We start from the raw sequence: 270,706 nt of genomic DNA on the forward strand, positions 1-270,706 counted from the left end.
TCATGGGGTCATCGCCCTGCTCTTGATCTCACCACATCTCTGCCAGTCCAGAGAGATGGTTTGCCTGTTCAGAGAGCTCACAGACATGTTCCAAACCACCAGGCTGCTTGGCATCCCATTTAAGGCCAACACATGGCCTTTTGCTGTTTACAACATACACAGGAGTAACTTGCTCCTGTTAAGATGCATACAGCAAACATCTCTAAGTTAGATGCATATCATATCACAGAAAAGCGGTGATTTAAAAGGAGCTTTGCTGGTGTCTCATGGTAGCAAACACCACCAGCTTGTGCTGTGCTTTGTAAGAGGCTCTGAAAGGTGTGTTCACATGAAGGCAGCATGGGAACTATGTATACATCGTGGTGCTATGTGATGTCCAAGTTAAGCTTTAAATGCTGAGATAACTCCCTCAAGGGAAATTGAAGTATACATGACTGAAAAATGGAAGTCAAAGAAGCTATCTTTCCCCTCTTTATAGCTGAATGATCTCCTCTACTTAGTTTAAGCCACGATTGCGCAGAACCATAAAGAGGTGGAAATCTGGTGCTTTGCAGGAGTGTCAGCCAATGCTAAGGGTACCAAAGTCTGCCCAGAAGCAAATCTGTAGGCAGTGAGTGATTGCATTTTGTTATGTTGACTGGGAGAAGACTTGGGTTTAGTGTGTGGGGAAGTGCTGCTCTGCTACAGCTCTTCTGCATGACCTTTTGCTGATCATGTAACTCACTGTGTCTCATTTTCTGGAACAGCACCACCCATGACCCAGATCTGCTGCAAGCGAACATGGTAATTACTAGTAAGGTGGTTTAAGAAGCTGCGCTGGCATTCTAGAAAGAAACTACTATTGAAATGATTTCAAAGCTGAGCACCTCAGGCTGGCTGGAAATGGTTCAGGACAAGAAAAATGGACTTTCATGATGTGGGTCCCTTTAGGGCACGGGGTTTGGGCTGGCTCAACAGTGAAGGAAGGTTTTGTTTGGTGAGTGAGCACAGGTTTACTTCCCCCTGCACTGAAAAAGCTCTGTGATTGCTTCCTATAAAACAGGTAGAAAGAGATTGCCATATATTCACTGTATCTAATGCCTTTCCTTGTGTACCTCGGGGGTGTTCCCATGCAGCCCACAAATTCCCATCAGTTCTCGGGGACTTGTGCATCCAGATGACTGGTGTACAATCTACTCTGTAAAGGGAATAGGTATTAGGAGACATAATCCACAGCAGTAAAAAATGTCACCACTGTGTTTCTTTTTTAAAGAAATCTGACTTATCTTTGGGGCAATGTGATGAAAACAAAAAAGATGGGGATTTTAAAGAGATCATACTCCATCCTTCTCTCAAGTAAGTGGCCTGGGTGCCTGTCCTATCACAGCAGATCTGTTTCTCTACGCAGGTGCATCTCCAGAGGATGTTTTAAGGGAGCAGACAGAGCTTGAAGCACAACCTTTATGACTCCCATTCACTTGCCAGTACCCACCTCTTTTGCTTTACAGTTTGTGCACCATGCATGGCATAGTTGATATTTCCCAAGTGCAAGTGGCAATCACCTTAGAGACTGCAGGAAGTATCCAGCTTGGGTCTTGAAAAAGCTGAGGTCTTTCAGCTTCCCACTGGCTCTAAGTAACTCCCAAACAAGTTCAGGAGGGCCAGAACAGACAGAATGGAAGGCACAGAGTTAATTTCCCAGCAATATTAGTCACCTATTGCTTTTCCTCTGTTTTCCTGTCTTCTTTGCATTCAGATACACAAGCACACTCTGTCATTAAAAAGTTTCAGAGCTCCAAAATGGAGAGGAGAAGGAAGGCAGATTCTTTTCCCTTGCTTAAAAGTTTAAAGCCACCCCCATTATGCCATCTGAAGGAGTTTTGAATGTGGGCAAAAATAAACATAATATTGAAAAAACATTCTGAACTGTAAGAATATTACACCCATAAAAATGTCAGCCCAAGCTTATAAAACTTTAACAGTGGTAGTATTAAAAATGCAAGGGGGACCAACAGAGAAAAAAAGGGAGAGCAGTAAAGAAAAGAAGAACCTGACAGGAGGAAATACATAGAACCATAGAATCATAGAAGAGTTAGGGTTGGAAAGGACCTTAAGATCATGTGGCTTAGCTATGGTACTCTAAGCATCGGTCCAACATGAACTAAATACTTCATCACTCCAACATGAACATTTTGTCAGCAGCAGCTTTTTGGGACAGCATGAAGCAAAGGGAAATGGATTCAAATACCTGGGATTTGTGAGCTGAGAGAGACACATAAAGAAAGAATACATCAGGTCAAGGGGACAAGGACATCTCCAACCTGGTGCATAGAAAAGGACCACTATTTGCAACAGTAAGGCTGATAGCTATGGCTTTTCATGAAGCCACCAAGCCAGGGACTGTGGAAGAGGACAGGAGAAGATCTGACATTATAGCTGGGAACAGGGAAGAAGGGACTGGGGGACAATACATGGGTAGCCATGCGCCAGTTTATCTGACCTCTGCAGAAGAAAGGTGCTGGGACAAACTGCACAAAGGATGGAGAAACAGAAGACAGTGCATGATGAGTGGAACAGAGAAGGGATAGGTTTCCCAGCTGTAATCTGTGCGTGACTCGCTTGAGTCAGGACATGAGGCGAGACCAGGTTTGCTTAATTACTTGTTGCCAAGCAGGAATGTGCTCATCAGGATGAGGGGTCTTGAAAGAGATTTAGTTTGGGTCAAGAACCAGCCAATGGGTAGAAAACCAGCTGTGCTGAAAGAAGAATTAAAATTTGGCAATGAGTTCCTGGTGGAGTTCATAAAGGAGTTGTCTTGGATGCTATCTTAATCCGTATTTTCTTTAAATGACCCTAGCAGAGAGAGCAGGAATGACGTGAAATTGGGAGGCACTGCTAGTGCTGATAAGGGTTGAAATATTATGTAGGAGGAGCTGGGTGCCCTTAAGGATGAGACTGAGACAAATGGGATGTAATTTAGCAGTAAAAAATGCACCACCATGTACTTGGACACTCGAAACAAGAATTTCTGCTATATGCTGGCAGCTTATCCACAAAGCAGCAGAGGGAGATCACTCAAGCATGAGATGGCTCTGAGCCACGAGCGTCTCATGGCGAAGAAGAGGCAAATGCAAATGGAGACAGCATCAGTTAGAATACTTCCAGAAAGGCCTGGAGAGAGCAGTGTCAGGGGATGAGGACACACTGAGACCTCCACAGCACTCAGGACTGTGCCCAAGCTGCTGGCAAGCACCTTGTGCCAGCTCAGTCCTCAGCCCTGTGTCCTGATGGACCCTGGCAGCTCCCTGCAGCTGTGGGGGCTGCATGGGGATGTGGCCACTCTTCATAACCGCTTCTTCCAACATGTCCACTAAGAAGGAAGATGAGTTATTTAAGCTTGAGGATAATGCTGAACATTGAGCAAATGCCTCTAAACTATTCCCGACTATGTTTAGACAAGAAATGACAGAATTAATAAAGGCTGGAGGAATGAAATTCTGCAAAGGCTTTCCTGGAGGAATCCTAGGAGCGAAGTGCTGCCTAGTTTTAAGCTGGAGCTCTGCAAGTCTATGAAGGGGATTGCATAACACAACTACATGTGACAGAAGAAGATGAGACACAATAACCCAGGAAATCCTGTCCAGTCCCATGATTTTAAACTCATGATCTGTAAGCAGAACTATAGAAATTGATAGAACAGGGTCATCCAGCTAAGCACTGGTATCAAATCTGCAGATGAACCCTGGCCTGTACTTTGGGGCAAATAAACAAGGTATGGTTAATTTCAGACTTGTCTTTGGAAAGCCCCACTCACAACCTGAGAATTTAGAATCTCCAGGGCAAGGCAAGAAAAGGAAGCTGAGACAGACAAAGCTTCTGCATCAAAATGCCTCCTTCGAAGGGCAGTGCAGATCTCTGCTGTGCTCCTAAAATGATGTTATCAGGACAGACATAGCTCTTACTTGTGCCAGCTGTCCCACGAGCTACCTCTTCTGTTTAGTTTGCTTAATTTACAAAGTCTCCTCCTGTCCTGTTGTCTACTTCATCCATGGCACTACTGTCTCTTGAGAGAGGTTTTCATTAACATATCTGCTGTCCAAATGCAGTTTGAGAGGGGATGTTCTTCCCTAGTTCCCTCCTGCACCTCACCTTCCCCAAAGGTGTCCTGGTGTTCAATTCTATACAGTAGAATAGGAGGACAAATATGGGTGGATGTTGGGACTTGCAGAGGAGAAATTCTGGAACCTGCGATTGCACTGAAGATAGCCATTGACTTCTCCCATGCTGCAGTTTGGTTTTCAGAAAGCTTTGTCCTTTTACACATACGTGGCTTAGTTTTTTATTCTGACAGTGACAACAGAGGCATCAAAAGGAAGAGTAAATTGAAAGTAATTGCAGGAAATAACAGGCAAGAGATTATCACCTTTTGCCCAGGGACTGTATTTTTCTCCTGTCTCATAGGTTCTCTCTGAAGTTAACAACAGAGCTTGTGGCACAACAGCACATCATAGGTTCATGGGTACCTTGGGTCTCAATACTGTAGTACACCAAGGCCCTGCAGAGAATGACTTTCCAGTCACACTTCTTTTTGTCTGCAGAGGCGTGGAAACCAGGTCTTGATAAAAGGAGTGTTTTGGCTCCCCTCCAAGCCCCCCTGTATGCACATACCAGCTTTGCTCCGAGATCTTCAGCTGTAGAGGACTGAGTTTGGCACAAGACTGAAAGTAATGCCAAATAATCCTCCCACCTGGTTCCCATCCTCCATGCCACCACATCCCAGATCATCCAGCCGTGCTGCAGCTACTCTCTGCACCCTGTCTCATGATGACCTGACAGCAAAGATGTGTGTGCAAACTCTCTACCATCCCTGCACTGGAGATCCAGGCTGCATTGATGCCTCCTCTGTGGTCACCTGCCAGCCCCAGCACATCCTCATTGCACAGGCTGACAAAGTTACCAAATCCTCTTTGAGGACAAGTGACACTGGGGGACTTTTCTGAGCAAACCTCCAGCTCTCCCAAGGCTTTCCTTTCCAGGGAAGCAAGACCAGGTGTCTGGTTAAATTCCTCTCTGATCTTTTCCCTTTCCTACCACATCTTATGCTTTGAGGGGTTATTGCTGACCCGACAGCCTACCACTGTACGATGTACCTACACTGGGAATCACTTTACCTCCTTGACTCACTGCAGGGGGCAGTTCAGAAGTACAGGAACGAGAAGCAGGAGAACTTCTTAGACCCACTGTCTAGCGTTAAACCTGAAACGGGGGTGATGAAGGATCAGCTGCTGAACACCAAAGTACCCCAGAGCACTCCATCCTGCGGCAGCTGGGAAGATGCAATGACCTCCAGTGAAAAGATGCAGAGTAATTCCACTATCTTTGACCCTTTTAGAGGAATTTGGTTTTTCCCTCAAGAGTGGAAGGTTTATTTAAGGTCTAGTAGCCAGTTCACTCTTGCCTCTTGTTTGCTTTTAAAGCACTGGTCCTGTGAGAATCCTCCACTTAAGCTGACCTCCTGCCCTCCCCAGTGCAAGGCAGGCTTCTCCAGCTCCCTGCAGATCAGCCTGGCAGTCTGAAGTAACACTCCCTTTAGTAGTTTATCTATCTTCTGCCAAACAAAAGAAAATCAACCTCCTTGATCCTTGCTCAGGAAATGAGAGCAGTTCTAATAAACCCTGTGTGTTAACAGGGTCTGGCTCCACTAAACCCAGCTAGTGGAAGCAATCACTTCCTCAGTAACCAGCTTTCTCTTCCCGTGGCAGAAGGATTTCACAGAATCACAGAACCGCTAGTGTTGTAAGGGACCTCTGGAGATCATCTGGTCCAAGCCCTGCCAAGGCAGGGCCACCCAGAGCAGGTGACACAGGAACGTGTCCAGGCAGGCCCTCAATGTCTCCAGAGAGGGAGACTCCACGACCGCCCTGGGCACCTGTCCCAGTGCTCTGCCACCCTCAACATAGAGAAGCTCTTCCTCGTGTTGAGGTGAAACTTCTTGTGTTTTAGTTTATGGCCATTGCTCCTTGTCCTGTCGCTGGGCACCACTGAAACGAGTTTGGCACCACCCTCTTGGCACTCACATTTGAGTTATTTACATGCATTAAATCTCAGTCTGCTGGACTAAATGGGCCCAGCTCCTGCAGTCCCTCCTCATAAGGGAGATGCTCCAGACCCTTGATCTTCTTGTGGCCTCCACTGTACCGTCTCCGGTAGCTCCAGCAGCAGTACTGAGGAGCCCAGGGCTGGACACAGCACTCCAGATGTGGCCTCACCAGGTCGAGTAGAGGAGGAGGATCACTTCCCTCAACCTTCTGGCCACAGCATGGGGTGGGCTGCTTTGGTGAATGGGTGAGGGTCACCCCTGGCTGAGCTGGATAGGTGTAAGCAATGTATTCTGCTCTTCCACGGGCAGCTCGATTGTGGATCTCGGAGCTGGCCTGTTGCTCACACCAGGAGAACCTGGAAACTGTAAAATGGCGTGCGGCAAATGCCAGCTAGCCATATGTGCAGCTTCCTGGTGGAGGCATTTACTGATTTTGGCTACACCGGATTTTTTAGTCCAGATAGGCTTTTTAGTCCAGAAATGCTAAGACTGCGTGGCATCTGTGACATCAAGATTTGGGCCTCCATCTGAGCAGGGCCATAAACTTTGCTTCCCCACTTCCTGAGCAAAGGAAAGCTGCCAAGGGGTAGGGGGTGACCTGGGGTCTGTCTTTTCCTAACCTGGCACACCCCATTGTTCATCCTGAGCTCTGGCTGGCAAGGTGGGGAGGAGCTGAGTGGCTGTAACAAGATGACTGGCAAAGCTTCCTATCCCTCTTCCACTTTACATTTGACTCAGGCCCACGTGATACCCTGATGCAAAAGGGATAGAAACAAATCCATGTAGCTGCACTAGGCCTCTCAGAAGTGAGCTGATCAATCAGCCTAAAGACATTCAATTTGTTTGGCTTGCCAGAGGGAAAGTCAGGAGGTGACTTGACCACAGCTGACAGAGCCACTGTGCCCGGTGGACCTGCTGCTCCAGCAAGAAGAGACAAGACACAATGCTGCCATCACACGTGTGCCTGAGTGCCCACGCAGGCCAGCTTGCATCAGGAATAAAGACATGCATTTACACCACGAGAATAATTAACCACCTCAACAGCTTTTACCCAGGGACATGGCGCAATGGTTTGCAGCCTTTAAATCAGGACTGACTGCCTTTGACACAGATTTATTAGATCTACAAAGAAAGTCCTGGGCTTGACGCACAAATCGTGTTCTGTGTTGTATCAGGGGTCATGCTAGCCAGCTATAATGCCTCCTTCTGGCCTTGAAATTAATGGCTGGTGTCAGAGGGACAAATAACTCCTCCAGCAGCTGCCTGCTGGAGGAGAGAGCGCTCCCAGGACACGACCATCTTCAAGGAGAGTGTGGCAGAAGCGCTGCTCAGTGGCCCCATCCATCCTCTGTGGGTGCATTGCAGAGGCACCATATAGCAGCGTGGGGATATGGCCCCCATCCTCCTCTGGGCTTACCACAGAGAGGGAGAGTCTTACGTGACCCAAAGCCCTTGCTGAAACTGGGAGTGTGAGCTGTCAGAAGGAATGGGATGATGAATGTTCTGGGCAGATTTTGTTTTGCAAATGAGTTTTTTTTAAAATATACATATATATCTGCTGCCAATCCTGGTTTAATACTTTCAAAGCACAAGCATCTGCGGTGTCTCTGCAAATATCCTGTGCCTTGGGATGGCACAGTGAGAATGGAAGGGGAAAGTCAGGCTCCTCCTTCCTCAGGCTGCCTGTCCCTCTATAACACTTGCCTTTCGCAAATTTCCATTTCCTAAGCAAGCCACTCATTCCTCTTGTACAGCGACTTCCAATTTTCTTTTCATGCAATGATTGCAGCAAAGGCTTTGAGGGGGAGGGAGAAGTCTCAGTAAAACAACAACCCCAGAGGTAAATCTTCGACAGGATCTGCATAGACTCATCTGTGCAACTGTCATTTACATTAATGGGAGTCTTGCAGCTCAATACACGCACTGGAAATACCCTTGTCCCCAGCTGTCCCATCTAAATAATAATAATAGGGAAAAACACAAACCAGAGGGAAAGGAACAAAAAGGTTCTGTTCTCCCACCACAGAAGGTCAAGAGAAAACCTGTGACAGAGGCAGAGATGTCACTCAATCCTCACCCGTCACAGTGCAGGGCAGTGGGGAATAAGCATTCCTGATGCTGGGAGGTGGCCGGCACCTCTCTGGGCATATGTTCCTGTAAATTTGAAATTAGAGCCACTGAGGGGATGTAAAATGACAAACCCAGCTGCCCATGGGGGTGCTGCCTGCCAGCAGAGTGAAGTGTCAATTATTCACCATTTGCTAAAGGACACAGCTTTCTGCCGTCATGCCAGAATGTCTGTGAAGAGCATCTTAATCCCTCCAGTATGCGGACTGGCAGAGGCAGCCCCAGCCCTTCCTTTGCCAGAGCAGAGCTTCGGGCTGTGGTATCCTAATGTGACTCTAGGCCATGCCAGGATCCAGTGCTGCAGGAATGGGCAGAACCATCCAGGAGCATTGCCTGCCTGTGCTGGTTCCTCTGGGCTCAACCTCAATGGCTGGAGCAGAGCAAGGCTGCAAACTCCCTCAGAAATGGGACAAAGACAGGGTCATGCACTGAACACCCCATCTGATGAAACTGTGGTTTCCCCAGCAAGAGCAGAGAGCAGGCGACAGCTGGCACCTAAACCAGCATGGACACAGCACACCTCCGCTCGAATCCAGACTGGGACCTGTGCTGGGGACACCCCCTGCTTCTGCTGCTCAGCTTCTCCTGTTGCAGTGGCATGTGTGGCTTGCAAAAGCAAAAGGGGAGAAGTGGCATTTTATAAACTGAGTGTGTGCGTGTGCAAATAAAGCAGATGGCGAGGGTGTTTACATTAGCACTCATGCTGGAAGTGCTTAGATTATCTTCCTTCTTAGCTAAATTAGGGACCAATCTGGGCTGGGAGCATCACTGTTCTTCCTGCTGCTGGCAAACGTGGGCTCCCATGGAAATCTTTATTCATCAAAACTTTCCCCAGGTCTGACCAAACTCTTCTATATTTGGGGTCCTGACAAGTCAGGGCACTTCACAAACGCTGGTGGCTGCTTAATCACAGGGCCCTCTTGAGGTTCAGTCATCCTAAACAAGTCGTCAAGGCCATGAGTCATGTCACAGGTGGGCTCCACAGTGATTCAAGGATGAGATGCTCCCTCCTGATTTATTTCATGATATCATTACGCAGAAGAAAACCCACTTAAAATGAGTATTTCCAAGCCTTCTGTTCCACCTCTTCCACTTGAGCTAGCAGTCTCTCCTTGCCGGGTCCTCAGACAGACAGCCAGAGGAGCAACAGATGCTTACTCCAGCATCTGGACTAGAAGGAAAAGGGTTTAGTGGGGGTCTCACTTGATCCCCATGCACTTGCTGCCTGCCCAGGCTTTCTTCCAAGATCTGGGCACTTGACAAGGCTGTTCCCTGACTGGAACAGCATTATCTTCTGGGGGATTGCAGCAGTCAGGCACAAAATAGGCGCTGCTGCTTTGACGATAAGCCAAAGGGAAGGTATGAAGCCTGTGTAAAACCATCTGTTGAAATGCCTTGGCTGCAGCGTTAATACCCCCAGTCCTGTGTCACTGCAAGGACAGCTGCACATGATTGCTGTCCCGTTGTTGGCATTGGTACATCATAACTACTGGGTTCAAGCAGCTGTTTGAGAGCTGTTTGTGCGCTCTCAGTGTGCTTTATACACAGTGGCTGAGGGTGAGGGTCAGCAGGAGTTTCATGGCCAAACTTTCCATTGCAAGTATTCAGGCAAGGGACTCGGCATCTCGTGCCCATCTGCAATGCTGGGATCTTGGGCAGCAGCCCAGAAACATGAGTGACCCGTGGCCACTGGCACCCTGCTCACCATGTGCATACCTCCATTTATTTGAGAGACGCATCCAAGGTGAACAAAGAGAAAACATGAGCTTTCTGCATGCCCCAGTGAAGCAAAAACGCCCAGATATTCATTTTCTGGTCGCAGGCACACAGTTTTTCCCTCCTGATTTATCAGACTGAAAGGAAAGGAAATGTTTCCACATGTAATCCGTTACCAGAAATATTAGTGATAACTCATGTGTCAGCATTTCTGATGAAAGGTAAGGAACACTGCACCACAGCAAAACTAGCTGGGAACTTAAAAATAAAGGATTCTTCATCTGGAGTCGGCCTGCTTCCTTATAATTAAACAGGCATTAAAATAACTCCATTTTATGCTGAGTGTCCATATCTGGATGTGTGCATATGCATATGCTAAAGGATGAGACCCATAAGATGAACAGCAGGGATAAATAAAACTCCTGGGCATAACCTAGGTCTGCATCATGATCTGTGGGAATTTCATCACTGACTTCAGAATGGCTTTACCCCGTATTGTAACAGCAGTTGTGACCTGGGAACCTTGTACTGCTGAAAGGGAAAAATCTCAGCATAAGGACCTGGCACTCACATCTGGCCTCAGGAGGACCAAATATGTCAGAGGCTGCTGTAGAGTGTAATTCATTTTATAGCACTTGCTCAACGGCTGCTGTCTCCCAGTGAGCCCTGCATGTTTGGAACCCAGGATGAGTAAGTCATCTGGCTTTGCAGAAGGTGGGATCGGAAAAATTGTTCCATTAAGTTAAAATTAAAACACTAAAACTTGCCTGCAGATAGCTCTCACTGCACTGCAGGCAGCCTCCAGGGGAGCACGGGGAGCTGCTCTCTCAAAACCAGGAGCAAGGAGCTCTCACACTTCACATAAGCAGGGCAGAGAGGATCTGCACAACGTCAGATGAGACTTGGGTGACCTGGGTGAGAAGGGTGGGGGGCACCAGCATCTTCAGGGTGCCCAACATGTAGTTTTGCAGTAGCCTGGCAGGGATGGACCCCAAAGCCTAATGTTGAGGGCCTTTGTGGCAGCATGGCAGGAAGAATAAAATGCCATAGTGAGGAAATCCAATCCGTGCATGAAGTCCATATCTCCCCACCTGATGTGCTCCACAGCAGTGTCCTGCCACTGGAAGGCTCCTGTCAGGGAACTCAGTGGGACTGTGCTTCTTCCCCTGCTCGCTTACATTTTGTTTGTTACTGTCAGGGTGGCCAAATACCATACTTTGAACTACATCTGTTTTATTTGTAGGGACTCCAACCAGTGGAGGTCTTAAGTACAGAAAACTTCCGCTAGAAGTTGATACTTTGACAGGAACCTGAAGCAAGAGAACTCAAAAGCTAAGGAAGCTCCTAGAGAGCAAATGAACATCAGTACCACCAGAGTAAGAAGTTTACTGGATTAGGTACAGCTGAGGCCTCTCAGTGTTTATGCCTATCCCTTATACATCTCTGATATGACATGCCACATGGGTTGTCCCCACCTGCCAGTCACATCGCCACATTCTTTTTTGTTCCTCTTGTTCCTTTGCCAGATGGGAAGACCACTGAGTCTGTAAAAAACAGGTCTCCTGTTTTAAACTTCTTTGTGCAAAAAGGTGGATGGAAACACCCATGTTTTGATAAACAGATTTGGCCAGTGCAACATGGGAACCATGCAGAAGAAGGTGATCAGTGGGAACAAACAGCACTTAAATGTACCCCAGGCCTGGCAGTGAAAGCTGCAGCTACCCTCACTGCCAATCCAGCTTCCCAAATAGAGTGGGGAAACTCCTAAAGGGTTGATCCAGATGAGACCAAGGTCCTTCAGGGCCTTCATAAGAAATGAGGAGGAGGCCATGGAGTGGTCCTTGGCAACTGAGAATGAAGACCTTGTGCTGAGAATGAAGACCTTGCGCCTGCTGTAGGAGAGGAACTGGTTCAAGACCATCTTAAAAATCTGAACGTGCACAAGTCCATGGGTCCTGATGAGACCCATCCGCGGGTCCTGAAGGAGCTGGCAAATGAAGTTGTGAAGCCGCTGGCCGTCATATTTGAGAAATCATGGCAGTCAGGTGAAGTTCCCGATGACTGGAAAAAGGGAAATATAACCCCCATTTTCAAGAAGGGGAAAATGGAAGACCCAGGGAATTACAGACCAGTCAGTCTCACCTCTGTGCCTGGCAAAACCTTGGAGCAGATTCTCCTGGAAGGCATGCTAAGGCACATGAAAAACAACAAGGTGCTTGGTGACAGCCAGCATGGCTTCACTAAGGGGAAATCCTGCCTGACCAATTTGGTGGCCTTCTATGATGGGGCTACAGAACTGATGGACAGGGGTAGAGCAGTTGATGTCATCTACCTGGACTTGTGCAAAGCATTCGACGCTGTCCCACACAACATCCTTGTCTCTAAATTGGAGAGACATCAATTTGATGGATGGACCACGCACTGGATAAAGAGCTGGCTGGATGGCCACACACAAAGAGTTGTGGTCAATGGCTCAATGTCCGGCTGGAGACCAGTAACGAGTGGTGTCCCTCAGGGATCAGTGTTGGGACCGGTCTTGTTTAACATCTTCGTCGCTGACATGGACAGTGGGATTGAGTGAGCCCTCAGCAAGTTTGCCGATGACACCAAGCTGTGTGGTTCGGTTGATACCCTGGAGGGAAGGAATGCCATCCAGAGGGACTTTGACATGCTTGTGAGGTGGGCTGATGCCAACCTCATGAAGTTTAACCATGCCAAGTGCAAGGTCCTACACCTGGGTCGGAGCAATCCCAGACACAGGTACAGGCTGGGCAAAGAAGAGATTCAGAGCAGCCCTGTGGAGAAGGACTTGGGGGTGGTGGTTGATGAGAATGAACATGAGCCGGCTTCAGTGTGCGCTTGCAGCCCAGAAAGCCAACTGTATCCTGGGCTGCATCCAAAGGAGTGTGACCAGCAGGTTGAAGGAGGTGATCCTGCCCCTCTACTCTGCTCTTGTGAGACCTCACCTGGAGTATTGTGTGCAGTTCTGGTGTCCTCAACATAAAAAGGACATGGAACTGTTGGAACAAGTCCAGAGGAGGGCCATGAGGATGATCAGGGGACTGGAGCACCTCCTGTATGAAGACAGGCTGAGGAAGTTGGGGCTGTTCAGCCTGGAGAAGAGAAGGCTGCATGGAGACCTCATAGCAGCCTTCCAGTATCTGAAGGGGGCCTATAGGGATGCTGGAGAGGGACCCTTCATTAGAGACTGTAATGACAGGACAAGGGGTAATGGGTTAAAACTTAAACAGGGGAAGTTTAGATTGGATATAAGGAGGAAATTCTTTCCTGTTAGGGTGGTGAGGCACTGGAATAGGTTGCCCAGGGAGGTTGTGAATGCTCCATCCCTGACAGTGTTCAAGACCAGGTTGGACGAGGCCTTGGGTGATATGGTTTAGTGTGAGGTGTCCCTGCCCATGGCAGGGGGGTTGGAACTTGATGATCTCAAGGTCCTTTCCAACCCTAACGATTCTATGATTCTATGATGCTATAACATCTCTGCAAAATGGAGATGCTCACCCTGATCACCGCCACAAAAGCTGAACCCAGCTACAGTTACTGATTCTGGGACTCACGGACCAGTGGCACAAGGGTGGAGAGGGCTGTTCCATATACCACAAAGTTTAAGGGAGCTCTAGCCGTTTTGCTGCTCCTTTCCCCACTTTAACTAGCCAATGGCAGCAAGATGTCTGTGGTCAGGCTAGTTAGCCACAGTTCTCTTGACCATCCCATGAATTTTCTTGTGGTTTGATTAATCTTATTTCAATAGCAGTCTCTTTCTTACATAATCTCTTTATTTTATTTTGTAGATTCCTTTTATAAAATAATGGGAGTGAGGAGCGCAAAGTGGCTCCCTCCTCTGCCTCCTTGCTTCCCTCCTGCCCCTTGCCAAAGCCAAGTCTTGGCACCTTCAGCTCTGACTCACCCCCTCCAGGCTCAGAGTGGGCAGCAGCATCCAAATGGCTACAGCCTCTGGTGAAATATCAAAGGTGAAAGGTTTGGCTATTGACTGAGAAACATACATGCAATCTCGCAACATTTGACTTTCCCCAGCTTTGTATTGACTTTCGTTTTCTCATTATGATAACAGGCAAGAAATCACTGCCTGCATTTTCCCTGAGACAGCACTTCTGTCAATAGACCCCAGTTCTCCTGGTCTCCTCCTCCTCCCCTTTTCACAGATTAGCTTCTCACCAAAATGGAAAATTATCTTCAGACAATATTGGCAGAGGCCAGGCTGACAGGAAGACAAATCAGATGGCGGGCATGAACCATAAACATTGTTAAACACTCATTTCAGCTTGTGTTGCCTGACTTCTGGGAAATTATATATAGCATTAAAAAAGCACAGCTGCAGATGAGTGCGTGTGTTAACAGTGGCATGTCAAGAGCACAGTGTTGCATTTGCCTCTCTATATCAAAATAACACATAGGCACCCCAGCAAAGAAGAGCTGAAACCTACCAGGCGAGAGGTGGTCTTCATCAAAGACAAGCATCATATGACTGGAGAAGAATGTGTGTAGTAAAGACTGGGACAAGAGTGGGGAAATTACAAGTGCATTAAACTGATCTCAGTCACACATGGGCTCAGGTTAATTGTTTCAGGAAAAAAATAATTACAAGTTTGATAATAAAGGAGGAAGATACATGGGTCAGCTGAAAGTCATCCACAGGATCAAGCTAACTTCTGCCTTTCACAGAATTGCCTGATCTTGAAATGTTTTCAGGCCTATCCTAAAATGACATTTCCATTAGAGGAAGGTGAGACAGTCAATGCTGTACCAGTCACTTCTGAGAGTTCAACAGGAACACACCGGGCATACTACCAGTCTTCTAGTAAAGTGACTTGACTCTGGCACCAGCACACAACAGACTTTTACAGTGACCTCCTCTAAGGAGACTGAAAGACCTTTTCTGTATCTTCACACTGAATACAAGGAAGTAAGAGATCTCCCTGCATTGGCCTTGTTTTCTAACACGAATGAGTTAGGATAATCAGAAAAACATGTGGGCTAGAAGTTAGGTTGTGTTTTTTTAGACCTGGAGAGGTCCTAGGAGATTTTCTGAAGTACGCGTACATGCCCTCCGGCATCCACAGGCTGCAACCTGGTAAATTTATGTACAGGCTTATGCTCCTTAGCTGTCTGCTGCAGCAGGGACATTAATTCAGTGACCCAGGTGCTCCTTTCACCTCTGTGCTTTGTATATGCCCTCTGACACGTGAAATTATGATGGCCCTCAGAGCTTGTAAGAATACTTCTCTTAATCCATTAATAAAGTCTTCTTAGTGCCCAGAGTGCAGGGTCTTAAGAGCTCTGCACTGCTGAGGTTTCCAGAAGGATGTTGTGTTCTGGGCTCAGTCAACAGAAGGCAGTGATACCTGTAAAAGTCAAAGGTCATCCATTTTTGAAGGGCCTTGCAGGGCCTCAGCATTTCCAGATTGACTGCCAGGGAAGAGCTTCCTTAAGCCACAGATACATTTACAAACTGCAACAACGCTGCTGAGTGGTCACATTTTGTCTACGAACTGGGTTTATGTCTTTTTGTAAGAGATAACCAGACACTAGCAAGTGCCATAAAGGTGTAGAGATGGAGAGAGACAAGGAAAACCACATTACTTTTTAAAGAGAGCATGTAAATGGGAAAGATGGAAATCAGACACCTTGTCATTGCTTAAAATGCCTGCCTTTGAAATGAGAGCAACAAGAAACTAGATCTAGTTGGAAACAGATGGAACTAGATGATCTTAAGGTCCTTTCCAACCGTAACTATTCTATGACTCTATGAAAACTGGAGGTCAGTACTACTAATCCAAGAATGGCCCCTTAGGAAAGACATCCAAACTCAAATCCATTGCTGTCATAAACTAAGCAAGGTAATGAACCGTATTTTGCTCTGTATGGGAGAACTTTATTTTTCTAGGAAAGCCATGTAGGAATTTAAAACTAGACAGTGTTTTCAAGTGAACATTTTGATATGAAAGACAACAAACTCCAAACATAACTCTTTCACCTTTACTTAAAGGTAGAGCCTTATTTGTCTTTGTTGTGGCCTTTGCATGTATGCTCCTCTCTACCAACCCTCCTTTACGACTGGCAAGACTAACCTGTCTGCTGCTTTTGTTTCATTCTGCAAAGCTAATACATAGTCTTGATCCCTATTTTTGAAGAGCCCTTAGGAAAACATGACTTGGAGGAGGAATAAAAACCTATAGCAAAGGACTCCATTTCTAGGTAATTTCTTCTAAACCCTGCTTTCAGTTTATTACCCTGACAAAGAGTCTCTCAGTTGCAGAGCAGAGCCCTACATCCCGCAGGGGATATACCGAGGATTAGCTACCCTGAAATGAAAGTCTGTTGACCTAAGGAAAACATTTCACTAAATAACAGCAGTTGTGAATTGCAGGGACCTGTGGGGTATTAGACACGGTGTAAAAGCCATTTGAACGGAGTAAGGAAAATATGTGGAAATAGTTTGGGGCAGGAAAGCTAGATAAGATATGTAAATGAATACATCTGTGGGATGGGGAGAAGTTATGCAAAAGGAAATTACTCTCCCTTTTCCACTACTGCCCTGTGAAATGGCAGCTCCGGAGATCCTCCAACCTGAGCAAAGTTCCTCAGCCTCTGAAGGGTGCCATCACCCAGCGAGATGTGACCTGGCCCCACAACACTTCCTGCTTTCTGGCAGGACTCATGGTTCCCTATGGATCCCAGGGTGCTCCCTGCACTGCCACAGGCATCTCCCTGCTGGTGGCGTCCTGAATGCATCACTGCATTTTAGACTCTCTATGGCTGTGCACATGGTCCCTATCACGTACCCCCAGGAAACCCTGCCTTGGCCAGGAGATTCTGTGTTTTCAAGGAAATTATGAAGCCAGCAATGCTGAAGGTTTGCCAAACTAAAATTAGAGGAAGGGAAAAAAGCATGAAAACTGCTAGTCCTGAGCCTGTCTTCCCAGGCCACAGCCCAGTAGAAATTCAGACCCATTGGCAAACATGGCTAAAGTGACTTTAATTGTAGCAAACCAAAGAGAGAGCATCACAGCACCAGAACAGTGCCTTGACTCTCTCTTTGCTTTTTGCTTTGCTAACGGTAAATGCAGGAGCACTTAATTGCTGGCATCCCAGATGGCCCCTGGACCGCAGGAATGAAAGTGGTTTTGCTGTTCTGATGAGAGTTATGTAGATCCTGCTGCCCTTTTGCCCAGTGCTACAGTGATAATCTGGAAGTGTTTATCCCTACCCTTAAGAGTAACTTGGTTACTCTTAGGGTAAATGAGAGTTTCTGGAAGGTGGCATCACAGAGGGAAAAATGGCAGAGGATCCACTAGGCTCGGTCTCCAAGCTCATAAAGCTTTGTCTAAAAAAAATAGAACTCCTGTGTTAAAAAAAAAAGGAGATGTGACTATGTTATTGGATTGAGGAATCTCTCTGGCAAGGAAATTTTTCAGTTGTTGAACAACTGTCTGAGGCAGTGATGGAACTGCTACAGCCTAAGCAAGTCATACAAAATGAGGATGGAAAAAAAGACTTGACTCTGTTATAGAGATTGTACAAATCCAGAGCTTAGCAGAGGCTCCGTTGTCTCAAGGCAGTGCCGGTTACACCACCTCCCTAGTAAGGCTGCTGTACGAAATAACATTATGTCCCACTTGTCCAGACTAAGGACATATTTTTGGCCCCTCAGTTGCCCCAGTGCAACAGTTTGCATTGAATGCTCTCAGTTAGAAGCAATATATATAAATGTCTCTTGGATAATTTTCTATTTTGGGTTAAGTGATGCTAGGTGACTCCTGCCCCATGAGCCACCGGGTGTTCAGCAGCGGGGAAGTAAGGGTTTGGGAGGTGCAGGTCTCTGCCCATGGAGCATGGAGGCCACAGGATGGTGCAGATCCCTGAGTGCTCCTCCAACCCTGCCTTCTCCAAGCTGCTTGTTGCTGGCTTTGCTGCACATCCTCCTATTCAGGATGATTTGCATGACTCAGCTAGGGATGAGTAGGAAAACGAATGTCATCATTTTGATCCAGTTAAAAATAATTTGTCTGGTGTTTTCTCTCTATTCTGCTCCCCCCTCCCCCTTTTTTTTTTTTTTTTTTTTTTCCCTGAAGAGCACTATTAGCACATATTTAGGAAGGTAAATTGTCCCGGGAGTTAAATTAGCACCTGATCAAATGTGCGCAAAGTGCTAATTGCAACCAACTGAAAAGAAGCTTTTAAGGCTCCAGCCAGCAGGCATGAAAATTGAGGCCATCCCAGAGAAGGGGGAGCCTTTTCAGACAGCTGACTGCAGTATTACTCAGTGATAAAAGTCAGACCATTTCATTCCCAACAAAGGGAGCAGACAGGTCGTCATTTCTAAATATCAGACAGCTGTTTTGGCCCGGAATCTCCACTTCCAAACAGGACAAAATTCTTCCTGAGGGGAGAAGGAGTCCGTATGTTCGGTCCCTGATGCTAGGCACATGTATTTCTCATGGCCCATATGCTCATGGAGCATTTCCTTGAGGAACCGCACCAGTTGGTCCTTGCATATGTGCTGTCCTGTTTCTGGTGATCTTGGCAGGAGGTGCGTAGCAGGAGCTATGGGGAGGGCACAGGGCAAGGCAGGACCCTGCTGGGACAGCCCTGAAAGATAACAGAAGAAACTGCTAGGGCTTTCCAATGCTCAGCTTCTAGCAGTACTAAATGTCTGTGTTTATATAAGGGAATCAGCTGTTTTGAAGATAACCAGCTGTAGCATCTGAGAAGGGTGACAAAGCTTTCAGATGAGAGACTCCTTTGAAGATATGGCATGGGGGGAGAAGATGGCTCCATGCATTTAAGGGGCATATGATGACACTGGGGACAGCAGAGGTGCCCCCAGAGACAGAAGAGCTGAAGGCTGCTGGTCCCAGGGGGGTGGGGCACCCCAAAAGCCAATGGGTCCAGGTGTGCCATTGATCTGGGAGAGAGGGGAGGGAGATCTCAGGAGCTGCAACACGTGGCTGTGGCATCATTGGGTTTTACTGAGATGGCAATTGCTCAAAAGTAGCTGTTTCTTTTCTTCCCCCACGTCCTCCTCATAATGAACTGTAACTTAAAGAAAAAACAAGTAATGGAAACCTTGGGAATTTTCAATCAAATATCAGTGAAAAAACTGTTGTTTAGATTGCAAAGCCAAACACTCTGAAGGAAGGGTATGGTGAAGGCTCCCTGCACAGCCTCCTCCTATGTACACTATGAAATAGACTTCTTTCTATGAGTACCTATGATTATTTCCCCCATCTTCAAATGTTTAAGCTACACACTCAAAGGGCTGAAGTTTGTGGTTACTCAAGCAAGCATAGATGTTGCCATCTTTCTATTAGCATCACTTCTGTGCATTATCACTGGAGTCTCACTCCTCTCTTTCCACCAGGAACAGCCAAAGCTCCCCTTTTATTTATTAAAGCAGAAAATGAAAACAGTCTCTTTAGCCAGCTGGGATGTAAGCGCCTCCTCACTGGTACCGATGGCCACACAGAAGAGCTGCTCTTTGTGCCATCCTTATGCAGTTAGTCTGTGTGACTGGATTGATAGTTACACTTTTTTTAGTCATCCTTTCTCCTAATTTGCTTACTCCAATAATTAACCAAACAACATTAGTATTTCTCCCCCTCCAAGCAATCTTCACCTTTGTGCAGGAAGCACGCTAATCTGCCAGAAAGCTATGTGGCATTTGCATGATTTTCCATCTAATTTGGCAGCGTTGGCACTTAAAGCAGGTGTGATGCTAATAGCCAACTTGAGCAATCAGCCCAGGTAGAAATCTGTGGATTGCACAAGAATTTCTTTGGAGAGTCTTTCTGTGTCTGCACTGAGCACTAATTATAGCTGGGAGAGGGAGGAAAGGAGGGAACCTGTGTAAAATGGGTAGAAGGAAGGCTGTAACATTTGCTTTTTCAGGGAGACTTTGAAAAGAGGATTCCTGCGCCTCAACTCAGCCTGAACATCTCTACCAAGGCCACGGTCAGGAAAGGAGATTTTTCCAGGAGGAATGGAGTGTGTGTGAGGGGGGTGTCCTTTTCCCCTCCTGCCTTAGCGCTGAGCAGAGCACACAGATAAATAGGGCCAGCGACACAAGAGTGGAGAAAGCTACCCCTGGGAGTTCTGGCATCTGCAGTCCTGCAGATCCGTGTTTCTTCTGGGCCCCACCTATGTCCTTCAGGAGCTTCTAGCATACGAAGGCCGGGATGTCAGCAACCAGTCTTGCTCTGCTCCAGCAGTCAGTGTGATGAGGTTGAGCCAGGTTCAGCCCTCATATATAACCTTGTCGCAGAGCTGTTCCTCAGCTTCCTCCAGCTTGGGAGCACCCAGTCTCTCCTTGTTGTCCCTCCTGCCCCTCAGTCGACCCCTCCTGTTCACCTCGCTGAGCTGCTCAGCCCTGCACATGTGTCACTCCCACTTTTGGGTGGACATGGGGTTTCTCCCAGGAGATGGATTCCTGCTGCTTCCCTAGGCTGAGAGCCCGGGTCCAGGACCTGCTGCAGCATGCCACCCAACCCATTAGTAACAGTGTCCTTTGGGCAGGCAGGAATGTCAAGGCTGTTGAGGTACATTAAAATACTTCAATCTTTGCTGTCACATCAGCTCCTGCTCTGCCCTGCTCCCCTGCTTGTTTTTCCCTCTCAGTTCCTGTTAGCACTGGATCACTTAAACTAACAGATACGTTGACAAAGTTTTCCATAAGCAAGACTTCAGACTGCTTTAGGCAGAAACTGCATTTCTCAGGTTAGAGAGATTGATTTTCCCCCTCACCTCTATTGTTGTTATTTATAACACTTTATACTATTACCATTACCATTACTATTATTTTATTTCATCTATGCTGGGCTACAAGTTGAGAAAGAATTAGAGGGTAATTCCTGTCTGCTTTTTGTCACCCCAGGTACAACAGAGTTAGAACTCTGGGTTTTGGGAAGGATGGGTCTGTCTCAAGACAAGGAGATGAGTTTCGAAGATGGTGCTGTTGTATGGATCTGAATATCCCTAACCACTGAGGATGGTGGCAGCATCTGACTCAGGCTTGAGCTACCCAAATGACCTCTGCCATCATTATACTGATGAGGTAGACCAAAACCCCCAGTCCCGATCATACCACTCACTGCATTGTTTGCCATCTGGATCTAGTATCATCATGCATCAGACATTAGCAGAGAAAATGTGAGGAATCCGTTGCTTTCAGAAACCCGCTGCGGAAACACAGCTCATGTCAAAACCTTTTGCGAATCAGAAAATGCTCCTACCGTGTATAAAGGTGTGGAGCAGGGGCCACTTTCATTCTTGTCTCCCTGTTCTCTCTTTGACCAGAGCAATGACCCCAGATAAGCTAGAAAGGGGTCTTTCTCCATGGGATTTCAGGCTTGTTGGCAAGCAGGGATAGCTGGGTATTTCCTTCCCCTCCTGCTGCCTCCCTGGATCAGGGTGAAGCTCACCCCAGAGGCAGGGAAGGGTGTCACGGCCACCATGTCCCACACCACCAGTCCTGCAGGCGCCCTCACTGCTCCCAGTGCTATTCCAAAGATTAAATCTTACTTGACTTAAACTTCCTTCCACTGCAAATATTTCCTTAAATTAATAGTTTCTCAACAATAGATAATCAAAACACTTGCCTGTATTTTAATTTTAAACAAACCAGGTGAGGGTCAAAAGCAGACAGAAAACAGACTGATTAATTAAAGGGGGTGCTTGTGAGAGTTTCAACTTTCAACAGGTGGAAAAGCAATTAATTTTCAGTCCAATTCTGTTGTTTTGATTTATCCTTCATGGGACTCCTTATAAAGGCTTCCAGTGAGTTGTGGCCTCAGTTAAAAGCACAGCTGGGAAAGAGGCCACAGCCCAGCTCACTGCAGGAGGGCCAGCACAGCTCCCTGGGGAGGATGAGAGAGGATGATATGTGTCAGCTAGTTGAAGCAAAGCAGGAACCCTCATTTGTTTCAAATACCTTCTTTAAACAAGTAAAAGGGTCCTGGGTAGAAACAATATTAAAAGGAATATCTCCGTCTGTCTCTCAAGGAAGCCAAATCCCAAGGACTTTTACATCTATCCACACAAAGCTGCTTCCCCATGTTACCTCAAAGGTTTGTCTTAGCAAAGGGTAGGCAGAGGCCATGGCAGAGCCCCGGGGCTTGGGGGTCTGGCCCCGCTCCAGCAGCATGCGTGCACCCAGACTGCAGAGCCACGTGGCAGATGCCTGCAGCAGAAGGTGGCCCGTCCTTGGCTTCATACTGGGAGCTGGGTTTTGACTGGGGCTACCAGCCTCCATTTGCAATCATATCAAAGTGTGCTTCGGGTGGGGTGACTTAGGAATCCCAAACACATCTGTTCTGCCTGCTTTGATTTTGGGGAGGAATAAGGAGCCTGAATCTTTCTGAGCACAAGTGGTTTTAATTGTCTCACTGTAACTTTCACCCTTGCACTGTTTTTGGCTGTGGTAGAGTTAATTCTCCCAATAGCAGCTGGTACGGGCTGTTTTAGACTGGTGCTGGAAACAGTGCTGATAACACAGGCATGGTTTTGTTGCCACAGAGCAGTTGCTTACACAGAGCCAAGGGCTTTTCTGCTCCTCACACCACCCCACCAGCAAGGGTTGGGGATGCTCAAAGAGCTGGGAGGGGACAGAGTCAGGACAGCCGACCCAAAGGATATCCCATGCCATATGGGGTCATGCTCAGCATGTAAAGCTGGGGGAAGAAGAAGGAAGGGGGGACGTCCAGAGTGATGGCATTTGTCTTCCCAAGTACCTGTCACATGAGCCTTGCTCTCCTGGAGATGATAGAACATCTGCCTGCCCATGAGACATGGTGAATGAATTTGTTGGTTTGCTTTGTCTGCATGCATGGCTTTTGCTTTAGCTATTAAAAACTGTCTTTATCTCAACCCACGAGTGTTCTCACTTTTACCCTAGCAATTCTCTCCCCCATCCCACTGGGGAAAACTGAGCAAGCAGCTGTGTGGTACTTAGTTGCCAGCTGGGGTTAAACCACAACAACCCTTCTTCAGAGAAAAGACAAGTCCTGCTTTTAGTGTGCTTAAACTCACTGAACTTAACTGAGCTGATCTTGCCTGTGACCTTGAGCCAGAGGAATCTCCGGGCTTTCCCACGTGATATTTGTGCCCATAAACACCTGGATTAAGTGACCCATGTCAAACACAAAGCGACAGCAACAGTTTGCTCAGCACTCACCCGTGGCCATGTACTGCAGCCCTTCCCAAAGCAAGAAGGAGGTAGTATTCAACAGGCAACCACCCTTGGCTGTGGTGGCAGACCTCAGCATTGTCAAGCCTGGATGACCAGGAGTGGAAACAGCCAGCAGTGGGTCCCCAGGGACCCAGGTCCTCCCTGCATGGGTGGCTTAAGAAGCAATGGCTGCTCCCAGCTTTCAATGGCTGGTGACAGGAGCTGGACTCGTGCTCCCAGGCTGGGGTCAGGGCTGTTTTTCGTTCCCAGAGATCACGCACTCACTGGTGAGTTGTCACAGATTTGCAGTACCAGGAATTAGGGGCATATTTTTACTGTGAACACAATGTTATCTCACCACGTGTGCTCCCAGAGTGAGGAAGACAACAAAAACATCTCTCCCCTTAGGGCAAGGTAATTTTCTAACTGGGACAAGAAAAGAGCTGTCCTGGGCCAAAGCCAGGCAGAAGGGATTGCTGGCCAAGGGAGAAGCTTTAGTCCTCTAAAGTCTCTCCAAAATCCCATTGGCAAAGCTGACTTACGCCACTGAGAAGTAAACACCCTCATTTTAAGACAAACTGCAGCAACCAAAGCTGCATAAAACACAGGCAACAGGCATGGTGACTTGGCACGTGTCCCTTGCATTTCACATTGTCTCAGTCAGAAACAGTTATGGCCCTTTTGCCTGGCTTGACCTAAGGTAATATTCCTTTCCTAAGAACTAGAGTTTTCTTAAACCTGGGCCAGACTCATGTGATTCTCGCCTCAGGAGTACTTAACTTTCATGTGCCAACCCTTTGGTAAGGCTAAGGAACTAAGAAACTCTGGGGTTAGCAACTAGACCTGAAGTCTGGGACTCTTCCAGAGCATGGCTCAAAACTGAAATGAAAGCTTCAGCCTGTCCACTGTAAGACTCCCATCAAGACCTAAGGCTGTGCTATGAAAACACACTGAATGAAATCTTGCCTATGCTAAAGCCACATTGCTGATAAATGACCTGCACTGCTTTGAAAAACAAATGTATTTTATCCCTTTAGATTACAACACAGGAATATATCTTTTCCTATCAGTGAAAAGCATCCTACTGTTTATTTCAGTTGACAGCCTTGCTGCCAGAAGGGAAACGAGAATATTATCTCTAATGAGTCTTCTCATAATGGCAATTTTCTGAAAGAGCTACCAGCTCTAGGTTTGTGTCAATAGTCCCACATCTGCAATCCATGGAATAAACCTCCCAAGCCTATTGCAGTATGCAGCTTTACTTCTCCAGAGCCAATGTGATAATGTCTTGACAGAGCAGCAATTCCTATTTTAACAGCAATATAGGTTCTTCCCATGTGCGTACAAACACATCTAGACCCAGACTGTGCCTCTGGTCTCCTCTAAACTAAACAGTCTAACCCACATTTCTCTTCCCTGCTTATCTGTTGATTCTTTGCCACCACATACAGGCTGCCCACCATCTAAATGCAGCCCCATAGGGAGGACATCCTACCTCATTTTAAGTCATTTGACCCATGTCTGCCAAAGTCATTTGAGGGAATTAAGGCAAAATCTCCAGAGGTCTCTCTGGCTTCTGAGGGAGGCACAAAGCCACAATGTTTTTCACCACATCTACAGGTGGCCCAAAGAGTCCACCTGCCTCCTTCCAGATCTTAGCATCAGCTGGGTAAATACAGTGCCAATCAAACAGCCCTCTGTTTTTTCGGGCTCTACAGAACCAAGACTCATCTCTTTCTAAGCTTGTTTCCAGGTGTGACTGAGATGTGTGTAAAGTCTTTGATCCTTGCACCATGTGGCAGCTGAGCTGAACGTGCCGCAAACTAATCCCACTGCTTTGTGTTTGTGTTTAGTGAGATTTTGCAAAACCATCTCTGTGCCTGGCCTTTGTACAAAAAGGCTGTGTTGAACGGAAGGCCTAACTGGTTCAGCTCGTCTGCTACTGACCACTCTGGGCCACTTTTCTGCATTTCTAAAGCATGAGTGTGTTAAAAACTTAAGAAATTCTTGGGGAACACTCAGAAACTTGGAGGTCCGATATAACCCCATATGGGGAATGCTGTTTAAAATATGGCATCACTGTAATGTTAAAGGTGTGCAGCTGAATAGGGAAGGATTTTAATAGACCACTGAAACAGAAACTTCGGCTAGGGAATATGTGTTGAGCATACAGTACGCTGGCTTGTTTTTACCAGCGTGCAAAGGCCAAATCAGAAACTAAGAGCTTCTGAAACCTTTGCAGATGCCTTTCAGTAGGACTTTGAAAATGACCAATCCTGGTCAAGGACATGCTGGTTAAGTATACCCCCAGGGAGCAATTAATTCCTGTGCTCTGAAATTGACTGCATACCTAGGAGATACTTGGAGTTGCCCTGTATGTTGGAAGTGGCAGGGTGCAGAGCACAAACATTTCATGTGCTCCCCTGGACAAAAGTCTCCATGGACATGGGGTCCCAGTCGTGTGTTCAGCTGCATTGCCCTCGGTTTCCAATCTGCTATTTGATTCCTTACAGAGGACTGTGGTCTAATCCAGTTTCCCACAGATCCCTGCTCTTCTCTGCTTTGGGAAACTGTGGGTTTGTGTCCAGGTCATCACTTAGAAAATGCTGAGCCAGCCTCAGCCCAAAGAGGAAGGTGCCTTTCCTACGGAAATCTGTGCTTTAAACTTTTAAGGGAAAAGAGATACGAGTAAAAACTGGAAACCCACAGACAGGCTCTCCATATGGATAAGAAACACAAACAAAGAGGCCATACAGAAGTTCCACAATGACACAATCATTCAAGATTCATGCTTGAACGTTGCACTGTGCATGACTATGTGCATCAACGCAGCAGTGAATTTCTTGTACTTCACCATAAGCCTATAAAACAAGTGAGCCAAAACTGAAGGCTTGTGAAGGTTCACAGATCTTTCAGTCAAGACAAGGCCAAGTCTCAAGCACACCTGATCCAATCTTCCACTTGGAAAGTGCAGGGTAACCTTAAACTCTGACAGAGCTAACACAGTGGGGGTTATAATTCCAAATCCACCAGGTTGCTTTGAGACCTTTCATGATCAGAAGAATGAGTCCAGCCTCATTTCGAAGTCCAGACTTGTTTCTCTGCTGTAGGAAATACTGCTGCAATATGAATAAAACTCAATGCCAGAACTGATAGGAGGAAAAAAGGGATTTTTTTAAAAATAAAATGAATGTCACTCCCTTACACTGTTATACTCACGTAACTCTAAGCACTGAGAAGTGTGTATTCTCCTCATTGGGCCAGGATTCCTCGTGCTGGCACAGAGGACCAGGAACACTGGCTAACCAGTCCTCTCCAGGTCTCCTGACTGACACTGTCCAGGTTCAGGTGCGCTATTTTTCACTCATCAGGAGCTGACAAAGATGGGTCTCTCCATCCTACTGTACCTCTGCATGAGTCATCAGGATTTTGCCTCGAGTCCTTTGCCTCTTGAGTCCTTTGTCTCCTGGTCTGGGTATTCTGAGAACCTGACCCTATAGAATCATAGAATCATAGAATCGTTAGGGTTGGAAAGGACCTTAAGATCATCTAGTTCCAACCCCCCTGCCGTGGGCAGGGACACCTTAAGCTAAATCATATCACCAAAGGCCTCGTCCAACCTGGCCTTGAGCACTGCCAGGGATGGAGCATTCACAACCTCCCTGGGCAACCTATTCCAGTGCCTCACCACCCTAACAGGAAAGAATTTCCTTCTTACATCCAACCTAAACTTCCCCTGTTTAAGTTTTAACCCATTACCCCTTGTCCTATCACTACAGTCCCTAATGAAGAGTCCATCCCCAGCATCCCTATAGGCCCCCTTCAGATACTGGAAGGCTGCTATGAGGTCTCCACACAGCCTTCTCTTCTCCAGGCTGAACAGCCCCAACTTTCTCAGCCTGTCTTCATACTCCAGTCCCCTGATCATCCTCGTGGTGCTCCAGTCCCCTGATCATCCTCGTGGCCCTCCTCTGGACTTATCCCAACAGTTCCATGTCCTTTTTATGTTGAGGACACCAGAACTGCACACAATACTCCAGGTGAGGTCTCACGAGAGCAGAGTAGAGGGGCAGGATCACCTCCTTCCGCCTGCTGGTCACACTCCTTTGGATGCAGCCCAGGATACGGTTGGCTTTCTGGGCTGCAAGCGCACACTGAAGCCGGCTCATGTTCATTTTCTCATCGACCAACACCCCCAAGTCCTTCTCCGCAGGGCTGCTCTGAATCTCTTCTCTGCCCAGCCTGTAGCTGTGTCTGGGATTGCTCCGACCCAGGTGTAGGACCTTGCACTTGGCATAGTTAAACCTCATGAGGTTGGCATCAGCCCACCTCACAAGCATGTCATGGTCGCTCTGGATGGCATTCCTTCCCTCCAGGGTATCAACAGAACCACACAGCTTGGTGTCATAGGCAAACTCAATCCCACTGTCCATGTCAGCGACGAAGATGTTAAACAAGAGCAGTCCCAACACCGATCCCTGAGGGACACCACTCATTACTGGTTTCCAGCCGGACACTGAGCCATTGACCGCAACTCTTTGCAAGCAGCCGTCCAGCCAGTTCTTTATCCACCAAGTGGTCCATCCATCAAATTGATGTCTCTCCAATTTAGAGACAAGGATGTCGTGTGGGACAGTGTCGAACGCTTTGCACAAGTTCAGGTAGATGACAGCAACTGCTCTACCCCTGTCCATCAGTTCCGTAGCCCCATCATAGAAGGCCACCAAATTGGTCAGGCAGGATTTCCCCTTACTGAAGCCATGCTGGCTGTCACCAAGCACCTTGTTGTTTTTCATGTGCCTTAGCATGCCATCCAGGAGAATCTGCTCCAAGATTTTGCCAGGCACAGAGGTGAGACTGACTGGTCTGTAATTCCCCGGGTCTTCCATTTTCCCCTTCTTGAAAATGGGGGTTATATTTCCCTTTTTCCAGTCATCGGGAACTTCACCTGACTGCCATGATTTCTCAAATATGACGGCCAGTGGCTTCACAACTTCATTCGCCAGCTCCTTCAGGACCCGCGGATGGATCTCATCAGGACCCATGGACTTGTGCACGTTCAGATTTTTAAGATGGTCTCGAACCAGATCCTCTCCTACAGTGGTCCAAGGTCTTCATTCTCACAGTCCCTGCATCTGCCTTCTAAGACTTGGGTGATTTGGTCAGAGCCTTTGGCAGTGAAGACCGAGGCAAAGAAGTCATTCAGAACCTCAGCCTTCTCCAAATCCTGTGTAGCCAGGTCTCCCGAGAGCTTCCTGAGGGGGCCTACATTGTCCCTGGTCTGTTTTTTATTTGCTATGTACCTGTAGAATCCCTTCCTGTTATCCTTAACATCCCTAGCTAAGTTTAATTCTAACTGAGCCTTAGCTTTCCTAACCTGGTCCCTTGCTTCTCGGACAACATCCCTGTACTCTTCCCATGCCACCTGTCCTTGCTTCCACTTATTATAAGCCTCTTTTTTCATTTGAATTTTCCTCAGGAGCTCCTTATCCATCCAAGGAGGTCTCCTGGCCCTCCTGCTGCACTTCCTTCTGGTAGGGATGCAACACTCCTGAGCTTGCAGCAGGTGATCCTTGAATATCAACCAACAGTCTTGGGCCCCCCTGCCCTCTAGGGCTGTATCCCATGGAACCTTCCGAAGCAGGTTCCTGAAGAGGCCAAAGTCTGCTCTTTTGAAGTCCAGGGCAGTGAGCTTGCTGCACACTCTTCTCACTGTCCTGAGGATCTCAAATTTGAGCATCTCATGATCACTGCATCCAAGGCTGCCCTGGAGCATCACATTTCCAACGAGCCCTTCCCTGTTGGTGAGCACGAGGTCAAGCACGGCACCTCTCCTTGTCAGCTCCTCTATTACTTGAAGAACGAAGTTGTCTTCCACACAATCGAGGAACCTCCTGGATTGCTTGTGCTGGGCCGTACTGTCCTTCCAACAGATGTCAGGGTGGTTGAAGTCACCCATGAGAACAAGGGCCTGTGAGTGTGAGGCTTTTCCTATCTGTCTATGGAGTGCTTCATCCGCAGGCTCTCCTTGATCAGGCAGTCTGTAACAGATCCCCACAGTAATGTCTCCCATAGCTGTTTTCCCTTTAACCCTGACCCACAAACTCTCTGTGGACTGCTCACCTGTCCCCAGACAGAGTTCCATACTCTCCAGCCTATCCCTAACATAAAGGGCAACTCCCCCTCCCCGCCCGCCAGGCCTGTCTTTTCTAAAGAGCCTGTAACCTTCCATTCCAACACTCCAGTCGTAGGAACCATCCCACCATGTTTCTGCAATGCCTATTATATCATACCCCTCTAGACGTGCACATATCTCTAATTCCTCTTGTTTGTTCCCCATGCTAAGGGCGTTTGTATAGAGGCATCTGAGCCAAGCTCCAACTGAAGCTGGCTCATTGGCTGGAGCGGCTGGGATATCTCCACATTGCTCCAGGCATTTATTATAGGTTCTGGCAACTGACTGGGTGTGTTGGGATGGAATGATGCCCCCCGCCCCCAACACATCTAGTTTAAAGCCTCCTTGACCAGTCTGGCAAGCCTCCTACCAAAACCGCTCTTATCGACCAGCTCCACCAGCCCCCACTAGACCTGGCCTACAAGCTTGGGTCCCGTGTTCAAGACACCCAAACCCCTGACTATGACACCACCCTTTTAACCAGTTATTAACCTAGCCGATCCTCCCAGCTTTTTTTAGGTCCTCCCCTGTACCCTGGAGAATTGATGAAAAGACAATCTGAGCTCCAGAGCCCCTAACCACCTCCCCAGGGCTCTGTAGTCCTTCCTTATGTTCCCCAGGCTACTACTATCTATGTCCCTAGCACCCACATGTATCACCAGGAGTGGGTAATAGTCCGTGGGACTTACTAGAGTAGGCAGCCTCTCTGCCACATCCCTGATCCATGCCCCCGGTAGGCAACACACCTCCCTTGAGACAGGGTCTGGCCGGCAGACGAGTGCTTCTGTCCCTTTCAGTGTAGAGTCAATATAGATACTATAGATGTACTTCTCAAAGACCTGCCAGCCCAGGTGCCAGCAAGAACTGCAATCCCTCCTGTCCCCCTCCTGCCCATTACTGCTTTGGGAGCTTTGCATATCAATATTCTCATTCATTCGCCTTTCATACCAATCTTCACATTTCCGTCACGTTCTCTGCTGCTACATAGGCTCTACATGAGGCTGTGCTTGGGCACAATTTTCAATTGAGCTCCAGGATGCTACGAAGAGGGAGACCCCAGCTCTCACCCAATCCACGGAAAGGATTCAAGGGGCTCATAGGAGAAGCAAAGTATGCTCCAGCCCAGTCCTCCATCAGGTCTTCTAAACTCAGTTCTTCCCGAGCACAAGGTGGGTGTTTTGGGCAAGATCCTTCTGCTCAGGTGACTTGCAATTAAGTATCTTCTTTGGAGCTTGCTCCCTAGTCAATGGATATGGCCCATTCTGAGAGCAATGCCTGACTTTATGATGGAGATGGCTAACATGGGTTAGATGGAGTGTGCCCATGGAGCGGCTATTTCTTTCTATTATCTACCCAGGGAGAAGAGGACAGTGAGCTCACACTGAGATGTCTACTCCATAGACCTCTGAAGTTATGTGAGCAGAATCCTATCTCTGCAGGCCAGAAAAGAGCAAGCAATGGGAGTGCAAAATGCATGGTTGGTGGGGCTTGCCATTCACAACCTGATCCCAAATCTTTTCTCAGCTGCACATCATACATGCAGTTTGAGCTTCCCCACACTTCCTACAAACTTCCTAAAAGCGTGAGCAACCTGAGAGCATGTTTCCCAGGATTCTTCCTCTGCAGACTTCTCCCTGCGTTTTCATCTTGTAAGCATCCTTCTCCTGCCAAGCTGGCAACGTCCTTGAGAATTCCTGCCATCCCCCTCTGGCACAGCAGAGTTTGTGGCTTTTGATCTTTTGCCCTATTGATCTAAATTGGCTCAAGGATGGTCAGGAAGTGCTTTGTGGTCTAGGGTGCATTGAGGCATGGGAAGAAAATGTTCTGTGAAATGTGCTGGGCAGGACAGGCTTTTATGTGGTGCTCATAACAGCAGGGAACTGGATGGGGTGACCCAGGCAGTCACTTCCCCACCAGTGCGCTGGTAGGACAGGCCTGGGCAGCCTCCAGTTTACCTGCCCTACTGATGTGCAGCCACCTTCTGATTTTTGCCATTGGCACTGATTCTTAAGGGACGAGTGAGGGAAATCTCACATTACTGCTGGCCTCATCTAAGCACAGGAGCGTTCTGTTGCCAAGCAAGAACCACATGCAAGCACAGTAAATGTACAACCAGGGTCTGAGGGGAGAGCTGAACTCCAGCCAGCGTGACAGTGGCAGCCAGTAAGTTTGTGGGCTCCGGAAGGACCCTTTTTGGAAGTGTTACAGAAGACCTTGATGACTCCTGACATCTCTGGTGTGTGCACTTGCAGTGGTTACCTCAGTAACGCGATAAAAAGTCCCAGCTTGCTCAGGGATAGGCTTTGCCACCCTCCCTCTCCCTGTAATATCCTATTCTTGGCATGCTGGCAATAAATAACCCCTTTGTCATGCACCATGGGCACACCAAGTACTCAAACAGGGCCATCCTTTGGATTTTATTTTCAGCAGTGGATTTTAGCTGAAAAGCAGAAGCTCTGAATAGGGGCTCTGGCATTTTGCAAGGCTTGGCCTAATTACTCATGCCTGTTGGTTCCCACAGTCCTCCTGGCGTGGTGGTGTCACTGGGCCCACACAAACAGGGGCAAAGCGGTACCTTGACTGAGGTCAGAAGCCTGGCACTTTGGGAAGGTGCAGCCTTTGTTCTTTCCTCAGTTGAAAAACAACGCGGCTTTGTCACTCTTCAGCAGGGACACATCCTGAGAACTGGCTGAGTCCAGTGGCTTGGGGAGGGAAAGAAATGGGGGAAAACTGCTTATTCTTTTGACAGAGAAATGGCATCTCTAAGGTGCAGGAAAAACAAACAGCCAGATGCCTTGTATGCTTAATGGTCAACAGCAAGTATGATTTCAATCTGACAGGCATATCAAAATGGCCCTCTTCTTCCTAGAGGTGACATGATTCCTGGTTTCCAGTTGCAACCTGGACCTATTTCTTCTGTATTGGAGGCTTTAATAAACCAAGAGGCTTTAATAAACCAATAACCACTGTCTGCAGGGTTATTCACCATCCTCACATTTTCCATGGCTTCCATGAAACTTCACTCCAGACATTCCTGGAGGGAAGGCTTTCTGCTTTCCAGATGGTCTGCATTGCCGTGCGTCTGCCCTGGCAGGTATACCACCACGGGTATAGCATTAACCCCATGTGCAGACAACTGGAGCCTGGGCTGCACTTGCAGCAGGCTTTTGTGTGAGCTTTGGTGTGACAGAGTGCTCATTGCAAGGAACGCGCGGTGGGCTCTGCACAAGGGTAGGTACATGACCAGAACTAGCCTTGCCCCCTGGACTTGGCAGCGTTTTGTGAATGATCTGCTGCACAGGCACAAAGCAGTCATGGCTGGAGAGAATTTGAGTCCTTTGTGGGCAAGAAGGTGGCAAGACCATGGAGATACAACCTTGCAATGCTGGTTGCTGCCGACACAGAGAGCAAATGCATTGCATATGCATGTAGGTACATCCATGGTATCTCTATTACTTCTTCGACATTCCCACTTCATGTATACAACATACAGATCCATGCTTTCCATTATGCATACCAGATATGTCCGTTCATTGCTTGCCATCTTTCCTCCCCACCTCAGAAAGAAAGGCTCTACTCTTTGGCAAACACGGCTGCCAAATTCATCCTGCAGAGCAGCTGCTCCAGGGGTGCAGCTTTGGGAATCTATACCAGAGATGAGCAGGAGCAAGCTGCTTGGAGGGCAGAAGGGAGGCGATGCAGAGGCAGAGTGAGAGCTGCAGTCAGAAAGGCTCTCCAGTTTGGAGGAGGGGCAGTTCCAGGGGCTGATGTGTGGATCAAAAGGCAGTGGCTTTCAGGGGAAGACATTGGCCAGAAGAAAGATTTAAAGGGAACCCAGTAGATAAAGCCCTCAGCTTCTCTGGAGCAGGGAAAGTTGGTGCTTTGCTGTGGAGCACGTAGCATGGAATAACAAACCAAACAAAAGCGGTTGCTGTTCCTTCTCTTTGTGTTCTCTGCAGGAGCCCAGCTAATACCCCAGGCAGCATTACTGTATCCTCACCTACAAGCCCAGCCCAAAGTCAGGCTCTGGGGTGGGCAGGGGAGTTTCCACCCATACACAACTCTGTCTCCTCGCTTGAGGCCTCTTCTCCACCACCTGGTGCTGTGGATAGTTGGGGGCTTTCCCAGGGAGTCTCTTGAATTGCTAGATACAGGGACTTTCCCCAGAAGCTTTTTCTGCCCACTGGGATGTGGCTGAATTTTGCCCACTCCACATGAGCAGATGCTGACAAAAAGCTGCCTATAACAAGAGTAACAACACCCACACTTTCCCAGAGCACCCACCACCAGGTCCAAAATACCATGAAAGCCACCCTACATGCACAGATGTTCACATGGGCATAGTAAACCCCCACAAGCAGCATCGGCTGGCATTGGTGCCAGTGCCCCACTTGTTCTAAGGGAAGAACTTCAGCTCAGTCTTTTTAATTAGTATCCTCCAGGGTGCTGCAAACCAAATAGCTGTCCCCATCTCTGGTGTCTTCCTGGGTGCCCTTGGGAAGAGCTAACTCACAGACTCACCCTTGAAAAGAAAACACAGCTGCTAGGAACCCCCTTCCTGCCTATGCGCTTGTTCATGCAATGCCTTTTCTGCCCCTCCACTGGCTATCTCCAGTCTTGTCACACTTAAGCTTTGGTACCTACTGTCAGGGGGATCAACAATTCCCTCTCCCAGCTCAACTCTGCCAATGCAGGGCTCATGCAGCTGCCTGAGCTCCTCTAATCTCCCTGCACAGACCCAGCCAAGCGCTTCATGCAGTTTCTGTACCCAGAGCATCCAGGTTTAAAGCAACCCCATGTACAAGAAGTTTTCTGTCCAGCACCTGTTTATTGTACATCTACAGAGCACTTTTCAGTATAAAAAATGATGCCTAATTTTCATTCTTGTCTTACAACAAGAAGTAATGCAGTTGAACTGTATCATACCAGTCTGCATTTTCCAGACTTCCACCTTCTCTTTCCTTCAGATTTATCAGAGAAGTGATCTTACCACAGAAGGGATTAGCCATATTTTTCCTGCTGTTGTGCAGTCCCTCTCACTGGCAGACACCTTGTGTTACCTGAGTGCTGACAGCGCCTGTGGAAGGGCTTCAGAGTGGGCCTTGTAAAGGGAAATTTTGGCAAATCTCTCTGTCACTGCTGGTCCCCCGTGTACTACCCTGTAGGTGCTGCAGACCAGAGGGCATAGCAGTGGAAGGGGGTAATGTCTAACACACCATAACAGCCATGGTCGAAGCTCATCTCTCAAAGCCCTCACTGACTTGCAGATTGGCTTTGGTGCTCAAAACCTCCTCTGAGTTTTCCAGCTCTGCTAGCAGATACAATGAAAAATACTCCCTCCTCCTACAACCCATTGACCTGGCTGTGTCCTGAGACATTGCAGCTACAGCAAAATATGCTGGAGACCTCGGTGTCTGGTTCTCTTCCAAGAGCATTTCACCTCAGATGCCTGGAAAACGTGAGTTCACATCTGATTTATGGGAGGACTTTTTCTGTGGAGCAAACAAGCAGCGAGTAACCCCTCTGTGCTCTGAGCACTGGAGGGCCACAGGGAAAGAAAGGGGTTTCTGCCACAGTAACTGCTCGCCTCAAACTGAATCCCTTTCACCAAAGGATCCCTGCATACAAAACCTTCCTGCAACTGCTAGCAATGAAAGGCCTGTGTAGATAAAACCACAAATGCTCTGGATATGCATTTTTCCTTCAATTCATGCTGTCTTACTCCAAAATGTATGGGTAAAATGCTGTCAGATTCTGCTGTCCTGGGTTTTTGTTTGTGGGCTGGATTGTTGGGGGTTTTTTTTAATCTTTCAGTTAAATTATGCATTTTCAGCTGCTTGGTTAATGACCTAAATATGCAAATCACACGGTGAGGCTACCTTCTGCAGTTTGCCAGGCATAGATTTGAATGAGGAGCTTAAAGGACAGTGAAACCCTCATCACGGCAGACTCAGAGCATCAGCTGCAGGGAGGGAGAGCAGTACAGCCCAGCTGCACAATGATCACACGCTGATCTCTGCTGTGTTCTGCTGGAGAGCATTTGCAAGTAATTCAGATGCTGGAGTGGCTTCTGTATTGTATCTTCTCAAGGGAGGAACCAGATGAAAGATGCACATATAGCCTCTGTTGTGTTCATTGGGGTTCTTTAAGTTTGTGTTACTGAACCATAAACCAGTTGATCTATACTTACTACTGTAGCTGGAGAATTTGTCTCCAAGTTACCTGTCTGCTCCCCAGGGAAGAAGGTGGAGTATGTCTGAGCTACTTTTTCTGATGAAGACAAAAATCTTTGTTATAGCCAACTTCATCGGTTCACCCATCGGTACCATTTCTTGTTTGGGTCTTCCATGCACTGGAGTCTACATCTCTCTTACTTCATGCTCCCTTTCTTAGCAAGTTAAAATGATAGGCATTAGTATTGCCTGGAGGAGAAAAGCCAGCCTGGCAGGCTTACAACTCACTCACTACTGTGTGTACTGCTAGAGAAACTACTGCCTATCAGATTGTGAACCATCGCTTTTCTTTACAAAATCCCTTCCCAGACTCCACTGAATCACTCTGCCATTGCTAATTGAGTTCATTGTATTCCATTTTCCCTGTGTTGATGTGACAGGGTATTTGTTTCGCATTAAATTCAGGTGAGACTTTGAGCTGACATGTCGAAAATCAATAAGCAGCAGAAATCACCAGGGGAAGCCAAAATGCTAGAGGCTGAACAAGCCTGTTGGGCTTCCTGGATTCAGTCCCATGGACACAGTCATATATTCTGGAGTTGTGAACCTCACAGGGAAATAATGACATACCAAGGGATTGAAACAAAGCTATGTATAGCGTTTCTTACCCCTATGGCCCGCTGATGCACATAAATAAATCAGGCATTTTGCATTACTGTTTTGTGGACTGTTTGGAAGTAGTTCATAAATTATTGGAGAAGAAAGGTCAGGCTCTTAATGAATGCTTTGGAAAATCAGCATCTTTGGGAAGGATTTGACACGCTTTGTTTACAGTGTGAGAGAGTACAAATCCTCTGAAATGCCCAAGGAGCCTTCCAGCAAAACCAGCGTAGACAAGGCTAGACATCCCAAATATTTCCCCTAAGTAAAAACAAACAACAACAAAAAAAGCAGGAAATTAAATCCCAGACCTTCCTTAGTCGGCACTGAAAGCTATGAAGCAGGCTCCTTTCAAACATCTTTGTAGCTCACCTCTGGGCACTGGTGACAGGCACATGGTGACTTATCTCAATAAAAACACTCCTGGAGCCAAATACTGCTCCAGTGTGAGACCTCATCCAGGCATCTCGGTATCATGCAAGGGACCAGGGTGGACTAAATGGGACCCCTTTGACCAGAGATCCCTAATGGCCTGCATGCTGGGAGAAAAAGCACTTTGGGAGCATTCCCCCCACCCCACCCTGATTCCCCCTTGTTTCCACCCCAGGTCAGCCGGTGGCAGGGTGTCCCTGTATGCCCCATCTTCCAGGCATCCGTCCACAGCTCAGCATGGGGATGGCTCAACAAGGAGGAAAAGGGCTGTCAAAAGTGGGAGCGAGGCTTCAGCTCCAAGCAGCTTCCCCGGTGAAAAGAAGCCAAAAGCCCATTGCAGTTAGCAATCTGGAGGGCAGACCGCAGCGCATAGAGTCCTGCAGGGACGGGCTGACATCAGCCGGAGTGGGTGGAAAACTGAGACAGCGTGGACAATGGTGCTGCTCTGCTTCCTCCTGGGCACGTTGTTGAAGCGAAGGGGAAAAAGAAAACGGGAATAATTGCTGCAGGGGGAGGGGGAAAAAAGAAAAATAAAATTAAATTAAAAAGAAAAAATAAAAAGAAAAATAAAATTAAATTAAAAAGAAAAACAAATCTGCGGGGGGGGGGGGGGGGGGAATTTCTCTGGAGGAACACACAGGAGATGCTCAGCAGAACAACGAGCGTGACCTTTCGGTTGGGTGGTTTCTTCCACGCAGGGGAGGCCCCTCGGTCCCAAAGACGAGGGGCTGCTGCCACCTCCCGGCGCCCCGGATCAAGGCTATGGCAGCGGAGGGGAGCGGGGCCGGGGCCGGGGAAGGGGAGCAACAGCGGAACGGAGGTGCAAGGCCAGTGCTGGTTCTTCGCAAGAAAGCAGGGATGGTTGGGTGAGTATGTAAAAATGTTTTGGTACGGCTTGTCTGAGCACAGCATCTGAGGCATAGAATCATAGAGTCATTTAGATTGGAAAAGACTTTTAAGATCAAGTCCAACTGCTACCATAGGACTGCCAAGTCCGCCACTAAACCATGTCACTGAAGGCTACATGCGTTTTGAGCACTTCCAGGGATAGTGATTCCACCACATCCCTGGGCAGCCTGTTCCAATGCCTGAGCACCCTCTCTGTGAAGAAATTGCTCCTAATATCCAATCTAAACCTCCCCTGGAACAGCTTGAGGTCATTTCCTCTTGTCAACGGAAATCAAGGAAATAAAATTATGTGTGCAAATGTTGCATTGGATATGCAATTATGTGTACGCTGAAATACATATGTGTTCAGATCTTCACTACACTGTTGACCTTAAAGGCAGAGCAGAGGTTCTAGATTAAGCTGCGTGCCTTTTCCCCTGATCGGAGGCTAATGAAATGATCAACCAACTGTGAACGCTTCACAGAGAAAGCACTGCAAGCAAAGCATGGAAATTCCCTTTTCCCCAGCAAGGACCTGACTGTCAGCTAGGTCACTGGCTCCCCTGGGACATGCCAATCCACCCCATGCAGTGGCATGCTGTGGACAAGCAGGGTTAGCACTCTGAGTGGAGATGGACAGCAGGGCATGCAAACCACAGTGCAATAAGGCTGAGTAGTCATCCCCAGCAGAAAACCCTGTCCACCAGCCTCTTGAGAGGTCCACATGCTCAACCTATCCCCCACAGAGCCTCCCCACCTCTGAACTCTTACGTAGCCCAAGTAACCATTCCAAAATAGATCCAGTAAAATATGACAGTGCATTCTGGAAACAATGAGTGCATTAAGGAGGAGAGTCCCTGCACTGTTCCCCAGGGCCTTGCAGATCAGCCTCTGCCTATACCCCAGGGGTATTTGTGTCTCTCCCATGACCCCAAAGCAGCCAATTGACATGCCCCTTGAACCTCCTCATCATTGTCACTGCAGTTTAGGTAGTACTGTGGTTTGAGAGCAGGGCACAGTCACAGCAAGGAGCACTGCTCCTGTGCTCAAGCCCCCATCATCTTCTGTGCCTTCCCAGTCAAGCAGATATATTTCCTACAGCTCTGTGCTCCACAGCATGCTGGAGTGGCAGCCACCCTGCCAGACATCTGTAGGCAGTGGGCAATGATGGGTGTCCCCCACCCTGACCCTGATTTAGAGCTTCCCCAGCGTTGTGGTGGTGGCAGTGCCCACTGGCAACCTTCCCCCACAGCTCTCTGGGCAGACATGAGCTGGGAAAGGGCAAGACAAGCAGGATATCAGGCAGAGCCACGGGGTGATGTGGGGTGGCTGACAGGGATTTCCTTAGTAGCACCAGACTTTGCTGAGCCCAGGTGCCAGCATCCCTGCAGAGGCAGGGCAGCTTCTCCAGGCTGGGCTGAGCCTACCCCTCCCAAGCAGAAGGACCATTTCCTGAAGAGTTAAGGGTCCTCACTGCGCATGGTAGGTCTCTACAAGACAGCTGGAATATGTTCGTGGAGGCACGGACAAGTCCTCTGGGTTTTGGTTGACTTGCATCACTCCATCATCTCGCCCCAGCCCCTGGGATTTCATTTTTATCCTGCATGTGCCACAAACGTCTGTGTCATGTCTCAACCTTACATTTTTCCTTAAAAGCGCCTGTTAATTGCAAGTTAAGCACAGCCACGTACCCTGGCTCCTGCACTGCTGTGTGGGCTGTGTACGGACCCGGCTGCAATTCCCCTGGGAAAAGCCCTGCAGCTGAATCAGGAGCTGGGAAACGTGGGACTCGCAGTCACCTGCTCTCCTCACGCGGGCTGGTGGTTTTCCAAGCCAATCCTGACAAGAGGTCACCCCGGAGGGACAAAGTCCGGGTTAGCGGGGGCAGAGCCCATGCCACCGCAGTCACCTGACTGTGGCATCTCCCAAATCCACGTGCCCAACACTAAAGCAATAAACTGCTGAGGTGTGCCCAGCGTGTGTTGCATGCTTTTGAGAGAATACTGGGGTGTTTTGGATGTGTTTGGAGCCCTTTTTGTGGACAACAGAGGCAGTTACTGCTTTTCTGACCTCTCATTGTAGAGACCTGTACGGCAGAAGCCAAATCTTGATGACAATGACAGGCAGATGAGGGGTTACAGTGGCTGCACGTAACAGAATTTGCTTTAAAGGAAAAAAAAAAGGGGGGGGGGGGGGGGGGGGGAGACCCTGGAAAGCTTTCACACTGCTCCTGATCTTTGTGTAGCTCTGGCTGACTTGCATATCAATCAGAAACCAGAAACACCAGAACTGTGCAACCCTCGTTGGGTCCGTGTGCCTCCTTGCCTTGCGCCCCGGGCAGATGCCGAAATCAGCGACGGACAAAAGGAGCCCTTGGGCAAGGCTGCCACCCTGCGGGGACACGGCTTTGCCGGGAAATCCCTCCCTTTCCCATGGGCTGTCCTCTGACACAAGCCAGGGGCAGCTTCCCGGCTGGGAGCCTGCAGGTCGCAACCTGCCAGCCCCTTCTCCCAGCTTTTTCTTGGAGGAAAGGACATCAATCAGAGGTGACGCACCCTGCGCAAGCAGCGCAATGCCATGGAGGGGAGGGGCAGGTACAGCACTAGGTGCTGCTGCTGTTCCCCATGTTGCTGCCACCACCATGGGGTCACTGTGTGAGGATGGGGAGTTTGTAGGAGGAGGATGCATGGCCCTGGACCACTGTCTGATGCATCCACCTCAGGGGTCCTTGATTTCTCAAGGAGGGGAAGGTAAAGCCATTTCTGCTTTGTGTAGACAAGCAGGGTTAGCACTCTGAGTGGAGATGGACAGCAGGGCACACAAGCCACAGTGCAATAAGGCTGAATAGTCACCCTCAGCAAAAACCTCTGGTTACAGACCACCCTACACCAATCTGCCCTGATGCTGGAAGGTGCCATCAGTGCCCAGTGAGCAGGGCCCTCCACTGTCTTTCTCTCCATGATAAAATCAACTGAGCTCCTAACCAATGAACTTCTAAGAAATGCTGTTACTCCCTGAAGAGTGTTACCAACACCTTGTTAACAAACAGGCGAATTTGTGTAGAAAACCCTGGTGAAGAACTCCTTGAAGCCATGGTCTTAGGCTATGAATGACAAGACTTTCTTTAAATTAAAATTAAAGGGAGACAATAATTTTTGCAGAGCCATGGGCATGGAAGAGGATGAGGAGTGTACCAGTTCCAGACTGGGAATACTTTAGAGTGAGAAATGTGAAATACTGTGAGTGACACATAGACAATAGTAAGCAGGGAGCTGTTATTATGCCCATGTTCAAGCTCTTCTGTCACAAATAAATCCCTTGGGGATGGGGGGCTCTGGGCCTGGGGACAGGAGCCTTTGGTGGCACATTTGGTGAAAAAACACCACCAGCCATCCCAGCTATCCTTGCACAGAGGCTTTTAGCAGCCACTCATGTTTTTAATTAGCTGATGGATTGCAAAGGGCTTTATAATCAGCCCTGCTCAGAGCAGTGAGACAGTCAAGGCCTGGTGTCCCCAGGATTTGCCCCAGAAGTAAGGGGCTGCATGGATCCTTCAGCACCCCCTTCATTGCAACAGCTGCTGCCCCCTCTGCGCAGCTCCTGGCTTGCCCCAAATCTGCCCCGTTTTTCTGCCATCAAAACTTTCACTTTCTGCCACCCAGAAGGAAAAAGGGGCCCCAAAATGGTTCAAATGTGATTTAATGGGACAGACACACACACACTGCTCAGACACCTGTAGGTCTGCACACATCACACTAGAAATGTATTTCCCTATTTTTACGTCTCTGAGAGGTTTCAGTAGGGGCTAAATGTTTGGGGCTGGGTTTGGGTTTTTTTCCTCAGCACACGGTGGGGAGTCAAGAATGCTCCCTCCTGGTACAAAATTGCCCTTTCCCAAAACACACTCATTCACACCTGTCCCCTGGAGATGAAAATGCAACAGGCTGCTATTTTTTGGTAGAAAGCATTGGGATTGCCAATAATTAATCTCAATAAAAAATATCTTTTAAATAGTGTCAGACGCTGAGGGGATTCCTCGCTTTCTAATTACCAGACAGTAATGTCTCTCCTTTCCCTCTCACCCCTGCTTCTGCAGCATTCCCCCCCTCCTGCAGCCTTGCCCCTCTCCATGGCTCTCCCCCAGCCACCCTGCTCCCTGCCAGCTCTGCCACAGATGCTGTGATGTCGGTCCCAGTAAGGGTCCCAGCACCCCTGGCCTCAAGGGGTTTAGGCTGGGACAGGAGCCCTGGGGCAAATTCATTTTCTCCGGACAATGGATAAAACATCCTTGCTCCTGACTCCCACTCCTTCCTGGGTTTTGGCCTAGATGTGGTGGAAGAAAGTGCTCTTTAATTTTAAATAGGCCCAGAGCTTCTGTGTTTATGGCTCATATTAATATTTAAACCCATGCCATGAGAGAAACCCTGCATCTGTTTTCTCTCTTTTCAACAGCTAATCAGCAGCAAACAGAAGGAGGCTGATGGATTTTTCCCTTTGGCAGAGCAAATAATCTTTCTCCAGCTCTCCTCTCCAGCACAGATGTGTGCTTTTTCCTGGGAAGGATGTGCTTGTTTTGCTGTTGCCCTGCCTTGTTTTGACCCAGAAGTACCCAGAGACATGTTGATTGAGACAAACTTGTGTCTGTTCCTGGGGAAACAGTGACCTTCTCTACTTCTGAGCCAAGGTGGACCTCAATAGCTGCACCTTACATTGCAGCACTTGGATGTGAAGATCTTTACCGAGAGGACAAGCACTCACTGACCAAGCTGTTTCTATCTATGGGGTTAATTATGTGGATTTGGATTATTGACGCTATGTTCTTCCTAAACACCCTGGATTTCCATCTGCATAGAAAGTTGGTTGAGTCAAGCATGAGTGCTGAAACCTTCAGTCTTGAATGCTCACACCTATGAAACCTTGGGAGCCATGGATTTCATGCATGGCAATTGCAGGGGAGCTACTACCTATGCTCTACCCGTCCTGCCATTAAACAGTTTTAATCATTCATTTCAGATTAAATCCTTCACACTGTGTCACACGAGTGAGCTTTGCATTGCCATCTGTACTGATGCAATGAACTGAAGAAATGGTGTGGTTGTTGGGCTGTTGAATTCTGTTCCTTTTTTGATCCTTTTGTTTTGCTTGCATGAAGGATAACAGGAACATGAAAGAAAGAGCAAGTCATCATCACAAAATGTGATTCCAGTGGTGGAAAGCGTGTCCTCCAAACAGTGTTAGGCACCACCTTCAAAAGCCTTAGAGCAGAACAAATGAAACCCCCAGAGCCAATTGCGTGTTTCCTATATCACTTTATTGACCGCCACTGACCGTGTTCTCAGGTTGAGTGCCAGATACCAGTGGAAGAGGTGGAGCTACCCTAGGACTACAGCAAGAGCAAGGGACATGGTGTGTTACACACAGGCTGGGGAGAGTTTGCTGGGGATGTGAAGCCTCTGCACAGCGGTAAGCCCCCCTCTCTCCCCCAGGGGCCTACTAAGACGGTGGAAAGACATGCTTGTCCTCCTGTCAGTTCCCCCACGGGAAACAACAGGGTAGTGGTGTGAAGAGATAACACTTAAACACTTTGCTGGGGAAAAATGTACATTGCAACCCCTGAAAATACGGTATTATTTCTCCTGCGGTTGCAAGGAACTCGTGGCACATTCATCACATGTACACAGGATCCCAGGTGCGGGGCTTGGCTCCTTTGCTTTCTTTTAAGAGCAACCAGTTTAACTCTGAGTGGGGTAGAGCAAGCTTGCAGGGCTTTCCCCCTGCCCCAAGCCTCGCTTCAAGACCTGGTGCACCATAAGCCTGTGTTACTTGTGCACTCCCTCCTACCTGGTGATGGTTATGGACTACAGCACCGGACAAAGACCCTCTCAGCAAGTACAACAGCGTGGCAGCGTGCGCCATCCATGCCATCTCCCACAGCATAGCTCGCAGGTTTAAGCTTCAAAGTCCACCAACTGCTCACCCAACCCCTCGTCCCATCCAAGGGAAAGGGGGGGAAATAAAAGAAACAAAGGATGAGGGGTAACCAACAAAATAAACCCCTCTGATATTCACTGGTATCTATGCAATGGCTCTGGGAATGAGACCTGCAGACAGCGGCAGCCTGCATACCACAGCGGCAGGTGGGCTTAGGAGGAAGGTGCGGAGGTGGGCTTCTCCTCCCGGGACACAGGGATGGGCCTCTCGCTGTGGCTGGCATCCATGTTGGAAGGGACCTTGGGGCCAGAGAAGGTCAGCATGCCGTCGTTGGACAGGGAGCAGGTGATGGCAGCCTGGTCCACGTTGGCGGGCAGGCGGTACCGGCGGTGAAATTCGCGGGAGATGTAGCCATGGTCATCCTGAGAGGCAGTGGGGAAAGTGTCAGAAACATCCCAGCACCATGCTGTGCCTCACTGCCTGGTCCTGCAGCTCCACTGGACAGGGGTCCACATTCACCCTGGCACCATGACACTGTACCACTGGTATCACCAGGTACATTTCTGCTCTTATTCTATTTCAGGTTTGTAGGGGAGGTGTCTCCCCGCAATGCCCCTGAAGCTGCAAGAGCTGAGCAGAACAGCAGGATCTGATTTTGGCCATGTTACAGATTGGGATCTGGTTTTGACAGGGCCCCTGACGTGGCCTCCAATTTCAAAGGATGCTTGGAGAGAAAGTCTGGGGTTCTGCAGAGGTAAAAGCAATGTACACGCCTGGGTCCATGTATTGCCTTACTAGCCAGCAGAGGTATATCAGCCAAAGTACACAATCCTGGCTCCCTTTTATTTTGGCCAAAAGAATGAGAAACGTTTGGGTTTTTTTTTAAGTCAGCTGTAAAAATGGCTGCTCTCTTTCCCTGGAAAAAAATAACTATATTGAAAAATACATACTTTTTCCAGGCTAGAGCTTTGTCTGGCCAAAACAAAATGCATGAGAATAATTAAACCCCTGCTGGTATAATTCACTTTTCGACCCCCACAGATATTTCCATGACATACGTGTCAAAAGTTTCCAAGCCTGAGGCACTTGGTTGTTTTTCTTTTGTTTTGTTTGGTCTTGCTTTCTCTTGCAGATCAGCATATGAAAACTGTTTTCACTAACAATTCTGGCTTATGAAAACTCGGCCGTGCTTGAGCAGCGCCAGATGATGTTCTTTGTCTGATCCAGTGTTATTAGTGAACAATGGACATCGTCATCTGATGGTTATGGAAGATGATGATTGAAAATAAATAAAAGAGGAGCGGATTAGCTCAGTATTGTCAGTTATCAGGTTGGGGCTCTATGGGAACAGGCCGTGCCAATAATGACAATTGATAAATAACTCCTTTTTTTTTCCTTCACCTGAGGACTGTTGGAAAGCAAGAAAATGGAGCTCAGCTCCCCAGTTGCTCCACCATTATCATCACTTCCACTTACCTGTCTTTCGCTGTGTTTGCCATGGATTTCCACAAAGTCATCGATAATCTTCACACTCAGGTCTTCAGGGGAGAAGTGTTTTACATCTAGCATGATTGTAAACTTGTCCCGGTCAGACCTCACCTGAAAGAACATTGTTAGACAGTAAGATCCAAGCTATAAGCACAGAGGGAGCTTAAAAGATGGAGATGGTCTGGCAGTGGCAAGGTTTCTCCTTCTGTTACTACGGGCCTCAGCAGGGGTCTCCTTCGCATTGCAGGGACTCAGGGACATTGGGCATCTGCACCACTGCTACTGCTCTGGGGAGAGGCATCACTTCTCATCACTATTCTTGTGCCAGGGACTCCTCCTTTGCACACAGCAAAGTGCCAGATGCACCAGGCATTTATACTCAGCAGAGAGGGGGAATTAAAACCGATGATATTCTCTGACAGCACGTTTTGTCCTTTCTGCAATTTATAGTTGCTTTGTGGTTTTACCTCTAGAAGGAAACCAGTAAGAGAATGCCCCAGTCCCTGAGCTTCGGATCACAGCCCTCATGGCTACACACTACTCCTACATGCTGCCTTCAAAGAACTGCTCCAGCCTGGGCTTGCAAAAACAGCTCCTGAGGCAGAGGATCTGCAGGAAGCTCTGGCTCATTGGGGTCCTCTTCCATGCCAAGCTGCCTTTGAGAGCGCTTACTCCAGAAGCAGCCTAGCTACTCCCTTGCCATACAGCCAGCCGGTGGGCAGCAAAGGTAGCCTTTTATGTGGCAGAAACAATCATCAGGAGCCAAAATGGTTTCTGTTTCTTAAAGGGAAGCCTCCTCCCTGCAAGGGTTTCCCTCTGTGCCCAAGAGGGGTCTTGATGCTTGGTGTAGGGCCGGAGGTTCTCCTTGCCCCCTTGCATCGCAAAGCAAGGCTATAGCCACCAGCTTCTGCCGGCAAGCCGCGGGTGGCAAGGAGCAGATGGAGGCATGAGTAGGTTGAGGAAGGAGAAGGAAAGGAAGTCAAAGGGCCCTTACCTCTGAAATGCCCGACTCCAGCACACTGCGGAAGAGGGACTGCCTGTAGTAGGGACTGATAGTGGAAGAGAACAAAGGCAGGAGGTCATACTCGAGGAGACCCTCTCCGAAAAATTGGTCGAACAAACGGCTTGGAATTAGGGGTCCCAGAGCGCGCTTGAACCAGGGGTGCTGGATGGTAATGTCCATGCTTGCTGCTGCTGCAAGGGGAGAGCAGTGGGGGCTGTGCAGACGCTGAGGAGATAGCGATGCCTTGGCTGGACTGCACAGTGCATCCCCAGGGAAGCTCCCCCTATATATACCAGTCTCGCAGAATGAAGGCATTAGCGGGATTTCTCTGGAAAGACATGATCTCATGATGGAGGCAACATGGTCAGCAGAAATGCGGAGACTGACCTGGAAATGACAGTCTGGTTGGAATCTGTGCCAGATCTCCCGAAGGGATGATGCCAGGCAGCAGGTTGTGAGACACAGGGTGCCCAGGGGTACTGGCAGGTCCTCTATGGGATCAAACAGCTAAACAGGACACTCCGATGGGAATCTCAAGGATGCTTGCGAAGGAGGTCTGCTCTGTGGGTCTTTGTAACCCACCCTTGGCTTTTTGTTAATTTGCTTCTGGTTCTGCCCCTCATTGAATAAGAGACACAAAGTCTCTTCCAAATAAATGACATAGCTTTATTCCAACTGAGAAAAAAGGGTTGATTCAAGCTGAAGAAAGGGAAACTCTTTTTGTGACATGTTATGAAGTGTCTCCACCACTTGAGAGGGGTCTGACATGCCTGGCACAGGGATCCTGGCAAGGCTGGCAGGAAGTGGGACTAACGCACAATGCAGAGCATGAACAAGGGTTTGACAAAACAGAAACTTTTTGCAAACAAATACTTGCCAAAAGAAAGAAAAAAAACCAAGTTTGGTCACTGACAGTAACAGCAGTCCCAAAGCTGCCCTTGAGAATTTCCTTGTTCTGATTTCATAGAATCACAGAAAGGTTTGAGCTGGAAGAGACCTTAAAGCTCTCTCAGTTTCAACCAACCTGCCATGGGCTGGGACACCTTCCACTAGACCAAGTTGCTCAAAGCTCCATTCAGCCTGGCCTTGAACACTGCCAGGGATGGGGCAGCCACAGCTTCTCTGGGCAACCTGTGCCAGGGCCTCACCACCCTCACAGTGAAGAATTTCTTCCTAATGTCTAATCTAAATCTTCCAGTTTAAAGCCACTCCCCCTTGTCCTGTCCCTACAGGCCCTTGTAAAAAGCCCCTCTTCAGATTTCTTGTCAGCCCCTTTAGGCACTGGAAGCTGCTCTAAGGTCTTCCTGGAGCCTTCTCTTCTTCAGGATGAAGAAGCCCAGCTTTCTCAGCCTTGATCCATCAGTTCCCCCAGGACCTGCAAGTGCATCTCACCAGGTCCCATGGACTTGCGCACCTTCAAGTTCCTTATATGTACTCAAACCTGATCTTCTAGATTGGGTGGTTCCTCCTTCTCCCAGTCCCTGCCTTTGCCTTCTGTGACGTGGGCAGTGTGGCTGGAGCTCTGGCCAGTGAAGAGAGAGGCAATAAAGTCTTTGAGTACCTCAGCCTTCTCCATGTCCCAGGTAACAACATCTCTCGTTTCCTTCCAGAGAGGGCCCGCATTTTCCCTAGTCTTTCTTTTATCACCAATGTAGCTACAGAAGCTTTTCCTGTTGCCCCTGACATTCCTAGCCAGATTTACTTATGTCAGAGCTTTACCTTGCCTAACCTGACCCCTGGCTGCTCAGACAATTTCTTGTATTCCCCCCAGGCTACCTGTACTTTCTTCCAGTCTCTGTAGGCTTCCTTTTTGTGTTTGAGTTTGTCCAGAAGCTCCTTGTTCATCCACACGGGTCTCCTGGCATTTTTGCCTGATTTCTTCTTTGTTCAGGGTACATCATCTCTCAGCTTGGAGGAGGTGATGCTTTCATATTGACCAGCTTTCTTGGACTCTTCTTCCCTCCAGGGCTTTGTCCCATGTTACTCTATGAAGCAGACCTGAAGAGGCCAAAGCCTGCTCTCCTGAAGTCCAGGGAAGTACGCTCATTGTGCACACTCCTTGCTGCCCTAAAGATCTAGGTGCCACATGGTCTTGGAAAGTCATTGGCCTTCTTTTCCACACATGACCCCTCCCCACACAGTGCATGGAGGCAGGCAAGGAAAAATGGGAACCAGAAAATCACACTATAGAGGCTTTCCTTCACAGAAAGCAGAAGTTGAGCAGAAAGACACCCCAAAAAGCAGCAGAGACCACTAAGCACCCAGACAAGGGTTTAGGTTCAACTTTACCTAGTTTCAGCAAGAAAACATCTTGAGGTCTGGCCACAGCTCTTGGGCATGAAGGCTTTTCTAAAATCAAATGCCAAAATGAGATCAATCCCTCCTTAAGATATGGAGGGAAAACCCACAACAGACAGGCCTAACCTCCCATTGAGTTCCATTGGCCCAAATCTGTCATTCTGCTTGAGAAAATGAAGGGAAAGCAAACAAGATTCATAAAGCACTGCCAAGGTTTTTCTTCAAGAACTCTATGAGAGTTGGGTCTTTGCATCCAGGAAAGAAGAAAATCTCTTCTCAGACACCCAGTACCAGAGACTTGCTAACTTGTATTTAAGCAAATGAAGCAGTGACCTGATAGATGCAGAATGAAAAGAGAAGTACAGGAACAGGTTCAAATCCCAAGCCATTCACTGGAGCACACAAAGCAAATAATTTATTTGGCAGGTAGAGGAAGAGGTAGAAACTGTGCTCTGATGCAGAAAGTGAGACAGATCTTGGAGCCCCAGCCGCATGTGGATGGAATTCCTGCAGTGTGTTGGAAACATCCTCTTTGTGTTTCCCAAATCAGAGTTTATATCAGTAGCACAGGGAGCAAAATGGCATCTTTAAGTCCTTAATAAGTTGCCCAGCCCTTGAGTTCTGACCTTCAGCATGCTCCCCACGCAGGAAGAGCCCTGGACCGTTGGACCAGGGAGGAAGAAGGGACCCCAGGCTGGCTGTACCTCTCTCAGCTACACCAACTAGCAGCACATCAGTGCTCTTAGGCACCAGGAAAGAAGCCACTTGCCATCACATCACCACTTGCCTACACATAACTTATCTCACAGGGAAACCCAACAAAATCCATCGTCTATCTAATTGCCTGAAGTTTGTTCCAGGACTGGAGCATATGTGTGATCAGAGCACTCCGCATGTTCAGCAGGATGATGGGAATGGGCTTTTGAGAGAAAAATTACAAATATATCTTCACTTAAATTTCATCTAAAATTAGGTATATTGCCACACATTTAAATACTCAATAAGTGACAGCCAACTTTATTCCCTAGAATTAATCATTTCCATTTTGTCTTTGATGCGCATTTTTGTCTTTATGGTCAAATTACTTCAATGAAATGTAAATTTCATTTACAACAGTTTTTTCTGGTACAGACTTTGCACTGCCTGCAGCCTTGGAGCAACAAGTGATCTTCTGAGACTCATCACATCTAATTTCCAGTGGTCTAAAACTTAGGTGTCTGGTCCAAATGAGGTGCCCAGGCTCCCTGTCCAGTCAGTGTGGAAAGAGAGTTCCCTCCAGAAAGCTCACATTATCATGTAGGTGGGCAGTAAATGTGAAATAAGACCTTTCAGCAGTGCCTACATCTTGACCAACTAAGAAGGAAGCCTGGACAGCTGCCTTAGGGGAGGCAGTTCTATTTCTAACTCCTTCCTGGTCGAGCGGAGCTGGTGAGGGGAATCCCATCCAGTGGGAGTTCATTATGAGAGGAGAAAGCAATCATTTTGCACCAGTTCAGGGGATGAGACTTCTCACAAGACGCACAATGTTTGTGCTTCATTATCACCTGCTGAGCATAAGCAGTGAGATTTGTTGGTGTTCCTATAACAGGAAGAAAAATCAGTGCATATGCTCATGAGTGTACTCATTGAAAAGTTAGGATGCAAGTCCAACTCAAAATGTTTTCCATTAGGATCTGCTGTCTAGCTTACCTCTGAAAGAATCCCTTCCCAAACTATCATGTGCAATCACCAGCACATGAGACATTTAGTAAAGGATGCTGCCCAGGACAAGTTGCAGAAATGCTAGATCATGTTTCTGAGTAAAGCAAGCATCAGCCATCCAGCATCGCTCTTGCTTGTATTTGTATGCTATTAGTTTGTCCGCATGACCAACTCTGACCTGACAATTTCTAGGTGAGTCCAGTGCGGTTTCCAGCCCCCATGCCAAGCTCTGTACAAGCCCAATATGAAGAGAAAAGTGTTTACGTGGAGCTGTGACTGGTCAGGCGTAACCATGGAGAGTTCATACATGATTCTGAAGTGCTAATATAGCTGGGATTATTGCTTGTAACTAGTGTGTTGCAGCCACAAGAGAGGCAAGAAAGGCAACCTCTCTGAAGTGCATGCTCTCTCCAGTCAGCTCGTCTCCATTAACCTGCAGAGGGTGCAACCCTTCAGATAGCTCTTAGAGAACTCAGGAGTGAGTTCCACTTCTTTGTCTTGCAAATGGACATGCCAACCCCAAAAGGTACAACTGTACTCATTTAGATGGTCCCCCACATTTAGATGTAAGCTGTTTAGTGATAGAGGAGTGAATAATTTACTGATAAAATTGTTGTAAGCATTCTAATCAAACTAAGTTTTCCCTGTGGAGGAGTATTTCTATGAGGTACAAAAAAGAAGTTCATAACAGCTACACAGAGCTAGGGCAGGTAATAATGTGATACTGTTGAAAGTTTTCTTCATACCAGTCTTGCTGTGGTGGAAAATAGTACATAATGTGTGTGAGGGAGCTGGTGAGTGGGAAAAAATGGCCATGCTTTTCTTAATCTTGCATAGATCTATCTTTGGAAAGGACCAAGAAGTTGATAGGAGACAGTATGCAAGCAATCAAGCTAAAAGACAGACAGCATTATCACTATGGAGCCAGCATTATCAGTTTCAGCCCTTTGAGCTGCTAAGCATTTAGTAAAAGCTCTCCCTAGAAGTGAGCACAGGACATTTATTCCTATCTTTGTAAGGGAGTAGTCCTTTCTTTAGAAGACTTACTTCTTGTTCCTCAAACACAAGCATACCACCCAAGGTAATGCCATGGTCAGGAGCTCCAAACCTTTCTACACCAGGTTTGAGTGGGACGCTGATGGAGGAAGGAGCAACTGAATGTAACTGCAGCTAGATTCATTTTCCTCTGCCCTCAACCCCCACCAGACACCATGGAAAGCACTAAAGTAGTGATTTCTGCTGAGTTTTGAATGCTGCTTGTGTCTTGCTGAAATTTATAAGGGATGGGAGGAGGTGAGGGCATGTTATCAGTGCAATTTGCACACCATGCTTAACTGTGGTTGGGGCTGCAGGGCTAACACAGTGGGAGGGCCGACATGAGAGAAGGCAGATGTTATATTCTTTTTCTATTAGATGAATAAGTGGTTTTTGTTAAAAGCAAAGAGAACACTTGAAAACCCCTGTTTGAGGATAGTTCATAGCAAAAAAGAAGCCAGTTAGTGGGAGGGTTGCTACATGCTGAGCACCTTTGAAAATCAGGACATGCATTAAGGAGTTTAAATATAGATCTAGGAGCCTACCTTTCAGCAAGTGTATTATTAAAAAAGACTTTTCATTTAAAGGCAGATCACTGTGTCCCCAGATAACTCTGCAAATTTCCATGCCTCCCTAACAGCCATCAGTGGCACAGCTGGGAGCTGCAACTTGGCTTAAAGAGTGAGTGGCTAAGCCTGAACTGCTCTAAGTCATGGTAGCTCTCTCTTCCCTTGCCTCTGCAGCTGTTGCTTAATGAATGACCAACCCCTACATCACAAGCTTTGTCCCAGGTGGTCTCCACTCTTGCTCACAATAGGTTTTGTCCCACAGGGACTGTGGTTGAAAGGCTGCAGAACACCAGAGCCAGGGAGACGGCAATCACAGTGGGGACAGGTTGTGTTTCTAGTTTTCTACCTAAAAAGAAATCTTTGTCCCAGTGCTTTTTAAGGCACAATCCTGATTTTATTGCTGGCCTTCACAATTCTTTTTCCACTCCAATCTCCCCTTCATATTTTAGATGGATGGAGCAATTTTTATTTCCTGGCTTATAGCAATCCACAGGCAGATGTATTATTCAGCTGTATGCTGGAAAAGTTAAATATCCATTCTCCTCATACAAAGACCGATATTTATTTTATCTAAAGAATTTATATAATACCAACAGTCTGCCTTGGTGAAGCCAAAGAGGCTTAAAAAATTACTAGCAATCCCTTTTTTCCACCTCAGAGCCCACATCCTAAACACTGAACAAATCCCACCAGTGTTTAGGGCACATAACATCATTGTTGTCAAATCAATGGTGAAGTTACATGCCGTTAATCCTTGGCATTTATCCAGACAAGCTCAGCAAGTTTTAGCAGCATAATGCATTTTATGTTTTCATCAATGGATTTGCATAGGGAATGAGAGATGCTCTTTGCTTCCCAGTCTGCAGCAGCATACCCAGAGAGTGGGAGATGTGAAGGAGCACCCAACACGTCCAGAGAGCAGAACAGTAAGAGGAGCAGGTTTGGAAATTTACAGCTGCTAAGCAATGATGCTTCTCCCCATCTGTACATCTCAGAGCGCTTTCCAGAGGGGGTAAGTATCATCATGGTGACTGGGAACAAGTAAAATGACTTCTCACCCAAAAAAGCAGAGGTACGGCCTGAGCCTTTGTTACTCCCCTGGTCTTTTCTGTGAATAAAATCACCTCTCTTGCAACTCCACAGAGCTTGCAGCTGAGAGTCTTTCTGCCTTGCCCCAGGTCTCATCTCTGTGAGCTTTCCATGGCCCCTCTTCCTGCAGTATAAAATATACCTTTTGCTCAGGATATTATACCCTTTTTCTTCAGACCAGAGAATTTGAGAGTGTAGGGTTGTTCTGTGACATGATGTTTACTCATCTCAAGGAAACGATTGTGCTAAGTGATATAAGAGTTTGAGGAATTAAAACCCTGAGTATTTTTCAGAGGATAGGGGAAATTATGTTTGTTGGGGGTTTTGGTATGAACCTCTACCAAATAAATAAATAAATAAAATAAATAGAGGAATATGGCACATTTTAAGACATCTTAAAAAAAAAAAATCAAAACTTGCTATATGGTGTCTTGAGTTTATATATTTTTATTTTTACTTTTTTCCAGTGCTCTTGCCAGTTTAGGTGTAAGTTATTTCTGCATGGCCAACATGAGCATTTCTCCACAGAGCAGATCCTTCTGCAAAGCCTATAGCAGAGCTACATAGAATCATATAGACTTTTTTTTCCCCAAAGGATCAATACCCAGGTTCCGCGCTTTGAAGGTATGGCATAAAGGGAGGAGCAGATGTATCACAGGGAATTCTCTACCATGGATATTCACTTGACAAATAGGCAATGTGGAAAGCTCAGGAAGCAGATAAGAACAGGGGCAGTGTCTGAAGAAGGGGGAAAGAGATTGCAGGAGGGGTTAGCTAGGAAGAAAAGTGACTTTATCTTGTGGTCCAGAGAAAGAGGGAAATTGAACAAGTGGTACTGATGTAGCGGGGAAGGAGAAGCAGAAGGAGGAGGTCTGTAGGAGCACTGGAAGAAGACCAGAAGAGAACAGTATCATGGAAGGAGGGTGGTCTGATCAGGACAAGCAGCTCCTTAAAGGGCATTCTGCATATCCTGCAGCCACTTGGTAATCCTGCAGTGAATTACATGGTCCTGGTTTGAGTCTGACTCTCACTGTCTGAGAAGGGCTGGAAAAGAAAACGCTGGTCACCGAAGGGAGATGTCATTGCATGAATTGCTAAAACACCCAAGACAGCTCCAAAACTGCCTAACAGCAGGTGATGCTGCAGTAGCTGTTTACTGCTCAGGCATAACCTGGCACTGGGAACTGAGCTGTTTATTGGTGCTAAACAGACTGGCGACATTAGCTCACAGAGAAGACAGGAGGTGGACAGGGCAAGAAGGCAGGATCAGCTTTGAAAGGGACTGATAAAAGGGCATAGAACAGGCAAGCTACGTTATTGATTCAGGTTAGAGAGTGAGAGGCATTGAGAAACTTGTTGGTACCACAGTGGCTGAAACCAACATGATTCTCCACCAGGTTCTATGTGTACACAGGCTACTGGCATAATCAGGTTATTTAAAGTTAACCTAGATAACCTACCCTGACTGCACAACACAAACAGCGTCCAGGGAACATATCCTTTAACAGGCAACCACGGGGGTGAACCTCTCTGAACCTCCACTTGTTTAGAAGCACCTGTGCAGTGCCATAGGATCTGTAAATCTCCTTGTGCTGAGGACAAACACAAAACAATCACAGCTTTCATCTGGCTCAAAGGAATCCACTCTGCTCATCCAGCAGCCTAATCAGAGCAAAAAAAAAGCTAGCTCTTGATGGGATCACGATCCCCATCCCTTACGCCTGGATAACAGTCTGTTAGGGTGGCAGCTGTCTGGTGACTTGGAGAATTTATTTTTGCAGTAGCTGTGATGGGAACCTTAGAAAAAAAACATCAGTTGGCAGAGAAAGACCCTAATGAACCGTTTGTCTAAGCTGCTCCCAAATCCTCTTGCTGGGTTTACGTGCACTCATGTGCGGATGAGCATTAGTATCAGAGTGATGGAGGTTAGCAGTGAAAAGATTATCACGACAGGCCGGAGGACAAAATGTTGAGACTGGCTCCGCGTGCATCACTCTGTGTGTGCGCACTGACAATGCCAGGGCCTGCTCTCAACAGTGCTCCTCAGCTGTTACACACCGCGGGTTTATGGCAGCTTTGCATCACCAGAGGAGGGGAAGGGCTCCACACGGGCCAGCGGTCCCCTTGATGTCTCTATGATCTTGCAAGGTAAATAGAGCACATGGGAGAGGAACTGGAGCATGCTCCTGGGGAGAAGACCATAAGCTAAGGGATAATGAAGCTGAAGAGCATCACATTTCCCAGACTTTAACCCATAGGAGAGCATTATGCTCAGACACAGCAGATGGGATAAAACTTCAGACAGTTGATGCAGTACTAACAGCCACAGCTCTGCTGTGTATAATTAAGGTTAAATGATAAAGATCATCACAGCATCTCCAGTCAAAAACAACTCTCTTTTCTCTTTTTTCTTTTCCCTCCTCAAACATTTTATGCATTTTGTCAAAAGGTCATTGCTGGGGAACTAAATACATTGAGGGAAAACAAGCAAACAGAAAAATCCCCACTGCAGCTGTTGAGTAAAAGAAATGAAGGAAAGTTGTATGTTACGACTGGGATGAGGAGTGCAGAGAAGGGGAATCACAGCTGTGGTGCAACAAGAGGAGGGAAACTTAGATCAATCATTTTTAAATGCAAGCCCCCGAATCTACACTCACAGCATGCAAACACAAAAGTCCTTGTGTAACATTTCTCACTTATGAGAGTGACCTAATGACCTGTAGATCACACAGGAGCTTTTCAGTGACCCAGTGAGGATGCTCTCAGCTATAAAGGTTTAAGGAATGGACTTTATGAGCAGCTGTGGATGTAGGAGAGTGGTTCTGGATGCTTCTGATGGCATTCGGGCAGATGAGGATATAAAAATTTGCACTAAGTAATGCTGCCCGACACTTGGTGTTCTTTCTCCACCTACTGCATGACAAGAGGAATGCTCTACAGCCTCACCGAGCTAGCTACCTGAGAACTGACTCTCTTGACTGCTACACAGTTTTGCCACTGACCAAGTGCCTCCAACCTTCCTTTCTCACTCCAAAGTCTTGTCCGGCTCTCCCCATTGACTCCCCAGTTTTATGCACCAGGATACCTCTGTGAATTTCTGCGCTGCTGAGTGATTAAAACCTTCTGCAAGTGTTGTTCAGTCTTCCTCTGGGCCTGCGCTACTTTACAGTCCTGTTCCAGGGTACCTAAAACAGTTGTTACTTCCATAGAGCTGCTCGCCCTTCACACCACCTCAGCAAAAAGCAGGCCACCATCCTCTGAAGGGCATGAAGATTTGACTGCTTTTACAGCCCTGTGGTGGCCATCCTTCTTCAGTGTCCCAACCTGTGCTGGAAACTGGCTTCTGCCCCCAGGGATGACCTGAGGGTAAGGGGGATAAAAGACAGAGGACAGACTGAAGTATTTCCAAGCACCTCAGAACTCAGCCCGGCACACAGTACTCTTGCCTCTGCCCTTCTAACCCACACCACTAACACCAGCCACCACATCAGCACCTGTGCACTCTGCTCCTCCTCTCTGGCCATACCTTCTTCTAGAATTTGGGGGTTTCTTTTTTTTTGAATACAAGACTTTCAAGCGGCTGCAACTGTGAGTGGGACAGTCTTTCAGCCACTGTGCACTGCTCTGGCTGTGCCACTTCATTCACCTCCCTGCCCTGACCCTGGGGGCTGGGTTACCTTGATCTGCAAGGATCCAGCTTGGTTGTAGACCTAAACAACCAGCAAAGAGAATACCTGCCGTAATCCATAAAAGCATGAGAAAAGATTGGCATGTATCTTTGAAAAAATGAGGACAGCCTTCATGAGAACTGATACCCTTGCTTTGGGATTCCCAGACCCTGAGAATTTCAGGCCAGATAAGTAAAAGTGCACCCTTGTAACATAAAGCCATGTAATAAGTGTCTTCACACAAAGCAGAAGAGACATTGCCCTGAAAAATCCCTGCCCTTCTTCAGTGAATGTTATTGCAAGGGTTTTGACATAGCGGCTCCATGGCTTACTGCAGTTGGCAAGTGCTTTTAATCTCCATAAACTGTAGTGCAGGCAATTTTTCCAGGATGTTCACAGTATATCAGATGCAATGTGCCATCTTCTGTTGAGATCACAATACACTACATCCATTTAGCATCTATTCCCATAGGTTGCCACAATGCAGAGTTGGCTTTTCCTCTACAAAGCATTCAGGCAAAACTATACTCTAGGGTCTGAAATTTGCACAGCTCTGGAAGGGGTTGAGCAGGGTCATTGTTACCATTCCCAGTCACCTGTAAAAGACTTTTCTGAACCTCTGAAAAGCATCAACACCCAAACTGTCTACGGGATGACCTGAGTTGATCAAGAATCCCATCCACCCCATCAGCTTGCTCTACCTACATTGTTCCCTATGGGGAACAATGGGCACATCGGGGCAGACATCATAGGTTCTCATTTTCAAATGAGCTGAATTTACCCACCCTTAAACCCGGATCTGATTTTCAAAGTGTTTACCTTTCAGCTCATTCTGGGCCACAATTAGATTTCTCAAACAGCCCCTAGGCAAGGTGCCACATTCTTCTAATACCTCCCTTAGGGCACAGACAGGTAAGAGGAGGAAAGCCTCATTAGCAGCCAAACAAAAGAAGGTGCAAAGGAAAGAGCAGATGTTTCACAGGTACTGCTCCCTAGTTTTACACCTCTTCAGCTGACTATCTTCCACACAACAGTAGTCTTTGGAGGTAGGCACTGGTTTTAACTTGCCCCTGCATGCTCACTTTTCAAGCTGGCCCAAACAGCGGAAGCTAAAACCTTCCAGCTGTGAAGGGAAGCTTGACTCAAGAGCAAAGCCGTGTTATGTGACCCTCAGTCTAAAGACTCTACACTGTACAAAGTCCAGAGCTGAAATGTGCTCGACTGGTCACAGTTAGAGACAGACTGAGGATAGGGAATCACCAGGAAAGATGAACTGAACAGCAATTTATTTTTCTTCCCCAATCTTCAGCTGGACTGTAGGAATGCTCAGCACAGACACATGGTATCTACCATATCAAAACAGAGCAAAGAATGACAGCTATATGATTTGACCTTGTTAATCCAGCTATGTAGTAAAGCGTGTAAGTCAACAGCAGCTGTTGATGAGCCTGCATCAATATACCTGCTCAATAACCAAGCACGGCTAACAGGACATTTTTTTTCAGCTGTGACTTTAAAACCACTTCTGGTCTAGAAACAGTACAGCAGAATTCCCATGACATTCCAGTGAAGAGAACTGCTTAGGAAAGCAGTTGGGGGGGGGGGGGGGAAACAAGCAGGCTCTTTTGTAGGCATTGGCATACTGATTGAAGTGCCATGTATCTTGCCTTAGGGTGCTCAGTGTAGCTGCCCATTTGTTAGGAGAGACAAAGAGCAGAGAGAGCATGCATGGGAAGTGCACAGAAACAGGCTTGGATGGAAGTGGTCCTTTCTAATGACTGTTACAAAGGTACATCAGCAATCCCTCTTCATCTCATGGAGATGCCACCCCTTAACATCCACCTCAAGGTGGTGAACACCCAGGTTACACATCACAAATGCTGCTTGCTCCAAAAGAACTTTTTTCACATCATCATTCCAAAAACTGTAGCAAGTGTGTGCACTTCTCAGGACAATAATTAAGCCATTTTCAATAATTTCAAATGTCCCATGTCAGGTTGGGTTATAGCCAGCCACTTTAAACCTCTGGATAATAACCCCTTCCCTAGGAGTATGCTGGGCCCATAGAGTGGGAGCCAAGAGTCAGGGCAAGCTTGGGAGGTCCTGGCTGCAGGCTCCCTCCAATCCAAGGCATCTTCAGGTAGGTATGAGCAGTAGTTTTATCTCTTGTTTTGTTAAGGGGAGTAAAGGAATACAATTCAGGCTTTTTTATATGGTAGATGAGATCTGGAATGTCACTGTGACCTATGAGACCAGCACATTGAAACTGCAGTACCTTGGCTGTAAAGTCTCCTGACCAATCAGTGTATTCCTGGCCCATCTTTGCAGTCTCTCTGATATCAGGCTGAAGGGTGCCTGCAGCCTATGGGGAGAGGAGGGGGGACAAGGACCCCCATGTCCCTTTGCAGCAGCCAGTCCACTGCCAGCAGCTACCAGAGCTCCTCCACTGGGTCGCACATGGAAACTTTCAGCTCTTCCAATACAACAAGAGGCAATATGGGCTAGAGAACTGAATCAGCAGCATCCATCTGAGCCTAATGAGTGCCAGGGGCTACAGGAAAGCTGTTCCAAGTGACAGGAGATGTAACAGTAAAAAGCTTCCAGCAGCATCACTGAAGGGACAGAAGAGCCTCTTTAATTTAGGATCAGCTAAAAGCCTGAGTAGCCTCATGCCAGGGGCTGAGCTACTGAGCTATGCTGCAGCTTTTAGCTGCCCTGTCCTAGCAGAACTCAGGTTCCCTCCTCATGACACTGTCACCTTCCAGCTATCTCACTACCTTGTACCAACAAAGTTAGCAGAAACTAATTCTCTTGCTGTGGTTGTCTTAAATAGATTTTAATCTTGTGGGAAAATAGCTGTCTAGTATCATTCCAGCATTCAGTATTGCTCAGCTCTGGAAACTAACTCTAAAATTGGGCTCCTGGGAAACTCCCTTTGTCTTTTGCTAATCAGACAAAGAAGGCAGAGAGGAAGGCATATTGGTTGTGCTACACCCAAAGGACATTTCAAGAGCTATTCAGTGTTGCATAGGTTTCTCACAGCAAATTTACTCCTCTAGTGTTACTTACTGAGCTAGTGTTATTTCAGCTAAAGCTACTTTACAGTGCTAAAACTAGCACTGTAAATACTATTGATCTTGGCCCCTGCTCTGAAAAAAAACAATCCAAAACAAACAGTTCTGCTGAATGTTGTGAACATTTATTTCTTGCTACACTCCAGGGAAATGCTTTAAGAACATATAGCTTAGTACTAGCAATACTGACCTTTTTTTTCTAAGCCTTGGCAGTTCCTTAGTCAGGTGATGTCAGAGAAGTCTGTTGTTGCAGTTACTGCCCTGAAATTAAGGGCTAAAACAACAACGAGGAGAATTCACACGAGGCAACGTGGCTCTTGAGCTGCGTCAAAGCCAGCAGCTTTGATGCTTGTGCTTTCACAGGACTGACTAAACAGATCGATTAGATCTGCATCAGCCATTTTGCAAGTCATAATTGGAAAATAATATTTTCACAGGATTAGAGCTTCATGCTTTGAAAATAAGCAGCTTGTCTTTGGGTAAAATTTTCCGAGGCACCTATCTGATGCAGAGCACAGAGCCCCATTTCAGCATGGGTCATCAGACCCGTGTCATCTTACCTGGCCTCTGAAGGATGATGGTGGCAGTGGAGAAAATGTAGCTTGGGTTTACCTCATGCTGCCCCTCTGAACCCGTTTGCTGGAAGTTTTCTGCTGCAATGGCTTTTGCAGGGTGTATCTCTTCCTCTGTCTCTTTACCTATGGTACAGTGAGGCTGTCTGGCAAAGGCCAAACACAGCCCCATGTGCTTGTCTGCTGGCCACAGTATGTACCTGCAGAATCACATCAGATAGGGACAGCCTGACCAGGACTGGCTGTCTGGCTCACATCAGGGAAGGATTTGTGTGAAGGCAGGAGGAGCACACCACAGCATGGGTACCTGGACAGTGCAACTGAGTAGTGCAAACCCCTGGGAGATGAGCAAAACCCCATGACAAAACCACAGCCTCCTTTGCCCAGCTCTGGTCCCAGTGAAAGTGGGCACAAGCAGGGTCCATTCCAGCCCACTGGCCTGCCAAGGAGCTGCCTGCTGCCGCAAGACTCAGCATGGAGCAGGGAAAGCAGAGCTCACACACCACAGGCACGCTGCACAAGGCAAGGGGCTCCTGTTGTCTGCATGAGTTCCTGCGGTCTCACATTCCTATCCCCTCTCAGGACCTCCCAGCAACCATCCTGGCCTCTCTCTGCACCAGGATTTTCCCCAGAGATGGCACCCCACAACTCAAGCTGGTCCAGTAACACCCTCCTAAGTGCTCCCATGCCACTGTTGGGTCAGGCAGCCTTTTCCAAGTTACCCCTGCCTCCCTCAAAGTTGATCCCATATTTAAGTCCCCTCACAGGCATCTTCTGTCCCCTGCCAAATGATACATCAGGCTCCCCTATCATCACCCGGCATCTATGTGTTCAGGTGAATGCAGGCAGCACAACCCTCGGTGCCTTGTTTCATATGCCAGCAGAGCGCCAGGATTCCTGGGAGCTCCCAGATGCTCAGAGATAGTCCCAGGTGGGGATAGGGCAGCAGCATCCACATTGCAGCCACATCAGGAGAGGTCACTCTGCAGAAGAGGAAAAGGCAGACTCCAAGGGAGCAAGTTGCATGTTTAATGTGTGAATACTGGAGCAGCCTGCGTCTGCTGCCCAGGCTGCTGGGGCTCACAGGAAGGGAGCCTGAGCCCACCACCTCATTGAAGCGACTCTCCTGCTTCCTGGAGCATAGAGGTCCCTCGCCATTGTGTCCGGCTCAATTTGTGCCAAGCGTTTGTAGCTCTGCCTTGGGTGAGTCCTGCCAGCTGAAGGCCACCGGAGGGAGCTCTAAGCAAAGCAAATCAAGGCTCAGGGGAGCTGCTGCATCCATCATTTGGAGCAGTGGCTTTCACCCGGTCATCCCTCTTCGGAGTCAGGGGATTATTTCCGGGGGAAGAGGCTCATGGGAAGCACACCAAAACCAGCCCGTCGGCTGCCAGGAGGTGTCCATCACTGCATGCCAGCGTGCTTCTTTACTAGACCACAGAGCAAAGTGATGCTGAAAGCTCTAGAGCACCCACTGAGTGCATGTACCACAGGATAATGCGAGCAGCCTGTTCACCTGCACTTCTTACCCACTCTGGCCTAGAAGAACTCCCGTGGGATTTGGTGGGAGGTTTGTCTGACACAGTGAAGCAGCAGGAAGCTTGTTGTAGGTGTGTTATGCCTTGCCTTTCTGCAGGTTGTTATGACTGGGCTCCTTTCATAAACTAAATGTCTTCTGTAAATATGTTTCAGGATAAATCTGGCATGCTCCTTTCTTTTTGAACATGTCATTGTGAGCAGAGTTAACTGCAGACAGCAAAGGGAATGTGCAGGAGGTTGTCATCCCCACATCGTCGTCGCCCCCCCCCCGTCGCCCCCCCCCCCCCCCCCCCCCAACAGCTTGCTCTGATACTTCTGCTCTAGTTCACTGGCAAAAATACATGCTATATTTAGGTCTAATATTTGCTGATAAAAAAGCCCCACTGCGAGGGTAGAGTCCTATGATAGGCTTGAGCTGAACAACTTTGCTGCTACAGAAAGGGAGAAGCCTTACACTTTGTCCTCCTCTTTCTACCCCATCCTTCCTGCTTTCCCTCCCCCCTCCCACTTTGTGCTCCATCTGTGCAGGAAAGCCTTATTTCCCCTTGCAAATTCCGATTGCAAGATAAAATGATTCAGCTTATTAACCCAGCCATTAGAGCAAGTTCAATCTGTTTACCATGCAGTCAGGCGAGTATGAGAGATGGAACAAAGTAAGCACTGGGAGGGGTGGAAGGAACTCTGCCCCTTACACTGTGGCTGAGCTAATGTTAGCTAAGCGCCTGTTGTTTCAGAAAATCATAACCAAATGAAGCCAGCTGGAGCCACACTGAAAACAAACAGAATGACGCAATGGGGAGAGCAGATCTGCAAGAGGACGACAGCATACACAAAGAACTTGCATGGGTTCAAGGGGCACTAGACAACTCCTGTACTTATTATAATACAGGGTACTAGGCTCAGGAGGTCCCTTGAGCTGTAAAATGTTGGGAGGCTGGGAGCAAACCTAGGGGGACAGGGTAGCTCATGTATGTATGCCCTGCTCTTCCTCTCTCTTGGAGATACGCCTTTTCTTTCACCAAGCACACACGCTCACTAGCGACCTGCTGTCTCCTGCCAGAAGGCAGCACGTCCTCCTCAGACAGGGAGGAGATTCTCTGCACACTGACCCATCCCTCCTGATAACCATGCAGCCACCAGCCTGGGCTCCACCACAGCACTGCAGCAGCTGCTGGCAGGAGGACCTGCAGATGTTTCACTGCTGGCACCTTTGTGCCGCACTCACCCACACGGAGCTGCAAGCAGCCTCTGAACATGTATGAATCAGTCGGTCCCTGTGGCCTTATCAGCAAGCTCCTGCTGCACACCCAGTGCCTCACCTCAAGGGATTGCTTCCAACAGCCAAGCAGCTGGGAGGGCCCCAGTGCTCTGGCCAAGGCCAGATAGACAACTGCTATGATGGGCTCCCCACCACAGGACACAGCAGTGTGACTGGAGGGGCTTCCTCCAAATTTCATAAATAATTGAATAGTTAGGGTTGGAAAGGACCTTAAGATCATCTAGTTCCAAACCCCTGCCATGGGCAGGGACACCTCACACTAAACCATGTCACCCAAGGCTTTGTCCAACCTAGCCTTGAACACTGCCAGGGATGGAGCATTCACAGCTTCCCTGGGCAACCCATTCCAGTGCCTCACCACCCTCACAGTAAAGAATTTCCTCCTTATATCCAATCTAAACTTCCCCTGTTTAAGTTTTAACCTGTTACCCCTTGTCTTGTCACTACAGTCCCTAATGAACAGTCCATCCCCAGCATCCCTATAGCCCCCTTCAGATACTGGAAGGCTGCTATGAGGTCTCCACACAGCCTTCTCTTCTCCAGGCTGAACAGCCCCAACTTTCTCAGCCTGTCTTCATACCGGAGGTGCTCCAGTCCCTTTGATCATCCTTGTGGCCCTCCTCTGGACTTGTTCCAACAGTTCCATGTCCTTTTTATGTTGAGGACACCAGAACTGCACACAATACTTCAGGTGAGGTCTCACGAGAGCAGAGTAGAGGGGCAGGATCACCTCCTTCAACCTGCTGGTCACGCTCCTCTTGATGCAACCCAGGATACAGTTGGCTTTCTGGGCTGCAAGCGCACACTGAAGCCGGCTCATGTTCATTCTCATCAACCAACACCCCCGAGTCCTTCTCCACAGGGCTGCTCTGAATCTCTTCTCTGCCCAACCTGTAGCTGTGCCTGGCATTGCTCCGACCCAGGTGTAGGACCTTGCACTTGGCATGGTTAAACTCCATAAGGTTGGCATCAGCCCACCTCACAAGCGTGTCAAGGTCCCTCTGGATGGCATTCCTTCCTTCCAGCGTATCAATCAAACCACACAGCTTGGTGCCATCAGCAAACTTGCCAAGGTTTCCCCCAAACTGTGCTTTTGCTGCCTTGCTGTTCTCTCCATCCTCTGACTGCTGCAAAGTACCTGGTGGCAGCAAGCAAGCAATACCTGGGTAAGTTTTCCAAAAGTACTCAGAAGGGTCAAAGAGATCAGCTTCTAAAAAATGCTCCATCCAAACTGCCCAGGTCAACACAGAGACGAATTTCCCTCAAAGGAGCAGCTGGATTTGCTTGTCAGGCAGACTTTGATTACTTTCCAGTCAATCCTTCTGCCCCTTGGGCAAGCAATAGGAGCAAGGTGGATCAAGAACATCCCCTGGGGCAGCACCTCACAAGGCTTAGACAGGAGGTCTGAGACAGGAGAGACAGGATTATACTCACAGGGGCAGACATTGAGAGTGGAAGAAAAAGGGGGTCTCTCCTTTTTCCGGGGAACAACAGGGATGCCTTCCACCCTCGGGGCATAACTTGTCCGCATTTGGGGAAAGCGCAAGGGTTGGCACAGCCAGAGGGCAAGGGATGAGGCTCACCCTGGAAAAAACACATTCCTGGTGCTGGAGCTGTCCTGCCCAGCTGGTATCACTACTGTCTCAATATTGACTTGTCTTCAGGGTCAGGCTATCATGTGCTGAAAGGATCTCAACTCCTTGCCTAGCAAGGCGGGGCTAGAGGGCTCTGGGGAAAGACAACAGGGAGAAACCAAGTGATTCGCACCTGGATAAGGCATGTGTAAACAATGGGGTGCAAAAAATAAAGCCTCAAAAAGTGGCTCTGGAGGAGCCAGCAGTGAGGCTGCAGCCTTGGGCACAAGATTTACTTGTCCATTGAGGTCTCCTTCTTGGCATGAATGAGGAGAGGCCACAAACATACCAGTGCTCGCTGCTGTGTGCAGAATGGTCTCCGTCTGCTCCCAGCCTGGGGCCCAGGTCTGCACCCCTTGCTGGGCTGCTCCACCGACTGCTAGCTAAGAGGTCCTGCTCCTTCCAGCAAGTGCAGCATGAATGTGGAGAAGTGCCTTCACAATGCTGTTTGGAGGCAGAGGGGCTGGATGTAAGACCCCCCCTCCCCGTGACCCTGGGCTTGGTGAACTGTCTCAATCTCCGAAGCTGTACCTGAATTCTTATCCTGACTCCAAACACCTCCTGTCCATCTTACTCTTGGGAAAATCATCCGATTTCTGTGCCTCCTCTGAAAAGGGAGCAGGACAGCATTTCTGCCAAGCCTGAAAGCTCCTCTGGGCAGGGAGAGAGGGTCCTTTATAGAAAGGAGCCAGCGTAATGAGGGTCTTGACCCCAGACTCCACAGCAGCTTGCTGGACCTATGTGCTAAACACAACATCAAATAATGTGTTGAACTCAGAAGTCCTGCAGCTTTATTAATGTTCCTAGTTTTCAATTGTAAGGCATTCTCTAATAGCAACAGTTAACAAATTAGCAGTGCTCCCAATCAAGGGTTGAGTCTTGAAAACTCTCCAAAGAAAAGTTTCCATAGCATACCCAAATCTTTCAACCATGCTCCACATTCATTACTTCTCTACTACTGTTCTTTGACTCAGCAGTTCCTCTCCTCTTCCTTGCTGTTCATTCTACCCCACTGACAGCCCCTCATACCAGACCTTCACACACAGCACCAAAGCAGTGCCCTCCCACCATTGACGGTGATTAACACCCAACTGCGAGTGACCTGGAGGCCTCAGGGAGGGCCTGTCCCCATGGGTGTGGTGGCTGGGTCCTTCAAGCCTGTGCATGTCACCCTGATGAAACAAACCCACAGCCACTTTGCACCAGACAGGCTCCTGCCCCAGACCCATACAGGGAACACAGCTATGAAGACCTCACCCTTCTCTCTGCTGCACTGTGTAGCATGTACTGGGATTGCTATAATTAAGGATCCTTGATAAAATCTGCTTATATAACCAGGGTGATCAGTGAAGCATAGTCACAGAAGTGGATTAGATACTATTACTCTGCTCTAATGTACAGGACTCCCTTCCTCTGATCATTACATCTTAAATTGGTTCTCTTTCCTCACGGTTCTGCCTTGTCCCAACTGGTGTCAGGCGGAGAGCTGGTAAACTTGTTCAAAGGGCTTGCTGGATGTAGGTTACTAATTACCCCTACTCATGTGCCCTTAGCAAAATCCCTTCAACCTGAGAAACCAAGTCCTGTGCACTGGCCTGGAACTCCAGGTACTTCTTTCATTAACACAGAGTTCTGGGCACCAGCAACAATAAAGTGGCATTTTCCAGTGAATGCGTTAAATACTTTATGCACTGACCCCCAGGATGTGTTTGGTTTAACCTCTTTTTTTTTTTTTTTTTCCTATATCCAAGCACTGGTGCCTTTTGTTTCACCACCATTTCTTCCCCTTTCCTTCTTGCTCTGCCTGTCTTGAAACTGGCTGCTTCCCTACCCTCTTATTTTTTCTGTCAGTTCCTTATCTCCAAATCTGGGTGGCACCATTTTCTCCTCCCCAGTTTTAACTGATACCCAGTGAAGACACTGTGCTTAAAAAAGCAGACTAAAACACAGGAGCGTTTGTGGTAGCATTAAAACCGATAGATATAAGCAGGTTGGGGCAGAGGAGTAACCTGCAATAAGTCACTAACCTGAACAAGACCATAGCAGCAGAGTATGGGTGAAGCCCAGGAACACATACAGACTATGTTTCTCTCTCTTGAGTCCTGCAAATGTTCTCATGTAGATTTGGGCAAATAAAATATGCAGTAACGAGTAGTTACATGGAACTCTGTTTTGGATTCCTGTTTTTCTCTGGAGACCCTTTCCTTCATGTTTCCTTTACTTCACTGGCTCCTGTCTTCCATCTTTCTAGCTCTGCTGTCAACATGAACTTCAAATGATCTTCTTTCCTCTCCCTGGTCTTCTCACACTCCCTAGTTTCTGCCCCAGGTCCCCTTCTTTCTTCTAAGCTTGGCCCTGTATGCAAGGTGAATTCACTCAAGGAAGCTGAGGAAGAGCCTTTTATCCTCAGTGTGACATGTCCACATAATGCTGCCTCCAGTGCCTATAGGCTCTGTGTACACGGCTGCCCTTCCATTAGGCAGATGCACTGCAGCATCACATTCTTTCAAAAACTGTTCAGCTACATTGGCACAAGGGGAAGATATCCCACTTCTCAGATAATCAGTCACATTACTGCTAACACCTCTGACACTTTTGGTACGTCATGGTGATGACTTTGTTGTTGGCATGTGCACAGCCAGGCTGAGCACAGGAGTGAAAAGGGATGCAGAAAGAGGCAGAGGGTTATAAAGTTCTGGTGGAGATGAACTCCGCTGTCCCCAGTGTAAGGGCAACCCCTGGTACAGAGAACTGCTGAGAAAATGCAGAGCAAAATACAAGTGGGTTTATTTTCAACTGTTTGTTGCCTCTAAGGTGTAGTCCTGGTCCTACAACTACTGTCTCACAAAACTGAGGGAAGATATTATTAGTCAAGCTCTCTCTAGACAGCAGATCATTACCAGCACTGTGCCAGTTTGACAAGCCACAAAGCAGAATGCCATGCAATTTTCTCTTTGAGCTTGTACTCCTAACAAGTTATTTTAGGAACCTACTTTCACTGGAGGCATCATGAGATTTCTGCTTGTCACGTACAAAGGCATATTTCTACCATGAGAGCAGCTGTTTTGGTTTGTTTTCCAATAGCACCTCTAGGTCAAGTTACTTCCCTGTGAAACATGGCTCCCATAGTCAGCAGACTTCAGTACAATTGACTTACAGTGCTTAAGTTAAAGACACAGACTGGAAAATGTTTCTTGCTCTCAGCAGTCCATCACATAAGCTAGAGCTAAGGGAAATCTAAAGCGACCAGGGTCTTTAGAAGATAGGGAGAAACCAACACATTTCAAACAGCGAAAACCAATTTTAATTCCTCAGGATAGACTTATTTCAGCATACTGTAGCTGAAGGCTTTAAAAAAAACAATAAAGTGAAAATCAGTGCAAGTTTGTTCTGCTTGTTATGTAAAGCATATGCTCTGCAAACACACACTACAGGCTGATGAATGAAAATCACCAGGAACTTGTACTTTGCCAGAGCTCACTGCAGGCCTTTGCAGTTGTAGTTCCCTGGATGACTGGGGCTAGCTCAAGACTCACAGCAGGTTTCCACCAGATGACTGAACTGATCTAGCAGGAGGCTGCTGTTGAAAGGGGCTGCGCTGCTCCTTCACCACCCATGCTCCAAGCTACAGCTGCAGGAGGCCCAATCTTCCCTCATGCTAGCTCGGACACTGAACTGCTCAGTGAGCCAGTCTAGCTCACTACATGAGTAGAAAATCACCCTTTTATTTGCAGGGTTTGGCTTCTGCTGGTTTAGTGAATTTAAACTGCAGTGGTAAGCTGAGGTAGGAGGCACACCAACAGTGAGCAACAGAGGCAAAAAAGCATACCCTCTTAACAGACAAACCTTACAGGGCATGTATACTGCAAGGCAAAACTAAACAGCAGTACCTCTTCTCTGGTAACAAGATCTTCTGAATCTGACAGGAATTTCTGCTTCTAACACTTGGATCAAAATTGTGAATTTGGAAGGAGTCAGGAACTGCAGGAGGAAGAGGTTAACCTGTCTGCATGTGGCCGAAGTCCTAGCAGAAACTTGCTGACATCTCAGTAAGGAGCAGTGGAGAGCTGGTGAGCTTTACATCCCAGAAGACTACACACAGAAAGAATGTAGCAGGACATACAGTGGTTCCAGGGCTGTTCTTGTCCTGTGATGGATTTCGTCTCTGAATCAGCTCAGCCCAACTGAGGAACTTGAGAGGGTGCCATAGAAAGCAATTAGACTGACTTCTTTGGGTGCAACTATTGTCAAAGTAGTGAAACATTACTAAGATTGCTGTTCCAGTCTTACAGCAGATGTATTTAAAAAATAATTTGGAGTCAGACAGGAAAAACATTCAGCTTGCTTCCTCAGAACTGGACATGGTGTTAAGTTTCAACTTTATTGTGTTAGGGCACAACACAGCAAGCACTTGTTGATTGTACATAGTCCTATGGACTCCAACTGGGGCTGTGAACACTAGGTGAAGTAAAGCATATTTGTAAATGTTTCAGGGAATTCCAAAATACTAAAGAGACAAATTTTGCTTGCAATACACTGAGTGCTCAGTCTTGTTCTCTTCGTCAACAAAGTGAGTAAGTCCACGTTGCTGTCATGATTCTCAGACGGGCACACTACTTTTGTTGCAAAAGCTGATCAGGCTGTGTATGGTATCAGTCTTCCAAATGCATTATTGTTCAATTTCAAAAATTTCAATTTGCTTGGATCAAATTTGAGGCTTTTGGTCCATAATTCCATGTAAATTCCCAAAACAATCAAAAAATTTGGTCCTACCTCTCCTCTGCTCTTAATTACGACGCATGGTTTTCTTTGCAGGTTACCTGGCTTTTAAACTCCTTCAGAACCTGCACCTTCCTGCCTTTGAGCAATTACTTTATTCCAGCATTTGAAGTCATGATAACAATGGTCTAATTTGGATTTCTTGTCAGTGTCCTTTGTACCAATGGCTAATTGGTACAATTTATCTTCTACGCAGAATCCTTATCTTCTCTACAGTCATATGAAGTTCTTTTAATGCTGCTCCCCAGCAAATCATGGAATCACAGAATCAACCAGGTTGGAAAATGCCTTTAAGATCATCCAGTCCAACCCTTATCCCAGCACTGCCAAGGCCACCACTAACCCATGGCACTGAGGGCCTCCTCTACATGGTGTGTGAACACTTCCAGGGATGGTGACTCCGGCGCTGCCCTGTGCAGCCTGTTCCAATGCCTGAGCACCCTTTGGGGAAGGAATTGTTCCTCATCTCCATCTAAACCTCCCCTGGTGCAGCTTGAGGCTGTTTCCTGTTGTCCTGTCCCTTGTTCCTTGGGAGCAGAGACCAGCCCCCTCCTGGCTCCATCCTCCTCTCAGGCAGTTGTAGGGAGCGATAAGGTCCCCCCTGAGCCTTCTCTTCTCCAGATGAAACCCCCCCAGGTCCCTCAGCAGTTCCCTATCACACTTGTGCTCCAGGCCCTGCACCATCTCCACTGCCCTTCTCTGGCCCTGCTCCAGCACATCAATGTCTCTCTTGTAGTGAGGGGCCCAGAACTGAGCACAGGATTCAAGATGCAGCCTCACCAGTGCCCAGTGCAGGGGGACAATCACTGCCCTGGCCCTGATGCCACACTGATGCTGATACAAGCCAGGATGCTGGTAGCTTCCTGGCTGCCTGGAAACAAGCTGCTCATGTTCAGCTCCATCAATCAGCACACCCAGCTCTTTTCCCACGGGCGGTTTCCAGCTGCTATTCCCAAGCCCAGAGCCTTACAGGGGGTTGTTGTGGCTCAAGTGCAGGACCCGGCACTTTGCCTTGTTGAACTTCAACCCACTGGCCACAGCCCATGGATCCAGCCTGTCTAGATCCCTCTGCAGAGCTTCCTACCCTCCAGCAGATCAACACTCCCACCCAACTTGGTGTCATCTGCGAATTTACACATCCCGGTATGGAGCAGTTTGCACCAGTACAGAGCAATATAGGCCACTAGGGCCCCAGATACTGCTGGGGTTTCAACATCCCAGGGCTCCCAGTCCTTGCCACAGCTCTTCCCACCTGCAGCCATGCTCAACTCCCAATCCCTCCCAGTGCTCCCACTACCTACTGCAGGTGCTCCAAGTTCCCTCTCAGTCCCTCCCTGTCCCTGCCACAGTCCTTCTGTCATGTCGCATTTTGGTATTTTTTTTTTTCAGACTGCCATTTTTTGAGCTGTCAGGCCCCTTAGCCATGTGCTTCATGGGCATGCAGTGATAGGAGAAGGGGGAGTGTTTTTGAACTGAAGGAGGGTAGGCTTAGATTAGACTTCAGGAAGTTATTCCCCATGAGGGTGGTGAGGCACTGGAACAGGTTGCGCCATCCCTGGCAATGTTCATGGCCAGGCTGGATGGGGCTTGGAGCAACCTGGTCTAGCGGAAGGTGTCTCTGCCCATGGTAGAAAGCCTGTAACTAGATGAGTTTTAAGGTCCTTTCCAAGCCAGACCATTCTAAGGTTCTCAATTTCCTTGACCCATTGTTTTAAGCTATCTTTCTTCTGCTCTGAGCTTACCTGGGCAACACTCAGATCACTTCGAGTATAACACCCTGACAGCCACAAAACACAGCAGAACACGTGTAATGAATAAATCCAGGCACACATCTGGACATTGCACCACACAGTACCCCTCAGTAACAACCCCTAGCTGACCCACAGGGCAACCAGAACGTGTGTTACAACTGAAACCAACACCCCAACAAGGCACAGGAGAAGCTTCCAGTTGCCCACTCTCCGGAGCACTACCTCCCGTGCTTCTGCAATGGAAGCACCGCTTCCTCGCCCTGCTCTGGGGCCGGCCGGGCGGGCAAGACACTCCTACCACGGCCAAGGAGAATGAGACAGCCTCCCTCCTCAGCTCCATGGCCTCCCCGCAGCAACTACGCATGCGCAGCAAAGGCAGCGCGTGGCGCGAACAGGACAGCGCGAACTGGATGGGGGGGGGGGAGGCAGAACATTGCGGTCTGCGCCGCTCCCCCAATGAGGGCCTGGCTGCGCCCCGCGCATGCGCAAAGCGCCGTGCCCACCCGCCCCGCGCCGTAGAAGTGTTTCCGGCGCGGTGTCTGTGACGTCCGCGATCAGCGCCGGGCTGTCCGGCGGGCGGGCGGTGGGAGATGGCGGAGTATCTGGCCTCCATCTTCGGCACCGAGAAGGACAAGTGAGTGGCCCATCCCTTTTACCGGCGCCGCTCCCTCCGCTCCGGGAGCCCCGAGGCTGGTAGTGGGTTCTGCGGGGACGCGCAGCGCCAGCCTGGGCGGCCTATACACATCGTGGCGGTCAGCCCTTCCCATTTTCTCCCGCCTCGGGGCCCTGCGGTACCCCCCCCCCCCCCAGCCGGGGCGCGCGCCCGCGGGATCCTTCCCTTCACCCCTCCCCATCCGTCAATCCATTCCCCTCCTCGCCATAGCCACGCGCTGGAATGTGGCGGAGCGGCCGTGAGGGGAAGAGGAAGCGAGGCGGGCGCGCTCACTCCCCTTGCACCCCCCACAATCCGCCTGCCCCTGGCCCGCGGCCCTCGCTCTCTCCCCCCCCCCCCCCCCCCCCCCCCTTCCCCTTCCTTTCCTTTCGCTGGAGCGCGCGTGCGCGCGCCGCAAGGGACGGGGAGGGAGGAAGGGGGCGCGCGTGTGCGCGCCTTCCGCCGCGTGGGGCCTTGCGCGTGCCCGCGTGGGCGGGCCCCGCCCATGCGCTTCCCTCTTCCCCTTTTGCCGGGCCGGGTCCGCGCTCTTCGGGGACTTCCTCCTCCCCTTCCGATCCCCGCTCCCCGGCCGCCATGCGTGTGTGCCCGTGCCTCGTGGTGTTCTGACGGCCCCTCTCCCTTCCCTGCCTCCCTCCCTCCCTCCGGCGGCGGCGCTTTTCTGGCGGTGGCGGGAGCTTCCCGCCGCCTCTCCCCACTCCCCACCCCCAGTCCCCCTGCCAGGGAGGGCCTCTTCTCCCTCCTTTTGTTCGTGTCTCTGCGCCTCGCAGCGGCCCGAGAGCTCCCGCTATGCTGCGAGGACAGCGACTGGTTATTTCTCCCCCCTCCCCAGGGTGCGGAGGATTTCCCCGACTGCTGCATCCTGATCCTCAGGCTTCTGCCTGCAGCCTTCCACCCGTCGGGAACGCCTCTAGTTTCTCTGGTTGTTGGAAGCGTACTTAGAAAACACTCCTAACGAAAATTTGGTCACCACCGTCGGCCTGACCAAAGCAACGCGTTTTTCCACTCCTAAAAATGAAAGGGGGCATCGATGTGCTGCTGGACTAAATTACTCTTGCCAGCCCCTGGCCATGAGGCTTCTGATTTCCTTCTGCTTTATAGTGCTACATGCCAGTTCCAATGCACTCGTCTGTCAGAAAAAGCAGTGCCGGCAGCCACTCTTGAGCTCTGCTGCTGTAGCATCCTTTCTGATATTATGCATTGCAGTTTAACAGTATTAGTATGTGCCAATATGGCAGGCATGAAATTCCTGTTACAGGTCTTATTTTCTATTCAAAAAGCAAGCAGAACTCTTCAGAAAGTCTTGAAGTTGGAGGCATATTGGACATCTTATAGTTAGGTACTTTTTTTTGTTTCAGGTTAGAGTTCAGAAAAGACAGTAAGTATATTGTAATGCTAAGTATATATTTTCAAAAACATAATGAAGAATAAACATGTTACCATTTTACAGTAGAATGTTTTCCTAGAGATCAGATGTGATTTAGTACTTTAATATTTCTCCCTTCCATGAGGTGATGTTGGCTACACAGGATTGTGGAAAGAATTGGTGTTAACTCTGAGCATGGAAATAATAATCTTTCTTCCAGGAGAATTCTTATGTTTCAGTCACCCATATATAGCCCATAATAGTTCTCTTGCCCTGCAGAATTTTGCATTCAGTTTTCTCAGTCAAGGTAACTGAAGTCCTTATGGTTTTCTTTCATCATTCCAAGTGAGTTACAATTTATATGTGAGTGTTGCTGGCACTTCTAAACCAGCGTAGTTCTGAAGATGTCACAAGATGATGGTTAATTCAAGAAAAGCTTGTGGTTTAAAAAAATATTAAATGCTTCCTTTTCGAATCATTAACTACGCTCATCAAAATGGCTTAACTAAATGTTTTGCTTGTTTGTATTCTCTCTGTAATGTGGTTTTTCTCTTACCTGAATTATTGAAGGTACTGTGTTGGCAGCAGTCTGAGTTACGCTTAGAGTGTAACTTTAAACAGGCAGCTTATAAAACGTTAGGTAGGTGCAACTGTATTGCCTAGACTAGGGGGTTGCATGAACCAAGACATAACTATGTAGCTCACAGTAAAGCTTCTCAGACTGTTTTTCACATTATTTCCCACCCCATCACCCAGTGAAACTGGTAAAAAGACAAGAACGGAGAACCCGAAGGGTAAAATGGTGATCATCGCTTCTATCTGTGGTGGTGTTTTGAATGCACTTTTGGTTTGAGTAGCAGGTGAAATTGTTGAGATTACTTGCTGTACATTAGGGGTAAAGAGGAATGGATGTGAACAGGTTTGTTGTAAATACTTTCCTAGACTGATTTTTTTTTTTTCTGTGTTACTTATGCACAACAAGATAAAGGCATGTAGGGCCTATGTTTTATGGTAATTGCATATTAATGTTTCCTGTTCCAATATGTAACTACTTTGTTCTTATTTGCAGAGTCAACTGTTCGTTTTATTTCAAAATTGGAGCTTGTCGTCATGGAGACAGATGTTCTCGGTTGCACAACAAACCAACATTTAGCCAGGTTTGTTTTCTTTTTGTTTCCTCTTTCTTGTGGAAGTATAGTTTGCTTCTTTAAAGGATAGATTCTCAGATACAAGTGAATAATTACGAAGCTCCAGATTAAGTAGTTCACTTTTGGCCCCAGTTTATATGGGTTTTTGCTTTTTTTTTTTTTTTTTGGGGGTATTCCATTTACTTCTCCCAGCATTTCTAATTATCTCCTGTCACCCTTAATGGCTGCAGGAAGCGATGCTGTTGTAAGCTTGCCTGTAGTAGAGACCAACCAGTGCTAACTTTCAGGTGAGTGTGCCTTCTCAGTGGTGTTTAGGCACTTAAACCATCCCAGATCTTTTTAATCACAATGGCAGCATGTTCCACCTATGTCAAAGGTGTGAACTTAAATCTTTTATACATATAATGGAAGAAACTAATTAGTAACTAAGTGACTTGTCTGTCATTTCATTTGCTCTCTGACCCAGGCTCATAAGTTTTGAGAGTAATGTACATTGTTCTTTTCAATGTGGAAGAGTTGTTTCTTGGAAACAACTTGCCTGGTTGCTGAGGGTGTCTGTATCAATTGACCTGACAAATTATTTAATCTGACAAGGTGAATATTGTTGGAGACATGATGCGTTACTGCATGTCTGCCAGAAAGGGGAAAAAAAAGGAAAATAAAAGGTGCAGCGGATGATAGGGGTTTTGTTATTATGACCTCTGTAGTTCTCAGAAATTGCATTCCTAGAGAAGTGTATTATTTATCTTTCTATCACTGCTGATTGTCAAGGTGCACAGGTAAACAGTTTTCTTCAGGAATATTGTAGATGGCAGGTAGTGCTTACGAAAGTTGTTCCGTTATCAGTGATTTCACCTACAAAGGTAAAACTTGTATAGCAGTGGAGTTCTGTGCAAGTTCATTTGAGCTGACTTAGAGCAGAATTGGTGGGAATGGTGGGCTGGTGTCAATGTGGGAAGAACTGTGGAGGCAGGTACCATCCGTGTGTCTGGAGTTCAGAGCAGTGATGCTCACAAGGTTAAACTCTTGAGTGCATGAGTTTGCAGGGGGAGTTCCAAGGGACAGTAACTGGAGGATACTGGCCAAGAGGGACCACTGCCGGTACTTCATGTACAAAAAAGAGTTTCCTGCTTCTGGTATTTTAGTTTGTTTTGTTTTTTTTTGTTAATAATTTTTAATGTAACTATTGTATCTCAGAAGGAATATTGCCCATTTTCAAAATGACTACATGTTGCTGACCTACATGAAGGGCATGCTGGAGTGTGATTGGTTATTTAGAGACTTGAATTTAGGTCATTGGCTACCAGAAAATATTCCTGAATTAGACACTTCCACAGTAGCTCTCTTTAGGTTTGGTTTGGTTTTAAGCAACTCCCCCACACCCCCCAAAAAAAACCAAACACCACAACCCAAAATGTAACACTACAAACTACATCTTGGTTTTGTTGGTTTTTTTTTGTGTGTGTGTTTTTTAAAACAAACAAAAAAACCCAGCCTCCCAACCCTTTGTGCGACTTTTGTGGCAACTTTTTCCTCTGTCAGGAAGTTCTTGCAGGCAGCCTTTAGCTTTGTTTTAGAGACCGTGGTTAGCGGTGCCAGCTGATGTGGGTCAGCAGGGAATGTGCGACTCTTCCAGTGATGTCTGGGACTGCTTCAGCACTTCTCCTGACAGGTGTGCTGTGTTGTAACACCTGTAATGTACCTGGCAGGTGTGTAGGGTTCACTAAAGAAATCTTTGCTTGTATGCAGATTGATAATCAGCTGTGATAGAAGAACAGATACTCATTAATGGAAAGTTACCAGCGCAGTATTTTTAACTTGTGTTGCTATTGCTGGTACAGCTCCTTTATATGGGAGAGCTGCATTAGGAAAGGTCGTGCGATCCAGGGTGATTCAATTACCACTGATCAGCAGAAATGCTGTAACTGTGCATGTTTCTGGCTCTCTCCAATTGTAGGCAAAACATAAGTTATTTTAAACCTGGGCCATGGAAGCACAAAGCTTTGGTTGGTATGACTGTACCCATTATAAAACATGTGTGTAATTTTTAAATGTGATAATTACAGTTTTTGGTGTTTTCTTTACATAAGAAGTGGGCAGCATATGTAGGTCTGACATTGCTGGTCCTGTGACTTAAGTTCTGAATTCTTACTGTGACTAATAATAATGTGTAAGCTAAAATTATTTGGGGATTGTGATTCATACTAACTAACGGTGAGCTTGTATTTTAAGTAATCAAATTTCAATTTTTGAGCTGCTTACAGTGATATGGACGTTTGGAATTTTTTTGTAATATTAGTTTACTAACTTAAACATGGTTTGTTTTTTCAGACAACTTGATTTTAAGAAGAACGATACAAATGTAAGGTTTCAAGTCTGCCTGGGCTAATTCTTCAAGTAAAAAGCAGAAGGGCTAAAAGGATATTGTCCTTATTTGAAGGATCGGAAACGTGATACCTATGATGCTATTATATTATTTAAACAGAAATTCCACCAAGAAATTCCTGACACACAAAATGAGACTTGCCTAAAAACCTTACTGTCTGGTGTAGCAGTTTAGACTCTGGCATTCTGTATTACACGCTGTGCACATAACACTGTTTCCACCCCCCCTCCCAGCCTTGCAATGATGAGTCTCATCCTGAAAGCTAGGCATCTCCATAAGATCACATAGTTTGATGTTTCAGGTGACTGCCTCATAACTCGTTTTGAGGATAGCTCTTGAGACAAATGCAGCTCTTTCTTGGTGGTTAATTAAAACTGTTTTCATAATATGATGGTCTGGATGCAATTTTGGAAGATATTCTGCAAATACAAAAGGAAATCTTGAGAACAGAATCTTACTTTTAGCTGTTTGCAAACAAGTTGTCTCTTTGCAATTGTCTATTATATGCACAGCAGCCAGTAGAATTCCCCTTTTTATTTTTTTTCCCCGCAGACCATCTTGATTCAAAACATCTATCGTAACCCCCAAAACAGTGCACAGACGGCTGACGGCTCACACTGTAAGTCCCACAGTTGGAGAAATTTTTTTAAAGAATGGTGTTAAAGAGCCCACTCCTAATTATGAGTAAATAATGTTGGCTTCTGAGCTGCTGACATAAAGCTGTTGCAAACAGGACAAGTGACGGAACTCTTCTTGCGCATAGATCAAGAACTTGTCAAATGTGTGCAGTTCAAAATGCAGAAGTGACTGCATAAATTGGTCTTCATGCAGACGCTCTTTTGCACTGCAAAGTGAAACTCAATTGCGTAGTAACCCTTTCTTTTTAAAGGGTTAAACTGCAGACATTTTTCAAATTCTTGATTTAACAAAAAAATTAAAACCAAAAAGGGATAAAAATAGGTACATACATGACGTACGGTAAGTTTCCCAAAACTGGGGTTTTTTTTTCATCTTAACTTTTTCAGGAAAATGGAGATTTCATGTTATGCTGTAATTATTGTATTATTTTCCTGTGATTTTGCTACTAAGAAACCATTTGATGCAACCAAATTCAAACAAATTATTACGGCTGTAATTTGATTACTGTGTTTGGATGTCATCTATTATGTATCTGCCTGAAATTGTGCAAAACTGCACTAGAGTAACATTGTCAAATTAAAACCAGAAATACAATAATGGAGTGTCATGAGATCTCTATTACTTTACAGTGTTAGGCTGATTCAGAAAGGTCACCAGCTAAGTGCAAGTTCTCCTTGGGAGAGAATAACCACCTCTCTTTCAGCACAGACTCGGCTAAAGCGACCCTAGAGGAAACCGGTTTCTTGTTAAAATTATTTTCCATAATATAAAGTTGTTGCGTTTTGTATTTCAGACCATTGCCCTCTTGAACATTTACCGTAACCCTCAAAACTCTTCCCAGTCTGCTGACGGTTTGCGCTGTAAGTTCATACAAGTTCCTTCACTGGTTCCCTGGGCTTGATTGTCAGAGCTCAGTGTCGACTTAAGCTGGTCTGCCATTTTAGTTTAACAGATCAAACTGACCACATTTCATTAAATGTGTCCAAAACCAACGCACATCCACAAAAAAAAAAACACGACCTTTTTTTGTCCCACTCACCTTCCTCCCTTCTCCCAGAACTATGAGGGGAATCTGTATACCATCTAATCAAAAAGGGTTGCAATTGTACTTCCCCTGTAAAGCAGTTTGGTTACACTGGTTTCTTCCCCTATGCCTTTCTCCCTGCTGGAGAATCTGGCATCCTAGGAGCATCCTAGGAATGTTTTGTGCTGTTCATTAGGTTCCACTGCCTAAAAGAGCAGTACAATGACACGTTGACTTCATCCAGAACAAATTTCCTGCTCTGTAAATGTTAAGAGAACTTGGATTTTAAACTTTTCAGACTGCATGCAGAAATTTGTCCTACGTTAATGCAGCTTCCATTTAGAGTGTACTTTGGAAGAACACACTTTGACTGACAACACTTCCCTTCTGGCAGCTGTCCTTTTTTGGATAGGTGCATACTTAAAATTCCTTCCATGCTTTGAAAATTCAAATTCCAAAACCAAGTTGCTTATTTACCTAGGCAGATACATCTTTAAAAGTATTTTTGAGGAGGGGAAGGCATTTGGGTATGGTCATGAACTAATTTAATAACTCCTCAAGAAGTAGGAATGGGCATAAGAAAACACACCTGCTGTGAGACTGGCAGAAGTTAAATGATGGGGATTGTTGATAGGTGATTACTGATACTGTGATTTGAATCCGCAATATTAGAGCAAAATTAAAAAAAAAAAAAGGGGGGGGGACACGACACCAAAAAGAATTGGTGTTATTTTCTAACTAATATTTCTTGTTGAAGTGGTTATTGACTGTGTGGTAATAAAGCTTTGTTTGGCTATTCCTTTTTTTTGACTGTTGGATTATAGACTAGTTCAGATTAGTTACCAGCATTTGATCAGATATGCTTCATGAAATCATCCATTAACTTCAAAGTCAACACTGTCTCTTCTGCTTCTAAAAGTGAATAATGGCCCAATGATGTAATTTGAGCATTTTGTCACACAATTGAGCTAGATATGTATCAAGTTACGTAAGTTTGTCTAGATGCTTAAACAGTTCTGTTGGTTTGTAGGCTTTCTTGATGCAGATGCTTAGTAGTTAATGCTGTTTCAGTAAACCAAAAAATTTACTGTTGGATAAATCTGTCCCTGAATTCTCAATGAGCTGGTAACTAATTTGCACAGTTAACAGCAATTTGGTCTGTGGAGCTGTTTAGATTGTAAAGTTGCAAGAGCCTTGAACAGATTCTCTAGTGTTTTCTGAATGCTGGTATCCGTCTCTAGTTTGTCTTGAAGAGCGGGTAGCTAGTCAACAGAGCTTGACTATACCTTCTGTGGTAGAGCTGAAGCTCTGTTGTTACCAGTAAGTTTGCTGAAACTCCTGGCTTGTTTTCTCAAAACTTGTCCCTACTTAAGTACTGCATGTATTTTTAATGGATAAATTGGGTAGCTATTTAATGCTTTTGTTATTGTTGCTTAACTGTCTTCCTTTCTATTGCCGTCATAGAGGATTAACCTTAGTTTTGAACAGCAGTAGTTTTCCTGAGTATTTCAATTAGTACTTGGGCTTCTCAAGGTTCAGATACCAGCGGCCCTGGCAAATGAATGTTTATAAAGCCTGTGCATATGTATGCTTCCCACTTTAGAAGGACGTTCAAGTAGTCATTAACTAACTGTTGTTTATGATATCCTAATATGACAGTGAAATCTCCTTACAAGTTTTTAGTGCTTGTCCATCTGTTAACAAGTATTATTATAGTATTTATTCCCAGTGTGGCTTACAGAGCCCCTGTATGGTATTCTTTAAAAAAAAAAATCCACAAAACAAACAAAAAAAACCCAAGCCCAATCATTAGATATTAGTAAGCTTTTATCAGTGGTGTTGGCAGAACCCTGGGAATATAGTTAAGTATTAAACTGTATAGAAGGTTTGGTTTAATATTTGATATTCCTTAATTTGCTGTATAACCAAAGGGAAGAAAAAAGTTCTTAAAAGCAGACATGTTTCAAATGTAGAAACTCCTATCCCAAACTGTATAGCACGTTCCCCCTATCCTTCTTCAGGAGGTGAGATAGGTGGAAAGAAAGTAATGACCGTTCCAAAGAGTGTGGCTGGTTAATATTAGAGCCTTTGAAGGAAAATGTGAAGCTCATCCAAATGGTAACATTAGCCAAAAATGACTGAGCCCAAGGCACTTCTTTCTTTCCATAGCAGACTGAAGTAAATAAACACAACTTTGTTGGCTCAGTCTCTCTCTCACATTCTGTGAACTAAACCAGCAGTGTTTGTAATTTAAAGGCTAGAACACTTTTTCTAGAATAAAATGCAGGCTTCATTTTAAAGCTGGTCTGCTTGATCTTGATAAACCACTTAACTGCTGAAGAGCTAATACATTAAGCTTTAATGTGTACACCTTAATGTAGTTTAAAATGCTGTAGTCTGGAAGAAATAAATGAAATTTGTTTATATATTCTTAATGCTTTGAAAAATCAGCCAAACTTGCATTGTTTTTTATAGCAGCAGGCAAGCAGCGCTCATTTGTGAAGTCCAGCTTAAAGCACGAAAATAATCTAACCTGAATATATGGCTGGCTTGTCTTGCACTTAAAGGTGTTCTGCAGGACTACAGGAAAATGAAGTGATGTTCAAAATTAAACTAGGAAATTGCTCTCTGTTGCAGAGCATGATGGTACCCTCTTTGAGGGCACTCAGGGAAGTGTGTCATTTCAATAACTATTTTAAGCAAATGTAAAAATAAGAATTCTAGGCTGTGTTACATTGTGAACTTGCAAATTCTAGTGTTAATGTGCTGGAGAGGTGTTAAAATAAAATTCTGGCTTTAGGAAGAGGAACACTAAATTTTAATCATGCAATAAAATATAAAAATATGCAAATATAACAAAGCCACTTGCCTTCTGTTTAGGTAAAACTTGGTAGAAAGAGGGTAGGACTGTATATTAAATTTAAGTGATATTTAAGAGTAATTCCTTTCCCCTTTTAAATTTGTGGCATAAAAGTTTGGCTCTGATTAAAACTTGTTTTTATTTGATCATGTCAATGTAATGTTTTGACATATACTTTGGGAACTCAAAGTTTTTCAAACATACTTATTTTTAATATTCCTGTTAGTTAGCTCCATGCTATATGATGTCTTTTATGCTCCAGACGGCCTCTCTAGATTGTTTTGTAGTATGATCAGAGTCTCTTCTTTATTACTTATAGGCTCTAATCAATATGACTCTTGATTTTTTACAGGTGCTGTGAGTGATGTTGAGATGCAGGAACATTACGATGAATTCTTTGAGGTATGTAACAGATGTAAAAATGTATTAAAGAGTTTGTGGATTTGTCAGCAAAATAAGTTAGGTAGATTCACAGAAAAGCACTTGTTTCCTCAGGTGGCATTCTAAAAATTACAACCTTGAGTGCTTCGTATTTCCTGGTATAACCTTTGATTTGGCATTAACTTTGCTGTTCATAATGGACTTTGTTTAAAAATCAACAGCAGTTAAGCAGTGTAGCATTTTGATTCCATTAATACTCCTCTTTGCTGTAAACTTAAAATATACTTAACTATAGAAGCAAATTGAGTAAAACTATTAGCATCAAGGCTTATGTATAGTGTTTTCAGTGCATCTTACGTGTTCTGTAAATACTGTATGCGTAATGTTTTCCATAGCTTTTTATTGTATCCTGTTAGTGCCCTAATTACAGATGGACACAGTACTAGCCAAGCAAGTACTAATTTTAAAATCAGAAATGTAAAAAAAAAAGGGGGGGGGGGGTATTTTCCCTTTTTTTAAAGAAAGGACTTCTTTTGTACTTAGTAATATCTAAATGCAGTACTTCTGTAGTTAGAACTAATGAGCTGCAATCTTTTAATTGGTTGTTTTGTGCTTAGGAGGTCTTCACAGAAATGGAAGAAAAATATGGTGAAGTTGAAGAGATGAATGTTTGTGATAACCTTGGAGATCATCTAGTAGGAAACGTATATGTAAAGGTAGGATAGAGAAACGTTTTTATATAATCAGTAGGGGTGGTATTTATTTACTTTATAATTCTGAAAGCTACTGTATGCTTGTAACTTGTGAGAGTAGCTCTTCAGGACATAAGTTCCTCTCCAACTTCATAATATAAAGTAGGAAGTGAAAATGTGAATGGAATCTGAAATTTTAAGAGATTATGTGAAGTTCTCGATACTCCAAATCTGCTGCTTTCATAAAGATTAACACTTTTTTTATACATTCTTATAAATACAGTCACCACTGATGGCCTGTTCAGTTTGCTGAATTAATTTGGGGTCTTTCTATCGTGCTGCCTGTTAAGCATTTAGTTACGAGCAGAGATTTATTCACAATGGTTGCATTTATTTTCTAGCTTCTCTGTTAAACAAAATGTCTTGTAACCAAGCTAATTTGGCAGTACCTGGATGGTTTAAGGTGCAAATTGGAACACTTGAGCTTAGCTCTTAGAAGTCATTGGTATCTCTTGAATAATGAGCAAAAAGTTGTCACCGAAGAAATTTCATGGTGTGTACACAGAGTTGGGGAGTTTTGAGACTGTTAGTTTGACAATTTTTACTGTGCATTCCTTTCCCTGGAAAGTAAAGCCTAAAATTCTCAGTTGTGTAGATTATCATCAGAGGAAAAAATTGTTATAAAAAATTCAGGAGTTTTCAGGTGTGAAAAGGAATTTCAAATTGAAGTTTTATGTTCATCATAAAACTGAAGTCAGAATTTACAGAAATCTGATCGATTGAGAGGTTCAGTTCTTGTGCACATTTCTCTTAAATGTTGGGGGAAAAGGCCCATTCAGTTTGGAGCATTAATGTTGTAGAAAGTACTCTTAAGCATTCTGTTTGTTTAAAGTTATACTAAGAATACATATCTTCTTCTGTTGACTAACTTTCTAACTTGAAAGACCAAATAGAACATAAGAGGAGACACTGATGTTCTGATTAGCCGATTCCTGATTAATGAGAAGCTGTCATCTTTACCCTTGATTTGATGGACTGTCCCAGGAATTCTGAAGTAGCTTCTAGTTTGATTACTAGTTCTAAGCCTCAGATAACACACAGCTGATCTGATAGGAATCTTCAGGCTACTTCTCTTGCTTCTCTATAATATGAAAAAATGTTGATTTTGCTTTTAGTTTCGCCGTGAAGAAGATGCAGAAAAGGCTGTGATTGACCTGAACAATCGTTGGTTTAATGGACAGCCCATTCATGCTGAGCTTTCCCCTGTGACTGACTTCAGAGAGGCCTGTTGCCGTCAATATGAAATGGGGTAAAAAGTGACTTCCTCTGGCAGTATCTCTGAAATGCTTGGACAAAACAGGGTGGTTGCTTGGGTCAGGCCTTTACATGTAGCTTAGGGTACCAAAAAAAAAACACTTCAGGTAATATTAATGTGAAGTATCTGCACTGAACCTCTTGACTTTTGACGTATTTTGTAAGATTTTGATCTAGGAGTGAGTCAGAGTCAGTAAGTGATGCTTGCAGTTTACTCGGTTTAGTGTTAGAGGAAATTAACTTTCAGATGGCTAGAGGCCCACTAGGGTTTAGGGGAAAGAGATAAAGCCTAGAGGTGGGAATTGTAACTGTGTCTCTTGAATTCTGTTTCAGCGAGTGTACACGAGGAGGCTTCTGCAACTTTATGCATTTGAAGCCCATTTCTCGAGAATTAAGGCGCGAGTTGTATGGGCGGCGGCGTAAAAAGTAAGTTTGCTTTTAAATATGATTAAAGCAGGTAAATTCAGAGCCAGTTGCTGAAAATTCTGAAGGCAGATCTTTAAACTTAAGTCCTCCTCGTTCTTTCTAAAGCAGTTCTGGCACATGCCAGTGAAAGGCACCAGGTAAAGGGCATCAAGTGAAACTAGCAAGTGGCCAGTTAGGGCAAAGGAATAGGTCTCTGTTTAAAAACAAAAAAAGTTATGGTGGTTCGTGCTGTGAGTGCTGTGGAAGCTTGAAGGTTGATGTGGATATAAGAGAAGGCAGGGTTCAAGAACAACAACATCCACCGAGTTACTGATTACATGGGACCTGCCTGTGAGTCAAGTCTCCGAACTGTGTACTGTTGCAGGTGGACATTACTTGGAGAAGTATTGCTTTGCCCCTTCTCTCTTGTATTCTCTTCTAAATGTATTTGCTCACATCCTCTGTCAGAAGTAGGCTATTTGGCTAATGGTAATTTTGGCAGGAACAGACTGGCCACTTTCAACATTATGCACAATCAAGTATAACTATAGATTATATTCAGGACCCAACCTTATTTTTTTTTTAAACAATTAGTGGCCAATTTTTCTAGCCTGTATTCATTCCTTAGTGTCAGCAAGAGGCAGTTGCTGTACTGAGCTTATTTTTAATAGCACTAGCCTCACAATGTGACCCTTCTTGATAGAAAGTCTCAGTAGGGCAAAGGAGTAGTAATTCTGCTTAATAGCAACAAGTTGTGGTACATACAGTTTATATTTACATTCATTTATTAAGGTAACTTGTAGAAAGGCTTATATCACTACTGTTACGATAACACCTGTGTATGGTTCACTTTGAGCTGGATTCAGTCTGCTTGCTTTTAGGAGCTTGCTCTTTAGGAAAGGCGTATAAAGCTGTTGAGCTTCCTTTTATAGAGAGCACAATTATGTAATTTTCTTCCAATCACAGAAGGAGCCTGGGATGATGGAAGGTGTTCTTTTCCTATAAATGTCTTTGATTGGCAGTGTCTTAGAACTCGTGAGGATGAATACAACTTTGGAAAATGTAGATTGTGTTGCTTAAGCATATGTATTTGTGCCTAACTACTTTCCCAATTAATACTAATTTAAACTCAAATGTAAGCATTTAAGAAGTTTAAAAAGATGAAACATGCTCTTATATTGGCCTTTTGGTCATTTTTATGGGTCTGGATCGCTTGAATTTAATACCACCACTTAAAAGGTCTCACCTTTTATTGCAAGAAAGATCAGACTTTTGTGTTTGGCTTTGGAATATGGTGGTTTTACCCATTGCCCAGTTTGCCATATTTAAATCCTTTGTGCAGCTAAAGCTGTCACAGGTTAGCAGTAAGGCTAGATATTAGAAAAAGTGTCAGGGAGGTTTCACAGGTAGATTGTATAAATGAGACTAACCTGAAAGTAGTTCTGCACAATGAAATACATCAAAGTCTTTGGGGGGAGGGAGGAGAAAATCGAGTAACCCAGAACTTTTGAGTGATAGGTTAATTTAATAATTCTGAACAGCTCAGTGGTATGCAAGTGCAAGAGTGCTGTATGTCTCTGTCATAGTAAAATTTGTCACCACCCACACTCCCACCCCAAAAAATGTCGTCATGTAACAATATTCTGCATACTTAAGACTTGTAGCATTAATTTCCTGAGCTTTTTAGCTCTGCTGATTTCTACACCTATTTTAAAATGTACTGTTTACTTATTTTTATAAAATCGGCTTTTCTAAAATGCTTAAAAGCATTCAAACCACTCCTTTCCTTGAAAAGGTCCATATAAAGTATAAATCCACACTAGCTGTGTTAGCATTACATGCTGGGTGGTCTTAGCTTTCTTCTTGAATATGTCATTGACCTCAGAGGCAGGAAGGATTATTTGCAAATACTGATGGCTTCTGGAAGGAAAACAAAAATGAAAAAAAACCTACCCCCCAAAAAGATAACTGAGTTGTTATTGCTGATTAATGCAGTTGATTTAATAGGAATGGACTTGGAGCTGTAGGGTTTTGATGTGTGTTGTTAAGAGCTATTTGTAACTGCTGAAACAGGTGTCCCCTTCTCTTGCTGCTTTAATTAACAGCTGCATAAAGTGCATTTAGTTCCTCTCCTTGCCTTTTTCCAAGGCTTGCTCATCCATTGGGAGCAGTTGAAATCTTTTTTAACAGTATATGTTGACTCCCTGGTATTAAGTTTGCTCAGTTTGTAAATATCTTAAAGGCCTTTTCCAACTTTGTTGATGCTATGTGGTTTCACAGCCTGAGTGCCAGTTCACCAGCCCTCCTAATCACACTGTCTCTTTTCCTTGTTATGTACGTCCTTGAATGTTCCACTGTGTGGTACTACAAGTAAACTGGCAATTGTGATGAAACAATAAAATGTTCCAACTTTCTTCAAAGGCATAGATCCAGGTCGAGGTCCCGTGAACGTCGGTCTAGATCCAGAGATCGTGGTCGTGGAGGTGGTGGTGGTGGAGGAGGAGGACGCGAACGTGATAGGAGGCGGTCAAGAGATCGTGAAAGATCTGGTCGATTCTGAGCCATGCCATTTTTACTGTATGTCTGCTAGAAAGTGTTGTAGTTTGACCAAACAAGTTCATAATGAGATTTTTTTTAAAAGATGGGCTTCTGAATAAAAAATTTGTAGTGATACAGTATTCTTTGTGTAACTTGTTTCTTGTGGGGGGAGTCTTTTTAACTGTCATTCCTCTATCTTGACAAATTACCTGGATTAACTATGCCTGAGGGAAAGGTGGTAAATGTATTGGAGGAGCGCCAGTTTTGGGTTTGATTTTGGTTTTTGTTTTTTTTTGTTTTTTTCTTCTTTATTTGGGTATAATTTGAACTGTTGATGAAAATGTGTGTGTATATAATATAAAATATTATATACATAGTAAAAATAATATACTGCTTAAGAAACAGTTACTCACATAAGTTTCCCTTTTCTGCTATGCTGTCTGCTTATTTAGGTTAGTTTAGGCACATTTAAAAGGAAGGCTGTGCAAAATGCGTTTATTTACAAAGTAGAAGCGCTTAGTTAAAAAAATGTATGTTTGTTTGTTACCAGAAGTCTGTGCTCTGTCTATCACTGTGACTGTGGCATTTACAATAAATCCAATTTCTTGGTGTAACATCTAAAGCCTATTTTATAAGCACTCTGGAGTAGCTGAATTGCTACTGTGCCAGAGTTCATAGCTTAATTTTTTTTTTATGATTCTTCACTAAATTCCTTGTCTTTGGCTGGAAAGTTGCCTAGTGCAACTTTCCCTAGTGGGGGGAAAATAGTAATATTTTTTATTGCAATAATTCATAATAGGCAGGTGAGGCTTTGTAAGGAAATTTATGTTCTGTGCAGCACAATACATAGCATCTATTGAAGGAAATGCAAGGTCCTAAACACAAGGACCAAATTTCTCTAGGACTGAAGGGATTTTTTTTTCCACTCCATGTTCTCTTAGCTGTCATTTAATGAAAAGCATTGTTAAGTGTTCAAGGTCATAGGAAACTAATAGGAAGCTAGTTCAATGTGTCTTTACTAACTAATAGGAAGCTAGTAAATGTGTCTTTCCACATTTACTAACTTCCTGTTAGCTTGAAGTGTGATAAAAGCTAATGGATAGATGGCAGTTTTTCACAAACAAGACATCTTTTTCTATCTGAATTTTAATTGAATTACACAATAGCTGTATATCTTAGGTTTTGTATCTCCTAAGGAGTTTAAGCTCTAAATGAAATGTTGCTGGAACATCTTGAGAGAGAATTTGTACAATGGCTGGCTTGCAGTTTAACTTTATCTGCTTTTATTCAAAGTGGAACATAGTAAGACATTTTGGTCAGTGGTCATATTTCTGCAAGATACAACTTGATGTACTTGAAGGTATGTAATAGAGCTTTCCAGAGGAGGAGAGAATTTACTAGTCCTGTTTTAGTTCTGAGTCAGATAACTTGCTAAATTATAAATTTGCTCCGTTATTAATCTTCAAAACAAAAGAACATAGATTAACAAACCAGCTTCTCTCTGCCTCCAAAGTAAGTATAAAGCTTTTGCTCACTGGAACTTGGAGTTGGGAAACAAAATAATATTGAAAAAAGAGCTGTTCTAAATTAATCTGCTTTGCCAGTAACCTTTTAAAAGAAGCATATCCCTCTGAAGTTGGCTTCACTGCTTATGTTTGCAAATACATGAATCAAATTATGCTTTCTTTTCGCTGGAGAAATTGAGCAGTGCCTGGCAAAAAATAGCTGAGTTGACACCTGTGGTATTTCTGCTAGGTGTTAGTAATCTAACATTGATAATTCAGTTCTTGCAGTTTACAGGATATGAATCTAGTTCCCTTTCCTCTTCAGTGAAATGTAAGATTATTGAGCTAACTTAAATCTTGGGCTCAAAAAGATGAGGATAGTCTTTCTTGTTTTCAAACCAGTATCTAGTGTAATGGCAGAACTGCTTAAAAAGGTTTACGATTATTTTCCTATAGAGTAATGACACAAGCTGATTTGCTGTATAAACAAGTTAAACTATAAATGTGTCCCTGTAATGGCTTTCATCTGTTTATTTAAGCCCTGTTAAACTGCAGGTATATTTCTGTATGAACAGATAGCAGAAGATTGATTTCTCCCTCTAGCCCAGTATTTCTTTAAAAAAGCCCTCTTGAATTCCACCAAATGGTCTGACTGCACAGCTGTCCAAAAGTTAACCGTGTAACTGGAATATGTCATAATGGGCACTGAAAGCAATGGATTTTGCTGGATACTCAAAGGAAAAAAAAACTTGTGCATCAACCATTACCTGATTGTGTAATGATTACCTAGTGACAGCATTCAACATACAAACTAAGCTCATGACCTAACTTCAGTTAGGTTCACCTTTGAAGACTATTACCAGTAAAATTCATCACATTTGAAATTTAAAACTGCACAAATTTGGCTAAACACACATCGTAGTCCAAACTGTATTGGCTTTACCAATACAAACCAAGTGGAAATCCTACCTTCCCCTTCTGTAGTTGCTCATAATGTCTTAGAGTAAGATCACTTCTCCCCACCCCTTCCTCCTTGAGATACCTACTTCTCTCAAATATTTCATTGTTAAGTCTTCTGTTAAACTTTAGATCCTAATTTATGGAATTCCTTTACCTCAAATAAGTGACAGCATAAGGTATTTTTTGAAGTCTTGAGTCAGTTAGGTTGAAACTGTTAATCCCAAGTGGCTTCCTCTTTGTATTTGGCTCTTATTCTGTGAAAATACTGCTTGTCCATGGATATGATGTATGTTGAGACTGTAAAACCAAATGGAGAAAACTTGCTCAAAATAAAGCCTTGTTTTTATAAGAACCTCACAAAATTTATCCCGTTCCTTTAGATGGGATGCTGCTCTTAAATGACTAATGAGGACATGGACTTCAAGTTTCAGATTTTTAGCTCTTGTCTGACTTGAGCTAATTTTGAGTGATTATTCTTTGCCTTCTGTTTCTTAAAGCTGATGAAGCTTGTCTTCATCTAAAAAAAACCAAAACAACAAAACACCTGTCATCTCCATATTTACTTGATAAAGTTGAAGTATCAAGAGTGCAACTTGGGGTTAGGAGTTAGGGTTTGGTTTGGGTTTTTTTGGTGGTTTTTTTTTTTTTTTTTTTTTTTTTTAATGAATAAGGCTTCTGGTTGAGAGATCCTGCAAGTTTCTGGTGTGGTCTGTAGAGGACAAGAAGGCTCCATTTTGACAGAAGGAGCATGTTTGATTGAAAGAAGTCATGGTTTTAAAAGACGATTCTTAAGGTTGCGTTGTTCAAACTGCAAAACTTTGGGTGTTAATAACCACACCTACAGTTGTACAACACCACATTAAACTGCACCTACTGTCTTTAGTACATTAGAAATGAAGCTGCTTTCAGGGCAGGAGGGATGTCAATCGCTCCGTTCTCCAGACACTTGTAGCTGCTGATGCTGTAGCACTGGTGACTGCCCCACAAGACAGTCCTGTTCAGGAAAAGTGAGAGCTAAAAAAGAGAACCAAGTTGGTGTGTGGCCATTCCAGCTGGTAAAGAACTGCTAATTGAAAGGCTGTCAGAGGAGAGAATAATTGTGCCTGTATTTGACGTTTATTGCAAGGATGACACTGAGCTGTGTTACTGTAGAGCACAATTTTGCCTTGGAGTGCATGAATTTCAGTTTTTGAAAATATAAAAATTGCAGGTAAATGTCTCGAATAAATCAGTATCTCTTCATGTTGAATTGCTATGTTCTAAACTGATGCTGAATTGATACATGCTAAAGCTGTGCACAAGTATTTCTGAACTCATCCGATTAGCCAGTGTTACTTTTGGTGTTATTTTTACAAATTTCTCCAAATTATTTTTCTTTTTGCAGTTCTCATTTTGTTAAATCCACATATATGGAAAATTGAGCATGTCTCCTGGAATATGTGAATAATCCTTCCTTGTCTGCAATGTGCTCCTTGGTCATAAACATCTAATCCCCTGTTAATGCATTACATGCTTTATTTCTTGCAATCATAACCTTCAGCAGGAGGAACCACAAGGGAAAGGCCACTGCTGTCCTGTACCACGAGCCCATAGTACTTCAGTAAGGGCAGAACCACTTTAGAAGGTCCCCATTTTCCTGCTGGAGCTTACTGCCACAAAACTGATCTACAGCTGTAGACTGGATTTGTGGATAACAAACCAGATCTGCTGCCGGTAAACCAGCTCTGGTAGCCAGTGGCTTCATGTCCGCACCTGAAAAGTGGGAGGGATGAGGGTGTGCTTATCTCTGTTAAAATGCAAAAACCTCCTTAGCGATGCTCTGATAATCACTGGACTCAGCACAACTTCCTAATTTCAGTTTTGGTGTGTGCTTTGTAACAACATTGCTTTGATAGGACCAAAGGCAAGTTACTCACATTTGTACATCCGGAGAGCAGAATGGTGATAGCTTCTGAGGGAGCAGTGGGATGCCAGTGAGGCTGGTGGGGAGCTGTACCCCTGGGCAGCTTCTGTGGGTGTGGTTGCCTCTTTGATCTAAGTACCTTAGTGATATTCAGAGCTCTGCAAGCTGTTCCCACTAGGAAGAGAAAACTTAGTATGTCTCAGGTACTCCTTTCAAACCCATGCATTTTTGACAGAGGTATGCAGAGCACTGTCTTCCTGGCCACTGTGAAACCAGTGTGCTGAGGGCCACTTCCAGCTCCCAATTGCAAACTGCATGTTTAGTGAAGTCTAGAGGAAGAAAAATTGTCTCTGCTCTGCTTTCAGTGACAAAGCAGCAGAAAGGCAGCAGACGGCAGTCAAGCCAGTCTCCCTACCTCCTCACTTTCCACAGAAAAGCCTTTTTAGTCTGCCAGGCTTAGGCCTGCTGTGCTCTTGCCAGCACCTGGCTTGGTTTCAAGTCTGCTACCTATGCGGCTGAGCGTTGGATGTGTTTCAGATTGCTCTCACTTTCTTCCTGGAGCTGTCTGGGATTAGAGCCAGGCTGAGGGAGAGACTGAGCTGCTCCCACTGCAGCATGTGTACCAGCCTGCCTCCTGGGCCTGAGACCTGCGGGAAGAGCCACACGGAGCAACCGCTCCTCCCTTTCCTACCCACCCATTTCCCTTGAGAGCTCATTCTGCTTGTGCCTAGGAGAGAGATGAGAACACAGATCAAAACAGCCCTGAATCTTCCATCATATCCTCTTCCTTCCTCCCTTGCTTCTAGTGAATATGGAGGACGCTGCTTCTGTTTTTCTCTTGCATTGCTGGAGAAAAAACTCCTGGAGCTACAGAAGGGAAAAACTTGGTAAGGGGACTCTGAGGCAGAACATGAAGAACTGGTTTGTGGACAAAGCACAAGTGGAAAGTGAGCAGATAGCCCTACTGACTTTGGGATTGCATGCAATGTTAACTCTTACATTGCCGGACTGGGGATGGGAAAGGGAAATTCCAAGGTCTAAGCCCAAAATCTGGCCAAGTAGTAGTCTCAGTAATGTCTGGGGTTTGACTCATTATTTCTTTTTTGGATATTATTTTTTTACCTTTTAATGTGGCCGTGTTGACCACAACAAAGAGACATTTAACCACCCTTCCTGCTCAGCCTACAAGGACGCAAGCCTTGTGCTTTTGGACCTGCCAGAGAAAAACATCTTCGGCAAAGGAAATAGATACATAATGAAGAGGGAGCAGCAGATTATGTTCTCCATGTAGTACTTGTAGATTATGTGAGGAAGGTTTCTGAAAGAGTCTCTCACTCCATCCAAGCTCGGTTATTATACTCTGCATAGGTGGCTTGCCAGATGAGAGAAAAACTGGCTGGGTCATTTGGCTCAGAGGGCAGTGATAAATAGTTCATACCTTGCCTAGAGAGCAGTTATAACTACCGTATGGGGTCTGTGCTGGTATCTGTTCTAATATTTCCATCAGTGACTTAGAAGAGAAAATGAGTGTGTCCTCATGGATTAGTGGATGACACCAAACTGGGATGGCTCACCTGATACACACAAGGGCCGGGCAATCATCCACAAGGACAGGCTGAAACCTTGTGAAATTCGGCAAGGACAAAGTCAAAGTCCCACCCCTTGGGTGGACCGGCCACTGGCAGGGCACTGGCCTGGCAGGGGAGCAACTCTGCAGGTAAGGCCCTGGGGTCATAGTAGGCAGCAAGTTGGATGTGGGGCCACAGTGTGTCCTGGGAGCAAAGAGGGCCAGCTGCATCCTTGGTGGGATGAACAGGGACAACCAGCAGGCTGAGAGAAGGGAATCACTTATCCCCCTCTACTCAGCACCCATTAGACCACACCAAATACTGTCTATTGTTTAGAGCCCCTGGTATGGAAAAGACATCAGTAAATTGGAGTGAGCTTGGGGTGCTGGAGAGGACTTCCAAGACAGCCAAGGGTTGGAGTGGTGGCCCCGTGAGAACAGGCCAGGTGAGCAGGGCTTGCTTAGCATACGGGAAGAATGACTGTGAGGGAATCTAACAGCCTCCTCCCTGTGCCTTCAGGGAGGTCAGCAACAGGAAAAGTCAGGATCTTTACTTGAAGTCATAGATTGACAGAGGGGACATACCAGACGGGTCTAGGAAGAGCACTTTCCCTGTGAGGACGGTAAGGCACTGTACTGACTGTGCAGCCTCTGTCCTGGGAGGCCTTCAAGACTGGACTGGACAAGGCCTGAGCAACCTGTGTTGATATCTAGATGGACCCTGCCTTGACCAGGAGGCTGGGCTGCAGATGGCCCAAGGTCCCTTCCAGCCTGAGCAATGATGTTGTTCAGATGTTCAGCCTAAATCGTTACTGCTGTAACTGTGACCTTTTCCACTTTCTCCTGCTCTGAAGGAACATGAAAAGTGGTTTATCCCCCTCCTCATTTCCCTTTAGCTAAATGAAGGCAGTTCTGCCTTTTTTCAGGTTTCCCTTTTCTGAACAACTGCAGTTCTTCCAGTTGTTACTCCAGGGCCATGTATCTGCATGTTGTGCTTCTCGGGCCATGTCCCACATGGGCTGTATCTTATTTGTTAAATGCAGCATTCCAGATGGGACATGGTCCCTCCCCAAAGCGCACCAGTGCTGAGAGTGCCATGTGTCCTGCAGCCTATATTCCTGTTTGCATAACCCTGCAAAATGTTTGCTTTTTTCTCAACAGCAGGGCCTTGTTGACTCACATTGAGTTTGCGTGGCACTGCACTCATACCTTGCTCTCTACACAGCTGGTGCTCAGACAGCAGCTACTCCAGCATTGATTGCTCCTGCCTAGCTGTAAAATTTTGCATTTATCCTTCCAACAACTTCCTATTTGACTTTCTCGTCTCATTTCTCCAGTCCATCAAAGAGCATTTTGAACTATGATTCTGTCTTCTGAATTGTTTGTGGCAGTCCCATGCAGTTACAATGTGGAGCAGCTCTTCTTGGGCTGCTTTTTCCTCCCTTTGTATAAAAACATTTCCTTGAGCTTGTATGATAACCTTCTGTTCTCCCCTCCCGTAAGGGCTCTGGATATCACCAAGGCACCATTGCTTATTTGGGTAACTTCATTAGTTACTCACAAAAAGCCTCCTTCTTCCTACCACAACAGCATTTGCCTTTTTTTCCTCTCCCTTTGATCATTGATTGCAGTTATCTAACCTTTCAGTCCTCATCATTGACACAAGAAAAACATCCTCTGCTTGCCCTTCCTAAACAAGTGTTTATTTCTATGTTAATATTCCAGTCACTGTCACATTGATCAGCCACTACACGGATCAAATAATTTTGATTGTATACCAACCCTCACCACATCTGCTCTTTTTCCTTGGGAAAAAAAATAATTGCAAGTGTTGTCAGATCTCAGGAAATGGCTTAAGTGGCTCCACGCAGGAAATTGGTAGTGACCTGCTCCTTTATGGGAGTTATTCGAAAGGTTGGGCTGAAGAGCACTTTAAGTATTCCACTCATTGGCCACAGCCACAATGGGTCTAAGTAGGGGGCAGTGAGGTGGGGAAAAGCTTTGTGTGTTCATACGCGGCCACCATGGCTATTTTTAATGCCAGTGGCACCATGCTGGGTCAGTGTTGATATGAGTATCTTCTAAGTATTTTTTTTAATCAAATCTCATATTTTCCTGTAAGTGTTGCCTCTTTACCTTCACCTGGCTGCTGCCATGGTGAAGGAGATTGAATTTTGAGTACAGGGCTGTGATGCAGTTACAAATCCTTCTCATCAGCCTCACATATTCTGTTCAGATAGTTTCCAACATGCCTAGCACTGTCACTTGGTCTTACAAGTCTCCTCTGAGGTATCTATTTTACATTTTACAGGATCTAGCAAACCCATCTGTGCTGCCAATTTCACATCTCGACACCCATCTGCCTGAAATTTCAGTGGTTGATGCAAGGCTGGCACTTTTTCTGTGCAGAACAGCTGACTCAATGCCTCTTCCCTCAGTCGTCCCTGCAAGGCATACAAGGTATGGTTAACCCTCTTTGGCTACCAACTGTGGTTACTACTGCAGTTTTCAAGCACTTGCACTCATTCTGTTCCAAATATTCATGAATTTTTCTTTGCTGTGCTTTGTGGCCAGGTCTCATGTGTGCCCTTGTGTCTCATGGTGTTTCTGGTATCTACTTCAAGGGTCAGGCATACTTAACAGCACCCTTTTCAAGCTCTGTATTCCTCTTGTGCCATTTTGTAATTTAGCTGTGCCAAATGCAAGTTAGAAACTCATTCTACACAGTTTTCCAATCAATGTTTTTCCAGTGGGGCTAATGGTTACTTGCGCAAACCTCACTTTACATGTATGTTTCCAGCATAATTAGGTAGGCAAACTGTGATTTAAAGTAAAGAATTATCCTGTTCAACAGCAGTATTGTCTAGTAAATCATACCTTGTCTATGGTATCATACTACGGCTAGTAAAATTTTAGGAAAATAACAACATGGAATTCAAAGTAGGTTTACATCGATTTTGATCCAAAAGAGGCAGAGAAAAATTAATGTCATTTGCCAACAACATGGATTTTTCTAATGTATGTGGATTTTTATGTGTAATGAAGCAGCTGCCTCAGTGTTGCTGTTTATTTAAGGCCAATATAAAATATCTGGCTCTTCTCTTGATTTGTTTTTAATTGCTCAGTGTTTTTCCTATCTTCTTTCATAAATTTTGCTGTACAGTGTAATCATGGTCCATTTTCCTGCCACAGAGACTTTGCTGATTCCAAGACTGGTCATTCAGCTTCAGACCAGTCACTTCCAGTTATAAAAATCTCATCTGTCATTTTTACCATTTTTTTTTTTACCACATTTACCATTACCTGTTCCTTTTATTTTTATACTGCATGCAATACTCTCCAAATAGCTATACTGTGTGGTATCTATACGTACAGATGGAGACATAGAGTTGCCCCTACTCCTTCAATTACCTAAAACATATGGAACACTTCAGGGTGATTTGTGTTCTAAACTAAAGCTACCTTGAATCGCTTTTCTCTTTATTGGTATTTTTTACAGATACAGAAGATATTGCTGCTTGGACTTTTTAGAGCAGCAAGCTACATTCTTGGGACATTTCTCTCTTGTAAGCCTTTTCGGTTCCTCATGCATTCATGCAAGGATTTCTGTTTTGTTTTTTAACTTCCTGCATAATCTGGAGCATGTTGTAGTTGCCAAGAGTTACTCTGAGACAATTTGCACTGAGTGTTATCAAATTGATCGGCACCCCCTGTTACACATCATAAAGCTCTGTTCACAGCAGTGCAGGTGTAACAGTTGTGACACTGAGTAACTTCCCAGGCAGATACCTCATTTTCATATTCTCAGACACCATCAGAAGTGTAATAATATCAGAGCATAATAACTATCCATTACACTGGTGCCATAAGGACTAATGTAATGGATAGTTGAAGCCAATGGAAAGATGAAGCCGATTTGACTAGGACGCAGCCCCACCATGAGGCTCAAGACGGCTGCTACTTCTTCACAGGCAGTGATCACAAGCAGTGCACAGGCTATGTGTGTGCCAACAAGTGCATCAGCAGACAAGTGGAAACACAGGAGCTTCTAGCAGAGGAAGTTTTAGGTGTTTTCCAGAGCCATGCTTCAGGCTTGGCATCTTTTAGGGTAAACCCATATCCTGATTTGTGGCACAGCTACTGATAGTGAAATCACGGAATCACGGAATTGGTTGGAAGGGACCTTTAAGACCACCTAGTTCTAATCCTCCTGCCATGGTCAGGAACGCCTTCCTGTGTGGGGCGACCACATCTTCTCTGGGCAACTTGTTCCAGGGCCTCACCACCCTCACAGGAAAGAATTTCTTCCTAATCTCTAATCTGAATCTACCCTCTTTCAGTTTAAAGCCATTAACTCTTGTCCTACCACTACCTGCCTGTAGAAAGTCCCTCTCCAGATATCTTGTATGGCCCCATTTAGGGACTGGAAGCTGCTCTAAGGTCTCCCCAGAGCCTTCTCTTCTCTCAGCCTGTCCCCGTAGCAGAGGTGATGCAGCCCTCTGATCATCTTTGTGGCCTCCTCTGGACTTGCTCAAGCAGGTCCAAATGACCAGTGTGGGTTTGTTTCAGTGGGACACTTGCACTTACTTTCCATGGCACCATTTCAAGCCTGCAGCTCCCAGATGTGTGATTCACCAGCTCCTCTATGCTTCAGGCTGTATATTTACAGGCTTTGACCTGAGCTTGAGAGATGCTTGGGCCCTTTTTACCCATTGATGCCAACCTGGGCAGGCTAGGGCAGCCTGCAGTGCTGTCAGCACAAGGTCCAACCCAGAGGCCTTCACAGGGGGTTCAGGTGATAGAGCTGCAGATCCAACTATGGAGCTCCCCTCACAGCTGCTCCTCTGCAGTGGGTATGGTTTTGGTGTTTTTTCTGCCAAATTATACAAGCATAATCGTGTTGCTTAAGGTTAGCATGTGAGGACAGCATTTTTGTTGGCAATGCTTGTGGTAGCTTTTTTGTCTCCTCACTTTTGTTCAGTGTTGTAGTGCCACTACTGAAGCTTTTTATTGCCATTCTAAGATGAGAGAATCTCACAGCTCAGTTGAAGGCAATAAATACAGCTTTTCCTAATTCTGCTGTTCCTAGTTCAAGAGGTGGAGGGTGGTGTTAGTGGATTGTGGGGGTTTTGCCTTACAATAGAGGAAGTGAGAGTGAGATGGTATTGTCTTGCCTAGTTTAGAGGGAAAGGCAGCTATTGGAAAGCCTAATTCTAGGAAGAAATACCTTTTTGTTTGTTTGTTTGTTTTGTGAGACCTGTATGGGTTTTAGTTTTTTATCCACAGATTATACAAGCAGCCCGTAGCACAAGCAGTGCTCGGAAGCGACCAGCAGCTTACATCCCTTTACCTCCCGACAGCTGGTGCCCATGGGCCTTCCAAGGCCGGGGCCTGGGCACGCCCCCTCGGGCCCGCACCCCATGGCGCCTGCAGCGACCTCAGAGCGGACCCCGCGAAGCCCGTTGAGGGAAACCCAGCCCTTTTGCCCCCGGTTTCCCCGCAGCGCTCCGGGCTGGGCACCGCCGCGAACCCACAATCCGATCCGGCCCGGCCCGGCCCGGCCAGCACGCCTCTTCTAGGAGGCAGTGCCCCGTGGCCGCGCGCCGCCTCCCCATTGGCTGTCTCTGGCTCGCCGACGCCCCCGTGGATACCAATCGCCGTGTGCGCTCCCGCTCTCTCCCCTCGGTGGGCGGGGCCAGCCCGGGACACGCGGGCTCTTCCTCCTTCTCCTCCTCTTCCTCCTCTGGCTGCTCTGCCGGAGCGCGGGTTGTCGCTGCCGTCCTGTGGAGCGCCCGTGGGTGAGGTGGTGGCCCCATGTGGGGAGAGGGAGGGGGGAGGCAGGAGGCAGGTGGGTCCCCCTCCCGCCGCCCTGGGCATCATCCTTCAGCTTGGGGTGGGCTGCGCCACGCTGCGCCTCAGCGGCGGCGGCCTTTGAACGATCACTTTGAGGGGGGCGCTGCTTCAGGAATGCTTCCCTGGGGCGGCAGGGAAGGATGGCGGGCTGCGGGCTTGCGGGGTGGATGCTGTCCTGCTGCGCGGTTTCTCTTTGTGCTTGATGAAAGAGGTAGGGACGGGCAGCTCGGAGCCGTGCTGGACAAGCGGAGCCGTGGAGCCAGCCCTGGTGCCGGCGTGCCTGCTGGGGAACCGCGGGGGCAGCGGCCCTGGGGATGCCCTGGGCAGGCCAGAGGGTGGCTGCGGAGTGCCTCCGCCCAGCAGGGAGCGGGAGGAGGAAAGATCGGCTTTCGGCTTCGCAGACGGGCTTGCGAGGTGACGCTGTGCCTTTTGTTTGCCTTCTCTGGGTTTGGCCCCAGCTCTTCTACTGGCACAGGTTGCCCAGGGAGGTGGTAGGTGTGCCATCCCTGGAGACATTCAAGGCCAGGCTGGATGTGGTTGTGGGCAACGTGTTCTAGTTAGAGATGTGCCTGCTTATTGCAGGGGGGTTGAACTGGTTGGCCTTTGAAGGTCCCTTCCAACCCAAACCAGTGAATGATTCAGCTGTTCTTGGCCTGTCATCCATTGTTTATTTGAGTGTCTCTTGGCAATGTTTTCTTGTTAAGTCTGGCTAATGCAGTGGACCAAGAAGCTTGTTTTCTTAACCTTTTATTTCATATATTGCCCTTCCTCCGTTGGGAAGGGTCTGAACTTGACTAAAACCTGAGAGAGCAACTCCAATAAAAGCGTCAGTAATGCTGCTGGCATACTATTGAATGAGCCACTACTTGAAAAGCAAGCGGTTCTTCTCTTGTTCCTGTTTGAGTAACTAGTCTTCTGTGTATCTCTCTAATCCTGAAGCCTTTGACCGTCGAGGTTTGGAGTGCTGAGCCCTAATCATAGAATCATAGAATAGTTAGGGTTGGAAAGGACCTTAAGATCATAGAATCATAGAATAGTTAGGAAGATCATCTAGTTCCACCACCCCCCCCCCCCCGCCGTGGGCAGGGACACCTCACACTAAACCACGTCACCCAAGGCTTTGTCCAGCCTGGCCTTGAACACTGCCGGGGATGGAGCATTCACAACTTCTTTGGGCAACCCATTCCAGTGCCTCGCCACCCTTACAGTAAAGAACTTCCTCCTTATACCCAATCTAAACTTCCCCTGTTTAAGTTTTAACCCGTTACCCCTTCTCTTATCACTGCAGTCCCTAATGAAGAGTCCCTCCGCAGCATCCTTATAGGACCCCTTCAGATACCAGCAAAGTTGCTTAGACTGTTTACCCTTTTAACGAGCCTGTTTCCTGAGTTGAGGCATGAGAGCTCCACATTCTGCAAAACATGTGCTGCAGAAGGGAGGGAAATCTCAGACTATGGGAATAGGCAAAATCTGGGGTTTTGTGTGAGGGAGGAAAGGTATTTACCAGAAAACTGAGACCGGCCCAGAGCCTGGCATTTCTTGGCAGGAGAATAGCTATAGTGAGATCACTACTGATGAAGTACGGTTTAGGGTGCTAGGTTAGGTCCAGTACTTATGGTGTTTGGACAGATCATCCTTTTTGATATTAGTTGGTAGATCTTTAGTACCCTATCGTGGCCTCTCTGTGTGTGACTTAATCAGCCTGCTTTCCGAGAGCTGGAGTAGTACTTCTCAAAGTTGTGGTTGGTAGCCAGGGTCATGGGGGACCAGCTTCCTGGAGCATACATGCTGGCACAGGTGTGTCACTCTGCCCTGGCAGCTGCCAGGATAGGCAGGCCTCTGGCTATTGGCAGGTACCTGCTGTCTGCACGTGAGACCCACAGGAACTGGGCAGACAGCAGGGTGTACTGTGCTCTTGGTTGCACCGTGGATGCCTGCCAAAAGCTCTGCAGATGTAGCCAGAGTGGGTGTCAGTTGGTCCTTCCCATGAAACATGCATGGGCCAAAAAGCTGGCTTCCTGCCCAGGCAGTGGTGACTAGCGGTTCTCTGCCAGCCTTTATGAGAGGTCCCTGACTTGATCAGAGGTCCCCAGGCTAACAAAAGATCTTATGCCTTGCAGTGAGGCAATGTAATGCTGGGGAAGGGGAGCTGTGCTTCCATTTATTTCATAGTCCTGGTCAGAAATTGAGAGCAGAGCTCCAACTCACTCTTTTGTCATGATGGGCAACTTTTTCAGTCTCTGAGCCTCTCTTACCCTACCTGTAATGCTTTTCTCCCTGTACCTGGTGAGCTTGGCAGATCAGGCGCACTGGTCAGGCTGTAGCGTTGGTCCATCTTTGTGCTGACTAAAGAGAGGCAATTGGAAGCAGGGAAAGAAATAAAGAAAGCTTCTGACTGCAGCAGTTAAAAATGCAGATAAGGTATTCTCTGGTCTTTAATGCCGTTTTGCTCCTTGGAGACGTCAGTCTTCACTTAGAAGACTTATCAGGTGAGTCCAGACAGTCTTGAAATGTGCTCAGAAAATGGGGATGTCAGAAGATACCTGTGTTAGGGCTGCATGCACAGGTTCCCTCATCAGCTCTGTAGAAGAAAATGGAAATAAGACTTTCCGTTCTTGAAGGATCTCTTCCTAGAACCACAGTGTTAATTAATAACCTGGTTACTTTGGGTCACTTGATGCCTCCTGACACAGGAGCTGCCTGCCACTGAGGAATTAGCAAGGCAATGGACACACACACACACTCTCACAAAAACCCAACCAACAAACCAAACAAAAAAAAACCCCAAATGTCTGCTGTCTCCTGATCACTTATAACTGTGGTGTTTCTGCACAGCTTCCAAAGGCTGGATGGGTACTTCTTCGTCTGGTAACCTGTAAAGATCCTAAAGCTCTCTAAGATTCTGTGATACTCAGAGTGAGCAGAATAACTGGTTTGCAGTGGTTTACTTGTTCACACAGTAAAGTACCTGCTTAACATCAAAGTTTCCCATTCTCAGGCCACAGCAAAATGCAACATAATCTCCTCTCTTGCTGAGCTGTCAGCCCTTGGGGCATCTCTCTGATTCATCTTTTACATGTGCCTTTTGGATAGCTTCATGTCTGCTTCAGACAAGACTCAAATTAATTAGGTTCTTGCATGCATGGTAGTCTTTAAGTATCTATGTTAGTGCTGACTAAACAGCCTTAGAAGCCATAGCTCCTAACATATCTATGGTGTGAGTTCAACTCAGACTATTTGAGGATTAATTTCACTCACTGGCCTTCAGTCGTGCTCTATGGGAGTTGAGAAATAGTCTTGGGTTTGCTGTGGAGATGGATCCAGAGATGTGAGCCTTGCCCATGAGACTCTCTGGATGTCATATCTCTGTCTCTGTCTCAATCCCCTTTGTGACTTAGGTTTAAATGGATCTGTGAATTCTCTCTGCAGAGCATGAGGCAGAAAAATCAGATTTAATGCCAGAAGTTAGTCAGGCTTTTCTAGTTAGACTCTGCCCACACCCCCAGCTAGCTATGGAAGTGTTCTTTATTACAGCAAACTTAAATTCAGGCTGGCAGAATTTATTTCCTGAAAATGGGCAACTCTTCCTGCAGCTTATCTCCCTCAAACTCTTTGGAGCAGCACTCATTGCAGTTAGAAAAGCAGAATTGCCATTCTTCTGTCCTGTCTCCCCAGTCTGTATCTCCAGAAGAAAGACTGAGGAGAGGGTCAGGCTAGCGAAGAAGTTGCTGTCAGCTTCTCTTTTAGTGATTTCTGATCACCCCCTTCCACCTTCCCCAAAGGTCTCCCCAGTAGAAAGAGGTACCAGCTTCCTATGGCCTGATTTGGGCCTGTGGGCAGGATCATGGGAGGGGAACATGGATGTCCTAGGCTGGCTACCTCTGCCTCTTAATTTGCTGAAGTTACATCATTTAGGGCTGTAAGCACCAGTGGATGTTCTGGGTTGTGTGAGGAATCTCATCAGTAGCACTGAAGGAGCTGGAAGATCTGAAGTCTTCCTGTTGGCCCTGAACATGACAGGTCGCTCTTGGGCTCCTGACCTGTTTCTTAAGTATAACTGTAAGCCATTGCAGGTGCTTTTCTGTCTCTGTTGACTGCTGTAGTGAGAATTCCCCTGTAGAACAATGAAGTCTGTCCTAGGATTTTGCCCTTCTTCAAAACCGTAACATATTAGGTTGACCATAGCTGGTCAATGTAATCATAGCTGGGACTGACTATAGACTAGTATGATTAGAATTTGGCTTAATAAATATACATGTTTACCTGTTTATGCTGGATGGGTGTGGGGTTATTTAAAATAATGCCTAATAAAATTATTTAAAAGGATTTATTGAACAGAAGCTTGTGTTCCTTCCGATGAATGATATTGCTTAATGTTAGCATTTGGGGCCAGGACTTTTGTTGTCAATGCCTGTGGTAGCTTTTTTCCTCTCTCCTCACTTTTGTTCAGAATTCTAGCCCCATTGCTGAAGCTTTTTATTGCCGTTCTAAACATGAGAGAATCTCACAGCTCGGTTGAAGGCAATAAATACAGATTTTCGTGTTTCTGCTGTTCGTAGTTCAAGAGGTGTAGCATATTATTAGTGGATTGTGGGGGTTTTGCCTTACAATAGAGGAAGTGAGAGTGAGATGGTATTGTCTTGCCTAGTTTAGAGGGAATCCTTCACAAGGCAGCTTTTGGAAAGCTGCATTCCAAGAACAAGTATTTATGGAATGTTAGTTTTCTTGGACTGATATCTCTCAGTCTAGTCCTGGTCAGTAGTCTAGGTCAGGATGTAGTTCTTCTTGGCTTTTACGCATGTATTAACCTCAATAAAGTAGAATTGTATCATTTTGGTGGTGTGGAAGTCTTTGTATCTAGAAGGAGAATTATTTTAAGCCTTAGCTGAGAAAGTTGGCACTTCCAAAGGCTTTTTGTTCCTAAAGGAGGGCAATTTAAACTCCTTAGTCATTTTCTTCAAATCAGCATGGAAGAAAGGAATTGGTGTGCATAAGGTAGTAGTGGTTATTGGTGCATATTAACTTGCAGGATCAAATGGATCACTGGTCCTGTGATTCAGATTCTATTTTCTTTTTTAAGTGTATGACCAGACCATCAACTCTCTGATCTAACCTGTGCCTGCTTTGTGTGCACTTGTCAGAAGAAGGAGGGACCGTTTCCAGGCCTAGTGCAATTCAGCAATGGAAAAATGCTGAATCTCGCTGCAAAAGGGTGCTGAGAAAAACAAATACTGGAGGAAAAACACTACACTTTCCAAGTCTTCAGCCAGGTCTTTGTCTTCAGTGGAAAGGAAGCAGGCAGGCTGTATGAACTGTTTAGGTTAGGAGAAATGAAATCACTGCTTGCATTTTATATTTGCTATTTTCTGAAACAAGAAGCCTGATAGAAGATTTCCCTGCTTTCTTTTGGTTGGAGTGTTTGCTGTTTGTGTTATATCCAACATCACTAAGTTTGTATGTGCAACAATAACTCAGTTTGGATAGGAACTTGTGAGATTTTGGTCTTCTCAAGGGTAGAGAGGCCTCTGAAATTGTTTCTGTATAAGAGAGTTTCCTAAGATGTGTACAGGGTCTTTTGGTGATAGCACCACAAAGCCCTTTCACCCTTGATGTCGCTTAGAAGTACATATCATGTGAACTGGAGTATTTGCTATTGCTTTATGTAGCTTTCAAGCTTATGGAATTGCAGTCAGTCCAATAGAGATTCTGGTTTTGCTTACTTCCCTGGATCTGAACTATAGAGGGCAAGGCAGAGGGAAGATAAGGTAATGTGGGAAGAGCAGAGTCAGGAGACCCTCCATTGTTCTTGTGCAATACCTCTGCTGCATGATTGTTATGTTTTCTAATCGTATTTATACAGGTCACTTTTACTTTGTTTTCAGCTGCTTTTTTTTCCCTAAGAAAGCAAAAGGTGTGTTTTGCCCCTAGGAGAGACTCTTTCCTGATTGGTTTTGTTCTGTTTTTTCCCTAACTTGCATGATCTGCAGCTTTGAAGAGGGTTCCAGTCCCGTGACCCACAGTACTCAGTCTTCTGAAGAAAGTCCAGTCTACTGTGCTGTCACCTTCACCAAAGAACATGGAGAAGTTGATGTTCGAAAGGCCCTTTGTTCTGTCTAAGGTACTCAATGGTTTCTGGGGAATATTGTTTTCTGGGGAATAGTCTTTCTGTGTCCAGAATTTGGGAAAGTGAAACCCCTAGAGGGATTTCAATGTTTGTTTGGTGTGTTTTTTTCTTTTTTTCTTTTTTTGTTTTGTTTTGTTTTGTTTTTCTGGAATGCTCTGGAGGTAGGTGCCATTGAAACCAGAGGCCTTTCTGGAGAAGTTCTTCTTCATAACCGCAAGGAGCAGTGCAGGATCTTCTGGCACCATTTTCTAATTAGTCACCAAGTAGCCTTCCTGTGTTCCTTTCTGCTCGGAGTGGGGAGGTTTTATTTAAGAGAGCTGCTTTTCAGTGTGGGAGGGGTGTCTCCCATGAGACTGGTCCTCTTTTCTTGATATTTATGGAGGGTAGTTACAGTAAGCATATGCTTCAGCATGTTTAAGTTATCTTCATGTAGGGTACTGTATAGAGCTTTTGCACTGAGTGTTGCAGGGTAAGATTCTTGTTTCGGCAATAAGGATTTAGCAAAGCAAAACTATGCTGAAATGCTTTTCCATCTTCACAGTACGGTGGAAGCATCAACTGACCGTGAAAATACCCATTTGTTATGACCTTTTTCACGTAAAGGAAAACCAAGACTGGGACACTTCAGTCCTGTAACTGGGACGTACTATGCTTTCTCCCCTACTGCCTGGGTCTTGGGTACAAGTAGCAGGATCTCCTGTACCTATTCTTGGGTGTTAGCAGTAGTTAGTTAGTTAGGGTGTGGCAGTACCTATTCGTGGGTGTTAAAAGCTACTTGTTGCCATTGCCCATTTTAGCTTATAGGCAATACTGTTCTGAAAACTGCCACCAGGGTAGTTGCTGTTCAGGCTTCCAGCAGAAATACTGCATGCTGAAACACTAGGCTGGCAGTAGATATGGTGGTGATGAGACAGAGACAGAGACAAGAATAAGGACTCCTTATTAGTAAAATGATTAAAAATCATTTTAGGGGGGCCAGTGATGTGAATGGGGTTCTCCTGTGGTACAGAACTTAAGTAACTTTGATAACCTCAAAGAATGCTCTGACCTTGTTGCAGCAAGGCGTATGAATTACTCTCCCCCTATTTTATTTAATTTTTTCCCCCATCCCCAAGGATGAAATGCCTATGGTTCCTTCCCAGGAGAAGCCAGAGACAAATTCATGCCCTCATGCGCCTGGCAAAAACTGTGTCTCTGGTGAGAGGAACAATGGGAACTGCAAAGCTAATGAGAAGGAAAGGGAGTGGATCCGCCCTGATACACCCAGCAAATGTACATGGAAGCTGGGGAAACCCCTCTCTGCCTCACCCCATCGTCATACTACTCTGTAAGTATTACATATAGTGCTAATTTTCAGTGCATCACTAATCCAGGACCCCTCAGAGCTATGTGGATTTAACAAAAGATGACTGATTTAAATTGATGCTGTTTAGCCTGTATGCTAGTGCTTTTAATTCCCATGTATAAGCAAAGCTAAGAATTCAGATTAAGCATATAAGGGGCCTTGCACCAAAAATGTAAATGTACATGGACTAAAGTGCCTTATTTTAAGTAACCTGGCAAGCAGTTCCCTGAATTGATGAAAGATTGCGCTGTTAATGCCTTTTGCTTGTAAAATAGCTGCCTCTGAGCAGTGTTAAGCTACTTCATGCCAGGAGGAAGTACAGAGCACTTAATTCTTGCCTTAGCACTTGGCTTGATGTCTGGTTAATCCTTGTTTTGGATCAAGGGCTGAATGTTTGTGAATCTGTATCCAGTTGACACTATTTTAAACTAAAATATTTACAAAAATTAACTCTCGTGAAAAGGAGGGAGAAGGATGATTGAAAAAGCATTGGAAATACTGTGTTACTTTTGTATGACCTGCCTGTGGCTCCCTTTGTGAATAAACTGACTTTGTTTGTATGTGTACCAGGCCAGAGCCTCTGAAAATCCTGCCAAGCATCCTGGATAAAGTTGGCAATACACCTTTGGTGCAAATCAACAAGATTGGGAAGCAGTATGGGCTCAAGTGTGAACTCTGTGAGTACTGCTGCAGGCCAAAAATCAAATATATGAAGTTTATGGCTGCTTCTCATATTCGGAGTATACATCAGTGTGTGCAAAATACAGATCTGCAGTTATCACTGAAGATCACAGAAAACAATTAAAGTAATGAAACTGTCAGTGAATGGTTTGCTGTTTTGTTTGTTTAAACCCCAACTATGCTGGAGATATCTGGAGGCTCTGATCAGAGTCCTGAAAGGTGGTGTTTAACACCACTGAAAGGATTAATGCTGGGAGTAGTGAAATCAAAGTGTAGGCTGAACAAGGGGAGAAACTTCCAGGTTGATCAGAAACTCTTTGGCTGAGGAATGTACAGGGGAAGAGGTAAGGTGTATTGGTGGAATTCTCTTCCCCCATGCTATTGCACTAGAAGAGCCAAGGGGCTTTTTATCTTAATGACTGGACTGTAATAAACAGTAAAGATTAAAGGAGAGGTCATATTTTGAGGAGATTGACAGAATATGAGTGGCTTGGCTTCTGTGTCCAGCATCAAGTACGAAACTTGCCATGTTGTTGTGACCCATAACAGTGGAGATGCTGTGAACTGAATCCCCATCTCTGGTGGTGTGAAACACTGACGTGAATTGGACAGACATGTTAACATTGTTGCTCTTGCAGATATTTGAGGCATAAGCAGTCTATTTAGCAAATTACTGCTGTTTAAGAACTCTGCTTGGTTTCTTTGTTTCCAGTGGCAAAATGTGAGTTCTTCAATGCTGGGGGCAGTGTGAAGGACCGTGTCAGCCTGAGGATGGTAGAGGATGCGGAGAAGGCTGGGATCTTGAAGCCTGGGGACACGATCATAGAGCCAACCTCTGGAAACACAGGTAGGGAATGGAGAGATCTTAGCAAAGTGTGGGGGAAAATGCTGTGATGGTTTTCCCGGAAAATGCAAGACTTAAGATTGGAGCATGGAGGCCGTCTGTGCAGGGAAGAAAGAGGATCTCTTCCTGCTTGCATGGTGTAGGGAGCAGTGCCTCTTCCATCTCACACAAGGAACAGTTTTGCAATGGCCTATGCTGACCAGACTATGCAGGAGGCCTGTTCAATTTGCAGGGGCTCTTTGCTTTAAAATAAAAGAAGTTTTAGCCCAGATTCACCAGGATATTTAGGCCCTATTCAGAAATGAAAGTCTGACTGAAATTATTGGGGAAAAAAGCACCAAAAGGCTGGTGTGAATCTGGATCTTCCCCTTCTGAGGTCATACTATGATATCCTGCTTTCTGGTCTATAGGTTTTACAGGATTCTCCTTGTCACAGAACCCAAAAGATAGAAAGAAGGCAGAACTGAAGGAGATACAAAACAATTACTTCAGAAAGCTATCTTTTAATGTAAAAGCAAAGACCAGGGCAGACAGTAACCTGAGAGAACTGGCTTTTGCTCTAGACAACTGCTTAGAGCTACTGAGTATGTTAAATGTAGGAGCTAATGTGTTATATTTTTGTCCTCTCTGCATCCCACTTCTCCCTCAGCCAAAGTCCTGTTTTGATGTTTGTTGCATTTGCAGGTGAGTAGCAGAACCTACAAAGTGGTAGAGTTCAGGTCTCAAAATACTTTCTTCATCACAGACCAAAATGGAAAGAGGGAAAGTGCTGGAAGGCTTCTCTTCAGTCCTCAGCCTTAGTGAGGCCTTTGCTGTCTTTTTTTTTTCTTTTTTTTTTTTTTTTTTGGCATCCTTATTTATCTGTAATATGCTGAGAAAAGTTTCTTTGGGCTCACCCCCCTAGTATTTAACCACTACTTGATTTACTAGAGGTGTAAGTTATTCTTCTCTTACAGGAACAGTTAAAGACTAATTTTTTTTTTTTTTCCCCACCCCTAATCAATCCAGCCTAGTCTAGAAACAGAGCCAACTTTGAACAAGCAAGTCTCTGTGTGGGGTGAAGTGCCTGTGAGGCATTGTCATGAGCATGTGTTGGTATTGTGCCTAGTGCCCGTATCAACTAACTCGATCTGTTTAGCTTATCCAGCAGAAAGGTTATCTGATGACAGGTGTAAGCTTCTCTTCTATAGGGGAGGCAGTTCTGAGCTTAGCTCTTCAGGTAGGCAGACAGTGACAAGCTAGAAGGCAGAAATCAGGCTGGAGGTGAAGATGTTTAAAGTAGAAATGAGGTGTCTGTCTCTAACTGTCAAGGTACTTCACTGTGGTAGCAAGTTGAGACAGTGCATTAGAGCCTCAATCACAAACAGCATCTAAATCACATCTTTTCTGAAAGGACTTAGTTTCAGCCCATTGCAGACTAGGGATTTAAGGCAGAAGTGGGTCTTTAATGCTCTTCTGACAGTATCAAAATGATTGCTCTAGTCTTCTTTAGCTTAAAGCTCATTCCTTTACCAGATGAAGTGGCTGAGACAGGAGAAAGGGAATATGCATGTGTTAAAGCTAGTAGTTTGTACAAGTCAAGTTTTCCCATCCTTGGCTAAACTTTGTGTTGGTTGTGATCCTCAGAGAACTAGCAGCAATCCAGTTCTCCTCAATAGCCAGAAATGTTCCTTTTGCCACACCTCTGGAGACACTGTACTCAAGCCTCTGGTGAAAATCTGATTAAAGCCAGGGCATGCCAAAGCTAGCATTGTGGGTTTTGCTCTTTGTTGCTCCTCACTAAATACTCTACATGTCTTTGCTTGCAGGAATCGGGTTGGCCTTGGCTGCAGCAGTGAAGGGTTACCGCTGTATCATTGTGATGCCAGAGAAAATGAGCATGGAGAAGGTCACATCTGTTTTTATTTTCAAGAATTTACAAATAAGGAGGTTTGCACTTGCAGAGCTCCTGGTGCAGATGAGTGCTGTGCCTTTAGCAACCAAGATTTAGGCATTTGGTCTCTCAACTCTGCTGAGGGGCTGTTGCCAGAGCCCAGAGAAATCCATGGACAGAAAATTCTTTTAAGACCCATCCCCACAGCACTGTCACTTTGAAAACTGATATAGCTGTTTTAAATACAAATGTCAAAGGAACTTGAGATTTACCTAGCCCATTGAAGTGACTACATGTCCCTGGATTAGCTCTCTGTCACTGAGCAAAGGAGGATGAAAGAAAGCAATGCTGAAGCAAGGCTGTGAGAGAGCCTGTTGAGATCCTCAGGTTACACTGAGCAGTACTGGCAAGCATCTGAGTTGTGCCACCACAACAACAAAGGGGAAGGAAAAGGTGCCTGAGTAATGCCAACTTACCTTCACTGTGGAAAGCACAAAACATCTAGCTCTAGACCAAGCCCTGTCCTGCGGTGCTACACCTGCAGCCAAAAGAAGAGTAGAGAGTAGAGAAGAGATCCCATGTGACTCATAGTTGAGGCAGCAAATTGTCAGTAAAGCTGCTTATTTCCATTCAATCACTTCCAGTGTTCCAACTGAAAGGCAGTGTCACAAATAAGAACAATATCCCCTGAAGGCCTATACCTATTGTTTGCTCTTATGTGCTGTGGAGGGAGAGGTACTGCATGGTCATTGGTGGTATGCAGCACCAAAGGCCTCCCTCCTTTCTGAAGACAGGCTTTGCCTTATCTTGGTATCATCAGTTTGCACTTGTGAGTGGTTACAGTTGAGTGGTGCATAGGGTCTTGGAGGATTTTGTTTGCTGCCTGTGTCCAAAGGATGAGGTACATATGCATAATCTGCACTTAAAATACTGGGCTAACAGCACTGTTGGAGTGTGGAACATACGTGACCAGCATGAGAGGAGGTGGTGTTTTGCCTCAGTAAATCTTCTCAATATGTAAAAATAGTCCCTACAGGCCTGAAGGCTGAGGATAGAGGCAGGAATTTGACCTCTATCTTCTCAGTAAAGCTTTTTTTAAGATCAAGTGACATTAAGGATTTGGACCCATGGCACAGTGATGTGAGGCTGGGGTCTAGGAGAACTCCTAAGGAGGCTATTGCAGGCCAGGCGAAAGGGAAGAGGTTTTCTTTCCCCTGTATCCTAGTGAAGTCTCTGTACTGGGAGAGTGTTTTCTGGAGTTGTGACCACCTTTATTTGCTACAGGTGGATGTCTTGAGAGCTTTGGGTGCTGAGATTGTGAGGACCCCAACTACTGCTAGATTTGATTCTCCTGAATCTCACGTGGGTGTAGCATGGAGACTGAAAAACGAAATCCCCAATGCGCACATACTAGACCAGGTAAGAGCCAAGGCGTCGGGCATGGCATGGGAAGAGGTATTGCTTGTTCCTTAGTGCCCTTGGCTGACTGTTCAACACCTGAAGTGTGTATCTGGAGGAAAAGATGTCTGAGGTCGGAAGCTGAGCTGTCACCATGCTGTGGGGTAGCAAGTTTTTATAGTCATTAGAGGGCAGCAACGAGCTCATGTTTGCAGAAACTGCAAAACAGGGGTTTTGCTGCCGCATGGGCACTCCTTTGTAGAATAATGGGCACAAGGGTCATGACGTACCTAAAAGAAACTGTCCCACAGACAGGACTGATCATGGCATTAGTGGGTGCTGGCACCTTAGAACTACTCTTAAATTAGGTCACTTAGGAAGGTTGTATCTCCCCTCAGGTACTCTGCCTAGGTCCAGATGATAGATAAGGAAGCAGTGTGGAAAGGGTATATGCAGCTGTTGTGGGGCTTTGGGAATTTTAGCCATATTTTTGAAATGCCTCACAATGTGAATTTTGTCTTTCTGGTCTACTTAATTGGCTATGTTGTCTTTCAATATAGTACCGTAATGCCAGCAACCCCCTGGCACACTATGACACCACAGCTGAAGAGATCCTGCAGCAGTGTGAAGGTATGCTTGCTTTTCAGTGGGTCCCTATTAGTCTCTTATTGTTACGTTCTTAGAGAATGAGTACTGAGGTGGATGAGAATGCACGGATTTTGATATAGCAAATCCCATGCCTATTCTGGGTGTCGTTAGAGAATTACCTTATTTGGGTAGTTGTAGTAATGATTTTTTTTTTCCCCATTAAAGAACGATGCTTTAATTTTTAGACTCTTTTGCTTGTGATCAGGTGGAGAAAACAGTGATGCTTAAGTTATCTTATTAAAAAAAAAAAAAAAGCCACAGATAGACTGGCATGAATGAATAGGGTCATTTTTCTCAGCTCAGAAATACAAACATAGGTACAGCCTCAGACCAAATACTCAAGCACTCTGGTAGCTTCTTCACTTCGGAGTCCTCAGGAGTAGAAACTGCTCTGTGTTGCAGATGTCACCAGTAAGACGTTTTTAGTCTGCACGGATCACTTCAATGTTAGCTCCAGGCAGCTGAGTTGGAGTACCGGAAATGGTTGAAGTGTGGCAGCAGAGAGCTTTAGCTGGGCTAACTCCCGGCTGAGGAATTGGCTTGAGAGCTGTTGGAGGCATTCAGTGTGATGAATGGGCTGCAGCCTACCATGTAGGCATTTGCCATAGGCAGTAGAATGAAGTAATATAAGAGGCTAGTGATCTGCCTTATAAAATAGTGCTCATGACAATGACCAAAACAGTATTTATCATGTGAAAATGAAAGAGTAGTTGTATTAACAGTTCTCTAAAATGGTGCCTATCCCATGCACTTGGCACTTGTTCAGTAAATTATCTAATATAATGGGCTGTCTATTTTAAGTTAGAAAATTAATTATCTGTGTCAGGAAATATGGTAACAGTAAAACTACAGGTGTCTCCTCTATGAGCCACCTCCATCTATGTCCAGAGTACCACAAATTGGTGCCTTGCCAGCCCATTGAATGAATATTTCAAAACCACTGCTGAAGTAAATAAAGATTGAGAAAGGTGGTCTCAAGGTAGGTCTCATAACAGCTCTTGGGAAACAAAGAGCCTTTTCTGACACTTTTTGCATTTTGTTGAAGAAAGTCCATACTTGGAGTAAGTGAGGTTTTAATCCCTCATTCTTCCCTGGAAGTGTTCAAGGTTGGATGGGGCTTTGAGCAACCTGGCCCATGGCAAGGGGATTGGAACTAGATTGTCTTTAAGGTACTTTCCAGCCCGAGCCATTCTATGGTTCTACGATTCTGGGGGAGATTTTACAACTGTTTTCTATCCTTAAACAGGAAAAATAGACATGCTGGTGGCTACAGCTGGCACAGGAGGCACTATTACTGGTATCTCCAGAAAGCTAAAGGAGAAGTGTCCAGGTTGCAAAGTAAGTGGCAAACCTATTTTTCTGTAGTGGGGTGAACTCCAAACTGCTCCACTTGGCCCATGCCATTCCTTGCAAGCCTGCCCTGGGTCTCTATGGGAAGCTCATGGATTTTCTCAGTTAAAAGGTAGTTCTAAGCAGCAAAGAAAAGTTGTCAGGCTGTCTGAAATAATGACAGGTCGGTCTCACTGGTGACCAGAGTTCAGGTTTGTCTCAGCAGATGAAAACTTGCCCTCAGATCCCTTCATGGGGTGTCTGAGAAACTTCCTTCACTGGTGTGTATTGCAGTTTTGTGTCCCCTTTCAGACTGTGCCTTCACTAACTTGTCTGGAGCTGCCCAGGTTCTACCCAGTGAACTTTTCTCTGCACACACCAACCTATGTGTCTACCTGTGTGCTGTGTTAGATTTCCTCACAGAAGTTGGTATTGTGTTTCAATTGTGAATATTTGCCTACAGACAGGGAGTGGTAAACAAAATAATACTTACCTGCTTACACTTGGCACAAATATATTGGCTGCAGTGGTGCCTTACATGTGAAGAACAATAGTCTTGTTTCACAGAAACCCTGTCTTCTGTTTAAACCAAACAGAGCCCATGTAAAACAGGATGGTGCCCTTCACTTAGTGTCCACAGCCTGAGGAGACAGGATGGGTTGCCAAGGGGCCAGAAGCAGCAAAACATTTTGCTCACAGGGGAGGTGAATGTTGCCAGGAAGAAATGAATAGGAGACTAGCTTGCTGTTAGCTTGGCTGTGTGTGTAGCCAGTGTGACACAAACAGCTGTAAAGAGGCCAGTGCTCATGAGTAAATAGCTGTACTCTCAAAAACAATGTATCATAGTAGCCAAAGTGAAAACTGCTTCTTCAGATTATAGGTGTTGATCCTGAAGGCTCCATCCTTGCTACACCAGAAGAACTGAACAAGACTGACAAGACAATGTATGAAGTGGAAGGAATTGGATATGATTTTGTCCCCACAGTGTTGGATAGATCTGTAAGTCACGCTTCTTCGTTTACTGACTTTTGTCCTCTGTTGGGATGCACAAGTGAGGTGAAAGGTGGAAGGAAAACTTGGGGAAATATTTCTTTGAGCTGAAAGGTGAGGGCTAGCAGACAGAGCTATTCCCGTTCCATCAGCAAAAGGAGTCCTTGGAAAGTTTCTGCAATGGCCACATTAGTTTACAAATGCTGCGAGCAGATAACATTTTCCTAGAACACAGAACCTTTCTTTTTCTCTTTAAACCCAGCCCAGTCAATCAATTAAAATAAACCCAAAACCCCAAGCCAGAACCAACCAACAGAGCACCCCAACCCCTCCTGGCCAAAAGTGGTATGACTGTTGTGAGCAGCGCTTGTGTTCCTGGGAAGCCCTCCAAGACGGGAGGAAACTGATGCTCTTTGTGTCTGTCTCGCCACAGCCTGTTCTCACAGCGAGGTTTCAATAAGGAGTCTGTTGTGTTAATGTGATCGTCTTACCTTGGCGAAAAAAAGCCACTTGGCATTTGGAGGATGGAAACCCAGGCACATGGCTAGGGCTTAGTTGGGCAGCTGTTACCTCAAAGAGCATGAGTTGAATTCACACTAGTTGTGTAGCTCCCCTAGTCTTCCTCATTTAAATATACCCTTGTTTCTGTCTTCCTGCTCCTTCCCAGACAGTGGACCAGTGGTACAAGAGCAACGATGAGGAGTCGTTTGCTTTAGCACGCATGTTGATCCGAGAGGAAGGACTGCTGTGTGGTAAGAGCAGATGCAAATCCTTTGAGTTTCTCTGAATAGTGTGGGAGGCTGAAGTCTTGTGCAGGTCAGGGGGACCTCCTGCCACTTCAGAAGCTGTCTTCTTCACCCTGGGCTCCTCTGTGGTCTCCCTTCTTCGCATGCTTTCTCATTTCACTTACAGTTTGACAGTTTTGTTTCTGATCTGCATTTTGACAGGTGGCAGCTCAGGCAGTGCCATGTCTGTAGCTGTGAAGGCAGCCAAAGAGCTGAAGGAAGGTCAGAAATGTGTTGTTATCCTCCCTGACTCTATCAGGAACTATATGTAAGAACCTGCTTGCTTTCTCTCTGGGAAAAGGGTGAGACACTCCTTCAGACCTCCTTATAGCAGTGGCGAGTTGAATACATATTTTTTTACAGTACCCAGTTACCCAAGCAAGGAATGTGTCTGGGACACAACTTCTGAGGTATCTAGAAAGGATCTGACATGAAGTAGAAATGAGCTTAGGCCTCTGAAAGCTGAGCCACTTCTTGTGTCTGACTTCAGTATATAACCATCACTGGACAGGATCTATCACAGGAAAAAGCTTGCTTTCACTGTTTACCATGGGTATCAGCCCATTAGTGGAAGAGCCCCTGTAAGGCTGTCTGCTTTCTCTGCCTGTGTCCACAGCAGAACACAGCACTACTGTAGCAGCAGCCAGTGTTGGAGTGAGTTTACAGGTGGAAGTGTGAGGACTTTGAGCTGTGCCAGGAAGTTTCTGTCCTACCACACTGAAACATATCCCGAAACATATCCCAAAACATGGTGGTTTTAGTTGTGTTTCCTGACTTCCATTGCATCCAACACAACACTAGACAACTAGAAACTAAGATAGACCTTGCCTGAGTACAGGTTGGCACTTTACTGTTCTAGGCTATGTGTCTATTGTATTGCAAGAGACTCATGTACTTGAAACTGTTTCATATGGGATTTCTTTTTCTTCTCAATGTCCCTGGCTGAGTGGGTCTGTGTCCCATAAGGTTGGATGGCAAATGGCAATACGTTTTCCATTACACTCTAGTTGTTAGTGGTAGTGAGCTGAAAACAGTTGCCTCTGTTATGATATTAAGTTTGCTGTGAGATGTTCAGCCTGCTAATGAGCTTTTCACTTCCTGATACTTTTCCAGGTCCAAGTTCTTGAGTGACAAATGGATGATTCAGAAAGGGTTTATGAAAGAAGAGGACCCTGGCAAAAAACCTTGGTAAGCATATCAGATCCATTTGGATTTTAATGAGTCTGTTCAGTTGACTTCATGGCAGTTGCTAAATTAAAGCTATTTCAATTTACACTACCTTTGATTTAGCTAATATTTCATGCTATTGTGTTGATGCATAATTGCAGCTATTAATCAGGTCTGCTTAAATTATTTGATGTCCTTCTTTGAGTTGCATGGCAGCAAAGGAAAACTTGGTACTTGATGATTTTTTTTTCATGAAAAGGGTTGTATCTGAAATGAAAAAGTAGTTCACAGAGAACCCTTCTGAAAACAGTGTCCTTGAATGCAAAGCTTTGTGAGTCTATGTAAGTGGAAGGGGATCTTCCCTAAATTGGTGCCTATAATGACTGTAAATATGGCTGGCTCTTGGAGCAGGAGCACAAAATTTTCTGTTTAAGGTACAAATAATGGAACTAGGGAGATCAGTACTCTCCACCAACTATCTGTAATCCTAGGAAGTAGATGAAATGAGGAAAAGACTTTTGGTCTTACAGCCTTCTCACACTGCAGTGACTTTCTGATACTGGGGACAAAACTTGAGAGCCTTGAAGCTTTGCTGGCTCTGACTGAATCCTGACTCTTCCCTGCAGCCTTTTGTCATCCCTGTAGTGTTGAAGTCCACTGTATGTGGATAACTAACTGGTTTTGTTCTCTCTGTAAGACTTGTGTGAGTTTGTTTTTTATTTCATCTCCAGGTGGTGGAACATCAGTGTTCAGGAGCTAAGCCTCTCTGCTCCCCTTACTGTGCTTCCAACTGTTACCTGTGCAAAGACTATTGAAATTCTGCGGGAGAAGGGATTCGACCAGGTACCAGTTGTTGATGAATCTGGGTATGTCCACATATATCATTATTCATCTATATGTATCACTTCCCTCACCAGGTCCCAAGGGAAGTCTTTTAAGTGGTTACAAGAAGTATAATATCCTGTCACTCATCTTTCTTCAGTTACAGTAACACAGTTCAGAAATGCTACCTTAAACACACCAGTGCTGGACTTAGTATGTTGTCATGCCTGGACTGTCCTGCCCTTCACGTAATGAGCTTCTAATGACTATTATGACATACTTACTGTGTTTCTGCAGGGTATTTTCATTGTTTCTTATAATAGCTGTTTAACTTAACAAGCAAAACTTCATGTTTAAAACAAACAACCCCAAACCTGCCCATCTCCACAACAGCTTTCACCTAGTTTCTTCAGAACTCTGCATTATAGTGCAATGTTGTAGTGACCCCTTGAAAGAGATGAGGGGTTAAAAGAGTGAAGTTGTGCTTTTCAGAAGCTCTCTTGGATTGCAAGAAACTCTCCAGGTGCAAGGACTAGAGATACAAAGGGCCTGATGTTCAGAAGGGCCAGGCACCCTGCTGACTTCTGTGTGAGTCTCCAGAGCTTCTGAGAACTGGACGCTGCCTCCTGCAGAGGCAAAGAATCCAAGTATACCATCACTAATGTTGCTTTATATCATGAAGCAGTTGAACTGACTTCTCCAGGCTGTCTGAGAGCTGATGCTTTTATCTACAGGAATACCTGAGGCTTTTATGTTGATTATCCTTATATGTTACCTTCTCTCTTTCCCCAGGGTGATTTTGGGCATGGTTACCCTGGGTAACATGCTTTCTTCACTGCTTGCTGGAAAAGTTCAGCCTTCTGATGAAGTCAGCAAAGTAATCTACAACCAATTTAAACAGGTAAGCAGGTATATTCTACAACTCCTAGTTCTGTGGTTCAAAGTACTACTACTGTATATGCCCTAACACTGCAGTGGCATCGGGTTGGGTAAGGTTACAGAGCACAGATGTGCTAGGTTACTTAATAGCACCCAGGTTTGAGTTCTGTCTCTACATAATTCTATTCCATTACTTCAACAGGCTTTCTTCTAGTATGCTTGTCCTTTCCGCTTTCCCCCAAAATCCTGGCACAGATGGCAATGTAACCAGGAGAAGTGACAGGGAGTTGTTGAAACAACTCTTCTAAGTAATTTCTGTATCAGCCAGAAAACAAATGTTTGCCTTTTGTATCAGATGCCTTGCTGAAACGCAAGGTGGCTGCTGAAACCTAATGTTGTCAAGCTATGTGAATTTTGATGTTAGTCACTTTTACCTGTTCATCCAACGTGGTATGCCAAGATACCACAACTTCCCGGCTCTTCTAAAATACATTTGTTGTTACTGTTGCTTTGCTTCTCTTGCAGGAAAAGGATTTTTTTTTTTTAAACACAGAATGCTTGACCTAGTTTTCACCAGGCTTTAGTTTCAACACTGTCCCACACTAGATGAGGTGCTGTATTCCAGAAGTATATGTAATGTTTCCATTCAGTCCACAAACTACCAAGTCCCTGAGGTTGAGAAATGATGCTAGTTCTTTATGGACAAATGTAAATATATCTTTTTCCTTCCCAGACAGATAATCAAGCATCAGGTGGAAATGTGGTGCGTAACAAAACTGCTTAGTTCATATTCTCCCTCACTTGGACACCTTAAGAGTTCCTGGGGCTGGTGGTGTGCAGTTTTGTAGCTACACTGGTGTTAGCTGCGGTAGCCAATTCTCTGCACTTCTGAGGTTGTGGCTTTTTTCCATGAGCAGCTTGAAATTTCTTATGCTTCTTCAGTAATGAACAGCTTAACCTTTTCATTTGCCTTTAGTTTTGACCTTTCCTTGGTGGAGGATGCAAGGGGAGTGACATAGAAGTGGTGGTATTGTTAACATGCTAACTAGAAGTGTCATTCTGTGGTTATTTTCCATTTGAATTGATGATTTAATGAAGCAACACAGTTAAATGCACATAACATCAGAAGTATTGTGGATTTTGCTTTTCTTACCACTTTAGTCAGGCTTATTGACTTGTTTATAGGTAAAATTAGGAAAACAGATCATGTCATGAAATGACTTTTGATGTGCTACAGTTAGGATCTGTACCACAGCCTGCACCAGTACGAGGTTGGCTTAACCTGTGACTACCAAGGCAAAGCTATTCTTTGATGTGAGCACCACAGTTATTTTGTGGAGATCTTTTAGAATGGAAGAGTAATGGTTATAACTTTTTTTAAAGTCTCCAGTAGAATAGAACACTAGGGCTTTGAAACACTAGCCATAGGATAATTTGCCAATCCAAACAAGTGCTGTGTGTTAAAGGAGAGGAGGGTTGTTCTTGTGGAGTCAAGTGTTAGTTCCAGTTTATGTCTTCGTAGTTGTCCCAGTGCTGCCTGTGGGCTCTTTGTCCTGATTATCTTTAGTCTACCCTGTTCCTGAAGACAGGTCTATTGATTATACACAATCAGATGGCAAGGGGCTCTACCCCTTCAGTGACCTTTGAACTTGGGTTCAAAAGTTAGGCTTTGCATGCACGATTGCACACAAAACTGCTTGTCTGTCAGTGGTGGTGACTGACAGTTGACTTGATGCGGCAGTAGGTCTAGATTTCTCTCCACCCTCACCTGGTCCACAGGTTTAAGGATTGGTGTTTCAGCATGCACTGTAGCCTGCTCGTCCCTTAAACACAGGCTACTGGGGGTCCTTTTGATCTCTTCTAACTTACGGTGTGTTAATGAGAGCTCTGTGTTCCAGTGCAGCCCAACTGTTTATGCTGCGGCACTTATTCCTCAGTTACAAGCTGACCTCATGGCAGGATAAAGGCGTTTTAATCTGCGGTGCAATACTTCGCTATAAATTCTTTTAATCCCCTTTAATGAAAGTATGTCAGATGGTGGGTGCTGCTTTTACCTGGGAGAGTCACCTGGATAATGAACCTGTTGCTGCTGCTTCATACATTAAAGCATGTAGGAAGAAGAGTTTTGTGCATTCTTTCAAATGATTCCAGCAGGGGATTGGCTAAGTATTTTAGAAGGATCTGTATTCTTTCTGTAGTCAACATAGGTGCTTTCTTGTCTAGCCTTTGCAATGTTGGACCTCACTAAAAATGAATTTTTAATTCCTAGTTCCTTCCTTTGTACCTGAATACAGTGTTAGCTGAGCAATCTTTACTCTTGGTTTTGGCTTGTTTGTGCTTTTCTCTTCCCCTGCCTCCTTTGTAGATTGTATTTGCTTCCACAATGATTGATTGACAGATTCATTCACTTTTTCCCAGTCTTGCTAGGGTAGAATCACCAAGTATAATGAGTGTTATGATAACTCCTTTTGTGAGACACATGGAACACTTGACCTTCTTCCATCATTAACATTTCTCAGATGTTCAGTGTGTTCGGCATATTCATTAGGTTTACAGAACCAGAATGAAAAACTTCATGTAGTGCCTTCATTTTTTGTTCTGTATTCTTGAAATCAAAACCAAAGAAAACTGATCTTTTAAGTTGGCCTTGATTTGTTAGTGTTTTACAATACTTCAGATGGGAGCAGTATATAATGCTGATGTATTGTTTTAATACTACATAAAGTATATGGGGATATACTTTATGTATAAAGGACTGTTTTGTTTAAGTTTTGTAACTCTCTCCTCAGATTAACCTGAAAGACAGCTTGGGGAAACTCTCTCATATCCTGGAAATTGACCACTTTGCTCTAGTGGTTCATGAACAAATTCAATGTGAGTATGATGTTCTGTGGCATGTAAGAGATAATCTTTGAGTAGTAACAAAAAGCAAGTACAACTGTGAAGGTGTAAACAAGTTCTGAAGAAGCCAAATTCTCTTTCTGTGTATGGAACTATGTGCTACTAACACTTAGTAAGACACTAGCACTTTAATTCTTGCAGAGTAAATGTTAAATCCATTAATAACCTCACATCCTGTAATGTACCTGCTTTTGGAGCAAGTTACTGCTCAAAACTGAATGCCTGAGTCTAGTCTGTTGTGCAGCAGCTTTATTAGTAGCAGTAAGCCAGTGAATGAGCTCCTGCAATACAATTGAGCTTTGCTTCTTCCTACTCCTATCATGCAACTTCCAGCAGTTCCACCACACTGAGTGTCCCAGATTAACTACATTTTTTTTTCCTTTCTAAAGCAAAACCTTTATTACAACTTTGTGAAATTTGGTAAGATCTGGATGTCAACACTGACATCACCATTGCAAGACAGCTTAGTATTTCTTATTGCTGCTTATTTTGTTTAACTAACTTGTTCCCCTTTACTTTATGTTTTTCCTCCGAACTCTACTTTTCATCAGCCTTCTTGAAACTCTTTACACTGCCTTCTTTATGAACTGGGAATGACTAAATAAATATTCAAAGCTAGAGTATATCACTGTTATATGTGAACAATATTTTTTCCTGGTTTATCCTTTTAGTGGGCAACTTGCAAATTAACAAGCACTGAGAAACTAGGCTAAAAAACAGTATCAAGACTCAGCAGATGAATTTGTCTGACACCTGTCTCAATTATAACTGTAAATGAAGAGCAGACATCAAATTTGGGCTTGTTCCTGATAATCTCCATAAAGATGTGCTTTTGACTCTGTGCTAACTGTTCATAAACCTAGAATGTCCCTGGAAGCTTGCTATGGAACAGTGATTGAATAACTGAAAAGTTCAGGACAATCCAGCTGGCTGAACATCTGAGGATATGAGTAAGCTAAACATCTCAAGACAGCTAGACTTTAGGAACCGCAACTTAAACCACAGATAAAGGTCACTTAGCCACTTGGCTCCCAGGTCAAAGGCTTATGCTCACAATGAAATCACTTGAACCTGCACTCTCAATGCAGCAATGATTAGATGGTTAATAAGTCATTTGGTTATAAATGGAAAAATGTTGTATTGTGATTTTTACACTAATTCTGTATTTGGTAGTGGTGTAGGAAGATAGATGGTAATGTTACATGTCCTCAGGTAGTGGCCTCTGGTTCTAATAGGATAATACCAGTTTGCAGCTGTATTGAATAGAGCCTCAGAAACTAATGTATGAGGAAAATATCTTTAATAACAGAGGATTTGGTTTGAATTTTCATGTCAAGAAAAATAAGTCTGATTAACCCTTATCCTTCCTCCCATCATCAGTTTCAGTTTCTGTAGCTTTTTTATTGAGGAGCCTTTCTGAAATGAAAATCTTCTGTGTGACTGTTTGTCAAGGTGCACATCCCCCCTCGATGTACAAGGGTCATCAGTGATGACAATCTCGATCAACAGGCCCTGACACTTGGAGCTGGCATGGCTTGACACGTGCCTTTACAAACAATGACATTAAAGGCAAGTGGGATGTTTGTGGTTTTGTGGCTCCTAAAGGCAGAATCCCCTCTTTGTTTCTGTGTAGATCACACTGACGGTTCCTCTAGCAAGCGGCAAATGGTGTTCGGCATCGTTACAGCCATCGACCTGCTTAACTTTGTGACTGCACGAGAACGGGAAAGAAAGTCCACCTAAACACAAGCAGCAACATGGAGCCTCTTCAAGAACATTTTGCAATCTCCAACAAAGAATCAGGTTTATTTCCAAGGTAGAATGGTCTGTCCTTAGGGTGTTTCTTTTTTTTTAAATTCTGAAAATAAGCAGTCAGCTGTTCTGGTGTCAGCTACACAGCCAGTGCATTTTGCTGTATTACACAGCTTCTGGAGACTTGTATCTTAAATAAGTTACACAGTGTTTCTCACCAAGACAATTTATTTTTGTTACTTCTATATATATATATATGTAAAAATAATGCCTAAATTAATTGGTATGTTCCTTACTTGTTATGTCTCAAGTCTGGCCTTCCAATGCATTGTTTCAGATTCACAAAACGTGTTGAAATAAAGAGTTACAGAAGCAAAGGCCCAAGAGAGCTAAACTTTTTTTTTTTTTTTTGTGCAAGGGTCTTAAGTTAGATAATGCCTGCATGGAGGCAAAAATGGGACTGGGGTGTGTTGAGAGGAAAGAGGGGTTTCCCCTTTGGTGGTGACAGCAGAGTAAAGAGGAAATCTTGAGGACTGGCATTGAGGGTTGTTTCAACCAGCTGCTGTGAAGTAAAACTGACCTGAGTGGAAGCCTGGCACTGAAGTGACAAACACAAACTAGTGACTTTGTTTTACATGGTGCACCAGCTTTCACTGCAAAGATGGACCTTTCTTTTTTCCAACTGTAACCTGACAAGTAAGTGCAAGTGAAAAGATTAAAAGGTAAGATCAACGTTCTTGCCTGAAGGTTTTTGAAAATCACACTGTTTCATCTAGTACCTTCTCCCTAGCTCCCCACCTTCTTATTTATCTTAAAGTGCTTCTTTTTATGCCTGCATTAGAAGAGCCAAAGGTAACCTGTCAAGAACTGTAAAATCTTTCAAGTCTTGTTCAAGTGCTCCTATGCTGTAGTGCCTTATTCCAGGAGAAAAACCCCGCTAGTAGCTGGATTCACTGTAGGCAAGCTTGGCAAAAACTGGAAAACATGGTGTGAACTGGTAGTGTCAAAAGTACACAAGAGTAATGCACAGTAGGTGTGTGCAGCTACAATTTTTGGCCAACTTCTGTAACTCTGGATCCTTCAGTAATGTTTGACTTGCATAGCCTTGGCAGCTTGGCACTAGCAGCTGCATCCCTGCACTGCTCTGCTGAGGCTACTTACTGCTGATGAATGGAATCACCCCATGGTTACAGGAGGAAAGTAGTGGTTCCTCATCTTCATTAAAGACTACTCTGGTCATTTTCTGGCTGGCCTCTTGCCAAGTATAAATGTTTTAACCAGCAAGGGTGACAATTTTTTTAGCTTATCTCTTCACTGAAGTAAAAAAAATACTATTTAGGCTGGGGCTGTTGCTGTTAGGATAGCAAAGTTGTTGGGTTTGGGTTCTTTTTGTGTGTGTTGGGTATTCTTGTGGTTTTTTGGTTTTGTTAAAGCTGAAGGGAGTTCTAAGTCAGCTAAGAGAAAACAAAATTGTTTTTTAAAATCGCAATTACTACCTCCTGTATATATAGATTTCTTTCTACCTTGCTGGCCTCCCTGCAGCAGTGAAATTTGCTGTACATTTTGGAAGTGTGTGCTCAGAGGAGAGAGGTGGCAGAAGCCATCCTGTCTCATGTCGGTGCAGAGCAAAGAGCATCAAACAGAGCCTTTGCAATTTTTCTGGCCTGGAGGAGGGAGGCAAGAGCTCAAAGCCAAAGAAGTGACACCAGTGACAGTGCCTGCCTGCCTGCCAGCAGTGTGACAGCTTTGTTTGTTTTCTAGCTGTTTCTATCTCACCTTAAATTTGTGAAAGTTAAGAACTTCGTTGTAATAATAAAAAGCCTCAGACTGATTTCTGCTAACTCCTTAATGCTGTGCTGCTAAATGCGAAGTTTATTCAGTTCTTCTTCAGTTTATTTCCTTTGGCATTGACTGTCCCTTCGGATTAGGGCTATTAGTAAAGTAACGTGACTCATACTTACCTGAAACTGTGGTTTAAGCGTTAAATTCATATACTTCCTTAAGATTTAAGACAACTTTCCCCAAGGCGCTGGAATAAACCACCAAGTCTAAAATGTGTGACTTTAATAATGTTTCTAAAGGATGGATGATTTTTTTTTTGTTTGATTGGTTTCTTGTTTGTTTACCCCTATGCTGTGTAGTGATTTCTTCCTCACTGTTCCCCCTCACTGTAGTAGCAGCCCCAGCTTGAGTGCTGTAACTTGTGGAAGGCTGAACTAGTGGGAGAATCAGATGTGTGTACCTGTGTATTAAAGAGGCTATTTTCAAATCTGGTTTGGCTTTTCTAGGCTGAACAGCTTTGTCTTACCTCTGTAGCTGCTTGGCAGAGCCTAATAACTCATCTTTCAAACTGTACTTTCGAGCTGCTTCCCAAGAGGTCATAAATAATTTAACAGAGTTAAGGGCACGGTCTTTGATCTTAGCACTTTTAACATCCATGATGTTTCTTAGTGCAGAAGCAGTCGGTGAATGGTCTTCCTTGAGACAGTATTTCAGGCAAGTTCCTAAATTACTTTCCCAATCATTTCAAATACTGTAGACAAATATATTTTCATATCTATACTTAATCTACAGGGAAGGCCGAGAGAGACTTACTTCTATGATTACTTCAATTTTTGCTGCATCCTTTGATTACCACACTGTCCAAAGAAACGTACCTGCACCGCTCTGCCTGTGTGGTTTGTCAAGAGCAGGAGCTGTCTCCTGTTCTGCTCTGGCACAGAGAGGTAGCAATGGCCACCAGCCACACTGGTTCACAGCAGCAGCCCTGTTTGACCAGAGAAACTGGGTAAATAAATGGAGTTGCTGAATGGCTGAAAATCTTTCCAGAGATCTTTCACATAGTTGAGATGAAGGCAGCAAAGAGAAGGGGACAAGAATTATGCAGGGTTGAATTTCCTCTCATACAAAAGCTTATGAGAGTGATGATTTTTCTGCATGTGTGAGAAAGTTGTTACTAGCCTGGTCTTGGCTAGTAGTAGTAGTAGGGCTTTATTAACGCTCTTTGTTTGAAACACTTTGAGGATCAAGAAAGACATTGCAGGGTGGGTGGTTGGTCTTTGACCTGAAGTTCAAGCCTAGAGCGTGAGTAGAACTGTAGTTTTTTTTCTGAAGTGGGTGCCTATATCTTCTATTTACCTGTGCTGGTGGTATGGTTTAACCCCAGCCAGCAACTAAGCACCACACAGCTTCTCACTCACTCCCCTCTGCCAGGATGAGAGCTGCTTTGGGGAAAATGAACTCTATCAAAGCCAAAACCATCACACAGCTGATTATGGAAGTGCTGACTAAGCCTGAAAACTATTTTGCACATGGATATTCATATAAACAGTTTTGCCATGTTTGTTTGTCACTGAAAGATAATATCAGTATTTTTGGTCTAACGTTGGCTCTGCAAAAATACTTTTATTTTACCACCTGGAGACAATTATCCAGTAAAATCTGTAAAATATTTTGCAAGCAGTTATCAGGCAATGACTTCAGTATCATTTTGAAGTTGTCGCACACGCTGTTACTTCCCATTTCTTGCACAAACTGTGGTTGACTCCAGAGCTCTGTCTACCTGAGGTTCCTCTAAGCAACCAGACCAGTTCCATCTGCCGCCCTCCGAGCTCGTCACTGAGTGGTTTGTGAAAACGTGGCTTGTCGTTATGAATTTCACGCAAGCTGCTTGCTGTCAGGAGTTGCGCAGCATTGCCGCTGCCATCCCAAAGCCTTTCTTGCTCTCTGGTATCAACGCATGACCATGACAAAGGTAAGACTTCTTATGTGTTAAGAAGCTGCAAACAATCAGTACTATGTGCTGTTATTGCATAGATATTCACAAATGTGCAATGCGAAGATTCAGTAAAAGATGTTTGATCGCACAGTGACTATGGGTTTTTAATGCCAGTTCGACAGCGTTAGTCCACAAGCTGTGAAAATTATTTATTGGATGCAGAAGACCTCTCACTTTCAATGTGTGGACTGCAAGACTGCAGTTCTTTTCTTCTGTCTTCAGGGAGCTGCCAGTATGGCAGAACTGATGGTGGGCTGGCCCAGCATCTCCTTCCCATGGCTGGCATCTGTATAGGGCAGGAAAGTAAGGATGTAGAGCTAGGGCTCAGATGCCACCACTGAAGTTCCTATAAGCACCAGGTGTCCATGGGGTCAATTGGATAATGTTTCTGAATAAATGCAAGGGCTACAGGCCAGCCTGCGTTACGGCAATGTCTTTTGAGATTAATGGTGAAGCTGTAATCTTAAAAGGCGTACAAATTCAAGTGAGGTGCATGGGTGTTGTTCTGTGGATAAGGAACAGCTGGCTGAAACCAAATGGACTGTCTGTGTTATTTCAGAGCAATGTATTTGTGCTGTCTTGGTCAATTGCTCAAGTTAGACTGCAGTGAAGGCTGTTCATGTCTGCTAGGCAAGTGAGTAAACACCTTATCCCTTGGATTTTGGTCCCCATTTCTTTATGTGGTCAGTCCTTGCTCAGCCTCATCCACACAGCAAAGGACCATGTTGACCAGGGCGTTGTTCCATCTCAGAGACACAGGGATAGGCCAGTGGGCAGAGCGGTGCAGGGGGGCTTCCTCTGCCAGCCTCGGGTGCCAGGCCAGCCCCACAGGTTTGTGGCATGAACTCCTTGCTAGTTCACTTGCCTGCATGCCAAGTGTTCATCTACCTCCTCAGACAGTGTTCTGTTCTCAGCTTTATCTTCTTGCTCCTAATCCAGTTCACTCTCTAGCAAGATGGGGTGACTGACACAGCAGGCAAATGGTACACTAAACTTTTTTTTTCTTGCACATCCTTTCCCTGTGATGGTTGAAATGCTGTCGTTGCCAGCAGGAACTGCAGATCATCACTTTACCTTCACCTTTTGGCAAAAAGGATCCTGATATTGCAGTCTGATACGTAGAAGGCTGATGTCACTCCCTGGCTCACCCGTGCAAGGAAAGAGCATTCCAGCAGAAAGGCCAAAGGCTAACCAGGCACAGAGAGCAGCTGGCAGCACAGGGGATCAAGTTCCACCTGCCAACAGGCTAAAGGCATGCTTGCCCCAGCCACGAACCCTGCTCTGTGCTGCTGGGCTGCCATCCCGAACAGGGACATGCACTGGTTAAAAACTACCCTAGCGAGGCAGATCAGGAGAGGTTTTAACCAGTGCAGCTACGGAAAGAGACATCCAGGGCTCCTCAGTGTCATCTACTTAGCAGCAGCCCCAGAGTTTGAGCATTGCCTTCAGGGAGTCGTCATTTCTGGGGACACCCCATTTTTGCAGGAGGAGGCTTGGCTTTTCCTGGGAGCTGAGGCAGTGCCTGGCAGCTAATGTAACCTCTGGGAGACTGAACTGGCCCCAGCTGTTGAGCTGCCCCTCCTTGTGGGTCACCAGCACAGGAAAATTACTGGGTACAATCTGCTGTTCTGGCTCTGGAGATAAACGGAGGACTTCAGTCCAGAACGGTACCTTACAGAAGCAATAAATTCTCTTTGGGAGCTAAAAAACAAACACCGAGCACACTTGTATTGCTGATGGAAATGCACTACCTTTTGCCACTACAAAGTAAAGGTAGATCTGTCTGAGCTTTGCTCATTAAATGTTCCTGAAGGCATTCTTTATCTATATGGGCTCATTGGAAATGGAGCTTTGCAGAGGAAAGTGGCTGTGTGCCATGGCCCAAGGAGCCCAGCCTGCACCAGGGTGCTTGTCCTGCTTCCTGTGGGGTTAAACACATACACTGGGGATGCTCTGTTTGTACGGGGGTCCCACAGAGCCCAGGCCCTCTCCTTCAGTCGCTGCCAAAGGTGTGCTATAGCCATGCCCATGCCCAGCTGTGAACCCAGTCACCCTGTCTTGCCCACTTGGGCCCCAGCTTGGCCTCAAAGCTGCCCTGACTCTGCACAGTGAACTGCACTGCAGACTACATCCAGTACGCAGTTTCCCCCACACACCACACTGCTTCATCAGTGAAGTCAGATTTCTGGTTTGTTTTTCTAGGCATTCGTAACGGAGGAAGCAATGTATGACGGGGATGGCTGGAAGGGGGATAGGAGGGAGGACTGCAGCTCCCTGCTCAGCTGGGTACAGCCACTACATCAAGCAGCAGCTCCTGCAAATCTGGGCCATCCCTGTGCCTTCCTCAAGGTTGGGGGGAATGATGAGGCAGACCCACGTGTTGTGGCTATGTCCAACCACTGCTTTGGTTGGTGCCAAACTGAGTCGCCTGATGGATGCAGTGCTAGAGGAAGGTGAGTGAGGGGAGAGCCTGCAGGACCTGACCCGTGGTATGGCAGTAAGAAGCACAGCCAACTCACCTGCCATCACTTGTGCTCCCCTGCCATAGTCGTAGTAAAAAATCCGCCCCTATTCAGGGGAAAAGTCAAGTGCTGTTTGCACTACAGGTTACACTACTCTTTCCCCAGTAAAAAGACGCCATAGCTGCTTCAAACAAATACATCTTGTTTCACACCTGCCAACTCTCAGGCCTTGGAAAAATGCTGCCTCTTCCAGGGGTAACCAGCTGGATTTGTATGGCCAGACAAACAGGCAAGTGGCCTGCATGCATCAACCACCCTTATATTCCCTGCATTATGTGGTTTGGAACAGACACTTCATATCCATGGAGAAAGGGGAGTGAAGGCCATGTGCTGATTCACAGTGACACCACTCTGCTTTTTGGACTCATCAGGATACAGGAATGTGCTGACCAGGGCAAGCAGAGCAGGTCTGACCTGTGAAAGGTGTGAAATCTGGTGAGCTTGGAGCTGCTCATGCCTTGGGCTCCTTCCACTGTTCTCCTAAGAAAAGCAGGCCTGCTGTCCCCCTGGAGAAAAGCATAGAATCATAGAATGGTTAGGATTGGAAAGGACCTTAAGATCATCAAGTTCCAACCCCCCTGCCGTGGGCAGGGACACCTTACGCTAAATCATATCACCCAAGGCCTCGTCCAACCTGGTCTTGAACACTGTCTGTCATGTCTGTCTCTGGAGCACAGCTCTCTTACAGCCACCAGCAGCAGATGCACTCAAAGTATTTGTGGGTTGTACAAGCAAATGCTGACCTCTCGCAAAGCGGGAGGGCCTGAATGGCTTCCTCAGTGCAGTTAACAAAAATGTAACTTTTTTAACCCATTTCAGTCTTGGATTGTGCAAAGCCATTTTGATTTTTAAATTACACGGAAGGGAAAAACATGGATTTCTTCCCACTTGGTACATCAGATCCGGGAACCTGATTTAAAACCTGATTGTCCCCAGATAAAAATTCACTGAAGGAGTGTCTCTGTGGTCACAAAAGATGTCCCAAGCACACAGAAGTAAAACCTGAGTGCTGTGTCCCTTCTGACCCTGCCAAGGGGAGTTCCATGAAACCACCTCTGCAGAATCTTTTTGATGACACTTTAAAAGCGGAGGTTCTCTCCCTGTGCATGGGCATGAACTCTCTGCCACACCTTCCTGTGAGAGCAAGGGGCCATCCCAGTGTTCCCAGCCAGCCTGTCACTCCCTGTGCCTCCCTCCTTCTCTTTTTATGGCCCTGGCCGGTTCTCTCTGGTTGCTGCTTCCCAGCCTGAGGAAGCTGCTGTTTAGTCAGCGGGATCCTGCAGGGAAAAAGCCGCAAGGTAACTGCTCAGATAAAGGGCAGTACAGTGCAAGCTGGAATGGAAGGCTGTGTGATGTGCTCTTGTGTGCTTTTTCAACTTAGTAACGCTTACACAAGCACCGCATTATGGCAAGGCAGGATTAGGTACCCACGGGACATGTTTTTACTATGTGCACAGGCTGTGAAGCCCCTGGTGTGCCTATGTGGAGTGGAAGCATGACCATGGATGCCAGTGCAGACCCCAGCCGGTCCCCCATGGACCAGCTCCTCCTCTGCTCTCAACCCAGTCACAGGCAAAGCAGGAGAACCCATGTCAAAATGCCCACTGTCCTCACCTGTCCAGGGCAAAACCAGTCACTTGTGCCAGCGCAGCTGATGATGCACACACAGACCAAATAGCAGCTCCAATAGCAGCAGGTGGCAAATGACTTGAGCATCCTCACTGGATGTAGCTACAGCTTTTACCTTGCCCCAGAAAAGGGGAAGTGGGGGGATTTTCTGTTTTCCCCAGTCTCCAAACTTGCCATTTAGACCTTTTCTGAAAAAAACTTTCATTTAAAAAACTACTTCTCTAAATAAAGTATTTTATCTAGAAAAGATCTTCTGTCCCTCCAATACCCATCTAAAGCTGGGTTTAATTTGAGGTTGAAAAGATCACCATTTCTTGCTGTCTGGTCACTGAAGGGAAGAACCTTAGTTTTCAATGTGGCCTCACTTGGAGCACACGCTGCTTCAGGAGGTAGCCAGGAAGGGTGGCTGGGTTATTCTGTAACTGCAGTGCCCAGAAAACACAATTCTTTCAGGGGTTAGGGTTATTTGCAGCCTCTTTACGAGAGACCTCCATGCTCTGCGTCACATCAGATAGCCCACAAGATTCTTCTGCAACGGATTACCTCTGGCAATGTTTTCCAGAGAGTTCATTTATTGCAAAAAGACCAAAGGTAATGTCTTTTCTGCGCTCACACTGACACCAGTTGTGTCTTTGAAAGGTTTAGCTCCAAAATAAGCATTCCAAAAAGCCTTATTCTCACCTGAATGTCTGAATAGGAGTGAAATTTCCTTCACGACTGTGTTCTGGGGGTGCATGGCCCCAGCCTGGGCCATGTGGCTCTGTGCACTGCCCTGGCTTTGGGAAGGAGCAGGTAAAGGAGGGACTGAAATTCCCATGGACTTTTCCTCTTTCAGTAAATCTGCACTCACATAGTGTCCTAAACACCCAGCCAGCATTCAGGAATCACCATGGAGCAGAAGCTGTTCACTGCTCTTGGCCCTTTTAATGGTAAAGCAGCTGCATGAGGAGCTGGAGCTAGCAAGAAAAAGAGGTTTTTAGGGCTGGGGGTGCTGTGGAGACTAACCACAGGTTCCCAGAGGACACAGACAGTCTGTATCAGGCAGCATCTAATGTAAAATGCTATAGCTGTCATTGCTTACACCTGATTCAGCAAGGCACATGCTGACACAGACGAGCAGAGTTTAAGCACAAGACATGAAATCAGATCAGAAACAAAAGTATAAAACCACAGCAGGATCACTGAGAGATGGGTTGACAGCACTTCTGAAGATAAGTGTGAATTAAAACTAACAATAAATTGCTCATCTTTTTTTCTACCCCTATTATTCACGCTTGGAGAGCAATCAGGTGCTGGGCATTCTTAGGCGTGGGGCAGGACCCAATCAGCGTCCTTGCGCAGGGTGCTTACCGCAGCCCATTGGTGTCCCCTGCCACCGGGCGCATATAAGCTCAGTGCTGGAGTGCAGCGAAGGCACTTGGCTGATAACGCTGGAGGTGGTAAGTATGGCTTAGCTATTACAGAACACTGCTTTTCCAATGGCGGAGTGCATGGGAGCCATGCCTACTGAGCAGGTAACTTTGCTGTGGAAAAGCATGCAAAGAGGAGGAATCTGGTAGCCTTTGCTTCTCAGCCTGTTCAAAGGTTGACGCGGATCCAGGGAGTGTCTGTGCTTTCAGAAAGGTCTGAATGAAGCTGAAACGTGGGGATGTTCTGGCTTTGTGCTACAAGGCCAGCCGGGTGGTAGAGGCGGTTGTCCGGGGAGCTTGTGCAGCCTCCATCCATGGAGGTTTTCAAGGGAACAAAGCCCTGAGCAACCTGGGCTGAAGGTAGCGCTGACCCTACTCTGAGCAGGAGGCTGGACTGGGCACCTCACAAGATCCCTTCCAGCCTGGGTCACTCCATGATTCTGTTAAACTGGTGTTGCATTTGTCTTGCTCAGTGACAGCAGTGCTGGGGTTTTCTTTAAATAGAGCAAGAAAATGTCATTTTGCTTTGGATGGGGCAGGTTCGCGTGTAACTCTGTGCCCTGCTGAGTTAATCTTACTTCCCCTGCATTTGAATTAATGAGTGTCTTGATTTTCTTCCTTTTGATGTTATCAGTGGAGTCTGATAACCTAATAATTACTATCTGCTATCTGCAAAGTACTCTATAAACATTAGCCTATGCTCTTTGTCATAGAGTTTCAGTGAGCGGCAACAACTACAGGACTGTTACATGACTGGTATCTTGGCTTGCCTCCCAGCTCCAGTAGATATTTCCATTTATCCTTTGTCCAGTGCCACATCAAGCTTCTCTATCTAGAAAAGTAACAAGGCCATTGCAGGGTACCTACCACAGGTCAGGTATATTTGACAGCCTGATCAGATGATCAGTTTCATCAGATGAAGTTTCAGGCAGGGGTTAGGAGTTGTACTGGGACAGGGGGTTTGGAACTAGATGATCTTAAGGTCCTTTCCAACCCTAACTATTCTATGATTCTATGGTAGGTGAGAGTTTTGGTAATCAAGAGAGGACGTATCTACGATTTATGACATAAAATGACTGAAAACTGCACTGGAGGCAGTGTGGGGAGATGTTTGCACTGGGTATTGCTCCTTTCAGTCATTCCTGGCTGCAGTCAGATTGTCCATGCCCCTTTCTGTCCACATTTGCTACCCAGCCTGCATGTTTATGGAAGTGACTGCTGAGACCATTAGCAGGGGAGCAGCTCACTGGTGTCATGTCAAGGCCTCCAAAAGATAGGGGAAAGTCAGTTTCTTGCCATTGGTACTGTACCAGGTCATCTGCCATCTCATACAGACAGTATTGGGGTTCCTACAGTGCAGGTAATTTCTAAGGTTCCCTTCGGAACCAGTGGTTTCAGACATATCTTAATTTAAATCCAGACCCTGGGCACAGTGATGCCGACATTTTTTAAGTGATTCATAACTAGAAGATCTGTGCAGTGCTGCAGCACCACACCAGGAATTAACCAGCCCTTGAGAAGATACATGAGAAATCCTCCAGCAGAGAGGAATGTAGATGTTGGCAAGGGCCAGGTCTTGTTTCTTTGCTCTCCAGGCATCTAAGAAAGCACATCTGGATCTGCTTTGGGTGAGCAAACAAATGAGATGCCCATTCTTGCCATTTTTTTTATATCAGATGTTAAGGGAACTGAACACAATGAGCAGAATACAATCGTTATTTTAGAAGGCAGAAAGCCAGTAATACTCTTCCTTCCATGCAGTCCTCCAGCACCAGCCGCCTCAGCATGGCATGTTGCCTTCAACTCTTGGCTTGAAGGCCAGGTTGGCTGCTCCAGGCAGGGGCGATGCTGCAGCTTGTGGCACTTCTTGGTGGCAGCGAGGTAGGAGCTTGGATCCAGCTGTCTTCAGGTGGGTGCCTGAAGGGCTTCAGTGTGCTCCTGAGCCCCCAGGGGAGCCCCCAGGGGAAGATGGGACACAGGCAGCATGCCCACATAGTTGGGGCTGGAGGGAAAAGGGGGCTTATGTGGGGCTCCACAGACAACGTCAGCCTCCCTTGGGCTGATAATGTCAGCAACATGCTGGCAAAGAAGGAAAAGACCCACAAAAGGAGCTCTAATAATTTCAGCCCTCTGCCTTTCCTCTCCTTCCACCTCACTGTGAAACGGTCAAGATGGGCATCACCAGGAAAAAGAAAACAAGAGAAAGAAAGATACTTGTAAACCAGCTTGCCTCCAGTTTGGTTGGTAACCAGTGACCTCAGTTGTGAAAGCGTGCAGGCGCCTCTGGTATGCTGCAGCTTATCTCTTCTTTACCCACAGATGACTTTTGCTCCTTCCCAGTTAATTCATTAGGTAAATACAGATTTACTGGGGGAGACACACTCAAGGCCAACACAAATCCTGGCTTGCAAGGAAACAACATTTTTATTCTTTTTCCCTTAATCGTCCCAAGAAAGAGCAGATTTGGGGGGGAAGAGCACTGAGAGATAAAGTTTGCTGGAAGAGTTGTTGGCTGCAGAGTCCAAGCCATTTTGGCATGACCATCCTTGCACCTTCATAGTCTCTCTCTGCTTTGTGAGACTGGGGTTAGCGTGTCCGGAGGAGAAAAGGCAGCTCAGTGTCTGATGTGAAGGCAATCCAGTGTCTGCTGCCTGCTGCCCTGCTTCAAGCTGCAGTCTTGGGGCCAGGCTGCAACATGAGGTTGTTGACGTCCATCCTCAGAGATTCCCTAGGGCTTCTGGTGGAGAAGCAAGCCTGACCACACGCCGTGGTGCTGCTCGAACACCAGTGTGGTGTACTTCTGTGTTTCAGGGACAGCCCAACACCCAGGAGAAAACCACAGCCACATCCTCCCGGCCAGTGTGGAAGCCACTGGGAAAGCACAACGTTGACCTCAGGTAGTCCTGACGTGCCGCTTCCAAGGAGCTCCAGCCAAGTGGGTGAAACGGGCAAGCGAGCAGGAGGAGGATGGCAGAAACGGTAATTCAGGCTGTCCTTGGGCTCACGTGAGGAGCCACAGATAAATTAGGTCATGAGGACCCAGCCACAACAGCGTGCTGGCTTCTGGTCTGGCCGCTCTGACTCAGCTGGGCTCTGCAGGCACAGCAGGCAGCCCGGGTAGACAGGAGCGTCAGAGCCTTGCCTTTATGGCCTAGGATGAAGATGATGCTCTGTGGACCTGTTGGCCTCCACTGTCTGAGCTGCGCATGTTGGCTCCAGCATCCTCCTGTTAGTGGCCTGAATTTCCTCCTGCAGGGCAGTAGCCAGAGTGGCTTTCCCACATTCCCTCCACTTCAAGTGGCTGCAGACCTGATCCTTCTGCAGGCAACCCTCTGCGTTTAGAACTCGTTTAATCCTATTCTTTTTCCAGTTTTACCTGCTCTGCTCCTATAGTTGTTCCTGATAATTTTATTTTGCCTTATTATTTGATGCTGAGAGCCAAAAAAGTATTTCTCAGTCACCCAAAAATTCCCCCAGGATTTACAGCCTGCTCTCACCACCAGAATCATTCTCTAAGCTGTTCTATGGTGGAACTTGCTCTGTACCCCTGAGCACCTTTGCTGCCCTTTCCTGAAGTTTTGTTCCTATCAATTCTCTCTTTTCATTTTTAACACACTAAGATGCCAGAGTATAGGTGTCCTCTGCCGCTTTGAGGCCATTCACTACCACCACACAAGTATTCTCAAATGATTGCTGGGTAGACTTACCTGCAGTTTTTTTTCAGTGTTAGAGTGACAAATACTGCTCTTGACAGAATAATTAATTACAAAGTATTAAATTTTCTAGTGGGAGGGATGTTTCAACATACATTAAAGCAGGGGAAGATTGACTGGAGATGGTGGCCAGATGATTATTTACCATGTACATGGTCTAGTATACCACTCCGAAAGAGCAATTCTACGCGTCTGTTAGAATCAGGTGTTTGAAATGCCAGTAGGGATGCCCCGTGCAGGCTGCCTTCACACCCAAGTGTCACTTCTTGCCTTCCACAATGATTGCCAAGGTGCCTGCCTGCTTTTCCTGCCTGCTTGTCCTCCCAGGTGACGGTGGGTCTCTATTTCCACAACACAGGAGCTGACCAAACTGTGCCCGCTCATGAACGGCAATTGTGTGGGAAATCATGAAAACAAAGCCGACAGCTCCTGGATTCTTCCCAACTTGCCCAGTAAGTGCACGTGGACACCTACAATGCCTGCCTCCAAGTCTCCACACTCCTGCGTGCCCTTGTAAGTAATTCTTTCATGCTGGTTATTTCAGAGTGCAGACTATCTTTTTCTGAAGAGGAAGTAAATAGTACTTCCAGTTACACCAGGATGGTCATGACCTGAAGTCAGCAGTTACTTGTCAGTACGAAGCAGTTTGGAGCATCTTATTTTAGAAGAATTCAGAAGAACATATTTCAGAGGTAGATTTCAACCAGGGTCTTGTACACATCTGCAAAGTGGACTCTGCGAGGTCTGGTGTTGCACAGCACAAGTGAAGGCACTTCCAACATGCTGGAGGATGTGCAGTAATGGCTCTCCTGGCTGCAGTGTAATGCATGCTTGCACTCCAAAGCTGTGCACCCATCCTGCTCTACAGCACAGTCAGTAGCAGTTACGCAGTCATCAGTTGAAGGGTTGTGGTTTGGCTACCCTTCTTCATTCGAACAGTCTGAAGCTGTGTGTAAGAAGATTTCAGATCACTAGCAATGTCTTTACTGATAGCTAAGAGACTTTCATGAAAACCAGGGCCTGGGCTTTAAAATAGGCAGAAAATGGTCCACACGGAGGATGCCCACTATGTGTAAGCAACACAAGAGTGCAGTGCAAAGCAAAGTCATTGCTCTGAGTGGTTCTTGTCCTCACAGCAGCGTGTTTCCTCCCAGGGTGAGATAAGCCTGCCAAAGTGCTCAGACTAGACTCAATGAGAGGCGCTTTAATAGCTTGCCAGAGCAGACACAGACAAGCTATTAAAGATAAGGCTGTCCTATAAATGTCAGGGGAGCTGCAGACACGTCCCTGCGGTGCCAAAGATGTAAAACATGACTTAGCTCAAGCATGTGAGGAACAGGAGCCCATGGGAGGTGCGGCACTGCTCTGCATGGATGCCTGCCAGCCGGGAGCCAGCTGGAGGAGCGTCACACCACGTGCCTGGCAGGACATGGCCAGAGCACAGCCACTGGTGTGTGTGGAGCCCAGAACCACCTCTGGCTCTGGCTCAGGAACTGCCAAAGTGGAATCCACAGCCTTATTGCTGACCTGGCAAATATGCATCCAGGCATGCACTCAGTGCAACCCCTGTAGCTGCTGCCTGAGGATAGGACCAGCTCTTTTCAGTCAGACTGGGGTTTTTCTCTCAACCAGCCAGGATAGTATTTCTGGCTTTTAACAGTTTAGCACTGGGGTGCCAGGAGATGGGCAGCTGGAGTAGGAGGGCACTGGGGCAGCCTCACATCCAGGAATCAGGTACTGGGGTCTGGATGAGGGGCCTGTGCAGCATCGCTGGGGCAGGGAATGAAACATAATCCACTGTACAGCAGTGAAGAAAATACACCAGGACACATCTCACCATTTGTTTTCTGTTACAGCAATGAATGGAAGGGGTGGTTTGGTTTCTCCTCTCTTGGTAAACCACAGATAGCACTGAAGTAGCAAAAATCTCTGGATTTTCTGAGATTCCTGTGTGCAACTTGGTTGATTTTTGGGGGGTAAAAGCAGAGGATGGGGGCAGAGGGAGATGTTATTTCAGTTAAGAAGACAAGATGTTATTTTAACTAAGAGTATTAATTAATTTTTTTTTTTTCCAAATATACAGAGCTAGAGTGGCTCTGAAATCCTTTGAGCCAATTCTGACCCGCCATAATCTCAACAACAATCACTTTGTTTGCCAGGATTGATTTTTTCCCTGGACATCTTACGGAATAACATGCCATGAGTAAAAGCAGGAATCCTAGCAAAATAACATCCTTGTCCTCTGCAATCCTGAACAGAATCAGCAGCTGCAGGACTAGAGTGTCCGCACTGCGTCCTTTAGGAGCACCAAAGGCGTTTGTCACAGACATCTGTATTCCCATAGACCTGCTGCCTCCAGGCACATGCAGCTGGGGAAGGAAGCTGATCATGCTATGATTATTTATCTAGTAAAATATGGTGGTGATTAGGAAAGGTATTTGACGGGAGCCATAGAAAATCTGTTGGTGGGAATGCAAAAGAGCAGGTCAGTTTCTGGTTCCCACCTCCACCCTCCCCGCAAGGCTTACACCGGCATGCATCCCCTTCTCCATCCCCTTGCTAGGGTCCACCACTGCAGACCCTGGAGCTGCACAAGCGTCTCACTGTGCTGTATCGATCACCTCTTGCTGGGGTTCACATCTTATTCACCACAGTTATTAGGTGAAGGCAAATAAATGGCCTTGCTTTCTTCTCTCAAGCTGTCTTCCTGCAATATAGATGTGTAGCGTAATACACAGATCACTCTTTTGAAAGGCAGTGTTTAACTCTCTAGTTAAACATAGCCTGAAGGAGCTGGAGTCTCCCTCTGCTGTGGCTCAGCCCCACTGAAATCGCTGAGTATTTGGTGGCTTTTAGAACAGATGGGAAATGGCTGCAGCAGTGGGGGAAGCTCATTTACTGAGTTATTGCCTCACATTTATCAGCACTCAGTAGAGGTTGCAATGTGTGCAGTAATACTTTTCATGGAGGGAGAGGTAACAGCACGCGAGTAATACTCCATCTTTTCTGGGCTTGCGGTGTAAGAAGGCTGGCTCCTTTTGGTGGTAAAGACCTGCACTAAGCCACTACCCCTGTACTCTTGCAAAGCAAGAAGTGTTTGTTTCATTCACTCTTGCAAAACCCAGAGGGAGGTGTGTGTGTCTTTAAGTAAATCTGCACGTCATTCCTGCACCACATGGACTTTCTGTCAGCAGACAGCCATCTGCCTGGCTGTGATAGCTGACGAGGATAACTTGGGTTCAAGGTTCAAAGGATGATAGTAGGCAAGAGCTGTGCAAAGGAGAGCTGAGCAGTGAGGGAGTGGGGCTTTGCCACCCCACTGAGAGAGAGACGTGCTGGCTCCCAACCAGGGGCAATACTTTTGTGGACTCAATAAAAGCAGCCCTCATCAATCTTTCCCCTTTGTCTTTTAAAAAGCTCAAGGACATGAGTCCTCTCACTGCATGGCAAGATGCATTGGCTTTGGGCATACAAGTCCTTCATTATGGTTTCAATTGCTTTGACATGGTTCTTGGCTTCTGCTGGACCCTGAGACTAGCAGAACGGGAAGGCTGGATTCCACTGATCCAAGGGTTTGGTTTAATTATTTGCAGAAAGCACCCTCCAGAGTGTTTTGTGTCTTGGGCCTGTCAGATGCCTGGGAGCCATCCACGCATGTGGCCAGGCAAGCAACAGATGGCCCTGAGGTAGCTGAAAATGTGAAGAGCAGAGATGGCGATGGGTAGGGTGGAGAAAAGAGGAGGAGCCTTACACTGTGCATGGCCTTCTGGCTATCTCACACACTGTATCGAATCCCAAGGCTTGTCAGCTCTTCTCACTGCACTTAATTACAGGCCTGGCCCAGGACCTTGCAGAACAAGACATTTCAGAACAGCCCTGAAAATTAATTACCTTATTTTTTATGCAGAAGAATTAATAACTCATTGTAGGAGTGATGGAAAACCGTCACTGGCTCCTGTTGCCATTAATTGTCAATGGGGACGTTTTCTCTTGGAGTCGGGTTGTCTGTCAGTGGCCTTGCTAAAGTTGCAGAAATCTCACTCAAATTTTATGTTGTTTCATGTTGCATAACAGTTGTTTTGATTTGATGTATTTCTCTTTTCTCCACTTCATTTCAGACCAGAAGAAAAAAAGATCTTGCCCAACATCCTGAAGAGAATTGGCTGCACCCCAATGGTCCGAGTCAACAAGATTGGGAAGTCCTATGGGCTCAAGTGTGAGCTCTGTGAGTGTCCCCTTTCCACCAGGTTTTTCCATGCCATAAGGTGAGGGTAAGGGGTGGTGTTGGAAGAGGGCTTCAGAAGAGGCTCTGTCGAGAGCAGGCACAGATAGATGGGGAAGGCCAGAGGTGGCGCGTGTTGGGTTCTCCCACTAATTAGGTTACACCACAGTCATCTCTCAGACCAGATAGGATGGTTTCAAGCTGCAATGAATAGGGCTAATGGTAGTAGAGGCATCTCTCTTCCCACATAACTGAAGCATAAGCTCAGAGCAGAGCTGGGCTGAACTTGTGGATGGGTGGATGTCATCCTGACATCGGGCAGGGATGCTGCAGCACCTGCAGTAGTGTGCTGTGTGCACGGAAGACTGGCCAAGCCTTCATGAAACATGGTGCCTGGGATGGGGTGAAGGGCACGGTGGGATCCTTCCCACAGCCTAGCCGGGCAGAGGAAGCATCTCAGGTTGCAGGGACACACACCAGCATAGCCCCTGGCTGCCAGACTGAGCTCCCATGCAGCAGGGACTCTGCTCTGCTGTGGAATCATCTCCACCAGGTCAGCTGGAGCTGGGCCAGGCGCTGCCCTGCTGCATCTCTCTCTGTGGAGCAGTGACAGTTTCCCTCGGGGGCCTTCCCACAGTGCAGCCAACGGGCTGGTTGCAAGGCCAGGTTTTCCAGCAGGACTCAAGTCTTCCCTCTGTTGGGATGTTAGCACAATGCTGGTGTTATCTCATGTAAGAGCTGGTTTTAACCTGGTTGCCTTCAGAGATTAGGAGAGTAAGATTAGGCTCTCTTTGTGCATACAGACCTCTCAGTCTCCTTTCCTTCAACTTTTAATGCTATTAAATCATTTCAGACATATTAGGCAAAAAGATGTTTTGGAGGCAGATTCATGAGCATTACATAGCTGGGTATGAAGGGGTGACTTGATGAGTGCTCGCAGTAAAATTGCACAGTAGGACTTTGCAGTCCTGTTTGGCAGCTGGAAATCCACACACCAGCCCATTGCCACCGGACACATGGCTGTGTGAAGCGTGTTGTGCTCTTTGACCAGATCCTCTCTCAGGATCTGGGATCTTCGGACCCATAACCCTGCAACCTCCCCGTTGCACCAGAATGAGACCTCAGGGGATGTTAGGGGACCGTGGAACACAGGTGGCAGAGGCAGGAGGACAGGTCTGCAGTGTCTGGCCCACCTCTGGAGCAGTCTGTCCCTTGGAGAATGTCGGCTTAGGGACATGGGAAGATTTGGTGCCAGCAGCAGCCGGGCAGCCAGGGAGACCCTGTTTGCTGGGACGGTGTCTCCCTCCCCTGGCGCAGGAGGGGAAGGAGAGCAGGGCAGGCAGAGCAGCTGCATGGTCCTCCCGGAGCTGCAGGTCAGCACACTCTTACCAAGCAAACACACGAATGCAGCACTGCCTCATCGAGGGAGCAGTTATGGTTGGAGGCAATTAGCGGGTAATCCCTGTGCCTCCAGGGATCCCTGTGTGTAGCGCTTTGCATTATAACATGTAACAATGAGCACAAGGGGGTTTATCCCCATTCTGTCTGCTGAGGTATTGGGTTGATTTCTCAGCCTCAAGTAGCTGTCTCTGCTGGATGAAGTGAATGACACAAAAAAAGTACCCGTTTCTCCCTGGTGTCTGTAAAACAGAGCTTGGTATCACCCGTTCAGATGTAGATGCTCATCAAAACCTTGGTAAGAAAAGCCCTGCCCCGAGCATCAGCTGTGTGTGGCGCCTGAATGGGAAATTGAGGTGTGCCTTGTGGTTTGAGTGTGCCATGGCAAGTCTCCCTTTCTTGTTGGTAGCTTAGTGAAGAAGTTATAATTTTGACTGACACTTAAAGGTGCTCTTTCTGTTGTTCGTTTTTCTTTATGGCTCCCCCTTCAGGAATACAGATCATCCTTACAGAAGGGCACCTTCTCAGCCATGCCCCAAGAAAGACCCTGAAACCTTACTGTTAACCCTGACAATACCATGCTCACCTTATGTTCAGCTGATTTTAAACCCATCCTAGACTTACCAGCACTGCCCGCTACCTTGAGGGTGCTGCAGGTATATGAAATGTAGGGGAAAGATGGACTTTTAGCATCCCGTAGTGGGTGATTTAATGGTGGGTAATGCTACGACAAGCTGGCACCCTGTAAGCAGATGGTCAATGTGCTCACCTGTGCAAAGGATCATCCTGCAGGGGAGGAATGGGTATCTTCAAATGACTGCAGCAAGGGCTGGGGGAGCAAGTAGCTGATGCTCCCGGCAGCAGCTTGTCCCTGATGGAGCCTGCCCTTTCATTTCCAGTGGCAAAATGTGAGTACTTCAATCCGGGGGGCAGTGTAAAGGACCGCATCGGCCTGAGGATGGTGGAAGATGCAGAGCGAGCTGGGATTATAAAACCAGGAGACACGCTCATTGAACCCACTTCAGGAAACACAGGTGGGAACAGCAGGGATGCTCCCAACAGCTGGATACCCAGCAGGGTGGCATGTCAGAGGGGCCGCAGAGGGGCAGGTATTCAAGGAGGTCTTGCACTTGGAGTTACGTGGTCAGCTTGGGACCCCACAGCTCTGGCTCCATCCTCCCCTGGGCTCCTTTCCCAGTGGCCATGGGCATCCTGGAGTGCCTCGCTGCTGAAATTTGCAAGCACACTTGCACACGTGTGCCTGTTGGGCTACCTGTGGCAAGGCAAACAGCTTCAGAAGCTGGAGGAGCTCAGGCAACCCTGGGTGTTTTCAGGCTGGGAAGCTCTAGAATACCCAGAGGTTCCCAGGGAGTGTTTCCCTGATGGGCTGGAAGATAAATCATCCGGATTGTTTCACTGCCATCCTATTCAGGCACCAGATTATGGTGGGGTGCAAAATGAGGGGGGACAACAGAGGAGCCTCCCCTCTATTCTGTAGCCTGTGCAGGACCATTGGTGCAAGTTTGCATGTCTCTGCTGCACCAGCATCCTCACCATGGTGGGGACATGTATGTGCACAGCATGCTTTCCTGCAAAAATGCCCAGTGGAGGCAGTCAAGGTGCTCTGGACAGAGTGGAGACCATGTTCCCCCCTGCACTCCGCACCTCCTGCTCACTGGCCATGCAGAACAGGGCTCATCTATAGCCATTTTGCTCCTTACTGACCTGTCTTGCCCTAGCCACCCCAAGCTATGGGGTGAGGAGACCTGTGTGTCCCAGAGCTGTTCCCTGGTGGCTTCCTGCCCAGCCAGGGCAGGCGGGGTTGCACCATGTCCCCTACAGCCTCCCACAGGGACACACTCCTCCAGCCTCACCTTCCTGCTCTATGTGGGGAGCAGCTGGCTCCATCCATCAACCACAGTGAAACTGAAGCAGAGGTCCCCTTCATCTGCTCGCCATGGGGTGAAATGTGCAGCTTTGTGTGTGTGTGTCTCAGCCGAGGGCATCTGGGGAAGGGGGAAAGGCATTCCTGTGTTTTGGAAAACAGAGGAAGAGGCCTGAGCCTCGAGGGGGGGATGCAGGAAAGCTCTCCTCAGCTTTGCTATTCTTTCTGTGCCATGCTAATAGACGTCTGTGAGGAGGAGTGATGCTGCAGCTCAGCCTGCTTGTTCCACATTCGCCCATGCTCCCTAGGAGTGCTGGCACATGCTGAGAGGCTCACGAAGGATGCTCTTGCTTGTAGCTCATCAGGGAACATACCTAGGTTATGTTCACCGGCAGCAGAGATGAACATAAGCAGCAATGAATGTCAGTTAGCCTTGCCAAATGCTGTTGTCAACCATTTCCCTTTCCCCCCCACCACCTAGGAATCGGGCTGGCAATGGTGGCTGCAGTGAAAGGTTACCGCTGCATCATTGTCCTGCCGGAGAAGATGAGCGTGGAGAAGGTCAGAGCTCTGTATGGTATTATCCCGCAGGCAGGGAACATCTTCTGCCCTGTCTCTCTCTGCCTCTCCCTCTGTAGGGTTGGAGTACTCTCTCCTTTAAAGGGTAACAAACCTTACTGCACACACTGACATAGCTCTGTAGTTATTCAGAAGATTTCCTCTTGAGGGCAAAAAAAAGCACACTGTGATGGCCTGGCTGATTATCTGGTGCATGTGGTCATGTCTTAGCCAAACACCGTGTCTGGCTGCAGAGACATGAAGCAGTATCTGCTGTCTGTGAGGGCAAGGGCTGGATGGGGAGGAGGAGAGGCAGGCAGGTCCTGCTGACCTCCCTTCTGACATCTGATGTGTCCTTTGTGTCTCTGTGTTTCTGTGGTTTTCTGAAACCTGGAGACACCCATGGTTGTCTGAGCTGCTTTCTCGAGATGCTGGAAATGAAGTCACTTGCATGAGAGCTGCTGATCAGGAGAAACTGCTTTCCTAGAGATGGCAGAAACACCTGCCATGGGGAGCCAGAACTCTCACAAGCTGCTCAGCTGAACTGCCAGTGAAGCCAGACCCAGACCCTACCTTAGCTCAAAACTGAGCCTTTCTCCAAAGCACCACCCTCATTTCAACCTAAATCTCACTTAAGCTCAGTCTGGACCAGATGCCACCTCCAGCTGCCGTGGGCTTTATCTCCAGGTGCCCCAGCACTTACCCACCCTTCTCTTTTGACCAGTTCTCCCCAGCAGCTGCATCTCCCAGTGGATTAATACCCTGGGGATGATTTGTAGTTGCTCCTTCCCTGTTCTTAGTGAACAGACAGAGGGATCTGGGGCAAATACAACTTTTAAGACCTCCCTCCTCCTTGCATGCAAGGGCTCAGACCACAGCATATAGGAGACACTGTTGCCTATCCTGGTTCCTTCTATCAAGGAGCAGCACGGTGCTAACCCACCTCTGCCATTTCCAGCCTGCCCTCTGAGTAGGACAGGGCACAAAGCCAGGCTTGATATCTGTGCCAGCTTTAGGCAGAAGTCCCTGGCTGCCATGAGGATGTCAGAGATAGTATAACTGAGAACTGGACATCGTATCTCCAAATGCTAGACACCTCTTGCACGCAAAGCTCCTCTGGCACCCAGTGCTGCCATAAGCCCTCAGGTTCAGATTACTGCCTCTATGTGGGATCAGTTGTGTTACATCTGCTTTCTTCCCTCCCAAAGGTCGATATTCTGAAGGCACTGGGTGTTGAAATTGTGAGGACCCCATGCACCAGCTTTGATGCTCCAGAGTCTAACATTCGTGTGGCCTGGAAGTTGAAAAGTGAAATCCCAAACTCTCACATCCTGGACCAGGTAAATGCCATTCCTCCAATGACTCTCTTTCCAAACATGGCTTACAGCATGTGCTCCTACAAGTGTGCCTCTGTTTGGGGACTTCATTCAAACTGGCAACAGAGAAGATTTTGCCAGTGTTCTATGGTGTTTGAAATGTAATTGTAAAGCATGGGGTGGCAGAAACAAAATAAGGGACCCTTCCAAACCTGTAGTACTTCTACCAGGGCCTGGACGTGGGTAAGGCTGGGGTTTCCTGCACAATTCAGAGACTACTTCAGGTGTACTTTGCTTCAGATTTAACTTTGACCTGAAAAAAGTCAGTTCCTGCAGTGCTGGGTCTTGTACAAGAGGGCACTTCTGCTTTCGGTCTGACCCCGCTGCGGGAAGGCATTCCCAGAGCAAGCAGGGATCTCCTGTAGTGCAAAAGAGTCAGGGAAGCTCCTTCCTTTTAAGAAAAAGGGAGCTCAGTGTCTGAATACACTTTTCAGAAGCAGCCTGCTCTATGGGTGTGAACATGAGGCTGCACACATTTCAGTGCTGTACCTGGGTACCCCTGTGGTAAATCCCTCTGTACAGGTAGGACAGCTACACTGCCCCACAGCTCCCAGCCACCTAAGTTGATGCACTGCCAACCACAAATGCCTCTAAATGACAAAGCAGTTCTCAGAATTGCATATGCATGTATGATACTTGAAAGAAGGTTTTCCAATATGGCTTTTGTGCAGGGATATTTTTTCCCCCCAGGTTTTTTAGCGGTGTTGTGGGGCTGTGTTTTAAACCTTTTCAAGGCAACAGAAAAGGTTAAAATGCTTCTGTCTAAGCAATAGCTAAAATACCAAGGAGCTCTCTTCCCTCTGGCAGCTAGGGCCATGACAAAACCACCAGAGCCCACAAAACCTGGGACAGCCACATTGTATAGGCACCACGGGTCCCAGGGTGAGCGTTTGTGAGCACATTTAATCTTCCAATGTGGACAAATCCCAAGTGTCCTTGGAGATCTGTCTCAGAGTGACAACCAGGAGCAACACCAGTGACGTGGCCTGGCCAGGCTGCAGTTCACCCCCTGCCAGGGAGAGGAGGGGGCAGTCGCATGCTTTGGGTAAAGCTCATCAGGAGCTATTGCTGGTTTGGTATGTGACCTGTGCTTCACACCGCGGTAACTCATGCTGTTCTCTGTTGAAATAAACAGTACCGAAATCCAAGCAACCCCCTGGCTCATTACGACACCACGGCTGAGGAGATACTGGAGCAGTGTGAAGGTACTGTCTGTGCTGTTGTTTGTACATTGTATGTGCTGAGGATGTGCAGAAGGCTATAGCCCCCTGGAGAGGCTTATTTTACATCATTTATTGACCCAAATGTCCAGAAACAGCCAAAAGGGCCTCTGTAGGTGAAGGCACCCTCAGCAATACTGACATGCAACTTCTCTTAGCCCACTGCAGATACACCTGAGCCTGCAGGGCTTCCCTGCTATGGCCTCCCATTTCACAACCCTGAGGGAGGAGACCAGACGAATTCAGGCTGTTCCCAAGGAGGAAGAACCAGTTTGTGGCTACAAAATCTCTGTGACCTGTCAGCTGCAAACACAAGATGGCCCAAGAGGCCTCACAGGGGAGCATAAATGCATCAGGGCATGGCGGGCTGCATCTGATCCAGCACATTCATCTGCAAACCAAAACAGACTGAAACTTCACAGACTAATGATGTTTGATGTGATAGCTGCTGGAGGATGAAGGAGCCCATGTCTATGTAGATAGGAGTGAAATTTATTGCCAGTACTGGGAGCACTGCAGAATGTAAACAGGACTCAAGGGTTTTAACTGGAGAGCAGTTATCATAACACTAAAGCAGTTGGGTAGCAACAGGAACAAAGGAGTCCCAGCCTCCCCTTCTGCACATTTAAATTTGCTCCTGCTGGCTGCCAGCAGTAGTGAATTACAAGCCCTTTTCCCAATGCAGATGAAGCACAAGTCTCTGACTGATTCTGCTCCTACCAGTCTTAAATCAGCACAATTTCACTGATGCCACTGAGGCTACATCCTACCAACACAGGTGCCAGGGCAGAGCTCTGCCATCTCTCTGCTGTGGATGCTAACACTAGCAGAGAAGTAGTGCTTGTTATTGATACGTGTTGTTATTAATGTAGATGCTTTGCTTCAATGTGGTGTGGTTTGAAAGGCCTGGAAGTACTGAGATACTCCATCCCCCTTAAGCCAGTGGACAACAAAGACACAGAAATCATGAAGACCAGTGGGATATCTGGAGGTCACCTTCAGCCTCCTGCCCTGCAAGCTCTTCTAAGCTTCTGCACAGGACCTTGCTTTGACCACTAGCACGACTGTTGCCTACCCTAGAACACGCGGGGTTCTAGCAGCTGAGGGGCACGGGCTCTGCCTCTGTGCAGGGCCCTGAATAGAGGGAAGACCATGCTGGAGGCCATGCCGAGGCCTTGCAAGCTTCTCTCTTCCCTGGCCCACAGGCAAGGTCCACATGGTGGTGGTTGGGTCTGGCACAGGAGGCACCGTCACTGGCATCGCCAGGAAGCTGAAGGAGAAATGCCCAGAATGCAAGGTAAGCTGGGTGGCAGGGCTGCCTGCTGGGAGCTGCATCTCCCTGGGTTTTCCTGCCTGTGATTGAATCAAACCTAACCCCACGGCCCACCTCAGCTAGCAGTTGTGGTCTTCACCTATGTGTTTTTCCACAGCGAGCTTGACTTTTGTTGGAAGCAATTTGCCATTGCAAAAGCCTCCCTGCTCTATGGTTGACACCAGTCATAGATGCTCATTCTGCAGAGTCTGTGATTCAAAGCAGACTGGAGGGTTGACAGTTACTGCCCCTCTGTGAAGCCAGTGTGAGAGATACCTGATTCAACAGAGGCAAGTTGAGATAGCGTGCACCCAGCTGCTGGAGGAGCTGGGGATGAAGTTACCTCGCTGACAGCTTTCACCAGCCCTTGTTATGCCGTGTGCTGAGGGAGGAGACCTCAGCACAGACGTAAAGTTATAAGCAACCAGGGAGGTGTCACTGGCAGCACAACTAGATCCAGAAAGGATGTTTGTAGCCATGGGTTTCCAGAGGTTTGAGCTATCTGGCACTGCAGCAGATTAAAGAGCACTCACACTATCCTAAGGGTTGGGCTTTGGAAGTAGCAGTCACTGCCAAAGAAGTGAGGACAAACACCTTAAGAGTGATAACATTTTAAGCCACCAGTCACTTCAGCAGCTGAACACTACCTAGGATCTATTTAAAAGGTCAGTGCAAAACAGTGTCCTTTTATCCTGTAAGCTCTCCTTGCTGCCAGTGGGTGGAATATTAATGGATGTTATGGGAAGGAAAACATTGCTGATAAGGCTGTGGGTAATTTTGCCTGTGAGTGGTTTAACAAAACTCCCTTCCCTCAAAGGTAATTGGTGTGGATCCTGAAGGCTCCATCGTTGCTCTGCCCAGTGAGATGAACACAACAAACACCACAAACATTGAAGTGGAGGGCATTGGGCATGACTTTATCCCTACTGTCCTTGACAGATCAGTAAGTAGCCATGTGATGAAAGGCCTCTGTCCCATCTTTGGCTTTGCATCCAGCCTACCCCCAAGGTCAGAGGTAGCCAGCTCTCGCACCCAGTTATATCTAAGGCTACCTGTGTGCCTTCCCACTGCAGAACAAGCTGTTGTGGGGGGACTGAGACCCCAGCACTAAAGCATCTGAGTAAATCTGTTTGTAACTGACCTACAATGAGAAGGTAAATACAGGGGTAAATGAGGAATATGTCACAGTACCACTTCTCAGCAGCCTCTTTCACTGTGATCACACAGAAGAGGTCAGTCCTAAGGCTGCTCTTCATCACCCTAGCATTTCCTGAGCCATATAATGCAACAGACTATGAATGCCATTCTGCTTCTTATGTTTCTTTTCGGTGTATCTGTGGCACCAGGTACAGAGCTTTAAAGCCCTAACTCAAGCTGCCTGTGTTCCCTAGTCCTCGTTCTTAGAAAGGTCCCCCACAGCCTCAGACCTCAGATTCTTTCTGCTTTCAGGTATTGTGCTGACTACCTCTCTGTTGTTGGCACATGGCCTTAGAACTGGGACCTGTAATAACCTCAAACTCTTTTTGTAGTTGGGTCTGATTTTGCCTTGCAAATATTGACCATTAGTGTAACACAGCCTAGGGCATCATGGACATCATTCCCTCTACAGCACCCTGATTCTGGAGCTTTCAGACATCCCTAACTCTCCAAGGAAAGGGTGCTGGCTGGACAGGCTAGAGTGGGTGCCTGCAAAGCAAAGGCATGCCCTGCAGACCAAGGATGTCCTGACAAATGTATTTGCTTTCAACAAGTATAGAAAGCAGCTCAAAGCTGCCAGACATTGTAGGCATCAGCACCACGGAATACCTCAGAGGGTAGAGAGAGCCTGAAATAACACTGCCAAGACCCAACCTTCTTGCTTTTGTCTTTAGGTGGTCGATCAGTGGTATAAATGCAACGACAGAGACTCGTTCCTCATGTCGCGCAGGCTGATCAGGGAGGAGGGACTATTGTGCGGTAAGCACCAACAGCAGCTGCTTCTCTTAATGCATTTTCTGAATCTCATCCTTTTGAGACCAAAACTCTTTGGTGCGGGTGCTCTCTGCATTTAGTGCCTGCTGGACGGCTGAACCCTGAGCTGGTGTGTAGGGCCGTGTCTACTGCAGAGGTATGGCAGTGCGCCTTTGCTCTGGGATCTGACTCATTGGCCACAGTAATTATAGAAGCAATAACTCTCCTCTTACCGGGGCACTTCTGCACATGGAACTGGATCTTCAGGCCTAACCCTGTGCGGTGTAGTGTTACAGGGGCTCAAGAGAGGATTAATGGGGCTCGGGGCAGGACAGGTGGGCTAGAACTGTTGCTCCACTGACAACTCTCTGAGGCAGTACACTTGTTGAACCATTGCCACACACACAAGAGGGGCCAGCTTTGGACCAAGGAAAGCTTGGAAGTAAAGAAAGTGTAAGATGTTCTTACTGAGCGTTTCTCCCTGTGCCAACAAGCTGTAAGTGATCCCATCAGCTTTCCAAAATGAAAGGATGCCCTCAAACAAACCCTGCCTGTGCCCTAAGAGCCTCTACAGAGCGTCAGCGTTTTAGTCAGCTTTCCCTGCCACCGAGCAGCTAGCCACAGGTTCCCATCCAGGATCAGGCAACACGTAGGCTTATAGTTACAGCTGATAAAAGCCCTGAGTGCTCACATCCAGGGAGTTTTGGAAAAGATCAGGCCATTTGTAATGGAACACTTAAATGTTGATTTAACCCAGCAGGCACAGAGTCATTGTGTTTCACCACAAACCACTTACTGACCCCAACTATAATTTGTGAATAGCTCCATGTTCCCTGAACTGCATTTTTCAGGGCCTTTCCCCATTTGTTTGAAAAATGTGCTAATTAACCTGCTGTAAAATACGTGCTGCCTTGAATGCAGTGTGTAATTGGCACACAGATAGTGGAATGTGTTTGACTTCCAGTACTTGAACTACTGGTGGAAGAATTGCCTCTGTAAAGCAGGGACCTGCTTCCTTACGTGCAGCAAACCACATGTGTGCACACAGGCGCAGGAAGCATTCAAGTCTTCCATCACGTTGGCTTGGTATTCTAAGCACGAGTGTAATGTTTATGGATTTTTTCAGTCTTTACAATGCATTTAAAGCCAATCTTTGATTGCCAGATATGTCAGTTAGAAGGTCTAGTTTTGGTGTGGTCTTCTCATCACCCAAAGGAAGGGTATGCTGTGGGCAGCAGAATGTCCCTGTGTTGAACCTTTCAGACCTTGGCCTGCCCACAGACTCACCACAAGAAATGGTTCATGAAGTTCATAAGATGACTCTTAAAGCTGCCATGAATGCCAATTGCCAAGAGCCATCATATGAACATATCCCTTCAAACCCCTACCTCTTCCTTATCCTAAAGCCTATGGGGCTGTGGGGCTGATTGTTCTCCTATTCCCAGTGTCTTGAGCCTGGTGTAGGAGGTGCCACCTCTGCTACTGCTTTTCCTGGGTGCCTCTGTGCCACTAGCCATGGCAGTGCCGTGCCCCATTCACTGGGACTGTGGTCCTACACCCTGGGCAGCCCCGATGCTTGTCTCTCTCTTCTTGGTACCCACCCAGGAGGCAGCTCGGGCAGTGCCATGTCTGTTGCCGTGCAGGCAGCCAAGGACCTGAAGGAAGGTCAGCGCTGTGTTGTCATCCTGCCCGACTCTGTCAGGAACTACATGTGAGTTTCATGCTTCCTCACCTGCTTTCTGGTGTTGGGTGGGAGCTTCCACAGTCTTCTCCCCAACTCTGCATATGCCACGGCTTGTGGCCATGGGGCCCTTCAGGGACATGAGCTTAGCACTGCTGAGCCCTGGTGGCATGGGTTGCTGGAGAACACCCCAGTACGTCTCATTGGATGGCACCCAGTGTGAGCCCAGAGTTGGGAGTCCCCCTGGAGCAGCTCATAGGAAAAACAAAGCAAACAACAGGGGTAAATAGCATACTGCTGTGGCAAGCACCACAGGCCGGCTCTTGGGAGGCTTGGGTTTTATTTCCTCTTGTCACTGACTGACTGCACGGAGCAGGAATCAGTCAAGCTACGGTTTTTGAACTTGCATGCCTAAAGTTAGGAAGGCAAATAGCTGACATGCTTCCAGGAGTTACTGAGCACCCGCAGCTCCCGCTGACCTTAAATGGGACTAAGAGCAGCCAGCTGCAAAAATCATGGGAGCCCCGGGGCAGTGCTGAGGTCTAGTGCATGAAACAAAGCACGACTTCTTCTGGAGGGCTCACAGACTCGCTCTTTGTTGGTCATTTCTAGGTCCAAATTTCTGAATGATAAGTGGATGATAAAAAACGGGTTCCTAAACGACGCCCAGGAGCAGAAGCCTTGGTAAGACAGCTTCCAGTGGTACAAACTGTGCTAAGAAGCCAGCTTTCTGAGCCTGGAAATTAACAACTTCAAAGGAAAGCATTATCTGTTAGTATTTAGAAAAACTGCAGTTAAGGCTGGATCCCTCTGGGGGGGCTGTAATGTCAGCTCCTCTCTTCTGAGTGATCGGAAATCCCTGTTCTGCAATCAAAGTCTGTGAAGGAGATGTTTACATCCTGAAGTTGCTGATCTGCTCGCACATGGCAGTCATTGTCCAGACCACCTAAGCCCTGCTGAGCAGAACAGTTGAGGGGTACATCTAGCTCCACTCACAACCTCCTGTCCTATTCCACAGCTGTGTTCAAAGGAACATGGGGCTGGCAGGGAGATGGGTCTCTCCCGTAGCAAGCACCCTTTCAAACAGCTCTGAAGGTCTTTTCAGGAAGGGAACAGTATATTTTCACTTTCCAGAGCTTCAGGCCAGCAGAGATGAGCAACTGAGCTGTCTCTTGGATGCCATGGAGAAAGAGTCCCCTCAAGGGACTGCTGATGCCAATTGACATGCAGCTGAGCTGATGCCAGTTGACATGTGGCTGGGCAAATGCCAGTTGTTTAGAAAGCACCTAGTCTCACTTTGAAGACAGCAGGTATTACTGATGTCACCTGCTCCTGCAGGTTACTATAACCAAGGGTTATTGCCAAATATTTCCTAAAACCTCAATACATTTCCAAGGCATCTTGTGCCTGTTTAGAATTTGTCTTCCAGCCTCTAGCAAGGATGAAGGGCTGAGATGAGCTGGGAGTTGCCTGTGGTCCCCAGCAAGCAAACGTAACTTGTCCTGTATAAATCACTCGAGCATCTCTGCCAGGCTGTCTCCTGGAGGACCTGCAGATGCTGCATTTTGAGGACCAAAGATGCAGGCCAAAGAAGTAAAACTGGCAGTCCTCACCGCTCATGAGCTTGGAGCAAAGCCCTCAGTAACTCCCTTGGATTCAGGACAGCTCCACACTTTGTCAGCTGCTGGTCTCAGCCCTGCCTCACGAGTTGTATGAACACTGGGCTTGGCTTCAACAAGACCTGGCCATGGTGGACTTGTAGCATCACTGCTTTGGGGATAGAAGCGGGGTGATCTTTGCAGGCAGGCAGAATGTCTCTGTGTGGCTGGTCTCATCTCTGCTGGTCTTGCCTCCCTGAGCAAGGCCCACAGCAGAGGGTAACAGCTTGGTGCTGCCATTTGTCTTTCAACAGGTGGTGGAACATCAAGGTGCAGAAACTGAATCTCTCGGCCCCTCTCATTCTCCTCCCTGAAGTCAGCTGTCAAAAAGCAATTGAGATCCTCCAGGAGAAGGGATATGATCAAGCTCCTGTTGTTGCTGAATCAGGGTAACTATTTTTACAAAGATAGCCATTCACATAGGAAAAGCAGCCACAAGGAAGCTAAAGAGAAAGTGCCTTTACTGATCCCATGATGGGGCTCTTGCGCTGGACTCTGTGATGCATAAGCGTGTCTGTAAATGAGTCAGTTAAAGTCAAAACCAAATTCAGTGCCCGCCAGACTCAGCAGAGGTTGGATCAGTGCAAAGGGAGGCCACAGGAGAGGTGAGGGCTGGGTGGAAAACCCACGCAAGTAATCAACTGGAGAGACTGCAAGCTTTCCTTCTCCCATCTGCTAAGTCCTGCTCTGCAATAGCAGACTTTAACCACTCTTACAGCAACAGCTTGGGGAGGACAAGAATCTTCCTGTCCCACTAAGATGAGGAAAAAGTTGGTGCCTCCCGTTGACAGCAGCAGTGATTTAGTCACTGACTTTGAGGGGGGCCGTTCAGCCCCTACATAAATCATGTGCTCTGTCTCAGCCCTAACCTTTTGGAAAACTCCCTGTTCCCTTACAGGCTTATTTTGGGAATGGTGACCCTCAGCAACACCCTCACCTCAGTGCTAGCTGGAAACGCACAGTTCTCAGACTCCGTTACGAAGGTCATCTATGACCAGTTCTCAAAGGTACTGCTGTGCCTGGTGGCATCCGCTGCCCAGGGATGGGGACATGGGGAGAGAAGCATAATCACCCTGAGGTGTGACAGGAGCTGGGAGAGAAGGTCAATGAAAAAACAGAAAGGTGAAAGAAGAGAGATGGGAGGGTGTTGGCAACATCATGGAGATGAGAGTAAGGACAGGCACCAGCAAAAATGCTGCTGAGCCTGTAGGGTTCAGACATGGGAGTTTTCACGCCAGGAGCAAAGTGTGTGAATGTCCACCTCCAGTCTTACACTGTCAGAGGGTTTTGTCCAGCTGGGGATTCAGCACCCTCTGAAATCAGAGCCCAGGCATTGCCTGGGCTCAGCAGGGCTGGGACAACAGGCACGGGCTCTGGTGGGTGTGCAGGAAAGGGATGCCTATGTTGGATGTCCATCAATGGTCCAGAGAGGGAGTGAGGTAAATGTATGGTGTTTTAGGGGAGCTGGAGCCACCTCCTCATGCTAGCCCATGGAGGCCCTTGGGCTGGGGGGATGCTTAAAGGTTGGACTTGATAATCTTAAAGGTCTTTTCCAACCTAGCTGATTCTACAGAAAAACCTGGTTTGCAGGTGGCCGGCATCCCCTCCCATCTCCGCAGAACAGTGTGAGTGGGTGAGGTACACCTGATCTTGATCCAGCTGTGTGGCACCTTGGCAGCTCATGGCGTAGAGGCAGGAACCAGGCTCTGCTACCACTCTCCTTTAAATGTGAAGTGAAACTTAAAATGTCTCTTTCTGTCCTGTTCAGATTGGCCTGGAGGACAGCCTCGGCAAGCTTTCCAGCATCCTGGAGAACGACCACTTTGCTATTGTTGTACATGAGCAAATGCAGTGTAGGTATCTTCAGCAGCACTGTGTGGGCTTTGCATGAATGTCTGAGAGGGGAAAGGCAAATTCTCAAACTGAGCTTGGTAGGTATAAGCCCCTACAGGAAAGATTTCTGCCCTTTGGCCCTGCAAAGCCCTGGAACTGCCAACTATTCACCCATTTCCTTTCCTGACACCACAGAGATGAGGGGAGAGAAGGGAAGCCTTAATCAAAGGAGTCCAGGACTAGCACCAGGATGTGCATCCTGCAGGAGCCCTTCCCAGATCCTGGCCATGGGAGCTGTGTTGTCCTCTCCATGCAGGGGTGACGCTGAAGCACCCATCATCTCAATCCCCTCCCTTCATCTCATGGTTTCTCATAGATATCCACTTCTGGGGCTGAGAAGTACTCATTAAGGGATTTCATTTGGTCCCCTCTGACAGCCAAGGTGGACTGTAAGTAGCACCTTCGGGTGCAGTACATTTGCTTCACATCTGTAGGCTCAGGCCTCTAGTTCTTGTTTAGCCTTTTGGCCTTGAATTCAAATCACTGCCTTACTGGTTGTGAGCAACAGGGGAAACAAGGGAAATGAGAGATCTCCGCAGGCTTAGTACCCAAGGCACGGTTGAAAGGATGCCTACAAGAAATCTGGAGAAGGCCTTTTTACAAGGGCATATAGTGTTAGGGCAAGGGGGGAATGATTTTAAATTGTAGATAGATTTAGACTGGACATTAGGAAGAAATTCTTTACTAGGAGGGTGGCGAGGCACTGGCACAGGTTGCCCAGAGAAATTGAGGCTGCCCCATCCCTGGCAGTGTTCAAGGCCAGGCTGGATGGGGCTTTGAGCAGCCTGGTCTAGTGGAAAGTGCCCCTGCCCATGGCAGAAAGGTTGGAACTGGATGATATTTAAGGTCCCTTCCAACCCAAACCATTCTGTGATTCCATGATTCTATGAAAGGAGCATTTGTGCACATTCGATAAAACTTAGGTGGAATTTAGGCATCTAAGTGCAAGGAAGTAAACTATACAGTCTGCATCCTGTTGCTCAAAGACCTTCCACTGTGCATGTGCAGAGGCTGTACCATCTTCTGAGCACCCCTGTTCCCGCTTGCCACCCCTAGAGATGCAGCTAAGAGACATTCTTATGCCTGTGTGCCCCAAGGAGCCTAGGGAAATTGATATGCTGAGGGACCTTAGGGTGCTATCTGATGCTGGTGCTATCAGACACCTACCCTGGAGGTCCAGGGTAAGTTGAGAAAGATGAAAACAAATGTGTTGGACCATGAGCAAGCCCTGCATCAGAGGCACATGACTCAAGAGGCACAACATACACTGAAGGGTACAGCCTGGGGCATCTGTGTGCGAGCCTTACCTGGACCACAGCTGGCTGTAGGGATGCTCTGCCAATTCAGGAGCACCACTAGACCAGTCCAATAAAGCAGCTGTACCAGCAGCTTTGGTTTATTCTCAAACCACTGTACAGCCACCCCCTCCTCAGTGAAGCAAACCACTCAGAAGTCACATGCAATGGGACCACATGAGGGCTGCTGACACATCCGTAACAGAGGTATCACACCTTTCTGCTCCTCTGACCACAATAGATATGGTGGCAGGTGCTGTTCTGCAAATCTGACCTAACACACCCTTCCAGGGCAATTATACTGTAAAACCTCTAGAAGTACAAATCTGGCCTTATCTCCGGGGAGTTGCTTTGTTTAAAATGTTAACAGCATGAAAAAGCAGCCAGAAGACTCATGCTTAGGTCTTCTAAATTAGAGCTGAAGGGTGTAACTGTACTAATTTTATGGGATTACACATGCTACATGCAGAGCATTCCTACAATATTGTGCTGTGTTGACTGCCAGCAAAGGGCTGCCTGTTGAACCCAGGGTCTCTGAAACCAGCCACATGCAAACATCCCAACTCCTTTGCTTCCTTCTCTATAGCCTGCTGCCCCAAAGCCGGCTCTAAAGCTGGCTTACGAGTCTAGACATGTTCCCGCAAACTGCTGCAAGCAAAAGTCTGTCATTCAAAGCTGCCTTTGATTCACATTTTCAATTCACTCACTGAGAATAACGCTGGGTAGAATCTCCTTTCTCAGCTTTGTTATCACAAAATAGTGAAGATCTGTTTTGTATCACATTTCAACATAAATTAAATGGTACCCACAAATTAAATGGCACCCACTGAAAAACATCTGCCAGCTGCATGCAGTGCTTCTTGTTCTGGTTTTCAGACAACACCCATTTGCTTTTACAGAGCTGCTGTTTTAATGCCGTCGCAGTTACCCCCGTATTTATTACCTTATCCCCACACCTTCAGAGCCTGCATTTTATCTCGTGTTTGGGCTCTGGTGGCTAGTTCTATTTTATTTAAGAAAACATTTATCAGATAGTCAAAGCAATTCTTGCAATGATGTTTCATTAATGGTGGTGTAGGACGTTATGCGGGCAGAGTAGAAAGTGCCTCAGTGCTGCTTTTACAGTCTCATTAGTTTGGCCTGAAAAGCTTTGAGGTGATAGAAGCAAGACTGGAACAGAGGTTGGATAAAAACAGCTGGGGAATTAAGCTTCCTGCTCTGGTAAAAGGTACATTATTTGCAGCTAAAACCTCCCTGATATGATCCTAGTGACCTGACCGAGGCTCCATCAGTCTTTCCTGTTGAGGCAGAGCAGAGACAGCTGCTGTTCCATTAAGGTTTTTGTTTCATAAACAAACAGCAGCCCCTGCACAGCTGGGTGGGGGGTTCTTCTGGTTGTATTTCCACTAAACTGGCGTTTTCTGTGCTTGCAGTCAATGGGAACGGCAGCTCCTTCATGAAGCAGATGGTGTTCGGTGTGGTCACAGCCACGGACCTCCTCACCTTTGTCAGCAGAAATGAGAAGAAGTAGCAGAGCAGCTCGGCTGTACCCTCCTCTGCTCCTCCGGCAGAGCCAGCTGCCCCCCGAGCCTCCACCTCCCGGTGAGGTGCTTTCTGGTCTGATCCAGCCGATCATTTCTCAGAATGACTAGGTGAAAATTGTACTGTAATGACCATTTGTCCGCTAAACGCCATCCCAGAATACCACTAACAACAAGATAACTAATGAAATTGTGTTTAATAGCCATGCGTGGTTACACGGAGCTTCCCAGGTATGAAGGGGTAACACAGGGAGGGGTGGGGATGGGAAAGGAAAGGTTGTTATTGCACAGATTTTAGCAGGTGGGGGCTTGGTGCTGGGAGGGTGGTGCCAGACTCGTTTCAGTGGTGCCCAGTGACAGGACAAGGAGCAATGGCCATAAACTAAAACACAAGAAGTTTCACCTCAACACGAGGAAGAGCTTCTCTATGTTGAGGGTTGCAGAGCACTGGGACAGGTGCGCAGGGCGGTCGTGGAGTCTCCCTGTCTGGAGACATTGAGGGCCTGCCTGGACACGTCCCTGTGTCACCCACTCTGGGTGGCCCTGCCTTGGCAGGGCTTGGACCAGATGATCTCCAGAGGTCCCTTACAACACCAACAATTCTGTGATTCTGCCATGTATTTGCTACCCATAGGTACCAATGCACTGCTGGTGCTGCCACGAGTCACCCTGGCCACACCAGTACAGGAGCCCATCTCTGCTGTGAGAGAAGCAGGGCTGGGGCAAGCCACGTCATGGCTGCACCCTTCTGCCCCTCTCCACCCTTCACAGGACAGCTGCAGGCACCCCTGGGAGACCCTCCTGCGTATCCCCAGCTCTGTCTGTGGACCAAGGAGGCAGCAGGAAAGGCAGGGCCCCAGAGGAGTGGTGAAGAGTGAGGAATGGGTGGGACATTGCACCCCGGTATGTGGAAGGTGGGGCCCTGGGCAGGAGAGATATGAAGGGAGAGCCAAAGGCTGCGATGGGTGGGGAAAGGATGGCTCCCATAGTTGCAACCGGCCTTTTGAAAACACTTTCCTTACCTCTGAGGGAGCTGGCAGCACTGGGTGTCTCTAGCACAGTCCCTCAGGATGGGGCAGTGAACCAAACCTGTTCAAGAAGTAAAGACTCATTCTCACAGTACAGTAACTGGGAGAAGGAATATGGCTTCATCCCTGTGTCCTGTAACAGTCATCTCATGGATATGCATCCTGGGAGCTCGTTATTGAGGGGAAGGAGAAGTTGATCTTAGTTTTGCTGTGAAGGCACTGTGTTCCATGAACTGATAATGAAGGTCATAAGAGCCATTTGCCATGTCAGCACTAAACATAAATGAAAGCAAAAGTGAAAGGAGGGTGGGCCATGAGATCAAACCGAAGCACCATTGAAAACTGGTTTGGGGGAGTTGCTCTCAAAGACACTGAGCTTTGCCATAAGTCTTTCCATAAGTCTTGGGAGCTGCTCCAAGGTGACAACAGCCAATTCCAATTCTGGTTTGCTGCCAAGTGTTTAGTCCATACTTTCAGCCTAATCTAGTTTATACAAGACTTTTATTAAATTATAGAATGCTGAAGTATTTATATTTAGGAAGAATGTCTCTGTTGTCTTTTCCTTCCTGAACACGAGCTGTATCAAATCTTCTGCAAGTTTTTGCTTGAGTAATAACCATATTTGTTGGGAAAAAAGTAAAAACTGATTAGCTCAGCCTCATCGTGTTGTATTTATTTTAACAGCTCTGTTGCAAACCGAAGGATCTTAGTCTGGGTATGTATTCCAAACTCACATGAGTAAAAGTGCCCTGTAACTCCATGGAGCCCAGACCTGAGCGTGAATCTGGACCACCTTGAAGCCCAAGGCTGTGGGGGACAAGCCTCGCTAAAGGGCTGTCCTCTCAGGAACTGCATCTGTTCATGTAAAACATGTGCCATTACTGTGAGTTTGAACAGAAACAAATACACTATTTGATGCATTTGAGCTGATGCTCGCTTGCAGAACAGGCTCCTGCCCGGCACGCTGAGCATGGGCGTGCAGAATGTGTCAGCTCTCAAAACCAGCCACCTGAAAGCCCAGATGATGGGCTCACAGCACGTAACAACAGTCCAGGTATCAGCTGCCCTGAACCTCTCTGCAGTCTGCATGGGCCCTACGGATTAGCCCCTGTGCCCCCAGCAGCAGCAGCGCTACAGGACAGGCAGCTGCACTCAGCAGAGGTGAAGTAACTGCTGAGTATTAGTCACAAACACAATGGCTTTTATGTGCTAACTGTGAGTGTGGGAACCAATAAAGTTGGGTGTGAGCCCTGGACATTCCGGGATTGCTCCACATCCACATTGCAGACACATCCAGCAGTGGCATTTCCCTGGCTGGCAATGTCGGTGTTGCATCTGTGGTGTTTTGTCACAGACTGCGATCCTGAGGATGCAAATACACTCCACAGCACGCACCAGGGCAGAGCAGTGGCACCGCGGGGTGCTCGGTTGGATGCAGGAGGTAGTGAGAGGGAATGGCTGGTGCTGTTCTGCCCACACGTCTCTGGGGAGGAAAAGGCTTCAGGAAGCAGGGGATGGGGTTTCACTTGCTTTGTCTGCAGTAATCACTGAGGGACCTGTAGAGACATGCCTGTACACAGCGTTCATGGTAGAGCAGGGCCAAGAGCCCAGTGGGTGACCTGTCACCCATCACCCACTGTCCCTTCTACCAGTGACAACCCCTTCCAGATAACTGGTCTTTCAAGTTCATTTCCCTCCCCTTGCCACCAAGGCCATACCAGTATTTTACATGTGCAGTGAGACACAGCCACCCAGTTCAGTGTATCTGAGTGATCTCGGGCTTTGTGGGGCATGGTGGTCACACATATCTCCCAGAGGAACGGGGATTTTCATCTTAAGGAGCTGTGAGAGGGTGGCAGGAAGAGGGTGAGGGCTGGGCAGTATTCCACCTCAGTATGCTGTGCTCACTGCACTGAGCACAGCATAGCTCCATTGCAGGAGACAAACTGTGGTCCAGCAGCACCAGCCCATGCTCTTCTGCAGCACCTCCTGCTCTGAGGGGCACACGCATGTACATGAGGGAGCTACTCTCCACAGTCCCATCTGCTGCGAGGTATTTCTGTTTTTCATCATCCCATTCCTCTGCAAGGTCGGGGGTGTCGTGGTTTAAACCCAGTCAGGTAATTCGTTCGCTCACTTCCCCCCCTTTCTTGCCCTCCCCTTGCTCTCAGAGGGACGGAGAGGAGAATCAAAAGAATGCAACTCCCACGGGTTGAGATAAGAACAGTTTAGTAACTAAGGTATAACACAAATCACTACTGCTACCACCAATGATAATAATGATAAAGGAAATAACAAGGGAACAGAATACAACACCTCACCACCCACTGACCGATAACTCGCCCCCCAAGCCCGACCAAGCTCCGACCGATACCTCCTCCAACCCTGCAGTCTCCCAGCCCTTCCGGCTAACTCCCAGTTACATCCTGGGCATGACGTGCTGTCGTATGGAATACCTCTTTGGTCAGTTTGGGTCAGGTGTCCTGTCTCTGCTTCCTCCCAGCTTCCCCTCCTCCCTGGCAGAGCATGAGGCTCACAAGGTCCTTGGCCAAACCAAAACATCTCTATCAGCTCTGTTCCCGAGCCGAAAGTCAAAACACTGCACTGCACCAGCTACCAAGGAGGAGAAACATGACTGCTACTGCTGAACCCAGGACAGGGGGGCATGTTTCCAATGAGCTCATTAGTACATCAGGCTAAGATGATTTCACACCAGAGAGCAGAGGGGACCCACAGAAGCTTGGGGGAAGCTTGGGCTGCCTGTGCTGGTCAGGGCACCTGGATTATGCCTGCATGTGAAATTCATGCCTACCTCCTCCGCTGAGACACATGGCCCTGGCTCCAGGTGTCTTAATCCAGAGGAAAACAGCCATGCAGAGCCTAAAGCACTTTAAATGGTCTGTGTCAAGCATGCCCCAGGAAGCTGCATGGAGACAAGGATAAAACGTGTGCCCTGAGAAGGTCCATACCCATGTCCGGCTCCTGAGCGGGAGCACTCGGGGGTGCATCACCCCAGAGCAGGCTACCCTCCACCCGTGCTGCCTCACTAGACTTTTCAAATCAGTTGATTTCCCTCTGGACACTGTTACCCATGTTCCCGGCAGCCTGCGAAGCGCAGGGAGATGCTGACGCTTCAGAAACCTTGTCTGAAGCCTGCAAGGAAGGGGGTGGGGAGATAGCACAGACCTGCAGACAGCTGGGAGATGCCGGACTAGTCTGCAGCCAGACAGACTAAGCCACCAGCAGCAGCAAGATAAGCATCTCCCTGGCCCTGCCCGCCCACCTTTTGTGCTACGGAGCCTTCCCCGCCTCCTCCGTCTCCCCCCACCAGTGTTTCATCGTGGAGCCACCACCAGCAGCACATAAATAGAGGATCCAGGGCAGGCTGTGGGGCAAAGACCGGAGACACCACTTGGGGTCCTGCTCTGCACCCTAGCATCCGTCCCGCCTGCCCGACCACCCTGCAGCAGGTAACCCGCGCCTCGGGAGGCCGAGACCCCGGGGACTTGGCTTGGGACAGAGGGGAGCACCTTGTCCAGCCTGCATCCCGGCTGTCCAGAACTGAGGGGGGACGAACTAGGAGAGGTGGTCGGGCAAGTGCAGGAGGCTGTTCCCGCTGCAGCTGCTGAGGGCCAGACTCCATGTAGTGGTTTTGTGGGAAATAGGCTCTGTTGGAGAAGCCCCGTTCCATTCATAGGTGGGGTTGGAGGTTTCAGCAGGGAATGGGTCTGCAGGGGAAAGCCTTTGGTAATGGCAGTTGACAGTAACTTAAGCAAGAGTTTACCTTAAACCCAGGAAAGCTTCAAAGGCTTTCTTTTTTCGAACTGGAGTTTGTGCTTTCAAGCTTTTTCTTCAGTGTCATGCAATTTTTAAATATTATTGCTTAAAGAAATGTTAAGAAGCAATTACAAGTAGTTGCATGTCTGCAAGAGTAGGAAATTTGGGCTATCAAATGCACAGCGTGAAGGTAATGATGTAAGTGCAGTCAAAGGTGGCACTAGGGCAACTGGAGAAGAGACCCAGCCTGGGAGGACCCAGTGCAGGAAGGGATCAAGTGTATTTAATGCAGCAGCACCTAAGGTCAATCAGAGGGAAGGGATCCAAAACTGTGGCTGCACTTAAGGAAATGTCGGGTCTTGAAAAGCTGGCAAAGAGTCCTTAAAACAGAGAGGGGAGTCAGCATGAGCTGCCAGGCGCTGCTGTGCATCCTTGGAGCTGCAGGTGGAGAAGGAGGGAGCTGGCACAGGGAGGGGATTTCATCCTGTGAGAGATTCTCTACTTGAGAGCATTGGAGAAGGCAAAGAGCAGTGTCCCACAGGGCCACTTGACACTGGAAACAACTTCCTTAGAGAAGCAGGGTCCCAACTGCAGCAGCAGCCACAGGGATGTGCCAGCAAAGCAGAGAGTGCTTCTTTGAGTCCTTCAAGTGCCCATGCCTGAATGCCTCCCGGGGACAATTAGTCACTGAAACATAAAATATCAGTATCATTATAGGGGTGAACATGTGCTGTTTGCTGGCCAGGGCAACCATGGCAAAGCTCAGCGTGTGCTGCAGTGTGGACTTTGCTGCCACAGTGCCCATCTTGTGCTGTCTGAAGGGGACAGCCACAGCTGGTGGCTGGAGGACACCTCGGTAGAGCCAGGGTGGGCTTTTGGGCGCAAGACTTCATGTTTTAAGGCAAACAATGCTGGCCCCAGCACACTGCAGATGACCAAAACTGTGGGAATGGGTTATGGGAATGTTGTAGGGGTGCAGACCTTGTGGGTTTGGTGCGCCCATGCCCAGGCTGACACCTGCGCTGGCCTCCCCTTTCTCTCCCCAGAAGCATGGCTCTCACCAGTGCCCTTCGCCTGTTGCTTGCCTGCCTCCTGCTCGGTGGTGTGGCCCCAAAACCTACGTGTGACCCTGGCGCCTGCACCCCGTGCCCTGACAGGGACATGGAGGAGCCAACCACTGCTGAGGGCTGCTGCCCGCCCTGCCCCGCACCCTGCGCCTGCCCCCCTTACCTGGAGAGCGACTGTGAGATGCAAGGCTTCGCCAGCGGCCACGTCCCCGTCGGCCGCTCCTTCTACATCGACTTTGCCCGCAAACTGTGTACCTGCCACCCCGGTGGGGACATCACCTGCACCCCGCTGTGCCCCAGCCTGCCCCCCACCTGCCAGGCTGTGGGCAGCCCTGTGGCTGACGGCTGCCCACAATGCGTGTGCTATGACGAGGAGGAGATGGCAGTGTCCGCTGGTACCACCACCGCCCGGGGGGACCAGGTTTGTACCTGCCCAGCCCAGGGAGGCCGGCTGCAGTGCAAGAACAAGGAGTGAACTGCGCTGTTCCCTCTGCCGGCAAGGGCAGGGGGACAGGGGAGCCCCTCCAGCAGCAGGAGGGCATCCTCATTGGGAGGTATTAAGTGCTTCAAACTGGTTTAGAGGACTTGGCGATGGCTGTGGCCGTGCCAAAGAGCGCTAGAGAGGTGCCTCATTGTATGTCATGTATACACCAGGGCAAAGCGTCTATAGCGGGTGAGCTTGCTTCGTTTAAGTTTTGTTCCATGGCGGTGGTCTATGAGAGCTTAGACTGGTTGCTGCTAGCATGTAACTGGAGCAAAGGCAGTTATTTATTTATTTGTAAGATGGTTGTGCTTTTGTACGTGTTTATGCAGTCTGTCTATATAACTCGCTGGATAAACTTCCTCCCAGGAGCCAGGGTTTTGCTTCCTGTAATTCCATCAAGTTCAAGGTGATGGGACCAAACTCAGAAGGCTGGCTGACATCCCTCTCTCCAGGCTTGTTTTGAGGTGGGAGGAGTAGGTGGGTTAGCACAGGGCTGTGTCCTTAGAAGGAAGCAAATTCCTCTTGTGCCTGCATCCTCCAGAGCAAAGCCTTGAAGACTCACGTAAGGATGTTGGCAGTCTAGGGTCAGTCCTTCACAGCCACCTCAATGGACTAGTCACCCAGGGCCGATACCATTGTCAGTCCTTGACATGTCCCAATACCTCAGACTGCATGTCAGTGACTGTGTCCTCACTTGTGCTCTCCTGTTACCACTGGAGACAGACACAGGGTACAGCAGAACTGCGTCTTCTGAATGCTTTGATGTATATAGATATATTACACACACACACACACATATATATATGCAGAGATACTTCAATAAACACCACAGCTTCCTCAGGCTGAGATGTTAACCAGTGTTAATTGTGTTCTTTCAAGAGGTTTAATAAAATCAGTTTTACCAATAAACTTCTGAAACCTACTGATAAGCACGCATGTAATTTCCTATGTGTCAGCTGGTGTTACTCAGGCCAGGCGAGCCTTTCTTCAGCCACCTTGCCCCATGTATGCCTGAAAACATTATATGTGCCCTCTGGATTTTTTCATAATCCTCTCTACTGCTCTGACTGCAATAAAAACAGTGAGACGATCAGATTCAGGGCGAGGGTTAGAAGAATGTTGGAGGAAGGAGGGGAATTTGCCTTTCAGGATGAAACACGTGTCTCTCAATCAGGGCTGTCAGAGGCTGACCCTGCCCAGGGCTCTAGTGAGCCTCAGCCAGGGATGTAACAGCTCAGCATACCCCAAAACCACTGTACCTCAAAGCGGGGCCTGTGGCATAAGAGCATCCGAGTGACTGCACTGTCCCCCTCAGCCCAGCCACCCCACTGATGGCTCTTGGCTGGTAGCTGCAGGGTGGGAGCAGGCTGGGATCCCCAGCCTGGACTCTTCCCATGTCTGGAGGGCTCTCAGGCATTAAAAGGGAAAAGGGTTTGTGGCCTTGCAGTGGACAGTTTGAGAGCACATGCTGGTGACATGAGGGGACATGTTCTGTGCGGAGCTGGCAGCTGGGATACTTCCTTGCACTGGCCCTGCACCACCTGCTGTGGGGACACAGAGGCAAGGGAGCAGGAGAGGAGACAGACACATTCAAGAGGGAAAACTGCCCCCCCCCCCCCCCCCCCTCCATGCGCCTGGCCTGTGCCTTGCAAGCTCCCCAGTGGGGATGGGACAACCCTTGTGGCCATCACTCACCCTACAGAGCTGGAGCACTCGGCAGTTCTGCCTCCAGCCTGTGTGATTCATAGAAAACCACAGTGAAGCCGGGTTTGGTGTGGGTGAGGAAGAGCCCTCACTGCAAACCGAGACGTGATGCGGCCTCACAAAAGCTACCACAAGCACAGGAGGCACCGACTTGAGTTGTGTTTGGGAAGTCAGCAATTTCCACAGGGCTTCCCAGGTCAGAGCTGAGAAACTTGTCACTTGCAACACCCAACAAGGTTAGGAAACACCACCTCTTCTTTTCCCTGGTTTTCTGAGGTAGGTGTTATAAAGGAAGGTAGACGGTGACTAATACTGAGCGTACAACAGCAAAGGTACACCTCTTCCACCAGTGACTTTACTGCAGCTGAGCTGTGGAGAGGGGTCACAAATCACCCTCGCCAGGCAGAGAGGTTGCTCACGCCTCTCTGTCACAGGGAAGGGAGCCCCTGCCCCCTCTGCTCTTCTCCATTTGGTTGAAAACATCTTATTTTTCACTAAGGTCAAAGCTCAGTTGTCAACCCCCAGACCACACAGCAGACATCCTGTGCCGCTGCTGGAGCCAGCAGCATGACAAATTCTGCCCACTACAAGGCAGTAATTACATCTGCCCAGGTATTAACAAACAGCTGAATTAATTCACATCCTGTATATAGAATCATAGAATCACAGAATGGCTTGGGTTGGAAAGGACCTTAAGATCATGTAGTTCCAACCCCCTGCCATAGGCAGGGACACCTTCCACTAGACCAGGTTGTTCAAGTCCCCCTCCAGCCTGGCCTTGAACACCACCAGGTCCTCTGGGCAGCCTGTTCTAGGTAGGGCCACACCACCCTCACAAGGACGAATTTCTTCCTTGTAACTAACCTAAATCCCCCTTGTTTGCTTGATGCTTGCAAGGTGTGAGCATTTTAGTCCTTGGGGTTGGGTCTTCTGTGTCTGACAAGCATTTAAGGAAAGAATAATGGGTTTGCAAGAGGAGTGTTTGTTCAGAGGGAGTCACGAGTGATTTGGGCAGACTCCTTGCCTGGGCAGGGTGGTGGTCTGCTGGGGTTGCTTATCCTTTGTCACACATCTTATCTGTTGCACTACAGCTCCCTCCTCCTCCCCCTGCCTTGTGTGACTGATAACCTTTGAGGGAGAAAATGGCCAACAGACAGCAATGCCTGGGTTGCCACCATCTCTGATTTCAGGATAGCTTGCATGTGCAGGCTCTGCCTGGAAGTCTCACAGGATCTCTGTCCACGTTTCATCACCCTGAAGTAGCTGCATTGTGTTACGTCTTCCATGAACAGCACCAGCAGAGGGGAGAAAAGAAAGAAACCTGTTCAAACACAACACACTGTTCAGTCATCAGAATTTATTCACTCAAGTTTAATGTCTTGGGTTTTGTCATGCTTTATTGGAATGGGTGTTGCCCTGGATTCTCCACATTAACCACCCATGTGCTTGTCCGCATTTTGGACACAGTATTGCTGGCATCGTTACTTGTATTTTTCCAGCTCAGATTTTCCCCATGGACTGGACAACAGTGTAGTTTTGTGGCTCCTCATTTGCATGGTCACTGTTGCTTTGCATCACAGCCAGGCACGTTTGCAGGTTAGGAGCTGTACTTGTTTCTGAAGTGCAAAGCATCACTCACCCTTGTGCATCCCTGAACTAGCCCTGAAAACTGAGTCAAAAGCTGAAATTTATAACTCCTAAAAGTAACTCATTTTACACATAGTGCAGTCAAGTTGGGGGGGTGTCTGTGTTCTTCCTGTCCCATAACTTGTAAAAGATTGTCAGCATTGCTTTATTTATGGAACAGACAGGGCCTTTCTTCATTGTGCTAATGAGTCAGTCATTGATTTAAACAGAACCATGTTTTGGGCATCAATCCTTTTGACATGCCCTCTTTGTTCCTGCCTCATGAGGCTGTAAAATAGTAAGCTAAAACATTTATTAGTGGAAGCCTGTTAGGAGATGTGGTTTCAGCACAACTATACCCAGTGCCAGGAAGTTAAAGTGTTTCCCCAAGTCCTTCTACCTTTACTGACAATCTGCCTGCATTAGTGAATTCCTTCACTAAACACCAAACAGCTTCAGCTTCACTAAACACCAAACAGCTTTAGCATCCCTGCTGCTCCATTCCCCCAGCCTGCATCTGCAAAGCCAGGGTGTAGGAGGTGGGTGCCCGTCATTTTGTCTGGGAATTATTACTGTGTCCCTGCCCATGGCAAGGGAGTTGGAACTAGATGATATTTAAGGTCCCTTCCAACCCAAACCATTCTATGCTTCTGTCACTATGCTTTTATCATAAATCCTGATCCTGTGGCAGGTTTTGCACTTGTGATTTCTGATCAGGGTGAGAACAAGGTGACAGAGGTTTCCTAGAGGATGCCCTAGTTAAACTAAACCGTACCCACTCGATGTTAGTAACGCATTGGACTACATCACCCTAGAAATACTTTAACAGTTTGGGGGCAGGAAGGGAGGTAATATTCGACAATCATCTTTTGAACACGTTCCTCATCAGAAATTTTAAGCATATGTTGCTGCCCCGGATGCCTCCAGGCATACCAACATATTAACCAGCAAGTAGCACAAGGATGAGAACTAAACCCACATGCACAAACAGATCAACGTAAAAATATTACGAAGTGAAAGCTGACCTACAACACAACAGGATGCTGAGCTGAAACACATTTTTTTAATGCAACTTCTTTCCCTATCTCCTTGGTTCAGTATCACAGTGAAAAATCATGGAGGTATTTTAAAATAAATTGCAAGCAGTATCATATGGAATTAAGAGAATCCCCAAGTCTTAGATGTTCTCTGTTTTACCTGTGTTACACAAGTAACAGCCTTCCCTTCTTTCGGGTAGGTGGGCAGGGGGGACCAGAAGTGTAGATTCAGCACTTAAAACAGACGTCCTCTGGGAAGAGCAGAGGAGCCAGCACTGGGTTTTTTTCAGTCAAAACTACAGAACAGCAAGCAAGGGGCTGTATAAGAAGAAGGATTTAGTGCTCAGGAGTTTCAGGGCAAACTCAATATATGCACACTCAATACAGTAGATGTTTTGCTTCCAAAATTGAAAACAGAAATGGACTTTTCTGACCATTAAGTATGATTTCTTTAAATTAAGAATTCACATGATTTAATCGGGAGGGGTTTTGCATGTGTCCCTAAGATGTGCATATTTTGTGACACAGAGTACTACAATGTGCCTTTCTATGCCCAAGACCTTTCACTGGAGCAAACACATGTTATTAAAAATAAAACAACAAAACCAAACCCCACAGAAAAAAAAAAAAACCCACATCAAAAAACAACAAACCATGGAGACAAAATTGACACACATTGATAGGGGAAAATAACATACAAATTGCTTTAGGCTTCAAATGATTTAGCTTAATGTTGTGTATTTTTGCCAAAGACAGCTTATTTTCGGTTATCATTCCTATCCTGCATTCATAGCACATCCACAACTCAGTTCAGGAAGGTTGTTGGGCTTTTTCCAGCAAAGCTGGCTTTGAGTCTTGGAGCGATTCATGGAGTCATTATTCAATGCTATTCACAGTTCAAGAGACACAGAAAAAGCCTAGGGTGTGTAATCAAGGATTAATTGTTGCCAGTTTTTAAAGAAACGAAAGGGGAGGAAAACCAGAGCAGGAATACAAAACCAGTTGTTTGGAAGCAGACTGGAGGATCTCCGAGGAAATTCTTTCTGTAAGCGCTTAAAGTGTCACAGCCTTTACAAGCAGTATTGTTTTCCCCAGTATCTGAAAAGGCAGCCCAGGTATTACCTAACAATTGCTAGCCAGCTCGTAAAAATCCCTGGTTTTACAATTCCGAGTTTCATTTGATGATGCTTCTCAAAATTCTCAAGAGCTTTCAGGTCTCAATCCAGCTGTAGTACTGAGTTAAGCAAGTTAAATCAGAATCAGCTGTGTGAAACAGCCCTTCTGTGTGTTAAAGCAAAAACAACCACCCTCGTGCTCCAGTATCAAAATACAGAGAGACACCAGTAACAGAAATACTCTTCTCCCTCTTTCCTGGCTTTAATTCAGATCTCACCCACGGAGCCATATATGCTCTTATCTTAGAAAGATCAGTACCTGGGCAGTAACTGAGTTTGCTTACATCCTTGTAAGTCCCCCTGTCTTTTCTGTGTGCTAGCCCTGCTAAGTGGTCTAAATCTTAAAAACCAAATAAACTGAGCTATTTGGTTTATTTACTATTTACATGCAGAATTGTGTAGTAAATGTGATTTGATGATCCTTAAGACATTAAGGAGAGTCTCTGCACTCCCCAGCTCATAGTGAACGGCTGCAGTGGGAGGGGGGAACAGCAAAACTGGCGTTTCAGTCGATCATTAGCTTTTAAGTACGATCTGCATAATTTTCATGACTATTAAAAATCTAAGTTTAAAAATGCTTGGATCTTGACAAGAATGTCTCTAAATTAAATTTTATTTCCACATTCACATTTAGTATATGCATCAGTTTATATTTAGGATTCAGTGATCAACTTAGCAAAGTGTGCTAGGAATAAAAGTCAGTAGGTGCAAGGGCCTAATCTTCTGACTTGTGCTAATTGTAACACAAAAGTCCAAAGACCAACAGAGAAGATAAATACCCACAGATTCTCCCTAATCACTTCATAAGCTCTAGATCACATCTTAGCTGCATTGGGAAGATCAACCAACCCCAGCCTATGAAGGTCCCATTGCTTTCAGGTAGGGCATCTAAATGGTGGTTTCATACTGTGATTTTTAAATACACCACAGGCTTAATCCTGAATACCTTGCAGATGCTGAATTTGCATGATTTTAAATGTAGATTTTAAATAAATACTACAATACGTAGCATGTGTTCTGGCCTAACCTGTTACTTTTTGCAGAATCCTCATTTTACACTACTTGTGGAATTAATTTTTCCTCATTTTAGTACTGAGAATAGTGCTCTGGTTTTCTACAAAGAGGGGTAGTTAGGAACAGCCCTAAACTGCGCACTAAAGCAAGTACCGAGGGAAAAAACTGTTCCCTGTCACTAGTGGAGTTAAAACTATTCCCAGTGATGTTACCAGGAGTTAACTCGCACTACTCTCGGGCACTCTTTTAACGTTAGACAAAGAAATGATCAATTACTCCTGTGTCTAGAACACGTACTACTCGGCTAATCGCAGATTAACCCCTTAAAAACAAAATACGATCCAAATCCTTGGGGACATGTTCTGGAATAAGTTAACAGCTATAAAAAGACCATTTTCTAAGATGGTCAATTATACTTGGAACTGCATGTTCTTCAGGAAAATCCCATAAAGGAAATACGCTGTACAGTCAGTGAGAAAGCTGACAGTGCCCCTGGCCTGATAACCTGAACATGGCCCATGAAACCCAAGGGAAGGTGCCCACACCCTGTCACCACCACGTCCACCTGTTACTCAGGGGGATGTGCTGCCAGGTGAGGTACGGCATCACAAGGCTATACCTGTTGTAGTCAGTACAGTCACACACACAACCCCTGCAGCTCAGTGTACCGGACTCTGGGCTGCACTCTTTGCGACTGAACTTGGATGGCATCATGCCAGATTATCAGGGAAGCAAGAGTAGGAATAAATAACAAACATTTCAGTGCTAAGCACAAGTATATTTTATCTATAAAGCACCCATGTCTGTCTTCACCTTTGCTCAGTAAGACTCACACACACTGGATGTGTTTCTTGCAACAGAGGAATCTTGTAATAAAAAGGCAGCTAATTTCCTGAAGATTTCTGATCTAGTGGAAGATGGCAATTTTAGAAATGCATTTCAATCTGTCTGGCTGAACAATGGGACTTAACAGAGGACGTCTTTTTAAGTACATAGCTATCATACATGCTTGGAACCATTACTGAAAGTTTCATGTCCATGCCATTTTAATTAACCATTTTGGAACAACAACAAAAAAACCCTAAACAAACCCAACCCCAAGTCACATACATTATGGTCTATTTACCTGCTAATTCTTGGTTTCATTGAAGCTGCTTCTGAATTACAAAAGCATAATAAAAACTCCCATACTGGTAAGAACTAGTAAACATACTAACCAAACAAAAAGGCCCAGGATTGTTTCTGGCCAAGAACTGGTTAACTAGTTTGAAACCATGCTCAAGATTTCTCAAAAACATATGTCTTTCAGCCAAACAACACTGTTAACTTTAAAGTAACACAAATGCCTTGCTTTAAAAATATGCTTTTTTTCTGTTCACAGAGAACAGTAGTGTAAAAACAAATCATCCATGAAGCAGATTCTCACTTTGAATTTTATCCTTTGACAGATCAGTTGCTTCAAAATCCCCTAACAACCTAGGCAAAAAAAAGTTACAGAGTTCACATTTTAAAGACTATCAATTGTATAGACCAAATGCTGCTAACCCATGGGAAGATTTATGGACCATTTCTGCCATGGCCTGAAAACACTGGATGCTATTAGCATGAAACAAGTATCGTTATAGTAGTCTAGTAGGATTTTAAAGCATTTCACTGCTTTCTCACACCTTGCTTTTCTCTGGACAAAGACAGCTGTGATCACTCAGCAGGTCCTAAAGAGCTAAGTCACAGAAAAGGAACAGATTTTATATTGCCAGGTGACAAGAATGAACAAATAACATGACCTGGGCAATCGCTTAAAAGCATGTTAGTGCCAATTTCGCTATACTTTACATGGGATGATCAAGTTACTTTAGGATTTGAAAATTAAACAACCCAAAACCTATTTGAAGGAACTTAGCAAATCAAGGGCAGGGAGGAAGAAATCCACACTGAATCTGAGTTGGGCAAAATGAACCCGATCTATTATTCAGCTACACTGAACAGTAAAGAGCAAAGTGTACTCAGCATTAAGGCTAAAGATCTGATCATTTGCACGCTGCAATCAAATGTGCATTTTCATGGATATGCTCTGGTTTTAGCAGGTGGTGAGAGTTTGAATTTATTATTAGGAAACCAACCATTTTACTTGTTTAACGTGACATTTTCACGAAGGAATGGAGGTTAGTTACATTTCTAACAGGGTTTCAAAACTACATTTTGCCTATTCAACTCCAAAAACTAAGCTGAATATATGGCTGAAAGGATTAAAAGTCTAATCAAGGAAGTCAGAAAACAGGTACCAGTACAGCACCTAAAAATGGGTAATTCACATATTTTTGACATTTGTGTCTTGCATAGACAAATAATTAACTGTTTTCTCTCAAGACGACTCAGCTTCAGAAAACAGATCTTAAATCAACTTCACAATTAAATGCACATGTTCCAATTTTTCAAAATACCATGGTCTTCTGGTTTTCTGTTTAAACGCTACAAGACTAACGGTTTTATGAAACTATCACCCCTTGGAAAGGCTTTGTTTCATCTTTTTGGCTGTCAAGTTCATAAAGACAGGAAGGTGAACTGCATTCTAATTCTTCCAGAAACAAACAGATACATCATTCATGGATTAAATCTCAGTGGCCCTAGTCCACTAGAATATCCATAAACTGGATATTGGCACAGGAACTGGCCATATTTTGAATGTCAAAATGATACGTAGTGCCCACAGGTCAATATGAATTCCTGCCCTCCAAAGCCCTTTGACCATACCCTGGTCTTCACTGGAAGAAACTGCAGCTATACAGGCAAGATAAAACTGGAGGGCTCTAAAAAGATTCCTAATAGTGATCAGGGACCAGAATAAAGAACCAATTCTCTTGCAGGTAAATGCTGCCTGACATGCAGCCTTATGGTGTTTCCCTGTGGTTGGCAGGACTCCACCTTGACCCAATATCCACATCTAGCAAACTCTCTGCAGAGCCAGAGCCACGCCTGTCAATTCTAAATGTTTCCCAACATGGTTATTTCTTTGGAACAGTAACTTAAAAATATATCCTGACTGATTTGGATTTACTAAAATGCAGTATTTCTGAAGTTAAAAAGCAAGAGGACATTGCCTTGCCTGTTACAGAAATCTTGGAAAAAATGGTCTGAAAACCTTGTTTTAACAATCTAGATCACACTGAAAAATAATTAAAAGCTTCAAAATTCATAATTGCAGAATTATTAAATTTATTTTGAAAACAAATCAGTTCTATTGCATATGAATATGACTTTAATTGGAGGCGGGGAGGAATTATACATGGGTTTAAAGTTAGGCCCCCCCTATAAAGACTTTTTAACTAATGTAAACATGTACCTTTCCTGAATAGTGATGCTTTGCTTAAACCACCAATATTTTTTGCACATCAAGAAATGAAGGACACGTTTTTTTTTTAATTGTGAAAAGAACAAGTAGTTGTGTGGGGTTCACATCCACCACCAAATTCTGACTGAACTAAAAGACAAGGTTTGAGTTCCATATGTTAAAGCAATACCTGTGATTACATCGGTAAAGCCTTTTCAGTTTTAGGAATTCACATCCATATATTTTTATGTCTCTAATTTGACAATAAAACTATTCCATATTTCCCCTTTCACAGTAAATTCTGTCAACTTCACTTTCCAGGTATTGAGAAATTAACTCAAGACAAGTTTGCAAGTGTTCCAGAAGCATAGAAAGTCTGCTGCGTGTAAGGGGGGGGGGGGAGGGATAAAAAAAAAGCTAATTAACAGTTTCTTTCTGAAAGACAGACTTTCAGAAGTTTGCAAACCCTGATACCTGGTTGTTTCCAATTGAATTCCAAGTGGCACATAAACCACGTGCTCCTGAACCCTAATTCAGCATCTGTACAGATATTAAATTGTTCTAATATCCTTTCTTTTTCAAATCTCAGTTCTCACAGTTCTGAATGCAGGCAAACATCCATTGCCACATTATCTCCAAACCACAGAAGTTTTGTCCATTTTGGTTTACCCTTCCCTTCTCTGCTGGCCACTTGCTACCACAACAGATCTGCCAGCTGAGCTGCTTCCCAGACTTCCTCAAAGCTCTGCATGTAGATCTGAGGCAGCAGCACTGGTCAGGGAGGGAATGGAGACAGTGAGAAATAGCCTGTTCTTCCACCAAAGGCTGGTTTAGAAAAGCGTATTTTTGTCCATAGGCCTGTACACACCCAGAAGCAGACTGTACATCTGCCTGTGTGCTGGGGGTACAAGGATTAATGCAATATTAAACATCAAGAAGGGTAGCTGAGTAAAAACCCCAAACCAACCAACAAATATACCCTACTTTGTAATGGAAACTGTGGGGGTGATGAAGCACTCAGAGTTGAATCAAAAACAACTAAAAATACAGAATCCGCCTCTCAGCTCTAGTCATTTCAGGTATCCTTTGTAGGAGCAGTAGGTTGAATGTTTCCAAAGGAGCGTGATTTGTACGTAGTATCTGTCTTTTTAAATGTTTTGACGTCAAACTGGATTTGGCGATAGCCTTTGAGATAGTTATGCTATGTCAAAGCCTTCCTAATTACAGTTTTCATCATTCATTTACTATATTCTTTAACAAACATGTCACATTAGTAACAAAGCAGAAAAGTGTGAAGTAAACAAATTCTTTAGAAATTACCACTCCAGCTGGAGGAGATCATACAGCATTTGAACTAAGCAGCAAGATTCTCAACCAGGAATCAGTGAAAACCATACCAGAAACATCACTTGTGTTGAATAATACCCAACACAAATTGTTCAAAATAGCCACTAGCCACTGAAAACTATTACTGTTCTCCATGTAGGTATGCAAATGCTACTGACATTTCTTTCTTAAGTTTTTCTTCATACCAACTCTTGGAAGACAATCTTTAAAGACCAGCTTCCAACCATTTAAGCATGTTTAAAAGTACATGCATTAATCCTACTGAAATCAATGGGACCTAAGCACATGCCTGAGTGTTTTGTGAAGCAGAAATTAAGTATACAATTAAATATTTGCATCTGCCAAAGGACTTTGTTCAAATACAATGTCTAAAGAGTCTAAAAGTTATCATCTTTTTCCCTGTCATGTGAGAAATGCAACTAGCTTCGGTCTAAATCAGAAGAAAGTTCTGGCTTTGATCTAATCCAACACTGTGATGAATGGACAGGGGGAAAAGAGGACATTGATCATACCATGAGACTCTTGGAGTCTGATATTTGTACTTAACAACAGGAAATACAAAGCTTCAAAAGTGTTCATGGATAGACAGATTCCAAACTTTGGGAAAGAAGAAATGAACCACAAAACGAAACAAAAAAATTAGCACTAGCTCTTAGTTTTTAAATGACACACGAGGATTTTCTACTCTAAAAAAGCCTGCTGTATATTCTGGTAGTAACCTTCATATCTGAAGAAATTTTATATAAATCCTTAAGTTATATTTCTTTTTGTATTAGGGGAAAATATTTCAAATGCAATAAAATAGCAGTGATTGCAGAATTCATGACTGTATAGTAGGCACCTTTTCATTTTTCAGATTCAGATGTACAAACTATAAACTGTTAAATTGCTCTAAAACTGGAAAAGTTGTGGGTATTTGAATTTACTTACCTGAATACTCATTTAGCAAGTATCTGCAGATACAAGTCTAGATACAGAGTTAATGCAATCTGAGTATTAGTTTACACATAATATAAACCAATGTTTGACAATATCAAAATCCCACCAAACACTGGGGCCTTCTTATGCTATTATCAAATATAGTATATCATTGTGGGACAGCTGACAATCATAGAATGCTAGCATAGGCTCATTTATTAAATTGGGTCAGTTTTCAGACCTTCCAAATAGGAATACTAAACATTTATTTTTCCCCTCTGGAAATTTTTTTTTTACCTCCTGCTTAATACAGTCGTCATCCCAATTCCTAGTGAATTTATAAAAATATTTTTTTTATCCAATAACCCCGGCAAGGTAAAAATAGGAGTTTTCATAGCAAATGATAAACAGGCTCACGGATTATGAGAGAAACTAAACTTATTTAAATTGCCATACATTCGCTACCGAATCACACATCAACATTTTCTTTTTATGTGTGTTGCTGTCCACCTCAGACTAGCAGTTTTTAAGGTGCAGAAGCATCTTTCAAATATATGCATCTAACTTAATGATCAAGTTCCACACACTAGTGTCACATGCTTTAAATTTACATCATCTGCCCATCAAAAGCTGTGTTAAAAAACAGCACTAACTGAAACTGCATAATTCTTTAGAAATGACAGCACTTTTAATTCATAGAACAAAGGGTTGCTTATGTGGTTCTTTATATTACTAGATATAATTTTACGAAATAAGAAAAAGAAATGAAGAGAAAAAAAACATTTGAAAGAAGTTGCTGCACCTGCAAAAACACTCTTTAAGCTTACTATGAAATACAAAAAAGTGCACCCTTCTATATCTACATATAAAACATATTAGAAATAAAACTTGTGTAAAATGTTTGCTGTGCAAACTATAAAAAGTCAGTCAGTCAGTTTATTCTTTCTCCTAAACATTTTGTCACACTCTCTTGCTTCCTACTGCAAAGAATCGCTGTTATCCAAGACCAGCCCACTGATGTTTGTTGTTGAGAGATCGCCTCCATCATCTTCACCGCTGTCTACAGACTCATCCTCACTTTGCCCTGCCATCATAACCTGCTGAACAGCCAAAGTAGCACCATCGGATGACAAAGACTGGAGACTGTCTACATTCATGTTGACTGGAGCTGTAATTGTTACAACAGCACCTGGAGAAGCACAATTGCAGTACTTTATTAACTTTCTTGTTTCTAATTTTAAGTAATGCATATTCATATATAATAGAGCTTGTTTCTAATCAACAGGAAGAAAATTTAAGGAATTAAATGAAAACAAAAGCTATACAGGTTGTCAAACACTTAAAAACCAGGAAATCCCAGAATTAAATTGGCCAGGAATAGCTGTGTTATGGATACCTATTACAACAATTTCCCAATCAAGTCATCACAAGACCATTTCTGCGAAGTATTCCAGCTTAATTCATTGCAGAAAAATGCAAGGGTTCATAGAGATTCAGGGTGACTTAAATGGATAAAGCTATTGTCAGACCCAGGAGATGCTGAGGGAAAAGTAACTACAAACTGGGAAAGAATAAAGCAGGAGACAGTAGGACAGAAAGGATGGTCTTGAACTTAAAGCAGTTATTTTTCTTTTTTAAATTGAGTCTATTTGATCTGATGCTACGGAAGTTATTTTAGCCAAAGTCTTTGGAAGCTTTATTACATTTATCTGCTTCTCAATGTTCAACTTGAAACACGAGGCATATATAGAATTGCAGATGCTTAGTCCCTCTAGGAACAGTTGAAAGGAATGTGAACAGGATGGGGAGTCATGGAACTGCAGTTTCAGTTTCATACTGCTAATCAAACAGAATGCTACTGATGTGCATTACACATACTGAAAGAACTTAGTTGTTCACCTAACCTTTGTTTTGTATCTTCTGAAACAAAAGCAATTTTCTCTTCACATAAATTCCAATAAAATACCCCTCTAAAAACACAGAAACTTTTTAAAGAGGTATAACTTAACACATATCTGTTATGTTTTTCTAGATTAAAAACACATCTATACCAAAATATCAAGAAGTTTCCTTCTCCCCAAGGGCATCAAACCCTTAATTTCCCTGTTACAGAGGAATTAACTTCAGTATCTGTGGTTTAGCCAGTTCTCCTTACCATCTGACATTGTAAGCTCATTAGATTGCTGCTGAGCAACTCCTGAGGCAATGGAGTCAGGCCAGAACCTCTGAACTGGTCGGTTCTGAGCCGTTTTCTTCTTTGTTTTTGGAGTTTCGGAACAACTGGAATCCAGCATTGGCTGAAGAATTCGCCTTCTAGCATTGATAAACCTAAACACAACCAAACGTAAGCAGTACTTATAAGCAGTTGACTATAAATTCTCTCTCAGATTCACACAGTGTGCAGTGGGGGTGGGGAAGAAATATAAAAAATTCTTTCTAACATGTAAAACTGCTCCTAGAACACTGACATCCTTTGATTTTTGGTGAACTAGCTAAGAAAGTACTTCTATCATTTTGCTGCTAGCAGCAATTTTTCCCCTACCTCAGAAGGGGAAATTCTCTAGACAGCATGACAGATGTACATTTCAAGATGTTATTAAAAACTAAGCACCACAAAACTTGCTGACAGCACAGCTCAGGAAGCTGATACTCCTCTCATTAGAGTTCACCTAAAACATAGCCCCTTGCCTATGTTTGTTTGGTCTGGTTTCATTTACCTCCTTAAGCTCCTGCATTACTTATTTTACAGGCTCCCTGGCTTTCCAAGGTCTGGTTCCTGATCCAGGAGACAACAGCAAACACGTTTTCCAGATCTTTCCCATTTCCTTTTCATTCCCTGATTTTCACTTGTTTACTTTAGCATGCTGATTGCTGTCCTTCCACTTTCTGCTAGTAAGGAACATACTTAAACCAGGTCTCACTTAGCTACCATTAGTTAGGTGAATCAATTTCAGTGTAGCTAGCTGTGGCAAGCTGCTGTGACTGAGGATGGCATCCCTTGCTAAATCTGACAGAACACATCCAGGACCCATTTTTACCTGCAGTGGAAGGAAGTAAGGTGCAGCTGGCAGTTCCACATGATGTAATGCAATGCTTTGTAGAGATACTAGTTAGATCCCAGTACCATAAAGCTCAGTTACTGTGGTGTCACAGAGAAACAGTTACACTGTTCCACTTCTGGAATGAGTGTACTGCTACTATCTTGAGTATTTCTCTGCAGCCACACAGCCAGCGTCATCTTTGAAATCTGAGGAAGATCCCTGCTGGACTTAGCTGCAGCAATTTTAGGAACTAATACCACAAGCAGAATAGGATGCATGCTAGCACCCTTTATGCTCTTTTCTGCAGGGCAAGTATATTATCTTAAACCTCTAGTGAGACATGCTAAAAACATGGTGAACCATGAACTAGAGTAGCTGGAGTACTGACACTCTCCATTTGGACATCATTGCTCAGAGAACAGCATCCTTCCACTGAAGAGCAGAATGAATATCTGTGGACAGTAACTTCTTGAACATTTGCAACCACAATTTCCAGAGAACACTTTTCAGAGCCTCAGGTCGCTAGATGCCTTTAAATTTCAATTTCTTTACTTGCAGGAGAGACATGAGAGCACTTCCATCTCTTTCAGCAATGGAAAAGAACGTAAATCCTTAATGTTGCAAAGTTTTCTGGAGTCCTTATATAATCTAAATGGCAGAAGTTAATGTTATACATAACTATAAAATAATATCCTTGTGTATCAGTGAGCAATTCTTGTATTTTTATGTATTTTGTAACATGTTCAAGTCCACATGTCCAAGTTATACTCTTAACTACTTCTCTATGTTGCAAGCATGTGGAGACAATGACAGATGCTAAGTAAGAGATTCTGCGCTTACCAGTTGTTAACCTGGAGTAGTGTCAGATTTGTTTGTGCTGCAATCTGTTTCTTCTCATCCTCTGTTGGATATGGATGCTGAACAGGACAAAAAACAAACAAACAAAAAAAAAAGAAAAAAGGCAAGGCATAAGCTTGTTTCATCTCCTCATAAAAAATAAGGACTCCTTTATTACAACTGATTAAAGCTGCTAGATTAAGACCACCTGACTCATTAAAAACAAAACTTTAGAAATCTGTCAAACTTTCATATATGAAGATAATTTAACAAACAGCACTTTACTACACAAAGCTGATTTTATCCTTGAAAGTGATACCATTAAACTGCTGATGTGTAATGCAGAATAAAAAGCTTCTCATGGCTGACAGTCTTTATTAAACAGCATGATCCCCAGGCAACACAGCATGTGATAAGATCTGATTAGTTATGCTGTCTAAAAGCAATGTCGTATGAGAGTACTGACAAGCACTTTCTACTTAAATAAAGCTACTCTGAACTAAACAGATGAAGAGCATATGTAATATTAAAGAAGTGTACATGCATTTCCCCTGTATCATTTGTCTGTTGTAAAATATTTGTAAAAGACAAAATATCACTCAACTAAATACTGTGATATAACTTGAGACCTATTCATCCTTTTAGGGATAAGCAAAGGAAAGACACACTATAAAGAGCACACTTAGTCCAAATTAGAAGGACTGTTGGAAAGAAGATAAAGCAAAACATTTTGACATTCTCCTCAAAAAAATAAAACAAAACACAAAACACAGATGGAACCATTTTTTCTCGTGCCATGAGCCAGGGCAAAGAGATCATTAAGTTCTCAACATAATGTGATGAAGAAAGATCCTTTTTAACAATGTTTATTAAGATCATGAGGTACAAATGTAACATACTTATTAGAACAATAATAAAAATCAACAGACATTAGACTGTGGAACTACTCCAACTACTTCAGGGAAAACTGAACTGCGATTACGCAAATGACACCAGAATAAATCCACCTTCTTTACGATGGAAAATCATAAGAGACCACATAAAAGAGTTACATAAAAACCTGTGACTCCTGATCATGTTCCGTCCTTACCCCTATGTGCTGAAAAAGCCAAGATCTCATCACATTTGTGGCGTGCTTGGGAAGAACTCCTCTTTTATTTTTTGATGAGCCATCATCTTGATGCAAGATGCCTAGATCTTGGTTTAATTGCAACTGAAGCTGCACATACAATTTTAGAAGAAATAAAGCAGTTAACACAGTAATAGCATTCTGTATCAATGTATGAATAACTCGTTTATAGAAGGAATGAAATCAGGCTTGATGCATGCTGATTATAAAAAGCTATGTTATTTGCTAGGGAAGACTTACAATAGTAGCTCTCCTATAGCAGCATTCTAGGATATCTTTATCCAAGAAGAATGCGGTATCAGATTCCTATAGTTTTCACATGTCATGTAACTTCTGTTTTAAGAAGTATAGCTGTCATCAGGTTATGTCCGTGATCTTATGACAATTCCAAATGCTGGTTTACTATAAGTTAGAATGAAATCCACCTATGTAGCACATGTCAGGTTAATGATCCTCTGTACTTATCTACGCTACCCTAGGGATCCAACTGCTTTGACAGCCTCTGTAGTCATTTGCACACGTGAAGAGCAATTCAAAAACACAATGCTGAACATACTGACTGTGTGCAAATACTAACAACAAAGCAAGCTGTAAACCAGTACTGATTAAAGCCTTAAAGTAAAATTAATTATTATGCTAGAGCTACACAGATGCTGAAGGTTCTTCTGAAGAAATACATCTAAATCCTCAAAGAGCAAGAAGATACATATGGTAGAACCCTCAATGCATTTTACGACACACTATTTTCCTAAAGGGTCCTATTTCTTTCTTACTTTTACTTTCTTTTCCACTTCCTGTGGGTACATCATTTACATATGAGTTACCAGAATATGACGGACACATTCTTAAATGCTTACGCAGAGATAACAAGAAGAGTAAATAAACTGTATATGAAATTATATTTCAGACAATTATAATGGAAATAAATCTAAACCAGTTTCTTCAGACAATACAGAGCAATTTTTTCAAGCCAGTCATTATGTCTATATGTTGTATGAAACAAGTTTTAAACAAGGCTTATGCTATCAAATTACAACAAATATGTATTCGGAACATACTTTCTTTTTTTTTTCCCCCAGAATAATGATTTACATTTTAAATAACCTGCTGGTGTATGGAGGTTTTACAATGAACTCAGGATAGGTCTTCCCCTACTGAGAAAGAAGAATTTCAAGAAGGGTTTCCTATGGGTGACAAGGAAAATAGGTTCAAACCCATAAGTGGGTTTGGAGATTACTTCTCACATCAAAAGCAGACATAGAGATATACATATATATAAAAAATATATACATGTATATTTTATATATATATTTATATATATATATAAGGTCAAGACCATTTTTATTTATAGGCTATAGGAATTATTTTCCAGTCACTAATTTTTTTTTCCCCTCAGAGGAATAAAAAGCATTTTTCTTCAAAACCACTTCAGCCTAGGATAGTAATTTTACACATTTCTTTCTGAAAGGCATCTGAGGACAGAACTGCATGCATTCAAGGGAAGAATACAGGCAAGTACATATATGCTACTGCCAGTGTAAAGAAAGTAAGGATATTCTAAGCATACTTTTTTGTTTGGAAGGTCAGAATAAGGAAGATGAGAAGACACTGCATTAGCGATCACCACCAGATTTTATACCGTGGAAATGGTAGCTCCTCATTCACACTTTTAATTGACTCCAGATTCCTGGAAGACTTATTTACCAGTTCCTGCTCCAAGAGAAAGCTATCAAGGTTTTCTGTAACTGAAGATGGTTTAGTTTTCACATTTCCTTTTCCTTAGTTGTTTCTTTGAACACTCCAGATCCAGCCCTTAAGAGCCTCCCCAAAAAAGTGCTGGCCCTTATCTTTTAGGATATAACAAGCCCAATGTAAGGATCTCCCATAGTCTCACCTGAGAGTTTTGAAGGTTTTATGGCAAGATACTTCTCAGCATAAATAAATTCCAAAATACATACAGTTTCACAATACTGGTGGCTGCCATCATGATAAACAGCCGAATTTCAGACAACACCAGCACCACACCATTATGCAGCACAGTAAATCTATCCAGCCATAAACCTAACTTAACAATTAGAGAAGTTCTATTCATTGAAAAAAAGTGTCTATTTAATTCAGAGGGGTTTGTTTTTGTTGTTCAGTTTGGGGGGGATGCTTGTTAGGTTTGGGGTTTTTTATTAATTTTTTTTTCTTTTTTTTTTAAATCCACGTACACTTTACTGCCATCAGTGAAAAAAAAAGGATACTTAACAGGTAGGAACTGTGATGACCTGCCATAGTGAGGGAGATCTGTCTGGGACTTTATGCCACTTTATACAACTTTTAAATCCTCCAGGAGTGATTGCATTAATTCTACATTAGTTACTATATGTGTGTACACATAGCTCATTCTGACAGTGTGTTAAATTTAAACCAAACCTCTTAAAACCAGTGAGATTTATTTGAACTCAGAATAGTATTCTGCATGAAACAAACCTGAGAGTTTTGGATCCGAATAGTCCCAGGTGACAATGCTTGTGTCACCACTTGACCTTGTGGAGTGACCACAGTGACTGGCTGATACACTGTCCCTCCTTAAAATAAAACAGCAACAAAGATTACAGGTAAGTAAAAGCCCTTCAAACGTTATTCTTTTTAAACACACAGACACACCAGCACTGTGAACAATATAGCAGTTTTGATAATATATCAACTATTATCTTCTAGTAAGCAGGTAAGATATGCTCTTTGCTACACTACATTTTCCATGCACAAAAATCTGTACAAAATTTCATTTTATTTCCCTGCATTTTAGGCATTCTGAATCCATTTTCAAAGGACAATGCCATGAATATGGCTATAAAATAATTCATAGTTTTGTTTTAGCTAACTCTTCAGCCAACATAAGCCTCAACACCAATAACACACGTACACGTGTCAAGTGGTTAGAGTGGTCAGCTGGGTGAGACCTCGATATTCAGATCAACCAAGGTGACTGAAGCTTGGTGAATGCACAGAGCGTCCTGGACACCAAAGCCACAAAGCACACATGGTGTCTCAGGATAACCTCTCTCCAAGTATATGCTGCAGGAGAAGACTGCACTGCTTTGTTGCCTTTGTAGTCAAGGTTTTTCTCTGTTTTTCTCTTTTATCTTGCTTCTAAGCTTAGATAAAACATTTCGGTTCAAATGTCGTTTCCACACAACAGCAAAACAACTTGGACATCCAGGATTTCACAGACTTGTAGGTGGGGTTCCAAATTCCACAGACCATGAGAGAGCTAACAAGTTCAGTATTTTAGGTAATGCATGTTTTTGTCAAACAGAATGCCATTATTTTTTTTTTTTGAAGAAGGAAATGCCTTTTAACAAAACTAGTGATGCACAGAAAGATCACTTAATATATATATATATATATATGTAAACTCCACCCACATATGCATAGTTAGTACACATATAAATTAAACAAGTGTTCAGAAACATTAAGGCATTTAACCGTATTGTAACAACTTTTCAGGTATTGAAGTTAAAAAACCTTTTTAAAGTATTTGTGTGCTTTTTGTAACAACTATAAAAGAAACAAAATTAAGAGCAAGGCGCCAGTTTTTTGTTACTGTGTCATACCTGCTACTGTTGCCATAGTTACATTTCCCTGCTGCAACGCTGATGCTGGCACCATAATCCCTTGGGGACTGAGTGTGCCTGCAATGGCACTTGGAATTTGCTAGAAAAATAAAACAATTAGTTGCTTGCACTTTTTTTTTTTTTTAGGGAGATAAAGCATGCTTGTGTAATTTTGGCTCTAAAAATACATTTGGAGTTTAATCACAGGATTAACTTCAAAGATAAGAAGACTTTCAGTAGAGGTTCATCATTACGTACATTAACTTTTTCATTATCACCAACCATTACCTTTGCAAACCCTCAAGAAAGCAACTGTTAGAAAAGACATAAAACTAGCTTGGGGAAATTTTAGGAGAGAAATGATTTTAGCTATACAGATACTAAGAGAAACAGTTTCTAAACGTGCAAGGGAAAGGGGACACATGAGATGAACCCTCAGTGGTCTTATTAGAAGCGTCAAAGCTTTAGAATTTTGATTATTACCTTAATTCCTTCAATTCCAAAATAATGTATTAAGTATTCAAGTTGCCAAATATATTTTATTCTGCTCAGCATAGTTCTTACTCAACCATGACTATGCAAACTGTTACACTGTCCTGGGTTCAGCAGTAGCAGTCATTTTTCTCCTTCTTAGTAGCTGGTACAGTGCCATGTTTTTGACTTTCAGCCTGGGAACAATGCTGGTAACACCGATGCTTTCAGTTCTTGCTCAGTGATGTTTACTCTGACCAAGGACTTTCTTTATTATTCTTTTAATATGGAATAATCTCTATTTTTACCAAATGGTAAATTCAGTTTCTCCTGTCTCTACAGAAGGCTGTAACACATATACAAAAAGCATCTTTTAAAATAAGTTGCTTTTGTCTGATTTTAGACTCTCCTTTCCACACTTCCAGACTTAAGGAGTCCAGACAGTGAAGATTACGTCACTGAGGCTTTTCAGAATACACAGCATCGAACACATTGGCAAGTCAGAGAAGGGCCATCCCTTAAGACTAGATACGTAGCAGGCACTCTGATGACAAGACTTACTTTCTAGCATCCAACAGCAGAAGCATCAACCATAATGTAGTATCTGCTGTTAATTAACTGTTGTCAACTTACTACAAAAGATGCAATTGGTTATGACATTTAGGTAATGTCAGTAACACATAAACTGGGCTTCACATGTATAAAAATAGGTACTGTTCATAACTGCACAGCTACCCCAGGTGATATGCAATGATGTATTTCAAATATTGCAACCACAACCCATCAGACATTGTCTATTTGTTCCAGAATACAAATGGTGTATAAAAAGTATCAGTCACTTCAATATTTTCATGGAGCAGACCAGACTAAGGAGACCTTCTTAACAAGGAATTTTTTTCTTCTTCGTTTATCCTGTTTCCTAGCCTTTTCCCAACAAAATAGAAAATCCAGGCTATTCTGAGTATTTCCATTTGCTGAACTGACATAAAAGGAATCATAAAAGGAAGACAGACTAAAAAAAAAAATGACTCCATGCTTTGGCACATTTCAATAAATTTGTCCATCAGGCAATGGCACACAAGGGAGCACAAAAAAAATTACAGCTCTTTCTACTCCTAATAACCAATTTTAAGAAAGCCAAAGAAACAGCAGAAACTCTGTTTGCAAACTAAAGCAACAAAAGCGTAGTTATAACTTCCTAAGGAAATCTGAGCAAAAATACATAACTATTTGAAGCATACCTGAGATTGCACAGGTGAATAAGGACTTCCAGGCTCTCCACTTAATAGAGTTTCACTGTTCATTTTTGTCTTCAGGCAGGCAATGTAACGACTACAGAAATCCTTGCAGAGTTCATTAACCTTTTCTAGCTCAAGCAGATGGATACGTAGAACCTGGATTGCTTTTACCATCTATGGAGGGAATTGGGAAAAAAAAAAAATAGAAAAAAACCTCAACTGTTATTTAAAAGACTATTTAATCTGGATTTAAGCAGATACTACTTTCCAGTAACAAAGACTATCCAATTAAAGCAGTATTACTAATTGCTAAGTGCTGACTAGGATTCTCTAGCTGTGACCATTATGCTCCTGAAATGTGAGAGGATCATGTTTACATACAAAACCTGTATATTTCCGCTGCATAAGTAAACCACCATAAAGAGGAAACAAAACACAACAACAATGTAACCTTTGTCACATGTGACTCATTAGGCAGACAGACCACAGTTAAGGTGTACACGGAGCCCATGTGATCTTTATCCTCATCATACAGCTCTGAAGTAAAGACTGAAAGTAAAGGCAAGTAATCCCATCCACACATACTATTTGGAAAGCATGGCTGAAACAGGCTTGGTAAGTAACAATCGTCTTGAGCCTCATATCAGAAGTATCAGGTTCAGTTCCACATTACACCCTGACCCAAGAAAAACAAAAGTGTACAGAAGAATTTGAGATACACTGCAAAGACCCCTTCTGTAACAGCATAAATTTGTCACACAGACTGTAAGGGAGGGTAAAAGGCCTACCATCTGACCTATAATAAAAACACAATAGCTTTTATTTTTCTATAAAGTTAGAATAGAAAAGGTCCCAAAGTTTGTCACATTGTCCAGAAAGCCTGAAGTAATCAAACAGTTCTTCAGTCCTAGAGCTCTGAAGTTCTCCTGCAATTGTATATCAAAGATTAGCAACTCTGGGGTAAAATCTTGTAAGAAAGGAGACTCTTTCTGAAATACAAACCATTAAATACAAAGCACTAAACCCAGTAACGATCCATGTTTAAACAAAAATCGAAGTACAGGAGATATGCACATGATGAGAATACTTATGATGCTTCTGTGAGAAAAATACTTGTAAGCTTGGATAGCTAATACTGCATAAAAATAGCTTAGGTGATTGTAAGGGTCACGACAGAAGATCAGCAGCTAAAATCAAATCCAGATGGTCTAAATTTTCATGAAGCAGCAGGAAATTGAGGACATTCAAATATGTACATAATACATTGGCAAAGTAATTATTTTTTATACAGCATGCTATCCCCAACGTTTACTTGCTATGCTAGACCTCAAAGAAAAATATCCTTCAGTTTTATGAAACTGAGCAGAGTTTAATTTTGAAACACAGTGCAGAGCTTGCTTTTAGCATTATTTGGAAAAATTCGCCCTATGTGAAGGGTCATTTACCTGGCCAGAGCACTAAATCCAATGACAAGAAATGATAGCTTACTAAGCAATCCATTTAGTACAGTTCTTACTAAAGAAGGCAACTGGGAGCTGAAGATGCCTTTGTTCAAAGCACCTGAAGATCAAGGCAAACAAACATCTTGGTGTGCTGCCTTCTCCATCATGATGGCTTTAGCTTTCATTGTGACAGATCTTTTTGCCATTTTTTCCAACAGAAGGGACTCCAGTAGTACTGCATTCACCCAGTGGAGACAACTGTATGCTAAAATCATAGAATCATAGAACAGTTACGGTTGGAAAGGATCTTAAAAGATCATCTAGTTCCAACCCCCCCTCCCCCCTCCCCCAATGGGCAGGGACACCTCACACTAAACCATGTCAGCCAAGGCTTTGTCCAGCCTGGCCTTGAACACTGCCAGGGATGGAGCATTCACAACTTCTTTGGGCAACCCATTCCAGTGCCTCACCACCCTCACAGTAAAGAATTTCTTCCTTATACCCAATCTAAACTTCCCCTGTTTAAGTCTGAACCTGTTATCCTTTGTCCTGTCACTACAGTCCCTAATGAAGAGCCCTTCCCCAGAATCCTTATAAGCCCCCTTCAGATACTGGAAGGCTGCTAGGAGGTCTCCACGCAGCCTTCTCTTCTCCAGGCTGAACAGCCCCAACTTCCTCAGCCTGTCTTCATACAGGAGGTGCTCCAGTCCCTTTGATCATCCTCATGGCCCTTCTCTGGACTTGTCCCAACAGTTCCATGTCCTTTTTATGTTGAGGAGACCAGAACTGCACACAATACTCCAGGTGAGGTCTCACAAGAACAGAATAGAGGGGCAGGATCACCTTCTTCGCCCTGCTGGTTACGCTCCTCTTGATGCGGCCCAGGATACAGCTGGCTTACTGGGCTGCAAGTGCACACTGAAGCCAGCTCATGTTAAGTTTCTCATCAACCAACATCCCCAAGTTCTTCTCCACAGAGCTGCTCCAGATAAACAGGGAAGGAGGGACGAAGGCACTGGGCTGCCTGGAGGATGGAGGCAGAGCCATTCCCTCTTCCTAGCCATCCCACCCCCAAAGCCTCAGGCCGCTCACCTGCCTTGGCAGTCACGGCTCCCCATATTCTGTGGCAGCTTTTGGCACAAAAGGGCTCGATTTCTGGAGCCCCCTGTACTAAACAGCTGCAGTTAACTGTACACCCAATAACACTACCATGGTAAACAAAAGCTGGGGGGCTAGTATAGCATCTTTGGGGCTGAACAAGAGTCAAAAAACCAAAAAAGTGATAAAAAAAGGGAAAGAATTCTTATCCTCTTCTTTCTCAGGAGTAAAAAGAAAAAAATATCTTTATAAGCACAGCTGCAGAAAAATCTCAGCTGTAGACTTGAGGCAGTTGATCCAAATTAGTATCTGGTAACTCATACAACCTGTCACAGAGTATCACAGTATCACAGTATGCTAGAGATTGGAAGGGACCTCAAAAGATCATCTAGTCCAATCCCCCTGCCGGAGCAGGAACACCTAGATAGTGTTACACAGGAATGTGTCCAGGCGAGTTTTGAATGTCTCCAGGGAAGGAGACTCCACAACCTCCCTGGGCAGCCTGTTCCAGTGTTCCATCACCCTCACTGAGAAGAAGTTTCTTCTCAAGTTTAAGTGGAACCTCTTGTGTTCCAGTTTGTACCCATTACCCCTTGTCCTACCATTGATTACCTATGACACCAGAAGTCTTCTAAATATTAAGTGCAATGGCCTAGCACTAAGGTACGCCTTCTAGAACAGGCCTCAGCAGTGATGACTGCTTAAACTGTGTTTAAGTACCTTAAACATAACCGAGTTAAGCTCTGCAAATTTAACTAGGTTTTAAAACAAAACAAAAAAGACATCTATGTTTAAAGATATTTTACCTGCGTTTCAAAGACAAAAAAGCTTAAATTATAAAATTTTTCATGTATGGCAGACCAACAAAGAGCACATACATTAGTGAATGCCTTAACATTCAGCTTCAACTGAGGTAACAAAAAAAGGTGCCTTTGGGCACATAGTATTTGACCATATCAGTGATTAGTTTTACTCAGGCAGGAGGTTTTTTTTCTCCCGTCTTAAACCAGAATCCACATTTATACTATTTATTTATCAGCATTCGTTCAGGGGAAAAATAAAAGTCCTTTCTTCAGCTTAGATTTAGTTTCCGATTGATGGTTGGTACTTGAAGTGAAAACTGAATGAAAGTCAAAACTGACCATAAACCAAGAATTAGTAACAGTACCCACGTTTCTGCAGAGCCACACACAGTCACACTGCTCTTACAGGAAGCTGCGCTACTGTGGTTAGGAAGGCAAACAAAACTTTGTAAATATGCCATGCCTGTCACCAGGACTTATTTACTCATTTACAGCTATGCTAATTGTGGCCATATGGCTCCTGCTCTTGCAGCATGGGTGGACCAAACCGTAAATTTGTTGGCAAAGGTCAGTTTTCCTTGAAATAATAATCCAAACCAAAAAAGCAAGAACTCCTGATAAAATCATCCTTGCTGAACGAAGGTAATACAAATAAATGTTTCCAGACAGATCACAGCAGCAGTAATACTTCATTCCTATGTTCTTAAATTTCTAACCTTAAAAATCTACAACAATCATGAACAAATCTACAACAGAACAATGAATTTTTATAACACAACTGATTCAGCCTTGCCAGCTGCAGAAATAAACCTGGAGCATAATTTCCACAGAAATGCACAAAGACAGAAGTAACCATAAGATATATGGCAATTGTTGGAACTGTTCTATTTAAATAAAGGTAACGGTAAACTACTTAGCAGGGAAAAAGATTACAGAAAAACTTCCAGTTCTTGCTAAAACTGCTATCTACAGCAGTGATAAATTTATCATGTATTAATTTTGGAGACATCTTTAGCCCTAAAAATGCCTTAGATTGTGCCTGCATCCTGTCTTTTCAGTGCCTCAAGCACATGATTTATAGGGCATAGAACACACTATGGTCATAATCCCCAGATCACCTTCATTTATCCAAAACATATACCCACCATTTTTTACAAATTTCAGGGCACACAACACAAGCATATAGCAAATACAGATGGGGACAACATATATGGAAAAATCTTCATATACTGACAACTAATCTTCTCGCTCAAATGACTCTTCTTATTTGAAAAAAAAACAAAACAAAACAAAAAACACCCAAGAAACAAACCACCAAAAAACCCAGTTAAAATATGTACATTCACAACTACCCTACATTCCTGAGCAAATCCTTCTGGGGCAATTTAGGTATTCAAGGGAAGAATGTGAACTCTCGGAGGGGGGCTATTTTGTTTTCATTTGTTTTGATTTGATAACCTCTCTCCTATGTTTTAAGACCCCAACTAGGACCCAAACATTGCTAGCAAAGGTACGATTAGAGGTTTATGAGACAGCTGTGCACATTACAATAGTAAGAACACTTTTCAGAAATGTAAAAGCATAGCTTGTTCAGTGAAGAATATCCATACGACATCAGCTGACTTCACCACTACTAACACTTTTCCTGACACAACTGAAAATTCAACAGGATAGTCTTTGAGAAGAAGGTACTGAACCAAAATTCCTTATCCCAAATGAATCAAAAAACTCGGGTGTCTTCAAAAGAAGGTAGTGTCCTGTTCAAATAGGAAAGTGAGAGTATATTTAATGCCCCCTTGTTTTGTAATGCTTCTTGACTTGATAAAGCCTTAAGATACCTGCTCTGACTTCACAGCTGGCCCTACCTTGTGCAGGAGGCTGGAACACAGCTCGAGCTCATAATCCAACCTGAAATCATGCTATGGTCCTATGAATGTGGGGAAATTTAAAAAGCCACCCATATATGGAAACAGTTTCTGAACAGAAGCTCTACAAGAGGCAGGAACTATTCTGAGACATTGTGGTGTTTCTGCAGTGGCTAGGTTAAGAGTAAGCAATAAAGAAGTGGTTAAATACTGAATGCCTTAAGACATAATGTAATTTGTGAAAGCTCTAAAAGTTATCTGCAAACACTCATGCTGAACAACTTCATGAACATGGAGGAACCTGTCCATGTTAAGTCTTAAGCACAAACGGATACTAATGGAGAGCAAAGAGAAGTTGGTTCATTGGTTCATTCCAAGATCTGTTTTACCTGTGAAAATGAGATAAAGATGTCAAAAGGTAAGGAGCTTCAACAGATGATACTCCATGTTATGGGACTACAGCTGAGCATGCTTCCAGAAAGAAGCATATTAAGAACCAAGTTCTGGTTCTTATCAGCAAACATATCTCTTCTGGTACTGCTGCTTGACATAAGGACTAAGCTGGATGCAAAGTAACAATCCAAAAAGATATGGAAGTAGTAAAAGCTCAGGGAAAGAAAGTATATTTCCAGTCTGGTAAAAAAAAAAGCCTTAAAGATCTGCAACATGAGGACATGAAGGTTTTCTGTAGAAACCTTCAGCTTTCACTTTCCTTCCCACAGGGACTAGAATTTGAAAAGGGGAGATCTGCAGCACTTCTTACAGCCCATCAACACTATCAAGTTCAGAGAAGATCAATGGAGACATAAACAGCATGAGCGACCAAGAATCAGAAAAGAGAACTAAACTGATGAAAGCCAGAAGAAACCTACAGAAGACATTCCAAAACAGAGGAAAATTCTGGCTCCAATTACATGCTATGCCATGCATATCTATAAGCACTAAATATTTACTGCACAAAAGCGTAACTTGTACCTCTCTCTTTTACACCCCTGCACAGTCCAACCTGTGTGGCTAGAAGTCAGTGAAGCTGGAAGGGAAAAGTTTCAAAGTTCTGTTTGTAACCATCAATTCTTGAAGTGCAAACATATAACTACCACAGAAAAGTCACTTTCTTTGTGTTTTTACTAGGGATGGACTGAAACTGCTGGGAGAGTTTCAGTCCAAAGACAACTACCTCTTCTGACTGGAAAATGAGTCTGCATTAAAAGTAAAGACATACCTAGAATGTCAAGACTGCATGCATCTCAGAGCAAGCTGATAAAATCTGTCCAGGAGCTAGCACTGAAGCTTCTCAGTTTTCTTTGAACAGATCTAGAACTGAACTTTGCATTTTCCTTCAATATGCTCTTCCTAGGAAGGAAAAGAGGTATTATACACCTCTCAGACAAAGGAAGAGACAGTAACTGAAATGCCACATTTCAGGGATGTCATAACTCAATTTTATGGGGTTTTCAGTGCTGCAGGTTTTGAACACAAACACTGCCAATTCCATTATATAAATGTACATAAACAACAGGAACATAGCAATAAATAAAATAAAAATATGCTTCATCCAGGTGGTTTCAGAGTACCTTTAAAATTTGTCTCAGGTGAAAAAATCTTCCGTAAGAAAGTGCCATTTTTTCAACATTTTTCCAAATTCTTCAAATCTCTTCTGAGAAATTCTTAAGTCTTCTAAATATGCAGCAACCTAATATCAAAGTTCTACCCCAATCCAGAAGCCGTCATTATTTATAGAAATGCTTTCTTTCATTTCACTTCAAACACCTATTTTGACAATGTGCTTGACAAAGTCAGAACAAAGGTAAAAGGCTTTTTCTGTGTTGACTATTACTCTTTGCCACGCTGTTTCAAGGTGACAAACTGACACTGTTGGAGTGGTTAACTAGAAAGAATGGAACCCCTCCATCTAGATAACAAAAAAGGATTGAAACTTTGTCTACAGGCCAAACTCAGCAATACCTGGATATCCTTAAAATTAAGTTTCAGGTGAACGTTACTTCTATTTCCCCATGACAAACTCCTTTATACTACAAATGCAGGAAACCACCAATTAATTTAGAATGGAAACCATAATACCAAAGTAGAAGGTAATATAGACTGCAGCTTACTAAGAGCTACTCAAGTTAGAAAAAAACCCATACACTGCTCTTAATGAATGTTCTTTCTAGTCAAACTGATCTAATGCCTGTGCCATCCAGATTAACATTAGGTCATTCTCTGTATGAAAATTAAACTATTCCTTTGGAATATTCAATGCATTTCAAGTGAGGTTGCAATGTCAAACATTGCCAGGACTGTAAGTGGCCCTACAGACAGTAGCTGTGACCCTTCACAATTTCTAGTGAAGGGTGTTGTCTAGTCAATTAGTCTATAGGCAGTATGGAGCCTGAAATGATATTCTGCTATTTTTGAGCCATTAGTTTAAGATCAATCACAAGAACAGTGTAGTTGAATTCTATATGCCATTTCCAAAACAAGGAAAAAACCCAAAACAACTGAATTAGTGGCCAATTGCCTTATTGTACACAAGCCTGCAACTCATTTTGGACAGGACTTGAATTTGGCTCTTTATAGTACTATAATGTTCAATTCACCTTAGTTTAGCTCCAAGCTGAATGACTGCTATGAAGCAAGCATTTACACCTTATTTAACTCTGCTGGGGTCAGATTAGAGCACAGGTGGAAAGGAACTGGTTGTCAGGCCTACCTGCTCCACCCTTCTGGCTCATTCCAATTAGCAGTCTGTACTACCTTCTCCTTTCAAAGGGATGGTTGACTTATATTGGAGATGAAAAAGGAGGAACAGCAAGAACAGAAGATATGACAAAAGTGAACAATATTACAATCCCTCTTTACTATAAGGAAATTTGAAATATATATAAAAAAATACATACATTTGTGTGACACATGGCAGAAAAAACTGCCCAGCTACAGCCTTCTCTGCACAAGCACCAGTATTTCAAGCTGAAAACCATACTAGCTATTCCACAACTTGACAGAAACTCTTCTGATCTTCTTCCTATTGCCTCTGACAAAATGAACAGCCTGTCTGAGCGTCAGCTGTTCAGAGTCCTGAGCTTTCAGGACAGGCAGAGGAGAAGTTGCACTCAAGTTTCATTTGGTATCTAGTAATAGAAAGTCATAGCTAACAATATGACTACAGGACAGGAGTTCAATGCCAAAGATTTTTGATTTTACAATGTGTTTCCAGTTTAAGATAGTACTGGCCTCAGCAGCCATGGAATACAAGACATAAACAAATACTTCCTCATCGTCTTGAGTAAAATCAGTCAGGTCCATGCAGCCCAAAGGTGAATAATACATAAACCAAGAGACTTTGTCACTGCTAAAGTCACAAACAGGTCAACCGGCCGGAACGACTATTTGAACACAGCAGACCCATCTACAACCAAAGCAAACCCACCTACAACCAAAGCAAACTTGAGGCAATTCTTGTGTACAACCAGAAGCACTGGGAAACCAATCTCTGAAGGCTCACAGAAACCACAAAATAGCTCTGAGACTGTTTAATCCACCCCCGTTACCTAAAGCATGGTCAAGGATGTGGCTCAGGGCCACATCCAGTTGTCTTTTGACTGGCTCCAAGGATGGAGATTCCACAAACTCTCTGGACAACCTGCTCCAGTATTCAATCACCCTTACAGTAAAAGTGGTTTTTATGTTTTAATGAAGCTTCCTGTATTTTGATTTACGCCCATTTCCTCTTGCCCTTTCACTGGGTGCCACTGAGAAGAGTCACACAGTCTGTTTTCTTTATTTCTTCATTATGTATTTGGATACATTGCTATCTCCCCAAATCCTTGCTACTGCAGGCTAAACAGTCCTGGCTTGCTGAGCCTGTCTTCCTTCATGGAAGATGCTCTAGTCCCCTAATTGTCTTTTTGTCCTTTGCTGGACTCATTCCAGTATGTGTATCGTGTATACAGTAGTGGGGAGCCCAGCACTCCGCTAGTGCAAAGCGGACAGAAAGGATCATGGTTCTTGACCTGCTGACAACTCTTGCTGACACAGCCCAAGTATGCTGAATTTCATTGCCAGAAGGATGCACTGCTGTCTCATATTTGGCTTGGCGTCCCCCAAGACTGTGAGGTCCTTTCTGTGAAACTGCTTTCCAGCTGGATGGCCCCCAAAGTGTACTAGTGCATGGGGTTACTCCTGCCTAGTACAAGACTTGATATTTCTCTTTGTTGAACTCCGTAAGATTCCTGTTTGTCCATTTCTCCAAAAGAAACAAAGTACCTGTCCTGGGCTCAGCCATAGCAGTCATTTTTCTCCTTTTTAGTAGCTGGTGCAGTGCTGTGTTTTTGACTTTCAGCCTGGGAACAACGTTGATAACACCGATGTTTTTAGTTGTTGCTAAGTAATGTTTACTCTGACCAAGGACTTTCTCAGTCTCATGCTCTGCCAGGGAGAAGGGGAAGTTGAGAGGAAGCAGAGACAGGACACCTGAACCAAACTAACCAAAGAGCTATTCCATACCACAGCACGTCATGCCCAGTATATAAACTGGGGGGACTTACCCAGAAGGCCCAGATCACTGCTCAGGTAGGGACTGGGTATCAGTCAGCGGGTGGTGAGCGGTTGTATTCTCTTCCCTTGTTATTTCCCTTATCATTATTATTATTGGTGATAGCAGTAGTAGTTTGTGTTATACCTTAGTTACTGGACTGTTCTTATCTCAGCCCATGGGAGTTACATTCTTTCCAATTCTCCTCTCCATCCTTCTGGGAGCGGGGGAAAGAAGTGGGGGAGTGAGAGACTGGCTGCATGGTTCTGGGTTACCGGCTGGGCTTAAACTACGACGGTACCTCTGAATGATGGCATAGTCATCACTCTGACAAGTTTTGCAACATATGTAAAGTTGCCAAAGGTACCCTCTGTCCTATCATCCAAGTCATTAATGAAGATGTTAAACAGTATTGGCTCCGTATCAGCCCCTGAAGTACACTACTTATGACTAGCCTTCAAACTACTCTTCACGCTGCTGACCACAATCCTTTGAGCCCAGCAGTTCACCCAGTTTTCAGTCCATCTCACTGCTCATTTATCTAGTCCATGTTTTATCAGTTTGTCTATATACCTGACACTCTTAAAATTGATTTGTAGAGTCAACCTGGCTACAGCAAGCATGTGTTTCTTTTTGTCTCTAATACACTGACCTCAACCAGTTTAGAATGGGAAGCTACTGTGAAGGGCCCAGCGTAAGTTTATGGATAAAGGGGGAAAAAAAGAGGTCAGAACAACCTAAAAAAAAAAAAAAACAAAATAAATGTTTCTCAGCATTAGCAGAAAGAAGAATCTCCTATAGGAAAAAAAAATTTGAGGAGAAACAATAAGTATCAGTTGAGACCAGATGTTAGGAAGAAGAGGCAAATGTGATCATTGTTTCAGAAATAAACAGTTTATACTTACCAAATTATCAGTTTCTGGATCTTCACAGAAAAAAGGTTTTCCTTCTTTCTCCTGCTTCCTTACAAAATTTTCAATATCTACATCAAAACTAGCAGAAGTTGTGCCTTCTGAGCCTTGTGTAGATTGTTCACATTTTTCAAATAATAGTGCTAACAGGGGAAATAGTGGGTGCCTAGAATAAAAATTAAAATACATGAATAAGTACTTTCACTTTTGTGTATACCACTGAAAAGAAAGATCTACCTCATGTAATGTACAGTCATTTATGTAAGAAACAGACAAGCCTTGGAAGAGAATGCAAATAATACCACTAGCTACAGAAAAACATGATGGAAGCTTGGGTTTGGGTTTTTGTTTTTATTTTGGTTTAACCACACAGCCTAGAGGCAAATAAAGCAGTAAACCAGGTATACTTAAATAAAGAGAACAATCGCAAGCCAAGAAGATTATGACATAATATTTTGTTCACTGTAACTGAGTGGCAAGAAACACATTAATATAGTAGATTAGGAATTAGGATTTAAAATAGAATTAATGTAGATTTAAAACTCTGATAAAAATCATTTATTCTGAAATGTGGCTCATACTTAAACATCACAAATAACTTTATAGCATAGATACTGTTCTTAGTACTGTACTCAGAGGCCTCCTATGAAATCATGCTCAGAGTAGAAGATGATTTTGTTAGCACAAGTCTGAAAATGACTGGATACACCCTTCTGCTTCAGGTTTTTTGCTAGGATTTTTTTTTTTTTACATGCAAACTGGTAATACTAATGTCTTTATAAAGCACTTAAAGTGAGAGAACACTTAACCTCATCAAAACTAGGCATACCGCTTAACACAGCATTTAACATGGGAAAATCTCAAATTAGTGTATTTATACATCAACATTTAATCCAGTTTGAGCTAACTACTGGGCAATAGATTATTATCCCTAAAGAGGGTAAAGATTGACCTAATTATAACAAAAATAAAATCTCACATTAAAGATTAAAAACTGCAGCATACCAAATAGTGACTATAGTTCAAAAGTCTGAGTTGCTTGCTAAATTTCACTTGTGCTTTAACGGCAGCCACCCTTAGAATACCCTTTAAAACTATGCTGAAATTGAACAATCCCACAATAAAGGGAAGATTTTTTCTTGGCTGAAGACTCACAGTGAAGCTAATTTGATCTCATTCTTTCCCTGCAAACTACTGAGACAGCTAGGCACCTAGTTTTAAACTATTTATTAAAAAAGTAAAAAAAAAAATCTTCTATTACCCTTCAAAAGACAGAACACGAGTCCATTACTACCTGTAAATGGCCTGCTTGTCTGCATCCATTGGAGTCTGAGATTCTACCGGGGCAGGACTCACCCCTTCTGCATCAGTATCTTGTTCAGTTTTTAATTCTGTTACTACTTGCATCTGTAGAAAAAGAGTAATTTATAAGTAAGCCTGCATGCTTGACGTAAAATAAGCATACTGTTTTCCAGCAAAATAGCAATGCAAAGGGCTACTAAATTGCCAGAAGGTTGGTATGACTTGGCAGCTGCACAAAAAGCTGCAGCAGTAACAAAACCCCTCTTTTAATCCTTGACACTTTTTGATGGGTAGTTTAAAGGTCACTTCAAGTTTCAGCACTCAGCTTTAAAATGCGAATGACAGATATCAGTAAACTGTTAAAGCATGTTGTCTCCAAAATGGCTACCTTTGGAATACAGGTTACATACAAAATACATTGTTCCAAAAAAATCATGGGGATGTCTGCATAAAAATCCTTTAGGATACAAGCAACAGAAAGGCAAGTTTCTACTCTTTGGCTTTCCTTCTTATTACTTACTGTACATTGTATCAGGATAGTGAAGAAATGAGATTTTGAAGTGTCTCTTGTCCATTAAAATGCGTATTTTCTTCTAAAGAACTGAAATAGTCTGTGTATTCTGTGTCTCTCCTATCTTCAGGAGCATAACCTCCCCTGACCTCTACCACTCAATTTACATATTGTAATTAACAATTATTTTAGGAATATCAAGCTACTGGAGAAGATGGCAGTAACTGCTTCTATAAATCCATTTAACAAGTTACACAATCTCCCACTATTGGAAAAACAAGGTAGAGCCACAGCTTCTACAGAGTAGCTCCAAAATTGCGGTAAATGGCTGGTAATGCCTTTGAGGTGCTTTAAATGTGTGGCTTTTAAATCGCCTTAAGTGTCTTTTGGACTAAAAGGTCTTAAAGGAACCTGACCTGTGAAAATCATTGTTTCTGCCCCCAACCCAGGCTCCTATTGGAGCCCTGGGAACACCTGTACAAAGAACTTCCTGCAATCTTCTTTTTTATTACTTTAACCCTAGCACATTCTGTCTCAAGTAGAGACAGACAGTGTTACAGATACCACCAGAGAGACAGCACTGACACCTGCAGAAAGGAAATGTACAAAATGCAGTCCTCTGCCTTCTTTTCCCATGAAATGGACACATTCCATCACACACAGAAACCCTCCAAGAGGAGGGCTGGCCTCCAGAAACTACTAGAGAATCTGACAGAATTGAGGACCAAAAGGTGATGTCAAGCCATCTCCTAGCACTATCAGAAAGTGAGAAAATGCCAGCATATCCTACCCAACAGAGCAGCCTGCCTTGCAAAGCTGTTCCTCATCAATCATAGATAACTTTTAAACCAGAATGCTTGCAAAAAAGATGCAAATAATGGAATAATTTCTTGGCTAATGACACAAAGGAGGAGCAAAATAAAGAGGATGACTCATACAAGTGATCGAAAATGTTGAGCCATACATCTACAAGTTTGAAGGAAGAGAGCATGTTCAGCTAGGGCTCCATCTCACTAGGGGGAAATAGTTCACTTAAAACTTCAAGCTATTTTCTGTGGGCCATTTCCAAAATACAAAAGCAGCTGGCACCCAAACTACATGCCCAGGTCACCCAGAACTTAAAATACAAAACAAATAGAAATAAAATTCTCTCTACTAATCCATTTCTTACAAGAAGATGTATTACTTTCACTGATTTGTTGTCACAGGATGGCAAGGGGAAATAAAGTAAAAGATGTAAAGCAGGTGAGAGAAGAGAAATTCGAACTGCAATAAAAGTAGCAAACAACAACAAAAATCAATAATCCCAGATTGCATTCAGGTAAACACATTTTTATAAGACATGGGAAAAGTTGCCTCTTTTTTTTTTTTAATTCTGACTGTTCACCACTATTTCCATCTGCTGACAGAAGTACTTGTATTTACTGCTTAGGGCTGACATAAAGTAATGTAAAAAAGGGTCTTCAGAGTACAGGCCACTGCATCACTTGTCTCCAGTTAACAGTATTTTAATGTAGCAATTCAAATAGTTGCAATATACAGCCTGCTGTACAATGAAGAAACAACACAGCCAGACATATCAGAGTATGTTTCATTATTCTAGCTGTTTGTTACTATAAGTAAGAAACTGGAAGCCCACTGACCAGCTTCCTAATTAGCTATTTTATCAATGACTTCATTAATATTAATTCAAGTATTTTTCCAGTTTTCAGCCTGAAGCGTAATTGAATCAATTTAAGTGTAGTCTAAGTAGCATATAATTCTAGGTAACTAAATTTATCCTTCACTTGCTCAAGACCAACAAGTCTATGACTGCATCAGTGTCATCCACTGTAACTGCAGACACATAATAACACTGAAATATCATCTACAAAGTACTATGGATGCCCATTCGACTTTTCTAAAAACAGGAACATTACAGCACACAAGTGATCTAAAGCAGATTCAGAAGAAAACCTCTTATCTAACCATTCTTTCACAAGTTAATCGAAGTCATGCAAAGATTAGCAAAGCCGTTAATAAGTATCTAAATAACTGCTTATCACTTTAAAGATCTTGTTCTGCAAACAAGAAGAGATACTTAAAAGAATGCCAAAGCAGGCATTAAGGAAAAAGTCACTACCTTATTTTTTCTTGCTAACTGTATTTAGTTCATAGAGAAAGAAAACCACACCTACCTGTTGTCCATCTTGATAGTTGTCTATACTTAATGTCTGTGTTGCCATCATGGTTAGTAATACGTTAATTAGGTCAAATCATCATAAGTACGAACAAATATCCTTAAAAAAAAAAAAAAGGTCAGTTATAAAAGTGACAACTTAGAATCCAGTTATAAAAGATGAAAATATAAAGGTTTATGCACACTTCCCCCCAAAAATCTGCGAATCTGACAATGATAGTTAGGTGCGTATTTTTCAGTGTCGGGGAGGGAGGACAATGATCAAGTTGGAAAATGCTTCAACATTTCATCAGCAAAAAGATCCTTTTATATTTTAACATAAGATTTTTAATAAGTGGCTGTGGTTCTCTTACAAACTTCAAATAAACTTTAGCATATATTTTTGTGCTACTTATCTAAGTTACTCTAAAGTAATATAAAAATCTAGGACAGAGAAAAGATCTACATTTCTGTGTTTTGAGAAGGCTAACAAAACATTGAGCCATTACTGTAACTGAAACAACAATGGACTACAAACGATGAACCAAATGTAAAAAGTATTTAGGAATACCCTATTTACTTATAGGGATCCTATTCTAAAATTAAGGCCTGAAATTACTTTTAGAAACCAAAGTCTCAAATTACTTCTGACACCAGCCATTTAAGGCTCAACAAAGAATAGAACAGTACCTAACAACTTTTAAACACTTGGGCCTATGTGATTATAGTTTCAAAAGTGACCTAGGAATTCAGAAGTCTCATTTTCATAGACATTTGATACTTTGGGAAATATTATTTTTAATGGGATTTATAGCACAAGTAAGAAATTCTAAGCATTAGCTAGAGTTTGGTGCTCAAATGAGTTAAAACACTTTTCCAAGTTAGACATTAAGTAATAAAAAAAAAAGCATAGCACATTGATAAGAGTTTATTCATCATATTACTAATATACATTTCATTTTCTTGTCAGATTAGCAGCCACTACAACTGAAATCACATCATTCATTAGGCTATTACCATTAAGTATTACCACAGAACTCAATTTACCTTGACATGCAGGAGTCCTAATGTTTAGCTACTATTAAAAATACTCATATTAAAAAAGAAGACTAGAGCTCATAGTTCGAAAAAGATTATATCCTGGTATTAACTCCAGGTTTTCTGCTCTCTTCCACTTATACCAGTATCAAAGAACTAAGTTTCAGTATTCTCAGCAGTTTCAAATCTGAAACAAAACCTTTTTTCTTTGTAACGTGTTCAAACATTACATTTTTTTTTAAACTATTTTTAAACCTTTCATTCACTATTGCATACTACTAAAGTATGTGACCATTTTGAATAGCAATGTTTACATTTCTGGATATTTTCCAGCACAGATAATAGTCTCAAGTAAATGTTTCATTTACTAAACCGAAGAAATTTCAGGATCCTCTGCTTTAACAGTTTCAAGCACAGAGACAAACCTAACTTCTTGCGACAAGCCTCAAGCCTTACTGTGCATCAAGTTCTACCCATAGTGCAATTCCTAATGGTTATTTATTTGTTCATTCATAGATTTTTGATTTTTTAATTAGCTTCGAAGACCAGAGAAATCCACAAGGATGACATAAACATGACCTCCTCTAAAAAGCAGGTTACTGACTTTCACTCACTCATGCTTAAATGGAGCTGACACTCTTTGGGAGACTGCCCTTTTACACATGCAAAGGCATCTTCAGAACCACAAATATGAACAGACAACAGATCCTAGTTCTGGTACTGGGTCATGCGCTTGCAGAGCTGAACAAGATGCTATCTGTAGACAACATGCACATACCATCTTAAGTAGCTACAGTTTGGGGATTCCTATGCTAAAGTATATTTTTCTTAGGAATATGATTTACAGAGTAAAAGAGTAAAGACTGTGTTCAGAGTTCTCCTAATCGCTTTAATGAAAGTATTTTCCGGTTCCAATTTGTCTTTACAGAACATCAGTAGTTCTTTCTTTGAAAGTCCAAAAACATGATTTCTTCACAAAAAAGGAATGACATACATCCACTCACTGATAGAAGTACTTCAGATTTTTTTATATGTATTTATGAATCGTTAATGTTAAAGTTATCTCATTTTCCTGTGGCAAATGCTGATTTATCTTTCAAAATACTTTCAGAGGGGTACATTCTGAAACATCAGTCCTGTAAGCATTTGTTTTACATTTAACCATTTATTTTCTTTAAAAAATGGTAGCTTGCAACTGGGGCATTAGCGTCTTTCTATACAAACAGAATGAATGGTCACATACAAAATGCTGCTTGTCTTCCTTCTCAAAAGGCACACATTTAATTTCTGACTGTGATATCCAAAGAACAGACCAGACTACCCTCAAATTAAAAGTAGAACAGATCAGTAAAAGAAGAGAAAACACTATTTAATAATTCATTTAGAAGCTGAAGAAGCTCCTTACAAAATATGGGCAAAGAAACTTTTTGGCTGCGGGAGAAAGATGAAGTTCTTAGTCACAAGTGAGGAAATAAGAGGTAAAACAGTCCTGGAAGAGAAAGAATGTCTTAAGAGTTAGCAAGGATGTAAAATCATATTAGTGACACAAAAAGGCAACAAAGAGGGAAGCAACAAAGATAACACACACAAGCTGGTGAAGACAATAGGACATTGCAAGAATAGCTGGAGAATCTGACAAGCTGGATCAACCCTTCCTTCTAGATTTCCATAAGGAAAAGACATTCCACATCTGTATGTCCCTCAGGCCACACAAAGAAAGAAAAAGCTAGATCCATAGATTATTTCATCAAGAAGGACTTTTGTCCTATTGTCACCCAGTAGAACAGCTGAAAATTCTACATGGGTAAATCCTTCATTTCCTGTAAAAGCTTAACCTCTGACTTATAATTACAGTGGAAGATTAAGCTATTAGGCAAAATAACAACTGATGGGATTTAGCGAAGACAACTACTGCAAATCAAGAAGAACAAATTGAGCTAATCACATACTTATATTGAGGCAATTAACTGAGGAATTACTTTGGTTCAGTAAAGAGGAACATCTCCTCATTACCCAGTACTGGTAAGAAACAAACTACATTAAACTGTAAGAAAAATAACTGAAAAGGTATTTACACATTTGGCTTTTATAACCTAATTTAGGCTACAGCACCCAGTTCTAGTTAACAGATACACAGCCCAAGCAGATGTTCATTCTGCAAGCAATGATGCTAGATGAAAATGGTATCGCACCCAGATGTTCTATCAGTGCCACCCTGGCAGAGTTAATTACTTCCACAGCTCTACCACTGCGCACACAGAACATGTGAATTGTTTCTGATCCTGATCCGTTTTACACAAAGTCAGCTAGGCTAGCTCAACCCGCTGTTAAAGGTGGCTGTGATGTAAACCAGCTGACTTTGTCTGAAGCACACTGCTGTGGACTCATGCAACCCCTGCTCTTGGCTGACCTATTAGTGTGGTAATTTCTGCTCATGTGTGGCAATTATCAACTCACAGCAGGACCATCTTTAACCAGCACAGCTATACCCAATATTATATAGCCTATGGTATCTGAAGTGAGCCTAAGAACACGACTTCTGAACAACTTAGCTCTAAAAACGTCAACTATTTTTTGTTAAAGAAATCAAGAGTAAACGAGAGTAGAAGGAAAACTGTGCATTTGTGTTACAGTCAAAGAGTTACAAATAACAAAAATAACACAAGGGTGAGAAAGTGAGCCAGCCTGCTTCATGCAGAACAGAATTAACTCTGATTCTATTTATTTTGAAAACAAAGTGTGAGGAAAACCCAAGGAAATGTTTAAGGTCATGTAAACTGGAAGCTGATGCACAAACTGCAATCAGAAACTCCACTGAGATCTGTGGCAAAAGGGAATTCATAAAAGCATTGTGTTCTGGAAAACAAAGAGAAATGAAAAAAAAAAAAATCAAGCCTTTAATAAGTATGAAGGTAAAATGCAGAGTAGAAAGGAAGCTAAATTAAGAGGAATAATCATAATTAGAAATGTGGAGACTGTGCAAGTTAAGGAATATCAAAAAGAAGAGATTAAAGGTGAGAAGAAACATGTACACAAAGTGATAACTTTAACATACATCACTCCTCACTTGCTCTACTTACTCCTTCATAATTAAGAGCGAAGGGACCACCCAGTAACATTAACATAAGGTAAAACCAAGCTGTTGGATTTCAGTAATATCATTTTTAACATATACAAGCTACAACAGATGTTTGTAAGAGATATAAATAGTTATGCCTCAGGGTATAAACTAACCACTAACTGTCTTAGGGTTGTGAAGAAACTACCTACCAGACTTGTTAACAAGTAATCCTTCCCTCTAACTTTCCCCTATACATGTTCCTTTGAAGTCCTTCACAAAGAAATGAACGACTGGCAGATTCAGCTATTTGTTCATTCATTGCTCTATAATATACACTCTTATATTCACATACAAAGTTAAAAAGAAATAAAAATCAAAACAGCAAGTCTGTTTGACACATTAAAGGTATCTAGAACCATCTTCACTTTTCATCAAAATACATAATGATATTTGCTTCCAGGGCGCACTGCTTTTTTAAAGGAGATAAAATATTGGATGTGAGAAAGCTCACCCCTTTCCTTCAGTGGGTTGAAAATGACATTATCTTGTTCCAGTAGAGTGATCCCACTGATGTACAAAGTAGACAACAGAAACCTAAAAAACCAACAGAGAAATATTCAGGAGATAACAACATAGCACATACTTTCTGAGACTGAGTATGACCAAAGGAAATATTACAGTTTATTACCCCCAAGTTGAAACTGACAAGCCTTTTTTGTTTGCTTGCTTGCTTGCACGTTTTGCAAATCCGGTTTCTTTTTTTTGGTTGGTTGGTTTTTTGGTGTTTGTTTTTTTTTTTGTGTGTGTGTGATTTTGGTTTTTTGGGGGGAGGGGTTTTTAATTTTAATAATCGCTAATCACACCTACTCATGCTATTATTTGAGCTTTCCCTCATCTTATTTCATTCATTTGCCATATTTACCTTTGCTGAAGCCTCTAGCAGAAGGCTGCATTAGGACTGCTAACTTGCTTGTAGTTCAACTTTTATTATTTTAGTCTCTGGCTCAGTGTCTGTCTGCTTAGACTAGACAAGACACATCCCAAAAATAAAACTATGAAATGCAAATAGCTGTAACTCCTCAGTGTTGTAAAAATTAAGCATGAAACCAAGAAAGGTAAAAGTCTTTTTTATCTATTTATTTAAATTTTAAATCTCCTTCATAAACATGCTTTGATTTTACTATAGAATGTTTTCTAACAAGGACTATGACCAAGTAATCAACTACTTGATATAAAACTAATAGACTACAGGAAAGGGCATGAGCCACTGTTAGGGCCGCATGTTCTGTGAAGACAGGTTCTGCAACATGATTATTCAGCAGGTTTAAAACTGGTAACTTTTTTTTAAACTTTACAATTATTTTAATCACACTTAATAGCACCTGCTTGACATATTTTTAAAATATACTACTTTTAAAAAGTAGTAATGATTGTGAAAGTGAAGTAACAGAGACTGTGAAAATACATTTAAAAAAAAACAATTGCTGAAAAGTATCAGAAATAATACGATGGATAAACACACAGCTGAGATCTTGAAAGAGATTATCGCTTTTTCTCACATAGACAAGGTTCCTGCACTGCCAGTTCTGTCAACTGGAATGAAAGGAACCCCAACATTTTTGAAAATGAGATGAATTTGGTATTTGGATTTGAGAACCAAAATTTATCCATGTGTAGCATGGAAGTAATGTTTTTCAGACACGTTCACAGAAAAGCAAAATGCTAAGGGCCACTCAGCAAATATGCCATCTCTAGTTCATGAAACCTAGCTCTAAAAGAACAGGGGAGATACCCTGATAAGTTACAAGCTTCAACCATCGGTTAGAGATTAAATATTGAGCTAGAAATTTCAGTCCAAACTGAGACACTGTCGCGAAGCTTCAAGGGGCAGACGACATCTTAAAAGTTCTTACCGTTCTCTTAAACTGTTAAAGACCTATGTCCCCAAAGAACGGGGTTTTCTCATTTTTGCAGCTTCTTAATTCTGTTCTGAGGCAGTGTACCCTCTTCCTCCCTTCTTCACAAGGTATTTGTCTTCTGTAATTTTGATAATCATTTTCACACAGCCCAACTTATTGGGCTATCTTCAAATAGATGAATTCTCACTATTGATAGCATCTTCTGAATGTAGGTCACTGCCAGGTAAATTTTGATTACCTCTTCCTTGCCTGCTGAGACATAGGGAAGGACTCCTTCACCACAGCACATCTGAAAAACCTGTTCCCTCCATTTAGAAACAACAGCAGCAAAGAACTGACAGTGCCACTGCTGCCAGATCTGGTCAGTCTGAAATATTTAATGTATGAAGAAGTATTCTTCATACATTAAATGTATGAAACATAGGCCATGAAGAAAGCCTTCAGCTGACACTCTGGAAATAGGCAAGTTTCTGGGCAATGCATGAGAAGTCAGAATTAAAGAGGTACTGAAGAAATGCAGGCACAAGTGAAAGATGCTGCAGAGTAAAAAGTTTGGCTGAGAAGGAGCCACTGGACATTGCAGTAATATTGCCTTCTTCCAAGAGATATCTGGCAGCAATTAAGACAAGAATCTACCCTAAAACATGTCAGACAAGAAAACAGAGAGATCTGAGCTTACAAGTCTCAGTGGGGCAAGACAGGGAACAGGCAAACCTGCTAAATAAAGGATGGAGACAACACCAATTCACTATCAAGCCTAAGCTTGGAACTGCTATTTCCAAGTTGGTTCTTCCTTTTATTCTTCTTGCAAACAAGATTTAAAGTCATGTTACCACAATAAAAAAGACATTTAACTATGAAACAAAAAACAAGGGCAATTTGCTTTGTCACTTAAAAGAAGTGTCACCATTAAAGTTTTTACCATGAAGTAAAATATGACCTTGTAATTCAAGCACTGAAGAACCCTCTTTTTGTTCTCTCATTTTGCATGTCAGCTAGTAAGAAACAAAGACCTGTGCATATACATATGATAAATATTAGCAGACATTAAGATCAAGACATATATTTTTATAGATTCAAATAATAACAAAGCAATACGTAGACAGTATATGACAACACCCCATCAGGGATTCATTCTACCTTTGCTGCAAAGGTAGAATGGTTATTTATCTCCATCAACCTATCTACAAAGAGACACTCAGTAAAATTAAGACAAGCAAATCAGTATGAAGTTGATGCATACAAGTTTATTAAAACTGTGCTCAATGAGAATATACTCCTCATTCAGCAGTAAGGTGGCTTCCATTTCCTCTATCTTATGTACTTACAAAGTACAGTCATTTAGAATATTACGCTTTCAGAAAGATGATGTTCCTGTTCAGGAATATAATGCCAGCCTCAGGGAGCTGCACTACACACTGAACAGTTATTACACAATAGCTACACTGTCAAGTTCCCTAGGAGACAAGCCCTAAAAAGCCACAAGAACATTTTTTGGCTGCACTAAAATGAGATTTACTTTGTGTCAATTTTTCCCCTTTGTTGTTTGGTGGCGCAATAGAGTTATTTATATATTATTTTGGATGACTATCAGATTACATTAAAAAACCTGAATGCATATTATACTTTAAGAAACTAAAAATTTAAAATTAACATCCACCACTAAAATTTCTTTAGAAATACAACTTACCATTAAACTTTCTTTGCCTGTAGGATTTTGAACATCTATACTGTTACATTGACTTTATTCAGCAAGACCTCTCCAACACTATATTTACCACTCTGCTGTCCCATTAATCTTTCCTAGCATCCTCTTTTCATATCACCCCATTTCAGAACTTAACAAACCATACAACGTATTTATATCACAGACTATCTTCCAAGCATCAACACTCAACATCACACTGCATGGCAACCAACCAACCATCTCATGAGATGATTTGCATTCCTTTAGCAATTCACTCTTTGTGCAAACTCTGCTTTTGGTATTTTAAAGGAATTTTGGAAATTCTCCTATTTGCAGGTACCAAATATGAAAAAAAAAGTATAAAAAAAATGCGCCACTTTACAAGCTAAAATTGCACATGCAGTAACTGGTTAAGTGGATATTAAGGATGAATAACAAACCTCTTGAACACAACAAAAGCAGAATTAAGGGCATCTGGGTCTTTTGAAGTACTTTCGCCCCCTAATTCTGTATGCATCCCTATGTTTATATCAACACATTTCTTGGGAAGCATGCATAATAATGGTTCGTGTTCATGGTTCATGTAACCTCCAAATTTACCATAGCTCTTCCTAACAAGGAAGAGAAAGATGAAAAAATCCTATCCAATCTAGGCATAAAATAGCGTCACCTCAGTATGCTACATATCCCGCCTCCAGGTAGCTCTTGGCATTGCAGAAATCCTCAGGTTGCTCTCCTACCTTCTGCAAAATGAAAACCTCAATCTTCCAACTACTAAAAAATTCTCAAATTTAAGAAACCTCCTGCAGCATCTCAGTTTCTCCTTCCCATTTCACACTGTTATTTGACCCTGCTTCATTAGCTCCATAAAGCAAGAGTACAGAATTAAGGAGACTAAACAGAAATTTTGGTAAAACAAAACCTGGGGGAAAGGAAACCTCCCTTCTTTAATTGCTCCAAGACTCCTGAGGGATTAAGGTACAAGAGAGCAAAAATACTTCCCATCACTCCCTCATCCATCTCCCAGCAGAGAGTGAATGAAGATTCCTTTAGTTTTGGTGGGTTTTGTTTTTGTTTTTTTCTTTTGTATTCTTAACACAGCAAATTGCAGAACTTTTTACAATTATTGCTTGTGAATTCTAGCACATATATCATGCATCCCCACCACGAATACCTACTTGTCACAGGACACAGCAGCATTTCTTTTCTCCTTAGTATTACCCAGTGTGCTACCATTGTGACATTTTAGACCCAAAATGAAGAAGATGCATAGTACCTGGCTTGCCACTATCGTAATAAGAGGACTGCATTAGAAAGACTACCAAAACCGCCTCACATACCACAGGATGTGTATCAGCAATTCCACAGCTGGAACAGATTCTAGTACAACCTTCCTACTTAATGACATTTAATTACTTTTTCAAATACAATTTCATTAAAAACAACAACAAAGAGAACTCCACCCTCACGTTTCCCCAGCATTCCCCACATGGATAAACATCAGGTTTGCGTTTGTACTAGACCAATTCCGTTCTTTTGCCATCAAAGCCACTGGAATATCCATGCAAGTGTGTAGTGAATCTCCTACTTCAGGAGACACTCATTTAATCATGTCCTTCCAGGCAAACTAAACCAAAGCAACGGGAAATCCTATTTTAGTCATGATTTGGATCAGCACCCAATAAACTATGACTGAAATTAATCTTGTTTTGTGTTTACACTTTGTGGTTTCATAAAGACACAAAATAACCACCAATCTCACTATGCCTTTATTGCTATTGAATACATTACAATGTTAGTAAGCAGTTTATGTAAGCATATATAAGTTTTCTAACATTTTTATTATAAAACCGTAAGTTTCTAATGATTCTTTCTATTAAAGACTCAATTCTTAATGCTGCTGAAGCACAATTAAAGGATGAAGTAATTTAACTAGTAACTTCATTTAAAATGGACTTAAGATGTTGAATGCATAAGAAAATCCCCTCTACACATTTTTGCACTTAAGAACTTCAAGATTAAGATGTTCTATTATCAGCTATTTCATTTTTAGGTCTTTCAGATTTCAGAAATAATACGCCTGTCAATGAGCCAAGCATTAACTTGGATTAGCTGAACAAAATCCTGGCCCTGCAACCCTCTGTCAAATCCAGTTCCAACAGGCCAGTAAGTTTTCCAGAATCTTCCCTCTTTTGACCCTCATATCTGGACAAACACTAACAGCTCTGTTCTGCTACTAAGTTTAGGCCCTAAAATGAACTGTTACTTTCTTTCCAAAACACTAATTAAACAAAAATTCTTCCTTTCCCACTCCACTTGGTCCACAACTCTTTAGTAGCAGATGAACCGGAAGCAATCAGTTCAGCTCATTTTTGCAAGGAAGACATACCATGTTCTAGCCTCTTCTGCTCCTGCTGCCAACACTCTTCATCCTCTCTTACTCCCCTGCCCATGTTCTTTCTGCTCTTCGGCCTCACACTGCCCTTCCCCACTGTTCTTGCTGCATCAAGATACAGTTTGACCTTTCTCACCTCTTGCCCTCTCTTGTTCCTTCCACCCACTCTGCCCACTTGTAATTTTGCTAGCATCATCCTTTTCGGGTTCCTAGGCCTTCTGTGCTTTTATCAGGCTCTAGCCCCTGTTCCCCGTCACTCCCTGAACACCAGCCTTCATCCCTCCAGGAGTCTGACTGCTGACTAAGCCTGAAGTGGTTGGGGGACAAGTATAGATAAATACTATTTAGGATTAAACTTACCCATCACCTACTGCTGAGGGATGCATCATGCTTAACTACTTGGTCCAGATGATGACTGCACAGTCAGGTGACATCCAAGGAGCAACATACTTGTGTTCCATGGAATATTCAGATAATTTAGTTAACAAATATTTGCCAAGTAACATACATGAACCAGCTTTTCAAGAGCTTGTGATTAACTGAAGTTTCTCAAGGAACAGCCATATGCTTCGTGTGAATGCTTACACTCTCTTCCCTCTCTCTCTTCTGCAATGCTGATTTCCAGGACTCAGGTGCTGATATGCTCTTAAATAAGGCAAACAAGCATTTTCCTTCTCTTAAACGAACCTATTTACTTTCTCTAGAAGTAATTTTCAAAATGCTGAGCCATTTTAGCTTAAAGTTTCCAAACATATTCATCACAGCAAATTTCAGTATGACTGAGAAATAAGCTACTTGAAACCACCACCTCAAAATGATAATAAAAAAAAAACAACCAGGTAACCTTACTCCTGGCATCACTACTATCATGACCTGTGACATAGAAAAATCGGCTAGAACACATATGAATGAAGTGATCACAGACCGACCTGGAAGTTCACGCTCTTTAGTTATAAAAACATACAACATAGCACATTTTCATTCCCCTACTCTCCAGGCATGTTGAACATGTATAAAGCTCCAATTTGTTTTATAGTTGCCTCTGTTTCCTTTGAACATAAAAGACTTGGTCTTTGTTTTTCAGTAGTATTATAATATCCTTTTCCCTTTGCTTTGTTTGTTATGTAAATTGAAAAAAGCTAAGCAGGATATGAAGTATAACCACATTTTCCTAACTTCCTCTGCCCTCAAGAAAAAACACAGACAACTCCTAAAGCTCACAAATAAAATATAAATTGGAATTTGGTGGTTTGAAAGAAAAATGGATTCCTCCTTTAGTATACCAGCAGTAAACTACTCTACTTTTTCTGCCTGAATTTACTGTCAGCTGCATAAGATGACAGTTACAGACTCGGGGGGATGTTCAGAGGACAATACAAGGCTATCACAGTCCATTAGCTCCCATTTTCACAAGTCACCTTTTGACTGCCTAAGTATTTGGATGGCCTTCTGTTTAACAGCAAATACCTCTTATGCATCTATGTATAGAAAAAATGAGAACATAATGGCCTGGAGTAGCTGCTATATTGAAAACAAACAAGCATGTTCATATGAAGGACGATAAGCAAGCATGTAACGACGAGCAAACCCAAATTTTATTTCCACTTCCAACATCAACATCCTTTTTGTCCTTCAGTAACGTACATGGTTTAGTATCTCCAAGATGCTGGTGGGGGAACCAAGTTACTACTTTTTACCAATCCCATAAAAACATGCCAGCACTCCATAACAACAAAGACTGGTATCTCCAGATTCATAGTGTTCTTATACCACTTTCTACCCCACCCCCAGCTCCATTTGATGATACCAGTGTCCCACAGTTACGACATGACAATCTTACTGAGCAACGTGAAGAACCTCTTAACAAATGTGAACACTTCAGCATTCTGCTATCTTGGGGAGAGCTAGGAGAGCTATAATGGCCTGGGTAAAATACTCTGGTAACATCTGGCACTAATTAAGTGGAGGAAAGAACTCTTATCAGCAGCTTTTTTCCTTGCTCTTGGAATCTTCTTGCTTAGAAGAGCAGTGAGTTGTTTTACATTTTGTACAGCACTGAGCTGTGGTAAAATACGCCCCCCCCCCCCCCCCGATACTTCTCACTTATAAGCCTACAAACTCTTTCAACAAGTGACACCAAAGCAACCAGAAGTAACATTTGTAGAATTTTACATTTCACACCAAAAAAATAATCCTTACTTACACCAAAATAAAAATATTAATCTGATTTACTGCCAGCTTTCACGTTATGTGCCATTTTTGCAGAGGTAACATTTGGCTCTCAGACCACTACATAATATACTGAAATACATTTTGGTCTACATCTCTCTCCCTTCAGGACATTAACAGGGCCATTAGAACAAGCAGTTCCACTATCACAGTAGTGCTTCTGTGGATCATTCACCCCTGGCTGTTAATACAGGGCTTAATAACAGCAAGTGTTAAATCTTTTCCAGGAAATTGGATTGCTTCTAAACATCTCTAAACTTGCTGTGGTAGCAATCAGAATTATCATTACTTCATTACAGCACTGCATTGAGAGTACAGAAAGTAAAATTCTGAAAAAGAACGTACAGCTTCTAGAAGCCATATCCACTTTATAAGACTGAAACATTTAAAATAATCATGTATATTTCATCCATTCTAAACTTTCAGTTGCACTAACAGAAGACTGCAAGGACTTAGCTTGAAAAATGTTATTTTATACTCAGAAGATAATCTGAATCTTCAAAACTGTACCTAGATTAAGAGCACAAATCAAGGCCGGAAGGCACTTAAGATTAGACTAAGTTTGTACATGCCAAAGAGAAATTTCCAAATACAAAATATAACCTAAACTGACTGTTAACAGCAACAGACACAAAATCAGAAGAATCCTCAGTTTTCCTATTAGAACATAGCAAATGGTAACAAGATCGATTCCAATCTAACAAAGCACTTTAACTTGATAATAAGACCCACTTCTGATACAAGACAGTTATTAGAGTTCAGTGTACATAGAGAAGGATACACAGGCATAGATCAAAAAATCCATGCTCCAAAATCACTGAGATCAAGGCTTCAAAGTCTCAGTGCAACGCAACAGCCTCTACACTACCCCTCGGTTACCCTGTGAAGTGAATGAAGCTACGCCTTCCACTGCTTAACTGAAGCTTAAGAACACACAGTGAAACCTACACTAGGTTTTCCTGTGGATACTTTAATCATGACACGAAAATACGTAAAGCTTTAACAGTCAACAGTAAAAATGCACTTTACACGTCATAAATTGAAAATATGACACACATTAAAAATAGAATCAGAATTATTTATTTTGGTAGATTAAAAGTAATGACATATTGAGAAGTGTTGAACTGTTTCTTCAGACTGATTGAGTGTGAAATGCTTTGGGGTTTTTTCCTCTCAAGTTTTTGAAAACTTAAACATAACAATTATATATGGCTATACATAAACTCGGGAAAGGATAATTCTGTCAATTTTATTTTATAAAGCTGTTTAGAAAATGCACTCAAAATGCATTTGCTGTTCCTTGTTACTCTAGCAATGACACATTCTGGAAATACATACAAGAATTTCTGATACAACAACAATTAGTTTCCTGGTTCAGGGTAAGCGATAAAACTTGTAAAGACAGCTAACAGGGACTAACCAGGTCTCATTCTTAATCAAGACTTCGGTGCTTGCCCAGCTGCAGATGCCGCGTTGCTTTAGCTGCACATATATAACTAAAGGGATATTGCCACAGCACTGGCAGACCATAAACAGTTTATATCCCATAGAGGAAAGGGAGTAATCTGCAAGTGTATTCACAGTACAGAGAATAGCAAGGTGCATAAATTTCTTGAGCTGTAATCAAACAACCTCTACTGGTGAAATTTTGCACAGAGCATGCTCTAGAATAAAATTAGGAACAATTCACTAACTGTATGTGAATGCTTTTTGTAAAGAGTAAGAATTATTTAGCTTTTTAAAAGAAAAACAATTAGAGGAGACATTTAGCATACACTGAAAATGATCTACACCCTCGCACTATCCTCCATAGGCTCAAGTGTTCCCCAGCATCCACAGATCAGAACATAGCGTCCATGCTCCCTATTCCTGTCATCTGTTTAATGGAATGCACACATCACACTCCAAACAGGGGCAAGGACAAAAACGAATCTTGCCGGGATAGCTCTTAGCTTCATGAGACCAAAAGAAAATAATTGCATGGCATAAAAATTCACTTATAAGGGTATCATTTCAGATCAGGCCACTCTCCTCCCGCCAAAAAAAAAACAACACCACACTAGTCATTTACTTAGATGTAACTGACAAAAAGAGATGAAGAACCAGAGCAGCAGATTAATAAATAAATAACATGTCTGTGCCTCTAGAATTACATGGAATGTTCCCACTTAGGAAAACACAAAGTGTTTAAAAAATAATAATTTTTAAAAGATAGCGATAAGCTAGAAAGAGACCTATTACCCAGATGCTACTGGGTAATACTGGGTATACTACTCATACTGCTAACTGATGAAGTCGGGGCCACGGCAGCTGGTGCTGTGGGAATGAGGGAAAGCTATCGACTACTCCACGGAGACCCAGGACATGTGGCTAATTGAGGCAATATTTCAGGATAAAACCAGCACTTGATTATTGTTTATACACATCATAAGCAGGGCCTCTGGGCAATGTCAAATTTCAGCTCCTAATTGCGGCTGTGTAAACACTCGAAGCCCCGGTGTAAGGTGTCAAGCACTTCCACTTATAACTGAGCCAAGAGACAATGAGGTCACATCAGAAATGATAAAAGTAATACTAAAAAGAGGAAGACACCACCAGCTCACGCCAGAACCGCGCACACTGCCCCAAGTGCCAGCCGCTGACAGAACACGCTTCCTAGGAACAAGAGGGGAGGCGGAGGAGGGGGGGTGTACGGCCGAAGTCGCGCCAGCACCCGCTCTCCCGGGGGCTACGCCGCGCTCCGCCGGACAGCCCAGCCGCCGAAACGGCACCAAGGCCGGGGGCAGGGCCTGGTGGGGGGGTGCTGACCGCCCTACCCCCGTCAGCTCGGGGCCAACTGCCGCCGGCAGCCCCCGTCCTCCCCCCGAGGGCAGGTGCGGAGAGGAGGCAGCTGCCGCGACGGTCTGATCGCGGCCACAGCAGAGGGCTCCCCGTCTTGGGTCGAGTCGACAGGGGCCTTAACACGGCGGGGACGGGAGGCAGGGGTGAGGAGGACCCCGGAGAACACCCATACCCCATCCCCCCCTCACCCCCAGGCACGCCTGCCAGCACGGCGCTGCCCCTTTAAGTGTCACGTAGCCGCCCCCCCCTCCCGTCGCCCCCTCTCTCTCCTCCTCCTCTTCCTTCTCCCTTTCCTTCCCCCTCTCCGCGGCAGCGGCTACCGCCGCGTCCTCGAGCACCGACTCGCGCTCCCTCACGCCCGGCGCCTTTCCCCTTCTCTCCCCTCCCTTCCCCGCCCCTCCGCGCGCACCCGCGCGCGCCCCCGCCAGAGACAACGGTTACACGGCGGTCGTTCCAGAATCTTCCTCGCTCCCTCCCTCCCCCCGCTCTCACTTTCCCCTCCTCCCCCCCCCCCCCCTTCCCCGCCACCGCCCCTAACCCCCCTCTGGGGCGACTTGCGGAGTGCGGGTCCCCCCCTCCCCACTGTTCCGCTTTCTCTTCCTCAACCTTCCCCCCCCCCCTTCCCCTCCCCGCCGGTGTGGTGGTACGGCTGGGCCCGTGCGGCGGTAGTGGCGGCGGCGGCGGGCGCGCCGTGATGGATGGCTGGCTGGCTGGCTGGCTGGGAGCGGGTTTGAGTGACAGCGCTTACCTTGGGTGCCAATCTTCGTCACACTGACAAGCGGCTGCAGCAATCGGGACCCGCACCGCCGCGACACGCGTCACCGCGCACACACGCACACGGCCAATCGCCGGGCGCGCCGCGCGACACGACACCACGCCGCGCATCACGCCTCATCAATATTCACCGCGAGGGGCGGGGCGCGCGGGAGGCGTAGGAAGGTGGTGCGCGGTAGCCCCGCCCCGCGGCGGGGCGGGGCTACCGCGCACCACCTCCCTACGCCTCCCGCCTCACGGTCATGAATATGGATTAAGGGGGCGGGCAAATAGCTTGACCACGCCCCTCTCCGCCTCTTAGATGGGGACGGTGAAATCGGCTCTTCACTGGGGGGAAAGAGGGAGATACCAAGTTGTAGGCAGAGGGCTCAGTCGTGAGGCGTGTAGCTGTGCCTTTGATCATTTCAGGGGGACCCTGCCGAGCCCTGGAGCCTCGGAGAAGGTAAGGCAGGGGTCTCGCTGGAGGCGTCCCCGAAGGTTGTAGAAGCCTGAAACTATGTGGGGGAACATCTTCACCCGGTGTGGGGTGAAACTGGCTGGTGAAACATGGTAAGCGCTTGCCATGCTGTGACTCCCAGAGCTGCTCTCACCTTCCTCCGAGCCCATGTCTTGCAGTGCTCCAGGATCCTGCCCCGAGGTCCTGCCATGATCTGAATTAAAACTGCTGGGTACAGATGTCTTTCACTGAAAGTCCCATTTCCCCACCTGGAAGAAACCAGCACTCTTCCCTCATGTTTTACCACCCTGTTTCCCTAAACTGTTCCCAAAAAGCAAGACTATCAGGGAAATGTGGTATCAGACAGATGGGTGCCTTGTGGCTTAGGCATTTTGGCGGGATATTACAAGTTTCTCACTTGTGGATTCTCTGCAGTTCAAAAGGGCTTGAATGTGCATGTTTGGGTCACATCACTGGGGTGATTCATCATCTCTACCTTGCTCCTCATTCTTAAGGCATCTCAGATCATCTTAGAAACCCCTCTCCCTCTCTCTTTGAGGGTTGATGTTCATGGAGGAAGAAGCTGATATGTACAGAGCAAATCTCATTGTAGGAAGCTCAGCTTAAAACCTAAGCAGGTTTAGTTTCAGGTTTTGTAGTCCCTCTGCAGAACAGCAGCTGGGAATATACTTGCTTATCCTGTACCCTGGTAAACAGGGAATGCCCTACTTTTTTTTCAAGGTCCATGCTACTCTTCCTGTTGCTTTAACAGCAGTAGCAAGCTACCTAGTTGGTTTTACATAGTACTTTCCTGGGTCAGGACGCTTAAAGAAGAGCTGGCTGATAGTCTGGCAATAGAAACAGCTCCTCCCACAAAGCCAAGTCTGCCTCCAGTCCTCTGAGCGTAACTGCTGTGTCAAGACCCTGCTCTGCCAACCCAGTCGCTCTCAGTCTTCAGGGATCTAGACGCTCTGCACACTGCCACCATTTGTCCACTAACAAAACAGTCACTTCATCCTCCTTCTAGACTGCTGGGAGCCTTCCTGGGAGTTTGCTTTTGAGCCATTTTTCCCCCATACAGACAGAACCACATGGACATCAGGCTTGTGAACAGAGAAATAACTTACACACCTAGCAAAGTGGGAGAGAAAATGAACTATGCTAATCCAGAGTGCTCAGATGTGTGAATCCAGTCTCAAAGTTCATGTGAATGGCTTATATAAACAAGGTAAAAAAAAAAAATAAATACAACTCTTAGTTTGTCTTACTCACAAGAGTCTCTCTGTTCTTGCACTGTGTAACACCTTTAATAGAGTTCCTATGGCCTATGGCTGGCTTCTTTTACCACAAGTTTCATCTCTCATTATCCCTGACACATTCATTAGTGACACATTCACTAAACAGTGCTTAAAATTATCTGGTTCCCATGTCCAGACCTGCCTCTTCTTCAAATTTGATTCTGTCTGCAAACCCTTTGGTGTCCTTCTGCCTTGCTTGTACTTCTTTGGAGAGGAGATCACTGATTTCTTCTGAGAAAGTACATATTAAATTCAAACTAATTCAGTTTCTGTTTAATCTCTTCTCCCAGTGATGTTCAAAGCCTTTCTTGATGCCTTTCCCAACTTGCATTTTCCTTTTTCCTCCTACTTCTCTTTGTTTTTCCTTTCCTTCCTGCCTGCCACTTTCTCTTCCCTAGCTCCCTCCCTCACGCATGACAGCAGCAGAAATTCCTCATCTGCTGTCTCCCCCTCACCCCAGTAATTGCATCTCTTGGTCTCCTTTGTAAGTAAGGTTACTCCATCCTTTACTCTCCCCAGACCCTTATGCTTTTTGTGATAACAGTAGATGTTCTGACTTCCTGAATCTTAAAGCATGTGACTGCCAAGCAGCATAATTAAGAAAGCCTGGTTCCCCACACATTTGTGGCTCACAGTTTATTAACTTTAGGGTCTAAGGTGTAAGTTTTAACTGAAATACCTTCCAAAGTTGTGGTGTACATAAGGTCTCTCTTTAGTTAATAGATGCTGTTGCCTAAAAGCTGGTGTTGCAGACTTTCCATTGTTCAGGGAGTACATGATACGTCCTCTCTGTTTGACAACTTATTTTCATGAAAGCTACAGGACCTAAGTTATTCTGACAGCTTTAATCCTGAATGTAGTATCTTGAAATGTTATTAAATGACATGGATACACCCCCAAATATACCTGTACCTACATGACATGACCATATAAACCTTGTTCCCATAAGAAAGTAACCTGAAAATCAAGCTTGATCTGACTGGTGTCTTCCAGCTGCCCATCTCTAAACTCACTGAGTGCACTGTTCCCAGCCACTGTTGAGAGGTCCGTGCTTTTTGTTTGATCTTCAGTTTCCTCTGATGCAGCCACTGCAGGCTTGAAAGCTAAGCTTAATTTTTTAAAATATCACAGCTAAAATGACTCCAGGAGATGAAGTTTTAAGATAAAGCACTAAAAATTACAAGGTTTCTGAGAGGAGCCTGTAACATTTGGAAAAGAGCTGGGAGGAGAGGAGCAGCAAGGGAAAAGAATGAAGAAATAACTGAGATAAGCGATTCAAAGGCAAACAAACAAAAACAAAAAGGGAAAGGATAGGTACCGTTTTCTTTCTTTGTTTCTAGTTGTCCAAGCAAACTGTGCTGTCCCTCATCAGTTCTGCAAAAGGACAAGCATCCAAAATGCAGGACAGAAGATAGCAATCATAAAGAAATTCTCTATGCTACACATTTCATAAGGATTATTACACAACTGATGTAGGTTTATGCTATGAACTCCCATTGGTATGGGTGTACTCACTGAAATGCAATGGTGAGAGAGCTGCCTTTTTTTTTACCCTAAAAAACCAAAAGCTACATGCCAGGGTGAATGAAATGCCATTTTTGTCTTTTGTAATAGCAAATTACAAGTACGTAAACCTGAGGTTCTGTAATATTTAGGCTTGTAACTGCAAATAGCGGAATACTCAAATTCTCAAACTTCTGTTACTTACTTAACATTGTATGTATTAAATAGGCTTATTAAATATAGCTCGTTACTCAAAGTATGCACAGATATGTTTGTAGGGTCAGGACCATACTTGGTTACTGAGAACAGTCTCAGATGTATAAGAGCATTCCCCACAGCTGGACCAAATATTTGCAAACACTGAACTATGAAGGTCCCGTCTCACCAAATGAGAAGAGCACTCCCAAATCTATTCTCTGAAGCACACTTTCAGTTGCAGTTCAGTGCTAATAGGATTGTGTAAATTTATTGGAAGGCAAAACTGTATCCACATACAGTTGCTAGACAAATTAGGTTTACTCTGACATCCTTTAGTATTTTCCAAGTTCTAAATAGTACAACTGTGTGCATAATATAACATTCACATGCATTTAACCTATTCACAAAAAGGCTCTTGATTGTGTACTTTGCAACTCTTTCATAATTAAGCTCGCAAAGGAAACATTTACATAGTGATGAAAGGATGGGCTTCCGTGAGGGTGGCAGTAATCTGTGCTCATAACTTATTGAATAAGACTGTGATTGCAGTGATAAGACTGGAATAATTTGAACAGAGCAGGGTTTTCCCCAAATTCCAATAAAAATCAGGTTAAGTTTTTAAGTGCTGATCTCTAACAACGGGAGGCCTCTGCAGCAAACCAGTTACTTCTTTCATTACTCACAGTGAAAAAAGTATGTAACAAGACAAGTCAACGACTTAGGTGTCCTCTGGCTGGCTGGAGAGCATTCCAGAAAGCAACCTCTCTGTGCCCTGTTTGTAGGCACAGCGCATTCACATCTGCAGCCACAAATTTATGTGGTATAGGAGGAGCCTGGGAAGAATGTGTGACTTATTTTATAATGGATATGGCTTTTAAGATTTTAAAGCTGAAATTTATGAGTTAACTCAGTCTAAATAAATGTCAGGCTTTGCTTGAACTAGATTATGGAGATCTGTGTAACTCAGCTGGCAACACTCCCTCTGGAGAAATTAAGAGCCTGTGTCCCACAGGAGGACTTGGGCTCAGACCAAGAGCTGGCACTGCAGTGCAGTACTACTGCAAGGAGTTTCTATGTGGGGATCAAGATGCTATCCTTTTGATGAGCTGTTATTGTCCTATGTTTTTCCACCTTACAGTAGAAAAAACAACCTACTTAGAGCTTCCTTCAAAAATGGAAAAATTATAAATGTCTTATTCAAGATTTCTCCTCATGTTAAATCAAATTTGAATTTCCAGAGCTGTACATTAGCTGAATCACTGGCTGCATACTACTCACTCCATCTGTTTATATGCTTGAGTCATTGCATTACCAGTATCTTAACACGTTACTTGGAAAGAATTTTGGGCGATCTGGAGGATAAAACCCCAAAGCTCTATAAGATAATGTTCCCTTGTATGTCCTGCAGTACCTTATTCTACATTGCTCCCTTTCTGCTATCAGAGATGTTAATTTGAACAAATTGCTATTTTAGGAAAAAGAGCTTATCATAAAAGTACAGCGTCTACTTAAAAGCCGAAAATTGAGCCGTGATGTAGAAATCCACTGTCACCTCCCTACATGCAATGCCTTGCCCTGGAAACTGTGTGAGGAGTCCCATGGTGATGGAACAAACATCTTTCACAACCCAGCATACCCACTTGATACTTGTTCCACTTGAGATGGTATAAACAGATTACCTTCTGAGGGCAAACTGTCTCCTCTTAACGATGCCGAAAGTTTAGAGTATCTTGTTGTGTGATTGCAAAATTTCCTCAGAAATGTGTTACACTTAAAAATATATTGTCGTTTACCTCAAGGGGGGAGGGCAAAAAACAGTGCAGAGGGTCATAAAAGCACAGTCAGGAGGACAGAGGTAGAATTGCTAATGCACATCTTGATTTTTATTTTACAAAAAGCCTAAAAAGAGAATATTTTGCATGAATCTCACCATGGAGCATTATTAATGCATTCATGTTACTCAGGGAGTTGAGAAGCAGAAAGCGAAACCAACTGAAATACAAGAAAACCTGTGGGACTAGCTTTACCTTTCAGACCAGGGGCTAGATTCAACTCTCACAGAAGTCAGTGGAACAATTCCCACTGGCTTCAGAGGGATTTGGATTCGGCAAAGTGAAATGCAGAAAAAATAACCAGGAAGCATTAATGAGAGGTTCTCAAACACTGGTCTACAGAGCACTTTCTTCAGCCCATAGAGACATGCCTTTCCCCTCCATTACTCATTTACTTCCAATGGCTTTTATGGGTTTCTGCATTTTGGAGCCTAGAAGAACCGAGGGGCATTGGTAACAACAAATGAGAATGGCTGGCCAGGCAGCCTGCTCACAACACTCTGTTTCAGATGGAAGAGGAAAGAATTCAGTTGCTGATCAAATAAAGAATGGACAATCTGAAGGAGTAAAAGGCCATTAAACTGAGAGGATTAGGTGGCCTTCAGCGAGGATTAGGTTCTTTGCTGCCTAGTGAATCTGTCTAGCCAGGCACCTGAGCTGCTAGCACAAAGCAAAAGAAAAGCTGAGCTCCACACAGACGTCTGCACTGAGCAAAAAGCAAATGGGAAATGCCAAGGGCAGAAGCATACCACAAGCATTCCTCTTCTCGCCTTTGCCAAGCTAGGATTTGTGGAAACACCCATGCACACCCACCTCTGGGCTGAAAGTAGACAAGCCTGTTTCTGATGGTCCACACTGCAGTACTTACACCATATCCTCCAGGCCCACATCCACACTGTCATTCAGATATAACACACATTCCTATTACCACATCTAGCTGAAGCCTTTCCTCTTTGGAGTTGTTAGGCATCTGGACCAGGCTCTGGATATGTGATGGTTGACGTTTGGGGCAGCATTCCCATTAATGCTTTCAGGCTCTCCCTCAACATGAATGGCTGTTGACAGCTGAGTACAAGACTAACTTGTGCACACGTGTTGAATACACACATAGCCTGGATGGACCTAACTGGCACCCACTTCTTAAATGCAGGGCAATCCTTTCTTCCATATGTACATGTGGGTCAAACTACCTTGAGTCCAACAGTGGCCAGAAGTAGGTGCTTAGTGAAAGACTGTAAGAAACATGAAAACAACTGGGCCAGCCTTTCTCTGATGTATCTTAGGAGCTTCTGGGATGGATGATTTAGCACCTTTCTGAAGCAGATCCCCATATTTAATGGCCACTGTCAGACTTCTCCATCATTCCTCTATTCCATTTTTTTAATCCATTTACAGATTGCAATTCTTGAATATCCTTTTGCCTACCAGTGAGTCTTTCCTGGAGATAGACTACCTAAGTCAGCCTTTCCTCGCAAGCAAGAGGAGATACAGGAGACTTTCTGGACATTTTTTCTAAAATTTATTGATGAGAAAACATAGGAAAGAAAGGATGTATTGACACTTTGCAGAGCAATAAGGTACAGAGATCCCTATTCTGGCTCTGTACGAAATAGCTTTGGATCTGGAAGCAGGAGAGTAAGAAATACCAACCTCATGCTGTGTTCAGGTTAGCTGGTGGGCTAAGAGACAAGGCACATTAGCTTGAGAATGAACACTATGCTACCAAGGCAGTACTGCTTCTGGGATCCAAGATTATATCCCTGCCAAGATCTGCTTCTTTCCTCTGAGAAAGACCTGGGCTGGGGATCTGCAGCACAGAGATGTACTGTGCCATGCTGGCACATCCTGAGAGGCATGCTTCTCAAGCTTTGCAATGCCTGAGGATACAGGTCCACCTCCCACATCAACCATCTAACCTGGAAGATGCAGGGCAGTGACTTTTTAGCTCTTCTAAGTTTGCAACGTCATGTTAATTTCCCAGAGCAGGTGCAGATTCCCAGGGGTAGACTTAGGCCTCCTCCCATAGAAATGGCACATGAAATCCCACAGATCTGCAGACCATAGTCCCATACCATTGCTGTAGGGCCTCCTGGGACAGGAGCTCCACCCATTACGGAGATTCTTCTTCATTGCATACAGTATTTATTGGCCAGCACAGATGATGATGGAACAATGTTCTGTAGGATTATTTAAACACATCTGATCAAGAACCAGACCAGAAATAAAATTTGCCTTTTACCATGCCCTGATTGCTCTCACGCCCCATGTCCAAGCTGAGTCACATCCTGCATCCATCAGAAAGCCCTGTATTTTACATTGTGCTCTTAGGAAGCAGCTGAAGCACAGTCCCTGAGCAGGGTGCATTGCTTGGTGAGCTCAACAGCCCACTGCTGTCACACACTGCTTCCCACTGATGGGACCTTGGTAGAGCTCACCAGCAGACCTTGGTCTGCTGACCAAGACTTGTCCAGACTAAACAAGTAACCCTGGTCTAGTGAGCAGCACACATACCAGGGAGAGGGGAGACCTAAGCCCCAGCTAACAGCTTACAACAGTCATGCTGGCTGGCTTCTTTTCCCTTATCCAAGGAATTTTGAGCCCCAGAGAAGGGAACTATTAGCAGCTCATTCGCTTTTACTCATGTAAGGCATAAGTCACATCAGTAAGAGTTGGAATTTCGGGGTTTTAAATCTAGTAAGTAAAGTTCCTGTAGATTGCATCTCTTTTCTAATAATCTGTATATTTTGATAGCTTTACTTTCAAAAATATGGCATTGACCAGGGTCATAAAGAACACACTGGAATCGGCAGGGGCCTTTTGAAAAGAGCCAGTAATAATACTGCTTATGGCTTTGTAACTGTTCATAGAAAACACGAGTCAGCATTGTGGTCTGTAAGTAGTTTAAAGCATCAGAAAAGGCAGCGACAAAATCCACTTTTCATTGAGAGGCGGCTCTTGTTATGCTCCCTCACCATTTCAGAGATTTAGAGTTCAGCTGCCACAAGGCTCTGCTTCCCACACACCCACTTTCTGAGTGTTAGTGCTGAACCCTGTCAAAATTGTGCTTTTGTTTTGCACTGCTTTCCCCAGTTCTCCTCTAAAAACGATCATGCTTCTGCCTTTGCAGTCACACAAGAATCAAAATGCCTCATCAAACCCAGCATGTTCACCTCAGTATGACATCCCAGGTATAAAATGCGTGCCCATTTAGGATGTCAATCTTCATTATTCCCTTCACTTCAATTAGAACTAGGAAAACAATTACAAAACATGCAGGGGACTTTTAAGTTTTCTTCCTCAGTACTGTTTCAGAGTTCTGTGTGCATCTGTAGGATGATGGCACTCCTTTGACTGCTAAGTAAGCATATTCCATGACTGCACAGTCTCCACGGGCAGCAAGCAGCCAAGCCCCCATGCTGCACAGTTTGTACAACAGACTGCGTTTGCACAGTGAGATTCAATTCTATCTGCTTGTAGACTAGAGCTTTCTTTTCCTGTTTAAAACTCAGGAGCAAGCTTTTACATTATCAAAGCTTTGGTGTTTTGTGGGTTTTTTTCCCCAATTAGTATAACATAAGCTGCATGCAGCCAGAATCTGTGGTGACCATAAATCACAGCTGATTCCCTAGTAGACCACGCAGTGGTAGAATACTACTGATATAGTTAAACATGAAAAAAAAATGAACACTTTCAGAACCCCCATTTTCCTTCCTGTTGTACCTAGACCCAGCCTTCCCCCTTTCTCATACTTCAGTTTTGTATCACCACCGCCACTGCTGACAATACTTTTTTCAATGGGGATATCACAGCCATAGCCATTGCCAGAATCTCTTGGCAAACTAGCTGCTTTCTGAGTCAGAGCCTAATGCCATTACAAGGTCTGCAACAGCTGCAGCAGTCATACATCTGCAAGTCATTTGAACATTTTATGATGAATAAAAACTATCCATTACATAGACCTATACATTATATATTAACCCTAATACTTATTCAGTTACACTAACAATAACCTTTTCCCTCTTCATGCCGTAAACTTCTTTGGCTATAGCATGTGTTAACAGAGATACTTAAAGCTCCAGTGCATGGTGGAGCAGTCCCTGTGTACATATTACCTAACTTATTCTACCTATTTAAACATGAAGTGGGATGATGGAAAGAAAGAAAGAAAGTGAATGTAAAGCTATAAAAATTCATACCATGCATAAGGAAACCATTTTTATATAATTGCATGAGACTGCATACACTCATGCAAATAGAGAGGATACAAAACAATGGGAAACACAGGGGAAGAATGAAAACATGGACTCAAAATATATAGCTAAGAGATTTCATTATGATATGCACAGATCTTAAACCCATCCAGATGTCCCCAGCTGGTAACCTGATCCTCAACATCATACCCAAGATCTGAAATCTAAAAAGTCAGAATGCTGAAGATGGGGTAGCAGGGTTTATGGAAAAAGAAATGGAAGCTGTGAGTAGTTAAAAAACCCTTTAAAATAATAATGATAATAAAGAAACATAAATGTGGTTTCATGAAGGAAATATATACACAGCCGCAAATTACAAAGTCAGCCCTTCAGGACATTACATTCCTCGTGCAAGCTGCTGAGCCCGCTCAACATAAATAGGTGTAAAATACACTCACCGGCTTAGTGACTTCAAGGCTAGAGTCCCATATGTGATTCCCTACCAGTGAGTCTTCTACATATGTATACTTTTACAACAGTAAATGTGAACTGGGCAAGACATACCTCCCTATGAGTTTCACCATAAGAGTTTTAAAGAGACAAGGCGAAAGTCTGGCATGACAGAAATCAATCATAATTTTCCTGTGAGATTCACCCAAAGCCAGGATTTTACTAGCAGCCCATATGCACGTAAATACTGTTTCATGTTTGTTCATTATATATCATTTACAAACTTTTCTTGGATTCTCAGAAATATATCTCTATTGCTTCCCACTCTGTAAATTCATGCATTGGTTTAGAGCCCGTCAGAATATCAGTATTTCTTTGGAACCAGAATGTCAATTAACTAGCACTTCCACACTCAGTTAAATGTGTGGATTAGTAAATTGCAAAATAGTGTAAGTTTTAAGAAGCAGCTATTGGAATAGTCCTACAGTTAGGAAAGTGACTTTTAGGAAATGTTTTCTTGACTTGATCTGCTTCCTCTGTATGGTGAGAGGCCAAGCTTTATTTTACTGGCAATACATCTTTATTGCTTGTGCTGGCTTTAATACTTCCATTCAAACAATCCACATATTAGAAATGAAGAAGAAAATCCTAATAAGGTTACAAACAGTTCATTTGAAGGGGATTCAAAAGGCGTCCAGCAAAGCTCTTTATTTTTAAGGGTCAGAAAAGCATTACACTTCAGGGCTGAAAACCACCTTGCCACTGACAAACGGAATTCTTTACTCAGCACGGCCAAATCCCCGCAGTCAATCTGTGGAGCACCTACCTCCCCCCTTAAATAAAAAGGGAAAATCCCAGCCCTTCTGATTGCAGAGTTAACTTACCAAGCGTGACGTGATGCAGTGATGTCTTTCTAAGGCAGCAGCCAGCCAGCTGTCTCTTTGCTGCTGCTCCTACTTTTCCCATGCTCCGACAGAGCAAGGCTGAGCAGGCAGGCCAGTTGCACAGCCGCTATCAAGTCAAAGGGCAAGAGCAAAGCTTAGAATAAACACGTTGTTTTCACTCGCTTGCTTGAAGTTCTGCCAAATCTCTTAACATTAGCACACATAAATCGGTGAGTATATCATGAAGCCTGAGGCCTGAGCAGCTGGAATCTTGTAGCTGTTACCTGAAATCTTAACGTCCAAAAAAATAGCTCCCCCATTCCTCGAGGCTATGTGGAAAATCTCAAAACACACAATCATAAAAGCACAACCAACATCAAGGAAAAGAACTCCCAATTATTTCTTTCTTTAGTTCTCTTTTTTTATCGTCATCTCAAATTTGCAGGGTGGAAGGGGGGAATGGGGTGTCTTTCTTGAGATTTTCAAACATTTTCCCAATTTTGTGCAGAAGAAAGTGGTCACTGATTCTAGAGGTAAATCCTGAAGTTACTCAGCAGAAGGAAGACTATGGAGATAAGCAGCTCAGGGCCCAACAGTAAGAAACCATTCAGCAGGAGCTAAGCAGCTGGAAGAAGGGTAGACCAGTCAGTTTTTCTCTGCCGAACAGCAACTTTCAGGAGGAAGGAGTGGGGTAGAGTAGTGGTGTTCCCCTCCTGGACAACAGCTTTGAAGCAGTTCTTCAGCAAGGACTTGAAAGAAAAAGCTCCTTCTCCATATCCAGCCTCCAAGAGAGAAGAAGTTGAAAAACACCAAATCCTTATGGCTAATGGGAGGGTGATATAAAAGATGGAGTCCATTGACTGGTGTCCAGAGACAACAACCTGGTATGAATTCCAGCACCATTCCACTTCCCAGCAGCTGGATCTCTCACCAGGGTGGATTGCTGGTTTTGGACACTTCCCCATTTTTTCCCGTCTGTTAACAGTCTTCCCTAGTAAGTATTTGGAACAGTTGTAAAGCTTTTTTTGTATCTAAATGGCCTCGCCGTTGCCTGAATGCAATTTCAGAATTGCTGGCATTTCTGTGCAGACTATCTGAAGTGTATTTTTGTCATGCTGTTAATAAGCGTTGCATCCCACGGGAGAACCTCAGCTAGCTCAGAGTTTCTAAACAATGTGCACACTTGAAATAGGAGATGTAAGGAAAAAATCTCTCCCATTTTTTACTAGTTTTTGTTTGGAATTGCTCACTAAATAGATGCGATGTACAAAGTCAGTGGGACCTGTAACTCCTCATGTAGAAAGTTTGGATGAGAACCTGAGAAATTATGTGACTTGCCAACGGTTACACAGTTTCACAAATGATCCAGAGCCAGTCCAATACCTGAGTCATAAGGACCATCCTTGCTCTCAGTTCCTACATTTTCTGTCTGGTTTCTATATTCTGAGTTTCTTTCCAGCTCCCATCATGTTTATCCCAGTCCTCAAACAATGGAATATAGCTCAGTGTTAGGGGTACTGCAGGGGAGTTTAGGAAATGTATCCTAAGACTTTCTGAGGTGGGTATGAATTTCTGACTGCAACTGAATGTGATTAGGCCAAAAAATAAACCAAAAAGGGAGCTCATAAATATGTGCAGATTGTATTGGCAGTGGTATCATCCTGAGATGAACACTAAGAATAATATGTGAGTACTGAAACCATGGAATCATGGAAAGTAAAAATGGGTGTTTAGAATTCCATGAAATACCACATCAGAGGAGAAGGATGATCTGGAAACTTGATAGATTATTTTGTTCAGAGTCCTAACAGTTCACTTAAAATTATCCAGAGTTTAGAGGAGTTTCTGTAAAGGGACAGAATCAGAACAAATAAATAAAGAAAGCCACAATACAAGAACACCATGGTTGCAAAGTCAATCACTCAAATGTTTGAAGGACCTGTAGTGAAGTGCCTGTATTACCCTTATTGTGTTAGCTCCTTTTGTCTAACTCTGTATGCAAACAACAGCATACAATACAGAATAGCATAGGAGGGCTGTAGATCACAGGCAGATAGCAAATACTTTGGTCAAGAACAATTCCTAGATTTTTCTGTTTGTTTTTACATCAGGACAGTGGGGACCTGAACCTACCCCACACCACTGTTGCTGCATAGCATCTTGAGGAACAGGAATCTTCCAAGTCCCATCCCAAAGACTATGGAAGATTCCACAGTAAAATTAACATAAGTGCTTTTCTAGCATGTTATACCTTAAAGCATAAGCTACATGAGGAAGACACTCAGAGGCACTTCAGCAACCTGTGTTGCTACAGAGCACAGTAGGATGAACCAAGGGCGGCGCACTGTGACACACAAAGATGAAAATGGGCCTGGAGTATGTTGCACAAGATGAGCTTGAAGGAACAAAGGTTATCTGGTCTGAAGAAGAGAATAAAGGGGACCTTACTGCTACCTTCAACTACCTCTTTGGAGAGTATAGAGAAGACAAAGCCAGGCTTGCCAGAGGTGCATAGTAAGATCAGTGTCAGAAAACCAAAAATTCTGATAACAGAGAAAGGTTTTGCTTGCTGGGTTTTTTTTTTTTTGCCTGTTTCTTTTTTAAATCATGAAGGTGCTCAAGTGCTTGAGAAGTCACCAGAGAGATTGTAGGATCTCCATTCTTGAAGATATCAAAACTCAACTGGACAAGGTCCAGGACAATGCAATCTAACTGCATGTGCTACAGAGAAGAGGACTGATCATCTCAAGACTTCCCTTCCAAACTCAGTTGGCATGATTCTAATGTTATAATGCTACAGGATACTGTAAGCATGTTTTCTACTCACTCACACTGCACAAGTCATTGGCTGGACCCATCAGGAATTCAAACTGTTTGGAACAGACAGTGGCTGCTCCTACTAGCTTTTACTACCCTTCCTCCCAAGTTCTGCAAGATCACAAAATCTCACCAAAGCACTTTATGAGCACTAGGATTCTGATCGGCATAAAGCTGAGAAGCCCTCCTCTTAGACAAATCTTGGGCAGTCTGATGACTGTTCTCAGCTCACGTTCTCATTAACATGAGTAGCTGAAGGAAGAGCTGCCTGTCATATGGAGATAGCCTTAAAACTGCTTACCACTTTTTTCATTACATGTTAGTAGCAGGCTCAACATAATTGTACAAGTAGCTTAGATGATGGCATCTATTATGGTGGGAGAAAAGGCTAAGGGGAGGTTTTTATAGCTTATGTTCATTTATATCTTACGTGCATATAGCAACCAGGAAACCAGAGATGCCCTGAACATGTTTTTATTGTTGAAAATTGAGGACATACTGTGCAAGGTACGTAAGTGCACCCAGTTAAAAGTCTTATTTTCCCAAATTTAAAATTAATTTGAAGGTAGCCTTATAGATTGCAGTGCTTATCATGACTGGATGCATGAAAGGAAGCACCAAGGAGGACCAAAGCACATTTTGACCTTGTAATGACTCAAGTGACCACCAAACTTTGCTTCCATTTGTCCTTCTGCAACCTGGATTAGTGGGTTTTCAACTGCTGTCCAGAACCTTCTGGGCTCCTAAATTACTTTTGAAAGATCTACGTGGAAATAAGCTATGAAAAGTGATTTCATAAGAAATTGGCTACACTAAAACCAAAATAAATCAAAGGACCTAAAATTTGAAAGCCACTCCCTAAGACAAGAAAAGTAGTTGCTTCATATTTTTTACTGAGAAGTTACTAATTCCACTTTCCAGATTCTTATCTACTCTCCCAGTAACACACTATTTACACTATTTACATTGAAAACCCCACTTCCGAATTTTATGCTGGTTCTGGTTTTCACAGAAACTAAGCTGGGACTTAATTTCTTTCATATTCAAGGTTTTCCAGGAATTATGTGAATATCCTGGATTATACATTCTTTAAAACAAGGTGGTCCCTTACTGTATGGGACAAGGGCCTACTGCTGCAAGACAAAGTTACTAACGTTACAGAATTTGAGCACCTTGTATCACATCCTGCTTGAAACTTAAATATTAGTATGTGACTCAAACACAACAACATCTGATAATAGCCAAGTGCAAATTAAGAAAGAAGCCTTTTTCATTGAAGTCCAAGAAAACGCAACAGTGGGAAAAAGTCTTGGTGCCCTTCCTCACACTATCTGCCCTTCCCAGAGCAGACTGGTTCACTGAACAGAACAAATAGAAGATATGCACTGTATGTACAAGAGTCATGAAGTTATTTGATTTCCAGCTTGATTTTAGAGGTGTAGAAAAGAACACCAGAAGACACTGAGGCAGGATTACACAGATGGGAAGAGCATTCACCATTAATTTTTGCTGTAATGGTGAAAAAAGGGTAGGAAAATGCCTAGCCTGAATACAGATTAGCATCTCCTTAGCTGGAAACTTAGCTAAGAAAAGTGTAGGAGTTGAGTAAAAGCAAGACACACTCTTGTTTCAACCCACTCCTGCTTAGCTAAGCAAATCAGTGTTTATAACACCAACCCTTCTTAGAAATAAAAAGGGTGCTAGGTGAGTAAATCTGACTCGAAACAACTCACAGCCACAGCTACTGTGGGCAGATTTAGTAAACACATAAGCATATTAATGGACTGCATTTAACTTTCACTGTTTAGATTCTGACAATTTGCAGCCTCCTTCTGTAATCAGAAAACAAATAGGAACATGGTTCAGCAGCAACACAGATCTAAGCTACAGGGTTCAGGTTACTACACAGAGTCCCAGTTAGTAACAAAACACAGCAGCTTTACTGGGGCCTCCGGTGGGCCCTTAATAAAGGAAGACCCTTTTCCTTACTCTTTCATGTGTTTAATATTAACAGCAAATTTCTTTCCCTTTTATAAGTACAGTGTACGTGGTACCACTGCTGTCTCACAGTGACTTTCTGCTCTTTATTGCTAAGCACATGGATTTATACATTTGCCGATTTTTAAATTTCATAGTTTGAGTCAGTAATATGCTTTTTAGTTTTTACAGGACAATAAAATTGCTTGCCAGGGGTTTCTGACTTAAAATCCTACACAGCAGGTTGATGTAGGCCTCTCGATCCTTCTTACCACATTTTTGCCAAGTTAGAGTATAAAATATCTGTTCTACTAATTGCACCCAGGGATTTGCATCCAATATCCAGATAGACTCCTAAGGCTGACTAAGTTTTCCCTTTGATCTTGTGTATTCTGTTGCTTGAAAGAATACAGACAGGTGATGGAAAACACTGGAGCTATTGCAAGTACAACTGCTCAAAGACCAATTAACTCCAAAAACCCCCAAAATGAACAAGAAGCCAAAATGGAACTAAACCCTCAACAGCTGGAGGTCATCAAGGCAGTTTTCCCAGAGGGCAGAAGACTGTTACTAATAGGATGGGAATACAAAATTTAGTGAGACCAACTGTAACTGCTGATAACACATATTGAGAAGTGCCTCATTTCTCACATTTTCTGCAGAGCAAGAGTGAAGCTGGACAGCAATCTTAACTTTTATAGTGGGGAAAAAAACCACCACTGGGAACTGAAACATAGTTCCACTGAACAATTAGTACCAGGAGCTGATTTTAACCTAATGCTATTTTTGTCACATTTAAAAATAACATTCAAGTGATTCTACCCTAAAAAGTCATTATTTCTCAGAGTTTAATCAATGTAGTACAGTTCATTAGGAATTGCTCATTGAGATTCTCCTACATTTTAAGTTATTTCAATTACTGCAGAACCTGGATGCTAGAACCCCCAACAGAAGATTAAATAAAGTTGTATGCTCTCCCTTTACAACAGCAGAGCATTTGAAATGTTTCAATAACATTACAGAAAGTTACATTCCTCCACTAACACAAAACATACACTCTTGCCACTGGAGACAGTACTCCTTACACTGTTTCTAGCCAATGATTTAAATTCAAATCCAGAGTAAACATAACCTCTTCAGAGCTGGTAATACATTTGTGTGCAAGGAGAACAGCCGTCTGTGTTATAGTGATAACAACACTTATTAAAACCATGGCACATACTGAACAGGCACATGCACAAGGGCCATTAAGTTCTTTGACATTGTACTGAAAGAATGGTCAGTTTCAAACACTTGGGGACACTGAAATGTCAGGCCTTTTACACTATCACCAAATAATACATACTGAGAGGTAGCAAAGCAGTTTTTATCCAGTGATGATTTATTGACAGCTCATTCATAAAACGCAAGAAGAAAGGGACTGTGAGAACCAAGAAGATATATTCAAAAGCACAAGTTACTCTGCATTCATTTATTATTCATTATCTGATTTATAATACAGATGAAGCAACAATGCTAAATAGAACAATTTATCATTCTGCCTAGGCATTTGTTTTAAATGTTGTTCTCTCAGTGCCTCGGTGAAGGTCTTCCAGAAGATGGCTGAGGTTGCCTGAATTTGGAGAGAACCTCAATAGAATCAAAAAAAGTATAAATGTTGTATTCGTGATGCTGAAGGTTCTTGTAGGTAGAATTATCGAACTCTTCTGGAGCAGGCTCACCCACTGCTGTGGCCTCTGTGAAAACAAAACAGTAACTGGTGACTATAAGGACACCACAGCAGAGGGCAATATTCTTAATTACTGTCAGATCCCTTATCCAGTCAGTATTATTAACCCTTTCCTCCTTCCCCAACAGTGAGCAACTGTAACAAAAGGATAAGTACACTACACCCTACTGGTACCTTGTCTGGTCCTAAAGCAGCACATTAATATGCAGTAGGGGAATAGGAATCAGTACAAGTTATCTAAACTAGCACAGGTTTTAAAATACCAAATACCATCTAATGCTGGGGGTGGACAGGGCAGAACATTTATATCTTGAAGACAGATGTCTGCATTTCCTGGCTTTTTCATAGTTGCCTTGGTTTTCCCTCCAGCCCGAACAGTAGGTGACATTCTTAGCAAGCCAGGAGAAGCAAAGTAGCAGTACAAATGATCTATCATCACGTTAGACCACCAGACACAGCTATTCAGCTATTAGAACTACTTTACAGACTGAATTTTTTCTGCAGGGAGAAACGATGGAATTATTGAGCTCTCCACAGTTAAATTTCAAATGTAGTTATACTGAGCAGTAATACATCAAGAGCCTTTGATGTAAATTTCCTTTCTTCTAAATATAATCTTCTAAACTTTGTAGTAGCTCTTCTACCTAAACGAATAACCCAATAAAGTTATTCAGAAGTCCTTATTTCATGTTAAAGCCAACATTAATTCTTACTGCTTTAGAATATTATGCAAATTTAGGCAGTACATTTACATAAAAGGTTCCTGTTACAGGCTGGTTTTACAACCAAGGAAATTGCAAGAAATAAAACTTTACTCCCAGTATTAATTCATTCTCATATACCCAGAGTCTTAACAATAGGAAAGACATAAGCATTATCTAGTGAAAAGTCTCATCATATAAATTTGTAAGTAGTGGTTTAGGTTAGATCATATTAAGCGTCTTTTGTAGTACAATCTACAATAAAAATACAAGAACTCAAGCAACTGAACACAAGAATTTCCCTTTAATTCTGACATAACTATTGTGATGTAAGGCTATCAGTTTAAGAGCATGTATCTGTGACACTCACCAAGACTCGCTAATAAACATACCATAGTAAGGCATGATTTCAGCAGAACACCACACACAGCCTATGAAAGGAAATATCCCTGTGCCTATTGCTCAGCTCCTACTGAGACAGCTCATAGGAGACAACGCTAAGGGGCTAAAAGCCACATGATACGGTCTTTGATACAAACAGCCCACAGAACAGACAAACGAAGGCAAGTGTACATTCAACCTGCAAAAGACAGTTGTTCCAAATTAAGAGACAGATGCTCAGGAAGAAAAGCAGATGGAGTCTCATTTTTCCTGCCCAAAGACACCGTACTTGGCTTCTTGAAAGAAAAATTTATGCCAGAGTTCATCCTCCCCATACTTAAAATTTCATCTATGCTTTCTCTCTTAAAGAGCATGCATTTCACAGGATGTTCTTCCAAAATGAATCAAAGTGTATTTCTGACTTACCATGCCACTATTTCACTACTTAGCAGTTGAAGTCAGCAGTTTCTGCTGACTATTTAGATGCCTGCTCTACAGCGCGATGGCATCACATTAACATCCAGGTTTGTAATGCGAAAAATTGCTTTTGCATTTTCACTGTGCCTGCTGCAGAGCTTGCAGATGAACAGAAGAACACAGAACAAGACAGAAGTACGGATTACAGAAGGCATCATTAACTGTGAACATTAAACATGGAAACACACTAGCTATTCTGAAGGAAGGCTTCAAAAGGAAGAGAGAGCAAGATATGCCAGCAGATACTAGGGATGTGTTAAATATAGCTGGGTTTGACTTGGCTATGTTCTGGCACCCGAAGACATTACACCAGCAGGAAAGGGATGTGAACTTGTCTGTACTAACCCCCACCTCTCCTCTAGCACATAGCCAGCAGAAACTTTCCTGCTGTCACAGCCTTATCACCTCCACAGAGGAACTCAACAGCATAAGTGCTGCTCTCAGCAAAGGCATATCCTACCCAAAAGGGTTTTGTTGGTGGAGTTATGATTATGTGTCTGACTATTGCCCCATAGGTACAGATCTGCAGGAAAAGTCTGTCACATGGTCTTAACCTTAATCTGGATTTACAGTATTTACAGAGCAGAGGAGGCTGTTTCATAGATCTTTAATGTTTTATAATCTTCACCTTGAATCATTAGCGTATTTCAAGGCTGAGTCCTCCCTCTCATATTTGAAGTTAACTGAACTAAACTGGGGCCTCTGTATTAGCTTCAATGTGGAAATAATGCTTGAGCATCTAGCATTCCACTAGGGGACATTCCAACCAAGGGGAAAAGCATCCAGAGAGAGAAATACAAATAACCTTTCTCCAATACATTTTTTTTTTTTTAAAACAAGCTGCTGCTGCTGACTGCTAGGAGGAGCAAGTAAATGAAAATGGCACTTGCAAACAGTGCTGCATTTATCAGCAGCTGAGTATCTGAGTTGCAGAGAGGAAAGATGATAAGCTTAGTTTCCAATTTATAAACCAGATCAAATTATGAGCTGACTAACCACTTAAAACAGGAGGCAGGTCTTTTAGTCAGCCCTGCATCCTGGAAATGGATGTATAAACCCCATTATTTGTCACTTAACCTGGTTAGACATTTCACAGAGTCACAGAATGGTGAGGTTAGAAGACACCTCTGGAGGTCATCTGGTCCAACCCCAAATGCTCAAGTAGGGTCAGCTAGAGCAGGCTGCCCAGAACCATGTCCAGACAGCTTCAAGGATGTAGGCTCCATCACCTCTCTTGGCAACCTGAGGCACCGCAACTCTCACAGTAAAGTGCTTCTTGATGTTCAGGCAAAACCCTGTGTTTCAGCTTGTACCTACTGCCTCCTGTCCTTTCACCATGCACCACTGAAGAGAGTCTTACCTTTAACTTTGCACTCTCCATAAATTTATGTAACTACCCAATATCCCACCCAAGCTGTCTCTTCTCCAGGCTGAACAGTCCCTGTTCTCTCAGCCTTTCCTCACAGAAGAGAGACTCCAGTCCCTTCATCATCTTAGTGGCACTTTGCTGGATCTTCTCCAGTAGCTCCACATCTCTCATATTGGGGAGCCCAGAACTGAACACAGCACTCTAGGTGCATCTCACCAGGGAAGGATCACCTCTCCCAGCCTGCTCACAACACTCCTCCTAATGCAGCCCAGGTTATCACTGGTGGTCTTCGCTGCAAGGGCACATTGGTTCATCTTCAGCTTGCTGCCCACCTGGACCCTCAGAGCCTTTTCAGCAAGAGTATCACTCGAAGGATGATATCCAAGCAACTTCACAATTATGCCACTTTTACTTCCATGTAGGCAAATTCTTTAATTCAAAACAGCAAACACAAGAGGGGTCTCAAGAATGGTATGCTACCTAAGTTGAAAGGCAAGAATGGTAAAGCACCACAGGTCAGGACGGAGGGGCATCTGCTGTTGAAATACACAGAATAAGATCAGTAGGTAAGTTAACAGGATTGATAGTAAATAAAAAGGGAAAGTTAGATAGGAAAGTATAGCTAGGGGGATGATTGCAAGATACACAACGCTCTTTCCTAAAAACATCGCTGACTCCTCCCCAACTCACTACAAAAACTGGGTTATGATGTCAACATTGTGCTACTTCAACACGACTCATTTACAACCTACTGATCTCAGAATCAATACCTGCTTCTGGCACTACCTGAAACACTGCCAAGATTTAAGGACAAAAAAAAAAAAAAAAAAGAGGATTTAAGCAAGAATCAGATGACATTGAATTTGGCACAGGAGAAAGGCAGCTACCAAATCCTTCCGAGCAAAGAGAAGAGGGAAAACAAGTTTTGTCATATAAAACCTATGATTTTGCTCACAGTGGAAACAATCTTGTCTACATTTTATAAGTAACTCCCTTATGAAACTATAAATACAGTGAAATGAAGACCGCTTCCTTTCACAGCATAACTGGAAACTGAGTATTACCAAGTACTTGTAACAATCAGCAGTGAACAAGAGTTTATCTTCCAGAAAGTCACTGCTACACAGTTAGCTTCAGTATAAAGATCAGAGAATCATGAGCAGAGAAGATCTGGAAACACTTAAAAAAAAAAAAAAGTTAAACCCTAGCCCAGATGAATCAATACAGTTCAAACAATTTAAAGCTGTACCCTCTATTGTGCTGCTTGCTCCAGCCTCGACGACTCCTTCCTGTATGGTCTCCTTTGCTGCAGTGCCCATCACCAACATTGTGCTTTCAGAAGTCTCTTCTTCTAGTTTGGGAGCAGTTACTTTTGCTTCTGACTCTTGTGCCTCCTTCACCATTTCTTCTTCTCCTCTGGATACCAGTTTTTGCTTTATATCTTCCTGAGTCACTGATGAAGCTTTCAGCTGAATAGCTGCTTTTTGGGTTCCAATGGACTTGTCCTCCAAATAGTCAGATTTATGAGGGACATTGGTCAGGTCTTGCCTTTCAACCACGCGTGGTTTTAAGACCAGCTTCTGCTGATCTGCTTCTTTTGGAGTTGATTTTACTTTGGGGACTCCTGCTTTGGATTTTGATGTTTCATTGCTGATTGATGTTTTAGAAAATGTGTCCTGCTTGATAGAAGACACACCAGTTTCTGGTTTTTGTGGCTGCTTCTTAGCCACATATTCTTTGTGGGATTTCTGCGACAAGTTACCTTTTGCTAGCATCGATGCCTTTACCGCTTTATTCTCAGAAAAGACAGAATCTCGTCTAGGAAACTCAGCTTCGGTTTTGATGGCACCTTTTGAATCATCACCATCATTTTCTTCCTCAGAATCTGAGCTAGAATCTGAATCTGAGCTGGATGAAGTTTCTTCCTCAACTATCTCCTTCCTCAATCCTCTTCCTGTTCCAGGTTTAGTGATGTTTTCGTCCTCAAGGGAAGAAACAACTACTCGCTGAGGAAATTCAACCACAGTTTTTCTTGACATGAATTTCCTCGTATCTTCAGCAGAAGGTTTTGAAGCTTCCTCGAGGTTAGTACTAGATATGCTCTCACCTTTGTCTGCAGATGCTAGGAGAGAGCTAGAAGACAACATTTTAGGAAATTCAATTGGTGCCTTGATGGGTAGCAGCTTGGTGCTTCCCTGTGGTGCCACTAGATCTAGGAAATGGCATAAAGAGGATTATCATCATTATATCCGACACCGATGTTAGTGATCTTAGTCATACAATTTTAACTTTCTGAGATAATCTGGTACAGAAAGCAAACTCAAAGAAGTTATTATACTAAATACAGGCATTATAAAGCTGAAAGTTTTAAGACACTTGAAGTTTAAAAACCCCACAGTTCTAGTCAGCACTTAAGTTTTTGCTGCTGTGCTTTTCTCCTTGCTTTGCCAGACTCCTTGCAAGAGCTGTTCTTCTGTGTTTTATTCTGCATCATTGAAAATGGTTTAAGACACCTACCTATCTCAGATGAAGGTTAAGACAGCTTGTTAGCTGAGCTATTCAGCTTTAGCTGAGGCTGCTACAGAGACAATATTTGTCTATGAACAAGCCAGCGAAGCAAGACTTAGTAAACAGAGCAATAGCCAGCCTCTCGCAATAGTTAGCTTTAAAGCAGTAGGGAGGAATGACTCCCAAGAAACAGAGTAAGAGAGATGTGAGGCCATATATTAAAGTATTATTTCTTCATGTGTCTATGTGATCTACCAACTGAATCATTTCTAAAAGACCTTATATCTTCCTCCTGTCTTCACTATCGCCACTGCTATTTTTTGAGACCTCTTTGTAAAAAAGGTCTTGGAAGACCTCCTAACGCTTCATGTTAGCCTGCCTTCATTTCTTCTCCCTCATGGATACTTTCATTTAACTGAGTTCTCCAGATAAGGAACCAACAGTTGAAGAGAAATCAGCAACTTCAGGCCCTTTCAGAGTACCAAGTATCCCTTGGATGCTTATGCCAATGATATCCTCAGGAGGCTGATCAACAGTAAATACTGTTGTGGTTATAAAAAACGGGAGGACAAAGGACTGGAAGCACATTGAGAAGATACACTACTGCTGAAATTTGCTATAGCAAAGCCATAAAACTGTTGTGAATTGCACCACTTGCAGCCAGCAGTGTAATTCAACAGATTTCCAGATTATTGTGCAGATTTAAACCCAGATCTACTTTACAGGACCGTAACTAAATGCAGCTTTCCTCCTCACAAGTATTTCACAGTAATACCTTATATGATCCAAGAAGGTAATACAATTAGTTTGTGTCCTAGGTTCAGCTATAGCAGTCATTTTTCTCTTTCTCAGTAGCTGGTGCAGTGCTGTGTTTTAGACTCTCAGCCTGGGAACAAGGCTGATAATACTGATGTATTTAGTTGTTGCTAAGTAATGTTTACTTTGACCAAGGACTTTCTCAGTCTCATGCTTTGCCAAGGAGGAGGGGAAGCTGAGAGGAAGCAGAAACAGAACACCTGATCCAAACTAGACAAAGAGGTATTCCATACCACAGCACATCATGCCCAGTATATAAACTGGGGGGATTTACCCACAAGGCCCAGATCAGTGCTCAGGTTGGGCTAGGTATCAGTCAGCAGGTGTTGAGCAGCTGTATTGTCTCCCCTTGTTATTTCCCTTATCATTATTATTACTGGTGGTAGCAGGAGTGGTTTTGTGTTATACCTTAGTTACTAAACTGTTCTTATCTCAACCTGTGGGAGTTACATTCTTTCAATTCCCTTCCCCATCCTTCCGGGAGTGGGGGGGGCAAGAAGGGGGTGGGTGAGAGAGTGGCTACGTGGTTCTGAGTTATCAGCTGGGCTTAAACCATGACAGTTTGGAATAAAAGCAAGTCTTTAGCAATGCCCAAATGAAAACATGACAGAAGAGACAAATGAAACTAAAAGCAAAGTATTTGATAAAGAAACACAGAGTTCTTAACATAAGCACAAATTAAAAAGATGCCAGCTTACTATAAAGGTAATACTTTTGAACAATTTCAGACACTTCTCTCTGCCAGATGGGAGGTGCAGGGTGAGGATGGAAGTCAGGGGGAAGTAGGAAGATGGCACAGTCACCTTTGAAAGAAGCCCGATTCCCTACACAGACTGACACAACCAAACAGCAGCCTGTAGAAACTACTGTGTGAGTAAACATCACTCAGGATTTAAGAGTTCTTCAAAGAAGTGTACAGGAAGGTCAAACTAAAATGAGAATGCCTGAAGGGATGACAGAGAAGTGAAAGCTGAGCAAAAGCTGCCGAAGTATTAATGTTCAGTATCCTAAGAAACAAAGAAGACAGGTAACAGTCAGCTTGACCATTAACAGTAATTGTTACTGGAAAAATAAACAGTAATATTTGGATACGTGAAAAAGATATGTTTCAGCTTTTAATCATGAAGTCTAACACAACTGGTACAGACATTTTAATTGGGGTACTTCAAACTTTGTACCACCTGACCTGTCTTTGCATCACTTTGACAAAAGAACAATACACCCAAATTAGTAACAAGAATATTATGCCCACATGCGTTCTTACTGATGCTTGTAACAGCATAATTATCAGAACATGTTCACACTAAGAAAGATGGCATGCAGAAATTACAGATATGATCCTGAGTTTGGGTGTAACCATGACCATTTTATCAAAACAAAGAAAATTTGCACACCCTGTTCCAGCCAGAATTTGAAAAAGACAGCTGCATCCTATACAGCTTAACTAACCTTAGCCATTTGCAGGGGAAACAGCTCGCTGAAAGAGGTGGCCTAAGAGGCCTCCTGACACATTCTGAAATCAGAGCTGCAGGACAGAGAATCTAGAAACTGATGCTAAAGTACATCTCAAATACACTTAACGTAATGCAAAAAATATATAATAAAAAGCAATTTGTTGTTCAATCAAGCTTATATCAATGTAGGCTTTCTTAATGAAACAACCAAGGTTTTATTTGCCTTGACATTTGAGAAGCTAATATTAGAAGCCAGAAATGTGCATTCAACTACTCCACCAGTGATCTTTTCAACAGCTATCAATGAGTCTGATTACTCCTACTGTCCCATGGAGCTTTGCTTTTTAAGCACCTGGATCTCTAATTTGGGATGGAATCTTACTCACTCCTACTCACAGTGAGCCTCTATTTACAAACAACATTTTGCACAAATTATCCCTCTTCGAAATTTGTATTCATGTTTTGCCTTCGGTCAGGGACAGAAGGGGTTCAAATACTTGGGAATGTCAAATGCACTACAGCATGCAAAACCAGGTCCACGTACTGCCTCACTTGCAAACCTATGGGGCAAGAAGCATTGTAACTAAATTTAACACAACAGGGCTGTGACAGTTCTCTGCAGCTTCTTGACTCTGTTGCCTAGAGCAGGTATTTGGATCTTCAAAGTGTTTTTCTGCAAAACAGGATGCTTTTTGATCCTGATTATCCTAACATTTCAGAAGAAAAGGGTGAACATCTGAAGTTCAAACTTCAGATTTTGCACATCATTAAAAGTAACTTGCTACACATTTCCATCAAATTTCAGGCAACTTGCAAAGCTGCTTTATATTAAGACAAATGTAATGATAACTCTCCTTAAGTCTGGTCAAGTATCACAGCAGCTAAAGAATTAAGGTGAAAGTAAACAGGAAATAAATATGAAGCTGACAGCATGGCTTATGAATATAAATATAGCTGTCCTGGTTTCAGCTAAGAGAGAATTAATTTTCTTCCTAGTAGCTGGTGCAGTGCTGTGTTTTGGCTTTAGTCTGAGAACAATGCTGATAACACACCGATGTTTTAGTCGTTGCTCAGCAGCGCTTACCCTGGTCAAGGACTTTTTAGTCTCATGCTCTGCCAGTGAGGCAGGGCATGAGAAGCCCAGAGGGAGCAAAGATGGGATACTTGAACCAAACTAGGCAAAGGGGTATCCCATACGACAGCATGTCACGCCCAGTATAGAAACTGGGGGGAGTTACCTGGAAGGCCCAGATCGCTGCTCAGGTAGGGCTGGGTATCGGCCGGTAGGTGGTGAGCAATTGTATTGGGCATCACTTGTGTTTATTGTTTATTCTTTTCTCCTTTAAGTTTTATATTCTCTGCCCTTGTTATTTCCTTTATCATTATTAGTAGTAGCAGTTTCATATTATGCTTTAGTTATTGGACTGTTCTTATCTCAACCCATGGGGTTTACATTCTTTCAATTCTCCCCATCCTGTCTGGGGAAGGTGGAAGGGGGGTGAGCAAATGGCTGCATGGTGCCGAGTTGCTGCCTCTAAACAATGACCAGATGCATTCTTATCCCACACAGACCCGATTTCCACTAGACCTTTACTTTCAGTTTTCTTACTATGCAGTAAGTTTGAAAAGAAATCCTTGTTTACACAGTGATGACCTTTTACTCCCTTGGCTTATGTACCAGCAGTTCCAAGACAGTTCTTCTTGCCTATTTAATGACACCCAGGGGAGCCTTGAACTTCAGGCTGTTAACTAGAAACTCTCCTACGACCAGCCGTACACCCGTTGCCTTTTATGTACCCCCCACCACCGCTGAAGGACGAAGCAAACATCTTACTCTTTGGCGGCTTCCCGGAGCCCGCCGGCTTGGTGCAGAGCTCCGCGGAGGGGACCTGGCCTCGCAGGCCCCGGACCTCCAGCCGCAACACCTGGAGATGAAGAAAACGGGATAAAGGCGGTTTCCAGGGTACAGGGAACCCCGGAGGGAGCCGTGCCCACCCGCAATCCCCACTGCGCTATGCATGGAAGTGCCATCAGTCACCTCAGCCAAAGGGCTCGCAGGTGGCGCTGTGGTTCTGCCCCACGCTTGTGCACCTCCCCGCCGCCCCCCCGCCGGGCCCGTGGGAGAGGAGGGTGCGCCGCGGGGCTTGCGCTACTGAGCAACCCCAGCCCCTCTGTCCCCCTCTGCCTGTACCCCATCCAGCTCCCTCCCTACCCGTTACCTTGCGGCTTACCGCCCGCCCGCAGCCCAGCAGTGAAGGAGCCGCCATCTTGGCGCTAGTCCCGGAAGCAGCTACCGGAATCGTGACAGACGCTCCCTCACACGGTCTTCCCCTATCGCGCAGGCGCGGCACAGCCTAAAACGTCATCGCCCCGTGCAGTGACGGCGGTATTCTGCGCCCCGCACGTGGCGGTGTTGACGGATGGAGGCTGATGGCGGCTGCGGTGGCGGCGGGGGTCGGCGGCGTAGTCCCGGCCCGGCGCTGGCGCTCCGTGGGGCGCTGATGGCCGCCAGCGGTGGCGGGAAGCTCCTGGCGGCGCCGTACAGGGAGCCCGGGTCAGTGCCGATGCTTGGGGGGATGCAGATCTCAGCAGTAGAGGCCGGCCCGCTGCACCGCTCGGAAGAGTCCTGCACGGCCAGGCGCAGGCCTTGGGGCGCTCCTCGGCAGACTTTGCTGTTACTGAAGCGCCAGTTCTGAGCTTTATAGTCTTGACGGTTTTCTGGCACGATTGTGCACCCGCAGATGGGCAGATGCTAGTGGCAAATGCGTCGAGTTTGACGAAAGTAACTAGGTTGGAAGGCACCTTTTAAGGTCATAAAGTCCAACCATTACCCCAGGGCTGCCAAGACCACCACTAAACCGTGTCCCTAAGGGCTTCGTCTGTAGTTGTTAAACACTTCCAGGGACGGTGATGCCACCACTTTCCTGGAAAGCCTGTTCCAATGCCTGAGCATACTCTCTGTGAACAATTTTTCCTAATAATCCAGTCTAAACTCTCCAATATGCAGAATACATGGTTACTTTGCCAACAGTTCAGAATTTCTTTTTGGTATATGTGTGCGATCCAAGCTTTTAAACTTCTGTTTCTGTAGCTCTTTGGGAGCCCATTCGGCAGAGGTGGTACTTCTGCATGTTGCAAAATAGGAAAATAATAATAGTGTGTTACAAAAGAGTTGGCGCTATTCATAGTTAAGCTCATGGTTGTTGTAGTTCCAGTGTTTTTAGTCTTGCTTTTTTGTTTGCAGTGATGATGGTCTCTTCGTGTTTGATTGTGTCAATGCAAAGAAGCCCACCTTAGGAAATGAAGGGTGAGAAAATCTGTTTAGGTAATCTGCTGTTTTCTTAGAGGGTGCACCCTCTCCTGAGATTATGTGATCATGATGAAATAATAACATAAGAGAGACGATAAAAACGATAAGATGATAAAAATAATGGTAAAAATAATGTGATGAAATTATAAGATGAGAAAAGAAATTAATGGAATGACTCCTCTATCAGCTGATGATGTTTTTACTAACCCTGGTGAATATATATATTATTTTTTTGTTCCTTTTCCATCCCAGAGGAGTGGCTACACCTTTTTCTTGTTTAGAGAAACACTAGTAGTTTAATCAATGATTCTGTATGGCTCTTCTCAATCAAGATAGCTATGGAAAAATGCTGCATTTTTTATTAGACCATCTAAGTTAAAAAAAAAAAAAAAAAAAAAAAAAACACAAACCTGTTACGTAACTCATCCTTCAAATCTGTTCTGTAAGTCAGGAGATTTCAAACCCTGGAAAAAGTGTTTTTCTTGGTTTAAGTTCAACCACTGGACATTGTTTTACCTGTATCCAATTTCACTATTTTCTCTGAAATTTATGTAAAGATCTGCTAGCACAAACCCTAGTGTTGGTTTTGTTTCATTGTTTGTATTTTTAGGGAGTGTTGTTTGTTTACTTGGTTTTTAGCAGGTAACAATACAGACTTAGTCTTTTTATCAGTTTCCTTTCTCTTGGTTTTTTTCTTTGCATTACTGTTCAAGTTGGTCCAACATTTTAACCACAAATAAAACTTTTATAGCTGTACTTTGTTCTTTATGCTTCTTCTTGGTGGTGTGACAGCAACCTTCTCTTAAGGATTTCAGTAACTCTCAGGTTGTGAACTGTGGTTCCTCTTCTCTCTATTAGGCAGGATGGAAAACAGACAGATAAAGGAAGTGATGACATCCTAGCTTTTGCCTTCTCTCCATCAGGAGATTATTTTGCCTTAACAGATGACAACAAACGTCTGATTCTGTTCTGTACGAAGCCTTCTTGGGAGTGTGTTAGCATCAGGTAAGGAAGCAGGATGTTGCATGTCACTTTGTTACAGAGTTATGGCTGCTTAATTTAGAGTTATAAAATAGTAGTACTTGCGATGTTGCCTTTTGTTGTCAGTAAGCTTCCTTTTTTTTAACTTGTACTTGCTCAAACAAATCTAATGTTCTTGGGAATTCAAAGATATCTGTCAGAAAGTGATGCATGCTATGCCCCACACCAAAATGGAATTGCGTATGTTTATGTTGTTGGCCAAAGAAAGGGTAGTCTTGTCTCTTGTTCCAGAAGACAGTGTTTGCATTTTAAGACATGAAACTTTACATAAGCCTCGTGAACATCGGGGTGGGCCTGTAAGAGTGATGCTGACGAGTTTAATGAGTGCACTGACCATTTCTGTTGATTTGGAGGAAGAGATGTTTTGGGGAGTTTGAGAAATCTCTTAAAAGCACATCTTTAGAGATGCTGGCAGTTGTCCTTCAGTCTTCTTTGAAGACAGTCTGTAGCTGTCCACTAGAGGTCCTCCAGTTTCAAGTTTTCTGCTGCTGCTTGTGACAATTGTCTGTAAAGTAAGAGGGCAATGAAGGACTTCGTGAGAAAGTGCCTCAGCATGTGATGTCTCTGTTTCTGGTGATCTCTAACAAATGTGAGGCCCTGGTTGCAAAAGAAAGTGGAGCCTCTGTCAGCTTGGCTGTGTGTGAGGTATATGATGGACCTTTCGTGGGTTAACCAATGTTGTAGTGAGTAAATAATCACTGACAAAACCAGAGAGGGCAAACTTCTGTTCATTCTGCTTTCTGTTTTTCACTGCTGCTCTGCCTTGTATGTCTTGCTCGTAATACATCATTGGATAATTGTTTGATATTTCAGTTTTCTGGTGAAAGATCAATCAGGACGACAGCTGCATTTTTTTTTTTTTGAATGTCATTACCTCCTGTTAGGAAACTGGGAATACAGGCAAAAAAAAGTCTCTGCATGAAAAAAAGAACTCCAAAGTTGGGCTATGCACCTTGCATTGGTGTTTTGTGGCAAGCTGTATAAAGGTTTTCATGTGGTGCTTTTGTAGTCAGCTTGTTTCAGACGAGGAACTTTGGAATCTTTGTGCTTAATATTAAAGGCAGTACAAGGAACTTGGTGCAAGACTTTTTCTTGCTGGCAAGGTAATCTATTTTAAAACTGTGCTGCCTGAGCCTGGAATGTGTCAGTAGGTATTCTTGTCCTATAAGTTTTCTCTTTGGTCCTTTATAAACAGTCACTAAAAACTATTACAATTCTGTCTTCCTACCTGAAGTACAGTGTATTATTCTGTTGCCTCCAGGTGGTCACCAAAGTTCACAGTAGGTGAATAGAAATGTTCATTCTCTGTGATTCCTGGTGTTTGCAGTCCTGTGTTAGCACATAAGACATAGAGGGGTTTGGAAAAGAGGTGTTACGGAAAGCAAAAAATAACAGTACTAACAGTAGCTGTTAAGTTGCAGAAGCATTCTTCAGACTAAGTGATTAAACCTTTTTTAAAACTTGTTTTCTGACATACATGGTTCTTACATTTATCTGAAAAGTTGTAAGAAAACTGTTACCTGCTGCACTGGCAACTGGAACTGTAAGATACCGGCAGGTGATGAGGGAAAGTCAGTGTTCAAGTTCAGGGCTTTGCCTGGACAAGGTATCCTGAGACTGTGGCTCACTGACTGGATGCAAGGAGGAAGAGCCTGTGAGGCTCATAAAGGAGAGCTGCCTTTTATGGTAAAAATTGTCAACTAGAGAAATAGTTTCAGCACAGTTTCTAGATGTCTTGCTGCAGAGGCCTTACTAGGAGAACTGCTACGTTGTCTTCTATTTTCTATGTGTTTAACTTTTATTTTTATTGTGGAGAGTGCAAGAAAGTCTACCAGCTTTCTGTAGAGTACTGGCAGGCTGCCTAGACAAAATGCTCAGTTGAGAAAGTACCTAAGCAAAGTGCAGGCATGCAGTTTTAATGGTCTCTCTCTTTTTTCTCCCACCCCTCTGCTGTTTGCTAGTACATAGTTTAGTCATATAATAGGTCTCAAAAGGGCTGTTTTGGCCCATACCTTCCCTTAACATTATTCTCATTGCTGCCATTTCAAGAAAGTTGCATTTGAGAGCTTTTTATCTCATGGTCTGTTTAACTGGGTCTGAATCCAGACTTGCTGTAGGTGCCATCCAGAGCTGTTCAAACTCTGCTGTTTTTCTTTCAGGTGTGTGACCAGGAGATGCACTTCCCTGGTTATTACAGCTGCAGAGGATAAGATTCTGGTTGCGGACAAGTCTGGTGATGTCTATTCTTACTCAATAACAGAACCCCAAGCAGATGGAAAACTTGAGCTGGGTCACTTGTCTCTGCTACTGGATGTTGTAAGTATATGTGTCTGTGTACTTAGCGTACAATTCTTCATTCTTGCTTGTGTTTGGATCTTTCATTGTTGCTCTTGTCCCAGATTTGGGAGCTCCTTTTTATATAAGTGAAGTATATGGTTTGGATTTCTTCATTCCAAGTTTGTGTTTGCAGAGTTTGGTAAAGAAACAGGCTTACCAAAGGGTTTTGTATTCTTGGAGTGTGAGTGTTCAAAAAGTCTTCATGGTGCAGTCACAGAAGACTTGGTGATAGGAATATAGGGATATATGGGAATTCATGCTGTCTGTCGTGTTGGTTGAGCTCTCCAATGTGGTAAGTTTGTTTCTTTTTAAGATGCAGTGGGACTTCCACCTGTACTGTTGCAGGTTAGTGTCTTTCCCTGGACATGGTAGTCAGTGTCACTTGTCTTAGTAAATAAGAAAGTCACTATCATAATATTTGTACTTCTATTGTCGGTACAAAAGCATGGCTTAATGTTTGCACCTGCCATTCAGAGTCAGAAGAAACAGTTTACTGCTTATCTTTTTTTTTCTCCTGGTTAGGAAGAATTATATTAAAACAAGCATTGAACTACTGGGCACCAAATCTCTCCTTCCCTTCACCAACAGGCGCTGAGTCCTGATGACCGATACATCTTAACTGCAGACAGAGATGAGAAGATCAGAATCAGCTTGGCAAAGGCTCCTTATTATATTGTATCATTCTGTCTGGGGCACAAAGAGTAAGTTTGTTGTGTGCATAGGTTACTGCATGCAGCTCTTCACTGTGCATCAATGGATGAAGTTATTGTCTCCTCAGATCATATTAAACAACAGCTAGATCTGAGTTAGAATCATGGAATGGTTTGGGTTGGAAGGGACCTTTAACGGTCATCAACCAACCCTCCTGCAATGAGCAGGGACATCTTCAGCTAGATCAGGTTGCTCAGAACCACATCCAGCCTGGCCTTGAATGTTTCCAGGAATGGGGCATGTGCCACCTTTCTGGGCAACCTTCCAGTGTTTCACCACCTTCATTATAAAAAATGTCTTCCTTGTATCTAGTCTGAATCTGCTCAAACAGGTCCATGTCTTGTATTAAGGACTCTAGAGCTGGATACAGTAATCCAGGGGGGGGATTACTGTATCCAGTAATCTACTGTACTGGGGATTAATGTATCCAGTAATCTCTACTCAGCAGAGCAGCTGTGCAGATTACCTCCCTTGACCTGCTGGCCATAAAAGACTCCAGAGCCTGGAGATTGTTAGTTCAGGATGAAGGCTACCTTCAGTCTTAGGAAGAGAAATCTTAGGAAGTATTTGTGGTTTGGACATACACTAATAGCATCTCAATGCTGAGGTCAGACTTGGAGGTTCTGTGGTGATACAATAAAACCACATCTGTATCAATAGGAAAGATAGAGCACTCTTTCTGCCTGGATATGAGACTGCTGGGAGCTGGGGGCTGCAGAATGGTCCCATGAAGTAGATTCAAGGAATCGTGCTTTTTAATGTGGTGTTTTTCGTGAGATTGGTTCTATTGCTATGGGCAAGAACTCAAAGGCAAGTAGAAGGATTTGTGGAAGGTAGATCATAGGGATATCCCTGTAGAAATATGATGTGCTGTTGTGTTGTCAAGTCTAATAAAATGCATGGTTCACTCTGGATAAAGTGGGAAGGATGATCTTTTCTTTCTTCTCCATTTTCAAGTGAAGATCCTTCCATTAGGCATGACCCTGCACAGAGTGGAGAATATACCTAATTCTCCTTGTGGGGCTGCTGAGTTACTTGGGGATAAAAACACTGTTCTAGGCACACTTTTCCACAAGATGATGCAACATGGTGCAGTCCACTCACTGTATTGGAAACAGGAGTGAAAGAAAGCCAGTGTGACTGGGAAACTTGAGATATGGGTAGCAACATATCTAAACTTGCCCACCAAAGTGTTTTAATAAAGCATTTAGGATACAGATTAATTTGGAGTGTCAGTCTGATTTTAATAAGATTTTGTAGTCTAACCTGCAGAACTGGCATAGTATAAAAGCAAGAGACTAATGTTAAAGACCTAAATAGTCTTTGATCAGGTCAGTTTTATACGGGTCATCATTGTTGTGTTTTAAAAGCATCCGTTGTGTTTTAAAAGCCAACATGATGCTGGATTACATCACCAGCAGAGATAAAGATGTCATTATCCCACTCAGCATTTGTCAGGCTGCATCTGGAATACTGTGTCCAGTTTTGGTCCCCACTTGGACCCTGCTTTGGACAGGTTGGAGAAGGTCCAGAGAAGGGTTACAAAGATGATTAAAGGGCTGGGAAGCCTGCATATGAGGAAAGGCTGAGAGAACTGGGTTTGTTCAGCCTTGTGATAAGACGGCTCAGGGAAGACCTTACCACCATGTTCCAGTACTTAAAGGGTGGCTACAAAGAAGATAGAGACTCCGTTTTTACAAGTATTCGCATAGAAAAGAGAAAGGGGAACATGCTACCTGAGTAAATCTGTCTCCAGTGGCAGTGTTCTCAGGCAGGAGGAAGTCATAATTCCTTGAGGGCAGGTGGGGAAATACTTTTTTCTGTTAAGTAGAAAGTCAGTAGAATGTGTAGTATATATACATTGTATTAAGTACTGTAGACACATTTTTTCTTCCTCCTCATTAGCTTGATGTGGAGAATCTGTTTATTATAAGGTTCTCTTTGAAATTGATGTTTTCATTTACTGTGTGTGTTTAAAGACCAGAGTGTCATGCAAGAGATTTTAGCTTTTGACTGCTTTCCCTTTAGGTTTGTAAGCAAAATATTTGTAATACCCAACTATCCTGATCTGCTGTTGTCAGCTTCTGGGGTATGTATGGCAATTTCTTCAAAAAAGTATTTTTTTTGAAAGTTTAGACTTTAAAACCATTGTTTGCTTGTGTTTCCCATAGTTCTTTGGGATACTTGGAATAATCTTCGTGATTTACAGCATGAACTCTCTCCTCCCCCTTTCTCAGCTTTCTGTTCAGTGTTAACCATTCTATTGGTAGATAATATAAGAGCCATTTACTGTGCTTATAGCAAGGCTAGGTTCATAAGATCTTTGGAATGGAGAAATCACAAAGTCCTCAGTGTTTCTTCATCATTAATTCTTGCTTTGAAATGCAAACTTTAATCATTGGGCTATTAAAGAACTTTGAAGTGAATAGGTATTACTGCCATGATGAGTGTCTTGAGAATGAATGGCCTTAGGATTTTTTTTAGAGCTTTTAAGATGATAAAGTTGTTCCCTTTAAACCCTCCCACTTGTTTTCCTTTGTGGGACTTCCTTTGAATTATGTTCTTGCTGGTATGTCCTCATAGTGCATCCATGTTGTGTAGAGATTGCAGTGCAGTGCTACATAATGCTTGGATGAGGACTGAAGAAGTATTTCCTGCCCTTCCTCCCTCTCTCTTTTCTTAAATAGATGGCATTCTGCTGTCATGCCACACCTGTACAGAGGGAGTAGATGGAGTTGGTCTAAAAGAAGGGAAACAATGTGCTTTGTTTTCTCAGACTACCAAAACTGCATAGGAAACAATGTTTCTGTGAAGATGTGAAGACTGCAATAATTCTTAGCGTTTTGCTTCAGCTGCTGCTCTTGCTACCCTATGGCTCTTGTCTCTTGTTCTTCTGATTCTGTGATAATTCTTTAAAGAACTCTGCATTAGTGCTGTGTATGGCTGTATTTATTCTTAGCAAATGCTCTTTGAGGACTGTTTTTCCAGAGAGGTGTTTAGCTTCTTTCCAGCAGATTACTAAATCAAATGAGAATTTGGGTGATAACAAGAGTAAGGGCAGAGAAGTGCAACCTGGAAGAACTGCCATTAAAATGCTGAGCACATGTATTGCTTTGCTATTTGAGACAAACTTGAAATGCACTCCTCCAGCTATGCAATTTCCACTTCAAAAGGAGTATTAAAGTTAGCATGATTGAATAATTTAGAATAGAGTGGGATAATTATGTTAATTAAAATGCTTTATCTGGAATTTGAGGTCTTAATGTGGGAAGCTGCTCAGGGAAATAGGAAGTAGCTGAAGGCCACAAGCAGCCTCTCTTTGCCTGAGGTGATGTTAGTAATATGCTTGTGTCGCCTTCCATCTGTCCAGGATTCAACTCTGAGACTCTGGGAGTACAAAAGTGGTGAAGAAGTGTATTGCTGTCATCTAAGTAGCATCTGTGGGACTGAGGCAGCCAAAACTGACCAGGTATGCCCTGCTATCCTCCTGATTCGTGTGACTCCTAAATGTGTTTGTTAGGAGTTCCTCTTTTCTGGCGGTGGGTTTGGAAGCTATGTGAGACCTAGCAACCCAGTAACCTGGGATTTCAGGAGAGGAAGAAGGTCCCTGAAATCCGTTCCTGTGACTTACGTGCATTTCTAAGAAGTGCCAAGAGGTGACCAAAAGCAGTTGTTTGTAATTCTTCCCAAATACTCTGCACAATGGACAAAGCTTCACTTGGAAATTTTTCCAAAACCACTGGTACTTTAGTCTCTTAGCTAGAAAATACCTTGTAACATTGGAAAGATCTAAAGAGTCACACAATTAAAAAAAAAACCAAACAAAAAACCAGCAAACCCCCAACTTAGAATTTCAAGTGTTAAAGTTGCAATTTATCTGGTCAAAAAGAAGTTTTGTAACATTTGTAACCAGTCACCTGCAGTGGTACTGCCCTGTGGGGACAAAGCACTGGGCTTGTTCCTTTGGGTTGTTCTGAAGCTGGGCAGTGTCAAAAGTTAGTATGAGCTCTTATGTGAAAACTGAACATCTTCTCTTCTTAGTTCTTCTTAGCTTGCAGCCTGTACATGAGTGGTATCATATAGCCTTTGTGGTGCTACTGTGATTTGGGATGCTAATCTAATGTGAGCAGTGGTTCTGGTAGTACTCAGTCTTTGGTTTTGTTCTTTCTTGTCACATGAACTGGCATACAACCCTATTAGCAGTGAAACAGCATTCATTCTTGTCCCTAGGACCAAGCCCCTAGGGACAGACCTGACAATTCCAGCATTTTTTTTTCTGTGCAGAAGACATCAGCAAGTTGTTCTTCGTGTGGGAGTAATAATGTGCAACTTTTGTCTGTATATAAGCCCAGAAAGGCAGCTGCTACTTATGTCACAGCATTCAAATGGGAATCTTAGTTGAGGCCTAGAGTTCTTGTTAGCAGGAACTCAAGTTAGTATCTATATGGACAATTTAACCTGCTTCTGAACTTGAAAGTATATTTTAAAGCGCACCTCTTTTATGAGAGGTCTCTATCTCAGATGTGCTTTAAAGCATATCAGCTTGAGTCTGGTGCTTTAAATCTTTGAAGCAGCTACTGCTTATGTTTTTCATAAGCAAAAAATGGGGTGTACCAAATTAGGAGACAAGCCCATATAGCTGGTATCCTCTTACATTCTGGGTGCAGGAGGATTTGAATGGGGAGGGGAGTATGAAGATTGAAGCAAATCTACAAAATTACTTCTGGAAATAAGCAGCTTGGGGAGTTTCAAAGCCAAAGTGTTTTATCTTTGTGTTCAAAAGTAGCTAATGAGACTGCTTTATTGAAACAAGGTGGTTTGATAACCACTAAATCCATGTCTGAAGTAATGTTGCAAGGCATTTCTGTTGGAGGGAAAAATGGTTTTATGTTAAAATACTTTGACTTCTAGCTTTATTGGATCATCAAGGACTAGTAAGGATCTAGCTGTGAAATGGGGAATCCTAATATTAATTTTAAAAATGCTACTTGCTGCTTAGACTAGCTTAGCATTTAGTAGGATAGCTTGCATGTAAATTAAGTGTTTGATCTCACGCTGAATCCTAACTCCATTGTTTACAAGTTTGTAAAAAATAATATTAAACTATATCATAAACCTCAAATGTAGTGTTGGATAAACTAACAGAGGTTAGAGGGAAAAATACAAACCTTGTTGCTGAGAGCAGGAATTGATTTAAAAATAATCTCCACCTCTCTAAGAATGTTCTTGAAGACTTCTGAATGTAGTTTAGTAATACTTGCCTTGTCTCTTAACACACTTGATAAGGTGTGTTCCATAGGATACTCTTTATGATGGAGTCTTTCATAGAAATTTGGAGTGCTTTTTGACTGTTTGAGGAGTCGCTGTTTAGCATCTTTACCTTGGTGTGAGTAAGCAATGACAGAAGGGGAAAAGCCGCAACTGTGGGTTAATAAATATAACACAGCAGTTAATAAACTGTATTCCTGCAGTGTTTTGTAGTTCTTCTATCCACTGTCATATGCCTCTCCTAACAGTGGTCTTGGAAGCCTCAGGCTTGCCTGTTGCTTTAATCTACAAAATTCTGCTAATTGCCTACTCTTACAAGCATTCCAAAATCTGTCTCTGACACTAAATTTGCATGATGCTTGAGCAGTGCAGGAGACTCAGTTGGCCTCTAGAATTTGTACATCCTTGGAACAGTGATCAGGCATCATGTCCCAGCAATTACAGATAGATAAATGACAGATATAAACCTTAATGTGGTGCATTGCCACATTTGTGTTGTATGGCTACACAGCTGTGAATATGTACTTTCCCTATGATCAACAGGACCAAAGGGGAAAGACTTGTGTTTTGCTGGCATCATAGTTCCAGAAGATGATCCAGAGATGATGTCTGGTGGTAGTATTCAGTTATGCTACACATCCAGGTGTATCAAAGATCATCTTCACAACCTAGAGTGACATTTTTAGCCTGAATTTAAGTGAACAGTCTCTTGAGTCAGTGCTTTTTAGGTTGTAATTAGCATGCTGTCTGCGAATGACTGGCAACCAGAGGTGAGGTGGGGGTTTAAGTGTTTTTTTCTTTTCTTTTGCTTTGCATTTCATTTTTACCACTGATAACTGCTGTGAATGCAGTGAAGCTTGAAACACAACTTGAAGCACAATGATAATGGAATCACCAGTAATGGTGTGTCATGTGAACACATAAATGTGGGTTATTTTGCTTGGCAGATGATGAATACATGTCTGTTTGGGGAACACGGGAGTATTTTTTACAGTGTAGCGGTGGTTTCAGTTGATGGATTGCAGATCCTTGGTTCATTTTCCCACTAGAATGGGAGTAATTCTCTAAATTCATAGTGCTGTATTTTTCCCACTTCGGAGCTTTCACCTCATGCAGTCTCTCAGCAGAGGTTTGTTTAAAGTCCAGAACATGAATTGCACAACTCTACCCCAGTAGTCCAGTACATTAATTTTTCATGGGGTCACCCCTTCTCACAGTTGATATCAGAAGTTAATTTTAATGTGTTGGCAGGCTGATAAGTGTCACATAAATGCTGAATAAGTTCAGAGAGTATCAAGTGAACTGTTTATCTGTTTATCACAGACAGCTCTTACAGCTTTTCTTGAAGTTAACTGATTTCATAGGCTTGTCCTTGAACAAGATACTGCTCTGGGGCTTGCATTCACTGTGCTTATAGTTGACTTACCCACACATGGAAAGGAAAGAGCTTGCAAAGAAGATGCCCTTTCTTGTCTCTGTCCAGCTGTGAATAGCACTTGGTTCAAATCAAAAAAGCTTCCTCCTCCCTCCCCTGGTGAGGTTGGAGGAGAGCTGCTATGTACCTCAAGTTCACAGAACCCTTTGTCTCTCTGACAAAGCACTCAGCTGTGTAGGTGGGCTCTTCCCATCACTGCATTTACCCTGTGTGTTTGCCATGACACAGACAGAGAGGCAGAGCTTTGTTATGAGAAATAATTGCCTCAGTTTTTAGGTTTATATATATTTATCTTGGCTTGTTCCCTTAAATGCCTAAAGAACCCACTGGTGGTTACAGTAAGAGCTGTCACTTCTACACATAAAGCTGTGGTGTAAATGGCTCCGTAGTGCAGTAGCCACATTTAGATGTATTATTAGTTAGATGTGTTATCTACAGAAAGCCTTTCTGATTCAGCCCACTTATCCTACCTGGCATTTGGAACTGTAAGCATTTTTTTTACGTCCGTGTGAAACAGGGGTCCTGGGTCCTTATGCTAAATATGGATTAACAACTTACTGTTTCTGCAGAGTAGCAAGAGACTAGACCCGTGTGTTTCCCAAGAGCTCTGAAACATCAGCCTTTTAATAAGGTTTTTCATAAAGGGCTCCTCTTCTGTACAAACAGGCAGTCAAGTACATGAGTGAAAAGTGTGTGCATGCTGCTGTTCTTGCTTAAGATAGTATGTCACAATGGGTTTTATTTTTTTTTCTCATGGTATGATATAAATATAGATGAAAATTAGAGTTCCACAGTGCATATTTATAGTTACACAGCTATATTTATGCCATCAATTAACTAACTTTTCTGCAGTTGGTTTATCTTTTAGTAGTACTGTTGACAAAATAGCTTCTGGTATTAAACTTGCTGACTTGAATTTTGGGAGCTGTACAGCTTGTTTTGCTTTCCTACATTGATTGCAACATTCCAAAACAAACAGCCTGACAATGCCTCTATGTCAGCTGGCAGCTCAAAGGGTAAAATCCCATGTTTACTCCCAAACTCAACTTAAGCTGATGAAACAGAAGTTCTGTTCTGTATAGTGACCAGTGTTGCATTAGGGAAAGAGGTGAGGGCTCAAGAGGGACTTGAGGATGCATCTGAATTCTGCCAGCAGAGCATCAAGATGATGTATTCCCTGCCCTATAGGGAATAACTAGCTACATCTCTAGTGGGAGGATTATACTAATCAGAAGCGCTGGGTATCGCTGCTTCTAAAATATACTTGAGAATCAGCCTTTTGCCTTTGCAGTTTTGTCTTTCACATTATATAACAGACACTTTTGTAAAAGCACCCTAGGGCATCTTCTTGCACTTTCCCTGCTCCTCCCAAGTTCTTCCCACTCTAGGAGCCTCAAATCAGTTGCAGAATATTTCAAGTAGTATGGTTTATGCAGCAAAGATTTTTCTCTAATTCTCTCCCAGACAGATAAAATAAGGTATCTTCTAAATTGGGAGTGTGTTGCCAGTATTTTTTTATTGTTCTTGTGGGGGGGATTTTTCTGTGGGGTTTTTTATTTATTTTTTTTTTATGAGGAGGATGGCCTCTGGCAGTCTTGTCTTGTTCTTCAGAACATGTTTTCTGTTAAGTGGTATGGCTTCACCCAGACACATGTTGAAAAAGCAGACAGTGCAGCAAGGATATTAGCTATGCATCGCTATCTCCTTTTTTTTAAAGCAGCTAATGGCTTATGTTTATAATCTCTAAGTTGCTAGTGTGATATCCTGGCTGAGCAGGCTCAATGTTGATGGTTTGCCATTAGCATTACAAGAGAGGATGTTTGAGGGTGGCATACTTTTCGTTCAATTGTTAGCTTATTCACTAAGGGTACTTCACTAAAACCTTTACATTTGACTTCTGTTTGGATGGCTGTGAAGGGAGAAGTATGGAAAACTTAATAAAGCAGCAAATACTGGTACAAAAATATACTTGACTGTAGTTTAAAGGTAATTATGTTGCTTTACTTACTGTAAATTAATACATCTGCTAAATTTTAAAAGCCAAGACATGAAATGGAATGTGAATTTTCTGTCCATAAATGGTCTTAACTTACAAGGATATTTCTTTTTCTTTTCTTACTAGAAATACACTGTGTCAAGAATAACCTACTGCTCTCAAGGTGGTTTTGTTGCCATTCTATTTGACTGGTAAGAATAAATGAAATAGTGGGTCAAATTGTTGCAGCTTTTTGCAAAGGCAAGAGCAGCTTTCCCTGTTGGCTGCTCTAACTCCCCCCGGCCTGCAGTACTTGGTACTGTGGATCTTCAGGCATCTCAGGCATGTCTCTTGAGTCCTCATTGTACTTGGTCTGAGTTCAGAGGTGAGTGCAAGGGTTACCCAGCTTAGTTGAATTTTGCAGACTTTGTGATGCCATTCCTTCACAGGAGGAAATGCAAGGCTAGGATGCATGTGAGCCCTGGTTTGTGCTCAGGATGTCTCCCTTAATTGCTGTGCTTAACCCATGTGTTTTGTGTCCTGTTTTGTTCAGGGTGCTGTGGTGATGGAGTGGCCAAAATTCTGCTACTATATTCTGCTCCTGTAAATGGGATTGGCCATTCTGTTTAAAACCTCAACATTGCTTCAGTTTAAAATTGGGGGGGGGGGGGCCTACACTGACTTGTGGGTTCAAATGTATGTGTTATGTAAGGAGAGAGTGCTCAGCAGCTGAAGGGTTTAAGCTGGCAGGGAAATGTCTTGCAGGGATGGACAAGCCCTTTTTCCCTCTCCACAGCATCTTAAGCCTGTCAAGGAAGCTGTTCTTCCTGACAAAGCTTGCCAAAAAGAAAGGGAGCAATTGCCAGAGCTGCCTGTACAATGAAATTGGCAAGCTGACCCCTCAGTGGATTTGCTCTTTGCTAGATCAAGGAGCTTAAGTTGCTTCCCTTCTGCATGGGCATACAAACTGGCCTTGGAAGGGGAAGCCATGTCAGCTGAGGCCTGTGCCAATGTCACTTAGCCCAGGGGCCCCGCCATGCTCTGCGTCAGGCTTTTATTTCCAGCTTCATGGCCCAGCATTTCTAAACAGTGCTGTCATATGGATCTGGTAAAACGCATAGGAGAGGGCTGAGCTGTTCTGCCTTGGCACACTGGGGACCTGTCTGAGGGAGACAAGAAACTGTACATAGGGGCTGTGCCTGCTAGAGGAATGAGTGCTATGGGGAGAGGTAGAGATAAGTGCATGGCTGTTCTTCAGCCATGTCAAGGTTTCCTGTCGTTCTCATTCTCTCCTCCCTTCCCAGGCACGCAGTTCCTTTACTTTTCCTTTGTTATGGCTAGTGCTCAGCTACATATTCCTTCAAGTAGGCCTCCTCTGTAGGCTGCTGTGCCCATGATGCAGCACTCCTTATATAAATCTTTAGTAAACCATATGAAATTCTCTTTACTACTTTTTTTTTTTTTTCAAGAAAAGACAGAGTTGACTGCTTTTTCATTCATATAACACTTGAAAATACATTTGACCTGTTAGGTATTTACAGCTTCTGCTTAAAATATGTAAGCAAACTGCACTTGAAATGCTTGGGTATTTTTTGCAATTCCTAATGGCCTTGCTTCAGCTCTGTTTGGAATTAGAGTGGGTGTTTGTAGTTTGCTGAACGAGTAATGGCTGTAGGTGGATTCGGTAATAATGGTAATTAAGTTTTTCCTTTCAAAAGTATTCCCACAGTCTACGTCTTTCAGCTTGATGCCGTTGCCAAGCAGCTAGTTTACAAGCAGCAAATCTCTTTGAAGCATAAAGGTTGGGACATTGCGTTTGAGGAAACAGGAGAGCTATGGATGTTGCAGGAAGACAGTGAAGCTCCTCTACAATTGTACAGACCATGTGATGGACAGTGGAAGGTGGATACCTTTTTTATGCTAACATCCTGAATGTTTTGTGTTGTCTTGAGGCCATAACAAAAATGGAATAAACTATGTTCTGTGACAGCTAAGTGGCACACTTCTCTATGTCTTGAGATGGAGTAAAAGCCATAGATACGCATCTCATTCTACTTCTCTTCTGCATATAATGCAAAGCTGCTGAGGGCTTGTTACAAATACTAGTCTCTTCTCTGGTAAAGCTGACATCTGGTGTAGCAGGATCAAGTTAGAGCCATTGTCAGCCACTGTATTCTGCGCTTTCAGCCATTACTTGTGCTTTCTGTGTGCTACACCTGAGTATTTAAAGAAAACCCCACAAAAACACAAAATCCCATTGTGGTTTGCTTAGGAATGCTTTTCACACAGCATTCTCTATGCCTTCCTTTGGGGACAAGGCATTCTGGGACCATTAAGGGGATTCTTTTTTCGCTGAGAACAGAGAGTCAGAATTGAGGGATGTGCTGTCAAGTTCTCTGTAATAGCCTATTCAACAACTGGAAGCTCGTTTTTTAGCTTTGTAAGTCCCTAGCTAATTATGGCATAGTTGTGAAGTGGTTTCAAATGAACCTTCTAAGTATGTTTTTTTGACCATTATGTGTTCCTTGTGGTATTCTTTTTCCTCACAGGGTAGTAGTAAGTGGGAATCCATTTTCTTCTCCTTCAAGCTGGAAAGCTTCCTCAGCAGAACACATGTTCTCAGACTGTGACTTTCTATTGCAGTCCTGGAAAAAAGGAGCCCAAAAGAGATCTTGGAGGATTTACGCTCACTTTCCTTTTCACTGTACTCCTCTGAGAGCTGCATTTTCAGTGTGTTATGAAACATGAGATTGCATGATATTTTGGGAATAATAAACAGTGTCCCTTCTTTTCCTAGGCTGTAACTGATGACAAGGGATTACAGAAGATGACAAAATATCTTAAAGACAACTGGGCAGTGTTTGAAGGTGAGAAATTTGGCTGAAAGGCCCAGGAAATGCAATTTTTACAGCTAAAGCATAAAATTTAGGAGCAAGATGAGAGTTCAGGTCAGTTCAGGTAGCTGTTGAAGTCAGTCTTTCAGTTTTCTCAGTTTCAAGCTCTGTCTGGTATGGAGGTTAGTGCAGATCATGAAGTGTGTTCAGATTACTGTTATCAAAGACCATGTAGGTATTTAGATCTGAATTGTAGCATTATAACTGTTTTGCAAAGAGAACTTATCACAGGGATGTATGTAAACACCCTATGACAGAGCAGCTGGAGTCTGTCTAACTGCTGTAATATCAAATATTGTTGTTTGTCATCTTGTCCTTACCTGGCAAGACACTTTATCAGGAGTACAGGGGAGATAGTAAGAATGGAATAGCCATGGGAGGAGCAGCTTTCCTGTAAAGATGGGCCATTTGGGTCCAACTTGGCAAGGTAGATTATGTGGAACTTGCTGTAGCTGGAGGGTGTTACCCTGGATGGTATCACAGATGAAATTGCTTGGTATCAGGGTTCATTCATTTTGTTCTTGATTTCTGCCCCACCCTCAGTCTCTGGCAGAAAAATACTAGTTCAGAAGCAGCCTATGGTTCTAGGGGTTTTTGTACTAAAAAAAAAAAAACAAAACAGCACCTAACTTTATTTAGAACCTGAAATTATGGCAGTGGTGGCTACAGGGTAGAGAAAGGTTGCAGCATGTGTTAGTGGATGTTTCATTATATTTTGAGAGTTGATTAATTGAAATTTCTTTCCTGTACTTTGCTAGGAGACTAGGAACCTTCCTTAAAAAAGGTGTTAGTCTCCATTGGTCCTGTGGTCTTTTCTTTCTGGTCATATGTAAAGATAGAAGAGTTGCAGGAATTTGCAGTCTAATGTAAATTCTCCTTAATATTCAGTACTGGATGGTTTAGGGGGTAGCTGTCAGTAAGCTGTCGTTAAGTTGGTATAGTCTTTGAAATCTAAGAGGAAATCAGGTATTGCTTTGGAAGGGAGACTGTTTACATGTAGATGTCTGAGTCGTGGTAGTTACAGCCAGGCAGATAATTAGAAGTATAAGGTCTTGAGTGAAAATGAGACCTCATACTTACAACAAAGAAGTAAAAAGGGCAGGCAGGGGGGAAAAGATTCTGAATGCAATGAAACCGTGTAGCAGATTGCTGTGAAACCTGGTAACTGGCTACATCTGCAGCTGGGAAAGGGGGACTACTGCTCAGATGACAGTGTCTGTTATTGTTAATTAGTAAGGGGAGGCTCATTTGATGAGCACTTATTCCACTGCATAATTAGTGCTTGAAAAGGTAGCTACTCGTTTTGAAAAACGGGATCATTCTATTGTTTAACCCAGTCTTAATGCCTGCATGTAGTTCTTTTATAAACTTGGTTCACCTGATTGCTGATTCTGTAGGACTTACGATACATAGGTTGGTCTTGAAGTATTTGTTGAACAGTTTGACATTCTCTAATAACTGATGTCAGAAAAAGACAGAGCAAGATTTAGTGCAGACTAGTCAAAGAGAGAGTGGCATGGATGTTCAAACTGACAGTGCACAATTTATTCCAGGGCCAAAAGCCAACAACGAAATTGGTTACATAAGACCCTCAAAAGTAAAAGCTGCCCTTTGCTGTGCTCCAGCAAGCGAAAGTTACTTTGTTTGTCTACCCAGAAACGGGGGATGCTGCGCATACATTACTGTGGAGTAGCACACCAGCTTCAGGACTGAACCCTGGCAAATACTGGATTTCTTTCCGTTTATCCTTTAAGATCAAGAACTTTGGGAAGTGGGAAAACATAGGAATACAGAGAGACCTAGAGGTCGCTGACTTTGTCAGATACCATTTGGAAATTTGGACATAGCCAGCTAGTCCAGTTCTCTGTTCTCTGCAGAAACAATCTGATTGGGCTATTTAAATAGCAGTTAGCTCCCTGTTAAACTTGTCTAAACTTACAGTGTTGGAGATGGTATGATGGATATTATGCTGAATTCATGGAAGGTGTAACAAAACTGGGAGTGAATGCTTAGAAAATGCATATGTGCTGTAGGACATCACTATTTGAATTCTACGCTTGGGTTTCTTTTAAGTTAATATTCATGGAGAGAAGTCTAGGAGAGAAGCACAGTTAGGTAGCATACACCTTTGCAGTGCATAGATCTTGGGGAACAACTCAGTGGGATGTCTTAACAATAAGATGCAACAGCAGTTGTTTTAAAAACAGAAGTCTTGAAGTCTGCAGATCTCCTACGTGTAAAGAGAGCTGTGTGCACTCATTGCCTCAATGTCAGGTGCTTGCCTGTGCATGGATTTTTTAGCCAAAAAGTGAAGGTTATGCTTAACTGTGTGGATGCTAAACAGAAGCTTACCAACACAAACCAGGCTTACACAGTGTAAATGCTGGTATTTAAGGAACTGGATAGGATCACAGTAAATGAGTTGAAATGCCGCTATCCAGAATTGCAGTACAGGAAGTGGCTGATGAGACCATTAAGGGAATCAACACTTGTCTTGTGTTCTTGCTTTGCCCGATTGTAGGTTTTATTGGTGCAGAGAGCTACTACAGCAATCTCTACAAGGCTTCATTTGAGGATGTGGACACTTACCTACAAAAGAAAGAGGAAAAGTTACAGCAGAAGAAAAAGAAAAGGCAGGATTTGCAGCATGATGCAAATGGACAAACAAAAAAGATGAAGACTGAAGAATCATCACTGTGATACTCTGTTGGCTTACAACTTTTGCCATGCTGAAAGGAACTGATCCGATTGCGGACTGTTTTTAAATGTAAGATGAATTATGGAAGAAGACTGCTTTAACCTTTTACTCGGATTTGGGTTTTCAGTTAGTGTGATAGGCCAATATCCTGCTTGCAGCAGATAATGCATTTAAGATATGCCTAAGCTTCTAGCAGCATGCAGGTGTTAGCGCTTCAGTTCTAGGAATCTCTAATGCATGATATATAAATCCTTGAGATAGTATTTTCCTTGAAACGGGATTTTCTTTTTGCCTACTGTGTTTAGGCTTTCTTCTTCAGGGTGGAATTATGGCGATTAAAGTTGATGTGATTTTTTATTTTTTGTTTGCTTTTTCTTTTAAGCTATTTAAAAGGCCTGTTAGTTAATGTAACTAACTTGGTGTACTTGGCTATGGGAAAGGGAATGTAGGGAAAATTCTTGCTGTATAAGAAAGGTTTTAGCTGAGACATCATCATCTCTGTTTTTACCCTTTACCTTCCTTTTATATGATAGGGATTCTGTCTAGCTTCTATTTAATCGCTTTTCACTTATGGCATATTTCTATAGGAGGAAGTGTGAAAATAGATTTTTATATCCCAGAAAGTAAAATGTGTCAATTTTGTGTTACTGGAACATCCTTCTATTGCAATATGATCCTAGTGTGTCTGTGAAAATTGAGAGACCTGTGAGCAAAACTTGGACTGCATTCTGCTTTTTTTCATGTTGCAATTACCCAGGAAATACATCTTTTTATTAGTAGGAGCCTTATTGGATCACTTGTTGCTTCATCACAGAGCAGAAGATATGCATTCATCTTCCAGGTAGCATCATGTTTATATGGAATAGAACATACTTCATAAAACCAGGTCTAGGAATCTGTACAATCCATTAAAAGTACTCAGAATTAACCTATGAACCATGAGTAGTTCTCTAGGTCTCTTTACAGCTGTCCTCTGTTGAGTATCTGGACACTTAAACATTCTGTACTCAAATTTTAGGTACTCTAGAAGCCATTGTTGAGGTGTAACTCGTTTTGAGAATATCAGTGTTCAGCAGTGTAGCGGAACTTGCTGTTTATGTCCTCTCAAAATTGCAGTCTTGTCCTTATTGTGTGTCTCAGAGGCCACGAGTCTTTCTCATGCTGTAGGATGTTGCATGAATTCTCATATTCCTTCTGTTTGGAAGCGCCCCCTTAAGATTAGAGTGTTGAGTGCATTAGTACAAAGCCTTCAGCTCCAGGGTATGATTTTGGTAATTCATTCTAAGTAAAGAACCTGCCTCAGCAAAGCTCTCTTTGGATGAAAATTGTGAAGTGTCAGGAGTGGTATTGTCAGTTCTGGTCCTTAAAGTCCTAATTCTGGCAGGAGCTGCCTTGACAAGAATAAAATGTGAAGTAGTTTCTACTATGTGTATAGTTGTGTAATGTAAGAATGCAGTGTCATAGCCACAAAGACTGTGATCTCGTGTAGCAATTCACCCCCCTCTGTTCAATATCCACCTATCAGGGATCTGAAGCATCTTGTTCAGATATCACTGAATCAATTGAGTGCTCTTGGATTACACTAGGTCTTGGACAAAGAAGAAGGGGGTATGTGTGGGTGAGCAGTTCTACCCCCTCAGGTGCAATAACCTTTTATTAGAGAGTGCTGAGATAAACAGACCTAACTTTACATAATTGGAGCAGATGCTTTTGAGCTGACTTTCTGTCTTTCAAGAGACTGCCTGAACCACCAGGCTGGCCTGGTGGAGTGGCTTACCGGCTCTCGTGACAAAGATCTAGCCTAGTGTGAGGTCCATCTGAGTGCCTGAAGGCTCTTGTGCTATATGGAGTCCTTGCTGTTTCCCAGAAGTTAGCTTGGATAGTCCTGATTTGTACTGTTAATGATCATGTTCTCATACATATGGTGTCCCCCTTACTCTAAGAAGGTGGTGAATGTCCTTAGCTATGCTGAATTAGAAGCAATTATTTCTGCAGAACATCATTGGATATGCATACATATGGGATGTCAATAAATGGAGCAAATGCTTTTCTATATTTAGGCTAGGAGTGTGGTAAAAGTCTTAAACTTGGAGCTGAAATGCAGATGTGAGGCCAGGAGCTTGGTCTGCTGACAGTTTGTAGCCTCTCCTCCAACAGAAGATGTTGAATGTCAGTAATGGAGCTCAACAGATTTCCTGGTAGTTAACCTACATCCCATGCTGATGAGAATCTAGGATTAAGAAACCCTGTAATTTCAGCCTTGTGAAGGACAGTTGCATGTGTAAGATGAAAACCTTTTGACTCTGGTACAGTACATTGGTAATGCATATTTTTCTTGGCCCTCAAGAAAGGGTGAGAAATTGCCATCTGACATACTTGATGATATGGGTGGGAGTGGTGAGGTGGGAGATTGAGGTACCTGCTGTATGATGGTGGTTGTTAAAATTTTGTGGTTTTTGTATTCATCTAATTTAAGAGGTGGCTCTAGGGAAAGCAGTTGGGGAAGCAATTAAGGAAACCCCAGCCCCAGGGTGTAGCTTTGTGGTTGTCCAGGTGAGGAGTTTGGTTGTGTACAAGTTTAGTAGTACTACCTTGCCAGAAACAGGACGGTGCTTGCACTCCTTGTGAACTAGACAGGACAGAGGAAAACACTCTGACTAGTGGGTTTCTTTGCTAGCTGTTGGTGAAAATTGTTTCTTTACACAGAGTGAAGCTTGCAGCATTTGTGAACAAGTTGGAATCTGCAGCCCAAGTTTGTGATGGATCATTTCTGCATGTCACGAGGTGACCCTGTTTTTGAGATGGCAGTATGAGCTAAAGGCAGGACTCTTGTGTCATCAAATCGTTATTTTAGCCATGTCCTCTGAGAATTTGAGGGCTGGTCCCAAGAATTGCTCTGTTGCTCTTACCTGAGGATGGGAGGGATGCTGGAGCCTGTAGCATGCCTATCCTGCAGGGCCTGTTCCCTGTGACACTCCTGCTCACCACAGAGGTTTCTGCCCTGCCCTGCCTTCTCTTCGTTAGCTTTGATGTTGTGTGTTATGAGTCCATGTGCTAGTCACAGAGGAGGAAAATTCTCTGAGGACAGGACAGGTAACTGCTGTCACTGGGTTGATCACAGATCCTACATGGGATTTTAGCATGAATGCTGGTATTGTTACACTTCCAACAGATAAGAGACTGCCATGTCATTTCCCACCCCCAAGGGGTATTTTTTTCCCCAGCCACCTTTGCAGTGCAGGATATATCTCAGCAGTGATCTTTACTGGCTGTGGGGTGCTCCTGTGATCCCCACCCTGCCCGCTGTGGAAACCCAGACTTTCTTCCAGCACTTGAACTCATGACTGATAATGGTGTCAGGGAGTGACATGGGATGTGGTATCTGACAGATAATTCATGCCTGTTTGTTCTTTTTCCTGCAGTCTTTCCTTTCTGATTCCATTTCATGTTTCCTTTTCTGTGCACACAGTTCCTCAGCTAACGCTGTGAGCCCCTGCATGTCTGTGGACCGCTTAGAAGCGGTCTGTGAAAAGTGCTCAGAGAAAGGAAACTTGCTGGAAGGTCTAAATCCATTGCAGAGTTCCTGCACCTTGACTGGAAAATGGTCAGACACACGCAAATCATTAAAAAGTGAATACTGCTGCTACAGAGCAAGACAACACTCCTTTCCCTGGTATTTGAGCTATTCATCTCTAAGGGTCCAACCTGATGTTGCTTGCTTGTGTTTATTTGCTGAACTTGGACTGAAGCATGTATGTGTGCCCAGCAAAATATGGATGGGTCAACTAGGGAGTAATTTTATCGCAGAACTGGGAACTCTCAAATGATTGCAAGGGATATTTGTAGGCCACCTAAGTTCACCCCACACTGTGCTAGGCTTTTTTGTGGTAATTGTTTGACTCCCCTGCTTCTCTCCTGAGCACTGACCATCCAAGGAGCCTTTAAAAAAGCAAGTAAATGGTTTCTTTTCTTTAGTGTTTTAAACCAAAACATATACTTCCTACTCCTGTTGCTGAAAGCCTTTCAGCAAGGCATTGTTGAACAGTGACTTTTTATCTGTGGTAGCAGGAAGAATCCTAATAAATGCAGGCCATTAGCATGCTTTAGAACAGTCCTTACATTTTTAACAAAACTTTGACAGCAAATTTACTATATAAGCTAAAATGTTCCTTTCTTAAAAGAAAAATAATCCCAATACAATGCAGTTGCTTTACCTTCAGGCTAATAAAAAGTTGCTGCCAATTTCCATACACTCCAAAGTCTGTTCTTTCCTCTTTGCTGAAACAGTTTGTGTGAAGTGCTTTGATCTGAAAAGGAAAAGCCCTCCGGGCTTAACTCTTACTGATTGTCCCTGCTGCCATCAGTCCTGGGGATGTGGTGCGAATGAGGCCAGAATGGGGCAGCCAAGTGTGGTAGCTCACAAATGAGAAAAACCAGGACATGATTTGTCAATGGCTTCAGAGGCTGGAAAGAGAAAGGGGTAGAGAACTGAATGACTATACAGGCAGATAGATCTTGATTTCCAGTGTGCACCTCTGAACACCAGAGTTCTGAAAAGTCCTGCAAGAGCTAGAAATAAAGGCTCTTCCACTCCTGAAGTGGGTCATCGCTTGCTACCCCACATCAGCAGTACATGCTGGAACTTCTGTGTTTTCTATGTCTTGTGTTAAACAAAAGAGAACAGCATAAGCAAGTATCTGCTGCTAGTAAACCTTTCTGAAGTGACTGCCGGGGGAAGGCAGTTAGGAAACACAGTAGTCAATGTGAAAAACACCAATTAAAACATCCATTTCAGCATTCCATCTGTGCAGGTTTTTAGGCATGTAGCTTGATGAACTGCCTTGACTGCTGTGTTGCAACCCACCAGGGTTTTGTGTTTTTAAATAAGAACTGTGTTACTGTATTTTCTCATCAGCATGTTGTCAAGATGGTAGCATCCCATATAAATTCTAGTTAGTTTTCTGCAGTGCTGGGTGTCTTGGATTTCTCCATTGCCTTTTCCCCTTTATAATTGCTGTATTTCACATTGCAGTGCTTCCTTTATTTTTTAATATTCCAAAGCTCAGGGAAGGTAGGAGGAGACACTCCAGCTACTTAAATTAAAGACAACATTGATTTGATTTTTTTTTTTCCTACTTCCCAGTTCTCAGAAGAATTCTTATTGTTATGTATGTGCATTTAGATTTACCTTAAGTAATAATTCATCATATCTAAGGCTGGCAATATTCGGCAAATAAACTGGCCATTAGAAAGCAAAGGCTTCTTATTTTCAAGGAAATAATAATTAGTGACTGTGGTAAGATTTGCATGTACTACATTTCTGGAATACTTTATCAAGAAATTCTGTTGTAAACAAGGCAGAACTGGTTTTTGTCAAGCAACTTCTACTAAGGGCAACGACAATCAACCAGTACTTTGCAGTTGTTCTGAAACTTCTGAAGAGAGTTTCTTTAGGAAGTAGTTTCTACCTGCTTGTTTTAATACGAAGACATAGAATCTTTGGTCGTTATGGTCCAAGTCTGATTTTCAGCCTTTTCCCTCTCTTGCCACTGCCTTCATTAAAAACCAAAAAAGTTCTTCAAAGCCAACAAACAACCCCCCCCCCCCCCCAACCAAATTAGGACAAAAGGCCCCAGTGATTACTCTGCTCACGTAAAACCAGCTATATAGGATTTCCGATTTCTTCTCAAAAATAGTCCCATCAAACCAGGCTCTCCATGGTATAGCCAGGAGGAAGTTTCAACCAGTCTTTGTTTTGGTTTTGTAACCCAGCACAGGTATGATCTACAGTAAAAAGAAATAAAGCCAGAAAAATCCTCCTGTTTCACCTTTGTTTCTATAGAGGGTCCTCTACACAAAAGTTTAATGGCTTGAAACTCGAAGTAATCATTGATTGGATGCAGCATCTTGGGCAGTAGTTGGGTATAGCAGCTCCATTTGGATATGCCAGTTAAAAGCATGGAAAAGCTGCTGCTGTATCTTTACTTCCTGTTAATAAGTAATGGGTCTATTTAGAACAGCACTGAAAAATGGTTAAATAAATCAAAAAGCAATTTTTTTTCACCCTAGGTGCTTTATTTTCTGGTTACTGGGAAGCCCAGCAGCATTATCTAAATAGCATAGGGGAAATCCATGCATGAATTAATAGCAAGTACCGTAATTATTAGGAGGTTCCTAGTTCACTTCTTGCCCTCTGGCCCCACGTGGGGCTTTACTGGCACCTGATTCGGAGAAAACTCCAGAACAAACTTGCCAGCAGAGTTTCAAGTTGACAAGCAGGTATTCTTTATTGCGGCGCTGGGAGACACGGGGGATAGCTCCTCCTAACGTGTGTCCCCGAATCGCTGTACAGGTCATCCTTATAGGGTTACTGAGCATATTACATCATTTTCCAAAAAGTTTCCGGCATGCATACAAAAATGTGGTGGTCTTTAAGGGTCGTTTACTTTTCCCAACAAGCTTAATTAACATTACAGACATAGCAATCATCTGCTCTTCTACTTATAAGTTAGTTTAACTGCTCTTATCCTGGACATCTGCTAGTCCGGGATATTCCCCATCCCAGGTCGTGTCCTTCTATTCTGCTTTTCTCACACCTTTTGTATTGAGGCCCTGAGGGCCTGAAACTACCTCCAAGCACCGCAGTTATTTTCCATTACAAAGCCATCAAACTTAACATTGCTTAGAACTGATTACATTTTGTACTTTTGTGCCTCCTTGTCTCACACCGCATAGGCAATGCCCTTTCTCGCTCCTTGGCTGCCTTGTGCCACCCTGCCCAGTAGTTCTGTCTTTCCCCATGCTGGTTACAGAGGGAGCAAGGTTGAGGAACCCAGGCCCAGTCTGTGGCTGGGCTTCTTGCCACGTCCCCTTCTGGGAATGCACAGGACGACGAGAGCTGTCCTCCTCACCTGCTGGGCATGGGAAAGGGGCTCATGGGCCTGCTGAGGAATGCAGGACTGTGTGAGCCATCAGAGCCCTATTTCTATCTGTCCCTCTGGCTTGATGTGTCTTCTCTACCTGATTCCCCTTTGTGTATGCTGCTTGTGCTTTGGCACAGTGCCTGCTGCTCCTGCTCCAGTTTGGGTTCTGACATCTCGTGTCACGCTGACAGAAGTCAGGCTCTCCTGGAAATATCACTGGTATAATGTGTCTCGCTGAGTGAGGTGTATGACTGCACCAAAGAGTTCAGCAATGAGAAACGGGGGAGTCACTCTTCTGTGAGGGCTCTGCAGGGCGTGCAGTCACCTCACCATTCCCATGCTCATCCTTTGTCACTTCATTGAGGGATGCCACCTCTTTATTCCGCAGGCTTAGCCAGGCCTGCATACCTTGTGTGCACCTCAGCTTTCTGTACCTTGTCACTAGGAACCCAGCTGATCTTATTTGCCTGAGGACAGTTAACATGTGCAAAGCTTACTGCTGTTAGCCTATTTAAGAAATATTTTTTAATAAAATAATCTATTTTTGTATATATAGATCATGTCAAAGTTGCAAGAGATGAAGAAAGGGTCAGGAAGTTGTGCTGCCTGGTAAGCGATGAGCAACACTGCAAGTGCAGCTGCTGCTTTATTCCTTAATGGGATATGTTAGGGCTGAGAAGTTATTTCACCACATGGATGTTTGTTCCTTTCTGCTGCCCTGGGGAGTGAAGCGGTGGTGAGAGGGCTACCCGCTGCTCTTTCTGATCAGCTCCCTTTCATGATGGGGGTTGGAACTAGATGATCTTTAAGGTCCCTTCCAACCCAAACTGTTCTATGATAACAGCAGGCCTGCAGGAATGAGCCTGCAAAAGCAAACACAGAGACAAGACGACAAGCTAAGGGAGACGCCTGCAGCTGGCCATCATGAGGACACAGAGAAGGAAGTGTTGTGACTGTGTCACTTGCTGTTGCCATCTTTTCCTGTTCCCAAGCTGTGGGCAGGGGCTGCAGGAGGGCAGGTAGTGCCACTGAGGCTGGGAGTTGATCCCACCCTGG

The 270,706-nt window shown here is 44.2% G+C and overlaps 8 protein-coding genes and 4 long non-coding RNA genes across 30 annotated transcripts; 6 read left to right on the forward strand and 6 right to left on the reverse strand.

Annotated features, from left to right (window-relative positions):
* Nucleotides 1–34,207: 34,207 nt before the first annotated feature.
* LOC133269819 (uncharacterized) lies at nt 34,208–35,487 on the forward strand. Its single transcript, XR_009743568.1, has 2 exons — nt 34,208–34,756; nt 35,195–35,487. It is a non-coding gene; the product is annotated as an uncharacterized LOC133269819 (long non-coding RNA).
* A 7,323-nt stretch (nt 35,488–42,810) lies between these two features.
* CRYAA (crystallin alpha A) lies at nt 42,811–46,258 on the reverse strand. Its single transcript, XM_061454507.1, has 3 exons — nt 45,865–46,258; nt 44,859–44,981; nt 42,811–43,804 (listed from the first exon to the last, which is right to left on the reverse strand). The coding sequence occupies exons 1-3, from the start codon at nt 46,219–46,221 to the stop codon at nt 43,595–43,597; spliced, it is 690 nt and encodes a 229-aa protein (XP_061310491.1). The 5' UTR covers nt 46,222–46,258; the 3' UTR covers nt 42,811–43,594.
* A 25,026-nt stretch (nt 46,259–71,284) lies between these two features.
* U2AF1 (U2 small nuclear RNA auxiliary factor 1) lies at nt 71,285–86,421 on the forward strand. 9 transcript variants are annotated; one of them, XM_061453474.1, is made up of 11 exons: nt 71,285–71,492; nt 72,361–72,906; nt 73,964–74,051; nt 74,273–74,329; nt 76,374–76,404; nt 76,981–77,047; nt 81,304–81,353; nt 81,950–82,048; nt 83,200–83,333; nt 83,672–83,764; nt 86,165–86,421. In XM_061453474.1, exons 3-11 carry the CDS (start codon nt 74,005–74,007, stop codon nt 86,301–86,303), a joined length of 717 nt encoding a protein of 238 aa, XP_061309458.1. In that variant the 5' UTR covers nt 71,285–71,492; nt 72,361–72,906; nt 73,964–74,004; the 3' UTR covers nt 86,304–86,421. The 9 variants fall into 9 exon arrangements, with proteins under 9 accessions (XP_061309458.1, XP_061309457.1, XP_061309460.1 ...); XM_061453473.1 differs by lacking the exon at nt 72,361–72,906; XM_061453476.1 differs by lacking the exons at nt 72,361–72,906; nt 74,273–74,329; nt 76,374–76,404.
* Nucleotides 86,422–88,429: 2,008 nt separating this feature from the next.
* Nucleotides 88,430–88,823, reverse strand: LOC133269334 (uncharacterized). The gene is made up of 2 exons (XR_009743419.1): nt 88,554–88,823; nt 88,430–88,517 (listed from the first exon to the last, which is right to left on the reverse strand). It is a non-coding gene; the product is annotated as an uncharacterized LOC133269334 (long non-coding RNA).
* A 9,036-nt stretch (nt 88,824–97,859) lies between these two features.
* On the forward strand, nt 97,860–121,982 carry LOC133269335 (cystathionine beta-synthase-like protein). Of its 5 annotated transcripts, none has more exons than XM_061453482.1 (18): nt 97,860–98,014; nt 104,057–104,187; nt 105,309–105,520; nt 106,109–106,215; nt 106,932–107,066; nt 108,872–108,951; nt 110,221–110,355; nt 110,895–110,964; nt 112,229–112,320; nt 113,185–113,310; nt 113,969–114,053; nt 114,249–114,354; nt 115,200–115,274; nt 115,985–116,119; nt 116,868–116,976; nt 117,688–117,717; nt 119,744–119,828; nt 121,489–121,982. In XM_061453482.1, the coding sequence occupies exons 2-18, from the start codon at nt 104,146–104,148 to the stop codon at nt 121,596–121,598; spliced, it is 1,734 nt and encodes a 577-aa protein (XP_061309466.1). In that variant the 5' UTR covers nt 97,860–98,014; nt 104,057–104,145; the 3' UTR covers nt 121,599–121,982. The 5 variants fall into 5 exon arrangements, with proteins under 5 accessions (XP_061309466.1, XP_061309469.1, XP_061309470.1 ...); XM_061453485.1 differs by having other exon boundaries at nt 105,336–105,520; XM_061453484.1 differs by having other exon boundaries at nt 97,907–98,010.
* Nucleotides 121,983–129,630: 7,648 nt separating this feature from the next.
* Nucleotides 129,631–159,172, forward strand: LOC133269336 (cystathionine beta-synthase-like). 3 transcript variants are annotated; one of them, XM_061453488.1, is made up of 16 exons: nt 129,631–133,924; nt 135,017–135,171; nt 138,777–138,883; nt 141,178–141,312; nt 142,645–142,724; nt 143,930–144,061; nt 145,233–145,302; nt 146,523–146,614; nt 147,447–147,572; nt 148,501–148,585; nt 150,185–150,290; nt 150,873–150,944; nt 152,173–152,307; nt 152,817–152,925; nt 153,687–153,771; nt 156,540–159,171. In XM_061453488.1, the coding sequence occupies exons 1-16, from the start codon at nt 133,913–133,915 to the stop codon at nt 156,635–156,637; spliced, it is 1,599 nt and encodes a 532-aa protein (XP_061309472.1). In that variant the 5' UTR covers nt 129,631–133,912; the 3' UTR covers nt 156,638–159,171. The 3 variants fall into 3 exon arrangements, with proteins under 3 accessions (XP_061309472.1, XP_061309471.1, XP_061309473.1); XM_061453487.1 differs by lacking the exons at nt 129,631–133,924; nt 135,017–135,171 and adding an exon at nt 137,928–138,665 and having other exon boundaries at nt 156,540–159,170; XM_061453489.1 differs by lacking the exons at nt 129,631–133,924; nt 135,017–135,171 and having other exon boundaries at nt 138,536–138,923; nt 156,540–159,172.
* LOC133269338 (uncharacterized) lies at nt 141,111–143,749 on the reverse strand. The gene is made up of 3 exons (XR_009743420.1): nt 143,665–143,749; nt 142,153–142,307; nt 141,111–141,230 (listed from the first exon to the last, which is right to left on the reverse strand). It is a non-coding gene; the product is annotated as an uncharacterized LOC133269338 (long non-coding RNA).
* Nucleotides 159,173–160,565: 1,393 nt separating the features above from the next.
* LOC133269822 (fibulin-2-like) lies at nt 160,566–163,341 on the forward strand. Of its 2 annotated transcripts, none has more exons than XM_061454509.1 (2): nt 160,566–161,145; nt 162,502–163,341. In XM_061454509.1, the coding sequence occupies exon 2, from the start codon at nt 162,503–162,505 to the stop codon at nt 162,992–162,994; it is 492 nt and encodes a 163-aa protein (XP_061310493.1). In that variant the 5' UTR covers nt 160,566–161,145; nt 162,502; the 3' UTR covers nt 162,995–163,341. The 2 variants fall into 2 exon arrangements, with proteins under 2 accessions (XP_061310493.1, XP_061310492.1); XM_061454508.1 differs by having other exon boundaries at nt 160,574–161,145; nt 162,499–163,341.
* An 11,712-nt stretch (nt 163,342–175,053) lies between these two features.
* On the reverse strand, nt 175,054–216,173 carry PKNOX1 (PBX/knotted 1 homeobox 1). 2 transcript variants are annotated; one of them, XM_061453491.1, is made up of 13 exons: nt 216,013–216,173; nt 204,705–204,787; nt 201,747–201,889; nt 200,114–200,215; nt 197,418–197,530; nt 196,118–196,289; nt 185,474–185,644; nt 183,762–183,861; nt 182,635–182,732; nt 180,121–180,249; nt 179,034–179,110; nt 177,308–177,480; nt 175,054–176,341 (listed from the first exon to the last, which is right to left on the reverse strand). In XM_061453491.1, exons 4-13 carry the CDS (start codon nt 200,162–200,164, stop codon nt 176,130–176,132), a joined length of 1,296 nt encoding a protein of 431 aa, XP_061309475.1. In that variant the 5' UTR covers nt 200,165–200,215; nt 201,747–201,889; nt 204,705–204,787; nt 216,013–216,173; the 3' UTR covers nt 175,054–176,129. The 2 variants fall into 2 exon arrangements, with proteins under 2 accessions (XP_061309475.1, XP_061309474.1); XM_061453490.1 differs by lacking the exon at nt 201,747–201,889.
* Nucleotides 216,174–233,079: 16,906 nt separating this feature from the next.
* NDUFV3 (NADH:ubiquinone oxidoreductase subunit V3) lies at nt 233,080–243,447 on the reverse strand. Of its 3 annotated transcripts, none has more exons than XM_061453495.1 (4): nt 243,290–243,447; nt 242,893–242,983; nt 237,530–238,492; nt 233,080–233,359 (listed from the first exon to the last, which is right to left on the reverse strand). In XM_061453495.1, exons 1-4 carry the CDS (start codon nt 243,323–243,325, stop codon nt 233,193–233,195), a joined length of 1,257 nt encoding a protein of 418 aa, XP_061309479.1. In that variant the 5' UTR covers nt 243,326–243,447; the 3' UTR covers nt 233,080–233,192. The 3 variants fall into 3 exon arrangements, with proteins under 3 accessions (XP_061309479.1, XP_061309478.1, XP_061309480.1); XM_061453494.1 differs by having other exon boundaries at nt 243,278–243,431; XM_061453496.1 differs by lacking the exon at nt 237,530–238,492 and having other exon boundaries at nt 243,278–243,431.
* Nucleotides 243,448–243,457: 10 nt separating this feature from the next.
* On the forward strand, nt 243,458–263,356 carry WDR4 (WD repeat domain 4). The gene is made up of 11 exons (XM_061453493.1): nt 243,458–243,612; nt 244,303–244,365; nt 245,227–245,373; nt 247,569–247,725; nt 248,335–248,447; nt 250,486–250,546; nt 251,828–251,926; nt 257,283–257,347; nt 258,854–259,037; nt 259,933–260,002; nt 262,551–263,356. The coding sequence occupies exons 1-11, from the start codon at nt 243,479–243,481 to the stop codon at nt 262,727–262,729; spliced, it is 1,272 nt and encodes a 423-aa protein (XP_061309477.1). The 5' UTR covers nt 243,458–243,478; the 3' UTR covers nt 262,730–263,356.
* LOC133269342 (uncharacterized) lies at nt 245,001–246,722 on the reverse strand. The gene is made up of 2 exons (XR_009743421.1): nt 246,638–246,722; nt 245,001–245,219 (listed from the first exon to the last, which is right to left on the reverse strand). It is a non-coding gene; the product is annotated as an uncharacterized LOC133269342 (long non-coding RNA).
* Nucleotides 263,357–270,706: the final 7,350 nt, after the last annotated feature.

The sequence above is a fragment of the Pezoporus flaviventris genome, unplaced genomic scaffold, assembly GCF_033815535.1.
Source record: "Pezoporus flaviventris isolate CSIRO_AGI_PZ_B2104156 unplaced genomic scaffold, CSIRO_AGI_Pfla_v1 ptg000015l, whole genome shotgun sequence".
Lineage (NCBI taxonomy): Eukaryota > Metazoa > Chordata > Aves > Psittaciformes > Psittacidae > Pezoporus > Pezoporus flaviventris.

Bases quoted from the DNA above. Each gene is read 5' to 3' on its own strand.
- CRYAA (XM_061454507.1), bottom strand. From the start codon at position 46,221: ATGAGATCATGTCTTTCCAGAGAAATCCCGCTAATGCCTTCATTCTGC. The intron at 44,982-45,864 runs GTAAGGGCCCTT...ATGTTCTTTCAG, and splicing joins TGGAGTCGGGCATTTCAGAG to GTGAGGTCTGACCGGGACAA. The intron at 43,805-44,858 runs GTAAGTGGAAGT...ACTGCCTCTCAG, and splicing joins GCAAACACAGCGAAAGACAG to GATGACCATGGCTACATCTC.
- U2AF1 (XM_061453472.1), top strand. From the start codon at position 73,896: ATGTTTTATGGTAATTGCATATTAATGTTTCCTGTTCCAATATGTAAC. The intron at 82,049-83,199 runs GTAGGATAGAGA...TTTTGCTTTTAG, and splicing joins TAGGAAACGTATATGTAAAG to TTTCGCCGTGAAGAAGATGC. The intron at 83,765-86,164 runs GTAAGTTTGCTT...CTTTCTTCAAAG, and splicing joins TATGGGCGGCGGCGTAAAAA to GCATAGATCCAGGTCGAGGT.
- LOC133269335 (XM_061453482.1), top strand. From the start codon at position 104,146: ATGGAGAAGTTGATGTTCGAAAGGCCCTTTGTTCTGTCTAAG. The intron at 110,965-112,228 runs GTATGCTTGCTT...ATCCTTAAACAG, and splicing joins GATCCTGCAGCAGTGTGAAG to GAAAAATAGACATGCTGGTG. The intron at 116,120-116,867 runs GTATGTCCACAT...CTCTTTCCCCAG, and splicing joins CCAGTTGTTGATGAATCTGG to GGTGATTTTGGGCATGGTTA.
- LOC133269336 (XM_061453487.1), top strand. From the start codon at position 138,370: ATGGCGATGGGTAGGGTGGAGAAAAGAGGAGGAGCCTTACACTGTGCA. The intron at 141,313-142,644 runs GTGGGAACAGCA...CCCACCACCTAG, and splicing joins ACCCACTTCAGGAAACACAG to GAATCGGGCTGGCAATGGTG. The intron at 144,062-145,232 runs GTAAATGCCATT...TGAAATAAACAG, and splicing joins ACTCTCACATCCTGGACCAG to TACCGAAATCCAAGCAACCC.
- LOC133269822 (XM_061454509.1), top strand. From the start codon at position 162,503: ATGGCTCTCACCAGTGCCCTTCGCCTGTTGCTTGCCTGCCTCCTGCTC.
- PKNOX1 (XM_061453490.1), bottom strand. From the start codon at position 200,164: ATGATGGCAACACAGACATTAAGTATAGACAACTATCAAGATGGACAA. The intron at 182,733-183,761 runs GTATGACACAGT...TTTTATTTTAAG, and splicing joins AACTATGGCAACAGTAGCAG to GAGGGACAGTGTATCAGCCA. The intron at 180,250-182,634 runs GTTTGTTTCATG...TTGTATGTGCAG, and splicing joins TTCGGATCCAAAACTCTCAG to CTTCAGTTGCAATTAAACCA.
- NDUFV3 (XM_061453494.1), bottom strand. From the start codon at position 243,325: ATGGCGGCTCCTTCACTGCTGGGCTGCGGGCGGGCGGTAAGCCGCAAG. The intron at 242,984-243,277 runs GTAACGGGTAGG...CTTCATCTCCAG, and splicing joins GGCGGGCGGTAAGCCGCAAG to GTGTTGCGGCTGGAGGTCCG. The intron at 238,493-242,892 runs GTAAGATGTTTG...GCCATTTCCTAG, and splicing joins CTCCGGGAAGCCGCCAAAGA to ATCTAGTGGCACCACAGGGA.
- WDR4 (XM_061453493.1), top strand. From the start codon at position 243,479: ATGGAGGCTGATGGCGGCTGCGGTGGCGGCGGGGGTCGGCGGCGTAGT. The intron at 250,547-251,827 runs GTATGTATGGCA...CCATCTGTCCAG, and splicing joins TGCTGTTGTCAGCTTCTGGG to GATTCAACTCTGAGACTCTG. The intron at 257,348-258,853 runs GTAAGAATAAAT...TCCTTTCAAAAG, and splicing joins GTTGCCATTCTATTTGACTG to TATTCCCACAGTCTACGTCT.